At 51.2% G+C, this 243,793-nt stretch overlaps 3 protein-coding genes across 18 annotated transcripts in view; 1 reads left to right on the forward strand and 2 right to left on the reverse strand.

Moving 5' to 3' along the window:
- Window positions 1-7,521, reverse strand: part of LOC311530243 (cytochrome P450 2C5-like) — a gene marked incomplete at both ends in the record, with an annotated part of 9,699 nt that extends 2,178 nt beyond the window's left edge. The window contains 9 exon segments of the mRNA XM_084646707.1: window positions 576-717; window positions 1,537-1,646; window positions 1,649-1,714; window positions 2,541-2,682; window positions 3,459-3,635; window positions 4,227-4,387; window positions 5,850-5,999; window positions 6,932-7,094; window positions 7,345-7,521. Coding sequence (XP_084502833.1) covers window positions 576-717; window positions 1,537-1,646; window positions 1,649-1,714; window positions 2,541-2,682; window positions 3,459-3,635; window positions 4,227-4,387; window positions 5,850-5,999; window positions 6,932-7,094; window positions 7,345-7,521 — 1,288 coding nt within the window.
- A 58,948-nt stretch (window positions 7,522-66,469) lies between these two features.
- ARHGAP44 (Rho GTPase activating protein 44) lies at window positions 66,470-219,389 on the forward strand. Of its 10 annotated transcripts, XM_084647142.1 has the most exons (24): window positions 66,470-66,782; window positions 156,409-156,448; window positions 163,278-163,382; window positions 164,457-164,533; window positions 165,377-165,488; window positions 166,652-166,728; window positions 172,608-172,725; window positions 180,222-180,302; window positions 181,956-182,024; window positions 182,540-182,621; window positions 186,116-186,243; window positions 189,353-189,464; window positions 191,758-191,839; window positions 194,317-194,397; window positions 196,624-196,737; window positions 199,177-199,268; window positions 200,202-200,382; window positions 202,275-202,292; window positions 203,376-203,597; window positions 206,419-206,859; window positions 208,002-208,150; window positions 210,629-211,006; window positions 212,436-212,487; window positions 217,445-217,581. In XM_084647142.1, the coding sequence occupies exons 1-23, from the start codon at window positions 66,730-66,732 to the stop codon at window positions 212,441-212,443; spliced, it is 2,820 nt and encodes a 939-aa protein (XP_084503268.1). In that variant the 5' UTR covers window positions 66,470-66,729; the 3' UTR covers window positions 212,444-212,487; window positions 217,445-217,581. The 10 variants fall into 10 exon arrangements, with proteins under 10 accessions (XP_084503268.1, XP_084503263.1, XP_084503270.1 ...); XM_084647137.1 differs by lacking the exon at window positions 212,436-212,487 and having other exon boundaries at window positions 217,445-219,389; XM_084647144.1 differs by lacking the exon at window positions 212,436-212,487 and having other exon boundaries at window positions 210,629-210,682; window positions 217,445-219,389.
- Window positions 219,390-219,479: 90 nt separating this feature from the next.
- LOC311530484 (testis-expressed protein 47-like) lies at window positions 219,480-243,566 on the reverse strand. 7 transcript variants are annotated; one of them, XM_084647152.1, is made up of 8 exons: window positions 240,203-240,540; window positions 236,176-236,248; window positions 234,999-235,102; window positions 234,036-234,100; window positions 232,748-232,952; window positions 232,272-232,428; window positions 228,925-228,981; window positions 219,480-219,730 (listed from the first exon to the last, which is right to left on the reverse strand). In XM_084647152.1, the coding sequence occupies exons 1-7, from the start codon at window positions 240,320-240,322 to the stop codon at window positions 228,944-228,946; spliced, it is 762 nt and encodes a 253-aa protein (XP_084503278.1). In that variant the 5' UTR covers window positions 240,323-240,540; the 3' UTR covers window positions 219,480-219,730; window positions 228,925-228,943. The 7 variants fall into 7 exon arrangements, with proteins under 7 accessions (XP_084503278.1, XP_084503274.1, XP_084503273.1 ...); XM_084647148.1 differs by lacking the exons at window positions 219,480-219,730; window positions 240,203-240,540 and adding exons at window positions 225,984-226,330; window positions 243,444-243,566 and having other exon boundaries at window positions 228,948-228,981; XM_084647147.1 differs by lacking the exon at window positions 219,480-219,730 and adding an exon at window positions 225,984-226,330 and having other exon boundaries at window positions 228,948-228,981; window positions 240,203-240,542.
- Between the last annotated feature and the right edge of the window lie 227 nt (window positions 243,567-243,793).

Genomic DNA, 243,793 nt, shown 5'->3' on the forward strand with positions numbered 1-243,793 from the left:
GAGTTAGCATCGGTGATCGGCACCCAGGTTAGCCTTGTATGGGTGTGAAAATCCCTACCTGAGTTGCTCTGTTCTCACTTGTGCTATGCTCCCCTGTGTGAGTTGCTAGGATTTTGGGGGCACATCCCATGGTGCTGCAGTGAGCTGAGCTGCTCTGTAATTCTTTCCCAGTAACTTGTGGGTGAGCTTGTCCATCCTTCCAAACACACAGGGGAATTGTGGGAAGGCACTGGGGGACCACCAGCACTCTAGTGATTTAATCTGCCTCCTCATTGCAAAGTGGGCAGGTTACCAGCCTGAGTGAAAGCAGCACCAGAGTGCTAGCCTATAAACTGAGCTGGGCCAGCTAGCCAGGGTTGAAAGCATCATTACACTTGAGTGAGCGGGTGTTGTGTGTGGACAGGAGAGGGGTTAGGGACAATGCCTGGGGAAGAGGCTGAGTTAACTCTGCAATGAAGACAGACTCAGATGGGCATTTTGCTGTTGACTTTGCTGGGAGCAGGAGTCAGGCCATTGACACATTCTCATTATAGAGCAAAAAGCAGCCAGAGACCTTTGTAAATCCCAGACTTTACCTGCAGAGAAAGGCATAAAGGCCTCATTTGGCCTAAATTTCCCCTTCTCGTCCAAGAAATGACCTGGGTTAAACTCTTCTGGAGTCTCCCAGTACTTTGGGTCTGAATGCACAGACCTGAACACTGGAATAACAGCTGTGCCCTGTAAAGATATAGGATAAAAGGAGACAGGAAAAGCAGACGTTAAATACGGTAATGGATTAACTTGATTATCAGCGGAGAAGCAGCCTGCAATGGAGACAGCCGGAAAGTCTGGTCATGCACAGACGGTAAATAATCAGTCTGCAAAGGGGCCAAGGCAAGTAACCACTGACGTCCCATTCAGGGAAGGTTTAAGTGGATCTTCGTTGTTGTGTAGCCCCTCTGCACAGGGCTGGCTTGGAGCCAGAGCTGTGTCACAGGAAATTGAGACCAGGCCAGGAATTATTTATTTTAGATTTATAAAAACCCCAGGAGGTGCCTATGCTAAGCTCAGGATGCTGACCCCTTAAAGATTAATAGACAGGGCTGCCCCACCCACCTGGACACAGGAAAGTCACATGAGCCCAGGCCTGCAGCCCACCCTCACTCCACATGCTTGGGGAACAGATGGGCTTTACAGCATGGCTAGAGGTTCCAGGAGATCAAGGGAGGAGCACATTCCAGCATCACACAGGCTGTCAGTCGAGCAGCTCCCTGGCCTGGGGAGAAAGGCAGGCCCGGCTGGAGCAAGGGGGAGAGGTGAGTTCAGATCATCAGAACCCAAAGCAGGTGGAATCACACTCGCCGCGAACTAGGAGCAGCATCAGTTGCGAGAGTCACCACCCTTTGCTCCACTGTGCTGAAAAGTGTGGCGCTGCCAGAGACTGGGAAAGAGCCAAGACCTTTACAAACAAGCAAACAATTCGGGGGGAGGGGGATGCAGCTCTAGTCCAAGGCTCACCCTCCCCTGAGAATATCCTGAGGAGTTACAGTATTGCACCTGGGGGATGGTGTAGCCCCAGAACTCTGTGCGCCGAGTCACTGCCCGGGGGAAGTTCTCGATCTGCCCGCTCTGGCTGCGCTGCATCTCATGGATCACCGCGTTGGTGACACCCGGTCCTCCATGCCTGGGGCGTGGATCGCCCCCACCACCTTCTCGATCTCCTGCTGGACTCTGGCTGCAAAGGATTAGACTCAGAGCTGTCGCTTTGTAAGGCTGCTGCACTGACCTCCCCTTGCCTTCGCTGTGAGTGAGCTTGGAGATTAAACACAGAGCAGCCTAACAGGAGTGAAAGGCCTGGTTTTAGCCCCTGAGGGTATGTCTACATGGCAGTCAGAGGTGAGATTGCAGCCGGGTAGGCCGACCCACGCTAGCTTTAATCCAGTTAATACAGCTAAAAATGGCAAAGAAGAAGCAGTGGCAGGGATTTTCCAAGCACCCCTGGGTCCATGCTCATGTTGCTAGCCCATGCTGCTGTGTCTTCACTGCTATTTTTAGCTGCACTAACTAGATTAAAACTAGTGTGAGTTTGCCAGCCTGGGCTGCAAGCACCTCCGACTGTAGTGCAGAGACATTCCCGAACAGGCACCAGGAAACGCAAAGCCCTGGTTCAGCCTCTGTCTGGTTAGCCTGTCCCCTGGTAGCCACGTATTGCGGAGCATGCCATGGGCACCCACCCTGACTCAGTCAGTGTATCCTGCTCAGGCAGGGTGTGAAGAAAGATGGGTGAACTGCGACTAGACCCTGTACAGTACCCGGACCGTCCCGTCGTGTGTGTGGGTGTGTGTTTGACGGGTCTGATCCAGCAGAGATCTGTGCACAAGCCCCTCACGGCACAGGGGCCCTTGGGCAGTGTTGAAGAGGACCTACTGTTCTGTTCTTATCTCGTAGGGCACTTCAGCTGAGCACACTCAGAGGGAGAGAATCTGAATCAGTCCTCTTGCTGCATCATGGCTTAAAGCCACTGAAGAGGAACACCCCCCCAACCCCCTGGTTCTTTGTACCTTGAATTTGTGGGAACTTTGCCATCACCAGGAGGAAGAACAACAAGGCATTGACTATGCTCATTGTCCCAGCGCCAAAGAGGTCAAACACTGCCATGAGCAGGTTTTCACTGCTGAATACATCCCCTGACGTGCTCGTTTCCTGGAAACAGATAGAGGGGTGGGTTGGTGGATTTAAAGAAAATGACAGCTGTAAAATCATCCCCAGGCTGCACAGCATGCCTGCGACGGGAGTTTGGTTCCCATCCAGAGCTCTAGGCAGTAAAGACAGGGGTTCATTTGGTTGTGAACAGCAGCTTTGTTGGATTCTGGCATGCCTTGGGATTCGCCTTGCCCTCAGCGCTACCTGGGGTCCTCGGCGTTTCATAGCCCTGAGCCGCATCCACCTCCCCAGATAGTTCTAGAAAATACACAGGTCACTTAGCTCGCGAGGAGCAACTTTTGTCTTAGGATCACAGAGTGCTTTGGGAATGGCAGCTAAGCCTCACCATGAGCCTGGGGCATAGGAATTATTCCTGACGTTTTACAGAATAACAAACAGCAGGAAAGTGAATTTCCCAAGGTCTCACAGGCAGTCAGTGGCCGAGATGAGAAGAGAACCCATGATCACCTAAGTCCCAGCTTTAGCTGCCAGACCAAGATGCTGCTTAGGTAAGCCTCAGAGCCGGCCAGTCTCATAGCAGAGCCCTTGATTGGCAGTCTGCTATTGCTCTAGCACCCAGTCTCAGTTTACTGGCTGAGCTGGAGATGCGAGGCCAGGCTGGGATTCTGGTGTCCCTGTCATCTATTAATCCCTAGCGTGCTGATCAGCCAGCACTTAGGTCTGAATGCAACGTTATACACACCCATTGAATGGGGTCCCTTCTTGCTACTGTCATTAGTTAGAAATAGCCCCAAGGCATTCAGGCCCTGCTATACCTTCTCTGACTTGATAAGGAAACAGTCAATGTAGTCCCGGGGACAGCTTGGATCCAGGGTCCGCTTGTGAGAGTCAATCCTTTTTCGGATGAAGTTCTTCAGCTTCTCACTTTCAGTGAAGACCTTGTTGTGTGGTCCCGGCAGGTAACACATGATGCCAGAAAAGGTGTGGTACACCTGGGAACAAGAGATGTGATAGGGCCGTTCTGAGATCGTGGGTGCACCTCTCTCATCCCCCCCAATCCCCAAGATGTGGTGGCAGGGCTTGATCATTTCTCTCACATGTGGAGTCACATGTGGTTCCAGCCCTGATCCATGGGTGACAACACCTCAGTCCGACCGGCCACACCTTGGACAGCTGCGTTTCCAAAAGTGGCCAGTAAAAATGAAGGCCCCATCAAACTCAGTGGCCATTTTGGAAGATTTTGGCCTGGGACTGCACAGGGCCAGCTGATGCACAGCAGGGCTGGAAGTGGGAAAATGCTCTTCATGGCCCTGATTCAGGGCACCCACTGAAGCATGTGCATTGAAGAGGGTTGCTTCCCTGAATCAGGGCCTAGGTGTCTGGTCCAAAACTCTTGAAGTCAGGGAGTCTCTCCATTAACTGCAGAAGGCTTTGGATCAGTCCAGCTGCTATTGATGTTAAGGAGAGTTTTTCCACTGCCTTCCCTTTGAACTGAGTGGGGAGATGTATCAGAATGGGGAGGCGCCCCACGGGCTCAGAGGGAAGGCGGCCCATGGGCTCAGAGGGGAGGTGCTGATACATACCTGTGCGAAGGGAGACATGAAATAATGGGAGTAATTCCCCATAATGCCCAACAGCTCCAGAAAGGCCTTGTCTTCATAGCTGAAACGACTCCCAAAGACAACAGCGCAAACCACGTTAGAAACAGCGTGCCTGATTCTGGACATGAGATCGAACGCCTCACCTGCGGCATCCATGGAGGCAAGGGAGAGCACAACGAATAGAGTCAAATGCAACATGCATCTCTGGTTTGTTCACAGCCGAGTTCCTCCCTGCCCCTGTAAACATAATGTGCTTCTTTCCCATCACTGCAATTAGCCCCTGGATGGAACCCTTTTAATCTAAAAAATACCGAGATAAAGAGTCGCCATCCAGGGAAAGGTCCAATGACTCACTCACTTCCCTGGCCCCATTCACCCCTACCTGCAGGGTGAGACTGAGAAGGGGCACAGATCTCCTACCCCCTCCACACCTCAGGATCTTTAGGAGTGCCCGATAAATACTCCACCCATAATCTTCTGAGCTTGGGGTCCAGAAGGCTTCCTCGCCTTTGCTGGCATCTAGGAGGTCCCTTTCTCACCTCTGGATCTTCACAGAAAACCTGCTTTGTCTTTCTGCTTCTTCTAGCGGGGAGGAAGGATGGAACCCATTCACCTATCCATTACAGTCCAGCACGTGGCATATTTAGCTATATAACTCTTCTGTTTTTATTTGTGCTGTAAATTTCTAAGCTCTCTTCCTCTGTGGAGAGCTCAGCCGCCATTTTTGTTCTCAGAACTCAGTGCAGATTGTTAAAGGAGATGCACATACTGTGCGCTCTCTCTCTCTAATGGAGACACTACACTTTTGATCTCTCTTATTTTAGATTAAGGGAGCACCCAAACTAAAGATCATTCTGGATGAAAGTATCAGTTTGCTCTATGGATGTGGAAAAACACATCATCCAGTGGAACCTAGGAACACTTTGCAGGGTCCTCACGGTTCCTAGCCCTTTAGGTGGAAGTGCATTCAGGGGCTGGGACTCAGAGTGAAATGTTTCAGAGTAGCAGCCGTGTTAGTCTGTATCCACAAAAAGAAAAGGAGTACTTGTGGCACCTTAGAGACTAAGCTTATTTTCTAGAGTGAAATGTGTTATTCTTACAGCTGTCACCTTGTGAAATTTAGCTTCAGATTTTTTTTCCCTTTTGCAGTGAACCGTTCTATGACAGTTACCCAATATCAAACCGATTTGTGGGCAAAAGCTACAGGGTCCATCCCCAGTCTCTCCCGCTGGGTGCATTTGTGCTACCCTGTCTACATCCAGGCTCGGTGATGCACTGACTATTTGACAGAAGCAGGTCATCAGGAAGGAAGGGAGAGATGCTAAGGCTCAGGTCCTCAAAGGTATTTAGGAGTTTAAACAGGAGTTAGTCTCCTAAGTAGCTTGGAGGATCTGGGCCCAAAAGCTTGGCTTAGAGCCCTGGAATCTTTCCATTGATTCCAAAGGGCTTTCCAGCAGGCCCTTAATCATTTAAGATAAGGCTGTAGGTCCCTGTTCCTATAAAGATCTCTCCCATTTACGTATATGAGTTGCTTCTTGAGACAACAAGGTTATTCTATATCTTCTATTTATATCAGCACATTAAAATGAACAGGGTTCAAATTACCTTCCATGTTTGCCACCGCCTCCACCAAATACTGAGCCTCCTCCTGCACCCACTGCGCCATTGTCTTCTTCCCCATCCCAAAATCCCGCAGCGTAGCGATTGTGAACCTGCGGAGCTCTCTCCATTTCTTCTCACTGCCAGTAATGAGCCCTAAAAAGATGCAGTTAAAAATCTATCATTTGACTGCCAAAACCCACAGCAGGTTACTAGAGACAGAGTCCAGAAATTCTGGAAAATTAACTATGGACAGCATATCATTCAGCAAGTAGATGTCTCTAGGGTATGCTATACAAAATTCCAGACAGGATGTGGTCCCTAGTAAATAAGGGTGACAAAGCTGGAACTCAACCTGTGTGGAAGTCTGTTTGTTTGGGTCTATAGTTTTTAGCTGATTTATTTAATAAATACCTCCGGTTTAAGATGGCTATGATTTTATGTAACGTGCCAGAATCCACATATAGTGAAAGCAGCTTCCTTTGTGAAAAATTGTTGAGGTTAACAAAATTGTTCACATTTTTTATTTAAAATAGTTATGGAAATTTTTCATTTACGGAAAACCTGGTGAAAAAACGCCATGAAAAATTGTGAAAAAGACCATTTCAAGCCCAACAGAATGAAATCAACTCCTGTAAACTTTCTTAGAATGGTATTTTTTGACTAGCTCTCCTTTGGCCCGTGCAAAAGTGGTGGGGGTAATGCCACACCCTTGGGGACTGCTGTTTTCTGTAGGTATGCATTTGGTCCTCATTACCCTGTTATCTGAACATTTCACAATCTTCAATGTATTTATCCTCCTAACACCCTTGTGAGGCAGGGCAGGGCTATTATCCCCATTGTACAGATGGGGAACTGAGGCACAGAGAGACTAAGTGAGTCGCCCAAGGGTGCATAAGAATTCTGTGTCAGAGCAACGAATTGACCCCACATCTTCCAAGGTGCAGGCAAATCCCCTAACCATTAGACGAGCCTTTCTTGTCTAGGGCTTTCATCCACTCTCTTCTCAGATCTCTGCAGTCAGGGACTTCACCACAAAGCCAAGGCGCAATAAAATAACCTAGAAGAGAAGAGACCCAAACACCCACCGTATCCGTCTGTCACTCTCTCATGAATGGCAATGGCGGCACGTCCACCAAATTCCTCGGCGTGACCCACCAAAGCGTCTCTCACCGCCTCGTACCCACAGAGTACCACAGCTGGTTTTGGTCCAAGCCAGATGGTGAACACTGGGCCATACTTCTTGCAGAGCTGGGGGCAGAGGTACAGAGAGGGCTCAGTTAATCAGCTAAACTGAAATCGCTGGTGCTCTCTACAAGAGCCATAAAGCAGAGATAAAGGTGGGATTTCGAATATTGGGGAAGATCTGTGACAAACAACTGGGCACAGATAGATGGAGAACTAAGGCCTACATTTGAGAGTGTACCTAGCCTTTGGAACAACTTACCAAGGGCATCCCAAGGCCAGGAATGTGAGACTAGCCCGCAAGGAAGTCCCTTACCTTCTGGTAGGATTTGTGCAGGGGCAGAACATCTTTCTGCCACAGGTTGCCCAGAAGGAACCACGGGTCTGGTCCTGGAGGGAGCTGGCCTCGTTTCTGGTTGTTTTTCCAAAACATGAAGCATATGATGGAGAGGATTAAAAAGAGACTCAGGATCCCAGCCACTCCAGCATCCATCCTTGTCTGTCACCTCCCGCACAGAAGGGCAGCAAAGGAACTGTTTTCGCTTGCCAGAAAGGCTGGATGAAATACTGCACTCCACTGATGAGTAGAGAGGTGCCCAGATCTGCTCTCCAGCTTCTCTATATATAGCACCCTCTTCCTAGGTGTCTCTGTCCCCTCCAGTGACACACTGTCCTGTGTCTACATGAGGTTATTTAATGTCATTTTTTTATCACATCTTTGTCTCTGACCCTTTATCTCCCCTTCTAAGGGTCAGTGACACAAAGATGCTGTTGTCTTATGTGTGTGACTAATTGAACACTTCCGCACTGGAACGGACACCAGCAGAAACCGTTTGTTCAAAAAGGTTTCCCAATTGTTGCTATGCAGAACAAGATGTCTCTAACCGAGAGAGCATGGAGATAAACATGCCCCCCACCTCTGGCCCCGTCTCTTGGTTTGTTGGTTTTTTCGTTTGCTCTGCTTTGCATATAGTCAGTTTCATCACATTCCCTGTGTTATCAGCAAGGCCCCAACCCTGCCAAAAGGACCGTGTGGGCTGTCCTGAGTAGGAATCTGCAGTAGTGCAAAGAATTGCCTATACTTATCCCATTGCAGGATCAGAGCCTTAGTTAGGCATTGCCCCTCTTGTTTTTATGAATCTCTGGCACAGTCACAGGGGAGAGAAAGCCATTTGTCAAAATAGGAAAATGAGATTGTTAAGCCACAACAGCTGGTAGAGTGGTCAGGGGCTGGGGCCAAACCTGAAACTGCTTGGAGCCCATTCCTTGAAATTAACTAGATTTGGTGTTGCCCCTAGAGCTGGTCAGGAGTTTTCCATCACATTGCGGGATTTTATATATATATGGAAAAAGTAAATTGCGAAAAATCAACATTTTTCCGTGGGAAAATTTCAGTGTTGCTGAATTTTCTTTTTTTAATTCCCATTGGGAAAATTGAAACTAAATATTTTGTTTTGGGTGGGGTCAACCTCGAATCAAACTTGTTATGATCGATAGCTTCCCAATAGGGGGCTATATAGTATGATAGCATGCATATGTATAGGGTAATTTCTAGGAACCTAGCGAAATTCTACTTTCAGGGAGTGCTTGATGGGACAGGACAGTGCACGGAGAGGAAGGGGAAAAAGCCTGAATGTTGCACTGTCTTGGCTCTGACTTTCTTCTTGTGCTTGAACACTGACAAAAATATTCCAGTTTGTCAAAGAGAATTGAACTGTATCGATTTAGAACAGTTTGACATTAATATGTCTGCCTGAGCTGCCATATTGCCTCATGGGAATTGTAGTTTGGTTACCTCATGTCCCCATTTGCCTCTATAGGCTGGACTCCCAGGCTGGACTCCATCTCCCATGCTATACTGTGGTGCAGTGCATTGTGGGAGTTGTGTGACCACCTTGCATCATGGGAAGTGTTGTCTTGCTGTGGAATCCAGCCAATTGAAGAGAATGGGGGCATGAGGCACTCCAACTACAACTCCTATGAGGCATCATAGCTGCTCAGGGGACACCGATTAATGTTGAACTGAGCCAAAATGAAAAAGTGGAGAACACTGAAACGTTTTGTTTCGATCGGAGGTTTCGTGCTCATCGCAGAGCGATTTTGGATCATTTCGACCACCTGTCCCCTGACGTGGGGGCAGCACCGTTAGGAGAACTGCTCTGCCCTGCTGCGGAGGGTGCTAGTGCAATTGTGCTTACTGAATCATAGAATATCAGGGTTGGAAGGGACCCCAGAAGGTCATCTAGTCCAACCCCCTGCTCGAAGCAGGACCAATTCCCAGTTAAATCATCCCAGCCAGGGCTTTGTCAAGCCTGACCTTAAAAACCTCTAAGGAAGGAGATTCTACCACCTCCCTAGGTAACGCATTCCAGTGTTTCACCACCCTCATAGTGAAAAAGTTTTTCCTAATATCCAATCTAAACCTCCCCCACTGCAACTTGAGACCATTACTCCTCGTTCTGTCATCTGCTACCATTGAGAACAGTCTAGAGCCATCCTCTCTGGAACCCCCTTTCAGGTAGTTGAAAGCAGCTATCAAATCCCCCCTCATTCTTCTCTTCTGCAGGCTAAACAATCCCAGCTCCCTCAGCCTCTCCTCATAAGTCATGTGTTCTAGACCCCTAATCATTTTTGTTGCCCTTCGCTGGACTCTCTCCAATTTATCCACATCCTTCTTGTAGTGTGGGGCCCAAAACTGGACACAGTACTCCAGATGAGGCCTCACCAATGTCGAACACCAATACTGGGCACAGTCATTTCCGTGACACGCAGTAAATGTGAGAATGGTCTAGGGGCTCAGGCACAAGACTCAGGACATCTGGGATCAGTTCCTGGCTCTGCCACAGTCACTGGGGTGAGTTATTCAGTTTCTCTGGGCTTCACTCCCAATCCTTCCTTTGTCTGTTTAGACGGCAGGTTCCTGGGGTCAGGGCCTGTCTCTTACTGTGTGTATGTAGAGCACCTAGCATGATGGGACCTCTAGCTGCTGCTATAGTACACATATATATATATATAAAAATATATAAAACAACAGTCCTCTGCAGTAAGAAGCATCACCAAGTTTACTGCTGCGTTACAGAGATTTCATTCAAATTCCACTTTCCGTGGGAACATCACTCAATAAAAGGTGGCAGTGGATGGATAGTAGTTTTCCTCCGTGTCCTAGGCATCACTGGTTGTCCCAGTGTTGCTGTGCAACCCCCTCCGTAGCCCTGCAAAGGGGCAGTAGCACCAGGGAGTATCTGGCCCCCGGCTGTTTGCCGTGACTAACCGCATGAGGACACACATTCCTGTACATATGAACTGTCTTGTGCAAAAAAACGTTACCCACCACGTACCGAAGCCAAGGAGCAGGCAGAAGATAATTGCAGTGGTGGTGATGCAAACCACCTGGCTGGCGGGCTGAGGGGCGGGAGGGGGTGGGTGGCAATGCTTTCCCAAGGTATTTTGCGCTTTTTAACCCACCATTGCCAGCTGGCACTGTGATTGTTTGGAGTTTGGGGCCCTTCAGGAATTGATGCCCAGGCAGCCTTTGTGGAGGGGGCAAGCTGATCGCGGCCTCCTTTCTGTGAAAGTGCTGCTCCCCTATGTGTGTGTGGGGGGGGGGGGAGCAGTTCTGGTTGTGGTCAGTTTGGGGGATTGATTGTGAGCGTCGCCTGCTGAGAGTCATGCCAGCTCGGGCTCAGTCATGCAGCTACAGGGGACTCAGATGAAAATGAACTCACCATAGTGTTGCTGGCTCTCGCAATTTGATCATGAGTCTCATAGTCATAGAATCATAGCACTGTAAGGCTGGAAGGGACCGCAAGAGGTCAGCAAGGCCAGCTCCCTGCACTGAGGCAGGACCAAGTAATCCTAGACCATCCCTGACGTGGGTTTGTCCAACCCGCTCTTAAAAACCTCCAGTGGCGGGGATTCCACAACCTCCCTTGGGCGCCTGTTCCAGAGTTTAACCCTAATATCTGACCTAATTCTCCCTTGCTGCAGATTAAGCCCATTACTTCTTGTTCTACCTTCGGTGGACATAGAGAACAATTGATCCCTGTCCTCTTTATTACAGCCCATAGCAAATTTGGAAACTGTTATATTGTCTCCCATCCATCTTCTTTTCTCAAGACTAAACAAGCCAATATTTGGTGATTTTCCTAAAGCCCCAGCTTCTGGAGTCATGGGATTTGGTGAGACTTTTAGTTTTCGGTTTTTTTAAAAGTACATTTCTTGCCCTCGTGGTAGCAAAGAAAAGCTGGAAAGCAGGACCCATGTGTTTTCTAGAGTCTCAAAAACCAGAAGGGAAATATAAAGAACTCCACATTTATTGTCTTTAAAATCCCGTTGTTTTGGAGGACAGGGGTATGTATGGTTGGGGTTGGTCACCCTGCAGCCAGATGGCTGCTGGAGCAGTTCTTTCCTCACCTGGAGCTCAGATGTGCACTGGACAGTTTGCCATCTGCCCTCTGCATCTGCTTTACCGTTGCAGTGAGAGCCAGGACCATTGCAACAAATGTAAAGCATGAGTAGCTCAGACCCAGCTCCGAGAAGAGTGGGGAGATGGAGCCTGTGGGCGTTTGAGCTTCATGTCCCCCTATTGGAATACACTAGTTTTCATCAAGGGAGAAGAGAGGAGAGTGTCACCTCATGCCTGAGAAGTGAGTAATAAGCACTTCCTGGTGTCAGCGAGGAGCATCAACAAGTTACCCAAGGGCCTGTCATGACAAATGAGTGACAGCACCTCGTATCCAAGCACCCGTTCACTGTTAATCTGTGTCTATTTAATACTCTCAGAGAGAGGCTTAATTACCCACTTTGGATTGGTCCTTGTGTATAGGACAGCCATCACCATCATGTCTGATGCACTGGGGATTGAACCAGGGACTTCTGGGCCTAAACGCATCAGCTAAAGAGCCAACATTAGTGAGGTGGGATGTGGCAGGCTCACATCCACTGCACAGAGGGGGACGCAGCAGACGTTCACCAGTGGGTTACACTGTACGTCTCTGCTCCAGACTCCTGGCCTTTGGCAAAGGCTGGAGCTCTCCAAGCACCACAGGCTGAAACCTGCGCTGTTCCAAAGCGTCAAATCTCAGTGCCCCCTACCCTCCCTCACTGCATCTCCAGAACCTAGCTCTGGCTCCACACCCACACCCTGTGTCACAAGGATCGATTGGGGCATCATTAGGCCAGATCCTCAGGTGATGTAAATCAACGTAGCTCCATAGACTGCAGTGGGACTGTGGTGATTTATACTTGCTCAGGAGTGAATTCTCTAGCAGCTTGCACCACGTTTTGTTTGGTTTTGGCAGAGGGCAAGCAAATCAATACAGAAAGTATTTAGCTCTGTGGGGCAGGGACTGTCTTAATGCTCTGTGTTTGTATAGCTCCTAGCACACTGGGGTCCTGGGCCTTGACTAGGGCTCCTTGGTACTTCCACAATACAAATAAATAGTAAAGTGATCGGCCAAGTAGTCTAATCACAGTAAAAATGTGTTTTTTCAAGTTAACTCTAGTGTGAAATTCAGGGTCAGGCCAGATGGCTACAGGAGAGTGATAGAAGGAAGCTACATTAGCCCCAGGTTAAGTAGGTCCCTTTTCCCTGGGTAAGCTAACAGGGAAGGTTTTTTTTTTTTTTTTTTTACATGATACCATTATGATTTATTATATACTTTGTTACAGGGTCAGGCCAGATGGCTACAGGAGAGTAATAGAAGGCAGATATATTAGCCCCAGGTTAAGTAGGTCCCTTTTCCCTGGGTAAGGTAACAGGGAAGGTTCCAGAACAATCAGGAACCTTCTGGAGACAATTAAGACAGACAGGCTGATTAGAACACCTGCAGCCAATCAAGAAGCTGCTAGAATAAATTAAGGCAGGCTAATCAGGGCACCTGGGTTTAAAAAGGAGCTCACTTCAGTTTGTGGTTCATGTGTAAGGAGCTGGGAGCAAAAGGCGCTAGGAGCTGAGAGTAAGAACGCGGACTGTTGGAGGACTGAGATGTACAAGCATTATCAGACACCAGGAGGAAGGTCCTATGGTGAGGATAAAGAAGGTGTTGGGAGGAGGCCATGGGGAAGTAGCCCAGGGAGTTGTAGCTGTTGCACAGCTGTTCCAGGAGGCACTCAAACAGCTGCATTCCACAGGGCCCTGGGCTGGAACCCCGAGTAGAGGGCGAGCCCGGGTTCCCCCAAAACCTCCCAACTCCTGGTCAGACACAGGAGGAGTTGACCTGGACTGTGGGTTCACGAAAACGGTCAAACTGAGGGCTGCCGTGAAGCTCCAAGGTGAGCAAATCCGCCAATAAGCGCAAGACCCACCAAGGTAGAGGAGAAACTTTGTCACACTACAGTCTTACAGGTCAGATGAGGGATTTCAAAACGTTCTGAAGAGTGCACAAAAGTTGGCAGAGGAACTTCACACTGAAGCATTTTCCCACCCATCCATGAATACAAGAGTCACCAAAGAAGAAGACATTTTGATTATGAGGCACAGAATAATCCCATAAGAGACCCCAGACAGCAATTCAAAGTTGAATTCTTTAACCAGGTGCTAGATTGTGCAATACAGTCAGTTGAAGAATGTTTCATGCAGCTCAAGGAACACAGCAGTATATTTGGGATGTTGTATGATATTCCAAAATTCCTCACTATACCTGAAGAAGACCTACACCAGCAATGCAGGACACTAGAGACTGTGTTGACACATGATGACATGCCCGATACTGATGCAAGCGATTTAGGTGATGAACTGAAAGCCCTTTCAAGATACATTTCAGCAGGATCAATTCTAAAGGTTGTTCTGGAATATATGTGCACAAATAAGATGACCACCCTCTTTCCAAATGCTTTTGTTGCTCTGCACATGCTTCTAACACTTCCTGTAACTGTTGCCAGTGGAGAATGCAGCTTCTCCAAGCTGAAGTTAATAAAAAAAACTTCTACGCTCCACAATGACACAGGAGAGGCTGGTCGGCCTTGCAACCATCTCAACAGAGCATGAGCTGGCCCAGACTGTGGACCTTCAGGAAGCAGTTCAAATCTTTGCAACCAAGAAGGCATGGAAAGCACCACTTTGATTATTCAAACATAAAAATGCCAGTGTTTACTATGCAGACAAGAAAAGTTACATTTGCTGTTCAGGTGTTTGAAAGTTAAGTGTTACTTAAAATTTTTGAACAAGGCATTTTAAGTTGTTAGTTCTCCTTCATTGGGGTAGGTAGCAGAGCAGTACCATGAGAGGAGTAGAACAGGAAGAAATCAGAATTGAGACCTTTCAATGTTTTGGCCCAAGCGAGGGGGTATGGGGGCATCATTTGAGCTCCCCGCCTCAGGTGCCAAAATGTTGTGGGCCGGCCCTGGATCTTGCTGTGCTCAGCCAGGGCTCCCATCCGGATGGTGAAGATGGGGAGAGATGAGAGTGTCAGTTCTGTGTCTACAGCCGTGGCCACCATGCTGCCTTCCTGCACAGTGCAGCTCCTCTGATCCGGTTGGAGAAAACATCCTCCATCATCACACACTGCTCCCCCAGCCGGACCCCGGAAAGAAAAGACGGTACAAGGCTCGTTCTACTAGGCTCAGCTCAGCCTTTGCCGGGAGCTCCCTTTGAGTGACCACCTTAGCCTTTTGCTCCAGAGGCTGGCCGGAGGTGGGGGAGCCTCAGCTTTGCTGGCTGGGACATTGGAAGGACTTGGTTGCCCCATTCAGGCTGATTGGAAGGGGCATGTAGTCCCCAAAAGAAAGCCGGGGTCCTGTCATGTATGGAAGATGCCAGGGCCACACAGGGGAGACAGGTCCTGGCACGCTAAAGGTCAGTGCTATGCCCTGGTAGGGACAGCTGATCCTTAGTGCTATGGAAAGGGCAGCTGAACATGGACAATGCAGCCTGCGAGCAAGGACCCATCACTATAACAAATCCTTAATCCCGCTCCCATTCTCCATGGGGCCAGAAACAAAAAGCAAAGCAAACACATGGCAGCAAATTCTCGGTTTCACCCCCCTACAATTAACTTGACGGCAGAATGCTGAAGCAACTAAAGTTGGGTTTCTCTGCCCCCTGGTGTCCAGTTTGCAAGCATGCATTTGGAAAATTGTGTCCTCCACTGATTTGGTCAACTGTCTTCATTCCATATCATTGTCCACTTGTTGAGTTGTTAACTCTATTCTCATTGTCATTTTGATTTGTGATTGGGTTGCTTAATGCTTAAGGAGGCTAGTAAAGGTTATAGTCGTTCGCTTTAGTGAGGCGTTTAGTTGATTTCAAGTTTGATTTTTATTAACTTGTAATAAAATCCATGAGGGATAGCTCAGTGGTTTGAGCATTGGCCTGCTAAACCCAGGGTTGTAAGTTCAATCCTTGAGGGGGCCATTTAGGGATCTGGGCCAAAAATTGGGGATTTGAGCAGGGGGGTTGGACTAGATGACCTCCTAAGGTCCCTTCCACCCCTGATATCCTATGAAAGGATATAGGCCCAGATCCACAAAGGTATTTAGGCTCCTAACTTCTACTGAAATCCATGGAAATTTAGAGCCTAAATACCTTTGTATATTGAGCCACAGAGCTGGCTTTTCCTGTAAAATTATAGCAAGGGTCCCAACATTCTCCCCAAGGGCCAAAGATCATTCAGTGAAGTATCTCAGAGATCCTTAGCTCTGTCCCTAAATCACTACCTATGTCCCTCACAAATCAATACACTTCATGTTTCAAATACTGTTTGCAAACTATCTAGAGACCATGAATTATTAGAAGAATTTAACTGGAGAGTCACTTCAAATGAGGAATAAATTGGAGAAACCCCCAGTGTGCTCATGGACAATTTGCAAACAGATAATGAGGCCAAAATAATCAAATACAGAATTTATTATGACTGTTTGGCCCAGTTTTAAGTGAGCTCCATCAGTTTCTTCTATGGATTTGGGGAGATCTCCCAAATTGGACTGGGCTGGACCTTGTCATTAATGCTGTCCCACAATGTAGTGTAACTTTAAGACAGGTGGGTTAGACCCACCTGTGACTAATTAATTCCTCCTAGGTGATGGATCTGAGGCCAGGGATCAAGTGATAGCCTGCTGGCCACCTGCTGCCAACAAGCCACTCAGGGAGAAGGTAGGTTCCTATAAGGGGGGCTGGGAAGGAGCTTTTTGATTTCTATAGGCTTGTTTCTGCTTAAATAAACCAAGGGAGGGAAGTTTTGCTGCTGTTAGGTGCTTTATTTGGTGCAGTGCCTGGTGAGTTGGTCCAGGGGCTCATATCTAGGGTACTTACCCGGCCCTCTCACTCTGGTGTTGGAGAACTGAAGCTGCCTCTCAAGCGCATGGGTGTTTCAAGCAGTTTTGTTTCAATAACTCCAGTGCTTTCCTAACTTGGGGGGAGGGTCCCCCATGCCAGGGTCTCCTGGTCTCTCCCCCTCCGCAACACGTGCAGGGACATAGTCTGTGATTGGTGTAAGCCTCCAGCTAGCAGCTGTGTGTGTCATATGCACCCATGCTAGGGGTATTTTGGGGTTTTCCACATACCCTGGACAAAAGGGCTCCCAGTATTCCTGCTGGCAGAGCCAGTAGAGGACTAGGAGAAAAGGGGAAAACCCTGTCTACATTTGCTGTAGGAGCCAACAGCTGGGTTGAAGTGGCCTCCACTGCAAAAGGAAAGGGGTCAGTTGTGTACGTGGTAACAGAGAGGAAAGGACCTCACTGGATCCTGCCATAGGTCCTGGGCAGCTACGCATCCCAGATCTGGGAGAAACCAGGACTTAGTCCTTGTTTGGTTTGAATGGTCATTATGCACAGAGTCTCAATACTGCTGTACACCAAGAAATTATATTATAGACAGGGCCAGTTCTAGGGGTGATCACCCTGGACACCACCCTCCAGGGGGCACTGTGCTGCCCAGTGTCTTTTTTCCTCAGCTCTGATTGGCTGGCTGTTTTTGCATTGGCCCAATCACTTTGTTTCTCTCACCGCTGGGGGTGTAACAAAATGGCCGGGGCTGCTCCTGACTATAGATGGGGTTGTGCTGGCTCTGGAGTGGAGCCCTCTCCTTTAAGTCTGTATCCAACCCAGAACAGTAGCAATGCGAAGTTGCTCGCTCTTTGGTTGTGTCTAGGGCCTGATTCAAAGCCCACTGATGTCAAGGAGACTCTCAGGGCATGGGCGCATGTCGGTGGGTCTCCCCGCAGCTCTTCATGGAGAGTGGGGCGGGGCACAATGGTGCTGGTTGCCCCCTCGCTGCTATCTCAGCAGACAGACGATGGCATGGGGAGAAACTGAGCTCCCTTCCTGGAGGCGAGCCCCCTGGAACTGTAGGGTCAGTCTGGCACTGTCATGTATGTGGAGGACAGGTTCTGGCAGGGTTGTCAGCCTGGTCCCTTTCACCTGCACCAGATGCACTCTCACCCTGCAAACTGGAAGGGGTACCGGTGAGCATTGGAGAGAAGCGAGGTTGGCACAATGGCCCCCTCTGCTGATTTCGCTGAAGAGCCACGCGCTCTCTGTTCCCCCAGAAATGGCCGTTCTAACACTGCCTTCCTCAATGCACGCAGGTTTCCATGAGCAAGGGCCTGCCCCACCGTGATGTCATAGCACCGATTCCTCCGCATCAGACAGCGTCCAAGCAACGCTTGGACAAGCTCCGCCGTCCGGTGCTACCAAGCTCCCGTCACGCCCAGGGCTCCCAGGTAGGCTCCTACCTCTCCAAACATTTTGGTGGTGTCACACTGACCCCTGCAGGGCCCCTGGGGTCAGATCCTCAGCTGGTGCAAGCTGAGCTCAGCAGAGTGTTGCTGGCCCTGGCCCTGTACTCAGTCCCCATTATCCAGTCGGGCAGCAGAAAGGGCCTGAGTCCTTGCACACTGAAAATTCCCTGAAGGAGGCAATGTTCTAGTTACCTCCCACCAACTCCTTTTGTGGCTTGTGAGCCATGGATAGGGAAAGGCATAACCCCCCCCCACCACCACCACCCTGCCCTATTCCCCTCTAATGTCCCAGTGTGATATGCTGGGTTACAGCCTGCTAGGTGCAAGAGGTGGCAAACCATGCGTCCTTGCCTTGTGGCTGCCAGGCTAGCACCGTGGTGCAGGAGAGCTCAGCACTGATTTCCAGGACCCGCTAAGGCCAGGATCCTGCAAACGCGTAGGCTGCGCTTCGTGTTCTGCGTGTGATCAGCTCTCGTGAGTTAGAAGTGGAGACTCTGCAGGGCCAGGGCCTAGGAGAGCACCCGGGGTGCTAGATGGTGGCTCTAGCTGCCTGTGTATCATGCACCCACTACCGCTGTATCTAAGCTCCAGCCCTGTCCGCAGAAGAAGGGACAAGAGCCCTTATGTGCCCCTTACCTTATTTTCCCCAAAGCTGCTATCACGATCCCCAGCGACAGTCCATGTTCCAGTGCTGGCCCAAGGGGCCGGTGATCACGGAGAGAGGCTCCACCACCATGAGCAGGGTGCTGCCTCCCAGCTTGGCCAGGCAAGGCTGGATGTACTTCTCAAAGGCGGTGCGGTTCTCTGGCTCTTTTCCAGGGCCTGCGAGAGCTCAAGGGGAGGCCATGGGGTCTCTCTTTCTGTCTCTAAGGAGTGTTTCTTGACAAGAACCATCCCCCGAAGGCCATGTACCTGGGGTGATGCCTGTAGGGAGGAAAAGGAAAACAGATTGTCCATCCATCCGCTGGAAGCTCCTTTCCCTTCAGCAGGGAATTTGGGGCCCTAGTCATCTCTCTGCCCCCAGGGTCGGAAAGAGAATGCTCCCCAGGCCAGGATGCACTGGAGTGCTGAGCCCTCCCTTCTGAGAGCTTACAGACTATGCAGGGGTCTCGTCTGTCCTGACAGACAGTGGACGGGTTTCAGCCCCGCTCCTGCACTCCAGCCCCAGCAGCTGCGCCCCGCAGTGCTGAAGCCCTGAGAGCCCCCTTCCTGCTGGGCGAGAGACCCTACTCCACCACCCCACTGCAAGGCAGACGTCCTGAGCTCCCCTCCCAGTCTGGTAGGTGGAGAAAGGAGGGAGGTGTGAGTGGTTCCGCAAGCCTCACTTTAACAGTAAAAGAGCCACGTGTGGCTCACAAGCCATAATTTGGCCACCCCTGGCATAGACGCATGCCTTGCTGTAGCTGCGTGCCACAGGCGGATAATTGGTGAAGTCAAAATGGCTCAGAACATAAAGAGTGAACAGTAACAGACCATGAATTCCACTGTTGATTCAATCTGGTGACTGAATGCAAAGAGCTCTCAGCCATGCTTGTGCCTGCTTCCATTGCTTCACGCTGGCTCTGCAGATATTTTAGGCTTCTGACTGATACACAGAGTGACCGTCCTGGAATCTTTTTATATCGATTTAGCCTTTAAGAACATCCATTTTGCACTGCGCGAGTATATCCCACGCACATTCCGTGCTCAGCAGCTGTCCAAAGCCCTGAATGTTCTAATCCTAAGGCTCATTTTAGTGAAAACTCCAGAAAATTGGCCTAGTGGGTACAGCATTAGACCAGGATTCAGAAGACCTGTTTTTAGCTCTGCCACTGGCCTGCTGGGTGACTTTGGCCAATTCACGTCACTGCTTTGTGCCTCAGTTTCCCCATCTGTAAAATGGGGATAGTGATACTGACTTCCTTTGTAAAGTGCCTTAAAAATCTACTGATGAACATAAGAACGGCCATACTGGGTCAGACCAAATGTCTGTCTAGCCCTGTCTTCTGACAGTGGCCAATGCCAGGCTTCAGAAGGAATGAACAGAACAGGGAAATTATCAAGTGATTCATGCCCTGTTGTCCACTCCCAGCTTCTAGCAGTCAGAGGTCAGGGACACCTGGAGCAAGGGGTTGGGTTCCTGACCATCCTGGCTAATAGCAATGAGTCCATGAACTTTTTTTTTAAACTCAGTTATAGTTTTGGCCTTCACAACATCCTCTACCAATGACTTCCACAGGTTGACTGTGTGCTGTGTGAAGAAATACTTCCTCTTGTTTGTTTTAAATCTGCTGCCTATTAATGTCATTGGGTGACTCCTGGTTCTTGTGTTATGTGAAGCGGTAAATAACACTTTTTCTCTGCACCATTCGTGATTTTGTAGACCTTTATCATATGCCCCCTTAGACGTCTCATTTCCAAAGTAAAAAATCCCATTCTTTTTAATCTTTCCTCAGATGGAAGCTGTTCCATACCCTTAATCATTTTTGTTGTCCTTTTCCCATTCTAATATCTTTTTTGAGCTGGGGCAACCAGAACTGCATGTAGTGTTGGAGGTGTGGGCGTACCATGGATTTATTATAATTGCATTATGATATTTATGATACAAAAGTGCTATGCAAGAGCTATGTAGTAGTAGTGTGGTTAGATCAGAATTAATGAATTATATGAAGTGCTCGTCCCTCAGCTAGGGATTCTCTGCTGTTCCTACTAGGTTTTCATGCCATGCATATTACCACAGTACCTAGGTGCCTCCTAATGATGCACTGTATGATGTGACAAGCATCTGTAGTGAGTAATTTTTTCCCCATTCTTCTGCCCAGGGGGGAATTGCACCTGGAATTGACTAGAGCTGGTCAAAACATACCAACTGTTTTTCAGGGCAAATTGTTTTAAAATCTGTTGGGTTCCCCCCCCCCCGTAAATTTCCCATGAAAATGTTTTATTTCCCCAACAAACCCAAAACAACCGAGGGCGTGGGGGGGGATGTTCACTTCTGAAAGGTAAAAATGTTCCTTTTTCAAAGCCTGCTTTTTTAAATTTTTTTTTTTACTAGACCCCAATTTTTAAAAAAACTGGTTCCAACTTTTTGTCAGAAACCTGGCAAATATTAACCAAGGTGTTTAAAAAAACAAACAAACATGTTTGGCTGTAAAATGTTCAGACAATTTTTTTTTAACCCACTCAAGAATGCAAATCTATCTGGTCTACCCCACCGGACTTTCCAACGTCCTCTGTTGAGGGGATGACTCTGAAGCACCATCTCCTCTCTCCTACGTCCATGGGTTTTGTTTTTTTTTCCATCCACCCCCCAGCTCTCAGTAGTTTAGTCCCATTAAGCCGCGTGTGGATTCTCTCTTTGATCAGCCTCCTGAAGACATTTTACACAGTGACCCTAGATAGACTATTGATGGGCAGTGGGATTTAACCTTCAGGGAGAGGTATGGAATAGGAGTGGCTTGTTGGCATAGAGGTATGATTGTTGTTTCACGTATGGATCGTGTTGGGTTCAAACACTTGCATAGGCTGGAAATAGTGCCAAGACTGGATGCCTTCCTGGAAGGATAGAATCATAGCACTGTAGGGCTGGAAGGGACCTCAAGAGGTCGTCAAGTCCAACCCCTGCACTGAGGCAGGACCCAGCAAACCTAGTCAATCCCTGACAGGTGTTTGTCCAACCTGTTCTTAAAAACCTCCAATGACGGGGACTCCACAACCTCCCTTGGCAGCCTGTTCTAGAGCTTAACTGCCCCTTTATTTAAAAAGCTTTTCCTAATATCTGACCTAATCCCCTCTTGCTGCACATTTCTTGTCCTACCTTTAGTGGACACGGAGAACAATTGATCAATTCTCTTTGCAATAGCATGTAACATATTTGAAGACTGTTCTAAGGTCCCCCCTCAGTCATCTTTTCTCGAGACTAAACGCCCAGGTTTTTTTAACCTTTCCTCATAAGTCAGGTTTTCTAAACCTTTTATCATTGTCGTCACTCTCCTCTGGACTCTCTCCAGTTAGTCCACATCTTTCCTGAAGCGTAGTGCCCAGAGCTGGCCACAGGACTCCAGGTGAGGCCTCACCAGTGCTGACTACAGCAGAACAATTATCTCCCATGCCTTACATATAACGCCCCAGAATATTAGCCTTTTTTGCAACTGCGTCACACTGTTAACTCACATTCAATTTGTGATCCACTCTAACCTGCAGGTCCTTTTTCACAGCCCGAACACCCAGCCAGTTATTCCCCATTTTGTAGTTGTGCATTTGATTTTTTTTTCCCCCTTCCTAAGTGAAATACTTTGCCCTTATCGTCACTGAATTTCATCTTGTTGATTTCAGACCAATTTGTCCAGGTCGTTTTGAATTCTAATCATGTCCTCCAGTGCTGGTAACCCCTTTATCCTTTAGGGATTTGCTTTAGTGAAGCACTTGTTGGGCTCAATACAGCCATTACTGAAGCTATATCCTCACTGCAGAGCTAGCATAGGTGTTGGCACCAGAGGTAGCCCATCCTGGGTGTGAGTAGCCACACACAAAAGCCCTACCCAAGTGACTGGTGCTGCGCTCCCCTCTCTGAGTTGCTAAGACTTCTGGGGGCACATCCCATGGTTCTTAGTATTGCAATGAGCTGAGCTTCTCTGATTCTTTCCCACTGAACTGTGGGAGAATTTGTCTGTCCTAGGCTCGTGGGGAGGGGAGTTGTGAGAGGGCATTGGAGGAGCATCAGCACTGGAGCCATAAGTGTAGACATAACTTGAGTGAAAGTAGCACCCGGGTTGTAACCCACTCCCAACCTGGCCAGCTAGCCTGGGATGAAAGCACCACTAACCTCTGGTGAGAGGATTTTGTGTGTGAACAGAGAGAGGCTGGGGCAACTCCCAGGTGAGAGTCTGAGTTAAGGCTGCAGTGAACATGTACCTTTTGCCCACTAGCCAGCAGTGGTACTTGAGTCTGTTAACTTGTATATGTGGATCTTGGTGGATTTCATTTTTATTATCCATTAGCCAGGGTCTTTTCCATCCCAGGGAGCAGAGTCATGGTCCTTCGCTTGCTGCTTGGCTGCTTCACTGACTGCAGCTCCTTGGATGAATCATCCGTCTTGGAGGCTGGCTGTGATTGTAGTTAGTATTAGCATTTGGTGATCTTTAATTCATGTTAATATTTTGCCTGGGAATCGGGCCATCTGCCTTCAGCCCCCAGCTGTAGTTTATGGGGGAGGAACATGGCAACTGCATGTTGTGTTTCCACATGCAAAGAGCAATCATGTGCCTTGAGTGGCTTTTAATTTAGATGGGGGGTGGGGAACAATGGGTGCGAATGAAAGAAGAGAGCAAGGTGTGCGTGCCTCCCTGTGTGACACTGTAGCTGCAATGAGGCCAGCATGGCTGCAGCTGGTGCACAACTGGAGAGTTCTTAGAAACAACCTTCCCAACTTCGGTAAATATGTGCAGCCAGGCTTTCCAAAGTGCCCTCTGATTTTGAAGGCCTCCATTTTTGTGCCCCGCCCCATTCACCTCCCAGGGCTGAGGCACCAAAAATCAGTAGCTGCTTTTGAAAATCTGGTGGCAAATCCTCACGGAGAAAGTCCATGTTGCTTTTTGCCTTTGGCAACCCTTATCCACTCCGTGATTATTTGGGGCTAGACTGTGTCTCGAGGACAGAGCCCCGGGCAAGGGGCAGTGCATAACTAATCCACCCTGGGACCATCCATTCCTGCCCTGTTTCCCCCTCGCTCCAAGGGGGAAGTAATTTACCACTGGCCTGCAGCAGCAAATCAGTATCCCCATCCCCTGTGCACTGCCTCTGCTGCAGTGGCCACTGAAGGGCCAGGGGGAACTAAGGGTCTCCCTGTTCCCAGATCATCCCCACCCACCTGCTCTGGGGAAGGAGAAAGCAGGGGCACAGCAAGGCCTGTGTCTCAGTTTGATAATACCGAACTCTTATCAGTAGATCTCAAAGTGCTTCATGTTATCCCCACTTTACAAATAGGGGAAACTGAGGCACAGGGAGGTTATGTCAAGTGCCTATACACAAATAGAAACAAGCAGGGAGAACTGGAAGTCCTGGCACAGTCAAGGAATTATGAAGTGATTGGAATTACAGAGATTTGGTGGGATAACTCACATGACTGGAGTACTATCATGGATGGATATTTACTGTTCAGGAAGGACAGTCAGGGCAGAAAAGGTGGGGGTGTTGCATTGTATGTAAGAGATCAGTATGACTGCTCAGAGCTCCAATATGAAACTGCAAAAAAAACCTGAGTGTCTCTGGATTAAGTTTAGAAGTGTGAGCAACAAGGGTGATGTCGTGGTGGGAGTCTGCTATAGACCACCGGACCAGGGGGATGAGGTGGACGAGGCTTTCTTCCAGCAACTCACGGAAGTTACTAGATCGCAGGCTCTGGTTCTTATGGGAGACTTCAATCACCCTGATATCTGCTGGGAGAGCAATACAGCAGTGCACAGACAATCCAGGAAGTTTTTGGAAAGTGTAGGGGACAATTTCCTGGTGCAAGTGCTGGAGGAACCAACTAGGGGCAGAGCTCTTCTTCACCTGCTGCTCACAAACCAGGAAGTATTAGTAGGGGAAGCAAAAGTGGATGGGAACCTGGGAGGCAGTGACCATGAGATGGTCGAGTTCAGGATCCTGACACAGGGAAGAAAGGAGAGCAGCAGAATATGGACCCTGGACTTCAGAAAAGCAGACTTTGACAACCTCACAAAACTGATGGGATCCCCTGGGAGAATAACATGAGGGGGAAAGGAGTCCAGGAGAGCTGGCTGTATTTTAAAGAATCCTTATTGAGGTTACAGGGAAAAACCATCTCGATGTGTAGAAAGAATAGTAAATATGGCAGGCGACCAGCTTGGCTTAACAGTGAAATCCTTGCTGATCTTAAATACAAAAAAGAAGCTTACAAGAAGTGGAAGATTGGACAAATGACCAGGGAAGAGTATAAAAATATTGCTCGGGCATGCAGGAGTGAAATCAGGAAGGCCAAATCACACCTGGAGGTGCAGCTAGCAAGAGATGTTAAGAGTAACAGGAAGGGTTTCTTCAGGTATGTTAGCAACAAGAAGAAAGTCAAGGAAAGTCTGGGCCCCTTACTGAATGAGGGAGGCAACCTAGTGACAGAGGCTGTGGAAAAAGCTAATGTACTCAATGGGGTTTTTTTGCCTCTGTCTTCACGAACAAGGTCCGCTCCCAGACTGCTGCACTGGGCAGCACAGCATGGGGAGGAGGTGACCAGCCCTCTGTGAAGAAAGAAGTTGTTCGGAACTGTCAAAGTTCCTTCCCCACTCCAAACTCTAGGGTACAGATGTGGGGACCTGCATGAAAAACTCCCAAAGCTTATTTTTACCAACTTAGGTTAAAACTTCCCCAAGGTACAAACTATTTTACCTTTTGTCCTTGGACTTTATTGCTGCCACCACCAAGCGTCTAATAAATATAACCGGGAAAGAGCCGACTTGGAAACGTCTTCCCCCCTCCCCCCCCAAAATCCCCCCAAGCCCTACACCCCCTTTCCTGGGGAAGGCTTGATAAAAATCCTCACCAATTTGCATAGGTGAACACAGACCCAAACCCTTGGATCTTAAGAACAAAGAAAAAACAATCAGGTTCTTAAAAGAAGAATTTTAATTGAAGAAAAAGTAAAAGAATCACCTCTGTAAAATCAGGATGGTAAATACCTTACAGGGTAATCAGATTCAAAACATAGAGAATCCCTCTAGGCAAAACCTTAAGTTACAAAAAGACAGAAAAACAGGAATATACATTCCATTGAGCACAACTTATTTTATCAGCCATTTAAACAAAACAGAATCTAACGCATATCTAACTAGATTGCTTACGAACTCTTTATAGGAGTTCTGACCTGCATTCCTGCTCTGGTCCCGGCAAAAGCATCACCCAGACAGAGAGAGAACCCTTTGTTCCCCCCCCGCCCAGCTTTGAAAGTATCTTGTCTCCTCATTGATCATTTTGGTCAGGTGCCAGCGAGGTTGTCTTAGCTTCTTAACCTTTTACAGGTGAAAGGGTTTTTTCCTCTGGCCAGGAGGGATTTAAAGGTGTTTACCATTCCCTTTATATTTATGACAGGGACTGTTTAGAAAATCTGGATGAGCACAAGTCCATGGGGCTGGATGCGCTGCATCCAAGAGTGCTAAAGGAGTTGGCAGATGTGATTGCAGAGCCATTGGCCGTTATCTTTGAAAACTCATGGCGATCGGGGGAGGTCCCAGATGACTGGAAAAAGGCTAATGTAGTGCCCATCTTTAAAAAAGGGAAAAAGGAGGATCCTGGGAACTACAGGCCCATCAGCCTCACCTCAGTCCCTGGAAAAATCATGGAGCAAGTCCTCAAGGAATCAATTCTGAAGCACATAGAGGAGAGGAAAGTGATCAGGAACAGTCAGCATGGATTCACCAAGGGAAGTCATGCCTTACTAAACTAATTGCCTTCTATGACGAGATAAGTGGCTCTGTGGATGAGGGGAAAGCAGTGGACGTGTTGTTCCTTGACTTTAGCAAAGCTTTTGACACGGTCTCCCACAGTATTCTTGCCAGCAAGTTAAAGAAGTATGGGCTGGATGAATGGACTATAAGGTGGATAGAAAGCTGGCTAGATTGTCGGGCTCAATGGCTCCATGTCTAGTTGGCAGCCGGTATCATGTGGAGTGCCCCAAGGGTCGGTCCTCAGGCCGGTTTTGTTCAATATCTTCATTAATGATCTGGAGGATGGTGTGGATTGCACCCTCAGCAAGTTTGCAGATGACACTAAACTGGGAGGAGTGGTAGATATGCTGGAGGGTAGGGATAGGATACAGAAGGACCTAGACAAATTGGAGGATTGGGCCAAAAGAAATCTGATGAGGTTCAACAAGGACAAGTGCAGAGTCCTGCACTTAGGACGGAAGAATCCCATGCACCGCTACAGACTAGGGACCGAATGGCTCGGCAGCAGTTCTGCAGAAAAGAACCTAGGGGTTACAGTGGATGAGAAGCTGGATATGAGTCAACAGTGTGCTGTTGTTGCCAAGAAGGCCAATGGCATTTTGGGATGTATAAGTAGGGGCACTGCCAGCAGATCGAGGGACGTGATCGATCCCCTCTATTCGACATTGGTGAGGCCTCATCTGGAGTACTTGTGTCCAGTTTTGGGCCCCGCACTACAAGAAGGATGTGGAAAAATTGGAAAACGTCCAGCGGAGAGCAACAAAAATGATTAGGGGACTGGAACACATGACTTATGAGGAGAGGCTGAGGGAACTGGGATTGTTTAGTCTGCGGAAGAGAAGAATGAGGGGGGATTTGATAGCTGCTTTCAACTACCTGAAAGGGGGTTCCAAAGAGGATGGATCTAGACAGTTCTCAGTGGTAGCAGATGACAGAACAAGGAGTAATGGTCTCAAGTTGCAGTGGGGGATGTTTAGGTTGGATATTAGGAAAAACTTTTTCACTAGGAGGGTGATGAAACCCTGGAATGGGTTACCTAGGGAGGTGATGGAATCTCCTTCCTTAGAAGTTTTTAAGGTCAGGCTTGACAAAGCCCTGATTTAGTTGGGGATTGGTCCTGCTTTGAGCAGGGGGTTGGACTAGGTGACCTCCTGAGGTCCCTTCCAACCCTGATATTCTATGATTCTATAAATTACTTGCCCAAGGTTCCACTGCAACCAAGCCGGGGACAGATCCCAGCTCTCTTGATGCCAGTCCAGTGTAGTCACAGCCTAGTCCTTAATGGACAAAGAGTAATTATTCATATCTGTCCCTTCCTGAAGCCACCTGATGGAGAGATCTGGCTCCAATAAGAACTATTCCATTCCTTTCTTGCCATCACTCTGTCTGTTCAGCAATGAGGAATCTCCTTCTCTAATTGATCTTATTATAGTTTCTTTTGCTAATTTGTTTAAAATAGGGTTGTACAAGACAGCTTTTGTAAGCAAAAGGCTGAGAGATCCCCAGAGCATTTCCTAGGTCACTGCTACAGCCCCTTGGGGTTGATGTGTTTTTCCCGCCTGCCTCTGATCCTTAGTAGAGATTTCCAATTCTTTACCCAAATGGCTTTTAAACAGAAGCTAGCTGGGAATTCTAGGCCAGGTCCCCCACTGGTGTAAACCAGCCTAGCTCAGGATCTGGCCCTCTGAGTGCTCCATCTCTCCCAACTTGGGAGCCAAAAGGCTTTCAACTGGCACTGCTTGTAAGACAAAGGCCAAGGCACAAGGGCAACAACCATGAAACAAAGCAGCAGTTTCTGGGACCGCTTTGAGCCTCATCCTGCTCCCACTGAAGACAGCGGGTGTTTTGATATTTACGGTAACTTTGCTGGGCCCTTTCCCTGTTGACCTCTGCACTTTGCTAATGGAAACGTATTGCCTGTAAATCAAACAGGAGGGGGTCTGCGGATTTTGTCATGAATTGCAAATGGGGGAGACCAGCATAATCCAGATCTAGCCGGATTGGTCCTGAAGTGAATTTTCATAAAAGAATTGAATTCTTATTAAAGCCAATCCAGGGGACTGCGGGGTGTCTGTGGGAACCCAACGCTGCACAGGAGGGGACTGATTTGCTCTCACTCACACCAGCATAAAGTGGCTGCAATGTGACTGAAGTCAATGGAGTAAGACTGGCATAAAACTGGGGTATCATAGAATCATAGAACATTATGGTTGGAAGAGACCTCAGGAGGTCATCTAGTCCAACCCCCTGCTCAAAGCAGGATCAACACCAACTAAATCATCCCAGCCAGGGCTTTGTCAAGCCGGGCCTTAAAAACCTCTAAGGATGAAGATTCCACCACCTCCCTAGGTAACGCATTCCAGTGCTTCACCATCCTCCCAGTGAAATAGTGTTTCCTAATATCCAACCTAGACATCCCCCACTGCAACTTGAGACCATTACTCCTTGTTCTGTCATCTGCCACCACTGAGAACAGCCTAGCTCCATCCTCTTTGGAACCCCCCTTCAGGTAGTTAAAGGCTGCTATCAAATCCCCCCTCACTCTTTTCTTCTGCAGACTAAATAAGCCCAGTTCCCTCCGCCTCTCCTTGTAAGTCACGTGCCCCAGCCCGCTAATCATTTTTATTGCCCTCCGCTGGTCTCTCTCCAATTTGTCCACATCCCTTCTGTAGTGGGGGGACCAAAACTGGACACAATACTCCAGGTGTGGCCTCACTAGTGCTGAATAGAGGGGAATAATCACATCCCTCGATCTGCTGGCAATGCTCCTACTAATCAGCCCAATATGTCGTTGGCCTTCTTGGCTACAAGGGCACACTGCTGACTCATATCCAGCTTCTCGTACTCTGTAATCCCCAGGGCTTTTCTGCAGAACTGCTGTTTAGCCAGTCAGTCCCCAGCCTGTAGCGGTGCATGGGATTCTTCCTTCCTAAATGCAGGACTCTGCATTTGTCCTTGTTGAACCTTATCTTTTGGCCCAATCCTCCAATGTGTCTAGGTCACTCTGGACTCTATCCCTACCCTCCAGCATATCTAGATGAGATCACAGATCAGCCAATGGAGTCAAATCCCTGCTGTCAATCCAAAGTACAGATTGAATGAGCAGGTGGTGGTGGTGGCTATATCGTGTCCCAATGAATATCTGCCTGCCACATGAATCAGCACAGTTGTTCTCTATGTAAACCCAGAAACTTTCCTCTCCTCTGCAATCCCCATCCTTGATTGTACTTTATTGAACCCTAGCAGCCCTTCAATCTCTTCTCATCCCAATAGAGTTTATTGTATTGAATTAGCTGGAATAATAGCACAGCTGAAGGTCAAACCAAAGGTGCATTAGCAGAACTGTTGCGGGGTGAATGGGCCTGGAGTAGCAGGGGTGTTGCAAGAAAGGACTGAGGCACATTAGCAGAGCTGGCGAGTGGGCGAAGACCAGCAGTGGAATAGCAGGGGCTGCTGTTAATAAGGATTCAGGTGCCTTAGTAGTGCTGGGAGACAAGGGGAGGCCAAGAGTATAATGATAGGAGGGTTCTGCAGGTTAGAATAGATGTGCGTTGGAAATGTGAAGGAAGCTTGGACAGCAGCAGTCTGCATTATGCTCCAAATGCTGTTCCCATGTGTGGAGCCACTGGAGTTACCCCAGATTTACACTGAGCAGAATCTGGCCCTGTGTCTTATTCTAGCCAGTGACCTCAGTCCCTCACTATCGTTAGCACCAAATTTATACAGGACTTTGAAAAACCAGGTTGCAAAATACATTTCCCCTGAATATCATTTGGGCTTTTTGGTGGCGGTGGTGTCCTCTACTACAGAGGTTTCCTTCTGTCTTTCTAGACATCTGCTTAATTCTAGGAGGCAGAATGCAAAAAGAACAGGAAGGGATTTCTGTTTGTACTGAATAGCAGGGGATTGGCAGAGTTTTGGGAAACAATCACAGATGCTGACAATAATCCTGTGGTCATTAACAGCCTTGGAAGGGGAAGATTTTAATCAGGGAATGTCGGCATGTGTCTGTTTCCCTTCAGCAGTCAAAAAAATTTCTATAGTTGTTAATGAAAGTTCGCTGAGAAGGGAAATTCACTTTTTTTATATTATTTATTTATTTAAATATCACTTGAGGGATAAGAAGAGCCGCAGGTAATGTGCAGACAAGGCACTCGCTCCCTGGGAGTAGGACAGCTCCTAGACTGTTTATACTTTCTCCATAGTAGTGAATCTGATCCTGAAAACAGATCCACACGTGCTGAACCTCCATGCTGCACAGAGGCCTATTAAAGGCAATGGGACATTCGTGCAGTTCTGTTTACAGGATCGGGACTCATGCCTGGCTATTAGGACACCAACGCTGCAAACGCTCATTGCTGTGCGTAACGCTCAGTGTGGCTGAATTGGGTCCCTAGCTTTCCGGACGGCAGGCACTTTAGAAATACCACTCCTAAGCAAACGGGAGTGGTATAGCAATCCTGCCAAGTGTGGAGATCTCCTCTGAGATACAGAGCCACCTCCCTGGGAATGAGGGACCCTCAGCACCTCACCAGGAACACATATGCCTTGCAGGACTAGCCTTGCTATGGTAATAAAGAACAAACCCTGGGGGAATAAATGCTGGTGTTACCTGTTGAAAATTCAAGCCCCCCCATGGCCATTCAAACTCTACAGCAACACTGGGGAGAGAACTCCAATCCCCTTGTCCCATGAGCCTAGGTCTCTATTACCCCATGAGCTAAGAGAGAAACTCTCCCTTATTTATTAGTATTGGGCCTATGACACACAGTTGAATGTCTGGGCCCATCCAGTAGAGGGCAGTGGTGGCAAATAGTCTTCAAACAGTTCACTGCGGTATTCCAAATTCGATGTAAACAGGAATCTCCCAACTAGCTTGCGTAAGCTAAGAACCAGCTAAAATGTATTCTTCTCCCCCCGCCCCCACCGACTCAAATCTTAACTGGAGTTCAAGAATGTGATTAATCTTTTTTTTATTGTTTTTTTACCTTGACTCTTCTTGCTGTCTCTGTCCATGACATCAGGCTGACCCTGCCTAGGGGAGACCAGTTTATTTTACCTAGCGGCTTCAAAAGAGCCAGTTCTGAGCACTAAGAGCTGGCACATTTATCCCCTCACAAGGCTCACCATACATAGCACCTCTGTTTTGTTAGTGCTGCAGCAGCATGAATTGCCTCCCATAATTCTCCTGGAAGCACGGCCCACCTAGGGAACATCTGTACTCCAGTCCTGGTGGGGGCGGGGTGTGTGTGATTGCAGCTGCTTTAGACACCCAAGCTAGCTAGATCAAAGACAGCGAAGCCTCAGTAATGAGCCCAAGTAATCACCCACAGTTCTGGATGAGCTTGTACAGCCCGTGCTGTCACAGCTTCACCACTCTGGTACAGAGTGTGACAGACCCAGACCAGTGGGACACAGGAGTCTGGTCCTATTGGGAATCCAGGACGTGGGCGGGCAGAGCTCGTCCACTACAAAAGGATCCCCCCACAGCCTAAGGGGGAGATCCACAGGGCCTGGAGAACCAACTAATTACGGGGGACAACTAATGAAAAACAGGGACGGGAGTGCGGTCAAAGGGTCAAACGAAGGGAACCGGACGGGGACACCGAGCAGAGAACCCCGGACAGCGCCCACCGCTCCTCAAAGGCGTCAAGGGAGTCGGTGGACGCCGCCCAGAGGAACTCCGCTCGGAGACGTGAACGGACAGAGGATCGGAAATAGGCCCCGCAGTCGCAGGAGACTCCATCGGCCAACCTCCTCACCCTGGTTTTATAGATGGCCGCTTTAGCCAGGGCCAGGAGGAGGTTGACCAGGAGGTCTCGCGACTTAGTGGGGCCACGGACAGGGAGTGCGTAAATGAGAAGGTGAGGAGAAAAGTGTAACCAAAACCGTAACAAAAGATTGGTGAGGAGCCGGAATAGGGGCTGCAACCTGGCGCACTCCAGATAGACGTGCGCCAGGGTTTCCCTCACGCCGCAAAAGGGGCAGGTGTCTGGAATCGGGGTGAACCGCGCCAAATACACGCCCGTGCTCACGGCCCCGTGAAGGAGCCGCCAACTGATATCCCCGGCGGGCCTCGGCACTAAGGTGGAATAGAGGCTGGCCCACCGGGGCTCCTCACCCTCTAGAGGTGGCAGAAGGTCCCGCCACTTTGTGTCAGGGCGGGACGCGAGGGTGAGGACATGAAGGGTGTGGAGCACGAGCGTGTAGAGATGTCGTTTTGGCACGGTCTGGAACCGGACCGGCTGCAGCTCGCGGAGCCGGCTCACGGTGAAGGGGCGGGGGGGGCGGTCGGGTCCACGGGGCAGGGGCCCGATGAGAAGGTCCGGAGGGCCTGGGGTGGAGGGTGGGCGGGGCGCGCCCTCTCGCAGGACCCGGTCGAGGTAAACCCGAGCAGCGGGCGGTAAAGCGGCCCTCACCTCCTGAAGTACGCGCAGGGCAGTACGCGGTCTGGAGAGCCCCATGCGCTGAGCGAGCGTCAGGGGATCCAGCCAGTCTCCCCGGTCATAGTCCAGGAGGTCTCCGACTCTGGTGACTTCCGCCAGGACCAACCTCTGGCGCACCGAGGGGGACTCCGCCACCTGCACACGGAGCTGGGGGTTGTGTAGCAGGGGCTCCGCGAGGAGGTCTACCCCCAGGGAGGCCGCCACGGACCTGGTCGCTGCGAACAGTTTCCAGGTCCGGAGGAGGTCCTGGTAGAAGACCGGCAGCCCGGAGAGGTCTCGCGGAAGACCCCTCGGGTGGAGATAAAGGAGCTGCCGGTCATATCGGAGCCCTCGGAGGCGGCGCAGGAAGGCGTGTGCCAATGCGCTCCACGCCGGACTACCTGCACCATAAAGGAGCCTCTGCAGGGCCTGGAGGCGGAAGACGTGGACCTGAGTGCGGAGACACTTCAGGCCCTGCCCTCCCTCCTCCAGGGGCAGATGGAGAACCCCTGCAGAGACCCAGTGCAGTCCTGACCAGAAGAACTCCAGAACCAATTTCTGGAGGTTGGCCAGGAAATCCGGGGCCGGAACCAGGGTGTTGAGCCGGTACCAGAGCATGGACAGGACCAGTTGGTTGAGCACCAGTGCCCGCCCTCGAAAGGACAGACACCGGAGCAGTCCTGTCCATCTCCGGAGCCGCTCTACCACCCTGCCCTCTAAACCGTGCCAGTTCTCCGGCGGAGACGGATGCGTGGCGGAAAGGTAAACGCCGAGATAGAGCAGCGGACCCACGCTCCACCGGATGGCTTGAAGCGCGGGTGGGAGGGAGCTCGCCTGCCGCCAGTCCCCTACCACCAAGCCAGAGCTCTTGACCCAGTTGACCCGGGCAGAGGAGGCTGCCGAGTACACAGCCTGGCAAGCCTCCACCCGCGCCAAGTCGCCCGGGTCCTGGACCACGAGGAGGACATCGTCGGCGTATGCCGACAGGACCGGCCGCAGCTCCGGCTCCCGTAGCGCCAACCCCGTCAACCTCCTGCGGAGGAGACAGAGGAAGGGCTCGATCGCCAGAGCATACAGCTGGCCCGAGAGGGGGCACCCCTGCCGTACTCCCCGCCCGAAGCTGACCGGTTCGGTCAGGGTCCAGTTGAGCCTGACCAGACACTCCGCGGAGGCGTACAGCACCTGGAGAAAACCCACAAACTGGGGACCCAAGCCAAACGCTCGCAGAGTGCCCAGGAGATACCCGTGATCCACCCTGTCGAACGCCTTCTCCTGATCCAGGGACAGGAGGGCGAACGACAGACCGTCCCTACACCCGAGTTCCAAAAGGTCCCGGACCAGATAGAGGTTGTCGAAAATGGTGCGGCCCGGGACGGTGTAGGTCTGGTCCGGGTGGATCACGTCCGCCAGCACGGACCCCAGCCGCAGCGAGATGGCTTTCGCTACGACCTTGTAGTCCGTGCTGAGGAGCGAGAGGGGACGCCAATTCCGCAAATCGCGGAGGTCCCCCTTCTTTGGCAATAAGGCGAGCACAGCTCGCCTGCACGAAAGAGGGAGGACCCCGCCCCGCAAAGACTCGGCCCAGACAGTAACTAAGTCCGGGCCGAGGACGTCCCAGAACGCGCGGTAGAACTCCACGGTCAGCCCGTCCATGCCCGGAGATTTATTAGTGGGCATGCGGCGGAGGGCTTCCGAGAACTCGGCCAGGGTGAGAGGCAGCTCCAGCCGGTCTCGGTCGCCCGCGCTGACCGTCGGGAGTCCGTCCCAGAGCACTCTGCAAGCGGCAGGATCGGTTGGACCCGGGGAGAAAAGGTCAGCGTAGAAGGCCCTGGCCCTCCCGCACATCTCCACCGGATCCGTGAGGGGGGTGCCGTCCTCTGCGAGGAGGCAAGTGATGTGCTTCTTGGCCCCCCTCTTTTTTTCCAGGGCGTAGAAGAAGCGGGAGCCGCGATCCATCTCCCGAAGGAGGCGGATGCGGGATCGAACAAAAGCGCCCCGGGCCCGATGGTCCTCGAGGGCCCGGAGCTCCTCCCGCTTCTCCCGGCACGCTCCGCAGAGGGATGGATCCTCAGGGCTGGCGGCCAGACGCCTCTCCAGCTCGAAGACCTCCCGTTCCAGCTGCCCCATCACCGCATCCCTCCGTCGGCTGGCGCCCCGGGTGTAGTCGCGGCAGAAGAGCCGGGCGCGCACCTTCCCTAGGTCCCACCACCGCCGCGCCGAGGGAAAGGCACGCCGCTGCCCTCGCCAGGCCAACCAGAACTCCCGGAAGGACGCCACGAAGCCCACGTCCTCCAGCAAGCTGTTATTAAAATGCCAATAGGCCGGCCCCGGCTTCTCCGCACAGAGAGAGACCGTCACGGTGGCCAGGTGATGATCGGAAAACGGGGCCGGCCGGATGCTGGAGGAGTGGGCCTGGGAGAGATGGAAGCGTGACAAATAGATACGGTCCAACCGGGAGTGGCGCGCCCGACGGGCCTCCACCCGGACAAAGGTGAACGTCGAGGTGTCGTCCGGGTGGTGGTCGCGCCAGACGTCCACCAGGGAGTGATGGTCGACTATCTCCCGGAGGACGTCCGCGGCGGCCGGGCACTGCTCGGTCCCCGAGCGGTCCCGCTCCTCGAGGGTCGTATTGAAGTCCCCGCCCAGGACCAGGCACTCGTGAGGATCCAAAGTGCCGAGGAAGGCGGACGCCCGCTGAAAGAAGCGTAGCCGCTCCGGGCCCGATGTCGGGGCATAGATGTTGACGAGATTGACCACAAGCCCCTCCAAACGGACCTGGAGGTGCAGCAGGCGGCCCGCCACAGCCTCGGCGACCCCCAGCACCTCGGGCCGTAGGTCGGGGGAGAACAGGGTCGCCACTCCAGCCGTACGAATTGTGAGATGGCTAAAGTAGACCCTGTCCCCCCATTCCAGCCGCCAGCTAGCTTCGGCGGCCGGATCCGTATGGGTCTCCTGCAGGAAAATCACAGAGTACCCCCCCTCCCGAAGGAAGGAGAGCACCTGGCACCTGCGGAGACCCATCCTACAGCCCCGGGTGTTCAACGTGATGATGGTAAGAGGTGCCATGAGGAGGGCTGGGGGGGATCCTCGCCGGCAGGGACGCTCGCGGTTCCCAACGGGCCGCGCAACAATCCGTGACCTACCCCGTAGGTCATGAGGGAGTCGCGGAAGAGGCGGACCCGCTGGTAAGCCGTGGCAGCCTGCTTCCCGGTCCTTTTACCCTCCCCCATGAGGGCCCTTGCGGCCCAGAGGATGAGATGGAAATCCCCCCATCGCTGCAGGGCGAGCTGCACCTTGTTACGGGAGCCCCGGACGTCCTCAAGGAACTCCCGCAGCTCCTCCCGCAGCGCATGGGGGGCCGGGGCCGCGAGCCCCCGGCTGTCCTCCGGAGGGACTGCTGACACAGCCCCGTGGCCCGCCGAAACGGGCAGACAAGGGGCAGACCCCCGACGTGGCGCCTGATGGGCTGGCGCCACGCAGCCCTCTTCAACCCCTGGCTGGAGTGGGGGCGGCGGAGGGAGGGTAGCAGCCCCTAGCGAGTCGGGACTAGGGAAAACAGGAGCCGCGCCCCGGGGGCTATCCTCGTGAGGCGAGGAGATGACAGCCCCAGGGGCGGCAGTGACAGCACGGGAAGTGGGGGGAGCGGGGGCAGGGTTGACATCGGGGGCAGGGCAGGGATCCCGAGGGAGGGCAAGGCAGGGGTTGGGTACAGAGCCAGGGAGAGGGGCAAGGGCAGGGGCCTGGGCCCCGGGAGCCAAGCCGGTGGAAAAAGGCCCCTCTCGATCAGGCTCCGGGAGGTGGGGGTGGGGCAGGGGGCCCTCCAGAATGTCGGGCTCTGGTACCACGACCGGCAGGGGGGCTACAGCACCAGCAGTGGGGTCCCTGCCCGGGAAGGAGGTCAGTCGCCCCACGTCCTCGAGGGGCAACCCATGGGGCTCGGGTCCCAGCCATAATGCACCAGCGGTTGCCTCGGTTGGTTCGGCGTCTAACCGCAGGGTGCCACTCACGGCTGGGCAGATGGAAGAGCCCTGGGGACCCTCGGAGGCGGTAGCAAAGGTGACGGGTAGGGGAAGGGGGCACGGGACAGGCGGGGCCGGGGCGGGGTCGCTCAGATCGAGGCCCGCTAGCAGTGGGTCGTCCTCCCCCTGGGTGACTGGGGTCAGACCCAGGGCCTCGATCTCCTCGTATATGGAGGGGAGCTCTCCGGCCGCCACCCCGGAGGCCTCCCCGCTAGTGCCCGAAGCGACACTCGCCCCGAGGCTCACCGGGGTTGTGAGTGGTAAGGGGGCAGGTGGGGCTCCGTCGGGGTCCGTCGAAGGAAGGGTCCCGAGGGGAGGGATGGCACTGCCCTTCCGTGCTACCACGTTGTCCCCAGCCGGCACCAGGGGATGGTGTGCACCCGCGGGCAAGACAGAGGGCTCGGCATCGGCGCCCCCCTTTCTGGTCTTCCGGGGGGCTTCCGCATCGGTGGAAGGGGGCGGAGCTCGAGCCTTCCGCTTGCCCCGCTTCCCCCGGACTAGGGCCCAGCCCTCTATGGCCTCATCGGGGGGCTGGCTACCAGGGGTCGGGTCAGGGGGCAAGGATGATGGCTCAGGGACCGTGGGAGGCGGCGGTGGGGTGGAAGACGGGAGGGAAGAGTCCCCCTGGGGCGGGCCCTCTCCTACGCTCGGCGGCATCCCTGCTGCACCCTCCTCTGGGGGCTCCGCCAAAGCGCAGGTAGCAGAGGCGGGGCTCTCCCGCTCGTCTGGGCGCGCCGGGGGGAGCGCCCCTCGGGCCCGAGCGGGAGCAGTGGTGGGCTGAGTGGGAGGAGGGGCGGCTTCGGGCGCCGGGCAGCCAGGGGCGCCGGCGATGACGGGGCCAGCGCCTTGCCGGGGCTCGGGGGTCCCGGATGCCTCTCCGTGCCGGGCCAAGGGGCAATCCCTCCGGACGTGCCCCATCGCCCGGCAGAGGTAGCACCGGGCCTCCCCCGTAGAATAATGCACCCGGTAGTGGGCCCCCTGGTAGGGGATCAAAAAGGACCCCTCAAGCGCCTCTCCGTCACGCGCCGCCGGCGGCAGTTGCAGCTGCACTTGCCGGCGGAACGAGAGGACGTGACGGAGGGCGGGGTCCTTGCAGCCCAAGGGGAGAGGGCTCAGGACGGAGATGGGCTTCCCCAGGGTGGAGAGGGCAGGTAGGAGGGCGGCATTAGGAAGGAAGGGAGGGACGGAGGTCAGGACCAGGCGGACGCCCAGGTCGTCCAGCGGCTCGAGGGGGACGAACACGCCCCCCACCGCCAGGCCCTTCTCCACCGCCTCCTGGGCGGCGGCCTCCGATGCCAGGAAGAAGACCACCTTCCCGTACATCTTGGAGGCCGCCGCAATGGCCGTGGGCCCCACCACCCTCGCCAACGCCCGCACGTACGTCTCCACGTGGGGCGAGGCGGGCACCAGGAGGCAACGGACACCGTGCTTCCTGGTCATGTTGGGAAAGGGGCCCCGGCCGCTATAGCTGGTAGCGGAGGTGGCGGGCGGGAGAGATGACGTAGCAGTAGGCGGGGGGGCTGCCGCCACCTGGGCGTACGCCCTGGGGGCTGGGGGAGGGGCACCCGCAGGGCTGGTGGAAGGAGCAGCGGGGCGGGAGGCCGCGGCCGGTGGCAGGGCCGCAGCAGTGAGGGCAGTCCCTGCCATGGAGGGCCTGGGCTTCTTCGCAGGGTCCTTCCCCTTCTTCCTACCCCGGCCCTTCCCGCCGGCTGGGGGGACTCCCCCCGAAACGAAGGGGGGGAGGAACGTGGCAGCAACGGAGGTCACCCCGGTGCCCGCCGCTGCCGGCGCCCCGGCGGGGGCGGTAACAGGTGGTTTGGCAGCGGCGGCTGAGGTAGAGGCTTGGGGGGGTGACGGAGGGGCAGGCGGGGGAGGGGGAACGAGGGCTGTTGGAGGGGCCCCCCCTGTCGTATCCCCCGCCATAATGAGCAGGGAGGGAGGGAAGGACACCGGAAGGAGAAAGGGGAAGGGTGAGGCAGGTCAACCACTCCTCCCCGCTAGGCTGCAGGCAGGGGAGGAGGGCGCCAAAGGGGACGGGCTGGACAGGGGGGCTTGGGAGGGCTTGCGGGGGACAGTCACCGACTCAGAATGAAACAAAAAACCGGCTCCTCGAGTTGCACTGGGGGAGGGGGGGGGTCAGAACAACAGTCGGGGGGTGCGGTGAGGTCGGGGCAAACTCAAACAGGGGAAGGGCACAAGCGCATGGGAGGGGGCATGGGCGCACTGAATAAGGGCCAATCGGGGCAGGGCTATCACATAGGGAGGCGGGGAGAACCAGGCTGGAGGCAGGACAGGGAACCTAGGGGCTGGCTTCAGAGGCAAGGGCGGGGCAAACAAGCAAGGCTGCAGAGGGGGAAGGGCGGGGCAGGCAAACACACTGAAGCCAGCGAGGTGCTGGGGTAAAGGGGAGGGCAGAAGGCTGCAAGGGGAAAATGGGGCAGGGAGCCAGGGACAAAGCTGGGGGCTGGTAAGGGGGGGGTCAGTCCAGGATGGGGCGGGGGGCACGTGCACCCACGTGCGCTCGTGAAAGAAAGTCACTGCGGGCTGGCTGCTGCTGCAGGCCCCAAAGGTGGTGAAAGGGGCAGCAGGCCCAGCAGGCAGTGGAATCCCAGAAGCAGGAGCTGGAGGCAGATGGTGAGTGTCCGCTGGGGGTGGTGGAGGGGACAGCGCTGACAGTGGTGGTGGTGGGGGTTGGGGGGCACACTGATGGACTAGGGGGCAGGCTCCACGCCACACCCCTGTGTTCCCACAAACACAGTCAAAACCCCCACCACAAGAGCACAGTCCGAGAGTTACTCAGCTTCCTGGCCCCCTCCACAGTGGTCTACCAAGTCCGTGTGCGCTCCCCCAGCAGCAGATGGCCTCGTCCCCGCCTCCTCCGGGGTCCGGCAGCTCGCAGGCAGCAGCAGCAGCTCCAGGCAGCAACCCGGTGACCAGGCAGGCAGAGAAGGCCCCTCACAGGTGGTGGTGATGGTGGTATCGTCCACAGCAGCGGTAGCGCCGACGGCTGGGGTAGGGGTCCCTCATTCCCCCCCCCCGGGGAGCGGGCCAGCAGCCCCCCCCAAGGGGCTGCAGCTGGAAAGTAGCGGCAGCACCCAAGGGCGGGCGGGTCCAGTAGCTAGCCAGCAACCAGGTAGGGGAGATGGCGTTTAGCCCAGCCAGGGGAGCAGCTGGAGCAGGGGCAGGGGCAGCAGCAAGGGCCAAGGCCCCGCAGCAGGAGCAGGAGCAGGAGCAGCAGTCTCCCTCCTCACTCCAGACTAGGGGGGTACAGGAGTCTGGTCGAAAGCAGATGTCGTGGCCACTGGATGAACAGTTTTCTGTTCCCTGAGTGACCAGAGCAGGGACTGCCCTAGAGCAATCAGGAACCTGCCAGAACCAATTAAGACAGGCAAGCTAATCAAGACACCTGGAGCCAATTAAGAACTTTCTAGATTCAGTTATGGCAGGCAGGCTAATCAGGACGCCTGGTTTAAAAAGGAACTCCTATCGGGGGGGGGGTGCACCAGGAGCAGGGAGTGAGAAGGTGTGCTGCTGGAGGAGTGAAGAGTTCAAGTGTGATCAAGCTTCAGGAGGAAGATCCTGCAATGAGGATAAAGAAGGTGCTGGGGGGAAGGCTATGGGGAAGTAGCCCAGGGAGTTGTAGCTGTCACGCAGCTGATACAGGGAACATTGTGGACAGCTGCTATCCACAGGGCCCTGGGCTAGAACCTGGTGTAGAGGGGGGGCCTGGGTTCCCCCCCTTCCCCCCAACTCCTGATCGGACACAAGAGAAGTTGACCTGGTCTGTGAGAAACACCAGAAGGGAAGGCCTAAATTGGAAAGGGATCTGCCCTGTCCCTGACTCACTAGGTGGGACACAGAGACTGCAGGGATTGTTCTCCGTTTCCCCCATGCTGGTCAGTGATGAGGTTAGCTGAGTGGACGGCAGGTTTGAGCCACTAGCAAGAGTGGCCAAACTGAGGGTTACCGTGAATCTCTGAGGCAAGCAAATCCGCCAATAAGCGCATGACCTACCAAAGCAGAGGAGGGACTTTGTCATCCCCTCCAGAGAAAGGCTGGGTTTGTGGCTCAGGCAGTAGACTTGGTTTCAGGAGCTGCAAGGTCAAGTCCTGGCTGGGTGATCTTGGCCAGATCACTTTGTCTCGCTTTTGGCCTTAGATCCCTGTCTGTAAAATGAGGATGATAATCCATTCTTCCTCTGCCTCCTCTATAAAGTGACCAGCCCAATGGGGTCCTGATGTTATGTGGGACCTCTAGCTGCTTACCAGAGATTAAATAAAAGGTTACATTCTAGCTCCCAGCTCAACTGGAATAAGGACATACCAAAAATCTAAGAGTGAGCCTGATGCAACCCAATGTCTCTCCCAGGAATGCTTGGAGAGGGAGGGTTTTGTGCTGTGACACTAGGCCCTTTCCTTTTCTTTAAAAAGGGGGCTAGTGGCACCAACCTGAGCGGGGTGTTCTGAGGCTTAGCTAATGTGTCCGATACTTGGAGAGCCCTGGATGGAAGAGGCTATTGAACGGCAGAATATTGTTCTCTGCACCACTCTAGTCCTCTCCCAGTTCACCATGCCTGGGATAATTAGTCACTAAATATTCATGGCAGCCACCCAGGTTCTACAAGTGGGGGAAAAAATCTCTCCCCACTCCTCCTTTGTGTGAATACAGCTGCATGTTGTGTAAACACACCGAATTATTATTCAAGTGCCTGCTTATTGACTCTGTTAATTTTTCTTTCTTCATACGTGTAATTATCACATCTAAAAAACTCATTAAAATATGCAAATTTCCAAAGGGGGGAAAAATAGCACTTGGACTCATGCTGCTAGTAGAAGGAAAGGTGCATCAGAGCCTGCTTAAAGACTCCTAGCCAGGAGGAAAATGTCTGGTTAGAATACAGTGAGCTTAAGGGAGGGAGCATGGGTTAATGGGTAGAGGTGAGGCTGTTCAGAGATACTGGGTTCCAGGGTGACCATAGGCAGTTCTCTGAACTTCATTACCCCCATTTGTGAAATGGGACTGACAATATGTGGCCTTCCTCACGGGGTGTGTGTGTGTGTGTGTGAGGTTCCATTAAATGATATCTGTAAAGCAATTTTAAAGTACTAAAGAACCTGCATTCCCGCCCCCCCCCCCGCCCGCTTTGTAGCTGAAGGTGGAAAGGTCTTTCCAAGCATGGATAAATTAACCGTTCATGGGCATTAATAAATTAAGCCTCAGACTTCCACTGCAAGAACAGTGAGCATTGTCATCCTCAGGCTAGAGATGGGGATATGGAGATTCCCACCCCCCAGTCAGTGGCAAAGCCAGGAATTAAACCAAGGAAATAGACTTGCTGGCCTTTACTCTAACAACTAGACATGTGGCTGACTTTTTTTTATTTTAAAGGACCAAGAGAGTAAGGCAAAGGCTTCCCGCTGGCCTGGGCCTAGTGCGGGTATTTACAGCCGGGTGTAAAGGGCTATTGCCGGCATGGGTCAGGGATGCTGATTGGGTAGCGTTTGCACAGGTGTAAATGGTGAGTCGAGGCAGGGAAGAAGTTGGTCCAGTGGCCTCAATTCTCTGCTGCGGCCAAGCTGAGCTCAGCACGCACAGGGGGCTTCCCACCACCTCTACCCCTCCTGGTCTGTGGAGCGAGCCAGTAACTGGAGCCCATGGAGCAGCCCTGGCCACACCCCTGCTCTCAGCTCACCATTACACCCGCAGCAGAAAGATGGGACTCCCAGAGCTGCTGTGTTGGCTCTGTGCCACTGGGGAAGCCCTCACTGGGAGAGCCACCAGCTTTGCAGGCCCTAAGTACTGGCACAGCCAGCTGGCAGGACCACCAGGAACTCCAGAACTGGGCCCGGTGTCTTTAGAAAGAGCTGCAAAGTTGAATTGCTGTTTGCTCAGCGGTTGTTGGGGCGGGAGGTTTGCAGACAGACCAGAGGGGGTGTGGGGGTTTACTGCACTCCAAGTGCTGTCTCTCTCATGGCTAAACAAGCATGAAAGCAGGAGCAGGGCATTAAAAGAGGAAGGACCACAGGCAGACAGGGTAGCAGGCCGTAAGGCCTCAATGCTGTGCACGACCGCCTGACCGTGCTGAGGCTCAAAGGGAAGTGAAGGTGACGCAGCTTCCCTCAGAGCTTGGCTGCTTCTGCCTGGGCTAAGGAGAGCGAGCACCTGCAGCTTGGAGGAGTTACGTTATTGCTAGATTATTATCATTATACTTTGGAAATACTTTGCCAAAGGGGAGGATCTTGCAGTGAGCGCTGTCAGTGGTCAAGCATCTCCTCAGGAGGTTCCATATAGAATATCAGGGGTGGAAGGGACCTCAGGAGGTCATCTAGTCCAACCCCTTGCTCAAAGCAGGGCCAAACCCCAATTTTTGCCCCAGATCCCTAAATGGCCCCCTCATATCGGCACAGATCCGCAGCTGCTCAGGATTCCCAGCCCGTTGCCATGCCACACTCCTGACTGTGCCGGACGTCGCAGTGACAGGTAAACCTCAGCCCCCTGCTGCCATCAGCTGTGAGCTGGAGGCCAGGAGGGGCTTAGCAGAGAACTAGCCCTGTTGGCTGTGTGCCATCCCCAAACCCTGGTGCATGGGGAATACCCAGGGGGCAATTGCAGCAGCTTGCCAGCCCATGGAATGGGACCAAGGGACCAGAGCCAGGCCCAGGGTGTTAGTTAGCAGGACACAGTGTGGGGCTTCGGCAGAGTGGGGGGCCAGTACAGCCCCCGATGGGTAGGGGAACACCTTGCACTGCTTTCCAGCGACTGGCCTTCATTGAAAGCTTTGTTGACAGGGTGTATCCAGCCCCCTTGACCACAGGGCAGATCACAGGATATGAGGCTCTTACAGGGGGAAATGGGGTGATGATACTGCCCCACCCCCACAATATTTTAATAGGGCTGGGGACTTAGGAATCACCTAGATCACCAACCTTTTAGGGACCCTATTCTCCTGCAGTAGGCTACAGGTAGCTCCTACTGCTTCCAGTGGGAATGGCTCAGATCCTGGTGGTAGGAATCCAGCCCCAGGTTTGAGGTGCTTTGAGATGCAAATAGGAAGCATTTCTTCCCCCCACCCCCGTCACTGCTGGGGTCAATAGATCTGTGCAGGGAAGGGGAGCTTATTTGAAAAATCCTTTAAACCCCCTTAGAAAAGAGACTTGCCGTGAAATGAAGGTTCTTCTCTTGAAGGTTCTGATTCTAAATGCTTCGTGCTCTGGTGCAGCCCGTGCTGGCATTTTAACCTTCTCGCTATTACTGCCGGGTGGCTGGGGGTGCGCGTGCGTGGTTGAGATCTAGCCCTCGGTCTCCTCAGCTTTCCCGGCAAGAGGCAGCTGGAGCCTGGGCTGAGAGCCCAGCTGTGACCACAAACCCTTGCCTACAGGATGCTGGCCAAAGCAGATTGGTTCGGTGCCCTAGGGCAGCCATCCTACCTGCATGAGGGCAGCCACTGGTGTCTGACAGTGAGATCAGGCCTTGAGTCTGGAAAATGCATATGACACATGAATTCATTCCAGATTGTGTCAAAGGTCCCCATGAAGCTGGCGCCAAGAACACTAGGCTTGGCTGGAAAGATCAGAGCCATGTGATGCGGGCCTGGACCTGGCTGAAGGATCCTTAGCACGGCGCTGCTAGCTCCATCTTCTTTTTTCTTCTAAGTTACCTGATTGCTGGTGAAAGGTCTCTGCCCCAAGAGCAAAGGCTGGACACTAGTTATGGCACAGGCAGGGCACATCCCCATGGCCGTACAGACCCACCCTGGAGGGTGAGAGGGGAGTTCAGCCCATGGCACGCCTGCTGGCACTGCCCACACAGGAGCCAGCGGAGATGGTGGGTTTGTTTCTGATCTGGACACCTGTCCCTGTAGGAACTAGCCAGGGGAAGTTGATATCAATTCTCCCAGCCAATCACCTCGGCCTAGACTGCCAAGGCACATTGGCTTCTAACTGCCTTTGGAATCCAGGTGAATTAGAAGCCCAAGTACCTTTAGGAGTTTGCGCTGAGAGCTGTGCACGTGGCAGGCACCCTACTAAACCAGTCCTCTCTGTGCTGCTGTACGTGGCTGCACAAGGCTCAGGGCAATGGGGACTCAGGCCCAAGAAGTTGCCCTGCAAGTGTCACTGCTCAGGGCCTCCTTTCCCGTAGGCTTCCACAGCTCTTTGTCTGCCTGCTTGGGGGGATGGGAAGTGAAGCCCTCTCTCCCAATTCGTGCCAAGCTGCCCCTGGACTCTGTCCCGCCATGGCTGACCTGGCAGCTTCCCTGCCTCTTGAGCCATTCACTCAGCTCTCCTGCTATTGGATGGGTGTACCATTAGCTGTAGCGTGGGCCTGGAGCTAAGGCACTGGGTGGTGACATGGTAGATGTGGGTCTACACCGACGCTGTGTGACCTTGGGAGAGTCACTTAATCTCTCTCTGGGTTTCAGTTCCCCAGCTGCAAATTGGGGGATGATAGTACGTTCTCCAGCCCTGCTCCGGGCTCTCTAGACTGTGAACTCCTCGGTGTGGGGACTTCGTGCTTGTACAGTGCCTAGTGCTATGGAGCCCTCCTCTTGGCTGGGGCCCTGGGTGCTACCGTACTATGAAGGGTGATACAATAACAATAATCTCTGCTGTGTGTGCCCCACCAGCAGGGCTGTCAGGGTGGGAACAGTATTGTACTAGTGCTGGGCAGGATTGCATGGAGAAGCAACTTGCTGGCGGCTGTAGGAACGCTAATGGGCTGGTCGGCCCACCAGGGCTGGAGCTGGGGCCCTCTGGAGGTAAAGGCACCAGGGTCTCAAGCTGGGGCTGTAACAGACCCATGGGGATGCATCACGCCAGTCTCCTGTGTAGCTCGTCACCAAAGGATCTCGGCCTTGGGCCTTGTTCCTGAGCTGGGTGAGCATTTTCCAGCTTCAGGAAGAGGGAGTGAAACAACTGGCTCGAGGTCACACAGCAAATCAGGGTCAGTTGGGACGAGAGGCAGCTGTCCTGACTCTCAGGCCCCTGACCCTACTCGCTACCTGGGACGGGGAAGCTGTACTGCCCCCTGCTAGACCACTTCACCCTGGCCTGAGCCCGCTGACACGTTTCCCACAGGAGGCCAAACAGCCATCCCGTGGGGGTGAGCTCTGAACATAGGGGCTGGACCAGTGACCTGTGGCCATCTGCCCCGTTGAACAGCAGGCTTCAATCAAATGGGGTCTGTTCGGCGTGGGGCGCTGCCTCTTGATTTCTGCTGGGGCTAGTCGGTTTCTGCTTGTGGATGGTGTAATTGGGGGTAGGTTTTAACTCCCCAGCAGTGCTCTGAACAGGCCCATTCCTTAGCAGCGCCGCCGTCAGCCACAGCGCTGCTACCTACAGCTGCAGCCATCCAACCACGATAAAGCCGTGCAGCTCACCGGCGTCATGAGCTGCCCTTGGGCGTCACCTGGCAGTTGAGGATCTCAAAGCCCTTTGCAATGTTACTGGAGCCTCCCCACACCCTTTTGAGTCATGTGATGCTGATGGGGACAATGGCATGGAGAGGTTAAGGGCTAGTGCCTCACTTGTTACAAATCAACATAGCTCTGTTGACCCCCAATGACGGGAAACCCATTTCCACCAGCCCTGTGTGAATATCCCAAAGTCACACAATGGCTCTGAGGCAAAACTAGGAAGAGAACCCAGGCGGCCTGACTTCCAGTAGCTGACACTAACCACTACAGCATACTTCCTCCCATCCCCAGAGTACTGCGTGCCACATTCCATCCTTCCAGCCAAGCAGGATGCTTTTCTGGACTCCATCAGCTCCAAGACTCCACCAGCACTCCCTCCCTGCTCCCCCTGGGCTGGGAGTGCCACCAGCACATTGCTAGGGGAACAGGGGACCCAGATCCAAGCCAGCTGTCAAGCCTGGCAGGCCAGACTAGTAATCCCCAGCCTGTGCGTTAGCCCATCTTAAAGGACAGGCATCGCATCTCTGGAAAAGCCATGTGCCTGCCGGGGAAGGAGGGGTGGAGGCTGCTGGAGAGAACACTGGCCAGAGTCCCTTCAAACTCTTGGTTTCCAGCTGTTCATGATTGCCAGGCTTTGAGCCTGAACCATCTCCCCTGGAAGTCTCCTGTTGACATCGAAGGGATCTAAATTGGGCCTTGCTCTGTACCTGGTGCTGCCTTTTATTGACATGCCCTTTGTAGGGGGCTCTGGGGTCCAGGCCAGGAATTCTTGGCAGCCCCCACCATGATGCCTGCTGCTCTGGGCGTCTGTACGGGCGGGAACGTGCCTGCAGAAGGGAGCTGTGCTTTTCAGCCTCTTGGGCAATAACAGGCAGGAAGCTGGGAGCGTTCCGGACACTGGAGTTTCCAGCTATCCTTTCCTGTATCTCTGCTAGGAATCAGAATCCGGCCTTGGGGCCAGCTTGCGGTGACACCGAGGCCCCTTTAGGTTGCACTGGGAGCACAGCGGAGCCTTGCAGTGAGCAGAAAGGGCTCTGGCACGGGCACTTCACTCAGCAAAGACCCTGCATGTGTGTCCTAGACTGTCCCTGACACTGGTGGCGGATCAGAGTCATAGCTGGAGCAGGTAGCCCTGCAGCTGTTCTCCATTGCCCTGGCCCGGAGAAGGAAGAGTGTCCATTATAGCAGTGCTGACCGTGCTCTGTCTTCCACCAAGAGGCCAGGCAGACCCCTGCGAAGCCCCAGAGCTACAGGGGGCAGAAAGCCACTTCAGCCCTCTGCCCTCCAGCCGTCCCCCAAGCCAGGGGAGTCCTGGAGAAGCAGGCTCTTCTAACTGAAGTGTTGCCCCTGTGCGCGGCGTACAAAGCCAGCCCATTTCCACCAGGCGCTCCAGAGATGGCTCCAAACTGCAGTGAAAGGAAGGCGATCAAATTGCAGCCAGTTCTGTGCCATGGGCACTGCAACGGGCTGTTTTGCATCCACGCTGTCCGGCCAGGTAGACACACGGAGTGGCTCTGCTGGAGCTCCGCTCTCTTCGGGTGGGTGGCTTTTGTGTTACAGCGGCAGGAGCTATATTGAAGTGAGCACATCAGACATATGCTGCTGAGGAGGAGAGGGGAAGAAAGCTGCGCAGTTGTCTGGGTCTGGCTGCGTGATTGGGAGCGCTCTGGTTTGGGAATTTATTGCTTTCTTGCTTCCTTATTGCCCAGAGAGCCAAAATAATTGACACTCCCGTAGGAAGAAGTCAGGGCACTGAAAGACGTCTGTCTGCTGATAAAGATAGGAGCCGAGTCCTCTGGCAGCCAGAGCTGGCTTTTGTTTCGGACAATGCCCTGGCTGCATTAACCCAGCTTCATGGTGCCGTGGGGAGGTTTTGCATGGGGTTGTGCGAGGGTGAATGTGTGTAGTACTTGCACACACAGGAATGCTGCGTGTCATGCTCCATCTTAACTCACCGACTTCCCCCGCACAGTCAGTGTGAGCGAATACACTTGGGACCCTTCAATCAAGCAGCCCCACCAAAGCGAGGACACTGGCATGGGAAGCTGAAGGGCACTGGAGGATTGAAGCCCTGAACGTGCAAATTACTCTGCATGGGTGGCTGCCCCCCCACCCCACCCCGGGGCTGTGTGCAGATGCTGGGGCTGCCCGTAGGGACTAAGTTGCAAGAGCGGGGCTTTAGACAGGGGCAGCTGAAATGTCAGCTCACATGCAGCTCGTCTGCCACCAGCAGGGTACGGTGAGTAGAGACTCACGCCAGCCCCCAAGCCTTCGCTGCCAGCTCGAGACAAGCTGCTCCAGTTCTGCTCCAGAACTCCCTGCTGTGGCCCAAGGGCTCTTACGCTAGCTGAGGCCAGGCGTGTTGTTGGATGGTGTTTTAAAGTGGATGTAGTGCTGGTGAAAGGTGCCATGCAAGATACAGCCCTGGGGCCTGGAGGGGTCTGTGTATCCTCAGGGCAGCAGAGCATACATCCCCTGCATGGCCTCAGCCCTACATGGGGACCTCCTGGAAACAAGCAAGTGCCGGAAGGGGCTGCCGTCTTATTATGCACTCAGGGCCCACGCCTGCCGGAGTCTGCACGGCCGTCCTACTGGTGTCTGAGCAGAGCTGGTTGGAAGCTATGAAGCCCTAAGTGGGGACCTGCCGACCTGAGAAATACCAGATCCCCTCTGCCATCCTGGAGGTGTTCAGTATAAAAGGGACGGCCCTGCAGGCCTGGCGTTTGCCTCTGCTTTCAATGGTATCACACACTGTGAGACTGGAGCAGTGGAGAATCAGGCCCAGGGGCTGGCAAAAGGCCAAGTCACTTTGTAAAGCTTTGCCCTTGCCCATCCCCTCTCTGCGTCAGTCCTGGGCTCACACCTACTTCTCTGTGGTTCTAATCTGGCCCCCATCGCCCAGGTGTCTGAGCATCTCCCCATCTTTAATACTTTTAGCCTCACGGCTCCTCTGGGGAGCAGGGCAATGCTTTTATCTGCCCGATACTGAGGCACGGAGATGTGAAGTGCTTTCCTCCCAGTCACACACAGAGCTGGCCTTAGAGCAGGGAACTGAACACTGGTCTCCCAAGCTCTGCATTAGCACCCAAACCACCAACCTGGCTTTCCTCTGCTGCTGAGCTGTTAACCCTTCTGTACTGAGAACTGGAGCAGTGACACAGCTCGGAGCACCCCCCTCTGAGACCCTCGTACTTGGGGCACAGAATTCCCCTGCCCCCGGACACAGCTGGGTTTGATGTTTAGCTTTTTATATTGGCCTTTGCAGCCCACGGAAGGGCAGGCGGCGGCGTTACAGGCCTGGCTTGTGAGGCCCACTGAGCGGGTGATGGGGCAGAGAGTGGAGGAGCCTGGGGAGGCTAGTCTAAAGGCTGGGTCTTGCAGGGGCGGGCTCCACACTGTCAGAGTTAATCAGCTGGTGAAGCCAGGCAGGAGACAGAGTCACTGCAGCATAGCAAAGCGGCTCTGATTCCCTCGCATGGCAGGTGTGTCCAACGCACACTTATGCCGGGGGGAAATACAGCTGTGAGCCATGTCAGCGGACAGGGCGCTAGTGAAAAAGCAGGCACTTTCTCTGGCATTAATCTGCAGGCTAGTGTAATGTCAGCAGAGCTGGCTAATTGTAAATCTCTGTGAAGCTGCCTTCCCTTTTCTCCGGCAGGGGATCATGCCTGCCCCCTCATCCCCTGCACCTCTTACACAACGGCTTGATCTCTGTCTTCTGGAACTGAAAACAAGGAAATATGATTAAAGCTCTTATGGGAGTGAGCTTTGTTCTCTCAGTTATCAACCTCCGGGAGAGCCGCTAGCTTATCGTCTGCTCCTTGGGTCCCAGCATTGCCTTTGCAGCCGCTAATCTTCCTCCTGCAGAGCTGAATAAGACCCCACACACCCCAACTACAGCCCCGTCGCTTGGAGCACGCACCCTGGGGCCTAGGAGGAGATGCTGCTCTGATGAAGGTGATTGTCAGGGAGGGGGCGAGAAGGTTTGGTTATGCAGACAGCAGCAAGGAACATCCTTGGGAATGAGGCTGTGCGTATGGGCAGGGCAGGCAGCTTCCTAAAGAAGGGGGGCTATTTGCCATCCCTGCAGAAAAGGAGAGGTGGGATTCTGCCTCTTCTCTTCCTTTCACTCTTGTTTTGGGGCAGGACCATTGTTCTTGGGAATGAGAGACATGCACTAGCAGGACCCTGCTGAGTGCAGGGCTCTGTGCATACACACAGCAAGAGGCAGGCCCTGCTCTGCCGAGTTCACAACCTAAAGAGAGCACATGGGCAAAAGGAAACTGAGGCACAGAGAGGGGCGGTAACTTGCCCACGTCCACACAGCAATAGATCCAGGACTCACGACCTCCATGCCTGCGCTTCACTCACCAGACCATGCTGCATCCCTAACAAGGGATGAGTCCTTCATTAACCTGTGGCCACTTTGCTGCTGACTTCCCTCATTTCCCAGCCTGAGCCCTCTGTCTCAGCTCCCTCCTCGTTGCTAACGGGTCAGCATGACGGACTCCGAAGCAGCCCAGGCCTCTAGCAGGAGGCGTACCCCGCGAGTTCCAATATGGCTAGCGTTGGCCTCTGGAAGCGTGTGACACAGAGCACAAACAAGAAGCATAGCCGCACAGTGGGGGTATAGCCATAGCCTGTCATACAGGGAGCCTACATTCAACTACAGGTTAGATTCTAAAGGAAAATGTGGTTGGTGGATCCCACCTTACTTCGGTGTGTAGCTCAGAAAACCCTCTATGCCAGGCCAGCTCAGCAGAGAGCCTATGAGAGAACTGTTGGGGTGCTGCAGGACTGGGGTACACAGGGCAATTGGCACAGTGCCCACCTCATGCCAGGACTACTGGCCCCTCCCTTTGTTTAGCACTACCATGGCACATGCATTGAAACTGCTCTGGTATGATTATAGTGTGAGGAAGGGAAGGGGAGTCCTCTGGCTGCAGCAGGAATGGGGGACCCTCCACTGGAATACAAGCAAGAACATGTTTTCACTAGCAGATAATGCAGTCTGCCACCGAAGGAGTTTTTCCCACTGTGTCCTATGATTTTATTTTTTTTAATTGTACATGGTATTCAGTGGCTGGGGAGAGGTAGCCCAGGAGATGAAGTCCTTTATTTATCCCTAGAACAGGCAGTTCCTGCTAATCACTCCAACACTGCACCTACCCCTCAACCCAGAGAGACCACATGCTGGGTGGAGAATGCTCAGCCAGATCTTGAGCTCTCTATTGAGACAATTGCCAACAAGGTTCCAGTTAGTACCAGCTGTAGTGCAAGATCTGTGGTGGAGACATCTGTATCTTCTAGGACGTAGTCTGTGATCACTAACATGTTTCACGTGGGCTACCAAACCACATGGGCTTCTGGTCATTGCTGACCTGAGCTGGATTCAAGCTAGCAGACTTTACACTGTATTACGAATGCTCTTAGCTAAGCTAGTTTTTCCACCTCATTATTGAGTCCCCCATTGGTTTTCCCTGGACAGTATTTGCTCAAGTGGCACGGATATTGACCTTTCTTTCCCAGTGGGAACTACTAACTTTATCCAATGATCCATCGAAGAGTAACATGGCCAGAACCATAAACCAGAATTGTCCAGCACCCTGATTCCTGTTGATAAAAAGAATCCAAGGACACTGCATTGAAATAGTCACGGGATGGTTTTACGCATGCACACAATTCTCCCTTTGCCATAGAATGAAAAACACAAGATTCAGCGTGTTCCCATTAGCAGTGAGAGGAAATTAAATGAATTCTGCAGCTTTGGCTGATGACAGGTGAGATTCTAAATGTTCCCTTGGTACAAAACAAAATGTATCATCCTAAGACAGACCCTCCTTTTTGTTGATTGACATCAGAGTAGCATCATTCTCCATCTACATGTTTTTCATGGTGAATTTAGACAAACTAGAATGAGGAGATAGGAGGAAATACAAATAAAGTTACAACACCGATGTCCTGGTAGTGAGAGAAGCCTGGAGAAGCAAAAATGCTTCTACTGGAAGCAAGCCAAATCTCAGAGAGTATGTTTGTTAGCTGAGGTCTGCAAAGTCACCCAGAGAATTTAAACACTCAATTTCCCATTCATTTGAACAAGATCTGGGTATTCAAACCCCTACCCCACTTGGAACATAGCAGCCGGGATGGATGCTGTTACCCCGCCCCTGAGAGAGGGAGCCACTAAGAAGCACTGAGCATCACCTCTGAGTGGCACAGCAACGTGCTAAGGGAGCGGGGAGAGATCAGGCAGTTTTGGTTCTCGGCTCAGGAGTGACTGTAGGGAGCCTCCACCACCTATTCATGCTTCATTGCAGGGGAGAGCAAATTGCTGGGTAACCCCACCTGCCTTGAGCAATCTATGGGTTAACGCTACCCATCCAAACCCAGGCTGAGGGCCAAGCAGTCCGCTCTCAGCTCCAGGCCTGTTTCCATTGTGCAGAGTCAGAGGAGTGTGATGCCCTCTCGCTCTCCCTCTTTGCCTCCCAAAGCCCTGCCTTGGCTGGGGTGAAGCAGACCGAGCCCAGTGGCGATGCCAGAGCGCCAGCCTGGGGACTGGCAGCATTTTTAACCTGGGATCCCATTTGCACTTGGGATTATTGGGTTTTCCCCAGCCTTGTGCTCAAGATCTACATCCTGCTTCCTTGCAGATGCTGGTGGGTGACTGTAGGGCTGATGAATTGCAGGGATCTCAGCGGGTCGTAGGACCAAATGCTAAGCACGGTGAAGTCAACAGGAGCCTTTCAATGGCTTCATGGGCTTTGCAGCAGTGCAGAAAGATGCAAGTTTGTGCCTGCACCAGCTCTTCCCCTCCCCAGCCCTGGCCCCGCCACTGCTCTGCCAAGGCCCCTCACAGTCACTCTTGGGATGCAGCCCCCCCCACCAATATGCCTCAAGCGTGACCCCTTTGGGGATGGAAGGGAGCTCAGTCTGTGATGTATTCAGTCATCGGCCTCCTGGCTGAGGCTGCCCACGAGGGAGCCAGTTCACAGTGGCTGTGGCTGTGGCCATAGCCTTAGCCTTTGTGGGGTTGACAATTATTCACTAAGGCTGGAAGAGAGAAAATCCACCTTCTCCAGCTGGAAAGGTTCCTCACCAGCTGTCAGACTGTACCAGCATTTGGTGCACTGTGGTGCAGACATATGGATGCAATCTAAAGATGAAAGGCTCTGTAGCTGATTGCTAAGCCCTGAATTGTCTTGGCACTCACCCCATTGATTGGTTGTAAAGATGTACGCCTAGACTCCTATAGGGCCAGGAGCTAGGCATTCCCACTTCCGTGACCAGAAACCCCCTGGGCTAGGGGAAAACACCTGAGTCAGAGATGGAAGATCTGGGTTTGATTCCTGGCTCTGCCGGAGATCCCCAGGGAATATGAGTGAGAGTCAGCTCTGTTGAAGCCAGTGGAGCAATGCTGATTTACGCCAGCTAAGGATTTGGCCCTGTGTATGCTTCAGTTTCCCCATTGCGAAATGGAGACAATTCGAGCTGGGTGGGAAATGGGCTTCTGTGAAAAAGGTTGGAATGCTCTGATTTTTTTGATTCCCCTTTTTTGTTTTTCCTTCTCCCCCTTATTACTTTTTTTTCTGTCTTGAAAAGAAAAAAAGAAAGGGGGGAGGGGAGAACAAGACTGTAAAACTGGAAGACTGTTTGGGTTTTCAGTGGTTTTTTTGTTGTTGTAGAAAAATCAAAGAATGAAAAAATTGCCACAAAAATTTTGTTTTTAAAAAAGCCTCCCCCACCCACCCCCCTTCAAAAAACAGTTTGGAATAAACCATTTCAGCCAGCTCTAGGGGACAATGATCCTTCCCGACCCCACGGCAGGCCGCATGGCAGGCTCAGTTTGCTAATGTTGATAAAATGCATTGAGATCCTCAGATGGGAGACATGAGGACAAGCACAAACTATGAGTGTTCATTTCCTGACCGTACCGTGGGACAGAGTGACCCATAACCTGCAGCCTTCTGCCACAATGACATTCCAGCCATGCTTAGCACCCAGAACTGGCTGGATTCCCAGTAATAGGAGCCAGAGCTGACCCAGGAGAGTTCAGCCAAGCTGGAGATCCTGATCAGAGCTGAGCAGGGCAGATGTAGCCTCCTGATTCGATGGGTGCAAGACACAGAACTGCCGATGGGCACCCATCATCTGCAAGCCCCGGCACTTCAACTCTAATCCCAGCCTGGTGCGGAGAGACACCCCAGAGGTGGGGGAGGAGGCTGGAGACCGAGCTTACCTCTACTCTCACCCTCGCAGTGGCCAAGTCCTGTCCCACGGGGCTGTGCCCAGCTCCGGCTGTTGAGACCCGGCACACAGGGTTGCAGCTCCGTTCAGGTTTGGCCCGTCAGCTCTTACATCACAATGCCGAGTGGTGCTGCGACCCCAGTCACGCTGTCTCAGCCCCTGGATCCAGGAGCTAGGCCCAGTCCTGTGGGACGGGAGGGAGATGTCACTGCAGGGTGAGTAAAGGGTGGGTTTGCTCCCCGCCCTTCCCTGGTCCCCCACACAGGGGCTCCCGTCTGCATCAGGCTGGGAGGAGCGTATGTTTGTCTGGTTTTGCACCCTTGGGCTCATGATTTCTGGGAGTCCAGTTGAACCCAGGACCACCCCCCACCCCGCAAGCTGCTTCTGGAACTGAGTGAATAACTGATATTTTAGTCTAGGAGCCAAAGGGAAAAATCTGGGGAGGGGAGGGGAAAAATGTTGGTCTGTTTTGAAGCAAAATTGAACTTTTTGTGGTTTTTTTTTTTTTGTCAAAATGAAACACTGAAAAAAAATTAGTTTTGGATCCAAAAAAATACACAAAACAAAACCAAAAACCAAATGATTTTTTTTATTTTCATTTTTTGTTTTGTTTTCAGGGTGTTTTTCAATCCAAAATGCAGGGTTTTTTTTTTCAGTTTTTCGTTTAGTTTTTTGTGTGATTTTTACCTTTTGAGGGGGAGGAAGTTGTTAAATCTAGCTCAAGTTACCCACAAAACATCATTGCAAAATGAAAAATGTAAACATTTACAAACCGTTTGGATGTCTTCTAAAAAAAATTTCCCATGAAGTCTAATTTGTAAATAGTTTTGCAAAAAGAAAAGGAGGACTTGTGGCACCTTAGACTAAAAAATTTATTTGAGCATAACCTTTCGTGAGCCACAGCTCGCTTCATCGGATGCATGCAGTGGAAAATACAGTGGGAAGATTTATATACACAGAGAACATGAAACAATGGGTGTTACCATACACACTGTAACTAGAGTGATCAGTTAAGGTGAGCTATTACCAGCAGGAGAGGGAAAAAAAACCCTTTTGTAGTGATAATCAAGATGGGCCATTTCCAGCAGTTGACAAGAACGTGAGAGGAATAGTAGGGGGCAGAAATAAACATGGGGAAATAGTTTTACTTTGTGTAATGACACATCCACTCCCAGTCTTTATTCAAGCCTAAGTTAATTGTATCCAGTTTGCAAATTAATTCCAATTCAGCAGTCTCTCGTTGGAGTCTGTTTTTGAATTTTTTTTTGTTGAAGAATTGCGACTTTTAGATCTTTAATCGAGTGACCAGAGAGATTGAAGTGTTCTCCAACTGGTTTTTGAATGTTATAATTTTTGATGTCTGATTTGTGTCCATTTATTCTTTTACGTAGAGACTGTCCGGTTTGGCCAATGTACATGGCAGAGGGGCATTGTTGGCACATAATGGCATACATCAAATACCAATATAAGCTTATGCTCAAATAAATTTGTTAGTCTCTAAGGTGCCACAAGTCCCCCTTTTCTTTTTGTGGATATAGACTAACCCAGCCACTTCTCTAAATAGTTTCGGTATCTCCAACAAAGCATTTTTCAGTGACTTTACTATTTGCCCAAAAAAAAAAAAAAAAAAAAGCCCAGCTTTACTCCTGATGCTGCTACCCCAGGCAGCCACCTTTCCATGGTCTGCTTCTGGTATCCAAGTGCCTCCTCCAGCGATGGGCTAAGGAGGGCAAACTAGGCAAGGAAAACTGGCCGGTCGTTAGTGCCCTAGCCTGGAGCTTGGGAAAACCAGGTTCAATTCCCTGCTGTGTAACAGACGTGTGAGACCTGGAGTCAGTCCCTCAGGCTGTGTCCCCACTAGGGGTGTGAGTCCTCAGTTGCAGAGACATACCCTCATCTGAGCTTGCAGGCTTAAGAATAGGGTAGCCCCAGTGGCACAGGCTGGCCACCCAGAGGACCTCCCCACGGGGCTAGGTGGGTTTGTACTTGGGCTAGGTGCTCCCATTGCTACGTTGGCTTTTTAATGCGCTAGCTCAGATGAGAGCTCGTGCGAGCATGGCTAAGTGATCTGGGAACCACACCCCAACCTCCAGGAGTAGATGTGGCCTGAGTCTCTCCAGGCTTCAGTTCCCCCTCTGTACTGTGTGGGTAACAGCACTGCCCTGTCTTACCGGGTGAGTGAGGACAAACACGTTAAAGAGTGAGTGGTGCTAAGGTACCTGGAAACGGGGACCAGATAAATGCCATAGATAGCCTGGGATTCTCCTCTTGTCATGCCGACAAAACTACACAGGATCGTTTCAGGGGACAAGACAAGATGTCACATTTATTATAACACAATTTGATTTAAGACTAATAACTAATATCTAATACCTATGTGTACCACCTCCCCCCCACCCCCAATGTTGTGCAGCTGCTATATAGTTACCAGTCCTGAATGTAGCTTGAGTTCGTAGCTTGTGGCGGCTAACTGGCCAGAAAAGCCAGGCCCAAGGAGGGGCTGGGTCTCTTTTGGGCATGCACCGATGCCCTTCCATGTTGGCAGCAGGATGTTACCCTCCAAAGTCTGCCATCTCACCCATCCTTTTTGTAGGCTTTAGTTTGAATCCAGAGTCTATAGGTCTTGCTGTGTCATGCTGCTTCTGGGTTTGGTGTGATTGATCACCTGTCAATTGCAGACATGACTGGCTTTGATGTTTCTTCAATTGTGCTTTTGTTCTTCTCTTTTTAGGGTGGACTCCTCTTGCTTTGTCAGGGCTCTTGTCTGCATCTTCAGCCCTTGGTGTTTACACTTTATTTCATCAGGACAGGCTGGGGCCAGAGGTTGATTCCATCATCCATCCATACCTCATTCACACATCTAAACTACGCTAATAAGATTACAGCAGGGTTTTGCAGAAATGAAGGTTTTGCAGCAAGCTTTTACAAAATGGAGAGAGCATTTTAAAATGGAGTTTGGGACAAGTTAAAATAGAGTTTGAGTTACAATATGGACAAGTGTAATGAATGACAAACAGTGAGCAGAAGTTACAATGTTGAAACAGTGCAAGTTTCAGCGATTTAAGCAGCAATTGGATTGAAAGTGAAACTCAATTAGCCAGTTATTGGGGTTTTATGAATGAATGTTGTTTCATTCATATAACTTTGCTTATGAAGTTATATTAATAAAGTGAACAATTAAAAACCATTTCATTGATCAGTTCTACACTCTAGCAGGTGGATTTCCTTCCCCTGTGGCTCATACTGCAGTTGTCTGTGCTGGAGGGCATGGTCTGGCAGCTCCATGGATAATGAAAGGAAGGAGACAATACAGGAGTCAGTCTAACTGGATTCCTTGTCCATGCAGCCAGCCTGTCATACTCACTGTGGAAATTCCCCTTGCAGGAGACGGGAACAGATGCCAGATAATCGCAAGAGTGGCCGAGCTTTTTGATCAAAGGAAAAATTTAGTCCCAGGGCTTTCTCATGTCTCCGCCAATGACGTCCCATTGTGCATCAGAGACCTGCAGATGCCTGGTGAGAAATGAGAGATGTTTTCATGACTGCTGTGGTTGTGGCAGATGCCCCTTCATAGCGTATGCCTGGTTGCTACTTTCCCTTTTGCAAACAGCAAGGAAGGGTGTGAGGGTTGTGAATCAGCATAGCACCTAGAGGTAGCAATCGGGGATTGAGGCCCCAGGGCGCCATGTGCTGTACACAAATAGAATATACAGACAGTCCCAGCCCAAAGAGCTTACAAGCCCATGCTTTATTACTAGGAACTCGGCCATGAAAACAGGCTGGCAAGATGCTCCTGCTGTCTGGGACACCCAGACTGCCTCAAGGTGAGGATGTCCCATCCAGACTCTCCAGTGTGGAATAAGCAGCAGATGAGCTCTTCATGACAGGGGTTCTCAGTTCCTACAAATGGCTCTGGCCCTGGAAGTCAGAGGGAAAGGAACACAGAAAGGATGTACTACAAGTGGGCAGCATGGGCCCGTGGTTAGACCATGACACTGGGGACCTTTAGTCTACTGCCAGCTCTGATACTAATCTATTATGTGACCTTTGGCAAGTCACTTCATTTCTCTGTTCCCACTCCCATCCCTTGTCTGTTTGGTTTGTAAGCTGTTAAGGACAGGGGATATGCAGACACAGTGCCTGGCAAAAGAGGGCTCCCATCTTAGACAGGGAGGTCTTGACACTCTAATGCTGCTAGCAATGAAGGTCCTCCATTGTTTCTTCACAGATCGTTTTCAGCAGGGCATGGGCAGCATTCTCAAGTATAAGAGTGTTGGATGTTGCAATTTAAAACACCCCCAATTTCAAAGCAGGGATTGTGGCAATGAGCATTTGCCGGAGTATAAGTCCCCACAAGCATAACACAAGTGCCCTCTCAGAAGGGGAGGAAGAGTTTAATTCAGTGCATACTTATATGCAGTGGAGGGATTTCCATATTTCTGCCTCTGCCGCACCATACCTGCTCCATCCATAATCCCAGGGCCTGATCTCAGCCCTCACTCCTCCTTTGCCAGTGCTATACCTAGCATCAAGCACACCCGAGAGAATAACCATGGCTCTGAAATGTGTGGCTCCTTATCTGCCTGTGCCAGGCGCCAGGGAGAGGCTGCGAGAGCTGCCGGCTCCTTGCTGACACTGGCTTTCTCCGCATCGGCAGAGGGGAAGAGGAAACGAACTAGCAAACTAACATTTGGGAAGATCCAGAATAGAAACACCCAGGCAGGGTTTTTTTGGAATGAGTTCTGATACGCCTACGCCTGGCAAGCAGCCTGAGCTAAGGGCTGCCTGACTGATCCTATTCACGCTGAAGTCAATGGCTTCTCCCAGGGCAGGATGGGGCCTGTAGTGGGGACTCTAGAGCAAGGAGCACCCAAATCATACACACACAAACTTCCCCCCTCCCAGTACACACTCCCAGATGGGTATGGTGCATGGTATAGCAGAGGGGATGGGCACAGTGACTGATATAGCAGTGGGGCATAAGGGATGGTATAGCAGCGGCCCCAGAGGGCTTCGCTGCACTAAACAGACCCCTTGGCTCCATCTGAAACCAGCACGGATATGTGCATTAACATGGGGGAGGTTTAGATTGGATATTAGGAAAAACTTTTTCACTAAGAGGGTGGTGAAACACTGGAATGCGTTACCTAGGGAGGTGGTAGAATCTCCTTCCTTAGAGGTTTTTAAAGTCAGGCTTGACAAAGCCCTGGCTGGGATGATTTAACTGGGAATTGGTCCTGCTTTGAGCAGGGGGTTGGACTAGATGACCTTCTGGGGTCCCTTCCAACCCTGATATTCTATGATTCTATGTGCTGTTATTTCCCTTATTCAAAAGAATACTGCAGTATCCGACAGTACTGGCCCACAATACTGTAGTACCCTACAACGATGGCCCAGAATACCATCGCTAGCAGCAGAGTAAGTGCAGTTTGGGCCATTACAGGATGATGAGAGTCAAAGGAGCATTCCGGACGTGACTTGTGACATGCATGCTCCTTCCCCTGACCCGGAGTCGGGTAATGCCCCCAAATTCAACTCTCACCTACCCTGTCTGGGTGCCTGCCGGCTCCGCCCAGCCTCTGCCAATAGAAATGTCTGAGGAGCTATAATGACACCAGATGAAGAGACCATTAGACAAAAGAATCTATTGGTTGTGTGCTATGCAACAATTGCGCATCCGAAATGAACAGCGATTACAGGAGAGAGTAGCAGGGAAGCTGCTGATTAATTCAGAAAGGGCTTTAAATGGTCACCGCATGTAACAGAGACGCTGGGGCTGGACCGGGGGCACCGGGGCTCCTGGGATCCCTTTAGCATTTAGCATGCAATCCGTTGGCTCCGAGGACAGGAGCGTAGTCTTCCGTAAGTCAGCCGTGCCGGGTACACACAGGGGGCTGGAGCTCCACTGAGGATCTAGCCCAGTGTGTGTGCCATTACAAACACGCTGCTGGGAATGCCAGGCACAGGGGCAACAGGAAGCGTGAATAAGGTTTCGATAGAAAAACAAACTCTTATCAAAAAGAAAAGGAGGACTTGTGGCACCTCAGAGACTAACCAATTTATTTGAGCATAAGCTTTCGTGAGCTACAGCTCACTTCGTCGGATGCATACTGTGGAAAGTGTAGAAGATCTTTTTATACACACAAAGCATGAAAAAATACCTCCCCGCACCCCACTCTCCTGCTGGTAATAGCTTATCTAAAGTGACCACTCTCCTTACAATGTGTATGATAATCAAGGTAGGCCATTTCCAGCACAAATCCAGGGTTTAACAAGAACGTCTGAGGAGGGCGGGGGGGGGTAGGAAAAAACAAGGGGAAATAGGTTACCTTGCATAATGACTTAGCCACTCCCAGTCTCTATTCAAGCCTAAGTTAATTGTATCCAATTTGCAAATGAATTGCAATTCAGCAGTCTCTCGCTGGAGTCTGGATTTGAAGTTTTTTTGTTGTAATATCGCAACTTTCATGTCTGTAATCGCGTGACCAGAGAGATTGAAGTGTTCTCCGACTGGTTTATGAATGTTATAATTCTTGACATCTGATTTGTGTCTATTTATTCTTTTACGTAGAGACTGTCCAGTTTGACCAATGTACATGGCAGAGGGGCATTGCTGGCACATGATGGCATATATCACATTGGTGGATGTGCAGGTGAACGAGCCTCTGATAGTGTGGCTGATGTTATTAGGCCCTGTGATGGTGTCCCCTGAATAGATATGTGGGCACAGTTGGCAACGGGCTTTGTTGCAAGGATTGTTGTTACAATGCCCCTCTGCCATGTACATTGGTCAAACTGGACAGTCTCTATGTAAAAGAATAAATGGACACAAATCAGATGTCAAGAATTATAACATTCATAAACCAGTCGGAGAACACTTCAATTTCTCTGGTCACGCGATTACAGACATGAAAGTTGCAATATTACAACAAAAAAACTTCAAATCCAGACTCCAGGGAGAGACTGCTGAATTGCAATTCATTTGCAAATTGGATACAATTAATTTAGGCTTGAATAGAGACTGGGAGTGGCTAAGTCATTATGCAAGGTAACCTATTTCCCCTTGTTTTTTCCTACCCCCCCCCCCCCAAACATTCTTGTTAAACCCTGGATTTGTGCTGGAAATGGCCCACCTTGATTATCATACACATTGTAAGGAGAGTGGTCACTTTAGATAAGCTATTACCAACAGGAGAATGGGTTTGTGGGGGGTGGAGGGGAGAAAACCTGGATTTGTGTTGGAAATGGCCCAACTTGATTATCATACACATTGTAAGGAGAGTGATCACTTTAGATAAGCTATTACCAGACTAACACGGCTGTTATTCTGAAACTCTATCAAATCTCTCATGACTCCAGGCGGTGGGGCTGGGAGCTGTTTTCTGGTACCTGGCTGATATTGCTGTGTATCTTGTGAAATCAGCTGCTGCCTTTGCTTGCAACTGATTCTACAGCCTGTAGAGCAGTTAGCCCCAACCCAGCTGAAGGTCAGCTGGGACCCAGATTCAATCAGCAGGGCTGTGTTGGACATCTCACAGTCTTCCATGTGTGGTTTTCCTGGGGCCAGTTTGCTTTTCAGTGGCTTGTTGGGCACATTTCAGTTCCCAGGGAACAGGTATCCCCATCCATCTGGCACCTTCATTGAGAGCCCCAGCTAAATTAGTCTCTTCTCCACCATGCTGTGCTCTTTTGATTTCCACGGGCCAGTTCCTCTGCACAGCTCCACTGTCTCCATTTCCTTTCTCCCACCTTTTGTCTTGTCTATGTAGGCCCAGGTCCTGCAAAGGCTTGTGCACACACTTGACTTCAGTAGTGCAGAAAGTTCAGCACCTGCGTAAGTCTTTGCAGGACTGAGGCCTTTGGTTGTAAACTCTTTAGAGCAGGGATCGTCTCATACTCTGCATTTGTACAGCGCCTAGCACAATGGGACATGTAGGTGCTACTCTACTACAAATAACAACAACAATGGAAAAATGGGACTAAAGTATAGTTATATCCCCAGTTGTGTATTTCCTGAATGGATCTAAGACAGATCTTACACACATACACATACATACGTATTCATTCTTGGGCTGAGACCAAGTTTGGAAAGTTTCCTCCCAAAAGGGAAATTGCTTAAATATCTCCCAGTGAGTAAAAACAAGGGATTAAAATGGCAGTTGAGTTGCATCCTTAGGGCTTGGTCTTGTATCAAGATCCACTATCCTTGGCCCCTGTGTTTATGCAGAGTCTTGCTGGATTTCCCCAGGGGTGTAGGGCTCCAAGCTAGCAGATCCTGGGGTAGGATCAGGGCCTCAACTGTAGCTTTTACTTCCTGTGAAAGCTCCATGCTGTGCTAGTGTTGGCTGCAAAGCATTGTGGGATGAAAAGTGCTAGACTGGTGTCAGTTTCTGGGCCTAACACAGCCTTGGCATGAGCAAGAACCATTCAGTCGAAATCGGTTGCGTCTCATACACCAGTGCTAAATTAGGCCCATTAGTACTATTCATTGTTAATGCTATTTCTTCCCCACAGCTACCAGCCTGCTACTTTCCCTGAGTGCTAAAGTCACTGAAAATATCTATTTGTGATGTTTCACACTCTTCCTAGCAAATAACTGAAAAAACCTGCTTCCTTTCCAACATACCACCAGTTCAGTTAGTGTAGGGTTGCTCATGAAAGTCCTGATCCTGTAAACACGCCGCACCTAGACCTCCATTAAACAGTCAACGGGAGCTGGTTTTGTCATGTAGGTGCTTGAAGGATTGGGCCTGTAAACTGAATGAAGACACTGGTTTGTTATTGTTACTGGTAGTGTTTATGGCTGCACGGCTGCACACAGTGGTTTGTTATGGTCATAAACACTGGGTTACTGGTAGTGATTCTCCAACCGGAAACAAATGTTTTGGAGAAAAAATAAATCCTATAAAAATCCTACAGATTTTGCAAACAAATGTCAGGAGAAAAGCAGATCCAATTTTTCCAAATCCTCTTCCCCACAAGCCTGACTGTCCTCAAATCAGACCTAGGAAAGAGAGGAGAAACTCACATTGAAACAGGGTGCTACATCCTTAACTCACCACACTGCCCCCTACAGATCTCAAGATCTGTAGGCGTTAACATATCAGTAAATGGGCTGCAGTAGCTAACTCAGCAAGATGAGTTGAGGACAGAGCTTTACCCTTAGCACGGAATTTCCTGGCTTTTTCCATCAGGCAAACATTAATTTTTCTCCTGAGTTTCCAAAGAGCTGAAATAAACATGGCTGGGGGGGGGTTAATTAGTTTTTTAAACAATTTAGCAACCCTTCCCCAGTTTGTTATGAGGCCCAGGCATCTTTGTTTATGCATCAGAATCCTTCACCGTTAGCTCAGCCCTGTGCATAGCACTTGCTGACCAGTAGATGGAGCATTGTGGTAATTCGGGGACAACAAAAATTGCAAGCTACTGCATTGTGTCTTCTGATTTCCTAGTGGTGAGCTGGGATGTATTTAAAATAAAAAAAAAAGCAAATATGTAAAATTCAAAATGATTGCACCTCTTCAAGTGTCTAATATGACAAAGACCTATTCAGTGGGCTCGGCTCTGCTGTCAGTTGTAATCTATTAAGTGCACACAATAGCCTACATCACAATAGCTGAATACCTAAAACTCCCCTTGATTTCAATGGAGGCTGCAGGGGCTTTGACTCCTAGAGATAACAACAATACCAGCCTCTCATAGACTGTTTTTCAGCCACAGATCCCAAGGGAGGGTTGGTCTCACTTCACAGATGGGGAAACTGAAGCATAGAGTTATTGGCCTATGGTCACAGAGCAGGTAAGTGACAGAGCTCTGACTAGAACCCAAGTCTCCTGGTTCTTAGTTCAGTGCACTAGTGTGACGAAGCGGGAATGTTCTTAATGTTTTGCATGAGTACTGTGTGTGCCTCAGTTTCCCCTATGTGTTGTACAAGTATCTAGGTGGTGGGACAAGGGTGTGTAGTTGTTGCAGCGACCCCTAGAGGGCAGGTGTGATGGCTGTCTAGCTCTCTTGGCCCAGACAGTGGCCTGACACACTGTATCTTGGCAACTAATGACTGGGGCCCATCCTTTGCAAGAGCCAGCTGGAGGAGTTGGAGAACAGAGAGAGAGGTGGAGGCGAGGTGACCAGTTTGCCTGAAATGGAGGACATGCAAATGGGCATGACTGAGGGTGGGCTGCTGGAAGCTGGGCAGTCTCCAGGTTTGGGACTCAGGGGGAGAGCTCACGGCTCTGGGTCTCCCCAAGATGGACTTTACTAAATGTTCCTACTTTCTGTGCTAACAAGATCTGCTCTACGCTGTGTTCCGGATGACTAATAAACCCTTCTGTTTTACACCACTGTCTGGGAGTCACTGCTGACTGCAAAGTTGGGGTGCATGGCCCTTTGGGGCATATAATGCTTCCTCGGGTGTCCCATCCAGATGGATTCACTGTGGGGAGCTCATGGCATGAAACAGGGGTGTTGAATGCCCTGAGGTCAGACCCAGGAGGCGCTGAAGGGAAGGAGGCTTGCCCTAGTGAGAGTATGCTCTGAGGGGTGTCACACGACAAGGGGTCCTGTTGGAACTTCATTTGGAGCTGTTCCAGAGCACCAGGCTTGCTCTCCCGAGACAGCTAGCCACTGGACCAAGCTGAAACGCATACGTGTGCTTTGCGAAGATGCTAAGCTGGTTTCAGTGCAGTCTTCACAGTCCTGTAGAAGGCTTGCACAAACATAACATCATTTCATACCATTTTTGTGGGTGGAAATGCTGGCTGTCTGCACAGTCCTGATGTCGTGGGCTTGATGGTGATTTTCTGAGGCTTGCCCAAGATAAGCTCTCTGATGGTGTCGCCGAGCTCTGACCACCTGCCACAACGGGACTACGTACTGAGAAATGGTGTGAAGTAAATAGGATGAAATTCAGTAAGGACAAATGCAAAGTACTCCAGGAAGGAACAATCAGTTGCACACGTACAAAATGGGAAATGACTGCCTAGGAAGGAGTACTGCGGAAAGGGATCTGGGGGTCATAGTAGATCACAAGCTAAATGTGAGTGAACAGTGAAACACCATTGCAATAAAAAGCAAACATCATTCTGGGATGGATTAGCAGGAGTATTGTAAGCAAGACACGAGAAGTAATTCTTCCGCTCTACTCCACACTGATTAGGCCTCAACTGGAGTATTGTGTCCCGTTCCGGGGTGCCACATGTCCAAGATGCGGACAAATTGGAGAAAGTCCAGAGAAGTGCAACAAAAATGATTAAAGATCTAGAAAACAGGACCTATGAGGTAAAGCTGAAAAAAATGGGTTTGTTTAGACTGTAGAGAAGATCAAGAGGAGACATGATAAAAGTTTTCAAGTACATAAAAGATTATCATCAAGAGGAGGGAGAAAAATTGTTCTCCTTAACCTCTGAGGATAGGACAAGAAGCACTGGACTTAAATTGCAGCAAGGGTGGTTTAGGTTGGACATTACAAAAAACTTCCTGTCAGGGTGATTAAGCACTGGAATAAATTGCCAAGGGAGGTTGCAGAATCTCCATCATTGGAGATTTTTAAGAGCAAGTTAGACAAACTCCTGCCAGGGATGGTCTAGTTAATACTTAGTCCTGCCATGAGTGCAGGGGACTGGACTAGATGACCTCTCGAGGTTCCTTCCAGTCCCACATGTCTATAAAATAGATTGGCATGTATGGACATAGATAAATAAGGTGAATTCTGCAACTTTTAACATATTAAAGGCTTGCCTTTGAATTGAACGCACAAAACCCCACCTGCTCCCCTACCAGCCAAACAGGGAAAGTGAAGACCTAGGGAGAAGGAGTCCCCCGGTTGTGTCACTGCTTTGGGGGCAGAGCATTCCCCAGACCCAGCCTGCTGATCTCTGGGCCTCGGGTCCCTGTCCCACTCAGGTCTTTCAGAGGCTTGGGGGGGATGCTGCAGGCAGCAGAATGTTTGCCCTGGGGGGAGTGGCAGGGCCCTTTGCTGGGCAGGGATCCCTTCCCGAGTCTGCTGGGCGCTTGGCTTGGGCCCTCCCTGCGATGACACGGAGAGAGGGGCGGTAATTGCTAATTACCCCTCTGCAGCGCGCCCCCTTGCGGCGGCTTGGGAGGGGGTGAGAGGCGCCGAACTACATCCCCCAGAGCCCCGGGGCCGGGCCGGGCCGGGCCGGGCGAGCAGCCGCAGTAGCAGCCGCCATTGCCCCGGCGAGGCGCTCAGCAGCCTGCAGGGGCGACGCGAAGGTGGGAGCAGGAGGGGCGCGGAGCCGCGCCAGCTCCATGCCGCAGGATGCGCTGAGCAGGGGGTGGGAGCTGCCGCCGCCGCCCGGGAGCATCGCAGCGCGGCCGGGATGGGGGCGGTGAGACGCTGCCGGCCCCAGGCTGCCCGCTCCGCCCGCCGCCGCCGCCGCAGCCGCAGCGCCCGAGCCGCCGCTCTCCGGTCGGGAGCCATGTAACCGCCCGGCTGCTCGCGGATCGCTCCGGCCCCCGGCTCGCTGCCGAGATGAAGAAGCAATTCAACCGCATGCGGCAGCTCGCCAACCAGACCGTGGGCAGGTAAGGGGCGGCCCGGCGGGGAGGGGAGCGGGACCGAACCGGGGCCCTGCTGCGGGTGGGGGGCGTGTGTCCGGTCACTTCCCAGCCAGGGGCCCTTCCTCCCGCTGCGTGCCGCGCCCCTCCCCGTGGGATCGGGGCGCCCTGCTCGGCTTGCGTCCCTGCCAGGTATTTGCTAACTCTCTGGCGGGGCGAGTGGCCTCGCAGCTCCCAGACCTGTGTGTAGTTTCCCCCCTCCCTACCCAGCCTCCTTCCCCGCGGGAAATCCGCCAGTCAATCGCTTGGCTTCTCTCTGTGTTACCGTCTTATTCCTCGGATACCCCCCAGGCGAGCTGCTGCTGGGGCTGGACACAGGCTGGGGCTGTGCAGTGCCCATCGGTACCCTGCGCAGTGGGTGCCTTGTACCTTGTCAGGCTGCTCCTTGGCCTGACGGGTTGTGTTAGGAGCCTGCTGGCTCGGGTTATGGTATCGGTGCGGTGGATTTTTCCAGATGCGCCTCACCTGGATGGCTGTCCCTGCGTATTCACTGGCGTGCCCCCTCCTTTATTCCTCCGTGGCGTTTCCTGGAGGGTGAGATCTCTGCTGGCAGCCTCTCGCTGGGCTCCCACTCGCCTGGCCTTCCTGAGGGGGTCAGCGGCAGTAGGAGTTCACAGGGGCTAGAGAGCAGGTTAGAGCAGGTGTTGGAAAGGCTGGGAAGGGAGAGAGATGCTGGCAGCAGGCAAGAGCCCAGCGGTAAACAGGGCACAACCCGGCCAGCCAATGAAGTTTGCTTTGGACTCTGGAGTCAGGCCCCGATCCTGTAGTGAAATGGGGCTCTGCGGGGGGTGGGCATGCACAGCTGTGGCCAGATCGGGGCTTTAGCGACGCTCCCCAAAGATGGTGCCACTGATAAAAGGCACAAAGAAGCCAGACTAAGCGTCAGCTATGTTGTGTTGTGGCCAGGCCTGGTCCAGTCCTATCCACCTGGACTGATTGATTAAGGAGGCTCTTTGTGGTGCCAGTTAAACTCCACTGTGGGGATGAACATTGTTCTGTTTCTTTGATGACTGGATGTCGTTCTTGGACTATTGCAGACCCCATATCAGTTTCTCCGGGTTTTGGCTTTGACACTGAACTTATCTCAGGCTGAATCCGGTTGGCTGGTGCCTGGATGGAGCTGGCAGGGTTGGTCCTGATTCTGCAATGAGCTCTATGCAGATGGATCCCATCAAAGTCAGTTTGGGCGTGGGGGATGCCCGGGGCAACTCACCGTGGGATAGGATCTCGATTGGCTGTCCTACACCCATCCCTAGGGTTATGCTTGCTAGGATTGGATGGAGCTTGGGAACATCGGGAATACTCTGCGTGATCTGATGTGCTATCTGGGACTGTGTCCAAAGACATGGTTTGGTTTATTGTTGTATAATTCTCCAAGATTTTGCAACGGCTGTCTATATAGAGAGAAAGGGGGAGAGATTTCTTTCTTTTCTTTCTCTAATTAAACAAGTTCTTTTAACTGTCAGAGAGGTGCAGGGGCAATGGAAGGGGAGGGCGGCTGGGTGGGTTTTGTGGAACGTTATAACCCAGAAAATGCATCCCCAGGGCAGTGTATTTTGGCTTCTAACCTGTTTGTTGTCAGAATCTCATACGCTTTCTAACCATTGGAGTGATGGTCTTGAAAATAACAAGCCCGTGAATTGGCTCAGTTCACGTCACACTTGTAAGCTGCCCAAAACGGAGTTCACCATTCCGAGCGATCTGTTGGGGTGTCATGTCTCTGCTTTTGCGTCTGTGCAGTTCACAACCACAAACGGAGTGACCCTGGCGGCCTCTGGTAACCCGGCCCCTGTGACTGCTCTGTTTTGCATTAGCTCACGGAGGTTTGTTGTTTTTATGTCGTTTGCTATGCAGCTCTGGGATGCAATGCGATGCTGTCTTGCCACATGTTCTGATTCAGGATGGAACTTGCACTCATGCTTAAGTGCCTCACTTTCTATGACACCAGATCACACCGAGCAGTGGCCCCAGTCAGTGCTTGGGGCCCCTTTGTGCTAGGTGCTGTGCACCCAACTCACAAAACACGGACCTTACTCAAGGGCTGTCGGATGCAAGGTTTGAAATCCCAAGAAAAATCCAATCAGCTCAGACTCGCAATGATGTCATTTTTATTTCTTTTTGCTTTTGGAGGAGGGGGACTGAACGGGTCCTCTGTTAGACCTTCACCATGCACAGCGAGGGATTGCATCGACCCTGGGTTGAGTTGCTGTTGCACTATAAAACTGCATGGCACTTTGCAGAGAAGAAACGATAGATTCCCTGCCCCAAGGTGCTTACGATCTCAGGTCTGGATCGTGCAGTGAGTGCTGCACAGAGGGGCCCCTGAAGTAGATGGGTTTCTGCAGGGGCATTCGGATCCACCGACATTGATGTCATTAAAGGGATCAGGTCTTAAATTAGCCGTTGCACAGGAAGGGCCTGAGGAGCGTGGCAGGGAACAGCAGGGAAGGATCTTACGATGCACTTGTCACATCTGCCTGTTGCTTGGTGTAGTTCTCAAGTGATCAGATGACGATTAGGCGCACTGTCCAGAGTGAAGGCTGCGGTGAAGCTGGGCTAGAGGGGAGAGGTGACTTTTGAGGCGTGCTCTCAACGAGAGTGAGATAGTATGGCAAGCAGCATCAGATGCTCGGTGGGGGTGGGGATGTGTGTGAGGGGGGGTTTACAGCACTACCCGCCCCAAGTGTTTAGGAATCATGAGAGTGCCTGAAAAGTCATGAGATGTTTCTCACTTTGGGGGTATTTCCCTTCTGGTTTCAGAGCCTTTGGGGATCATGTTTCTGGCTTTTCTCCACAGCCACGAGGGCTAGAAACATCCTTCTTTGTTTCAATGGAAGTTGAGGTTCTTACATCATCACCTGGCTCCGGAAGCTGAAACTTTGCAAAGAGCATCAGCTGTCACGAGGCTGGGGATAAAATCGCAGGAGTTGGCAAGACTGGATTTACCATTGTAACTATGCCAGCCTCTGGATCTGAACTGTGAGTCGAGCAGACCCCGCTGAGACACTTGCTCTGTGGAATCTGGAATCCTGACCGATAACCTACTGCACATGTGGAGCCAGCTGTTGGAAGCCAGGCGGCTTGCTGAGATAGCTGGTGAACAAAGTGTGTGCTGATTTGAAGGCATGTACTTCTGGGACCTCAGCTGGAGCAGAGCTAAATCACTGTTCCATCTCTTTTGCAGTGTGAGTATGTGGGGTCCCGGCCCTCCCTAAACAGATGGCTTGGTCCTAGCGTCGCTCTGCAGGGTGCTTGCTTTACTCATTTGCTGAGAGCCTTCTGTCCTAGGAACGTATGAATTGCATCCACATCAAGTCCGCATCCTGTATCCGACAGTGACCAGTATGTGATTCTTCAGAGGAAATCTCTTCCTACCCCTGGTCAGTTAACGGTTGGCTTATGCTCCAAGCCTATGAGTGTTTGTATCTCTCAGCCAGTCTCTTTGGTATGTTGTCTAATCCTAGCATGGATAGTCTCAGCATTCATATAGGTGTCTAATTCTCTATTGAATCCTGCTATGCTATTGGCCAAAATACTGTGGGGTGGCCAGAAGTTCAAGAGCCAGGAAAACAGAGGTTATTTAGTCATGTGTATTGATTTTTGGAGCCATCAGTTTTAATAAATAAATAGGCAACTATTGGAATGAATTTTGTCAATTTTTTAATGTCATTAGGTATAACAAAGGGGAGCGAGAGAACTGCCCTCTCTAGGCCTGGCACTGAGACATGCCAGAGGTATGCATGCGATTTGGTTCTGCTCCCTTTGAAGTCCACAAGTCCTGCCATGGATTTCCATGGGAGCGGGATGGGTGGGGCATGTGGTAGCAGACCCAGGTGCTGGGATACGAGGCGATGGCTGGAGGCACAGACCTGGGGAGCAGCACATTCGGAAGCGGTCCCATGAGGAGGTTCGTCAGTGCTGTCTGGGAGAGCAAGCAGGGCTTGGTATGGCCACGTGGAGAGCCATGCTGGAGGGGGGCTGCAGGTGAAAGGGACTTGGCAGTGGTCAGAACGGGGTTGACTACGGAGGCTGAGGAATGGATGGAGGTTGGAACTTCTGTTTAATGATCACTAAATGTGGTGCTGAGTAAAGGATCGTCCCGAAGAGGTGATGTCCTCACACAGGTCCAGTGTAGGTTGCAGCTGGGCGAGCTTCCTGCAATGCATCTGAACGGGAGGGGCCGCTGAGCTGGAGGGAGAGCTGTTCATCCATCTAACCCCGGGTCTCAGTGCTGAGGTTGCCAGTTCCTGTCTGTTGTAGGAGGGCTTTGGTGATATCGGGACTGAAACTCACCAGCCCCTCCCACAGCAAACAGCTGTCACGAAGTAACAGCCTTCTTTCTCTGTGGATCGTGTCCCCAACATAAGTCACTTGCTTTCATTTGTCTGTAACGATCCCATGACGTGGTTTGTAATAGCCGGGTTTTTCCCCTTTCCCCTCGTTGTTGTTCTGCTTCACCCTAGAGACGCTGCATCTTAGTAGCATGTACATAATTTGTAATCTGCTCTAGGATCTTTTCAGACCAAAATCAGTACAGAAGTAGTGGGGCAGATAAATTCCCAGCTGGGGTAAATCGGCTTAGCTCCATTGGCTTCAGTGGAGCTGATCTACACCAGCTGGGGCTCTCACTCCTAAGTGATTATTATGGAGGCACTTCATAGAGATTTGCCAAGGAGTTACACAGCTATTTGCTAGACAGCGGTACAATGGCCAGTTAGGACTTGGGTGGTATTCCCAGTTCCGGAGGGGGAGTGTACTCTAGTGGTCAGAGCGGGGTCAGGAATGCTGGGCTCCGTTCCTGGCTTTGGGAAGGTAGCCCGGTCCTGTGGACAGAACAGTGGTTTCAGACGACACACCCAAGTACATATATTTGGCAGCTTCTTTCTGAGAGAGAGAGTGTGGCTGAGAGTAGTGGCTGTGAGTAGGGGCTGCTGTTATCAGGGGCCTGGTCATTACAATGAACTTGTGTAACATTTCAGTTCCCTTATTTTTGACGTGAGGTGGCTAATACTCAGCTGATTCCTAAGGCGGATGTACAAGGTGTGAAGGGGGGTGAAGTGCAGGTAAATATGAACAGCAATGGGTGGAGCTGGTGAGACTTGAATTCATGGTATCCTGGCTTCCAGCTCAGTGCACCTTCCACTAGGCTAAGGGATATTTTGACATAGGGAGGGTCTCTCTCTCTTCCTCCAGGCCAGAGGCATGTCAAAATGAGCCTGACCCAATGCTCTGTGGTTAAGAAATGGTGCCACGAACCCCAGCTCAGTCAGAGAGCAGTACCCAGGGTTCTCCAGGCAAAGAGGCTACACGTTCTGGTGCTGGGTGTCTGGCCTCAGAAACCTGGAGTCTGTCGCTGTAAGCCTGCTGTGTGGGCACTAAGGGCTTGGCTTCACATCCAGCATGACAGCGACACAACTGCACTGCTGGAATGCTTTAGTGGAGATGCTCCTACACTGATAGGAGGGCTTCTCCCATTGGCGTAGTTAACCCACCTCCCTGAGAGGGAGATAACTATGTGGATGGGAGAAGCTCTCCTGACGATAGCCCTGTTTACCCGGGATGGGGGGGCTAGGTTGGTAGAACTGTGTCTTGCAGGGGGGTGGATTTTTCACACCCCTGAGCGACGTACTTAAACCAATATAGGTCTGTAGTGTAGACCTGGCTTAAGAGGTGTCCCATATCATGGCATTCCCAGAATGCTCTGGGTGGGCGTCACGCCTGCCTAACCCTTATCCCTTTTAAAGGAGCTTTTTCCTTGCCCTCGCTGGGATGAGTGGGGCCCACGCAGGCCATGGTATTCAAGGTGTGTGTGTGCCCTGCAGTTACCCCAAGGCACTGATATACGTTTCCATGTTGTCTCTCTCTCTCTCCTCTTTTCCAAATGCAGCCAAGCATTTTATTTGGCTTCCCCACTGCTGCTGTGCACTGAGCAGACATTGCCACTCAGCAGTGAATATAGCATAATAAACAAAAAAGACACGGTGGATTATTTGTTTGTATGTTTCCCCAGGGCAGTTAACTCACAAGGAACAAATGATTTGCATTTAATCCACTGGTTGCTTGTCTCTGTGGATCCAAGGTGCCTTACTGCCTCACCCACCCCAAAATCTCATTTCCGAGGTATCCTTCCCCCGACTCCCATCTTCAGGGATGGGAGTCATGCTCACAGATAACAGCAGGCCTCTGGTCCACATTCTGAAACAGATGCAGACATCTGTATGGCTGCTCCCCACTGTTCCTTTAAATATGTATTGGCTGCTTTAAGGGGGAAGGATAATATCCTGGAAGAAGCCGGTTTAATTTGATTCAGGTCTTTTGAGGAACGTTTGTCCCAGAAAACAATTTAATCTTTCCAGAAGACTGGCAATTCCTTCCCCCACGTAGGATTTAAAGGAAATAAAGGCAATAAAGGATCATCTGTATTAGGAGCTTAGCTCTGGTGGATTTGCATCAAAATGTGCACGACAGTTCATGCTAGTGGCTGCTTTTTAGCATAGGAGTTAAAAACAGAAACTGTAATAGAGGTGTGAAACGGGCCTGCCAGTATCAGAATTACTCCAGCTTCTGCTGCTGCATAAACCTTTCCCTAGCAGCTGCAGTGTGAAACTGCCATGATTCCTCACCACTTGGCTGTGCCCTGAGGGTTCTGAATGGTGCTGCCGGGAAACTGACCTGAGCTTTGTCAATTTCACTCTGCTGCAACTTGGGAAAGTGTAGGGACAGCAGTAGAGCCAGAAAGGCTGCCTGCAGACTCTGGCAGACAGCACTGCATCGATTTATGTGCTTCGATTTGGAAGATCAGTTTCATAACCCTGAGTCTTAGAGACATTCATTTTGTTAAATGGCAGTTTGTATTCTTCTGCAGAAGCTGCTGGTTTTGGCTTCCACCCTTGCTAGGGAAAACAAATGAAATTTTCCAGTTCAGCTCATTCAACAGTAAATAGATTAAATTAAATGCACTTGTACTTTTTTGCTCTGATATGCAAGTCTTTTATCTGAGGCCCTTTTAAATAATAGTAGTGCATTGGAAAGTGTTACTGGCTGCCATCAGGTGGGTCTTTGGTCATTAGACAATCACTGACCTGGTTGGGGGTGTGCTAAGCTCCCTTCTTTTAGACTAAACGGGAAGGAGCAATTAAGTCCTTTTACATAATGATGGCTAGAAACAATAGGAGGTTACTGCCCAAGGCTGTGGGCTGCATGGCAAAGCCTGAGCAGGGCTAAGCCATGTGGTCGGAGGGGTTCCCGATTGCAAATGCAAAGGCTGCGGGATTGTTTGGCAAGCTCTCTGTGTTGTGGCCGGGGGATGCAAAAAGCCAGCAAAAGACCATAGAAGCAGCCATGAGAGGGAGAGCTCCTTGGGGCACAGGACTTGCTGGAAAGGCATTGTTCTGTTCAAAAGGATGCTTGTCAGCTTGAGATGTAGTCACTTAAAAAATGTTTCCAAGTCGTCTCAGGTTTCACACCTGTCCCCGAAGGCCCCTGCCAATTCTTGTGCTTTCACAGTTCTCTTTTCTTTACAAATGTCTTCCTCTCCTTGGTTGCTGCATGAAAGACCTGCACGAACAGTAGAAGCAACTGACTCACCATGTGAGAAAAAGGCAAAACTGACAATACAGTAGTGCTGCCAAATGCCCAGTGGAAACAAACTGAAAATGGAGAGGGGAAAAATGTTTTTTTTTACTTTCCCTTGGTTACAGTGGCTCAGCTGTCACCTGTAACGTTAGTTAATGAAATGCGTTCAGACAGTTGACGGTTTTATTATTTATTACAATAGCACCTGCTGGCCCCAACTGAGATCAGGTTCCTATTGTGCTAGGCGCTGGACAAACACAAAGTGAGAGGCAGCAGTTTTAACTTGTTTTGCACTTCATCCAGCCTCATTCACTAGCAGAGGGTTGTTATGTTTGGGTGTGCAGCATTGCAAGAGACATGCATTAGATTCCAGTGCCGAGGCCGTGATCCTGCGTATGCTTAGGTGCTAAAGCAGCTGAGTGAGCTCATTTGAAGTTGATGGCCCTGCTCGGATGGTGTCATAAATATAAAGGGAAGGGTAACCACCTTTCTGTATACAGTGCTATAAAATCCCTCCTGGCCAGAGGCAACATCCTATTACCTGTAAAGGGTTAAGAAGCTCAGCTCATCTGACTGGCACCTGACCCAAAGGACCAATAAGAGAACCAGATACTTTTGAATCTTGGAGGGGGAATGGCTTTTGTTTGTGCTCTTTGTTTACATTTTTGTTCTCTCTTGGGACTGAGAGAGGCCAGACAGAAATCCATCTTCTCCAACCCATCCTAATCCAAGTCTCCAATATTGCAACCAGTATAGGTAAGCCAGGCAAGGCAGATTAGTTTATCTTTTGTTTTATGTGAATATTCCCTGTGTTAAGAGGGAGGTTTATTCCTGTTTTCTGTAACTTTAAGGTTTTGCCCAGACAGGGATCCTCTGTGTTTTGAATCTGAATACGCTGTAAAGTATTTTCCATCCTGATTTTACAGAGGGGATTCTTTTACCTTTTCTTTAATTAAATTCTTCTTTTAAGAATCTGATTAATTTTTCATTGTTCTTGAGATCCAAGGGTTTGGGTCTGTGTTCACCTGTACAAATTGGTGAGGATTATTATCAAGCCTTCTCCAGGAAAGGGGGTGTAGGGCTTGGGGGGATATTTTGGGGAAAGACGTCTCCAAGTGGTCTCTTTCCCTGTTCTTTGTTTAAAACACTTGGTGGTGGCAGTATACTGTTCAAGGCCAAGGCAAAGTTTTACCGTGGGGAAGTTTTTAACCTAAACTGGTAAGAATAAGCTTAGGGGGCCTTTCCTGTGGGTTCCCACATCTGTACCCTAGAGTTCAGAGTGGGGAAGGAACCTTGACAGTTGCTTAGGTAAGCACGTGCAGAAATGTTGACGTGAAGATTGTAAGTTCTTTACCTAGGCCCAGTTCAGGACATAGCTGAAGCATATACTTAAGCAGATACTTAAATCTGAGAATGTGCTAAAGTGCTTTCATGAAATGGGGATCTTAGATGTTAAGTTCTTTGGTGCAAAGGTCTCTAGGTGCTATTACAGTATAATAATAATAGTAATTTTCAATAATCTTCTTAATCTCCTTGCTGGGCAGGGCTCCTTTTATGCTCTTTTAAAAATCCTCCATTTCCAACCTAAGCCACTCTGCCCTTTGTTGTCCCCTTTGAAGCGCTGTGTGGTAGATGCAATGGCTTCAGGCAGGGAGAAAGAACAGAGCTCCGCTCTCCCTTGCTAGCTGCAGAGCCTATCTGTCTTCCCAGATGACTCAGGCAGGAATCATCTTTCTTAGTTCCTCCAGGGTCCATCCCACTAGTTACAAGTGGTGTCGCTGTGAGCCGATATCAGATCAGCACAAGGGGTAATTTTGTGTGCAGTGGTCCTATCCAAAAGTGCCATCCTAAGGGGATGGATGCTTCTCGTTGACTGCGCTGGGAACCAAATTCAGCTGCTGTGCTGGCTGCTTGGCCCTAAAAGCTCTAGGGGCAATTTGCAAATGCAGGGGAGATTCCTATTAAAATCAGGGGCTAGATTCGCCCTCTGGGAGCAGCTGTGATGGAGACAGAATTCAGCTCCAGGGCAGGGCAGGGGGCAGTACTGATCCCTCCCTGGGCAATTCTGCCAGTTTTAAATCAAGGCGGAGCTGCAGAGGAGCGCTACCCTGGAAAGATGCTGAATCCATGTACCTCCCTACTAGCCTGGCCCGACCCCTCTCTGGCCAGCGTTGCCCACTGCAATGGCTTGGTCTGGACCCTGGGCAGAGCAGAGATGGTGTGAGCTGCTTGCATAAGCTGTGTTCTCTATGCTGACAGATTTACCACCCCAAAACCCAGGGAGTGATCCAGGCCCTAAATGTTTGTTGAAACCCTTGGAGAGGCTTGAATCCAAACCTTGGATCTGGGCCCCTTGGAATATTTTGGATTCTTTCTCTTAGTTCCTTTGGAATTGGGTCAAGGTCGTCATCCAGCAGATACAAATAAGATGCCGACAAATTTCAGAACATCCCAGGAGTTAGAGGGCTAAACTGACCTCTGGGTTACACCCGCGCAACCCAAGATCTGGCAACACCATTGACTTCGGGGGAGTTACTCCAGGTTTTTGTTGGGGTATCTGGCCAGTGTGTATCATTTTATTTTTATTTTAAATTTTATTTTATTTTATATTCCCTTAATAAATTTGGGCCCAAACAAATGGGGGGAAGTGGCCCCCGCCCTGAGAATTGGCCCGTTTTGTGGCCGATCCAGGAACGGCTGCCCCTGCGAGACTTGTTTCTGTGAAATGATGGCAGCTGTGTTAGCAAATATCCGGAACGTTCTCAATGGCAATTGACATGCTGCGGTGAAGGTGCTGTAACTTGGGCCCACCTAGCCTCAGTCCAGAGTCCATCGGGAACGGTGCCAAGCGCCTTGGATGGACTCCTCAGGCACCCCAGAGTTTATGGCACTGGAGATATGTCGTCCATCGGGGAAGAAGGAAACAGGACCTAATCTGATGCATTATAAACTCCAGATCACACATTGTCTGTTTCCTGTGGACCCTTTGGCAGTGAAATGAGCTGGTTTGGGGGAGGGAGAGCTGGATTCCAACTCCATTTTTTCCTTTGCCTGCAGCCTTCAAATGCATTTGCTAATCCTCTAGTAGAGAGACTATCATAAGCGAGAAAAGCTAATCCACATGCTGAAGGAATCCAAGTCAAATCTGCTACGGAAAGCAAAGAAAGTAATGGACCAAACGACAGCAGCTCAGATAGCCTTGAAGGTCCTGAGGCTGCACAGACACAGCGAGAGAGTCCCTTGCTAATTCTGTCAGCAAGCAGGGGAATTACTGTTGTTTGGGCAGAGCCAACAGTAAAATATCCAGGGCATAGCCAGCATGAAGACAGGTGCGTCCAATTGGAGCTCAATCCTGCAGGCTCCTGTGCACATAAGTAACTCTACTCATGTGAGTAGGTCCCTTGAACTCGAATGGCAATACGCAGGGCAGGGCGTGGGGCCAAGCTGCAGGCGAAGCTAATGCATCTCGAAACTCCTGCAGAGCTAGTCTAGATTGTTTTACACGCCACTGTCTCCTGTTCCCTTCCCTGGGGACTGCTCCGGGAAGGCTTGTGTGCTCCAGTGATCCGGAGAGCCATGCCAGGGGGAGTTCTGACAGCTGGTAGGGCCAGCCAACCCAGACAGGTCAGAGGGTAGGGACCAAATGCAAAGCAGTCTGCTGGCTCCCCAGGTTGCGGGTTGAGTGAAAGGCCAACAACCTACCCCTGTAAAAGAGCGGCCATTCTGGCAAAGAGCTGTTCAGCCCCTGTGGGATGTCCGACGGCCCGGCAGGCTTCAGAGTGTTCTCCATTCTTGTTTGTTCATGTTGCTGGGGGGTGGGGAGGCTCAAGTTTGTTGCGTGGGCATGGTCTGAGCAGAGGGTATCGGCCTTGCAGGATCAGGAAGGGGCGCTCAGCCCGAGGGGGGAAACGAATGGAAGGGACAGACCAGGGCTGAGTTTTGGGGGCTGTCGTGCTTCATGAGCTGGATGAATGTGGCACGCGTGGGGAGTTAACGACGACTCCTGCTGTTAGAGCCAGCCATGGTGTAAGGGCATCGTCTCCCACTCAGCAATGCCCATCATGGCGTACTTGCATTCTGGGCTGCGTTTGACCCGGTGACCTGCAGGTGAAAGGCCTTTACCAGCTCCCCCAACCATCTGCCTTGCCCACAAGTGATTATACTCAGCTGTTGTTTTTGAGTTTTCCTGGTTTTTCAAGGGTGCTGCATTTCATCTGGCTGGTAAATGTACTCTCCCTACTTCTGTTATGGTTGGTAACGAATTCCCTGGAAAACCTGCCTTCCCTACCGTAGGGGGACCTGTTTCTTCTGTTCTTCTTTACACTCAGGATGAGTGGAGCCTAAGAAACCTGCCTCTGGTGATGTGTTGCTCATCTGGCTACCAGGACAGGTTCTCTGCTAAAATCCCAAGACCCCACTACCACAGTTCCCTAGCAGTCATTAGTCACTGTCAGTGGGAATTCATTACCTGTGTTCAGTGTTGAAAGTTTTCCCCTACTGGACATATTATTGGGTCCATCTGTGCCTCCAGTCTTCAGGTTTAACTAGCCCACCCTTCCTTTCTGCTAAACATCACTTGCGTCGGTGTCTGCCGCTCTTGGAGACACTTAAATGTCTTGATTATTGTAGCATGCCATTATTATTAACTTTGGAGGATTACTGGGACTGAGCTGGTCTTAAAACAATAACAGAATTCTCCTCTCTGCTCATTAGGGTTACTGCAGCTTGGTGGCCTAGTGCATTAAATCCTTACCTAAATAATTGTGTTCGGAACAGCCCTTTTTAAGGCATCCCATTAAAAAAAAAAGTGATAAGCCATAGAGAGCATTGGTTTAATGGTTAAATCATACAACCCGGGGTCAGGAATTCTGGGTTCAAATCCTGTCTCCGACGCTTACTTGCTGTGTGTCCTTAACCTCTCAGGGTATGTCTACACTATGGAATAAGGTCGAATTTATAGAAGTCGGTTTTTTAGAAATCGGTTTTATATATTCGAGTGTGTGTGTCCCCACAGAAAATGCTCTAAGTGCATTAACTCGGCGGAGTGCTTCCACGGTACCGAGGCTAGAGTCGACTTCCGGAGCATTGCACTGTGGATAGCTATCCCACAGTTCCCGCAGTCTCCGGAAGGTTCTGGGTTGAGATCCCAATTCTGGGTTGAGATCCCAATGCCTGATGGGGCTAAAACATTGTCGCGGGTGGTTCTGGGTACATATCGTCAGGCCCCCCTTCCCTCCCTCCCTCCGTGAAAGCAAGAGCAGACAATCATTTCGCGCCTTTTTTCCTGAGTTACCTGTGCAGACACCATACCACGGCAAGCATGGAGCCCGCTCAGGTAACTGTCACCCTATGTCTCCTGGGTGCTGGCAGACGTGGTATGGCATTGCTGCACAGTAGCAGCAACCCATTGCCTTCTGGCAGCAGACGGTGCAGTACGACTGGTAGTCATTCTCGTCGTGTCCGAGGTGCTCCTGGCCACGTCGGCTGGGAGCGCCTGGGCAGACCTGGGCGCAGGGACTAAATTTGGAGTGACTTGACCAGGTCATTCTCTTTAGTCCTGCAGTCAGTCCTATTGAACCGTCTTATGGTGAGCAGGCAGGCGATACGGATTGCTGGCAATCGTACTGTACCATCTTCTGCCAGGCAGGCAAGAGATGAGGATGGCTAGCAGTCGTACTGTACCATCTTCTGCCGAGCAGCCATAAGATGTGGATGGCATGCAGTCCTTCTGCACCGTCTGCTGCCAGCCAAAGATGTAAAAGATAGATGGAATGGATCAAAATAAGAAATAGACCAGATTTGTTTTGTATTCATTTGCTTCCACCCCTTCCCTGGCTAGGGGACTCATTCCTCTAGGTCACACTGCAGTCACTCACAGAGAAGGTGCAGCGAGGTAAATCTAGCCATGTATCAATCAGAGGCCAGGCTAACCTCCTTGTTCCAATAAGAACAATAACTTAGGTGCACCATTTCTTATTGGAACCCTCCGTGAAGTCCTGCCTGAAATACTCCTTGATGTAAAGCCACCCCCTTTGTTGATTTTAGCTCCCTGAAGCCAACCCTGTAAGTCGTGTCGTCAGTCACCCCTCCCTGCGTCAGAGAAACGGCAGACAATCGTTCCGCGCCTTTTTTCTGTGCGGACGCCATACCAAGGCAAGCATGGAGGCCGCTCAGCTCACTTTGGCAATTAGGAGCACATTAAACACCACACGCATTATCCAGCAGTATATGCAGCACCAGAACCTGGCAAAGCAATACCGGGCGAGGAGGCGACGTCAGCGCGGTCACGTGAGTCATCAGGAAATGGACACAGATTTCTCTGAAAGCATGGGCCCTGCCAATGCATGCATCATGGTGCTAATGGGGCAGGTTCATGCTGTGGAACGCCGATTCTGGGCTCGGGAAACAAGCACAGACTGGTGGGACCTCATAGTGTTGCAGATCTGGGACGATTCCCAGTGGCTGCGAAACTTCTGCATGCGTAAGGGCACTTTCATGGAACTTTCTGACTTGCTTTCCCCTGCCCTGAGGTGCATGAATACCAAGATGAGAGCAGCCCTCACAGTTGAGAAGCGAGTGGCGATAGCCCTGTGGAAGCTTGCAACGCCAGACAGCTACCGGTCAGTTGGGAATCAATTTGAGGAGTGGGCAAATCTACTGTTGGGGCTGCTGTGATGCAAGTAGCCCACGCAATAAAAGATCTGCTGATATCAAGGGTAGTGACCCTGGGAAATGTGCAGGTCATAGTGGATGGCTTTGCTGCAATGGGATTCCCTAACTGTGGTGGGGCCATAGACGGAACCCGTATCCCTATCTTGGCACCGGAGCACCAAGCTGGCGAGTACATAAACCGCAAGGGGTACTTTTCAATAGTGCTGTAAGCTCTGGTGGATCACAAGGGACGTTTCACCAACATCAAACGTGGGATGGCCGGGAAAGGTACATGACGCTCGCATCTTCAGGAACTCTGGTCTGTTTCAAAAGCTGCAGGAAGGGACTTTATTCCCAGACCAGAAAATAACTGTTGGGGATGTTGAAATGCCTATATTTATCCTTGGGGACCCAGCCTACCCCTTAATGCCATGGCTCATGAAGCCGTACAAAGGCAGCCTGGACAGTAGTCAGAAGCTGTTCAACTACAGGCTGAGCAAGTGCAGAATGGTGGTAGAATGTGCATTTGGACGTTTAAAGGCGCGCTGGCGCAGTTTACTGACTCGCTTAGACCTCAGCGAAACCAATATTCCCACTGTTATTACTGCTTGCTGTGTGCTCCACAATATCTGTGAGAGTAAGGGGGAGACGTTTATGGCGGGGTGGGAGGTTGAGGCAAATTGCCTGGCTGCTGGTTACGCGCAGCCAGACACCAGGGCGGTTAGAAGAGCACAGGAGGGCGCGGTACACATCAGAGAAGCTTTGAAAACCAGTTTCATGACTGGCCAGGCTACGGTGTGAAAGTTCTGTTTGTTTCTCCTTGATGAAACCCCCCGGCCCTTGGTTCACTCTACTTCCCTGTAAGCTAACCACCTTCCCCTCCTCCCTTCAATCACCGCTTGCAGAGGCAATAAAGTCATTGTTGCTTCACATTCATGCATTCTTTATTCATTCATCACACAAATAGGGGGATGACTACCAATGTAGCCCAGGAGGGGTGGTGGAGGAGGGAAGGAAAATGCCACACAGCACTTTAAAAGTTTACAACTTTAACATTTATTGAGTGACAGCCTTCTTTTTTTTGGGCAATCCTCTGTGGCGGAGTGGCTGGTTGGCCGGTGGCCCCCCCCACCACGTTCTTGGGCGTCTGGGTGAGGAGGCTATGGAACTTGGGGAGGAGGGCAGTTGGTTACACAGGGGCTGTAGTGGCAGTCTGTGCTCCAGCTGCCTTTGCTGCAGCTCAACCATACACTGGAGCATACTGGTTTGGTCCTCCAGCAGCCTCAGCATTGAATCCTGCCTCCTCTCATCACGCTGCCACCACATTTGAGCTTCAGCCCTGTCTTCAGCCCGCCACCTCTCCTCCCGGTCATTTTGTGCTTTCCTGCACGCTGACATTATTTGCCTCCACGCATTCGTCTGCGCTCTGTCAGTGCGGGAGGACAGCATGAGCTCGGAGAACATTTCATTATGAGTGCGTTTTTTTTTCTTTCTAAGCTTCACTAACCTCTGGGAAGGAGAAGATCCTGTGATCATTGAAACACATGCAGCTGGTGGAGAAAAAAAAAGGGACAGCGGTATTTAAAAAGACACATTTTATAAAACAGTGGCTACACTCTTTCAGAGTAAACCTTGCTGTTAACATTACATACATAGCACATGTGCTTTCGTTACAAGGTCGCATTTTGCCTCCCCCCACTGCGTGGCTACCCCCTCAACCTCCCCCCCCCCCCCGGCTAACAGCGGGGAACATTTCTGTTCAGCCACAGGCAAACAGCCCAGCAGGAATGGGCTCCTCTGAGTGTCCCCTGAAGAAAAGCACTCTATTTCAACCAGGTGACCATGAATTATATCTCACTCTCCTGAGGATAACACAGAGAGATAAAGAACGGATGTTGTTTGAATGCCAGCAAACATACACTGCAATGCTTTGTTGTACAATGATTCCTGAGTACGTGTTACTGGCCTGGAGTGGTAAAGTGTCCTACCATGAAGGACGCAATAAGGCTGCCCTCCCCAGAAACCTTTTGCAAAGGCTTTGGAAGTACATCCAGGAGAACCGCGAATGCCAGGGCAAAGTAATCCTTTCACATGCTTGCTTTTAAACCATGTATAGTATTTTAAAAGGTACACTCACCAGAGGTCCCTTCTCCGCCTGCTGGGTCCAGGAGGCAGCCTTGGGTGGGTTCGGGGGGTACTGGCTCCAGGTCCAGGGTGAGAAACAGTTCCTGGCTGTCGGGAAAACCGGTTTCTCCGCTTGCTTGCTGTGAGCTATCTACAACCTCATCATCATCATCTTCTTCTTCGTCCCCAAAACCTGCTTCCGTATTGCCTCCATCTCCATTGAAGGAGTCAGACAACACGGCTGGGGTAGTGGTGGCTGAACCCCCTAAAATGGCATGCAGCTCATCATAGAAGCGGCATGTTTGGGGCTCTGACCCGGAGCGGCCGTTCGCCTCTCTGGTTTTCTGGTAGGCTTGCCTCAGCTCCTTCAGTTTCACGTGGCACTGCTTCGGGTCCCTGTTATGGCCTCTGTCCTTCATGCCCTGGGAGATTTTGACAAAGGTTTTGGCATTTCGAAAACTGGAACGGAGTTCTGATAGCACGGATTCCTCTCCCCAAACAGCGATCTGATCCCGTACCTCCCGTTCAGTCCATGCTGGAGCTCTTTTGCGATTCTGGGACTCCATCATGGTCACCTCTGCTGATGAGCTCTGCATGGTCACCTGCAGCTTGCCGCGCTGGCCAAACAGGAAACGAGATTCAAAAGTTCTCGGTTCTTTTCCTGTCTACCTGGCCAGTGCATCTGAGTTGAGAGTGCTGTCCAGAGCGGTCACAATGGAGCACTCTGGGATAGCTCCCGGAGGCCAATACCGTCGAATTGTGTCCACAGTACCCCAAATTCGACCCGGCAAGGCCGATTTAAGCGCTAATCCACTTGTCAGGGGTGGAGTAAGGAAATCGATTTTAAGAGCCCTTTAAGTCGAAATAAAGGGCTTCATCGTGTGGACGGGTGCAGGTTTACATCGATTTAATGCTGCTAAATTCGACCTAAAGTCCTAGTGTAGACCAGGGCTCAGAGCTGTGAAATGGTGATCATGTTTGCACTCTGCATTGTGGGGAAGGAAGGGATGGTGAGGCTCAGTGGCTGTAAAGTGCTTTGCAGATGCTCTCTATAAAATTTTTATTTCCATTGCTCTGTTTAGCTCTGCCTTGATGACTTTATTGGTCTTTCTGGCGTCTCTGCTTATGTTTGTTCCTCTTTTTCCTTTGGATCACAGTGATATCGAGTTAGTAGCAGATACTAGGAAAACTTGCACAATTCCATGGTGGGTCTTACTTGGATTGTCCTATCTTTAGGCAAAAATAACCCCCCAGAAACTTCCAAAAATTTTTTTGAAGGTGAATCAGAATCAGTGAATCAGAAAATGGGCACTTTACAATTTTATGAAAACTGGCATTTCTGGGTCTCCAAATGTCCCAGCAGGCAGTCGTGAATGTATTTTTTAAGATTCACAGATTCCAAGGCCAGAAGGAACCATTGTGATCAGCTAGTCTGAGCTCCTGTACAACACAGAGAACTGCCCCAGAATAATTTCTAGAGCAGATCTTTAGGAAAACATCCAATCTTGATTGAAAAATTGCCAGTGATGGAGAATCCACCATGACCCTTGATACATTGTTCCAATGGTTAACTACTTTTTTAATTTTAAGGGTGAGAGTTCAGGTGCTGAATTCTATTTTTCCGGGTGTCTGCTCCACCCGTGCTTTGCCCCGAGGCCCTATCCCCACCCTGCTCCTTCCCCCAAGGCCCTGCCCTTGTTCCACCTCTTCCCATCCCTGCTCCTCCCCCTCCACAGAAGCCTGCTCACTGCTGTCCCGGGAGCGCCTCCTGCCAGCTGCCAAACAGCTGGTCAGTGGCCTCGCCAAACAGCTGTGTCTGGTGGGTGCTGAGCACCCCCGTTTTTTTTTTCTGTGCATGTGTGAGCCACCGAGTACCCATGGAGTTGGTCCCTATGGGTGAGAGGCTTGGGAAAGGGGGGAATCTTTCCACGCATTTTTTCCATCCTTCTTGACCAGCACTCTTGGATCCCTGCCCTGCATCTAAACTGTATGGTAACGTCCCAAGGAATGGAGGGGACCCTGGCGTTCCTGTGCGAATTATTGTGAGGGTTGTTTTCCGAGAGCGCCAGCATCCCAGCGGATCTAGACTCAAGCTCTTTCACAAAAGCAATGGGTTACTTGTCCTTAAATCAGGTAGAGTATACTCCCTGTGGCAGCACTGGTTTTGTTCTCCATGGTTTGGATGTAGACTTTGCCTAATAAGAAACAAGGGCAGAAGATCAAGGTGGGGTTGAAAAATGTAATGACCAGAGGCTTTTGTTGGGATTTTTCAAAAGTGACCATTGATCTTGGGTCTCTCCATTTTTCTGGTGCCCAGTTTGTAGCACCTTAAAGAAGCCTGGTTCATTTATGGAAAATGCTGGGCACCCCCCATGTCTCCCCCCAAATCCTGGCCCTTGATTTCAGCCATTCAGGTGGTTGACCTTGTTTAGAACTGGGGCTTCCTGCCGAAAGGGTAGGTGCAAAGCTGACTGAGAACAGGGAGGTGGGTTTGTTCCCTTATTTCCCTGGGAAGGAAGGTGGGACGGATTTTAATCCTCCTTTATACAGTGACAGTGACAAAACTGGTGATGAAATATTAATGGAGAGGGAAGAGGAGTGTTTTGTCCCCCAATTGAACATAAATCATGAGCTCCCGTGGTGCTGGAACCCAAACCCCAGGGAGACAACAGAGGCTCTTGCCGTGAATTTGTGAGAATACTCAGACATTTGTGAATACCGGGAGGGTAAACGGGACCATGCCAGGAATGTGCTTGTCACCAGGGTTTCAGAAAACGATGCTTCCCAGAAACTGCTGCTAGAATCTGACCTGACTTCAGACTTTTAACGCACTGAGCATAATTCTGCTGGTGCAAATGGCTAAGTACAGGAGCAAGTGGCTCAGAGGGGGTTAGAGGAGGGTGTTGGGGTTAAGAGGTAGATTAGTGCAGTGGCTCTCAACCTTTCCAGATTATTGTACCCCAGTCAGGAGTCTGATTTGTCCTGCGTACCCCCAGGTTTCACCTCACTGGAAAACTACATGCTTACAAAATCCGACATAAAAATACAAATAGGCTTGTCTACCTGGTCTATACTACAGCACACTATACCTTGTCTATACTACAGCACACTATCACTGAACAGTTGCTGACTTTCTTCTGTTTACCATATAATTATAAAATAAATCAATTGGACTATAACTATTGTACTTGCATTTCAGTGGATAGTATATAGAGCAGTCTAAGCAAGTCATTGTCTGTATGGCATTTTAGTTTGTACTGACTTTGCTAGTGCTTTTTATGTAGCTTGTTGTTAACCCAGGCAAATATCCAGATGAGTTGATGTACCCCCGGAAGACCTCTGCAGACCCCCAGAGGTACGCTTATCCTTGGTTGAGAACCACTGGATTAGAGCACAGTAATCGACACCCCTCCACTCCCCGCACATTGAGAACTCAAAGGCCTCAAAGAAAGGCATGTTTGTGCTGATGGGCTGGCCAGGACAGATGAAATGCTCAGAGGACAAGAAAAGCACCCCAAGCTAACGCACCCTCTGCTTCAATCGCAGACAGTCCAAGTGAGGATCAAAAGACTGTTTCTAGCCTATACTGAATATAAAGGCACCGGCTGCTCATTCAAAGTGTGTGTCCTCACTGGCTCCAGCTAATGGGTTGTGTCTTGGGCCAGTGTGCAGATGGAATGGATGTCATGTGTGCAGTGCCCAAAGGTGTGCTTGGAGTCACGCAGGACAGGCAGTGTGACCTGCTTCCCGCCCAGAGGAGCTTTACAACTGCAAATGTGCATGTAATTCAGCAGCCAGCGGTGATGACGCAGCAGAGGGGGGTGGGGAAAGGTTTGCTGGGATGGCAGAGACAAACTCAGTCTGAGGCTTGGTTTGTGCAGGCTTTGAAGCGAACATGGGTTCTTTACATTTAGTATTGTAACTAGCTGATTCCTTGGACTCTTTGCAGCAGAAAGGAGGGTTGGATGAGGCTGGGGGGTCGGTCTGCCTGGCAGATTCTGGGAGAGTTCTCCAACCATGCTGGGCAGCATGGGGAACGGGATGGAGGAGGAGATAGAAGAGATGTGGCTGAGATCCTTGGCGGAGTGGAGGGGATGTCAGAGATACAGACAGGAGCTGAGTACTCAGGGCCTCGAGGGAAGGACAGACCATCTGAATGTGATAGAGCACTTTTGGGGAAATGGCCTCAGACAGCAGCCCCTGGACGGCATCAGGGCAAGGACTGGAGCTGTTCCTTACCCTGCCCACCCGGCAAGGGCAGTTTTACTTCCAGCCGTCATTGATGTCAGCGAGCAGCGGACGTGAATGGCTCCGGGCGGGGCTGTGGCGGAAATTGCTGAGCCCGTGGAGCGCTTAAGACTCTGGAAAGTAGCACCGGTTCCATAGGTGCTGACCTGCAATGACTGCAGGTCAGAGAGCAAGAGCAGGAGATCTGCTCACACCAGGCTCAGGGGATCAGGAAGTGCCCTGGTATTTTCCCTTTTTCGATGCCACCAGTGGTTTTCTCCAGTACCTCTGCACCTGAATGGTGCCAGCCAGCTGCCTCTCCCGCCTGGCTCGAGCAGCGTGGTTTCTGTAGCCTCCCGTTTGCTAGTGCTCATGGGACGTTCGGGGAAAGGCTGGACATTTTGATGTAGCCAACTGTGTGTCCCTTGAAGCTGGACTGTGAAACAGATTGGAAATGCGTGCGTGGGAGGGTTCTGTGTCACTAGTGTGCTTTGGGGATCACGTGTTTGTCACTCTGAAATAGCAACAGTCATTTACCTGGCAGCGGGCGCGGAGTGGGGGGTGGGGGGGCTCCTTTTACAAGGTGCATTGTCTGTTAAGGCGAATGGATGTCAGAAGAGGGAGGAGAAAGGCCACCTGGGAAGCCAGCCAGCTGAGTGGCCCGAACAAAGGCCTGTTACAGCCCAGGTACTGCAGATAACCTTTCACCTTCTCCGTCATTCTGGGCCCAGCCTTGCAGGGACCTGAGTGCTTTCAATTCCCATTGGAGTCCAGGGAAGCTGAGAATGCGCCTAGCCTGCCAGGATCGGGACCTTCAAGAACATCACTTAGACCCGTTCCCCATACCCCTAATAGCAAGGCCTTGTCTACATGGGAAGGTTGTATCAGTTTACCTCAAATGGGTTTTAAAACCGGAGCTAGCCACTGGGTGAACGGTTAATGTCAGGTGAAGAACGGCTTATTTTGGTTTAGCTGAAACCAATTCCCAGTTGTAGTAGAGACAGAGAGACTAGAAGGAAGCTACTAAGAGGGAAACAATCCTGCTAGCAATAAGTATTTATAATAGAGAGAATGGTGTTTTAAGGAACAGCTAGGTTTCGACCTTTTTTAAGTGTGGTCATAGCCAGGTAAGTGACTGTAAAGCTGGAATTCAGGAATCCCATGTTTCTCTGTGACTCCAGATCTGCTCAGTTTATACACTAAGGGTCTGATTCTTCACTCTGTTACTCTGGGTTTACATCCACAAAACCTCAGTGAAATCAGTAGTTAGTCCAGTTTCACATCGATATAACACAGGTTTCAGAGTAGCAGCCATGTTAGTCTATAGTTGCAAAAAGAAAAGGAGGACTTGTGGCACCTTAGAAACTAACCAATTTATTTGAGCATAAGCTTTCGTGAGCTATACTGAATGCATCCGATGAAGTGAGCTGTAGCTCATGAAAGCTTATGCTCAAATAAATTGGTTAGTTTCTAAGGTGCCACAAGTCCTCCTTTTCTTTTTGCGGATACAGGCTAACACGGCTGCTACTCTAAAATAAAGATTCTGCAGTTGAACTTAATGCTGTCTTGGCTGATGATGCATGAGGCAGAACAGACTGGGTATGTCTATGCTGCAATTAGACACCTGCGGCTGGCCCATGTCAACTGACTTGGGTGGGCTAAGGGGCTGTTTCCTTGAGGGGTAGATAGATGTTTGGGCTCAAGCTGGCATCCGGGCTCTAGGACCCTGCAAGCTGGGAGGGTCCGAGAACCCAAACCTCTACACTGCAGTTAAACAGCCCCTGAGTCCGAGTCAGCTGGTATGGGGCAGCTGCGGGGGTAGTATAGACATACCCTCTGGTTCCCTCTCCCATAGCTGCCTCAGCTCTGCCGAGCCAATGGACAGAGAGCTTTGGCTGTGACAGTCCAGCCACCGGAGGTGATTCAGATACAGAGGCTGATTCGTGCAGTCATGAGGGGCAGTTGTCTTTGCAGCTCAAACTCGTGCTTCAGAATCAGAACTAAAATATGAATAAAATCAGAACAAAGGGGAGCTGAAGGCTTTTTGCGACTGCTGCGGGTAGGTGGGACAGGGCAGTTACTGTGCTGAGTCTTTGGGCCGAAGGATGCATGGAGTCTCAAACCGGTCTCACTGCTTTTGGAAATAAAGGGCACCATGGCTTTTCAAGCCCTGAGCGCCGTGGTGGCACCAAAGGTGGGTGCCGCATGCTGGAGAGCAGCTCTGCTGCTCCTTGGCTTTTCTCTCTCCTGCCATTCCCACCACCTTCCATCCTTCCCTCTTGCCTTCTGGTATGTCCTAATATCTTGCACCAGCCGGGGCCTTCGCAGCCACATCATGGATATTCATGTTACAGTCACACATGCTTGCATGGTGCTCTGGCCCCGCGGGAGTTGCTTTGCCAAGAGCTGCACGCATCAAGGAACACACGGCTGCTCCTTTAAATAAATCATCCCTCTTAATAATTCATGGAAGGAAACCATAGTGAAAGCCATTTGCAGAGGGAGGTGGATTTTGCGTCACGGGCTCCAGTTCCGGTGCTCATGTGCAGGGTGTTTTCATCTGCTTGCTCTTTCACTGGGGCCTCACTCCCATCGGCGAGTAAAAGAACCCCCTAGGAAAGGCGCAGGCTGTGGAAACAGCAGGAGTCAGCGGGGATTCTCCCTTCGGGCTCTGGGCCATTCTGTTGTGATTGGCGCATCAGAGCGTTAGTTTAACAGTTCCTTTCCCACTCTGGTTGGCTCTGCAGGGAGCTGGGGGGGCAAGGGGCTGTAGTGGCTAAGCCTGGGCGAGGGCTCCTGGGTTCTTTTCCCAGCTTGGTCACTGGGTGACCTTACTCTGTGCCTCAGTCGCCCTACCTGTGCAATGGAGACGATTCCTCCCTGCCGTGCAGAGGGTTGTGAGGCTCTTGCACAAGTGGCAAAAGAGGTGGTTGCCCCAGAGTGAACGTTGCCTGCGGGTTTCTTGGGCCCTTCCAGGATGTTGGGTGCAGCAAACTCCACCTTGTGAACAGCAGGGAATACAGAGCAAAGGCGTAGCCTGCACGGCTGAACTGCCCCAGTGTGCCCATAAGTATGCTCGCACTCTGCTCTCGTAGTTACCTGCACCTGCCCTCCACTCAGACACGCAGCCTGCTCCTGGGAGACCCCTGCATCTGCTTCCTTTTACAGCCCCTCCACGGTGTCACCTCACACTCTGCTCTCATTGACCCTTCATAACGCCCACACTCATCTCCCCCAAACTGCTCCCCTGCGCCCTGCTACTGACCCAACCCTTGGCGTCACAGTGGTGCAGCACGGCGCACTGCATCTCTCAAGGGATGCATGCCCCTCGTTCCTTTGATCACGCACACGGAGGTTAGGGAGAGGGGCTCACCACCCCTTTCCCCGCGGGGCACGGTCCCCCCACATGCCCTCATTTCACAATCCCAGCTCTGCCAAACTGCTCTAATTAACCTTGCCACCATTCAGTACAACTACACCCCACCCGGTAAGTGCAGCTGGATTGCATGCCAATAATTTACAGTATCTATTGCCGGTTCCTTGAGGGGGGACTAACAATGCATGAAATGAGGTGTCCAGACCTCCCCAGCCAGAGTGCTGTTGTGTGGGGGGAGGTAAAAAGTGGCTAATAGGGGGATCAGGGAGCCAAATTCCTTATATACCACCCTCAAAAGACCCATATGGTTCTGAGCAGCTGTGGGAAAGTCCAGATTGCTCATACACTGTGATGGCACCACCCGCCCATCAGCCCCACGCTTTCCAGTACACTGGGCATCCGTGTTCATGTTGACTAGAGGCTCATTGAGGCTCTGTTTTGTGGGCTGGGAAATGGCAGGTTCTGTCTGTCCTGCTGTCCGGGTTCCTTCCCCACTCTGAACTCTAGGGTACAGATGTGGGGACCCACATGAGAGACCCCCTAAGCTTATTTCTACTAGCTTAGGTTAAAACTTCCCCAAGGCACAAAGTCTTTGCCCTTGGATTAGGTAAACACTGCCACCACCAAGTGATTTAACAAACAATCGGGGAAAGGACCACTTGGAGTTCCTATTGCCCCAAAATATCCCCCCAAGCCCTTACACCCCCTTTCCTGGGGAGTCTTGAGAATAAACAAGATGAGCACAAACCAGCCTTGGATTTTTAAGACCCAAAAAACTCACAGATTCTTAAAAAAACAGAACTTTATTAGAAGAACAAAAAAAGATAAGAGAACAACTCTGTAAGATCAGAATGGAAGATAATCTTACAGGCAGTCAGATTCAGAACACAGAGAATCCCTCTAGGCAAAACCTTAAGTTACAAAAAGACACAAAAACAGGAATACACATTTCCTCCAGCACAGCGAATTTCACAAGTCAAAACAAAGAAAACCTAATGCATTTTCTAGCTAGATTATTTACTAACTTTACAGGAGTTGGAGGGCTTGCATCCTTGATCTGTTCCCAGCAAAGGTATCAGACAGACAGACAAAAGCCTTTTCCCCCACCTCCAGATTTGAAAGTATCTTGTCCCCTCATTGGTCATTTTGGGTCAGGTGCCAGCCAGGTTACCTGAGCTTCTTAATCCTTTACAGGTAAAAGGACTTTTCCCCTGACCAGGAGGAATTTTATAGCACTGTATACAGAAAGGTGGTTACCCTTCCCTTTATATTTATGACACCTGCCATGCAGTGTTTCATGGCTCCGAGCCACCCCCTGGGGTTTCACTGCTTTTAGTTTGATCTGGAGGCACAGGGAGCACAAGTCAGCAGATGGGCTCCCCCCAGCAAAGCCCCCATGATGGGAAGCAGGGAGAGCAGCTTTCCTGTGGTTAACCAGAGGCTCAGGCTGAGAGATGCCTCCTGCCTAACCTCTCTGAGGGTCCTGAGAATCACGCTCCTCCCTGCCCCAGCAAATGGAGAGGAAGGGGCCAACGCAGGTCGCAGCAAGGGAGCTGTCTGGTCGGCTGAGGCAGTGCCAGCTTTCAGAGCACAGCGGGACGCCAGCTTTCAGAGCGCAGCGGCGCTTCTGGGATGGGTCACTTGGGGCTGGTTACTGTTGATTGCCTGGCGCTGGTTTTGGTGATCACTGCCGAGCGCCAACAGGACGAACGCACAAACACACGTCGTTAGCCTTTCGAACGCATCTCGCCTGCCTTTCCCCTCGGCGGTGGCTGAGGACCAGGTTCTCAGCTGGAATTGTCCCACTGGGTAACCTCCTTCATGGAACGACATGTTCCTGTCCGTGCATCTCCTGCCAAAGGACCACGTGAGCCCTGGAGAAGGGAAGCCAAACCCAATGGGTCTCCCTCCCATCACAAAGCAAAAGGGCTCCTCTTCCCCATGCTGCGTCTCTGTGTGAAAGCCTACGCAGAAGAGCCTGGCCGTGTGATCCCAGCACCACATGCAGCCCGTTAAAGGCTTGGCCAGAAGTGCACCCATGTTAGCAATGTTGCAAAAATGCACGTATCATTGAAACTCTGATTGCTCCTTTGAGCTGTGCAGGCTGCATGCCTGACAGGGACAAGCTGTCTAGCCCCGTACATCAACCCTGACTCCATCTCTCTCTCCTACTTTTAGGGTTTGTGTGCATGGGGAAGTTTAACCCAGAGTGAGTTTATACTGGATTAGTTAAACTGGATTAAGCCCTGTACGGACACTCTGATTTGGAATAAAAGTACCCTTAATTTGGTTTCGCTTCAGTTCCCTTCCAAAGCAGAATAATTATTCTGGCATAGAATCATTTTTAATTCAGAATAGAGTATCCCTATGGAGGGGTATCCTGCAGTAGCTGTCCAGTCAGTTGCCCTGTGCAGACAAACCCTTAAATGTACAATTATTGGTGGCCTCAGTGCAGTTCCTGGTTGGAAGCTCATTTGGGTGGAGATTCTTGTCCTATGTGTGTACAGCACCTAGCGTAGTGGTGGCCTTCTATCCGAACGGTGCCCATGAGGTGCTGTCATCAATGATTGATGGTGGAACATCTTCTCTGCAAGAGAAATGGAATGAAACGAAAACATTTTGTTTTATTGGGGGGGGGGGAGGAAGTTTGTGGAGTTTTGTTGTTTTTTCAGTTAAATGAAAACTCTACTATTTTCTCTTCTTCCCCCCCCCTTTATTCCAATGGGAAAGTGGAGAAGGGGGTGGTCTTGAAAATTTTCATTATTTTTACACACACAATTTCAACCATTTTTTGTTTTGTTTTGGTCGAAAAGCCATTTTTCATTTGTGGGTGGGGGAGATTTGATGACAAATTTTGGATGGGCGCAAATAACAAAAGCGCCCATCTTGCAATACTCAGCCTTGCGTTCGGCAGTCCCTGGCTGTCACTCTCAGCAGAGAGGCCAAAGAGAAAACTGGCTGCAGAGAGACAGCTCCTCTGGATGTTCTGAGGCCTTTTGGTGGGAAACCTCCAGGCCGCCACCGACTGTAGCACCTCTGCACTATTATTATTTCTATATTTCTTCTCTTAATTGTAGTTGGAGGACTCTACCAAGATCAGGGCCCCAGTGTGCTAGGAGCTATGTACACACGCACAAGAGAGTTCCTAACCCAAAGAGCTTGCGTCTAAATAGATGAGGCAAATGTGGGGAGAGGAAACTGAGGCACAAATAGTGTGACGTGATTAATTTCACATGGCAGGTGAGTGGAAGAGCTGGGAATAGACCCCTGATCTCCCATTGCTATAGGGGTTGGACCATCCTGACCAGATGTCTAGAAAGGTTTGTCTCCGTGGCTGCCAGGCCAGCATTGTTCGCAATCACTAGCGTTCATTTAACCCCTCCCATGCCGGCCCCCCAAAGCTGAAGGAACCGAGTTCAGAGGAAATCCCCATTTCCTTCCTCGATTGTATACTTTTAGAGGAGATTCAGTCCCCTGGAAGCTGGGGTGCGTTTCTCAGAAGGTGATGCCTTTGGAATTCCAGCCCCACCTGGGCAAGAAATAACCTGGATCTTGGTGATGGGAGGAAGGTGGACACACCAGGTGACCCATATCTGGTGGGGCAGAGACCTGGCTGCTGGGTTCCTGCTTGTTAAATGGATGTGCAGCTGTTTAATAACTGCAGGTCTCGACGGACCCCTTTCTAGGTCAGATGGGGAAGGGGGATGAGAAAAGGAGGGGCAGTTTGGGGGCCAGCCTTTTAGTCTTTGCTGTGCCCATTTTCACATCCCTGCTTTGGCTCCAGAGGGTTCCTAGCCTGGCGTTGGCTGTGAGGGGTTGGGTCATCCCTTGAAATGATAGCCATTGGCATGGGTGGCAAAGCCCTGGGGTTTTTGTCTAACCATTGCAAAGGCTGGTGGGAGGTGTCTGAGCCAAGGCAGGGAGATTCCCTGTCTGTGTTTTACAGCTGTGAAAGCTGGGGAAGGGGGGATTGGGTGAGGGGAAAGGGAAGGAACCCCCACTAAGCCCTGTGGATCCCCTCTGTACAGCGCTGAATCAGGTTTTCCTGTTGTAATCGAGTGGCCTTTTCCAGAGGAAGCCAGGCCTTTCCCTGTTCCCACAGCCAGCCTCTGGCCGCCAAATCAAAGAGGTGTGTGACTGCAGAGGGAGCAGCCAGCCAGCGCAAGCAGCCTGCTGGAGGAAAAGGAAATGCCCCTGTCCTGAGCAGCGAGGGCCATGCAGGGAGCAGGAGCTGAGCTCTGGCCCTTTCTCAGATGCCTGCTTTTCTTGCAGTGAATCCCCAGATTAACCTTGTGCAGCTACTTGGAAATAAGGCATGTGTCCAGCCCTCGGGGAGAAGAGAGGATTTAACTCAAGGTTCTGATCAGACTTGTCCGGGGTGGGGTGGTTCTGGCTTTCCCCACATGCGTCCTGCTCCCTGTAGCTGGACGCTGCAGCAGCATGGAGCTCCCTGCTCACCCATCTCTGTAGCACAGGTGCAAATTCAGAGCAGCCCCCTTGGTGCTACTGTAGCTATTGTAGATTGTCCCCTCAGTGACACTGGTGTCAATTTGGCCCATTCTTGTTTACTTTTTACAGCCTGGTTGATGCTGGTTCGCTCTAGGGATGGCCTGGTGGTGCTATTGACACGGGGTTTCTGTACAGGGTGTGGTGAGTGGGACAGCCTTGGTGACTTCAATCCTGCATTTGTAAGGGTTGCAGAATCAGATGTAATAGACCCTCTGGGTGTGTATAGATGAACCGTGATGTAGCTTCTCATGGCTGGCCGACACATAGGATAGAAGATCTTCTACTGCTGTTTGCTATTGGAGTTCTCCTTTAGCTCAGGTGGAGGCCAGAGTTTGGTGCTGGAGATCCAGGGTTTGAGTCCCAGCTTCCCAGCTGTGTGGGGCTGGGTGGCTTGCACACAAAATGTATTTTGTTTTCAGATGGTGGATGTTTCTGGGGCCCTGAGTGGGCAGGGGGAGTGCTGGGTTCTTGAAGGAAAAGTGGGTTAGTACTATGCAGTTTGCTTCCAGAGAGCTAGGCTGGCTGCAGTCTGCTGTAGCTCTGATCTGCTGACACATGTCACTGTGAAATTACAAAAGTGCATCTCAGAGAAGGCTCTGACAGAAGCGGAACCCATGTATCAAGGTGCCCGGGACTTCCACCCTTTGGAAGCTGAAGAGCAGCAATAAATGTAGAGCAAAGGAAAGGGATCATTTTTCAAAATATTCTGTTAGCAAAGTGCCAGCTCTTGGCAAATCTGGTTTGCTTGATGTGAATGTGCTTGAGCCATAGGACTTGTCTTTGTGCACAATTAATGTGCAGCAAGCTGGAGGGTAAATATACCCCACACTAAGGTGCACAAACAGTACCTTTGTGTGCTTTGATCCACGCTGCGTTGAAATGGGAGTAGATCAAAGTGCCCTAGGGAGCTTTTACTGTGTGGAAGCAGGGTCCATACGGACAGTCAGTGCACGGCAGTGTCGGGTAGATTGATGGCCCAGCTTGCCGCACACTAACTGTTCATCTAGACAAGCCCTTGTGGGAAAGCAGCTTGCAGAAAACTTGGCGCTGGGGCAACGCCACATCTGTCCTTTATTAATACCTAGTCCATTTGTTATTGTGCGTTAGAGAGAAGTAGTGATGACAGCTCCATCTGTGTCTTGCTGGACACGCACGACTCAGTCATCTCCGCCTGGGAGTCGAGCAGTAGTTCATACTGTAGATATTTGCTCTAATCCCTAGTGCCTTCCCTGCTGAAAGGGGTGTTCAGGCCTAGGAACGCCAAGCTTGGTGCTTTGCAAAGCAGTGGTTTGTGTTGGGGTCTTGGGGGCAGATTCCAACACCTCCATTGGCTCCAGTGGAGTCACACCTGCTTACGACTGAGGTGCGCGGGGTGACTCTAAGCAGACTTGGTGCCATGGCGTGCTCAACGCCAGCTCCCATACGACCAGAGGTGTTAGAACCTAGGGATGCTGTCATGTGGGGGGAAGCTAAAGGCCTTAGGTGGAGGAAGCACTGGGTCACTGGGTGGGTATCGGTGTCACTGGGCTGACCGAGCACTCTCTCTTGGCCACTCCCCAGGGTACTGTGAGGGGAATCCACCCACTGGATCCCAGATGTTTTAAGCCTCTGGAGTCTGTACAGGGCCCAGACACTGCCCCAGTCTTGGGGTCCCCGAGTGCACTCTTGGGGTGAAGACCCTCTGTCTAGCACCCTGTCCTGAGAGCTTAGACTGTGTAGTCCCCTGCCCAGCCCCTGGAACCAGTGCTGGCCTCTTAGACTCCCCCATAGCTTAAACACTCCCTTTCTCGGAGCTCCATCCAGAGTCTGCTGGCTTCCCTCTTCAGGGGGCCGTGTGGTGGGTGTAGCATAAACACACAGACACATTGTGCAGAGTTCTACAGCACTATTGCTCTTTGCTGAATCACACACAAAATGCACAGATCTATACAAACGTCATAAACCCTCTGCTGTTCCCTCGCCGCTCTAGAGCATACTCTGGGCTGGGGTTAGTATTCGTCCAGCATCATTCTGTTGCAGTGCATTGCTTGTGGGCCAAAATAAGGAGCTTTCTCCCCCTGCTCAGCTACTTTGGCTTTGGCCTGTCCTAGTCCCCTCTCCTGCCCAAACTTCATGTGTGCAAGTGTGTCTCTTGCTCTCTGTGAATCCTTTTATCACCTCCTGCTTAGTCACTTCTCTCTTCTATCCTGCTGGGTAACTTTCCCCTGCTCCACATCCCTAACTCCTCAGCAGATCGACTTCAATGAATTGGTTTCCAAGCGTTGGCCACCTCCTTAGCATAACTGTTGTCCGGTCAAACCACAGTTGTTGAAGTTGCGCATTCCCCGTTGTGCTCAGCCTGGTGTGTACTTGCTGCAGGCCCTGTCTGCAATGGTGGATATACAGGCAGAGAGGCATTAACGATACAGCCGTTTTCAGAGCAACAGCTTCATACTATCAGCCAGCATCCAGAGCTCGTACACGTGGATTTCCGTAATCGTTGGACTTGGATGCCATCGCTAGCCTTTCTCTCGTTCCACAGCGCATCAAGAAAACGCGGCGGGCTTATCCAGCCCTCTGTGGCAAGGCCGTAGCAGATTTGGTCAACAGGGAAAACAAATGGGACCTGGCTTTGTTCTTTATTCATCTCAAGTTGTCACCATTCGAAGTGACCTCGTCTTAGCAAGGCCGACGGCCTCCCACAGAGAGAAGAGAAACGTCTGTAGCAGAGCCCCGCCTAACGTTAGGAAAACAAGGCCACAGCATGTTCTCCTCCTCCCCAAAGTGCCTGGGAACGCTCAGACCCAGGCTGTCAGCAGATGGGCTGCGCCAGTCAAGGGACCAATGGAATTCTAGGGCTTGTGCTTGGAGGTTACCCACCTGGGACCTCAACTGAAGTCACAGGGTGCTTGGCACCTTAGAAACGCCCACTGGCAGTGTCTTCCATTTAAAAAGGGTGTGTGCGTGAGAGTGTGTGTGTGTGTGTGTATGTTAGTATTCGCTGCCCTCAGGCTGAGCAGGAGGCCCAGTGTATTTCACTGCACAGTAAGGTCTCATTTATATTTTCAGCTCCTACTTCTGTGGCCATGGGAAGCCTTCTGCACCCAAACCTTCCCCCTCATCCACCCACCTCGTCCACTGGCTCCCAGCCCACATCTGCAGTACAGAGGCCAGGTGGTCTCTCTAGTGAATTTTAGCAGGGTGCTAGCAGCCACAGACTGCTGGGTTCTAACCTGGGCTCCTTTACAGACTCCCTGCATGCACATTGCTACGGCCAGTGTTTTAAAATCTCTGCTCATTTGAGGTACTTCATTTTTGGCTGCTCAGGTTCAGATGCCCAGGGTCAGATATTTTTTTCCCCAGGGGAGCTGAGCCTGGTAGCAGCCATTGACAGTGACATGGTGTGGAGCGGTGGGTGGTTAGGTGGGCCCCAGTTGGGCATCTGTAAACTGAAGCATCCCAAATTAGGGGTTTTTTTTGTTGAAAATGTGGATGTTAATCTGTGCCTCAGTTTTCCCATCTGTATCATGGGGGTAGTGATGCTGCCTGCAGAGGGAAAGGGGCGTGGGTGTGTGAGAGAAGTAATTCATGTAATATTTGCAAAGTGCTTTGAGATCCTCAGGTGCAAGGTGCTCCACAAGGGCAAAAAATTTACTGTGATTTACTTCTAAACTGCCCATTGCCTTGCACTAAGTAAATATTCCTTATGAAGGTACATTGGTTGGGCCTGGGCTGGGGTGTCCCTTGCTGGCAATGCCACTTTGCTTCTCCTGCTCGGTCTTGTACTCCTGGTCTGGCGGGGAGGACAGTGATGCTAGGACATGGAGGAGGGTCCAGCAGCGATGGCCATGGGATCCGGAGGGAGTTGCATCCAGCACTGTCTCTTGCGCCTACAGAGATGAGAAAGTGGGGATGGGAGGCTGTATAGGTGTTAGAACTAGGGGTGCAGGGGGTGCTGCAGCACCCCCAGGCTTGAAGCGATTTCCATTATATACAGGGTTTACAGTTTGGTTCAAAGGTTCTCAGCACCCCCACTATAAAAATTGTTCCAGCACCTCTGGGAGGAAGGCAGCGCCCCCTAGAGGTGCAGGCAGCACCTAACAGGCAGAATAAAACAGTTGTGAATGTTTGCGTTTGCTTGCAATGTAAGTTTTAGGCCTTGGTATGCTTAAATCTATGGTTGTTTGTTTTATTGCACAGCCCTGTGTGGGGAGAGACTTTGTAGATTCATGGTTTCCAAGGCCAGAAGGGACCATTGTGATCATCTAGTCTGACCTCCTGAGTAACACAGGCCAGGGAACTGCCCCAAAATAATTTCCAGAGCAAATCTGTTAGAAAAACATCCAGTCCTGATGTAAAAATGGTCAGTGATGGAGAATTCAGCACGACTCTTGGTAAATTGTTCCAGTGGTCAGTTACTCTCACCGTTCATAATTTACTCCTTATTTCCAGTCTAAATTTATCTGACTGAATGACCAGAGCCACAATGTCTCAAACATCCACAGTATCACCGTGGGGGCAGTTCATTCATAAACAAGCCCAGCATGTCCTGACCCTGTGTTTCCTTGAGCATTAGGGGCATTTTACACCTTCTCCTGCCGCATCGGCTGTTCGCCCTGGCTCTAGGCAGGACACTGGTATTGTAATATTCATAGTACACTATTTCCAGCTGAGATTGGAGCCCTGTGGGGCAAACCTCTCTGTTAGCCCCACTAGCCAACAGCCTACTTGCCCTTTTGGAGCCGGTCACCCTCCTTTCCCCTCCCCTCTGAAGATGGCATTGGTCTCCCTCCACATGCACGCCCCTCCTCCCCCCCCCCCAATGCAGGCAGCCTGCCTGTTTTTTTTTCTTGCAATTGTTTTGAAAGAAAACGGAAATGCATCTGGGCAGCTCGCAGTGAAACAGATGGGGACAGAGCGCCAAACTGTGGCGTTCTGCCCTCCCCCACAGGTCACAGACCTTTTCATTCCTAAAATACTTATGGTAGCTCTTGGAGGTGTAAGTAGCTCATGAGAAGTGTAGCGTGGGTGAGGCAGACAGAGCACTTGCTCAGGAATTGTTGCGATGTTCTCTTTCCTCTGCATTCTGCTCTGCGGGTCTCCATGAGGTTTGAGCACCCTCCGATCCGTGGGGCGTTCCGATAGCCGTTTCAAATTGCATGTCTGTGGGCTGGGAAATTGACCCTGGAAAGCCCCAGGTGTTTCTCTGATCCCCATTGTGCAGAATTCCAGTTCGGGGCCCGGAGCTTCTTTTATTGCAGAATGAGTTTCCGTTTTGTGACCCAAGCTTTAACTTGGAACGGGACGTGTCCCCGCTGTCCATAGCACTGCTGGCGTGGGACGTGTTGCTTTGATCACACGGGAAATGGGCTAGTTGCAGCTCGAGGAGTCCGCTAAGCGTTTGGGGAGGGGAAAGAAAGGCTGAAGCTTACTTCCAGCTCTCCTGGATCCTCTGAAGCCCATGATGATCGATCCATGGCTACTGATCAAACCCTTGCTGCTTAACCACCACTTCAGAAGAGCTGTAGCTTGGCCTCCTTTCAGTGCGAAGGCCCTTTCTGCTCAGTTACAGGCTGGGCTTTGCTCGCTAGGGCTAGTGCTGGACTAACGCCCCAGTGACCAGGCGTTAACGGACAGATGCCCTATACCCACTCAGCCATGCCTGACTAAGAAAGGGCAGCTGAACGCTTGGTGCTAGGGTTAGGTGTAAGACCCTTTGTCTTCATCCACTGCTCGAACTATCACTAGTTCCCCTTTTAACTCCATGGCTGCCCTTGGGGTCTGTGTGCGCAGGGCAGAACGTGCTCTAACTTCCCCTTAGTGCTCCTCTATTCGGAGAGGCCTGTTCCTAGGCCTGGCTCGGTACCTCGGTCCTGCTGTCCCTCTGCTGGCAGCAGTCAGGCCTTGCAAGAGGACGAGCCATGGGACTAGCTCCTGTCTGGTTAAGACAGGCGCAGCATTGGTGGGTTTTGGAGAGAGGAGACATGACAGCCCAAGGATCGAACCGGGGACCTCCACAGCTCAAAGCCTGAGCTGCAGCCGGGCTCCATAGCTGGGGCAGTAGCAGACTCTGTGGATTGGGCACACCCCTGGGTTACGGAGAGGCCAGCCCTCCTTGGCCGGGGGGATGGGTTAGCTCAACATAGAGTTCTAAACGGACGCACACCCCCAGGGCTTTGCTTGGCAATCCTTGGATGCAAGGTGTTGTAGAGCCACAAAACCCTCTTGCCACCCTCCTTACCCATCTCTCCCTGCTGAGGTGAGATGCTGCTGTCAGCCTGGATCAAATGGTCTGTGTATTGGCCAGAAGTGGGTGAAAAGGGAACATTTACCCATACCAGCCCCTGTGCCTAACATGCCCTCCCTAGTCCAGTGTGCTCCCCTTTCTGCATTCAGACCCCCCTCGCCAACTCACCCTTTCTGTCCTGCCCACAAGTAAATCAGCAAGAATTTTAATTATTAAAATGAATGGGGCGAGGAAAAATTGGGGTGTTTTCCCCCCTCCAGGCTTCCTAGTGCGTGCGGTCCCCTCTATGCTTAGACTGCAAGTTCCTCTGGGTACAGGCTGCCTGTATTTTGTGGCTTTGTACAGCGTATTTTGTGGCTTTGTATAGCGCCTTGCGCAGTGAACAACAACGCACAATGGAGGTTTGCTCTCAGAGATTGTCCTTCAGCTTCCCTGGCTGGGTGGCTCTGGGTGGGGAATAGAGGGCAAGGTGCCTGAGGGGTTAAGGAGCCAATTACTGCAAATATTCAGTAGCTACTTGCTCTCTTCCTTGTCTCCTTCCGTTCCCACTGCTGAAATACAGAGCCCCATCCTCCAAAGAGTGGCGAAGCGAGCTGCTCTATTTCCTGATATGGATGGCTCTGTGCTGGCTTGGCAAAGCTCAGGAGAAGCTAATTTGTAGTGGGGGGAATAACCCCTCTCCTCCCCGCTGCCTGATTGTACATGCAGCAAGGCTGAGAATAATCTGGGCTGAGGATAAAGGCCCTGGCAGCAGCAGGATTTCAGAATGGCTGAGCAGCTGGGCTGTCTGCTTAAGGGTCTAGCCTGAAATTGTCAAATATGCCAGGTCTGTGTTTACAAAGGTGCTTGGCATCCACCCACTCAGCAGTTTCAAGCACAAACCTCCTCCTGCAGTGGGGTGACGTTTTCTGAAGCATTAAGTGACTTAGGCACCCAACACCCCATTGGCTTTCAATAGGAAACTTTGAGCCTAATTGTCGTAGGCCCCTTTAAAAATCCCAAATCGCTAGCCTGATTCCCAGAGGTGCTGAGCGCTCAGCTACAGCTGAGAGCCCCTCTGAACACCCAGCCCCTTAGTGCGGTCACACTGGGGCCTGGTCCTACCTGTTAGACATTGATGGGGGTTTTGCAGTTGACTTCCATAGGAGCAAGCAGGTTTGAAGCAAGTGTGCGGTGTGACATGCATGCCATGGTGCAGGGGGAGGGGAGGAAAAGGGGGAAGGTGACTGAAAGGAGAAGTAGGATCATGGAATTCCCCGCCCCCCCACCCCCCCGGTGTGGAGGCAGGACCAAGTAAACCTGGACCATCTCTGGCAGCTATTTGTCTAATTTGTTCTTAAAAACCTCCAGCAACTTGGATTCTAGGTGTGAAAACTCCATGAAATCTGCTAGGGACTTTGCTATTGACTTTATGTAGAAGGTGCTGAGATACTATAGCAGAGGTGGGCAAACTGCGGCCCGCGGACCACATCCGACCCGCGGGACCGTCCTGCCTGGTTCTTGAGCTCCTGAACGGGGAGGCTAGCCCCCAGCCCCTCCCCTGCTGTCCCCCCTCCCCCGCAGCCTCAGTTCGCAGTGCCACCAGCGCTCTGGGTGGCGCAGCTGCCAGTCCTGATGCTCTGAGCAGCATGGTAAGGGGGCGGGGAGTGGAGGGGTTGGATAAGGTGCAGAGGGTCCGGGGGGCAGTCAAGGGATGGGGAACGGGGGGGTTGGATAGGCGTGGGAGTCCCGGGGGGCAGGGGTGTAGATAGGGGTTGGGGCATTCAGGGGACATGGGGGAGGTCCCGGGGGGGCGGTTAGGGGCGGGGGGTCCCGGGAGGGGGTGGTCAGGGGACAAGGAGCGGAGGGGGTTGGATGGGTTGGGGGTTCTGAGGGGGGCTGGGAGGGGGCGGGTAGGGGTCCGGGGCCAGGCTGTTTGGGGAGGCATAGCCTTCCCTACCCGGCCCTCCATACAGTTTCAGAACCCCGATGTGGCCCTCAGGCCAAAAAGCCCACCCCTGTACTATAGTGATGGGTGGCAGGATAAAATCCTGGGGCAGGTAGGTAGAAATGAAGGGGGCTGCATGGGATCCTGGACTCTTGATGGTAGTAGAAGGGGTTAAAGCAGAACAAGGGATGGACCGTATTTAGCTTCCATTTTACTAAACTACGGCTTGGTCTAACCTAGAGCTTACTTTGATATACCGTACGTCACTCGGCGTGTGACTAATCCATCCCCCCGCGCGACACAAGTTACACCGACCTAAGCACCGGTTGTTACACTGACGGGAGAGCTCTCTCCCATCAGCATAGAGCGTCTTCACCAGATGCACTCCAGCAGCCCAGCTGCATCGGTGCAGTTGCACTGCTGTAGCACTTTTAGTATAGACAAGTCCCAAAGGGAAAATAGCCCCAGGGGACTAAATCACCACGGGAAAGGGAAACCGAGCAGGGCCAAAGTGCCCAGCATGCTGCTGGGTGCTGTGCACATAATGGGAAAGTGCATCTTGATGTATGCAGTGACCCCAGTGGATCCTTGATTTGTTGATTAAACCCTGTCCCATGCTGGGCCCTTGGCGTGTCCAGTCTATATTGGAGCATGCAGACCGGGCACGTCGCTTTGTCTACATGCCGCATCCTCCAGTGTCGCACCCTGCTTCAGAGGCTTTTTAATAATGGAACGCTTAGCACTTTTCCCATTCTGTGTGCTTCACCACAGGGCACAAACTGTGCATGGAAAAGTGGCGTGAGACATTTGCAGTATCCAGCGCTGTGGAATTAAATAATGTAATAGCACTGAAATATTTACAGAATTAGATAAAAGCTGTATAAAATTGAACAGGGCCAGGGAGCAGCCAAGGGAGAAAGGAACAAGGGGTTTGGGAATTATTGTATTTTCACACGGGATTTGAAATGGGTGGCGAGACAAGAAGCTATTTTGGGTGTTGGGAGCAGTGGAGGAGAAGGCTCTTGCGCCAGCAGAGACGAGATAACCTGGAAGCAGGGAAGAGGAGAGGAGTGGGGATGGGAGCAGAGGGAGCCTAGCTATTGTTGCTGCTCAACTTCCAAGAGCTGACAAGTATCTTTCCTCTAACAGCATTGCAGGGAGCCATGAAGTCATCATGCTAAGCCCTGACATGCCTTGGAAGCCTCTCCTTGCTCTCAGTCCAGTGTTCCATTCATGCCCCTTGAGGCAGCATTGTCTAGTGGTTGGTGCACCGGCCTGGTGGTCAGGAGAGTGGCTCTGCCTTTGACCTGCTCCGTTACCTTAGTCATGTCACTTCCCTGCTCTGTGCCTGGTTTCCCTTCCACCCTTTTAGTTGGTTAGATCATATGCGCTTCCAAGCAGGGACACTCTCTTGCTCGCTATGTGTAATTTACAGCACTTAGCACAGTGAGGCCCCAATCTCAGTTGGGACATCTGGGCAGTACAGGAAAACGAATAACAATGAGGAGTGTTGTGGGATCTTGGAATTGCTTTTCTTCTTCCCATAGCTTCTTCCCACACGGAGAAGGGAGAAGGATGCGATTCCTTCTGAGTCCCCCATCATGTGTGCTTGGGGATCATTGTATGAGCATGCATGCATTATAGCATCTCCTTGGTAGCGAAAGCTAGGGTCAGTTAGACCGAGCCTTCCGTTTCGATCTCCTTGGTTGTAACATTGGCAGAAATTCCTGTTGAAGCGGTTTTTGTTTGTTGTCAGAATATTTTGGTGACTTGTTTTTTAATTTTGTTCTCTTTCTCTCTCTCTTTTTTTTTTTTGCATGCATATAACTCAAAATCAGCTGAACTCCACAAGGTGAGGTTCTCCAGGGGGCTAGCACCTAGTGAGGATGAACTCCAGATCAGTTTGTAAGGCAAAAGAAAAAAAGTTATCAAATTAATGGAAAATTTGGTTTTGCACTGCTGTTTCTCTGGGTAGTCCCAAACCTGGGCAAGCTTTAGTTTTGGAGTTGGGCTTTTTGGACTATACGGCTGTGAAAGGACAGAGTGAATTCTGTAGCGAACATAGGCCTTGAGTCTGCAGCTGGATCCAAGGGAGAAGAAGCCTGTCAGGGCTGGGCTGGGGGCGAACTGTGTGCCCTGGTCAGTTCCCATAGGGGGGTCAGGGTTGAGCCAGATCAGGATACCTGGGAGTCAGGGGCAGGCACCAGGATACAGACAGCAGGCGTGTAGCAGAGTCAGAGATGAACTGGGGTCAGAAGCTGATGTCTAGGATCTTCAGCAAGGCTAGGTCTGGAGCAGAAGCAAGCAGGTGTCTGGGTTGTTGCTCAGACAGCTCCCCATGATGGCTTCCTGGTTTATATACCAGCATGGGCCAATCAGTGGGCTGTGGGAGGCTGCCACTCAGGCCTTGCTGGGCGGTACTTCCTGCAGTGTCTAGCTTCACAGGGTCCTCCTGCGGAAACCCAGCCTAGGCTTCCACTGGTAACGCGGAAACACTGGAGGCCCAGATGGTCTCCTGTTCTAGTCCCACAGGTTCTTAGAGAGCCTTTTGCCATTTGAATAGGCTCTGCATTGTTGTAAGGGTTTGTCCCCATGGATCCAATTGTAGGGCTGGGGCCCGACTGCATTACTCTTTCCTCCCATGTGTGTGAATGGGAATGTTGTGTATGGCAATATTAAGGTTACCGTTTGTAAGTCAACAGTCGGGAAACGCAGAAAGGAAAGTTCTTGTATTATTATTTGGGTACTGCTGTAGCACCGAGGGGCTCCGGTCACGGGGCAGGGCCCTGTTGTGCTAGGCGCTGTCCAACCTTAACTCGTCTGCGTTACACATAATTGATGAGATCTTTCAAAGCTGACTAAGCTATTTGGTTGCCCAGTTTCCCATGAAGCATTTAATTGGGAGTTGGCATCCGAACTTCCTCAGCTGCTTTGAAAATCCCCCTGCTGAGCATTTTAGATCACTGGTTATGTTGACATACCGTGGGCTCAGTTCTACCCTTGGTTCCGCACGCACAGGGACTTCAGCAGAAGTTACTCTGATGCGCGTAAGAGTGCAAAATTGGATCCTAAATGTACAACGTAGGCAAGTTTATGAGGCTAACCTTAATTGTTGCCTTTCCTTACATTTGGGTGTTGCAAATAGCAATCTTAACACGACAATAACAGCACACATTCGTACTAAAATATTTACATGAAATATTTCTCCACTGAATGCATCCGATGAAGTGAGCTGTAGCTCACGAAAGCTTATGCTCAAATAAATTTGTTAGTCTCTAAGGTGCCACAAGTCCTCCTTTTCTTTTTTGCGAATACAGACTAACACAGCTGCTACTCTGAAACCTGTTATTTCTCCACTGCGTCCTTCAAGAAATCAGACTGCTGTATCTGACAGCATGACCAGCATTGCATCAGACATCATTGCTAAATAATTGCACACACGTACTGTACATGCTGGAGCCAGAGAATGTAACGTTCTATTAGAGTAATTCCATGTGGGCTGTTAGGTGTGGGAAAAACCATCCCCTGCTGTCAGAGCTATTCTGACTGTGGGTTTAACAAAACAACCTGCGATTGTCCTCTGTTTGCCAGAATGTAAAATAGAGGGGTGGCCCTTAAACCGGTTATTGAGCGAGCCAGGATTGGCCGTACTTGAAACACTCCGTATCAATAGAAAAAATACATATGCAGGTACACACGTGAGTACTGCTGCTTGGTTTCTCATGACTGCCCCTAGGGTTTGGACCTGTACCACTGAAGTCAATGGGGAGAACTCCTAGGCTGGGCTGCTTTGCTGTACCCAGAGCGGAGCAACACCCGCCCCAGATCTTATTATTACTGTATTGAGATCAGGACCCCCAGTGTCCTGGGAAGTAAACATTTTTCTTCCTATGATCTAACCTTCAAACAGTCTTGTAAGGAGTGTCTACCTGGAAGCTTCACTTTTTTAGACATTTTCAAGTATACAAAACCTACCAGAAATCTCAGAATACTTTGCTGAGGAACCTAGTAGAAGCTGTTCAGGTTTCCTGGTTTGTACATTCCTTTACTCCTTCATTAGTGATAAGGTTTCATGAGCTCGAAATTATCCAGCTCTGACTTTCACACCGTAGGCTATTTCCAGACCCATGATAAATAGTCCTTGCCCCCCAACCCCTGTTTTGGCGACTAGTAATAAGAAGGGAAACTGAGAGGTGAAAGTGACATGCCCAAGGTCACACTGCAGGCTGTGGCTGAACCAGGAACAGACTCCGGGTCTCCTGGTTCCCATTCCAGTGCCCTCTCCACTAGATCACAGAGAGATTGAGATCCCCCTCCTCACACTCAAAAGGCAAATGGTGAAGATGGAGCTCTAAGTGTGCTATTGAGCTCTGGAGCTGTTTTACTGACCCCATCAAGGTTGGGGTGGGAGTGGGGGGTGGATTCACAACATTCTCCTTCACACACAAGATAAGAGAGCAATGCATTCAGGCCCCAGGCCATGTCTAGCCAACAGGGGCATTGCCTGCATGCAGTAGGAAAGGACTGAAAGGTAAAGCGGTAGAAATGGCAAAGTAGATCATGAAAGGCTGATAAAATCCAGCTGAGGCACAGAGGGGGTGGAGGCTTTCACAGCTCACCTCCCATCAGCACTAACTGGCTGTTCCCAGTGCTGATCTAACAGGGCAAGTAGGGGGCTGAGTCCTTCCCATTGGCATTACTGGGAGGGTGCTGCCCATGCCCATGGGGGAAGGGAGCTCTGGCCATGGAGTTTCACAGCCTGGGTCACAGACGGACTCCTTTATAAGGGCTATTTTTCTGCAGCCTGTGCCAGATCCCTCCTTGTTCTTTAACAAGAGCCTCTGCAGCCTGGAGGGCTCCAAACGCAGGTAGTGTCGAGGGTTTTCAGGCTAACTCTCATGCATGCTTTGTGGGAGCTGACTCAAGTAAACCGGTTCCTGCTGCAGTTTTAATTTATGACAAGGAGCAGAAGATGCCCTTCCCCCCACTAGATTTACTGTGGGTCATGCTGAAAATAAAGAGAGCAAAAGCCCAGTGATGGGGAATAAACTGGCACCCACTTGTATCATCTAATCTGTCCCCCATGGTTTTATATTGTGCCCATCACTGGGGTATCCGAGCACCTCATGAGGTTATGAAATCGGAAATCAAAATATCAATAAATCTCCCTTTCCCCTAGCAGGAATTGTTTGCTTGTGTGGAACACATGTGCGGTAAATGTAAAGTAGTGCGGGTGTGTGTGCTAATGCAAGTGTAGAGATCTGTTCTAGATGTGTGCACATGGATGTATTCAGCTGTGCTTGTTATTGTGGGGAAAGGCGAGGGAGGGAAGAAAACCAGCTTTGCGTGTAATTGTGAGCACCGGGTATTCTGGGGTCTCTCCTCTCTTGATGGGCGGGGGAGGGTGAGTCCCAGGACCTGGGCCCAGTCCCCACACGGGTTCTGCACTGCACAGTGGGATGGTCCTAGGAGAATGTCGCTATGATTGGAGGGAGAGGTGGTTTCGGTCCCGTAGAGGGCTTGGATGCTTTAGACCAGAGGTGGGCAAACTACAGCCCACGGGCCACATCCAGCCCACGGGACCATCCTACCAGGCCCCTGAACTCCCGGCCAGGGAGGCTAGCCCCCGGTCCCTCCCCGCTGTCCCACCACCCCTGCAGCCACGCCGCTGCATGGGCAGAGCGGCTTGCGCCCACCCACCTCCCAGGCTTTCCAATAAGCCTGTCCTGCTGCTCTGAGTGGCATGGTAAGGGTGGGGGGAGGGGGCGGGGTTGGATAAGGGACAGGAGGTCCCGGGGGGCAGTCAGGGGACAGGGGGCGGTTGGATGGGGCAGTCAGGAGACAGGGAGCAGGGTGGGGTCCCGGGGGGTTGGAGCGTTCTGGGGGAGGGACAGGGAGCAGGAGGGGTTGGATAGGGGGTAGGGTCCTGGGGGGGGCAGTTAGGGACAGGGGTCCCGGGAGGGGGCGGTCAGGGGACAAGGAGTGGGGGGGTTGAATGGGTTGGGAGTTCGGGGGGGCCTGTCAGGGGTCGGGGGTGTGGATAGGGGTTGGGGCAGTCAGGGGACAGGGAGCAGGGGGGGTTGGATGGGGGTGGAGTCCCAGGGGGGTGGTTAGGGGCAGGATTCCTGGGGGCGGGTCAAGGGACAAGGAGCAGGGGGAGTTGGATCGGTCGGAGGTTCTGAGGGGGGCAGTCAGGGGGCGGGACGTGGGGGGGGGCGGATAGGGCGGAGGCACCACCTTCTCTACCCGGCCCTCCATACCATTTCGCAACCTCGATGTGGCCCTTGGGCCAAAAAGTTTGCCCGCCCCTGCTTTAGACAGAGACCTGGAGCATGTCTCTTCCTCCTGCAGAGTCAGTGCAGAGGGCAGAGCAGCAGGGGTGCGGTGCCCTGCGTTGCGAGGCAGGTGGGATGGAAGCTGTGATTTGTACCAGCAGGAGCTTTACCTGGGTGGGTGGCTTTGTGTCTAGTTGGAGGGAATTACAGATGCTGTGGAGGTGGAGAAATGGGGGGATCGCTACAGCCGGGTCTCAGTCCAATAGGGTAGAACAGTCTTCCACTGGCCAGAGGCGGAATGGGGAGTTTTTTGCAGCCCTTGCCTCTACAGGAGGTCTCCTCGGCCTCAGACCCATTTAACAATGTGAAGGCAGCTGCTCTCGTGGTTTGGGAGAGGGAGCTGTTTTAATCCGCATCTCCTCTGGCTTGCCTGGGTTTGGCTTTAGCCCCTTGCCCATTTATTCTAAGCCTGGTGCGAGCTGGGAGTCGGGGCTGTATACATGTGATGGTGAGCGGGTGTTGTCCAGGCTGGGCTGTCACGTCCGCCTGTGTTGTCTTGCCAGCACAGCCGCTCTGTGTAGCCTGGAGGTTCCCACGCTGTGGTCCGTGGAGAGCGTGCTGGTCACATGGTGCTGGCTGCTCTCCTTGTTTGCAGCTGAGAGAGAGCAGGTGGGAGGAGGGACGGGGGACGGGATGAAGAGCAAAGGCAGAGGGTCTCAGTGACGCTCTCAAAAAGGGGGAAACACTTAGCCCATTAAAGATGGCTAAAAATGCCTCTGTAGTAGGGCTGGCCTGACAACAAGAATTGTGTCACTTTGGAGGTTTCAAAATGTTGGTGAATAAATGAGAGAGAGAGAGAGAGAGAGAGATCCGTCCTTCCCAGAAAAACCATGAAGCCTCTGGAGTTACCTGTGCAAGGGTCCAATTGGGAATCTGAGTCCTTTAATCCCACGCTCCCCTCATACTGCAAATCCTGGAGAGATCAGCACCTTCCTGACACATCCTGGGAACAGCAGAGAATGACTGATCAAATGTGACTCAGATTTAGAATATGTATTTCGGTTTGTTGTTCAAAACCGTATATGTGGGGGATATGACAGAAGGTGGAAACCCAGCTGGAGTTTTCAGGCCTGATTGTCCATTACACTAACACCCCTTACATAAGAACGGCCACACTGAGTCACACCAAAGGTCCATCAGCCCAGTATCCTGTCTTCCGACAGTGACCAATGCCAGGTGCCCCCAAGGGAATGAACAGAACAGGCAGTCATCAAGTGATCCATCCCCTGTCACCCATTTCCAGCTCCTGGCAAACAGAGGCTAGGGAAACCATCTCTGCCCAACTTGGCTAATAGCCATTGATGGACCTGTCCTCCATGAATTTATCTAGTTCTTTTTTGAACCCTATTATAGTCTTGACCTTCACAACATCCTCTGGCAAAGAGTTCCACAGGTTGAATGTGCGTTGTGTGAAAAAATACTTCCTTTTGTTTGTTTTAAACCTGCTGCCTATTAATTTCATTTGGTGACCCCTAGTTCTTATGTTATGAGAAGGAGTAAATAACACTTCCTTATTTACTTTCTCCACACCAGTCATGATTTTATAGACCTCTATCATATCCCTTCTTAGTCATCTCTTTTCCAAGCTGAAAAGTCCCAGTTTTATTAATCTGTCCCCATATGGCAGCCGTTCCATACCCCTAATCATTGTTGTTACCCTTTTCTGAACCTTTTCCAGGTCCAGTATATTTTTACTGAGATGGGGCGACCACATCTGCTTGCAGTATTCAAGATGTGGGCATACCTTGGATTTATATAGAGACAATATGATATTTTCTGTCTTACTATCTATCCCTTTCTTAATGATTCCCAATGTTCTGTTCGCTTTTTTGACTGCTGCTTCACATTGAGTGAATGTTTTCAGAGAACTATCCACAATGACTCCACGAACTCTTTCTTGAGTGATAACAGCTAATTTAGACCCCATCATTTTATACGTATAGTTGGGATTATGTTTCCCAATGTGCATTACTTTGCATTTATCAACACTGAATTTCATCGGCCATTTTGTTGCCCAGTCACCCAGTTTTGAGAGATCCTTTTGTAGCTCTTCGCACTCTGCTTGGGACTTAACTATCTTGAGTAGTTTTGTATCATCTGCAAATTTTGCCACCTCACTGTTTACCCCTTTTTCCAGATCATTTATGAATATGTTGAATAGGACTGGGCCCAGTACAGTTCCACTATTTACCTCTCTCCATTCTGAAAACTGACCATTTATTCCTACCCTTTGTTTCCTATCTTTTAACCAATTACCAGTCCATGAGAGGACCTTCCCTCTTATCCCATGATAGCTTACTTTGCTTAAGAGCCTTTGGTGAGGGACCTTGTCAAAGGCTTTCTGAAAATCTAATACACTATATCCACTGGGTCCCCCTTGTCCACATGCTTATTGATCCCCTCAAAGAATTCTAGTAGATTGGTGAGGCATGATTTCCCTTTACAAAAACCATGTTGACTATTCCCCAGCAAATTATGTTCATCTGTGTGTCTGATAATTTTGTTCTTTACTATAGTTTCAACCAGTTTGCCTGGTACTGAAGTCAGGCTTACCAGCCTGTAATTGCCGGGGTCACCTCTAGAGCCCTTTTTAAAAATTGGCATCATATTAGCTATCCTCCAGTCATTTGGAACAGAAGCTGATTTAAATGATAGGTTACAGACTACAGTTAGTAGTCCTGCAATTTCACATCTGAGTTTCTTCAGAACTCTTGCGTGAATATCATCTGGTCCTGGTGACTTATTACTGTTTAGTTTATCAATTTGTTCCAAAACCTCCTCTAATGACACCTCAATCTGGGACAGTTCCTCAGATTTGTCACCTAAAAAAAATTGCTCAGGTTTGGGAATCTCCCTCACATCCTCAACCGTGAAGACCGATGCAAAGAATTCATTTAGTTTCTCCGCAATGGCCTTATCTCCCTTGAGTGCTCCTTTAGCACCTCGGTCATCCAGTGGCCCCACTGGTTGTTTAGCAGGCTTCCTGCTTCTGATTTACTTAAAATTTTTTTTGCTATTACTTTTTGAGCCTTTGGCTAGCTGTTCTTCATATTCTTTTTTGGCCTTCCTAATTATGTTTTTACACTTCATTTGCCAGAGTTTATGCTCCTTTCTATTTTCCTCACTAGGATTTAACTTCCACTTTTTAAAGAATGCCTTTTTGCCTCTCACTGCTTCTCTTACTTTGTTGTTTAGCCATGGGGGCTCTTTTTTGGTTCTCTTACTATGTTTTTTAAATTGGGGTATACATTTAAGTTCAAACTCTGTTATGGTGTCTTAGAAGTTTCCATGCGGCTTGCAGGGATTTTACTTTTGGTGCTGTACCTTTTAATTTCTCTTTAACTAAAGTCCTCATTTTTGTGGCCGTGAAAGGGGCCATAAAGTGGCTGTCAATGACATTCACACTCATTTTGAAGCCCATTGACGCTGCTCGGGTGGTGCGAAGGTTCATCAGGGGACCTGGGAGTTTGGCCCATAGAGCAGAGATTTATCGGTATGGGAATGCCAGGATGCTATACTGGCAAAATGCTCCTATTATGGATGCAGTTGTTGTATGCTATACTAAACTGCCCGCCCCCACAACAAAACAAGCAAAACCACTAGGTGCTATTTTCCCAGCACAGCTGTGTCTGCACTAGCGGCTTTGCTGGGATAGCTATGTTGTGCACTCCTGATGAACACAGCTGAAATCTGTAGCATAGATATGTCATGTGGAGCACAGCTTAGGAATCCAGTAGAACTATATCAGGTCAGGGTGTGATTTTCTACCAGTGTGGTTATACCAATACAACCCCTAGTGTGTAAAGATGCCTTATATTGGTATAGTTTATTCCACTTCCCCTATGGCAGTTGCTGTACCAAGCATCTTTATACTACTTATAACTGCATGTAACTAGGGGAGTTATATGTTTGTGGACAAGGCCTCACTGTATTATGCCATAAAAAATGATGGTGCAGAGATTGTATCGATGCTGATGTACCCAGAATTTAATGCATGCCCAATACACAGCTGTCCTTGCTATCTCCTGATCTATGTTGCTGATCCCCTTTTTCCATCACAAGGGAAAGCATTTGGTTTCTCCCTTAATGCACGGCACTAAAATGTTGAGTCCCTAGCCGTGGGGTTGCATAGTGAAATATTACAGGATGTGGCCTGGGAGCCTCTTCTGGGCATGCAGTCCTGTAGGATGTTGTTTATTGTTGCCAGGAGAAGGAGTTTCTCTGTTGACTTCAGAGGGCTTTGGATCACAGCCCAACAGAGCATGCTGATTTCAGGTGGGGAAGAATCAGCAGGTGAAGCAGACAGATCCTAAGGAGCAACCATCCTGGTTCCCACTCATCCCTAGGGTAACTCCAGTGGAATTAATGTGGCCGCTTTTCTTTGCGCAAATGTCACTAAGACATGGAAGCAAGTGTGATGGCCGTCTGATGCTCAGGGGATTGAACTGGGGGCTCGTAAAGCGAGAGCCATGAACTGCTACAGCCTGAGCTAAAGAGCCAGGGCTCCCTGGGTGGGGCTGTGACAGATTCCTATCCTCCGTGGATCCAGCACAGTGTCACACTCACCAGTGGGCTACACATACAGAGGGAGAGAGATCAGCAGCCACTGATCACGCTTCTGTAAAATCTAATCTAAAATTTTGAAGGGTGACGTCTGTCATGTCTGCTCTAGCCAACCGAGAGGAAGCACAGTTCCATGTTCAACTGCTTCCGAAGCTACTAACCCCTGTGTAACTTTGGACCCATCCCTTAGCCTGGCCAACCTTCAATTCACACCAATTTAAAATCAGGGGTAATGCGTGCCTAAAAAGCCAGAGGCTTGCAGATAACTTGAGCCTCTTTGGGTAAATAGCTCTGAAATACGGATATCTTCATTTTCTTTTTCTGTTGTGTTTTTTTTATGAATGTTTTCATTGCAGAGCTGCCTCACTCTGTGCAGATCTAAGCAATTATCATCCTCAGTCATCATCCACAGACACTTGTGTTCCAAGCAGACATTGCAGGGGGTGGGGGGGTGGAAAGGAAAATTAATACACAGAATGAAAACCAAATGAGCCAGGACTGCAGCACCAATTTGGTTGGCACCAGCTTCAGTGATAACTAATTAATTGCTGCCAGAAGAAATCAACACCAATCAAGCAAATTAATTTGATTTACAAATAAATACTATGCAATCTCCCAACACTCTAATCGTCCATGGACCGTGGTAGCTTGGTACCAGGTTGCCTGCTTCTGAAGAGTGTTTCCATTTGCCAGGATGAAAATGTAGCACTAATGCAGTTGTCAGATTACAAGAGAACATTTGCTGTGTTCGCACCCGGGGCTCGAAAATGTTACCTGCCGTAGATTTATAGCTTTTAAGGCCAGAAGGGACCATTGTGGTTCTCTAGCCTGAACTCCTGCATAACACAGTTCAGAGATTTCATCTCGGTTATTCCTGCCTCCAGCACAACATGTGGCTGAACTAGGGCATGTCTTTTAGAAAGGTCTAGATTTAGCGATGCCGAGTGATGGGGAATCTAGCACATCCCTCGATCAGCTGTTCTGATGGGTCATTATGGCTAGTCACTCAGGGATCGGGTCTGCTAGCCTGGAGGGGGACATGGCTGGGCTGTCCTACATCCTACCATATAAAGGGATTAAACCATTGTCATAGTGTTTGTATCCTTAGATTGCTGAGCCAAAGGAAACAGTGTGGTAGGAGCTCTAGAGATGCGTCCCGGCCCCAAGGTGCTTGTGGTGTAAAGCCTTGCTGGTGCAAGTACCTGTGACCGCGAGGCAGCGTGGTGCAGTGCCTGGGGCCCTGGACGCCTGTGACCACGAGGCAGCGTAGTGCACTGCTGGGATCTCCCTCCTCTGATGGTTAGAAATGTTCCAGCCTCCATTTATTCATGGCCAGTTTATCCCCATCTGTTCTTGTGCCAGCACTGGCCTCTAGCTTAACTAGCTCTTCTCCCTCCCTGGTGTTTACCCCCTGACGTGTCTGTGTCATAGCCCCGTAGGCTCCCCATTGCCCTGATTATCCTACTAGCCCTTCTCAGCACCTCTTCTCATTTCCCCGCCCTTACGGTAAGCTCTTCCGAGCAAGGCCTGTGATTTGCTATGTGTACATGCAGCCCCTAGCACAGCAGGGCTCTGATCTCGGTGAGGTCCATTTAGGTGATTCCTGACCTAATGCTTCCTACCAGGCGCAACCCAACTGGAGTCAGTGGGAGTACGCAGCACACCCACAGGCTCCCGGTGCAGCCGGAGATGGTGTGACTGGGCAGTAGGGTGACCAGATGTCCCGATTTTATAGGGACAATCCCGATATTTGAGGCTTTGTCTTATATAGGTGCCTATTACCTCCCACCCCCGTCCCGATTTTTCACCCTTGCTATCTGGCCATCCTACAGGGCAGTGAAGGTGAGCACGTCTCTGGCAGTTGTTCGGGTTGCATTTATTTACTCCAGAGATAGATACTGGGCTGAAGGTTTTGCTCTCATCACCTCAAACTCTTTTCGGAGGGGAGGGCTAGGGCTCCATCAGCCTTCTGGGGGAAGAAGTCTTTTTGAGCAGAGTGGCGCTGTGTGATCAGGTGAATGGCATGAGCACTGAACCATGCTGCTGTTTGGAGAACAGATGAATGGCATCTCTTGGGGTTAGACCAGCTCGGATTTGAAGTAGGGGCCAGGTGAGGAGGGTTCAGTAGCAGGTCACTGTGTCAGGAGGGAAATCCTGTTCTGGGGCACCATGTGGGCAGCAGGCCTGGTGCTGACACTAGGATAAGGAGACTATCCTGAAGCGTGGAGGGAAGAAGCTAGAGCCGAGAGGCCATCTGGAAGCAGGTGGGCAGGAATTTGAGGTTGAGATTGAAGAGGAAGGCAGGGGCCCAAGAGCAGATCTGAGCGGAGGCTGGCAGTGGTCAGGGCTGCAGGGTGCTGGGTGGCAGCCTTTTGGATGGATTGACTGGGGAGGGGGTAAGGTGGGTGCCACACGGGAGTGAGGCGTGATCAGAACGCGGATGTGGGTTTGCTGAGTGGGACTGGAGGCAGCTGAGGAGGGCTTGGGGATGTTGGAGAGGAGAAACTGTGTGGGCTGAAGTGAGAGAGGACTCGCCGTTGTAGAGGGAGGGGGATCCTGGCATGTCTGACTGGTTGAGAACAGCAGGGAGCTAAGCACTCTCTTCTGGGCAGCTTTCAGGTGGCTGCAGATACTGGAGAAAAGGGCTGAGCTGACAATGTCCTGGAGACCAGAACCAGCGAGGGGCAGTGCCGGCTCCTCACGCTGAGCTGCCTGTGGCCCCCAGCCGGGAGGTACCACCTGTGCGGGCGAGGCAGCTGATGGTTCCCCATCTGCCTACATTCGCGCCCTCTCTGATGCTACCAGCAAGGTTAAACCACAGTTGATAGAACAGGTTTCAGAGTAACAGCCGTGTTAGTCTGTATTTGCAAAAAGAACAGGAGGACTTGTGGCACCTTAGAGACTAACCAATTTATTTGAGCGTAAGCTTTCGTGAGCTACAGCTCACTTCATCTGATGCATAAAAGTGGAAAATACAGAAGATGTTTTTATACACACAAACCATGAAAAAATGGGTGTTTATCACTATAAAAGGTTTTCTCTCCCCCCACCCTACTCTCCTGCTGGTAATAGCTTATCTAAAGTGATCACTCTCCTTACAATGTGTAAGATAATCAAGGTGGGCCATTTCCAGCACAAATCCAGGTTTTTTTGTGTGCTGGAAATGGCCCACCTTGATTATCATACACATTGTAAGGAGAATGATCACTTTACATAAGCTACTACCAGCAGGAGAGTGGGATGGGGGGAGAGAAAACCTTTTGTAGTGATTAACACCCATTTTTTCATGATTTGTGTGTATAAAAACATCTTCTGTATTTTCCACTTTTATGCATCAGATGAAGTGAGCTGTAGCTCATGAAAGCTTACGCTCAAATAAATTGGTTAGTCTCTAAGGTGCCACAAGTCCTCCTTTTCTTTTTAGTTGATAGAACCTAAATACTGGATGGAGCCCGCACTGGGAGCTGTGTGGGCATGTGTTTATTGCTGTCTCCTATGGCTAGTCCCTCTCCTGCCCCCTCTCTGGGAGAATGACTATTCCCATCCTGATCCAGCGGTAGTGACATCTTGTCTCTCTTGCTTAGGCTGACTGGGAAGCAGGATGACATTCTGTCCCGCTCTGGGAAGCATCGTTCGCCCTCGGGCGCTGGAGCAGGTCATGGCTCAGATATTTTAGGAGCGGTGCCCGACACGAGCCCCCACGTCACAGCAGCAGGCTCGGATTGGCCGTGATACCGGGTTTACAGTCGTAAACGTTGCGTTCTCATTCCCAAGGCCCGCTCGGCCCCTCCTGCTCCCGGTGAGCTGGGATTCTCTCGCCTGCCCTCGCAATGGCGCAGGAGAAGAGTTTTGTTTCAGAAAACGTGCCCGCTGTGTTCCTGCTGGTGTGGCCGAGGATTAGGCGGGTCATGGGAGTGCGGGTTCGATTCCAGACGGGCGCTGCTGTGTCTTGTCCCACTAGCTGAGCGACCGCTTCGTCCGTGCCACGCGGGGGGGACTTGAATCGCTCAGCTGCGTCAGACAAAGCAAAGCCCATGTGCAAATCCCCAAGCCATGGTCACGGGACATGCTGGGTAATAATAAACTGCCCCCGCCCCCCCCCCCGTGCCCGCCTCTGGGCACTGTGTTGGTGGGGGCTGCAACCCCATCTGACCAGAACAGCAGAAGTACCTACGTTTAAAACCATAATTCTTCAAACTCTCCAGCACCTCGTTAGGCTAAAAATAATGCAATTAGCGAATGATCCTGTTCTTTAGCTCCGGGTGGCAGCCTTATCGGGGCTACCTGCTGATCAGAACAAATTCCAGTGCCCTAGACTCCGTTGTGAACAGAACAAGAGGTGCTTGTTCATAGCATCTGGCTTCGCCCTCTTTCTTGTGTACTGATGAGCCCTGCCAGCTGTATAGTGATATCTCCCCTTCCCAAACCCCTTTCATCTTCGGCTCTCAAAGCTTTTCGCAGGTGTGAGTTACTTGAGCTTCATAACACCCTCCTGTGAGCTAAGTGTAAGAGGGAAACTGAGGCATAGAAGGTTGAGTAGCCTGGTCTTGCAGTGGTGTTGAGCCCCTGCTCCCGTTGACTTTCCTGGAGATGTTTTTGCTCAGCACCTTAGAAAATGCCATAAAGATGCCAGGTGGAGCCATCGGGCTGCCAGCAGACAGGGGGAGCAGAGACCCCACATCCCACAGGGGAGAGAGTTTCCCTATAAAGTCTCCTTTCGAGTCCAGCCATCTGCTCCTCCTGGATGCCTGTACCTTAGACCCAACCAGAAGGCTGAGCGGGTTTGGAGTTCAAGTCCCGGCATGCCCCGTCTCAGGCCAGTAGGGGTAGGGGTGGCTGCAGAAAAGTCCGTTCCCCGGGGCATAAGTTGGTGAAAGGGACGCCTTCCTTGGCTCTTCAGTGCCCCTACTGGCCGGCCAGTTGCATTGAGTGATCCAGAGGGAGACACATGTTGCCCTCCTTGACTAAAATAGGAAGGTCACTGAGATGCCAGGTTTGAGGGATGTTGTGTGGAGGGTGGAAACAAAGGGCATCCTGGTGGGCCATCCCCCTGAGTTAGAAATCCTGTGCCCAAGCACTCTGCCTCTTGTAAATAAGCAATGACTTCTAACCTCGCTTAGATTCCTTTACCATAGCTTCATCCTCCATTACTTCAGACAAGCATGCGGGATAACTGGTGTGTTCTGAACTCTTCTCCGATCTCTCTTGACTCCCAGGAGAGTTGTGCACCATGGAGGAATTTGCCATGGACGGTGACTCCCTTGCCGAATCACCAGGTGTGACACCTGATGAACACCTGTTTGGGCTGCATACGAAACTAGGTAAAAAAGGGTCGGCCGGGCTTAAATGAAGAATCCTGAGGAGATGAATCATTGAAAGGATCCAGGAAACACCGAGTGAAATGGGTTTTGTTATAAAGGATGAACGCATCATAAAATGGGTGTCATTTACCTGCAGTCCATCTCGGTAGCTGGAAGCAATCTCTGTCAGTGGCCTCATCGGTCACACCCACAGTCTGGACTGCTGGTCGCTCCCTGGGAGGGTCTGGTCACCCTTTAAGCTGCTGTTGAGCCCACCACCAGGTGGGCCTGGGACTTTCACACCCAGCAGAGGTTCCCCCCAGATAGCCAAACTGGCTTTTGTTTTCCCTTCTGGAAAAACCCTTTGGGGTGTACATTGGGGGTGAGTTTCCTTGGCAGCTGACACGACAATAACCATCACATTTTCTGGCTTGTGACTATTAAACATCTTATCTGTACTTTTCTCTCTCTGATATACTGACCCTGCGGACGCGTCCTGCTCCTTTGTGGTAAACCTCGGCTGCTCCTCGCTGCATTATGCATCCTTTTCCAAGGCAGGGCTGCCGTCTTTGCCTCTGGCCATCTGCACTTGAGATGCAGATATAAACTCTTGGATCGACACCAGTTTCCTTTCTGTCCTCTCTTTCCCCATGCAACTTCAACTCCCCATAGGTGGATGGAGAGTTCATTCTGAGCACGTGCAACAGTAACTCCCCAGCAGTTAACAAGACCCGTCACTATAGCAGGCTGGGAGCAGAGGTGGTTTTATGTCTGTTACCTTCTGAGCCCCTCCCTACCTGTGTCCCCTCTCCCTCCTGCTTTGATCACTTCTGGCCTCTTCCATCTTATTTCCATCTCTCCTGATCTGCCCTTGGCAGCCAGAACCTTGTAAATTTCCACCAGTTCCCAGTGCTGAATGTCACACCCATAAATCAGCATGTCTTGTGGATGGCTTCAAGCAGTGCTGCCTGTTAGCTGCAGATGTGAAGCAAGAGGTTATTTAGCAGGTCATTGGATACCTAAGAACCGTGGAGATGGTAAAGGTGCCACTAACGAGTGGACGGTTTTGCTTCCTAAAGCAAAATAGCGACTTTTTACCCTGTTAGGGGCTAGCTTCTGCAAGGATCCGTTGATGTCAGCGGCGTTAGAGTGCTCAGTGCCTTTCCAATCAGAGTGGGGAGGAAGTAATGAGTGAATGGAGCAGAGAACAGTTGATATCAAATCTGTCAAAGAGAATTAAGTGGACTTAGGTTGACTGGCCTGGAGCCCAACACCTTGTTTATCTGTTACCCACAAATCAACGATGTTAAAAGGGCAGGACATCAAGCATTCAAAGGTTAGGAAATGCCAGAATTAAGAGTGCCTGTGCATCCTTAATTCGTCCCCCTTGTGTGTGTGCATTATGTTACAGTCTTTAATTACATAACCACATAGTGTTTTTTCCACAGGAGGGAGGGAGTTGACTGGTAAAGTCCCTGCAGAGGAAGCAAAATGATCCTGGATTTGCCCTTTTCAGAAATGTCTGACTCTGAGGAGCCTGAAAAGCAGACCCCTCAGCATTAGGTTCAAAGTCAGGATCTGGTAGATGGCAGAGGCTTTGGTATATCTTCCTCTGTCTCTGCACTAGCTGTGGCCCTGTCCTCACAGGGTTAAAGGCCGCTGTATTTTTATCCCCAGTGGTGTGCTGGTTGGAATGGCGTTGTCGCTGGGTAACTGGCTCCTGCACTGCAGTATCACTTCAGAGCACCGAGCCTTTAGCACAGAGCTTCAAAGCAGCAGATGACTTGCTGTTTGTTGGTAACGCTGGTACGTTTTAGACCCTGCAAATATGGAGTGTAGGTGACAACACAGAACTTTCATCCTGTCCTACCAGCAGAATACAGTGTTTATAAAACGTGTGCTGAATGCACTTTTCATATTACTCAATGTTGGATTAATAGAATATAGATTTTTAATCACATCTTTTAAGAGCAGACACCTTGGGAAGCGCTGTCACGCCCAAAATGATCAGTACAGCTTCCTGGCTGCTTTGGAAAGCTTTCATTTCTAATTTAACAATTTGGGGGTGGGATTTAACAATTAAGAGTGTGAAATATTTCCTTATGATTGATGGCTGGCCTGAGTCCCTTGGTTACATCCTAGCCCATCGACTCCACACAGCCTGTGAATAATCTCCAGGAAATGTTCTGCACCCAGGTCACTGTACGTTTTTAGTTAGAAGAACATAGCCAGCTAGATTTAGATGATAAATGCACACACGGCAGTTAGGTTTACACAAGTAATGAAGACAGGAATGGTTTCCTGACTTTTTTTTTTTCCTTCCAAAAAAGCCAATTATAACTTTTTTTTTTTTTATAAACATCCTGCACTGCAGTGGTTGGAGCCCACCTTCAACAGCCCTGTGCTAATGTGACAAAGCAGAAAGTGAAACTGACTAGAAACAAAAGGGAAACTGACCAGTTTTGTTTCTTTGTGAGTAAAATACAAAAAGTAAACAAAGGAATACATGGTTAGCATGATTATTATTAATTTATTTCTTCCTTCCTTATGGCACAGAAAGACCCATACATGTGCATGCCGTAAATAGTGATGTAAACTAGGAGCCAAATATTACGTTCCTTTATTCAGGCAAACTCTGGCTGAGTAAAAACGAAGGACAGACTTCAGAATTTGGCCCTAGATTTCACAGAGTGACTCGCAGGCACAGCTGGGGATACTGCACAGCAGTCTCCATGTTTGGTTTAAATCAAGTTCTCTGGATTGAGTTTTATTCTTATTTTAATCATCAGTCATATATAAATGAGGAGCATGTGGGGAACAACCCTGCAACAGATGAATGCTCTGACCTTTCCCAGTGGGTAAAAGGTGCTGGATTCCAGCTGCAGGGATTTTCCCAGCCGATGGAGAAGGATGATCCCAGACAACTGGACAACAAGAAGGGAGGGGAATATCCTGTATTTATTGTTAGAGCATTATCACACTTCCAGGGTCAGGAGGGTCCCAGAACCTAGGCCAAAGGGTCATGGGACACTACGCTGAGTCAGGTGGGAGGGTTGTTTTCTTAGTTATTACCTAGGGTTTAATGAGAGATTTGAAGGGATGCCAGGATCTCAGTCTAAGGCTACCACTTGCCCAGCTTTTGTTGGGAGCCTTTTCTTAGCATGATAATGATGGAAAAAGACCTGCTAGAGTCGGTTCCCATGCCAGGGCAGGGTATGGACTCCAAACGAGGGAAAGATGTAGCCCCCCCATAGCAGATATGTTGAATTCAGCTGATATTGCCCTTAAGTGAAATGCAGCCGAACGTTCTTAAGTAGAACAGTAATAATGACAGACCTTTTATGTAGCACTTTTCCACTCAAAAAGCTCTGCAGCAGTGAAAACAGTTCTGGAATTGCTTTATCCACCAGTGAAGTGCAGCTACCTCTGGGGTGGAACATGACAGCTGTTTACTAGTGCAGGAATGCTGCGTGATCATTTAGGACAAGAGATGAAAAAAGGTGTTGGATACCCCTGGGCCTTCGGGGGGAGTTTAGGCTATTGGCATGTACCTGGAGTTGGAATTTAGGCCAGGTCACCAGAGCTGACCCCTACTCTTGCAACCAATGTCATAGGATTTGTAATTATTAGGATTGGCCAAGACCTTGGGTTTGAAGTCATGTCTGAAAAATAGCCTCCAGCAGAGCAGCACCCCCTATGGCCGTTGTGGGGTGTCAGTTCAGTGCTAACTCAGTGGGAACTCTGCTCACAGTTGCAAGCAGTTTCCTACAGCCCCTGGTGAATCTCCTTACCAAGGAAAAGCCATTTTTGCTGTCAGTGGCCTAGCGGGACATGTGTGCTGCCAGAATGCCGGAGCACCTCAGCAGGATGGGGTGTGTCGCTTTCCCCTAAGTTTCCAGAACAATTGCAACTACGTGCAACTAATTAACTAGTCATTAATCCTCCCGTGATGGGCCCCCCAGCAAGCAGGCATGAATGTGCCTTCCTGCCACTCCCCCTACCTTCCAGTGGAGCATGAGAGAGCATAGGGTAGTCTCTTTTCACTTGGGAGTGGGGTAGGGGGGTGCTATCCTGCCACCTTGTAACTGTGGATTAAGCGCGGAGTGGGCTGTGTAACACCCTCCACCCAACTGCAGTGCGTGCAAGAGGCCCCCACAAGGTGCTTGGGAAGGAGAGGGGCATATGTCCTTGGCTGCGTCCGTCTCTGTGCTTCTCAGCCCCACTGTCTGCTCTCTCTGGGGAGGCTGCAGCCTCTTCCGAGGGAGGCCCAGACCAAGGTGGGTGCTGGAGAAGGAGCAGCAAACCCAGCGCAATCTACCAAGGGAAGTAACCAGGCTGCCTAGCCTCTGAGCTGTAATAGGATATGCTTTCCGAGGCCACTGCTTCCTCCTCACTGCAAGCACCTGATTTATTAACCCTTCAGGCTCTATCTTTGTCAGGCCTCTGGCTGGTCAGGGAGCTAGAAAGTGGCCCTTGTTGCCCTGATTCTAATATAAGCAGGCAACAGTCCATTCATGTCATGGTCCCAACCCACAGGGTGTTGGGGCAGGCACCAGGCAGCAGGTTGGGGCAGGCACCAGGCTCTGGCAGCAGAAGGAAAGCTGCTTCACTGTGAAAAGAAAAGAAGTCCTCCTTTTCTTTTTGCGAATACAGACTAACACGGCTGCTACTCTGAAAGCTGCTTCACTGTGGTTTCTCTAGTGACGGGAGGGGAAGGGGGCAGGGGGAGCCAAGGTAGAGAAGCAGAGAGAGTGCAGGTCCCAGCCTTCTTTAAACCACATGCAGAGGCAGTAGCAGGACTGTCTTTTGGTTCTGTTTGTACAGCACCTAGCCCAGTAGAGTTCTGGGCCACGACGGGCTGCTAGGGGCTATTGCAATACAAACAATAGAATCCTAGAAACATAGGGCTGGAGGGGACCTCGAGACATCATCTAGTCCAGCCACCTGCACTGAGGCAGGACCAAGTGAACCCAGACCTTCCCTGACAGCTGTTTGTCCAACCCGATCTTAAAACCTCCAGTGAGTGGGATTCCACAACCTCCCTTGGGAGCCTGTTCCAGAGCTTAGCTACCCTTAGAGTTAGAAAGTTTTTCCTAATATCTGACCTAAATCTCCCTTGCTGCCCATTACTTCTTGTCCTGCCTTCAGTACACATGGAGAACAAGTATTCACTCTCCTCTTTGTAACAGCCCTTAACACAGTTGAAGACCATTATTCAGTACCCCCTCGGTCATCTTTTCTCAAGACTAAACATGCCCAGTTGTTTTAACCTTTCCCCATTGGTCAGGTTTTCTGAACCTTTTAGCCTTTTTGTTGCTCTCCTCTGGATTCTCTCCAATTTGTCCACATCTTTCTGAAAATTATTATTAATAACGAGCCACTCTCCTGGCCGTGATACCATCCCCTGCAGTTTGATAGCAACTCTCATGATATTTAGTGTTTTGATTCAAGTCCCATCTCCTGGACTCATGAGATCAGCTGAGATCCTTAGCTTTCATTAAACAAAAAGACGTCTCTGTCCTTCCAGGCTGCAGAGAAGACGTGACCTGAGTGTGAGCCAGTGGCTCAGAAACCAGAGTGCAAATAAAGAAATCCCCAATTTTGAAAATAAAATGTCACGATTTTTAAGCAGCTCTCCTGATTGTGGGGGGGCCTGGATCATGAGTTGTGAATGCTTGGCGCAGGTGATACTGCAGTGCTGGCAACGGTGCTGGAAAGCGAGGGCTGGGTGCAGAGTCTGCACAGCTCAGCTTTGCCTTCAAAACTCCTGCCTGCACCAAACCAGCAGGGAAAGGCCTGGCCCAGTGGCCCTGTGCTGCTCTTCGCTGAGGTTGAAGGAAGGGTAAGTGGGGAGAAGCACAGCTGTTCGTAGAACCCGGCCCCCCATCTCTCAGCGCTCTCTCCTCTTCCCCCATCCTCCTAGCTGGCACAGGGAGAGAGCCCCTGCTGTTTCAATCTGCTGTAACCACTCCTCTGCTCAGCATCTCTCTCTGGTTTGAGCCTGGCTGCCCTGGGTGGGGGCCCTCATTAATTAAAGGGGTAGCATCAGGGGTTCCAAGGGAAGAGATCTGCTAACTGGGGCTTTGGCAGCAGGGTGGGTTATAAAGCCGGGGAGGGGGAGGGCTGCACGAAGGACGCTGGCAGCTCTCGTTGCTGGAGTTGGGAGGAATAAAAATAATTAAGCAGCGAATCAGATACAGTCAGGTCAGGGTTTGTGGAGAAACAACCATCCAGTTCTCCTCCTCCCTGCTGCTGTCGGGGACTGTTAAGGCAATCAGCATCCATTTGCATCACGTCTGGCTGGTTTCTTTCTGTGCAAGACCTGAGCATCTTAGCTCAAAGAAGCTTGTTAAAAGCTAAGAGCTGGAGTACAGGAAATGGGGGAGGTGGGGGAGCAAGCCTGTATGAGCTTCCATAGGAGATATTGTGCCATCCACTTTGCGTATCTTGTCTGTTTCTAGGATGTGGCTGGATCCCAGGGTTTTGCCCATTTAGAGGTTTCTCTTCATGTTCCCATCAGTGAGAGCAAATGCAGGTTGCATGCTGTGGCCAGGATCCCAAGTCTCATGCTCTGTGTGCTGGTAGGGCAGGACTTAATTGTAGCAAGGGTGTGGTCAGCTGGACCCTCTCAGTCTACAGCAGTGCCTGGATACCAGTGATTGGCGCCAATGATCAAGGGTTCTTAGCCTAGGGGTCCTGACCACGCTGCCTGGCTCAAGGGGAGGGTATCATGGTGAGGACCAAGCTAGTGGAAGGGAAAGGGGTAGAGTCAGTAAGGAAAAAGGGATCTCAGTTTGGAACAGGGAGAGCCCACCCTGCTGTGGATAGGTACGATTCCTTGCATATGCTACATTTCACACACCACTGAAATGCTCCCAAACAGCTTCCCTACACACTAATTAGAATAGATTGCCTTGGGTGGCATTTTCAAAAGTGCCTAAATTGCTTAAGAGCCTAAATCCCATTTTCAAAGTCACTTGAACTTCTATGTGCCTGAAAATGGGACTTGGGCTCCTAAATCACTTAGGTGTTTTGGAAAAATGTTACCCCTACACAACAGGGAGCCACAGCACTAGCTTCTCTAGCCACTACAAGAGCCAGTATCATGGGACTTCTCAGGGCTAGAAACAGAAACAAAAGATCAGGAGGGACCTCTCGGGTCTTTGAGTCCATTCCCCTGCTATTGCAGGCAGCCCCATTTTACAATACCATTCAGAACCATCTTGAAGTTTGTCAGGTTGTTTGCTTCCACGCTGCCCGTGGGGAGGCTGTTCCTGAACCTCACACCTCTGACCATTAGAAACCTTCTTCTCATTTCCAGCCTGCATTGATTCAGGGCCAATTTACCTCCATTTATTCTTCTGCCAGTGCTGTTCGTTAACTTCACTAGCTCGCCACTCTGCATGGTGTCTACCCCTGGATGTATCTGGAGAGAACAGTCGGAGCACCCCTCAGCAGTCATTCTGCTAGGCTGGACAAGCCCAGCTCCTTCATGCCAGAGGCTCTCCAAGTGTTTTGGGGCATTGCCAGAGTTGACATCTTCCCCTCCAATGGGATAAAGCTCCCGTTTCTAGTCCTCCCCGGGTGCCGGCTGTCAGTCCTTAACGAGCCACTGTAGTTTTGAGGGGAAAGTTCCATGTGTCGTGGGCCGGGGAAGAAAGACAGGGTATTTATTTATTTATTTAAACCCTGCTGTTTGAAGGTACTTGGGTGTGTGGGGATGTCCGAATCAGTCTCAGGGGAGATGGCTCAGTGGGCAGAGTGGTGGGCAAAAAATTCTAGAGCTGGGTGATAAATTGCATTGATCACTTGGATGTGACCTCCATATGCATAAACTGCATGTGTGATTGTGTGTGTAATCTCAATGCACACGTATGTATCCTTACTGTATTCTCCACTAATTGCCCAAACATTGCACTGACACTATTATAAGCTGTGTTGTTTTGGACCGTTGCTGCTAATCATGAGTGACTCACAGCAAGAATACAGCACAGCAGAATACCAGAGGCATGTTTAACTAACTAATGAAATTCTCACAGACACATTTAAAACCCCCGTAGCAACAAAGACCGCAGCCTGGCAACGGCAGCTGCTGTGCCGGGAGACAAATTGGAACAATATATTCTTCTGGGGGGAAACAAATGCCATTCCAGTTTGATTTCTTTTGAATTTGCAAAATGAAATAAACAAGAGAATAGCCAGCATTTTAATTTGTTTTTAATAGAAGCCGCTTCAGTTGTATGGAAAGAATAAATGCCAGCTTTTGTCTGCGATGACGATTACCATTGCAAGAGAGGATGCTGTCTGATAGCCAGTGCCTTTGCCCCTTGTGTAATCAGGGTCCTTGCTTGGGAAGATAGATGTCGTATGGGAAGGAAGCCATTTGGAGTGATATGTTGTCTCTGCTCTCAAATATCTGCCCAGAGTCCTGCAGAGCAGGATTGCATGAGAAGAGCAAGGCAGAGCCACTGTGAATTGCGGCACTTTCTCTCCATGCTTGGCGACCGCTGGAGAGAGGAGGGGAGTGGTCCCAGCACCATTGTCCGAACACCTTTGGGGAGCAGAGTGCTCCCCGGGAGATTTGGGTGGCAGGAGACAGTGAGGCACGCGCATAGATGTACTAAATCCGTAATATGTGCTTTATTTTTCGCCCTCTACTTTTATACAGCTTCCAGCAAACACTTTGCAGAGAGCGAGGCTGAGGAACTTCCGAGCCGCGCGGCTCTCCCTCTAGCGACGAAAAGGTCACCTCCTATTCCGTGTCCGCCCGTCCATGTTTCCTCCTCGCCAAACCCAATGCATCAGCTTGACCTTCTTGCCAGACTGCATCAGCGTCTGCACCTTTGCGGTGGCGGCATTAGCTTCTCGTGTGTGCTGTGTTCCGTGTCGAAGGGATTGCTTTATTCAAGAAGTGCCTGGCAGGGCGGGGGAGATGCTGGCTGAGATAATTGTGCTTGGAGCTGCGTCGGGTGCCCTGTTCCTGGCCTCCTTTTCTCTCTTTCCTGGGGGGAAAGAAGCGTTTTAGGACATCCAATTTGAGACTGGGGTTTTCAAAGGGGCCCATGAGAGTTAGGCACTCAGATCCCATTGATGTTCATTAGGATTTAACGCCTAACTCCCATCCATCCCTTTGAAAATCCCATCTAGAATGACTAACTTCTAGTAATGGGGTACACTCACCGCTGGGGCGCCCCTTTGTGGGTGCGTCTGGGGATTAGTTCTGCCCGGTCTGATGCCCCCTTTCTTTGGTCACTCGTGCCGCGGCCTCTCTTGTTCTCTAGGAGTCGCAGTGCCTTCTCTTTGTGGCTTGGCCCTCTGGCCAGGTCCCTGTATGGTTTTCTCCTTCTGGGGTAACAGAGTCTCCCTGCACCAGGTGTCCAGGTGCCATTCCAGGCAGTCTTCTAACTCAAGACTGTGCCACTTTCCAGTGGGCAGTAGAGGAACCCGGGCCCATACGCTATTCTGGGTTCCAGCTCAGGGACCCTACAGTCTTCACCCAAGGTCTGCACCGTCTCAACCTTGCTGCCGTTTCCCTGGGCTTCTTCCTACTCCGCCCTCTGTAGGCTTCCTTCTCCGCCACCCTCTGGGTAAGCCCCTTCCTTCAGGATCCAAAAGGATCTGTGTTCTTCTTCCCCCGCCCCAGGTTTCCTCCTTTTCTCCTTACTAGGCCCGGAGAGTGCCTGCAGACCTCCCGTCCTCTTCTGCTTTCCCTTCCTGGCTTTACACAGGTCCCGCCTACTCCTGCCCAGATGGGTTCCATGTCCATTTGATGCTTGTCAGTCAAGCCTGTGTCTCCCCCATGTGCAGCCTACTATGTTAATTAGCCCTTTCTGAGCCACCTTAACCCTTCAGGGTGGTGTGGGGTGAACACCTCAGCATGTACGGGCATTGCTATTTTCCATCCATACCCAGCGTTTTGGGATACACGATATTTCTGGAACAGAGTTAGTCTCTTTGATCTGATACTAGCTCCCTGCTTGTAAATCAGCCATGTTCCATTGCTTTTGGGAGAGGGGGTAATTGCCTGCATGTTTCTGTACTCCAGGCAGGAGGAGTGAAATAGCTCCAGATCTCTTTTGGGTCCCCAAAGTCGAGAAACCAGAAGTCCACCACTCATAGGTTTGATTTCCTGAAGGCCGTGCCAAAATCCTTGAGCGGAATTGGTCCATGCAATACTTAGCTTTCTAGGAGAGCAACATTGGATGGCCAATGCAGGGTTGATGGATTGCTCAGCAAAGACTCCATCGGTAAAATGACCAAGACAAGATAGAATCACAGAATATCAGGGTTGGAAGGGACCTCAGGAGGGCATCTAGTCCAATCCCCTGCTCAAAGCAGGACCAGTCCCCAACTAAATCATCCCAGCAAGGGCTCTGTCAAGCGTGACCTTAAGATCATGGAGGAGTGGGCACATCAAAGCCAACTAGCCTACTCGGCAGAGCAACAGAGTGCTCTACTCCCAGTGTACCCCTGATGGCTTGTCTGGAAGATAAATCTTTGAGGCTGATCCCATGCCATAAATCTCCCTATTGTGGGTCTAGTGTGTGCTTATTCTCCATTCCGTAGAAGAGTATGATGGACATGGAGCTGCTCTGTAATAGTTTCTGAATACTGTGTGTTGACCAGGTTACTGGGGTGTTCACCATATGAATATGGTGGTTTACTTTAATTGGGGCTGTTGGAAAAATAAGAGGGAAGGCAAAACAGTGACTGAAAATAAAACACAAACAATCAATTTGTGAGCAACTAGAGAATAATAGGTTTATAAGGATTAACCAGCATGGATTTGTCAAGAACAAATCCTGTTAAACCAACCTAATTCCCTTCTTTGACAAGGTTACTGGCCTAGTCCAAAGGGGGAAACCGTAGCTGTGATACGTCTTGATTTTAGTAAAGCTTTAGATATGGTCCCACATGACATTCTCGTAAGCAAACTAGGGAAATGTGGTCTGGATGAAATTACTGTAAGGTGGGTGCACAAGTGGTTGAAAGACCAGACTCAGAGTACTCAGTGGTTCGCTGTCAAACTGGGAGGGCGTATGTGGTGAGCTTCCGCAGGGGTCAGTCCTGGGTCCAGTATGATTCAATATTTCTGTTAATGACTTGGATAATGGAGAGGAGAGTGTGCTTATAAAATCTGAGGATGACACCAAGCTGGGCACTTTGGAGGACAGGATTAGAATTCAAAAGGACCTTGACAAATTAGAGAATTGTTTTGAAATCAACCAGATGAAATTCAGTAAACACAGGTGCCAAATACTGCACTTAGCAAGGAAAAACCAAATGCACAACTACAAACTGAGGCATACTTGGCTATGTGGTAGTACTGCTGAAAAGGATTTGAAGGTTATAGTGGATCACACATTGAATATGAGTCAACAATGTGACGCAGTTGCGAGAAAGGCTCACGTTCTGCTGTGTATTACCAGGAGTTTAGTATGTAAGACACAGGAGGTAATTGTCCCGCTTTACTCGGCACTGGTGAGGCCTCAGCTGGAGTACTCTGTCCAGTTTTAGGCTCTACAGTTTTGGAAAGATGTGGATAAACTGGAGAGAGGCCAGAGGAGAGCAACAAAAATGAGAAAAGGTTTAGAAAACCTGATCTGTGACAGAGGTTAAAACAACTGGGCATCTTTCGTCTTGAGAAAAGAAGACTGAGGGGGGAGGCCTGATAATAGTCCTCAGATACGTTAAGCGTTGTTGTTGTAAGGGTCCGGGGCATAGGCAGTCTTGCCTAGTGGTCATGGCTGGGCTGGTATCTACAAGTCAAGGACAGCCACGAGGCAGCAGTCAGTGAGTAGGGATCAGAGTAATCACAAGACCCAGTGTCAATGGCCGGAGATAAGAGGTAGTTACCAGGCTGGAACGAGGAGGCATGAGTCAGGGTTGGATCCTGGAGGTCAGAAAGCGAGGGGAGGCCTGGAGTCACAGCAGGCTGCCCAGACAACTTCCTGGGTCACCCTCCACACTTAAATGGTGAGCATGGGCTGACCAGGTGGTCGCAGGGAGCTGTTGCTCTGCACCCTTCGAGAAGTGTTTCCTGCGGCGCCTAATCTTCACAGTCCTCCTTGGATGGGATTCTGTGTGGCCTCTTGCTGGTGATGGGGGAATGTCAGCTCTCCCAGCCACCACAGACCTGGGTTCTAGTCCCAGGGATCCTTACACTTGTAAAGCGAACAGGGCCCCATTGTTCTCCAAGCCCACTGAAGGGTGGACAAGCAGTAATGGGCTTAATCTGCAGCAAGGGAGATTTAGGTTAGATATTAGGAAAAAACTTTCTGTCTCTAAGGGTGCTAAGCTCTGGAACAGGCGTCCAAGGGAGGCTGTGGAATCCACAGCATTGGAGGTTTTTAAGAACAGGTTGGAAACACACCTGTCAGGGACGGTCTGGGTTTACTTGGTGCTGCCTTGGCACAGGGGGCTGGACTGGATGACCTCTTGAGGTTCTTTCCTGCCCCACATTTCTCTGATTCTACATACCTGCTGGTCACAGACTCCTGAAGGGAAGAACCACAGGTACCAAACCCTGTCGGATCTCCTGGGTAAGCACGGTGGATACACAGGGCGTGGTAGCCCAGAGCATGGGAGCACTGAGCTAGATAGGCCAAGATCTTGTTCAGTCTGTAAAATACGGTATAAGGCTTGTTGCTTGGGACTCTCACAGACCAGTGGTGAGCAGACCATTCACTGATATTACCAGCCGTTTAGTTCTGGACCCATCTGCTCGGACGCCCTTCCTCTGATCTTGCAAGGCGGTGGATTGGATTGCCTTGGTCAAATGAAAATGGCACTCAGGCCTAACGTCAAGGCGAAGGCCAGGGCCCAAGCTCTGGCTGCTGTTGGTCCATGGAGCGCTGGTGAAGGGAATGCTGTTTACCGGCCAGAGGGCTGTGGATTGTGCCCAGGTGACCGTTCCTGTGCTGTCCCTACTGAAGCTGGTGCTGGGGCTCTTTTTAGGGGGTGGAATAATCAGTCTGGCTCTGCCAAGGAGCAGGAAGGAGCTGCCTCTCTTGCCACGGGCAGGGCATGTTACCTGCCTTTAAGGCCTATTGCCTTCGACTGCGGCTCTCCGCCAGTGAGTGTTAAAATAGCCCCGTCTTGCTCAGCAGAGATGCTGAGTTCAGTGAGAAAAGGAACTTCACTGCCCTTGACTCCTGTGAGCCCTGCAGGGCCCCTTCCGTCCAGGTCTGGACCCTAGCCCTTCGGGCGCCTCAGGAACAGAACTGTTACCTCCATTCCAGCCGGATCCACCTGTGCATGTCTAAGGACTGCTCTGGGGGCTGCACAGGGCTTCATGCCGCTTGCAGAACTTTCTCTACAAGTGATGACGTGTGCGGAGGAATGATCTGTGGGGAGACTGCCGGGCTGGCAGTTAGGAGAAAAAAAATCCGGTAAACAGGGCAGGTTTGAGCTTGCAGACGTCAAGTGCTAATGGACATGGAGTCCCGGGACCCCCTCTTTACCATGTCACCTTTCAACATAAACTGGCACTTTAAGAAACCTGGTTGCTCTAAAGTGCCCAGGAATTGTCTCTGCTCCATGGAGCTTGCTGCTGTTTCAGCTTGAGGGCTGAACTATCACATGTGGCACTTGCAGAGGATCTGTGGGCAGCACCCACCGTGGAGCAGGAGAACGGCCATTTCCCTGCCTCGAACGGGTAGCTGCATGTGCAAAGGGCAGAGCTACAGCGCTGTTCGCACCGGTGGCTCAGCTCGCGTAGCCGGCTTGCAGACAAACGTAGCCAGAACAGCTTAGCTGCCGGCATTTACAAATTTGCTCGTGACCATTCTGCATTCTCTGGCTGGAGTGAGATTAGTGCGATTGTTCCATGCAACACTTAAAACCCGATGGGGGTCTCAGGTCATCCCAGTTAGCAAAACTGTAAGTGAACTAAAATCAACACCCGGCGTAGCCCCTGGGACCCTCCCTCCACCTGCCAGCAGAGAGCCGGGTCAGGATACGCCTTTCCCCAGGGGCTAGGCCGGTGCAAAACAAACTCCATCCTCCGGCTGCTTTTGTGAGCTTTATTCACGGCCGCGTTTGAAAATCTTCTTGAACTCCGAAAGACCTCTCAGCGCAGATCGCGCCAGCCTCTCTATTCCACTCGCTGCGCAGCACCGCGCTTGCAGCAGCGCTGGGAGAGATTGCGAAGCGGCCACGATTTTAACACACTAAGCACATGCACTCCAAGCTCTCCACCTCTCTCCTGATATTTGCTGGGATTTTCTTTCTTCCTCTCCTGAAATGAGCGCGTTTGCAGCACCAGAAGCATCCTGGCTATGTTTATTTTACTGCTAAACATTGTTTTCTGTGGGTTTGCTGGAACGCCTTGGCAGGCATGTCAAGATGGCTCATTCTCAACTCTCTTCTCCCTCCCCCCAGCCCTGTGCTCACTTTTAATTCTGTGCATCTGTCATCTCTGCTCTTTACCAGATGCCTTCGCTCCCGCTGCCTGGGCTAGAAGGCGGGTTCTGATCCACACTTTGCTGGAGCCATGAAGAAGCCATGTAAACGTTTTATCCTCTGTGGCACTCGTGAATGCGAAGTAACTGGACACAAGGGGAATGGGGATGGAAAGGTCTCTGGGAATTGCTATCAGTCTGATGTTTGCCTGCTGAGGATGTGCCAGGCAATGCCAGCTCCTCCTGGGGAGCACTTCAGCCAATCCAGTCCTTGTGGACAGCTGGTTGCGTTGCTAACGCTTGACGCACCAGGCAGCGGGAGGTGCTGGAGTTAATAGCCCTCTGAGTTAGCCACCAGGGATCTAAAAGCAGAGAGTCCCCAGTCCGGGCTTGAATGTGAGTCCCTCATTAGTTCTTTGCTGATGCCCAGTTGCCTTTGGGATCTTCAGATGCTGGCAGGGCAGTGTCCGTTTTTCCTCCCAGGCTCCCCCTCGGGCTGGGAGGACAGTGGGGTTGATGGGTATGGTGGTAAAAGAGTGTTAGATGGTTTTGGTGGACGTGGGAGGTGTCCGTGGGCTGGGCATTGATCCTGATCGCTGTTATGGGTTTATTGCGAGTACGTCTGAGCACAGAGCACTTGAATGGCAGCATTTTTATACATGGCAATAGATAAACCAAGCCATGACGTGCATGATTCCAGGTGACCAGCGCTGCGCATTGGCAGAGAATCCTCAGACTGTCTTATCTCCTTCCCTCTAGAGTCCCCTATGCTGGAAGGACAATGGGGGAAGCTCTGACTGCCAGTACCTGGCAGCCCCTGACTGGTGCATAGAGGGGACTAGGCTCCAGGGCGGTGAGTCCAGTATGGCTCACCGCTACTAAATTCACCCAACCCATAAATAAAGATATAACCCCTCTTGTTCAGTCAACCTGCACAGCGCCCGCCGGGGAACTCGTACCACAAGCCCCGATCTAGCAAACCTGCACAGAGTCATACTCACAGGTCACCGGCTTGTGACTCCATTGTGGCTCGAAAGTACGTGCAGTGACCAGTGCAGGGTAGAAAGTGAGATGGTTCCCCACCAGGTCTCCATTGGGTGGAAGGGAGGGAGGTGGCAGGGTGCTTTAGGCTAGCAGCATGAGTGGACTGGGGCAAGCTTAGTTTCTGAAATGAGGAGCGACATCCCGCAGCCTAGCCAGGCTGGGACGCTGCTGCTGTGCGGTTCGGAGCATCTTGGACATGGTAATGAGAGCAGGCCACGAGTTACGTTCTAGTGAAGATCTCCAGAAGGTGCGTGTTGTCAGAGAAGGCCAGGCTGCCCTTGAGGAGGAACTTACTCCTGGTATCTGAAAGAGATGCTTTGCCTAGGATGAGAGAGGAACACAAAGGGGAAGAGATGTTGCTGTCTGTGCCAGATGGCAGGAGAGGAGACATTGGTTTTCTAGCAAATTGCATTAACTTACATCTGAGATGATAGAAACATAATGCCTATAATGGCATTTTTCTCTTTGTATTAGCAACACCAGGTTCTAATGCGACCCTGGATTAACGTAATCGGGCAAGGATATTTTCCCCTCTGATTCCCCTGAAAAAATAACCCTGGGGAGAATTTGTTCTCGTTTTCCTGGTGTTCTCTCAATCATGGTAACAAGAAAAAGGGGGTGACGTTCTGGAAGTTCTTCACTCTCTTAGAGAAGAGGAGAAATGTGTGATCTGGTACGTGGTGTAGGGGAAAACTAGCCGAGGTGTTGTCTTGCGAATTGTACATATGTTCTGAGACTGAACGAATTCTCCTGCTAAATTAAGCAGAATGAAACCTGAGTGTAACCCAGTATCATTGGCTGTAAGATCCTAGCGAGTGGAGTGCTTGGTGGTCACGTAATGCTGGCTCCTCTTGTGTCCAGCTGCTAAATCACATTTAAAGAAGCTCTAAGTGCTGTACTCTATGGTGTGTTTCTATATATGTGGGTGAGTAGGTGCGTGTACACTGTATATTTGTGTGTAAGATGCATATATTTTCCGCAGAAGCTATTGCTTTAGTTGCTAAAGGGATATTAGATGACTGAATGGGAATGAAGCTGCCCATAAGGCAATCTATGGATTTTAACTTGGTCCACCTATGGGGAAAAAGTGAGAGCACCCTGGTATGGCAGATGGGCATGGAGCCGAACGCTTCTAGGTCACAGACTCGAATGTGGCCATGTCCGTAGCAGGGACCACGGCTCTGTGCCTAACGGTGCTTTGGGGGCTAGTGGGGTGGTTTCAGTCCAATTCCCAGATGTGCCAGCTGTGCAGATCGCAGCCTTGCATTGCATCGCATCCCCTTCGTGGTCCTCTCCAGTAGAGATGCCACGCTCTGAAGGAGTCATGAAGACTGAGCTCCCTGCTCGCTCCAGGGCTGCATAGAGGCATGGTGGGGTCTTGAGGGACTGTTTGGGGGTAGGGTGGGGAGGACACCGTGTTAGGAAGGCCACTCCCTCGCTTCCCCTGTTCTGTGGATGAATCAAAGACTTTGGCCTCTGGAGCTGTCAGATGGGCACCTTTCGCCAGCAAGAAATTCCCTGATTAAAAATAGCCCCTCTTGGGAAGGGGTGGGAGATGAGAAATGGTCCCTGTGCCAATTTCACCCTTAGCTGGAATAATTGTCCCCTGAAAAATATCACAATTATCGCACGCCCCAGGAAGGTGATGGAAAGAGGAGCTGTGGGGAGGAGTCTGTGAGGGGAATTTGCAATGCTCACGAGAGTGAAATACAAACAACAAAGAACATGGCACAGTGCAAGCAGACACTGCAAACTTCTGCACACAACCTTCTGCCAGTGGTTACAGTCCAGGCCTTTGGTAGGTACCCTCTAAGCTAGCCTGCCCACTGCATCCCTGTAGCACCCAAATCCCTCACAAACAGTTGTGAACTCAGCCTCACCATGCCAGGAATTCAGGAACTGCAGTAGGTTACTCTCACTGTTATCCCCATTTTACAGATGGGGAAAATGGAGACAGGATTTAAAGGCCAAAATTTCTGAAAGTTTCCATGACTTCTCGGTGCCCTTTCTGAGATTCCTGTGACCTGTCTTTTCAGAGGTGCTGAGCCCGGCAGCTCCCATAACTTCAGTTGGAGCTGCAGGTGCTCAGCACCTCTGAAAATCCAACCCAAGTGGGCTTAAGCTGCACACTTTTGGATGCTCTTTGGAAATTTGAGCCTAAGCGAGTGGCTGGCGGTCCCACAGGAAGGTTGTGATGGGGCTGGGAATAGGTTTCCTGATGTCTTAAAACCTGTCCTCCCTCCATCCCCAGTTTGGGGTTCTGAAGGCCCTGATCTCTCAAAGCCAAACTCGGCTGAAACCCCCAGTGTCTCACATGGCAACTATAAACCCAAACCTGGCCCCAGTTGGGTGGCAAAAACTTGGGATAGGTGTGCTCAAGTTGTTCCCGAACCTGGGCTGGGTGACGTTAGCTGAGTTTGGTACCTCCATGCTCCTGCAAGCGTGCATCGCTGAAGAGCAGCAGTCCACAGTCCTGTTGTTGCAGGGCATAGAAGGAAATAGCAGGATTGTTCTGAAACTTTGAACCCAGTGCTGCAGAGGCGAAAGCCTTCAAAGGCCTGTGTGAGTTACCTCTTGGTGCCATGCAAGGAGCTGACTTTATTCTGAATGCTCCTAATGTCCGGTGACTATCTGGTGGCTGGCTGAACATAAGACATAAACCAGAAGTCAGCCCCAGGGCTGCTGAGCCCTGCCCCCTTCCATCACAAACATCCCCATCATACAGTTGCACTAATAAATTGGTCCAGCTCTCTCTGAGTGACGCTGTTTTCTTAACGCTGTTGCAATGTGTGAGCACCACCTGCTGTTTTAGTGCGTAACTGGCAGCGTAGCTGATCCTGCTGACCTCATCACCAGTGCTAATACACAGGAAGAGAAGTAAATCAAAGAGAGCCAGCCTGGTCCTTGCAACAGGACAGATGCAATAAAATTCAGCCCTTGAGAAATGAAGGGCAAAAACCAGCAGGCGAAAAACATACTAAGAGGGTGTTACAAAACAATGCAGAGTGAAAATAGATTTGCATTATCAACACACAGTGGATAACATGCCTTGTCTAGAAACTTGCTCTTGCATACATGGAATTTATATATGCCACTTATAATAGCTGTACGTACATTACAATGGCTCTGGCCATCCATAGCGACCCTAAAACTTGCTATCATTCAGTCAGTGTTGCAGTGACATTAATAGACTTTGCATATTTTTCCCTGTAATGCTTTGCAGCTTTCCTTTTTTAGCTACATTATTTGTTGGCGCTCTCCCTAACCTGATTAAATATCCTGTAATTTGGCAGTCATGGTGGTGAATGTGGATGTACTCGTCTGGCTGGTTGCTGTGTGTGAAAGCCATTTAGATTCTGGATCTTTTCTGACAGTGAGCTTACTTGATGAAAGAGCAAGAGCAGATTTACTTCTCCTGTTTTAAAGGTCTACTTCTGTTTCCAAAATGCAGAATATAATTTAGCACATGTTTTATAATTACAGAGAAAGAGAGAGAGATCTACAAGTATGGTCAACCTTGACCACTCAGAAATCATCTGAGCTAGGCTGCCAAAATCACGAGATTGGCTTAAAACTCACGAGATCTTTTAAAAAGCAATAACTTTAGAGATCTAGGTTTTTTTGTTTTTGTTTCCCTTCTGTTATTTTGAGTCATTAGGGTGCACGTAGGGCACATTGTCAGATTTTTCTCCACATCAAGGAGAATGAGAAACTTCCTGGAAAAAAGAAATTAAAGGCTGCAATGCTTTCTTACCCAAATGCCTTCCAGAGCTGGGACTTTAAGAACACCACCAAATATAACGGGACTCGTGCTACAGTCATGAGAGATTAAAACACGCTCTCTGCTAGCAAACCATTCTGGCAATGAGCACAGGAGGAGGCTGATCTAGTAGTGGTTAGATCAGGCGATGGGCAGTCTAGGCGCTCGAGTCCCGTTCCTAACTCTGCTATTGTCTTGTTGTGTGGTTTGGGGCAAGTCACTTAGCCTGTTCGCTTAAGTTTCCCCATCCATAAAATTGGCATGATTCTTATATCACAGGTGTGGGGAGAATTAATCATTATTTATTATTTTATTACCATATCATTTGGGAGCCCAGTCACAGAGCAGGACCCCATTGTGCTAGGGGGGGGTGCATAGGGCACCAAAATGGCTAGGGATGGCCCTAAGGGGCAGCATGTGGGGGAGCCTGATGGAAGATGTAAGGAGTGGGCAATGGAGGCTGGTGTCCTGGGGCTATCCGAGGTGGGAGTTGACATTAAAGATACTCACGCACACACACCCAGAGCGCTGTGTGTCTCACGCACAGCACAAGGATAGGTAGCCCAGTGAGAGGCCCCGTTGAGAAGCCAGGTGTATTTTAGCAGTACAGAGGACAGTACGGCATGAAGGTGTTATCAGCATAGATTTGGGATGGCTGTGCTACTCGGAGCATCGGCCTGGCTGGGGTGAGACTTCACTCGTCTGTCCCTGGCACATTGTGAACACTGGGAAATGAATGGTAGTAAATCACCCCATTCTACGTGGTCCCTGTAAGTTTCAGAAAAGCTATTTTAGTAACATTTTGGGGGGTACTTTAAAAAATGTCCATGTATATTTTCTTCTCTGCCCTTGCCTGTGAAGCCAGTTACTTTGGTTACCAGGAGTCTGACCATGCAGCACTCAAAAGGGGACAATGTAAACAAGTGGTCCAAAATACCCTTTTTTATACTCACAAAGGATCTATCTGGGCCTGCCACGGCTAGAAGTGAGCACAGTGTCTGCTATCGGGAAGGTCAGAGCTTTCAGCTTCCCAATGGGATAACGCTCCCATTTTTAACTTTGCAGGGCCATGGTATAAGACCTTAAAACCATGGCATGTTCATGTCTAAATCAGCTGTCGCTCAGGCCTTGCCTGTGCCCAGAGCAGTTTTCTTGGAGCGTTTGAAGTCCGGGGGAGATTGGCCAGGTGACACGGCCATCGGCGTGCGATACACTGTGCGAATGTGCAGTGAATGTATTTGCCCAGGAAATTTACCCAATGAATATATTTCCTCTATGTAAAAATTATATAATTTAAATATGCATACACAAACCAATTCCTGTTTTTCTTCTCAAAGGTGCTGAACACACTCAGCTCCCATTGGAAGTCTGCTCCTTTTCAGATCAGGCCGTGTGTGTGTGTGTGTGTGTGTACGCCCATACATCAGATATATTGCAATATTATTTTTAGCTTTGCTGTATTCTGTTCTAATTGGCCCAGACACACAATACGCTTTCAGACAAGGCACTTTTCAAATGCCCAACTTTGCCCTTGGATAGCAGGGCCGTCTGACTTCTGCCTCTCTCTCCCTCTTATAAAGTCATTTAAGGATGAGCCGCTCTTTGGCTGTGATTTTTGCAGCACTTGAAGTGTTGGTAATGCATGCAGGCTGGTAGGGTGTGGGCTGTGTGCTGAATGCTAAATGAGGGAGGAGGATGGCAATGGAGAGGAAGCAAAAACTGCACAGATGATCAGCAAAACATCTCTTGGGTTTTCCATTGCTTGCTGGGAGGGGGTAGTACCCAGTCGAAGCAGCTTTTCCTGCTGGGAAGAGACAGATCTCAGTTTGAGGAGTAGAGGGGAATTGCCTGGGAAAATATCATGGGCCTCTCTGAGTTCACAGAATTTTCCTGGGAACTGCAGTGTTATTTCCCTGTGCTGCCGTGCAAGCCTGGAGGGAAATGGACTTACAAGATGAATTACCCGATTGCTCAGTCCAGATCCTGCAACTCTAGGTTTTCGTGGTTTTTTTGCATGTGGACCTTCCATTGCAGGATCAGGAACCCAGGCTCAGCAGAATCAGGCTCAGGGATAGCAGGGACATTGTAAAATACCATATAGCAGCTGGCTGTTTTCCCCTTCCCCTATCAAGGCTTGATTTCAAACATCTGTGTCTCTTCAGCCAGAGTTGAGTCTTTCCCCAGCACAGGGAGCATTGGATGAGCCTGTTGCACTCAGAAAAGGAGTACTTGTGGCACCTTAGAGACTAACCAATTTATTTGAGCATGAGCTTTCGTGAGCTAAAGCTCACTTCATCGGATGCATACCGTGGAAACTGCAGCAGACATTATATACACACAGAGATCATGAAACAATGCCTCCTCCCACCCCACTGTCCTGCTGGTAATAGCTTATCTAAAGTGATCATCAAGTTGGGCCATTTCCAGCACAAATCCAGGTTTTCTCCCCCCGCTCCCCCCCCCCCCCCACACAAACTCACTCTCCTGCTGGTAATAGCCCATCCAAAGAGACAACTCTCTTCACAATGTGCATGATAATCAAGGTGGGCCATTTCCAGCACAAATCCAGGCTTTCTCACTCGCCCCCCCCCTTTTCCCGGGGACGGACACACACACACAAACTCACTCTCCTGCTGGCAATAGCTCATCCAAACTGACCACTCTCCAAGTTTAAATCCAAGTTTAACCAGAACGTTGGGGGGGGGGGGTAGGAAAAAACAAGGGGAAATAGGCTACCTTGCATAATGACTTAGCCACTGCCAGTCTCTATTTAAGCCTAAATTAATAGTATCCAATTTGCAAATGAATTCCAATTCAGCAGTTTCTCGCTGGAGTCTGGATTTGAAGTTTTTTTGTTTTAAGATAGCGACCTTCATGTCTGTGATTGCGTGACCAGAGAGATTGAAGTGTTCTCCGACTGGTTTATGAATGTTATTATTCTTGACATCTGATTTGTGTCCATTTATTCTTTTACGTAGAGACTGTCCAGTCTGACCAATGTAAATGGCAGAGGGGCATTGCTGGCACATGATGGCATATATCACATTGGTGGATTGGACAGTCTCTACGTAAAAGAATAAATGGACACAAATCAGATGTCAAGAATAATAACATTCATAAACCAGTCGGAGAACACTTCAATCTCTCTGGTCACGCAATCACAGACATGAAGGTCGCTATCTTAAAACAAAAAAACTTCAAATCCAGACTCCAGCGAGAAACTGCTGAATTGGAATTCATTTGCAAATTGGATACTATTAATTTAGGCTTAAATAGAGACTGGCAGTGGCTAAGTCATTATGCAAGGTAGCCTATTTCCCCTTGTTTTTTCCTACCCCCCACCCCAACGTTCTGGTTAAACTTGGATTTAAACTTGGAGAGTGGTCAGTTTGGATGAGCTATTGCCAGCAGGAGAGTGAGTTTGTGTGTGTGTGTGTCCCCGGGAAAGGGGGGGGGGGGCGAGTGAGAAAGCCTGGATTTGTGCTGGAAATGGCCCACCTTGATTATCATGCACATTGTGAAGAGAGTTGTCTCTTTGGATGGGCTATTACCAGCAGGAGAGTGAGTTTGTGTGTGTGTGTGGGGGTGGGGGGTGGAGGGTGAGAAAACCTGGATTTGTGCTGGAAATGGCCCAACTTGATGATCACTTTAGATAAGCTATTACCAGCAGGACAGTGGGGTGGGAGGAGGTATTGTTTCATGATCTCTGTGTGTATATAATGTCTGCTGCAGTTTCCACGGTATGCATCCGATGAAGTGAGCTGTAGCTCACGAAAGCTCATGCTCAAATAAATTGGTTAGTCTCTAAGGTGCCACAAGTACTCCTTTTCTTTTTGCGAATACAGACTAACACGGCTGTTACTCTGAAACCTGTTGCACTCGTATTGTGAAGTCCCTCTGAGCAACTTTTTCACAGCAGGAGTAGAATTCGTCTTGAAAGCACCCTCTGGCTGGGAAGTGGAGGAGGGAACCTAGGCAATTACTTGCAAACATTTAGGGTGCAGACACTGCCTGTTGTTGATGTGGGATCCTGAAGGTGGTGGAGAGGTAGAAAGATTGTCTTGTGGCTGAGACTTTGAATCAGCCAATCTGGGTGGGGAATTCAAAGCAGCCTAAGGGAGTCAGCTGCTCAAATCCCATTGAATTTCAATGGGAGTGCAGTGCGTATCTTCTTTAAAGGCTTCTTTAGAAGTCCCAGCCTCTGTGCCCTGTTCCCTCCTGGATTCCCTGCACAGCCCAGACTAATCACTGAATTCCGTGCCTCACTTTCCCTGTCTGTAAAATAGGGACACACGCCGACCTTGCTGCGAGATGTGTGCCTGAATGTATTAGTGTTTGGGGTGCTCTGGCGTATCCAGAGATGGATGCTGTTAGAGTTCAAAGCGAATTAGTGTTTTTCCTTTTTATGAAGACAAGGGTTACCTGTCAGTGTGGAGTTGATTCCTGGCCCTCTTGGGCAGGGACAAGCAGCCTGGTCAAAATGCATGGGGTTAGTTTGGCCCGAGAAGCAGGGCACATAAGAACTGAGCACAGCAAACTCGTCTCAGCTCTTGCCCTTGTGTGAACCGAATTCCAAAGGGTTTTATTAGGTCAGTTGCTTGCTTCTGAGATTATCCTGTCCCGCATTAGCCTATTGAGTAGGATGGAACTCTCAGTAAAGGAACTGGAGAGAGCCAAAATATGATGCAAGATGGATAAAACTGCAAAGAATATAGTTCATTAGTGGTGCAAATAGCTTCCAAGCCCGGCAAGGTGTAGAAGTTCAGTTGATTTGGAATTTACATTAATGTCTCCAAATTCAACAACCACTGACTTCACCTTTAGAGAGAGCCATTTGCCCACATGACTGTATAAACTGACGTACAAATTATATGTAGGAATTGCTTCTCCAGCTACCTCTGGGGTGCAAAACAGCAGTAGTTTAACAGAGTCCAGAAAAGCTGGGTAGCAATTTATGACAGGTGCTGAAGAATTGAAACTACAGTGGGAATTTTGTGCAAAATGTAACCACTAAATTCCAGTGTCTTGCCTGAATTCCAGCTTAACGCCCCCAGTGTAACACACCTAATTAGGGAAGAGCAAGAGGAAATCTGCCCCAACAGGCAGTCCTTCTATCAGCTCCGTGTCCGAACACCAGGCTAGGTGATCTGTATGACTCAGACATACAGTCCATGCTGCCCTGTGAATCACATCATCTTAACATCAAAGGGTGAGGTTTTTGAAAAACACCCAAGGAACTTTGGATCACAAGTCCTCTTGCCTTTCAGTGGGAAAGTCCAGATTGCTGTTTGTTCCTGAACCTGACCTGGTTCCGGACTCTCAGAGGCTATACAGTCACCTTTCACCACAGCTGGCCGTTCCCGAGTGTATGTCAACTGCCTTTGTGTTCCATTGACTTACAAACGCAATGAGGGGTTATACTGCCCTGTCGCTGACTGCTGTTAGCTGCCTACCAACACACACAGGGAGGAGAGGCGCTGGCATTCTCCAGCGCTGAGCGTCATATAGGCACCTAGAGACAGGCAGATCAATAGAGAGCACGCTGCTTTCTGCTTGTGGGGATGGCGCCGAGAAAGGGGAAGAATTGGCTAGTTTTGTTTCCTTCCGTTGCCAGCTAACATCTCTACCGGCTGCTAGTTTTCCAGGGGTGGCAAGTGCAGTGCAGATGTGACATCCAGATGCAGAGTGGGCACCGTCAAGATACTTATTTGTATCCTCTCTTTATTTGTAAACCTCCACCTGGAGGAGTTTGAAATGAAAATCTGTTCCCTTAGCAACGCTTGTTTCCCTCCCCACAAGTGCTCACAATTTGGCTTCTAACCGGAGGGTCTCTCTTGTGCCTTGGCTCACAGCTGTCTGGGCAGGCTCCTTCCAGGCACGTTGGCGTGCCACTCTCTGAGGTCACTGATGAATTCTGGTAAGAAACCACGGTCCAAAGCCCAATGAAGTCGTTGTGAACCTTTCCATCAGCCTCAATAGGGTTTGGATTGCGCCCAGGGCTAGAAAGGGGTAGAAAGAGCAGCATTATTGAAACGTATGGTCATAAAATGAATTAAGTGGAAAGAATCACATGGGCCTTGCAAGCAGATATAGGGACAAATGGAAAGTAGGTCAAATTTTGACCTTTGGCCTGAAAAAGATTAGTGTAGGCACAGCCAGGGGAAAGGGTTGCCAGTGGTTAAGGTGCTAGCTTGGGACGTGGGAAATGCAGGGTCAATTCCCTGTTCCTTGGCCAAATAGCTTAGTCTGTCTATCCCCACTGGACAGATGGACAACTGAGGCACAATAGCCCTGCCATATCGCACAGGAGCATTAAAAATTGTGAGATGCTCAGGTACCACAGCAAGGCGAGGTCCATACAAGTACCTAAGACAGCCAGGGCTGAGACCGCCGAACCAAGAATCCTCACTTCCTATTAGGAGAACAAATATTCCTTCCTCAGTTCCAAGTGGGGCCGGGGAGAGGCTGCTCTCAAGGACTTTACTTGTGTCTCTCCCATGGATGCTCTACAGGAGTGACACCACAGCAAGCCTAGTGTGAACGCAGTCCAGCTTATTGTCCTAAGGGTCCATCTGCACTGCACAGTAAGCTGGGCTCTGACTCAGTTTGGAGCCCAAGCCCTGGTCTGTCCAGACACTCATCAGTCTGACTCGAGTCAGCGAGCACTGAGGACCCAGGTCCTAGGACCCTGCTAGGGGTGTGGTCAGAGCCTGAGTCCTGCTACAACTTTGGTCCAGCTCTATCATTGTGCCGTATGGATGCAGGTCATGCTGCAGGCCCAAGCCAGGAGGTCTGCGTAGCGCAATGTGGGTGTGTTGGCACAGCTGGGGGACCCGAGCCCAGCAGTCGTAAGCCCAGATTTACCATGCAGTGCGGATGCTCAAGCGTGGGCTTGGAAACACCAAGTCCACAAACCTGGCTCCCATAGATCTGGGTTTGACACAGTGTAGACGTGCCACCCCCCCAAAGCCCAACAGTGGCTGCACATGGAACATCGCAGTCAGAAGGCGCCAGGGTTGGTGTGGGTGGGAAGCAGGGGAGGGGGCCAGAGAGTAGGGGGTCTATGCCGTGCCTGGAAAAGCAGATTAACCTAGTTACCTGTCCTCCTATAGCAGTTTCTGTACGTCTGGGCTCAGAGTGGCCGTGAGGAGCCCTCTTACCGCAGCACGCTTAGCCCAGGTCTACACTTACTATTTAGCTCGACCGAGCTGCCTTGCTCAGGGACTTGAAAAATTCCCAACCCCCAGCATTGTGGGTAAGCCAACCTGACCCCCAGCACAGACGCGGCTATGTGGATGGAAGAATGTTGACCTCGCTCCTGCTGCTCGGGGAGGAGGATTACCTCCATCGATGGAGAAGCCCCTTCCGTCACTGGGAGATGTGTCTGTACCACGCAGCGTCATGACGGTGCTTCAGCACCCGTAGTGTAGACGTGCCATCAAACCTTTCCTGTCATGCAGCAAATACAGGGATTAACCCTTTCCTTGCCAATCAGGTGGCACCTTCAGGACTCTGTGGCATTCCCTGAATGAGCCCTGGGGGTCTCCACCCCATGCCTGAAAAAGAACAGCCCTCTGAGGGACAGCACTCGGTGGGTTACTAGGATTAATGTTCAGAAGCAAGAGGGTGTTTATCTATTGGTTAGATAGACTCCTGGGTTCTGTTCCCAACCTTGCCTCTGACCCGCTGTGTGATGGTTGGTAGGTCACTTAACTTCTGTGCCTCAGTTTCCCCACCTGTAAAATGGGGATTAAATCCCCTCAGGGGAGGGGAGATTTCCTACTTCTAAAATGGGGAGCCTCAGATGTGCTGCGCCAGGATGGTTGTTTGTATTTACTGTATCGATCGTGCCTAAACCCACCTTGCTCACTTGCCTTTTAACATCGCAGCTTCCCCTGATGACTGGCTGTCGTGCTGCGGTGGGGAAAGCGCCTCTGAGCACGTAGCTCATTGTTTGAAGGCAATAACACAATGGAGGTGAAGGAAGGACTCAAGTATGACTTGAGCAGGTTACTGTGCATGACTCACCGGGCGCCTGGACTCTGCCTCCTGCTCTTCCTCTGCTCGTTTGTCCGAAGGGGCGCCGAGCTGTGTAGCCACCGCACATCCCTTCCTGCCCAGCTATCCAGCTCCCACAGCGGGAGGCAGAGCTGTGGCCGGTTACCCTTTCAGCTTCATATGTTCCTAAAGAGAGAGGCCTTCTTGAAATAGCCGGGGCTGGAGTAAAACTGGCTGAAGAACGTTTCTGATGATGGGACACGTTTTCATCAGAAAACTTCTGCTCACATTTTCTTTTCCCCGTTTTCTGACCCGCTGCACCCTGGAGCTCTGTGTATTGTAGTTGGGAGTCGCCTACTGTTTTAAAGACGACGGTTGTAAGTGCTCTCAAAACTGCATGCTGGTTTGGATCGTCTTTAAACTTGCTAAAAGAAAAGGAGTACTTGTGGCACCTTAGAGACTAACCAATTTATTAGAGCATAAGCTTTTGTGAGCTACAGCTCACTTCCTCAGATGCTTGCTGTGCCTCATACAGAGGTGGGGTAAGATTAGTGGTCCAAGTGTGAGGTCATTTGAGGAAGGGGTTCCTGAAATAGAGCCTCCCTCCCTAAAAAAGGCAGCATTCTTCAAAATCACCTGATTCTTCGAACATTTCTTTACATATAAAAGGAGCCAGGGAAATACCTATATCGAGGGAGCACTTTTCAGGCCTTTCTCATCCATTGTTTATAAGACAATCGGGCACAAATACATGGGTCATTTACAGCTTCGTGAACCAAATGTTTCTTTTGCGCTGGGGTTCAATGGTTATAACTGTGGGATTAATAACACGATGGGTGATGGTAATTTAGTGGGGAAAAGCTGATCCCACAAGCCTCAGAGTGAGCCCAGGGGTCAGACCCCAGCACAATGATGAAACCACATTGGTTGGGGAGGCGATTAGAGCCTCAGTCCTGCAATAGGATCCATGTGGATGGCTCCCTGTGCACACACACAGGTCCAACTGCAGGATCCTTGCCTGGGATCAAGAATACATTAGCCCTGCACCTCTCCAGGGTAGCACAGATACCCCATCACTGATGATAACAGTAATCCCAGCTCTTTTTTTGTGAGGTTCATCTGTAGTATCCAAAGTGTTTTACAAAGAAGGTTGGTGTCATTATTCCCATTATTCCCATTATTATTCCCATTTTTACAGATGGGGAAACTGAGGCACAGGGAGGGGCAGTGACCTGCCCAAGGTCACTCAGCAAGCCAGTGGCAGAACCAGGAATAGACCCAGGTCTCCAGAGTCCCAGTGTTCTATCCACTATGACACACTGCCTCTTCTATTAACATCAGAACATTACAGTGGCCATACTGGCTCAGACCAAAGGTCCATCTAGCCCAGCATCCTGTCTTCCAACAGTGGCCACTGCCAGGTGCCCCAGAGGGAATGAACAGAACAGGTAATCATCAAGTGATCCCTCCCCTGTCACCCATTCCCAGCTTCTGGCAAACAGAGGCTAGGGACACCATCCTTGCGCATCCTGGCTAATAGCCATTGATAGACCTATCCTCCATGAACTCATCTAGTTCTTTTTTGAACCCTGTTATAGTCTTGGCCTTCACAACATCCTCTGGCAAGGAGTTCCATAGGTTGACACTGCATTGTGTGAAAAATTACTTCCTTTTGTTTGTTTTAAACCTGCTGCCTATTAATGTCATTTGGTGACCCCTAGTTAAATAACACTTCCTTATTTACTTTCACCACACCAGTCATGATTTTATAGACCTCTATCATATCCCCCCTTTGTCGTCTCTTTTCCAAGCTGAAAAGTCCCAGTCTTATTAATCTTTCCTCATATGGCAGCCGTTTCATACCCCTAATAATTTTTGTTGCCCTTTTCTGAACCTTTTCCAATTCTAATATAATTCACCCCCTTTAAGTACTCGCATGTCTCTAATGTGCATGCCGTGGAATGGAACGTGCGCTTGCCAAGACTGAATAAGCTCAATCTTTCTGAATGTCCTTCCTCCTGCCACATTCCACCGATTGTCTGTTACACCCCACCCACTGTAACACATCTGCAGTTAAAGCGTAAGCTCTTCCCGCTAGCGGCTGTGTGCTTTGCTTTGTTCTGTAAAGCACCTGTTTGGGGCACTGTCAAACAAATGAAGAAGATTATGTTCCGGGTGGTAGCTGACTGACTGTTCCAGCTGGGGAGTGCTTCATTTTTCAGGTTCAGGCTAAGTGCATAGTCCACTCTTTTATATACGTTTTCCATTCTTTGCTATATGGAATATCAGGTGGGGAACATACACAGATGCATTCCCAAGGTATTAATATATCTCTGATACTTACAGCATGGTTAGAGGTTTTGAGGGTATCTGCAGTCCCCAAAGGTAAGGAACCTTTTCGCCAGTTGCAGCTAGCATGACCCAAACCATTGGATGGCCTCGCCTCTTCTCCTAACACTGACACACTGACTGTAATGGCGGGCTCGTCTGGAGCTGTCAGGTTGTGCTCTGTGAATCAGACGCAGCATCAGAGGCGTCCAAGTCCTGGACGGTGTGTTTGCAAAATCAAACTGACACATGGCGACCCGCCGAGCAAAAGGGCCCCATTGCTGAGAAAGCTCAGCGTGCTTCTCTAGCGAGTGGCAGGTGGGTGGCTGGGTGAGCCCCCGGCTTGAAGCGCTGTCTTGTTTTGTTGCACACTGGGACATGGTGGCAAAGGCGCTGCTGCTTCACAGCTTTCTTCTGCCTCTCGTAAGTTTCCTTTCGCTTCCCCACCCCAAAGGGTCACGCCCCAGCCTTCCCATTCAGGTCCCACCAGCAGAGACACTTCTGCATCAACCCCAACCCACTGAGTCACCCTGACATCATCGCTGGGAAGGCAGAGAGAATGGGTGAGGATAAATGCATCGAAGTCCGGGTTTCCTCTGTCCTGCTTACTTCTCCAGGCCTGTCCCTTAGCCTGTAAGCTTTATAGGACAGGGGCGCTTTTTATTTGCATCTTGCATAGCACTGAATGCCTCACTGGCTGGTAATAAAGCCCAGGGATAAGTATCCCGAGCTAGGAGCCTGCAGATCTCTGCACCGTGTTAGCCTAGAGCTGGGAGATTGTCTCAAAGGTTCCAGTCCCCTAATCAGTGCCACAAGACGGAAAATGCAGTGGTGACGTACTTGTCAGAAGGCTCAGTAGCAGTAAAGCCCGGGGGATACCTGGCGAATCAGCCGTCCTGCTCGTGTTCGGAACTTGGGAGCCAGCTGCTGACTTAGCAGCTGGTGTGAGCGGCGGCTGCATGTTGTTCTGCAGTGTCCTTGCAGAGGCAAATGTTTCTTTTTTCTTTGAAAACTGTTCAGGGAGCCATAAATTAATTCAGCCCTTGACGAATCGTCCAGTGCAGGGGTGGGCAGAGTTTCTGGCCTGAGGGCCACATCGGGTTTTCAAAATTGTATGGAGGGCCGGTTAGGGGAGGCTGTGCTTCCCCTAAACAGCCAGGCGTGGCCCGGCCCCCATCCACTCTTCCTGTCCCCTGACTGCCCCCGGACCCTCTGCCCCTGACTGCCTCCCGCCGCCCCATCCAACCCCCTCCTTCTTCTTGACTGCCCCCCCCCCCGGGCCCCTGCCCCCATTCAACCCCCCTGTTCCCCGCCCTGTGACCGCCCCGAACCCTATCCACACCCCTGCCCACCACCCCAATCTCCCCTGCCCCCTTACCGCTGCACAGCCTGGAGCACCAGGACAGGCAGCCGTGCTGCCCGGCTGGAGCCAGCCATGCCACCGCACAGCACAGAGCACCGGGTCGGGCTGCGGCTCTGCAGCTGCACTGCCTGGCAAGAGCTCGCAGCCCTGTTACCCAGAGCGTTGTGCCGGGGGAACAGTAGGGGAGGGGCCGAGGGCTCGCCTCCTGGGCCAGGAGCTCAGGGGCCGGACAGGAGGGTCCCGCGGGCCGGATGTGGCCTGCGGGCCGTAGTTTTCCCACTCTGGTCCAGTGTGTTACCAGGGCATTTAACTTTCCCGCCACCAAAGTATGACATGGCTCTAGGGCAGGGATCGGCAATCTTTGGCACGCAGCCATCAGGGAAATCCGCTGGTGGGCCGGGACGGTTTGTTTACCTGCAGCGTCCGCAGGTTCGTCTGACTGTAGCTCCCACTGGCTGCGGCTCACCATTCCAGGCCAATGGGGGCTGTGGGGAGTGGCGGCTAGCACATCCCTCGGCACATGCTGCTTCCCGCAGCCCCATTGGCATGGAGTGGGAAACCATGGCCAGTGGGAGCTGCGATCGGCCAAACCTGCGGATGCTGCAGGTAAAAATGGTCCAGGCCCGCCAGCGGATTTCCTTGACAGGCCGCGTGCCAAAGGTTGCCAATCCCTGCTCTACGGTTTGGGGAGAGCTGACGAAGGGTGGGTTTAGCAGATATATAGCAGTTGGGAGAGGTAAAGCTTGGGGTGAAGGGGCAGACTTTTCAGCGCTAACGTGCTGTTGAGATGAATGGAGACCATTGAAATCTCTTATGTCCGACAGTCTGCAGGCTCAGGAAAACAGCACTGCACTGGGCCACATTTGGAAGGGTTTCCTTGTGAGGACTACACACTTAGGACCTGAATCTTCCTTCATTGGTGTGAATCGGGAAGTCTGTGAAAACATTGGCAGCTAGATCAGAATCAGACCTTTTATATATATATTTTTTTCAATAAAGCTTAAATCCCGTTGCTTCTGCTAGCTAAGCCCCACTCACAAATTCTTTCACCCCATTGATGAGTGCATTTGCCAAACCCAGAATTAACTAAAATAAGCTTTATGTGGGGTGTTTCATATTCTGAGAAGATCTTCATCCAGATACGAGGGCCATAAGAATGACCATACTGGGTCAGACCAATGGTCCATCTAGCCCAATTTCCTTGTCCACCTTCAGTGGCCAATGCCAGATGCTTCATAGGGAATGAACAGAATAGGGTAACTTGTCGAATGATCCACCCCCTGTTTTCCAGTCTCAGCTTCCAGCAATCAGAGGCTTAGGGACACCGAGAGAATGTGGGTGCATCCCTAACCTTCTTGGCTAATAGCTATTGATGAACCTATTCTCCAACATATCTAATTCATTTTTGAACCCAGTTATACTTTTGGCCTTCACAGCATCCCCTGGCTATGAGTTCCACAGGTTGATTGTGCGTTGTGTGAAGAAATATTTCCCTTTGTTTGTTTTAAACTTGCTGCCTATTAAATTAATTGTCCCTGGTTCTTCTGTTATGTGAAGGGGTAAATGTTTAAAGCCACGGGGTGGGTTAAATTGCCTTCTCTTGTACTTAAAGGAGTGGTTAATAAGAGACAGCCCTGGCTTGCAATGAAACTCAGCTCTTAGCTCTGTGCAGTTGAAGGGAAAGCAACACACGGCAAGCTGTCTTAAGACAGGCAGAAGGACAGTAGAAAAGAGTAAACGCTGTTTTGGTTGGTGGGTTAAAGGTAATAGAGTTGATATAATGGGCTTACGTACGGCCTTTGACTTAGTGCCACACAACACTGATTACAAAACTAGAACGATATAAAATAAAAATGGCACGTATTAAACAGAATAAAAACTGGCTGATAGGTCTCAAACCATAATTGTAAATGGGAAATCGTTGAGCTGGTGTGTTTCTAGCCCCAATGAACTGGAAGAAAACATAAAATCATCACTGATAAAGCTTGCAGACCAATCTTACTTAATGTTTTCGTTCATGACCTTGGCACAAAAAGTGGGAGAGTGCGAATAAAACTTGCGGATGACACAGTTAGGAGGCGTTGCTGACGTGGAGGAGGACCAGACTGTCATACAAGAAGATTTGGAGGACCTTGAAAACTGGAGTAATAGAAATGGGATGAAATTAAATAGTGCAAAGTGCTAATGCATGGACTTAGGGACCAACAAGAAGAATTTGTGCTGTAAGCTGGGGATGTATCAGTTGGAAGCGAGAGAGGAGGAGGAGAAAGACCTGGCTGTATTGTATTTACAGGATGACCGTGAGCTGCCAATGTGACGCAGCCGTGAAAAAGGCTAATGTAGTCCTAGGATGCATCATGCTAGATCTTTCCACTAGAGATAAGGAAGTGTTATGAACATTGTACAAGGCACTGGTGAGACCTCACCTGGAATACTGTGTGCAGTTCTGGTCTCCCATGTTTAAGAAAGATTCATTCAAACTGGAACAGGTTGAGAGAAGGGCTGTTACGATGATCCAAGGAATGGAAAACCTGCCTTATGAGAAGAGACTCAAGGAGCTTGGCATGTTTAGCCTAGCCAAATGAAGGTTATGGGGAGATAGGATTGCTCTCTCTAAATACATCAGAGGGATAAATACCAGGGTGGGAGGGGCGTTATTTAAGGTAAGCACCAATGTGGACACCAGAACAAATGGATATAAACTGGCCACCAACAAGTTTAGGTTTGAAATTAGACAAAGGTTTCTAACCATCAGAGGAGTGAAGTTCTGGAATAGCCTCCCAAGGGGAGCAGTGGGGGCAAAAAACCAAACTGGCTTCAGGACTGAACTGGATATGGTTATGGAGGGGATGATATGATGAGACTGCCTCCGATGGCATGTAGCCAGTCTGTGACTGCTAGCAGTAAATATCCCCAAAGGCTGGAGATGGGACACTAGCTGGGGAGAGCTCTGAGTTACTACAGAGAGTTCTTTCCCAGGTGTCTGGCTGGTGTGTCTTACTGACCTGCTCTGGGTTTAATTCATCTCCATATTTGGGGTCGAAGTGTTTGGGCCTGGTAGGGGATTATCAGACCTAGCTGGGAAGAGGTCAGGTGATTTCTACAAAGGCCTGATGGGCTGAGTTGAAGGAAGAGTTGCAGGGAGGACGTTGGCTCCTGGGACAGGCCCCGGAGGAGGGGAAGGAGCCCCTGCAGCCCGCGGTGGTCGGGGGAGTAGATTTGTTGTGTTGGAAGAGTAAGCTGTGTCCTGAAGGAAGGACTTGCACAGACTTGACGTGGCACTAGCTCTGCCTGGGCAGGGGAGACAGGCCAGCAGCCTACGGGGGGCTTGTTCTCTTTTGAATATTGAGCTTAGTGATGGTGAAATGGCTGAATTTTGGCCTTCCTCTGTTTGAGCTCAAGACCACTATGGCATGGGCAGGGCATCTGCTGCCCTTCCAAACTGCCTCCGTCTACGGGGTCCTCTCTAGTGACTCAATGTTTGTCCTTCCCGCTGAGATGCCCCACAGTGCAAACTGCTATCATGGCATGTGGACGCCTGATGGAAGCTCACCAACTCCTTTCCTGCAGGCCACCCATGAGCAGTAGCAAAGGGAAATAGGGTTTAGCAAGGCTGATTTCAGCCCAGGGATTCTGCGTTCTTCTTCCCTGCCATGGTTCCCGGGCGCTCCCTATGCAGGTTTGAGCGAGGAACCACACACCGCTGTGGTTTACCACGTTTGTTTTTTACAGAACTGTGCTGTAGGCCAAGGGAATGCAGATTCTGAGCAAATGTAGAAGATAAATTCCAGCAGTCCTGGTATTTATCAGCATGCAGGGGAATATCTGCCAACCCTTCTCTATTAGTGCATGGAGGTGGGTGTTTTGGAAGAGCTGTTTTGAGGGGCAAGGGAATAATGCTGGCACAACCCAGCTTGTGCTATGCAACTAACTTGCTTTGGGACCTTGGACGAGTCTCTGTGCCTCAGTTTCCCCATCTGCAAAATGGGGAAATACTTTATCTTGCCAGGGGGCTTAATCATCAATGGTTTTAAAAGGGCTTTGACGTTCTCCCATGAAAGGAGCTTTACAGTGTCACGGTAATATCAGGTGTCTCTGGGCTTGGCACTTTCCTCTAGCCTGAGCCAATGACACTCTGGAGATCAAGCTAGCTGCTTTGCTGCCTCCATGAGTCAGAATCATTCTTCCCAAGACAGCTCGGCTCCATTCTGTGACCTCAGAATGGGCCCATCAAGAGTTCCTTCAAGCTCTTTGGTGTGTTCGGAGCTGTGTTTTAGCTCAGCCTGTAAAGAAAGGGAGGTTGGAGCGTTGTGTTCAAGTGTTTCCCATTTCCTCCCCTAAAAAGACGTGCAGATATCACTCGCCTTAGTCGGACTCCGGTGCAGCAGAAATACAGCCCGCAGCCTCTTGGGGGGCCCAGGAGACAAGGAAGCAAAAGTGATAAATCTGGGTTACTGGGACTGTTGCACACAGTAGGTAGCAGGCTGGATTTCCCCAGGTAGGGATCAGTGGCTTGTTCTATACAGCACAGCTGGCTACTCTGCTGCATTGCTTAGGGTGTCCCACCAAACACGGGATTCAGCTGTGGTTTCCAGGGTAGCACTTGTCATGGTTATCGGGTGAGCTGCTCCTCTGTCACCCTCTGGTATCTCAGTGCACGTCCTCAGATGTCAGGCCTTTCTGTCTTCTGGGCTGGAATCATGCGAATCTCCCACCCTCAGACCAGACCCTGGGCTACCAGACCCTGTGAATCAGCCAGGCTTACCCAGCGGGTCTGCCTGCATTCAGGCACGTGCAGCCCTTCCCTTCAGGAGTCTGTGACCATGGTCAGTACAGTGACTGGACAGCCTGCATGAACCACAGTGTTGATAGAGCATTTAGAAACAAAGTTCTTAAAACAATAAGCAGTCACCATGCATGTTTCTCTTACCTATACACCTCCCATCCCCGCAGGTCCAGCCGCTTCAGACCCCACAGGAGGTGCCTGTGTCACTCTTTCCCAAAATGCTCTCCAACAGCTACCCCCCATGGAAAGAGAGCCTTGTTTTGTCCAGTCAGAGATCCCTTCTCCTGGTCAGTTCCTAGGCTTTGGCCCTGCTTGTCCAAACTGGTCCAGAAGGTCAAGACAGAGCCCTCAGAGCCAGTGGCTCTGCCATTGTCCTGTAACAGCCCTCAAGTGTTTACTGTGGGGTCATCATCATGTTCCCATTACACCTCTGGCGTTTAGGGCAGCGACGAAGCTCCTCCACTCCTGTCTGTTTCTGGCAAGTCTTTCAGTGGTTCCCCAGCTGTGCCCCAGGTTTTTCAGCTCGGCTTCCACAGCTCTCCTCCATGTTGTTTTCGGGCGGTCTTGTTTTCCCTTGCCTTCAGGTGTCCATCTTATTGCTACTCTGCTGATTAAATCAGTTTCCATCCGAAGCACGTGGCTATTCCATCTCCAGTGCCTCATGGCAAGGATGGTGCTCAGATCCTCTTGGCTGCATTGTGTCAATAGATCTTGGGTTGAGATTGTTCTGGGCCAAAAGATACGGAGGATTTTTCTGAGGCGGGTTGTATGGAATGACGGCAGTTCGGACATATCCTACTTTACTGTGGGGTGGCTTATCTTAATCTCTTGTTTCCCATTGCTTCTTTTCCCAACAGCCTTGTTGATTTAACCCAATATACAGTGAACAGCCCAATAACCAGGCCAATTCACGGTATTCATAAATTGTTACAGGGCAGCTCCACATGTGTCCGGGTGCTCTCCAAAGCCTGACCCCTGCATGCATCATGTGGATGTCTCTGGGTGGGATGCCACCTGGGTTTGTAGCTAGTTATCAATTTTTTTTTTAATTTTTTTTTTTTGTCTGCATCGCAACTAACACTTTTTTTCCCCCTTGTAGAGCTGAAAAAACAGAAGTCCTGAGTGAAGATCTCTTGCAGGTAAATTGACTCTCTTTCCTGACAGCTGGCGACCACAGTCTGAGACCTGCTTAAGGAGGTCTATTTCTTCCCCCCCCCCCCCCCCGAGAGGCAGGCTTGTCTGGTGGTTAGGGCACTAGCCTAGGACTTGGGAGGCCTGGATTTAAGTCCACAGCTTGAATAGATTTAAGGTGTGACCTTGTACTGGTTATATAGTCTCTCTGGGACAAACCCATCACTAGCAAGCGGGAGGGCTCATTTTACTCCCCATTCCATAGCTGATTGTAGGGGGAGCTCTGCTGGAGTAAAGCGCATCTCTCTGCAATGCACGCTGGTTGGAAGACTGCTCATTCGTCTCCCTATACGGGCACAAAGCATTTGCTCTCAAGGTTGGAGTCAGGTCATGTACAATCAGATCAAGGACTGCTTCAAAGGTCAGCTTCAAGATGAAGCATCCGATGAAGTGAGCTGTAGCTCAAGAAAGCTTATGCTCAGATAAATTTGTTAGTCTCTAAGGTGCCACAAGTCCTCCTTTACTTTTTTCAAGATGACAGTAACCAATCCTGCCTGCCCTGTTTGCAGCTGTATTTGTTGCCTTTATGCACAAACCGGGTTGAATCAGCTGCATGTTGTTCTGTTGTGGGTTCGCGGGCTTCGCTCAGTTTGGTGATGTGGATTTTCGTTTCACATTCTAAAAGGAAATAGAGTTTTCAGAGGCGTTCGCCGCTGACCTAACTCTGCTCCCACTTAAGTCAATGGTGCTGTTGACTTGCATAGAAACCAAGTTAAGCCAACGCTTGAGCACTTTTGGAAATCCCACCTAGCATCTTGCATGGCATTAGCACTGATGCTGGGGTCATGAGGCTCGATAAGATGTCTCTGCTGTTCACGTGCTGTTAATAGAGTAATATAAAATGCCAGCCCCACTCCCTGCATTGGGAGAATTTTGTTCGATGTGCATTCTGCACACTTCCACATTCTGTGTATGTGGGTTGTTGTTGAAGACTGGTTAATGAGAGCAGAGGGAATAAAACCTATCCTAACGCATTGCAATGGGATGTGCCTTGATGAAAGTGACAGTGCTACTAACTGGGCTATTGACGACGAGTATGCAAGCGTATGCCTGGCTCACAGAAGTGTGGCTACGGGATGGGGATGGTTTGAGAGGATTCCAGCAGAGGTAACTTTAGACCACACTGAAACTTGAGGCTTTATTTTTGTGTCAACAGCAATATTACTGCTTGCAGCATGTCATTCTGTTTACTTTTCATGTTACAGTAGTGGGGGGGGGGGCGGAGAGGCTCCCACATCATAGGTCGGAATCCCATTGTGCTAGGTGCTGTACAAACCTAAGAGAGATGATTCCTGGCCCAAAGAGTTTACAAACACAGGAGTAAATTCCCTGGCTTTTATATTGCATCTATCTATTCTTCTCTAAGCATCTGTACCGTGTTCATACACCGATCTCTTTTGTCTGACAAGAAACATCTCCACAAGGAAGAAGTCAAACTCTTGAGAAACAATGATGCCACTTGTACAGACATGTTCCTGTTGTTAAAGGGAAAAGAAACAGATAATGTCTACACAGGAATTTCTTTAGAAACGGTTAAAAGTGTTTTTCCAGGTGTTCCTGGAGATGCCATCACTTCCTCTTCTAATCACATCGCTACACACACAAGCCATCTCAGTTTTTCAGGTGATGAAGAAGTAGGAAAGTGCAAGGTGGAAGTGAGAGAACATGTGTGCCCCTTAGTACACGGGTGCACTGACCTGTGTCATTTGGGACTATTGCTTAACAACGGTCCGAGCGCCCTGTGCATGTCAACCGTTCCGTCCTCTGCTGAGTCCTGTGAAGGAAAAATCTATGGCATGAAACTTTCCTGCAAAATTCACTGCTGTGTGCGTGGCATTCTTTGCTCAGGAGACGCATGTGACTGAGTCAGCTTAAAGGAGTAACCGAGGCCTTTGCCTGGGAGTGTTTCCAAGTGGTTTGGAGAAATCCAACATGCTTTACCCTTTTATAGCCCATTTCCTTTTAGGATCTGTCGCGGATCCACAGGATCCGGTCTCTGCCCCAGTCCGGAGCCAGTCCCTTGGGCGTGACCCTGTTAGTGTGCCAGACCCCAGGAGCCACACAGTTCCACAGGGCGGGACCACTCCAAAACTGGGTCTTCGGGTGCCAGCCTTCCCTGTCAGACAGTATCCATGGCTCCCTGCAGCGAGTCCAGCCAGGCCACACTCCTGTGGGAGGCTTGGGGCACGTCTACACTTCAAATGCTGGATTGGTGCAGCTGTGCTGCTGTAGCGCTTTAATGGAAATGCTCTAAGCCGATGGGAGAGAGCTCTCCCGTCGGCGTAGTTAATCCCCCGCCCTGAGAGGCCATAGGTATGTCAACGGGAGACATAGCGCTGTCTACACAGGGGTTAGGCTGGTATAACTATGTCACACAGGGGGGTGGATTTTTCACACCCGTGAGCGCTGTATTTATACCGATACAGGGCTCTAGTGTAGACCAGACCTTGTTCTTTATCTCGTCGGAGTGCAGTGCTCTCAGGGGGTATTTGCACTGACACCAGGCAGTCTTTTCAAAACAAGGTAGAGATTAGTCTCCGGGTCAGAGAATCTGGGAATTCTTTGGTTAGCACAGACCAGCAAAGGTTAGGGCACAGTCCATGCTAGCTATAGCCATGCTGCTGTAGGAACCATCTCCCCTCCTTTCTTTGTCCCACGTAAGAGTCCCATGTCTCTGGGTATGTCTGCATAGCAATTAACACTGCCCCCCGGGCCAGCCTGGTCAGCTCTGAGGCTGTAAAATTGCAGTGTAGACATTTGGGCTCAGGCTGTACCCTGAACTCTGGAACCACATGATGGGGGAGGATCCCAGAGCCTGGACTCCAGCCTGAATCTGAATGTCTATACCGCAGTTTTACAGTCCCACTGGGTGTTTAAGTGCTGTGTAGCCATACCCTCTGAGAGATGAGAGAGCCATCTCGCTCCTTTCCCCTTGTTCTCCAGCTAGGGGCCTTTGCTCCACTTCCCTGCAGGGAAGGTGGGAGGATGTGGGGAAGCTCCTTTTTCTCAGATGTTAGTCACAAGGTGTGAATGTCCTGGCCACTGGGGTCTCCATTGTCTCTTCTGGATCCTCCATGCACTTGTGTAGCCTTTACTCCATGTGTTAATGACTCTGGTTTCCAGCCAGGCAGCTGTGTGAGTCCCACACCTTGTCCCTTCCCTTTACACTCAGTGCACAGCAATACAAAGCCCACTGGTAAACTGAGGCATGCACAGGAATCATAAAAATATTACCAAAATTCCCACATTTATCACAGGCTCTCAAAGCACTTTTAGAATATCTTTCCATGCCTCAGAACATATGAGGTGGATTCCAGTAAGTGTTATTCTACGTATTTTTCAGATGGGGAAACTGAGGCGCAGACAGGTTAAGTGACTTGCTCAACGTCACGCAGGAAGTCAGTGGCAGAGCCAGGCATTGAACCCAAGTTCTAGGCTAGTGCTCTAACCACTAGACCAATTCTATATTTTAGTTCGTGTGCCTTCCCTGTGCCACCTAGAACCAAATCCAAACCAAAAGGGAGAGCTATGAGCAAAGGGAAATGGTTCTCCCTTCTCATTGTAAACAGTTCCTCAGGTTTGCTGAGAGGGGAGGCAGCTGTTTACAGCCAGCAGATACAGCCCATGGAACACGGCCCCGTTTTACTCATAGAAAGCTGAAGCTCTCTCATCCTACAACCATCAGCCAGTGTCAATACATCCAGTTCACATTGACTCTAGGGTCCTGATCCAGGTCACACTGAAGTTCATGCAGGGACTCCTAGACCTGAAGAGGGAGCTGGATGCTAAATGAACGTGCTTCACATGCACATTGTTTCTCATCACAACCAGAAATAGAGAAATTCTTGGCAGAGTCCAGATCCTCTTTGGAGGCTGTTAGATCTTTGGGAATCTTGCAGGCTAATCTGACATTTAAAGACCAAATTCTGTTCTCAGTTACACCAATATAAAGTTGGATTAAGTCCATAGACGTCTGTGGTGTTAACTGGCTTTATGCTGGCACTGGTGAGAGCAGAGTTTGGCCTCAATAGGGTAGGGGGTGGGGATTTTTGTACCTTTCAAGAGTGGCATGCAATTTTGCAGAGAAAATAATGAAAGCCTCCATTCCAGTTTATCCAAAGATCTAATTTTCTTCTTAGGTGACTATCCCAAGAGAGAATGAGGAACAGTGCATCCACTTTCTTCCTTAATGTAATATCTAGTACCTCCCTTCCAACATGCACTTATGTGCACCGTACCTACCTCCTGAATATAATATCTGGAACCTCCCTTCCAACACACATGCACCATCCCCAACCAGGATCCCATCTCTGTATTGAGCCGGGATGAAGGTTATGATAGCTGCACAGCAGTGCATTTTCCATGAAGAGTTTGTAGAGTGATGATCCATGGGCTTATGTAGAGCAGTCCATCCTCAAACTATCCTCCCAACCCTCTGCTTCCACCCAGATGCTCAAATTGAACTCTTTCCTTTAAATCCCGTAGGCCTGCTGGTGTCTCTGGAGTTGCAGCACTTTCCCTAATGCGCAAGAGATGAAGAAAGTTACTTTTTCCATGTTGTTTTCCGAGATTTTGATCGTTCTGCCCCACTTCACATTTTCCCAGAGCCACCAAGCTTCAGTTTTCAAAAGTTCTTGTTTACTTATATTTAGTAAATTACCTTGCTGAGTGTTCAGATAACGTTTTCAGTGTGTCCGAGCCGGGGCCTCACATGCCAGTCTTCAGCTTGACTCTCAGCTGCTCCCCAGCAAGATATTGGGAGAAACAGAAAGCTCCATAGCCTCACCTGCCTCTCCTGGGGAATAAAGAGCACAAGCTGTAACCCCATGTATTACATTAGGTAGATATCGGAGGGGTCACCGTGTTAATCTGTATCCACAAAATCAACGAGGAGTCCGGTGGCACCTTAAAAACTAACAGATTTATTTGGGCTTGGGGTTTTTTTACCCACGAAAGTTTATGCCCAAATAAATCTGTTAGTCTTTAAGCTTCCACTGGACTCCTCATTGTTTTTAGTAGGCAGATGTTCATGTTAATAATAAGTTAGTCTGTGTGCAAATATGAGGCTGTCTATTAAACTAAGGCAGTGTAGCGGAAGACACACACACAGAGGCATGAGTGTGCGTGTTTGTATGTACTGTTAATGTACATGTTACTAAATAAACCACAGCATTAAATTGCTTTTACTTTCAATACACTGACTTTTCTCTCTTTTATACTCTTTTCTCTTCTCTCTCTCTGTATCAACCCCGATATTTACCCAGAAAACTGTGAAGTTAATTTTTTGCACTGATTTTAACCTGTTTTTTTTTAAATTTCATAATAAACACTGATACATTTCTGGGAAATTTGAAACCAAATGCAAACTGAAAGTGAAGGGCCTTGTTTCTGTGGTAACAGGAGCCCTATCTGGATCTGAGCTAGATAGCAAATGCTGCCCTGGAGTTGCTAATGGGGGACCCAGGGATGCGATTCAAATTCTCTGGGACTGCCTTTAGTTTGTTGGGGTTCCCTTCCTTTCTAGGAGGCATAGCTTTTTGGATCAGAGAAATATTTAAAGTGAATGTGTTGTTTGTCAGGTGTTTGCTCCCATTGCCCCCCTTCCAACAGTATCTGCTTCAAATACAAACCTGTGTGGAAATTCACACACAAGTGAGATGATAGAGGTGTTGTCGTGGAATAGAAGAGCAAAGAGTAAGCACTGGCAACGTCTCCCAGTCTTTTACCTGATCTCTCTACATAGTTCTGTCACCATGGTCTCTCTGCCTCTCTCATCTCAGCTGTTCCGGAATCTGGGCAGTCACGCCATCTTCTGAATGAGGCGTAGTATAGAGGTTGTCACCTCTTGTGGTCATTTAGATTCATAGATTTTGAGGGACCATTAAACCATCGAGTCTGGCCTCCTGGATAGCATAAGGCTAAGAGTCCAAAAACTTGTGTCTGACCAGAGCATCCACTCTGGATGTGAAGACTCCAGGAGCTGGAGAGTCCATCACTTTCCTTGACAGTTTGTTCCAAAGGTTAATCACCCTTTATTAAGAGCCCAAACAGTAACGGATTCCTCATGTCATGGCCAAATTCTGTTTTGGGAAACTACATTCTGATTATCTAAACTTCCCTCTCCTGTCCTAAATGATACAATAGGGATTGTGTGGTGTTACACAGGTGCTGGGCTCTACTCCAGAGGTGGCTGCATTTCCATGAGCGCTAAATGATCCCTCTCTGTACAGCCTGTAGCAGTGTTTTGGGATCCATTAGGATTAAAATACTATATAAATGTCCGATGTAAGTTACATGGAATGTTCTATCTTATCCCTGAACACTTATTTCCTATATTATTAAAAGGTTGCATTAATTTGTGTGAATGAACTGAACAATACAGTCTGTGAATGACTGTGCATCAATAAATACCCCCTTAGGAAGTAAATGTGTAACCAGGAGCAGCAGCAGTGAGCCCAATTCTCAATCCTGCTTACAATTTCCTTGCACAAAACCCCCGCAAAAGCTGCTCTCGGTGCACGTTATGGCACCAATGCTGCACCATGTATCTCGTAAGGAACAACGGGACATACGACTTCATAAGGCCTAGCGCAGTCTCTTTCTTTGAAGTGGGGAGCTGTGCTCAGGGTCACGGCGGCGGGCTTCAAGGGGCAATGTTCTGTCTGTGGGACGAGGGACAGGTGGGGAAGGGACAGCTGTCCTCGGATTGTTTTTCACAGCTGGTGCGCTGGCGGCTGTTGCTTTGATGTGCGGCCAACTGTGTCCGTCCATCTGCAGGTGGAGAAGCGGTTGGAGTTGGTGAAGCAGGTCTCCCACAGCACTCACAAGAAGCTGACAGCCTGTCTGCAGGGGCAGCAAGGCGTGGATGCTGACAAGCGCTCAGTAAGTGGCTGAGTTAAGAATTTGGGCTGTAAGCAGCCAGATGTTAAGCACGGGATGTGTCAGGGCTCAGGCTCTAGAGGGAGTCTGCAGAAAACTGAAAAGTCTTCTTAATGCATGTGTAAATGAATCAATCCTCCATATATTTCTGTGACCTTAAGTTGGCTGTGGGGGGAGGGGTCGCACAGCATGCGTTGGAATGTATCTGGCCCATAGGGTGTGTGTGTATTAAATCATTCAGCTGGGTGTGAATCCCTGCCGAGCTCTGCCTGCGTGTCAAGCTGCCGCTCTCTGCTGTGTGATTGCAGACTGACTTCATCTTTGCTTTTTCTCCACCGGCGTCAGGGACGCAGGCCAGAGAGAGTGGGAGGGAGAATGCTGAGTGAAGCAGAAGTGAAATGCCATCAGCAGAGCTTCCTCCTGTCAAACGTCACCGGGACTAGCCTGTTCTCCTCCGTTGCCTGCTCTCTGCCAAACCTGTGTGTGTTTGGGGCAGGATGAGGGCTGGGGAGCTTTGCCTGCAGCTCTCTCGCCTTCCTGTGGGGGGCGCTTCCCTCCCATGGCAGCTGTGTGACCATGGGCAGCCACGTCCCTGCAGAGCATGGGGTCGGAGGTCAGATTTAAGTACTAAACCGGAGCCTGTTGGGTAATGCATCGGCAGCATTAGTGCTCCCCGTAGGGCTGGGTGGTTGGGATGGGCCTGGACCATGAACCTCAGTGCTCGGTCCCAGCTCACACATCCCCAGGGTGCCGGGGTCATGGGGGCGTTGGCTGGGGGCTGGTTCTTTCATACGTCTTTGCTGCACCGTTTAAGGTGCGAGCAGTTGTCTTGTCCTGCAGCCTTCAGGCTGTGTGGGCTCCTCACTGGCCTGCTAACCAGCCAGGCCAAGGCAGGGAGCTGAGAGACCCTTTCACCAGGAATGGGCACGCACCCCCCAAACCAGTCCTGGTCTCTGTAGCCCAGCCCCTCCCTGCCCACCTGGAGGTGGCACTAGAATTGAATCTCAGATTGCAGGCCATGTGAGAATCCTGCTCTCCGTTGGACAGTCATTCATGCCCAGCATGCTTCCTTTGCAGAAAAAGTTACCTTTGACGACACTGGCCCAGTGCTTAACGGAAGGCTCCGCCATTTTAGGGGACGACTCTCTACTGGGGTAAGAAGCTCTAAGTAGACTGTGGTCCACTGCATGCTCCAGGCTCTCCCCTTCCTGGCTACTTGCCTCATGGCTGACAGCCTTGCAAAGTGGGTGTGAAATGCTAGCAAAGCAGGCTGGCTCCCCAGGCTTCTCCTGGCTACAGTGCGTACAGGGTTGATGAGCGGCAGGCGAGCAGCGCCCTCATGGGCTGTTTCTGCTCACTCCCTGTCCAGTCCCACTGCCCCCCCTTGATGTGGGGGTGCGGCAGAGGGGGACAGCCTCTGGCTAGGCTCTTCTCCCCTCCAGCAGGCTTCGAAGGGGCAACCATACCTGCAGAGGGAGACTAGAGTCCCAGAAACCTGCAGGCCATGGCTCTTCCTGCTCCCACCCTGCTGACCCACCCCCTGACAGGTCATGGTACACCCTTGGGTGTCTCTACAACCTTCCTAGAAGGGATGCTGCCTCCTGTCCTGACTTTCTACCCCCAGTCACACAGGGTGTCCTCCACTCCCTCAACCCCCAGGGACGCCTGTCGGGTGACCCTTAACCATCTACACTGAAGACCATGAATGACACCCCTATTGGGTATTGCTGCCCTTCACCCCCTGCCCCAGAGCTGGCTGAGGCATGTGGCACAAGGCCTCGCTCTCATCCTGCCATGCCTTTGTCTGCAGGCCAGTGCATTCACGCAGAAAATGTCAGCGAGCGCCCTTGCGTCCAGTCCCATCCCTGTGGTGCACAAGCCGCCAAGTTGCACTTCTTAATGTCTCAGTTGCACAGCTCGTGTGAGTGCACATGGGGTGGGGGGGCACTGGAGTTGGGTTTTCACGCCGTGTCTCTCCCATCTCTTCCCTTCTGCAGGAAGATGCTCAAACTATGCGGCGAGGCGGAGGATAAACTAGCCCAGGAGCTCATCCATTTCGAGCTGGAAGTAGAACGGGATGTGATCGAGCCTCTGTTTGTGCTAGCTGAGGTAAGGGGGATCGAGGCGCTGAGAGCCAGCAGCAGGGCTGGCAAGGTGTGCGACACCGACCCCTCTGGCCGGTGCATGGAGCAGCGGTGATGAGCTCTGCTGAATGGAGTCACTCCCCTTCAGCGGTGCCTTTCAGGGTGGGGTTCCACACGCTTTTTTGGGATGGGGTGACTACGTCTGCCCTCCGTATTCAAGATGTGGGCATAGCGTGGATTTATATAGAGGCAATACGATATTTTCTGTCTTATTATCTATCCCTTTCCTAATGATTCCCAACATTCTGTTCGCTTTTTTTCACTGCCGCTCATTAGGATTCTTCCTTGTGTCCTAGGCTGGGGTTCCCAGCTAATGGTACACGTTCTCCAAAGGGCTTTTTGATGAGGGATCTAGGCTCCCCATCTCTACCTTGCAGCCCGATCCTAAGAGCCTAGCATATACAGAACTCTTGGTGGCTTCAATGGGCATCCCACGCATGGAATGAATTACAGATCAGGCCTGGAACAACAAGCCTTTGTGCTGGGTCTCTGGGTGCTGACACTGCCCATCTCGCCTTCCTGGTCTGCAAAGGCACTTGTGCTGTTCTAGGCAGCCTTAGGTCACGGTTATGGGGGTGAGGGACGGGGGCCTTCAACTTGCCTTTTTTGTAATTGTTAATTCAGGGCATTTTTGCAAGTGCTCCCCTGTGCTCTGCCAGGGAGCCTGGGCTGCTCAGTGAAATGCGGCTGCTACTGTGGCTTTACATCTCCGGCAAGCCAGGCAGACAGACGCGTGCAAAATGCCCCTGATTCTACAGTGCATCTGTGCTGTTCTTCTTGCAAGGGTTCTGCATCCCAAAGACCCATTCCAACAAATGAACGGTGAATAGAGCATAGAACTGGGAACCTGTTTTACTCTGATTTCATTGTCTCACTTTTCCGAGTGGGGGCAGACCCCAGTGGTAGAGCCTCCCGTGAGCATGCCAGTCTCACCATGACGGGCAGGCTGCCCGCATTGGGGGTCAATGTGTGACCAATTGAACGGGAGGCACTGAGCAGTGGCTGGGGCGGCAAAGGTCTTCCCTTGTGGACAGGTGCAGTCGCCCCACGAGGTTGGGAGCGCCTGTTCTGGGCGGTTGACAGCGGCAGCCCGCGCTCCAGCTGTGGCGTTTTGTCTCCTTGCTGCAGGTGGAAATCCCAAATATCCAAAAACAGAGGAAGCATTTAGCAAAATTAGTCCTGGACATGGATTCCTCACGGACAAGGTAGGAAGCATCGTCTCGGTCGGTCTCCCTCCAGCTGGCTTTGCTGCCCAGCCGGTTTTCCTCTTTCAATGACTTTGGAAAAATGATTTTCGAAGCAACTTCTGTAGTTGTTAAGAAATGTTCCCGAGTGAATTACGGCTGATTTCAGAGCAGTGGATTGACAGCTCCGAAGCGAGAAGTGCTTTGTTTGTCCAGACAGCATGGATAGTTTAGGCAGCAGTGGTGCACATTTCTTCCATGTCACCCCACCACTGGGCCTCAGTCTTGGTCCACAATGACCATGTGTTTCAGTCTGTGTCACCCATTCACTCCTTGGCCCATCAGCTGAGAGAGCCAAGCAGGTGCCCCAATGGGTGCCGTGCCTATCGGTGGATTTGGTGAGGTGACAGAGGACTGAGACGCTCACCACCTCATTCTGTCTAGGCCTCCAGAGCTAAATAAAACAATCAGGATGCATTGACTGGTCAGTCTCTGCCATTAAATCTATCAGATCCAGCCTGAATCCGTCCCATCAGCCTGGCTCAGCTTTTACCACACAGAGTATTTTTGATTTTCTGTCTAAAGACGCCTACGTGGGAGTATGGTGTGGGGGATTCCACTTTACTTAGGACCAGTTAGTATCGATTTTCCATCATGATCACTCTACTGAGAAGTTTATTTTTATGTGTCTATTTACTTCATCTTAATTTGTAGAACAGTTGAGAAGGTTGCTTTGGAGTCTCCATTAGCGTTGGGTGTGTTCACATGCATCATTCCAATGCACTAGCCTTGCCCAGCTGTCCTGCCCCACCGTGTGTTATCACCACTAGGAGTACCTGGCAGGGGCTGTCGATCTGTCCCGGTGAATGACAGGTGCAGTCAATGGGTCCATGTCAGGCCACCAGCAAATGCCCTGGAGTCAGGTTAAGCAATGAGCCAGCATTTCAGTTTCCATCTGAAAAATATGCAGATTCCTTTCCTTGCACGCTGTCTTCAAAACGGGATTATTTGTTTGTTGCACAAGTCTGGTTCTTCTCCATTTTGGTGAGGCCTTGCATAGCCAGGCAGGGATTCGTCACAAAGTAGACTCCTACCGCTTTATTGGAGCGTTGCTAAGCCCTAGCTAGCACAGCCAGAGGTGTGGATGGGCCAGCATGTTCCATCAGAAACCTAGCTTTCCAGGAGGTTATACTATGAGCAGAAACACATTTTGCCTGAGTCTGGAGTTTTCCGGAGGTGATTTGTTTTCAACTTTTTTTTTTTAAATGAAAAGAGAGCAGGGTGATGAGAAATTTGATGTGGCTGGATTTTAAAAGGATGCTAACCACATAAAAATCCTATTTAAAAAAATTAGTCCAGTACGTTATTTGCAAATGCTGTCCATTATTAAGAATGCAATATTTTTTAACAAATTGTAGTTTATTGTTCCCCTTTTACGCAGGTTGTTATTATTGTCGCCCTGAGAGGTGTGCTAGGCACATCACAAAGCAAATAGAAAGGCTTGTTCCCTACCCAGCTTTCAGTGATCCTGATCAGGTCACTTTCTGTTTGCTGTCCGTCAGACGAGCAGGCTGGTGAGGAGGTTTTGTTCAGGGGGCTACAGGAAAATGTGAAAACTTTTTTTTTTTTTTTTTTTTTATCCTTTCCAAATCCTTTCCAAAATGGGATCTTTCTCTTCAGACTCTTCTCTGGAACCTCCCACCCCAGCCTATCATAGTTTTATTTTTATTTCAAACTAGATGTTTTTGAAACGTGCTGGAATAGTCCAGAGCGTCCCTGGAACCTCCACCAGGTCTAGAACGAACTAGGACAAAGAACTAAGGACCATCACAAACCTCTCCACCTTCAGTTCCAAATGTCCAGTGCACTTCTGCCTGCCTTCTGCAATGTAAAGACAGAGCAGTGTGTACATATAAACAGGCAAACCCCAAAACAAGACCGTACCACAACAAAGCCCCACAATTCTCCCATGGGGGGGGAGGGGAGGATGAGAGAGAGAACAAACCACACGTGACAGGCGTTGGTCACGTCACTTAATGTACCACGGGAAGGTGCTCAGCTACTAAGGTGATGTGGGTGGTGGAAGAACCTGAACAGCATAGAAATACAATAACTCTTCATTTAACATTGTAGTTATGTTCTTGAAAAATGCTACTTTAAGAGAAACGATGTTAAGTGAATCCAGGGTGAGATATTTCTCAGGGAATGCCATTCTGCTAAATGATGAACAAGCGCTCGGCTGAGCCCTCAAGAGTAACACGTTGTTAATGTAGCCTCACTCTACAAGGCAGCATGAATGGAGGGAGGGGAGATTGCATGACAGAGAGAGACAGACGCACACACCGTGTGTGTGAGAAGAGAGAGATGCGCATTGCCCCTTTAAGTACGCTGACCCCACTCTAAGTACACTGCCTTTTTACAGACCTAAAAGTGGCAATTCTTCAACAAAAAAAACTTCAAAAACAGACTCCAACGAGAGACTGGTGAATTACAATTAATTTGCAAACTGGATACAATTAACTTAGGCTTGAATAAAGACTGGGAGTGGATGGGTCATTACACAAAGTAAAACTATTTCCCCATGTTTATTCCCCTACCGCCCCGCTATTCCTCAGAAGTTCTTGTCAACTGCTGGAAATGGCCCACCTTGATTATCACTACAAAAGGTTTTTCCCTCCCCACTCGCTCTCCTGCTGATAATAGCTCACCTTATGTGATCACTCTCGTTACAGTGAGTATGGTAACACCCATTGTTTCATGTTCTCTGTGTATATAAATCTCCCCACTGTATTTTCCACTGCATGCATCCAATGAAGTGAGCTGTAGCTCACGAAAGCTTATGCTCAAAGAAATTTGTTAGTCTCTAAGGTGCCACAAGTCCTCCTTTCCTTTTTGCGGATACAGACTAACACGGCTGCTACTCTGAAACCTGCCTTTTTAAGTAGATCAGCAAGTTGAGACAGCAGGTGCTGTCTGAAAGCTCTCTCTGTCCTGAGCCCTGTCATGTCGTGTGTGCCGTCCCCCGCCCTGCTCTGTGGAGATGGGGTAAAGGAGTGGGGGGCAGGGGACCCCCTGACATTAGCATCCCTCTTTCCCTCCCTGCACAGCAAGCAGGAGGCTCCCAGGAGCAGCTCCAAGGCAGAGGGTAGGAGCTGCACACGGAGGTGCAGGGAGGGACAGCTGAACTGTCCAGCAGTTGATAACCTGCTGGGCGGCTGCCCCACAGGGAACTTAGGGGAGCGGGGAGCTGATGGGGGAGCTGCCGGCCCACCCTCGTTCCAAGCCCCCACCAGCTCGGGCTGCTCTTTCTACAAGCAGCGGACAAATCAGGCGGCTGCCAAACAACGTTATGAGGAAGCATTGCACAACTTTGAACAAGCACGTTCTCTAATTGATCAGCAACATAACAACGAATAACCGGGACTACATTAAGTGAGGAGTTATTGTAGGGTGAGAGGCTGCATGCAGCTTCTCTCTCCATAGACAGACGACTTCGGAGACCTTGCTCCCAAGGGTAGCCTGCCAGTACATCTCCCATTCTGTTCTTCTGCCTGTCGATGGTGAAATTCTGGCTTGCCAGAGCTTTTTCTTTGCAAATATCTCTTGATGATGATCCTTTTGCGTCCTTGGCCATGTAGATGGTGACTTAGATTGCAACTCGTCAGAGGGGTGCGGGACTGTCAGCTGGACATTGATCTGAGGCGAAATAATAGAATGGTTGATACAGGACTTGATTCATTAAGAATTAAAAGAGGTGAATGTAATAAATGCTGATCGATATGGGCTTATGGAAAATAGATCTTGTCAAACTAACTTCAGAGCATTTTTTGATGAGATTACAAGTTGGGTTGATAGAATCTTAACCTGAACTGTCACCTTTATCACAGGTATTTTTAGTAAAGTCAGGGGCAGGTCACAGGCGATAAACAAAAAATCACAGAAGCCCATGACCTCTCCCTGCCTTTTACCAAAAATACCCTGCGGGGGCACACTGCCAGGGGCTGACCTCAGGCAGCTGCTCCAGCCCCAGGGGGGCTGATCCAACCCCTGCAGCTATTTCAGCCCCAGGGCCAACCTCCGGCCAACTGCTCTGGCCCTGCAGCTGCTCCTGCAGCATGGGCTGACCACCGCTGCTCCAACCCCAGGAGTGCTGACACAACCCCATCTTCTGCTTAAGCCCTGGGGTTGCTGCTTTGATGGGCCCAGGGCTGACAGCTGCTCCAGCCCTGCTGCTGCAGAAGAAGTCCCAGAAAGTCTCAGAATCCGTGACCTCTGTGACAGAATCAAATCCTTAGTAATAGTGTTGATACTTAGGACTAGTCAACCTTTAAAATTTTGATCAGCATAGCTGTGTTGCAGGCGCTCCATAGCTATGCTGACGTAAGCTCGGGTGTAGATGTGCTGGATCAGTGGAAGAATGCTTCTGTCAACCTAGCTGCTACCGCTCGGAGAGGTGGATTACCTACAGCGAGAAAAAAAACCCTTCTGTCACCATAGACGCATCCACACTATAGTGCACCAGCAGCATAAATACAATGCCGTAGCTGTGCTGAATGTAGACATGGCCCCAGACTTCTGTGTGGCATTGGACTTGGTACGGCTTGACATTTTCATTAAGAACCTAGAGTGTGTATGGCGTACGTTAAATGGATTAAAAACTGGTTAACTGATAAGTCTCAAAATGTAACTGTAAATGGGGAATCGTCATCAAGTGGCTCCATTTCTACTGGAATCCCACAAGGATCAGTTCTTGGCCTTGCGCTGTTTTAATATTTTTATTAATGACTTGTCGGAACATATAAAATCGTTCATGATAAAGTTTGCTGGTGACATGCAGATTGGGGGAGGGGTGGACAATGAAGAGGACAGGTCACTGATACGAGGAGACCAGAATCTCTTGGTAAACTGGGTGCAAGCAAATAATGTGGTACAGCCAAATGGAAGGTCCTATATTTAGGAACAAAGAATGCGGGCCATAGGTACAGGATGGGGGACTCTACCCTGGGAAACAGGGACTCTGAAGAAGACTTAGGGGTCAGGGTGGATAGTCAGCTGCACATGTGCCCGAACTGTAACACTGTCAAAAAGGGCTAATGCGACCCTTGGGTATGTATGCAGGAGAATCTCGAGTAGGAGTAGGGAGGTTATATCACCTCCATATTTGGTACCAGTGCAGCTGCTCGTGGAATATTGTATCCAGTTCTGGTGCCCACAGTTCAAGGATGATGCTGATAAATTGGAGAGGGTTCAGAGAAGAGCCGTAAGAATGTTAAAGGATTGGAAAATAGACCTTATAGTGATAGACTCAAGGAACTCAATCTATTTAGCTAACAAAGAGCAGGTTAGGGGTGATTTGAAAATAGTCTATAGGTATCTACATCAGGAAAGTTGCATGGCCTGTATCATGCAGGAGGTCAGACTAGATGATCAGAATGGCCCCTTCTGGCTGTGAATCTATGAAATCTCTGATTTTTGCCTTTTAGAAACTGCTTTTTCTTTGAAACAATATTGAAAGGTTAATTTAAATCTCCTGTATCTTCTAGGAGATTGTTTTCAGGCTGGGTCAACCCAACCTCTGGGACACATCACTTGCTCAACTCCTTTGAGAAGTAACTCGGCCCTCATTGCTGGCGGGCCAGAGAATAGCCAGTATGTTAACTGACCTCATGCCAGGCCTAACTGGCACATACTGGAGCAGAGAGGAGCCACCTGGCTTTTTAATGTACCGGGGCGGGCCACGGAGACCACAGGTCCTTGTCTGCCACATGCCATCTTGAGCTAAGTGGTTACAGTCAGGATGCACCTAAGCCTACATGGTTGAGCCCCTTGCATGGCCGTTCCCTTTGCCAGGCAGCTCTTCCATCCGTTGCTGACGCCAGTTCCATTGCGTCCCCTCTCAGGTGGCAGCAGTCGGCGAAGTCGTCAGGTTTGTCGAGCAACCTGCAGCCGTTGGGTGCCAAAGCGGATGCTCTCAGGGAAGAGATGGAGGAGGCGGCGAACAGAGTGGAGATTTGCAGGGTACTTCTCACTCTCTCTTATCTCACAGCTGTGCAGTCCATCAACGCCCAGTGAATGGGAGAAGGTTTATATGGGTTGGGGAATTCGGGGCTGGGAGTTGCAGGCCTATGCTGGCAAGCAGGGCACAGGTGTGGGAGAGTGACGCCAATGAAGGCCTGCTGTTCCCAGAAGTCCCCGTCGACCCCCCGTGCCCAATAGGCAGCGTCAGCGGCCTTTGTCTCAGGCTCCCTGCCACAGCCCTGCCAGGAATCCTCACCCTTTGCCAGGAGGAGTTGCTGGTGCAGGGAGAGGAAACCTGTCTCTCTCTCCACTTCAGAGCCCCTCAATCACCCTCCTGCTACACCAGGTGAGACCTATCCTCTGCAGCCTGGGGAGAGACCCCCCCCACTCGCTCCCTTCACCTTCCCCCTGCCTCCCATACAGCCTAAGGGCATACCTGCTTCCTGACCCTCTCTGCCTTGATCTCACACAGTTTGAGGTGGGCTCTCCCTGACCCTCTCCTCCCCCAGGTTGGGGAGAACTCTAAGCTAACAACTCTGAGAGCTGGTGAGCAGCTTCTGCCCTCCCGTGTCATGCCCAGGTAATTAGCAGGTGCCAGGGTGTGGTGTTGCATTGTGAGCCGCAGTAGCACAGTATGTGAAGTGCCCAGGCCCCAAGAGGTAACCAGCACTTTCCTCCAGTTTGTTCGTTTGATAAGCCAGTGTGGATGAAAACCAATGACTGAAGAAAGGATGTCCTCTCCTCCCTTTGCCCTCCCACATCCCAGCTCCATCTGGCAGTGTTTGGGGCTGCAAAGCAAACTCTTCCAGGTATCCTCCATCCTAGGGGACTATGGCAGGGGACTGTTGCAAAATTCAGCACCGGTAGTATGTTGAACCCTAATATACTGACGTGCAAGAGGAGGCACGGTTTAGTGGTTAGAGCATAGGACCAAGAGTTAGCAGATCTGGGTCGTGGGCTCTTCTCTGCTGCAGACTGGTTGTGAGAGACTGGCCAAATCACACCCCTGCTTTGTGCCTCAGTTTCCCCATCTGTAAAATACAGATTCTGATACCCAAACATCTTCTACTAAATAGAAATAAATGACAGTTTGCCTCTTAGCATAATGTGGGACTTCCCTCATGAAGAGGGAGATCGTGTTGCGTAGTGGGAGAGCACTAGACTGGAGCTCAGAAGACCTAGGTTCTATTCCTGGCTCTGCTGAGGGCCTGCTGGGTGACCTTGGACAAGTCACTTTGCCTCCCTATGCTTCAGTTTCCCCATCTGTATAATGGAAATAATACTGACCTCCTTTGTAAATTGCTTTGTGATCTACTGATTAAGGGTGCTATGAAAGACCTACTATTGTAAGTTGCTTTGTGCTTCTCTGTTGCCTTCTGCTTAAGATTTCAAAGTATTAGTATGTATATTTTGAGCTAGATTTTAAAAAGTGCTTAGCTCCCACAGCTGGAGCCAGTTTTTGTGAGTACTTCCGAAATCTGGCCATTCCATTTAAGCACCTAAAGCACCTTTAAGCACTGAGCTCTCTTGAAAATCTATTCCCTACCTGTTTGTGCACTAACTCATGTGGTTTTATAGGATGTGACTGTACGTATTCAGGAATTCCAAACCAGTCTAACAGACTACTCCATAAGAACAGCCATACTGAGTCAAACCAGTGGTCCATCTAGCCCAGTATCCTGTCTTCTGATAGTGGCTGATGCCAGGTGCTTCAGAGGGAATGAACAGAACAGGGCAATTATTGAGTGATCCATCCCCTGTCATCCAGTCCCAATTCTGGCAAACAGAGGCTAGGCACACCCAGAGCACGGAGTTGCATCCTTGACCATCCTGGCAACAAGTTCCACAGGTGGACTAAGCATTGTAGAAAGAAGTATTTCCTTTTGTTTGTTTTAAACCTGCTGCTTATTGATTTTATTGAGCAACCCCTGTTCCTTGTGTTATGTGAAGTGGTAAATAACATTTCCTTTTTCATTTTTTCCACACCAGTCATGATTTTATAGACCTCTATCATAAACACAAAAAGGAAGCTCACAAGAAGAGGAAACTTGGACAGATGACTAGGGAGGAGTATAAATATATTGTTCGAGCATGCAGGGATGTAATCTGGAAGGCCAAAGCACAACTGAGTTGTAGCTAGTAAGGGATGTGAGGGGTAACAAGAAAGGTTTCTACAGGTATGTTAGCAACAAGAAGAAGGTCAGGGAAAGTGTGGGACCCTTACTGAATGGGGGAGGCAACCTAGTGACAGACAATATGGAAAAAGCTGAAGTACTCAATGCTTTTTTTGCCTTGGTCTTCACAGATAAGGTCAGCTCCCAGACTGCTGCACTGGGCAGCATAGTATGAGGAGGAGGTGAGCAGCCCTCAGTGGTGAAAGAACAGGTTAAGGATTATTTAGAAAAGCTGGACAAGCACAAGTCCATGAATCCGGATCTGAGGGTTCTGAGGGAGTTGGCAGATGTGATTGCAGAGCCATTGGCCATTATCTTTGAAAACTCGTGGAGATCTGGGGAGGTCCCAGATGATTGGTAAAAGGCAAATATAGTGCCCATCTTTAAAAAAGGGAAGAAGGAGAATCTGGGGAACTACAGCCTCACCTCAGTCCCCAGAAAAATCATGGAGCAGGTCCTCAAGGAATCCATTTTGAAGCACTTGGAGGAGAGGAAGATGATCAGGAACAGTCAACATGGATTCACCAAGGGCAAGTCATGCCTGACCAATCTGATTGCCTTCTATGATAAGATAACTGGCTCTATGGATCAGGGGAAAACGGTGGACGTGATATATCTTGACTGGCAAGAATACTGTGGGAGACAGTTACAAAGCTTTTGGTAACGGTCTCCCACAGTATTCTTGCCAGTAAGTTAAAGAAGTTGGCTAGATCGTCGGGCTCAATGGGTAGTGATCAACGGCTCTGTGTCTAGTTGGCAGCCGGTATCAAGCAGAGTGCCCCAGGGGTTGGTCCTGGGGCCAGTTTTGTTCAACATCTTTATTAATGATCTGGATGATGGGATGGATTGCACGCTCAGCAAGTTCGTGGATGACGCTAAGCTGGTGGGACAGGTAGATACACTGGAGTGTAGGGATAGGGTCCAGAGTGACCTAGACAAATTGGAGGACTGGGCCAAAAGAAATCTGATGAGGTTCAACAAGGACAAGTGCAAAGTCCTGCACTTAGGACGGAAGAATCTCATGCACTGCTACAGACTGGGGACTGGCTGTCTAAGCGGCAGTTCTGCAGAAAAGGACCTGGGGATTACAGTGGACGAGAAGCTGGATATGAGACAACAGTGTGCCCTTGTTACCGAGAAGACTAACGGCATATTGGGCTGCATTAGTAGAAGCATTGCTAGCAGATCGAAGGAAGTGATTATTCCCCTCTGTTTGGCACTGGGTGAGCCCACATCTGGAGTATTGCGTCCAGTTTTGGGCCCCCCACTACAGAAAGGATGTGGACAAATTGGAGAGAGTCCAGCAGAGGGCAACAAAAATGATAGGGGGTGGGGCACATAATTTATGAGGAGAGGCTGAGGGAACTGGGTTTATTTAGTCTGCAGAAGAGAAGAGTGAGGGGGGATTTGATAGCAGCCTTCAACTACCTGAAGGGGGGTTCTAAAGAGGATGGAGCTAGGCTGTTTTCAGTGGTGGCAGATGATAGAACAAGGAGCAATGGTCTTAAGTTGCAGTGAGGGAGGTCTAGGCTGGATATTAGGAAACACTATTTCACTAGGCGATGGTGAAGCACTGGAATAGGTTACCTAGGGAGGTGGTGGAAGCCATCCTTAGAGGTTTTTAAGGCCTGGTTTGGCAAAGCCCTGGCTGGGATGATTTAGCTGGTGTTGGTCCTGCTTTGAGCAGGGGGTTGGACTAGATGACCTCCTGAGGTCTCTTCCAACCTAATGTTTCTATGATTCTATGATCATACCCCCTTAGTTGTCTCTTTTCCAAGCTGAAAAGTCCCAGTCTTTTTCATCTCTATTCATATGGCAGCTGTTCCATACCCCTAACCATTTTTGTTGTCCTTCTCTGCACCTTTTCCAGTTCTAAAGTATCTTTTCTGAGTACAAGCAATTTGCAACTCACTAGGTGTATATTTAATTTGATATATAATATACTACAGCTGGTCAAAATGTTTTAAACATTTTTATGAGAAATGTCACTGTGATGGGTTGGATCCCAGAAACCCCCTGGGGGTTGCCAACTGGTGTACCAAGACTACTTGTGCCCCTGCTTTCCTGCCTTGTCAGCTTAGGACTTCAGTGCCCTGCCTGGTTTGAGCCAGACCCGCTAGCCTGGTGCAAACCCAGACCCAGATCTGAACCACGTCCCCTAACAGCTGTAGGCTTAACTAAGAGCAGCTTACAGAAGCGTGCCTGTCTTTAACACTCAGATGCCCAACTCCCAATGGGGTCCAAACCCTAAATAAATCTGTTTTACCCTGTATAAAGCTTATGCAGATGACAGAAATTGGTCCAATAAAAGATATTACCTCCCCCACCTTGTCTGTCTAATATCCTGGGACCAACATGGCTACAACAATACAGCATATTACAAACTATGAAAGAGTCTTAAGGTATGTCCAAGCTTTGAGCTGCAGGCGTAATTCCCAACTTAAGGAGACATACCCTCACTAACTCTGATTAAGATGGCTTGCTAAAAATAAAATGTAGCCACAGCTGCACAACACGCAGGAGGGGCTAGCCGCCCCGAGACAGTCCTGTCCGAGACCTTTGGTACCTGCTCGGGTGGCTAGCTCCTCGTGCTGCCACAGCTATGCTTCTGTTTTTAGTGCGCTGTCTCGATCAGAGGTAGTGTGAGTATGTCTGCTTGAGCTAGAAATTGTACCTTCCCGCTCCAACATAGAGGTACTTTACTGAATAAGTGCTGCCCATTACTGGTTTGAGCAATAATGGGCTGTATATATTTAATGAACCACTCAGACAAAAATAACCAAACAGAGAGCGAAAAAAGCAGCACATTTAGGTTACATGCAGTGCATCCCTTAGGGAACACGCGGCATTTGACTAATCAGACGCTGCTTCAAACCATCCTGCTTAGGAACAGTTGTTGCAGACTGGTGGCTAATCATAATCTCAAAAGAGAGGGAAGGGGGAAAGAGAGAGAGAGAGAGAGAGAGTGTGTGTGTGTGTGTTTACAGCTTTGCATCCAGGGTTTTTGTGCATGGGTCTATTCTTCTTTTCTTCTCCTCCAAAGCTCCTGTTGTGCAGGGTAAATTTATTTTATTCCATATAAAGTCCGTTTTTTGAGCTGAGTATCAGAATTGACATTGGCATAGACTTTCATGCTCCTTTCAACACTTAACACTAGTTTGTCATTTCTGGGTGTGGTTAGATTCATTCTAAAGTTTGTCTCTTGAAAGGCTTTGAAATAGTCAGTGACCTGCTTCTCCTCTCTCAGCCTAAGAATTGTACCGGAAGGGAGCTGAATTAGTAGCATTGTTACTTAAACATGGTTTTCTGCATTAACATGACTATGGCCCCAATCCTGCAAACACTCATGCATCTGTTTAACTTCACTATGATGAGGAACCATTGGAATTGGTGGGATTACTTCCGCTATAAAGTTAAGCGCATGCATATTGGTGGGATAAGGGGCACTTGTTTGAATGTGCAAAAGCAATGAATTTTGCAATATTTTGTCTGCCATAGTGGAATGACACTTCTGTCTGTCTGTCTAATCTATCCATCCATGTGCTGAGCTTTGTTTGAGTCGGGGTGGAGCTACAATGATGAAGTAAAGACACAGAGGGCTGTTCCTGATTATCCCTAACACACAACCATAAAAGCCCAACTGCCTTGCGTACCCTCACATGCCCTGTTTCCACCCCCTGGCTTGTGTTTATGGCCAAAGGTCTGCTTTATTTTCATTAGGGATTTGTGTGTGTCCGACCTGAAGCTGGAAGGCAGGGCGCATTGCCACTTAGCCATGAGTGTCCGTAGGCAAAGCCATCCAGGAAATGTTTATTACGAGTATAGGTTGGGGAGAAATGTCATTTACTTATACTGCTGTTTTAGTTTGTTGCTGGCATAACTATCCTAGAGCTTATTTAAAAAAGGATTCTCCACAATATCTGAAATCAACCAGGTCAACTGGCCTTCTCCATTCAGGATCAGTCATAACTGGGATTTAACTGGGAATTGGTCCTGCTTCGAGCAGGGGGTTGGACTAGATGACCTTCTGGGGTCCCTTCCAACCCTGATATTCTATGATTCTATGATAACACGGCAAAGGGTGTTTGTAGTGAAAAGGAGAACCATACATTACAGCTAAATCACAAGGCAATAGCCTCCTGTTGACTGTCCTGACATGGCAGGGGGGTAGGATCCAGGAAAGGGTTAGTGGTGACTGCCATTCTTGAGATGGGGGCAATAAAACCTCATGAAATGTCTTGCTTTTTTAAAACCTGTAAGTAAATATAGCACAAATAAGTGGGAGCGAATCATGCCACTGGTCCTTGCCTGGCATAGTCTGGGCAGGGGCTGTTAAAACTTTCCACCCACCCACATGAATCCTGACCTGCACCCCCCTCTGCTATTCCAGTCCAGAGTCTCCCTCACAGCTCTGCTAGTGCACTGCAGCCCTCCCTCCCCCTGCTATCCTGGACCTCTGCAAATACACCTGCGCCAAGGTCTCTCATGAACAGAGACTGGCACTTGTGCTGAATTATTGCATTTTGTGCAGTGGCTTCATAATGTGGACAGGCAGGGGCTCGAGTGAGACAATTCCCCCTGAGCCCTTCCAAAAAGAACCAGACCTCCATGTGTGAACTATGGTTAGTGCAGGGTTTGAACCCAGATCTTCAGAGGTGAAGAGTTATCCCATTCTGCCACCACCAGCAGATCCTCAGAACCTCACTCTTTACAGGGCACTGACTCATTCGCCACAATTAGTGAGCCTTGGTAAGGAAGTTTCCCCATGTTTTCCCCCAGTTTGATACAAGGCCCAGGATCCACTGTTCTGCAGGTGGGAGAAGCAAATGGGTTTTTCTCAGAAAAAGGCTGTTTCCATCTCCACCTTCACCACCTCCTCTCCTTGCACATCCACCCCGTTTTCGACCTTCACTGTCATCGGCTCCGTCTCTGCCTCCATGCCCATCTCCATTCTTGTCTCCATGCCTTGACTCTCCATCCCCATGTCTGGTTCTGACTCCAGCTGCTCCTCCCATGCCCTCTCTGCACCCATCTCCCCATGTCCTGACCATTCCCCTTTGTTGTCCTCATGCGTTCCTTTAGGATAACGGAACTTACACACACAGAGATATGCCCAAAGTCCCCTTTGCCATATCCCCTTGTTAACTTTCAGATATTTTCTCCTTTTTTAAAACACACTTTCCTGTCCCAGCGAAACGAGAGGGGCGTGTCCCCCACACTTTTCTCTTACGTTTGCACTTCAACTGTTTGCCATTCGTGTTTAACAAAATTCATGATGTGACAATAAAACAACCAAATTGCTCTTCTTCCTCTTCCCACAAGACCAACAAGGGCCACACACAGGGCATCACTGACCATCCTAAGATTGCCAATTGGAGAGGCTCAGATGCTGAGCTGTTGAAGGTATATTTCTGATGGTAGCATTTAGCTCCTTGGTGGGGGTCTCCATTCCCTGGGCTCACATGTTCTGTTTACCACTGGACTTTGGGGGAGCGGGGGTTGGAGGGATGGGGGTGGGAAATATTAAATTGGGGGGCAGGGGTAGGAATATACCCCTGGAAATGTGGAGCCAATAGATCCAGTAGCTTCTGTGCATGCTTCTGACAAATGCAGCTGTGTCACATAATCTAGATTTGCAAACAACCACATGCACCCCACTGGATGTTCCCATAGTCCTGGGTCTCTTGTGAGCAGAAGCTGCCAGCTGTGCTAATTTTACAGAGACCCAGCAAAGACCCAACCATTTCACTTGTGACACCAGCAGGATTTGAACCCAGATGTTCAAAAACGGGGTGCTGGCCCTAACCTGCTGTGCTATCTAACTCTGCTTTCCTTCCTCCCTACTCAATGAAACTGCTGAACCCCCTCTATGGCACTTGTGTGGAGAACAACCTCCCGGACAAACCTGCTTCAGGAATTCCACAGGCAGTACCCTTACAAAGTACCCATGGGACCCTTGTTGAATGCAATGGGCACCTAAAGAGAACCTGCAAAGCTTTTATCCCTTTATGTGCGCCCAGTGGGCAGCTCTGCGTGCAGATGTATGCATGTACATCCACGTCTGGGGTTGGAACATGCCCACACACACATAGTGACTGCCCCATTGGTGCTGAGGATAGAATAGTACGTAGCATAGCCCTTTGTGTAGATTTACAGGGAGCAGAGTCAGATCGGGGTGTGGTGGGTACTGAGGGCTCTGCAGTTGCCATGTGTATGCTAAGGTGGCATATTTTGACCGTCAGTGGTTGAGAAATCGGGAAAAGCCACCAGAGATCTCAAAAGGTTTTAGGTGGGCAAGTCCCTCATTGTCCTCATGTCTGCTACTCCTGAGTCAAACTCCGACCTGGGTGTAACCAGCCATGGAAGTCAGTGGGGTTATACCCATTTACATCGGGTCTGAATTTGGCCCAGTGTGTTGGTTGTTTTTATATAGCAAGATTCTTTCCGAAACCAAAGGCAGGGGAAAACCTCCAAACTTTGCAGCATCTCAGATCTTGGATGCATCACCATTCAAGGCACAATTATCCCTTTCAGTTCCATCTAGGCACTGATATCCTGCTCTCCCAACATCTGTGGAGTTCCCACGACATTCTGCTCTCTTGATGTGTATGGAATTCCCTGTGGAGCAGAATATCGGATTCTAGATCCACCTTATGGATCTAAGGGGGGAAGTTTCTTGCTCTGAATGAGGTGTTTTATTTCTGTTCTGCAAATCCTGCAGCGTTTGCCTCCCCATCTTGTACTCGGACTAGTAACGAAAGCTGAGCCACGCAGGATTGCTAATGCCAGATCTATATATATTCCCTCCCCCCGAGTCTGTGTTTCACTGTCCATGTTCCCAGCAGCCAGGATCAAATGCACCATAAGGTCTGTGTCATTTCCAGGTGGCCCTGCAAAGGTGGTGCAATCCCAGCAACGTGCAGCACCGTCCTGCAAGCATCTCTGACCCTGTGTGCCAGCCTTCGAGCCTGATCCACCTGTAAATGATTGCAATTGCTGGTCAGGGTGGTTTGATTTTGTGTGATTTACTTCTTGCTAATTCTGTGCTCTCCATAGGACCAGCTCTCGGCTGACATGTACAATTTCGTGGCCAAAGAAATAGACTATGCAAACTACTTCCAAACTGTAAGTGCCAGTGGGGATTGGGCTTTTCTGTCTGTGTCCTTCCCTTGTGCATGCCGTCTCACTGTGTCTGGGCGAGAGACCGGTTGTTAACACCCCTCCTCCAACCCCTACCCAAGTGCCCCATGGTTCCTACAGCAGTGAGAAAGGGACTGAGAGGCTTTTTCCACTGGACCGTATGAACTGGAACCATAAACTCACTGAACATTAAATCCCAGCAAATGAGGGTAGATCCATCCCCATTGTCGTATCCGCTCGTTATACTCCACACCTGAACATAGCCATTATATGGACAACATACCCCCATATCTCAGTGTCTGCACTTTGACTGGTTAAACTTTTACCCCCAATTGGGGAGATTGCAGATTACGTATTCCTTACGCCACCAGCTCCTAAACCAAATTTCGCACCCCTTGGTAATCTGTACCTTATTCCCTGATAACCAGAAACTTCTATGCCTAAACTCTGTACCGTTTTCTTTTTACGTCAACATTATCTTTCCCTTGTCTTTTCCCCAGTTAATAGAAGTGCAAGCAGAATACCATAGGAAGTCATTAGCACTTTTACAGAACGTGTTGCCTCAGATAAAAGCACAGCAGGGTAAGTGTTTTCTTAATTGACGGTATGCTAAGCTAAAATGGATTGGAGCTTGGGGCCCCAGCTGATTAGCAGAGGGCATGATGAGAGAGCCCCCCATGTCCAGCATTGCACTGTACCCATAGGTGCTGTCTGTCCCCTTTCCTTGAATCATCAGTTTTTGCTCACCACCAGAGGCAGAATTCTGGATAGGGTGGAGCAGGGGCTCTCAGTAGTGAGGCTATCTCACAGAGTGTGCCCCCCCCCCCCCAAGTCAGAAGCAGTTCTACCCACCCTGCTCAGCGCTGATTTACTAGGGAGGAAATTCCCCATCATCTCCCCAAGTCACCCCACTCCTGGACAAAACCCTCCTCAGCAGGGTCGCTTTCCCTTAAACTGTCGCAATCAGTTCTCCAACAGGTTTCAGAGTAACAGCCGTGTTAGTCTGTATTCGCAAAAAGAAAAGGAGGACTTGCCTCCAAGTCATTCCCCCGGCCCCAGCAAACACAATCAGTGCCCTGCAGCCACTACAGCCCCCTCTCCAGCAGCGACTCTGACCTGTGCACTGTCCCGCCTTCAATCCACTCATCTTACAATGGCTTTTCAGCAACTCTGCTGTCCCTCGCCCACAGAACAGTGACTCACCTCTCCTCCCCACCCCCACATGGGATCGATTGCCCCCACTGAAACCCAGATCTTCTCCTCCACACGCTTACCGGCCATTGCCAATTGCACCTCCCTCCACTGAGCTCATCTCTTCTCTAACCCTGGGCCCATCAGGTTCTCTCCTGCTTGTAAACTCTTCTGAGTCCTGGCTCATTCAGGCAGGTTGCACCCATGCCAGTCCTCTCCTCCTCCCACTGCCAACTGTGTCTGGTCTGGCTGTCCATCAGCTCCATGGGCTTGAGATCAAACGGAGCCAGAATGAAGGGGAACTCAGGCTCTAGGGCATGGGGAGCAGAAGGAAACCTAGTCTAACTGGGCCACCCAACTAGGCTTTCCCCTCATTCTTTCAGTTAACACATGGCCCAGTTTGCAGCACTTATTAGAATTTAAAGAGGGGAGTCTCTTGCTGTTGGATTTCCTTGGGGGAAATAACCTTTCCCTTGTGTCATGTGCACAGGCCATGCAGACTCCTGACCTCCCCGAAAGGAGGTGGATTTCTTCCCTCCCCATTCCCCAGTGCGGAAACTGAGTGACACAGATGCATCCATCCATCCACAGTTATGCACCCTCCAACACATGCACGCAAAGCCTCTTGCACACACACACACTCACACACACACGTCCACAGCTGTACATGCACACAGCCTTGTGAGCATACGTTTTGCCCTGCACGCGTGTGTGTACACACGTGCTCGTGCACTCTCGCGCTCATGCTTCCGGACATTAAGTAGGAGAGAATTCAGAGGGCCCTTGGGACTGGCTGATCAGCCAGGCTGGGATTGCTTCTAACTGCCCCCCTTAACAATGGAAAGGAATTCCTCAGCCTGCCCAGAAATACAGATACAGGAAAGTGTCTGTCTCTTTCTCTCTCTGCTAAAGAAAACAAACCCTGGAATGCTCAGTCCTAAGCAGCTGTGGGCTGATCTGTTTATGGCTGCAGGCTGCATACTCAGGACTTCGCAATTCCACTCTACAAGATCTCCTGGGCACTGAGAACCTGCCACCTTTTAAAGCAGTGTTGTTTCCCCCCCTTTTAAAGCAACGGTCCTGTAGCTATCAGACCAATGCCCGCTAGCAGTCATGCAAACAGCTCGAGTGGTGCTCTTGTTCCCAGGAGCAACCCCATGCAGCTGCAGCTTTATTTCCCCTTTTGGGAACTGCTGCCTGTAAATTACTCCTGCCACCCCCTCTAAGTATATTGCAGGGGTGGCCAAACTTACTGACCCTCCAAGCCACATACGATAATCTTCAGAAGTTCAAGAGCCGGATGCACATGCCAAGGCTCAGGGCTTCTGCCCTGCAGTAGTGTGGTGGGGCTAGGGGCTTCAGCCCTGTGGGAGGCACTTGCCATGACATGGGGCTTCAGTAAGAGCGGGGCTGAATCCCTGAGCCCTGGCAGGCATCTCCCGCGGGGCTGATGCCCCTAGGATCCCCACCCTCTAGGCAGGAGCCCCGATCCCCACCATTCCGCTGCAGGGCAGAAATCCCAAGCTCCTCCTCCCAGTCTGGTGGGTGGAGAATGGGGAGTCATGGAGGGCTCTGCAAGCCACAGTTTGGCCTCCCCTGGTATATTGAATACACAAAAGCTAAGAGTTAGAATAGCAAGTGGGCCCCCGTCCCAGTCAGAGCTGCTCCTCAGAGGGCTGCACTGGCCCTTAAAGATCCACCCCTCATCTTTGGATTAAGATACATTGCAACCACAATGCACCATGGTAATCTTGTCCCCTGGGGATTTTCCACCCCGGGAGCCCTGGCAGCGTTTATGCCAGTAGAAGCCCAGTTTGAAGTTTAGCCATGCAGTGAGTGGATGCATTTTGCCCTCCTGCCTCTGGAGACTCGAGTCGAAGTAATAACTCAGGTCACTAGTGAATTGAGTGTGACAGGTCTCACACTCCACCACGTAGCACGATTGGCAGACCCTGGTCAGCCGAGGGAGGCCCAGGACTAGATTGGCTGGGGATGCTCCGGGACAAGATTGAGGGGCATTAAGGGAGCTGTGGGGGGGAGGGGGAGGGGGGACGACACGGGACGCCATGCACAATGCATACCTGCTGTTGCATGTGCGGCTCCTCTCGGCGCTCCCTGCCAGTCCATAGACCCCATGCTGTCCAGAGCAATAGCAGTGTTGAGGGATAGCTTAGTGGTTTGAGCATTGGCCTGCTAAACCCAGGGTTGTGAGTTCAATCCTTGAGGGGGGCCATTTAGGGATCTGGGGCAAAAATTGGGGGTTGGTCCTGCTTTGAGCAGGGGGTTGGACTAGATGACCTCATGAGGTCCCTTCCAACCGTGATATTCTATTCTAATTAGGGAGGCTTTCAGGCAGGCATCAGGGGGGTGAGGCTGGGTGTGGTCTGGCCTGCTGGCCACATGGGGGCTCAGCGTTCAGATCCATGCTGTCGCGCCTTCAGCCAGCCAGGGCTCAGGAGCAGCCTGCTTGGCGCCCAAGAGCAGGGCTAGCCCGGGGTTCCATTGCTAACCCCACAATGGCTGGCCCCAGCAGTGCTGGGGGAGGGTCAAGCATCAGCATGGGGCATTGAAGAAGCAATACAAGGGGGGGACACTGGGGGGATCGCACGCCCTGGCTCACCTAGACCTGAATATAGATGCGTCCCGGACGTGCATTAGTCCCCTGCACGCGTGCACACACACAGACACACAGAAACGTGGGACGTGGGGATGCACAGCCCTGAAACCTCACTGCCAAGGGAGCTCCCTAACTGGCAGAGATGTGGCTGCCACAGGAGATGGTGGGGGGCTGGGAACCCGCGCAGCTTCCCCAGCGGGTGAATGCGCTCCCCTAACCCAGCACGGGTTCCTCTCCCTCCTGCCCGCTCTGCGGATCCGTGTCACAGAAGCCTGGATCGAGAAGCCCTCCTTCGGGAAGCCCCTGGAGGAGCACCTGGCCGTCAGCGGGCGGGAGATCGCCTTCCCCATCGAGGCCTGTGTCACCATGCTGCTGGAGTGCGGAATGCAGGAGGAGGTGAGTCGGGAGCCCCCGAGCTGGGCGGCTTCATTCCAGACACAGATACTCTCCGGCTTTTCTCCGCTCTGAGCACAACGGTCATAAAGATCCCTGCTGCCCTTAAAACCTCTGACCCTCTGAAAAGCCCCCTCCTTTATTCCCCCATTGAAACACCTCCCTAGACTGTCTGGTATTTCCAAACCCTCCCATTGCAAAATCTTGGGGCAGGCCCTGGAAATCTTGAGGCAAACCCCCTCCTTCAGTTCTTGTGCCCAGCCTTTGGTTCAGCTGGGAGAGCAAACACTGCAGCCTCTTCTCAATCTGTGAATGAGCCTCCTTGGAAACCAGATTCTGGCTTGACTGGTCTTGGATGCACCTGGTGTAAATTGGGAGCAGCCCCACTGAGGTCCCTGGAGATACGCTGGCAGAATTGGGTCCTGGGTCCCCCACTGTGTCCCTTTGGTACAGAGCAAGGCTGCTACTAAAATAGACCATGCTTCCTAAGACGGGCCAAATTCGGTCATGTTATAAAGAGGTGCAGTTGCCATGGAGGCCTCTGGTCCAAATTCAGAGGCACCGTTTAGAGCGGTGTAAGGAGCACAGGGAGTGCAAGTGGTAATGTGGTGTAGTTTACATTTATTTGGACCCAATTCTCCTCTCGGATCACTTCAAGTCCACCGAATTCAATGGCGTCACTCCTGATCTACACCAGGGGTGAGCCCAGCCTGCTCTGTGTGAAGTTTCATTTGCTTGGAAGCCTGCCACCCAGAGAAACACCCTTTCATATGGCAGGGGGAGGTAAGGGAGCACCATGCTGCTCCGTGAAGCCGCATCCAGTAGCATAAGGAGAGCAGCTGGCTGACTGAACAGAGCTGCTACCACGTCTAACTCCTGGTTTGTGTTTGGAGTCTGTTGCTTTTCTTTGACCTGTCTCCCTTAGACCAGCTCACTCTGTTAGCACAGTCCTGCGTGATTCCTAGGGCAGTTGGTCTCAGTATTTATCAGTGGCTTTGAGACCTAAGTAATTCCTTGCCTGAAGAAAGCATGTTCCAGTTCAGAACCACATAGGCAAAGTAACATTTTCTTTTTCCTTACCTTGAAATGAGAGTAGAAAATCAGGAAAGATGATTTAGACACAGCAGGGATTGGAGCATGTTCTGCAGGACTCATGTGCACATGGAACTGTTGCAGTCCTTTTTATTGCATTCACATGGTAGAGACAGAGCTTATAAATATGGAGATAACCGTCCCTCTTCATTACGCAGAGACTAGGAAATAACGAATGATGGACAACCCCCTGCAGGTTCAAAGAAGCAACGAAGAGCCCAGATGTTTCTTCAGACCTTGTTGGAAATACTCAGACCCTTTGATCTAGAAAGTTGAGCTGGGAATCTCCTGAGACTGCACGCACCTGATCATTAGCTGGAAAAAAAAAAAGATTCAAAGAAGCAGCTTTGCTCTGTGTTTTGGTGCTTCCAGGCCTTGCCAGGATTGAGAAGTGCAACTGGGGCCAGGTCTACACTACAGCCCTATATCAGTATAACTGCGTCGCTCAGGAGTGTGAAAAATACACACCCCTGAGTGACACACCAACCTGTGTAGACAGCGCTATTTCAGCAGGAGAGCTTCTCCGGTCAACATAGCTACTGCCTCTCAGGGAGGTGAATTAACCATGCTGATGGGAGAAGCTCTCCTGTCGGCACAGGAGCGTCTTTCGCTAAAGCGTCTTCAATGTACGTGAAGACCAGCCCTGAAAAATTGAAAAACAAACTTAAAAAAGAATTGACAAATCTGTTTGTAATCTCCAGGGTAGTTTGATTTGGGAGAAAAACTTTGGGTTGCTTCATCCTTTCTCTTGAGCAGTTCATCCATCCATATAGATCAGAAGTTCCCAAACTTTTCTTATTGTGTACCCCCTTTCCAGATCTACTAGTTGGTCGCATACCCCTGCTCTTCTCATCACTGATACTTTGTGTGTTCCTGTTAACACTACCTGTCTTTAGCCATCTGCTCATATTTCAGTGTTATGCACGGATATAGTTATAGTGCAATGTATGCAACCGAAAAACCCCCAACCCTGACTAAGTTATGAGCTCAGTTAGACTGGGCAGTTGCTGGGCAATTGAACTCACTCTGTACGGTGACTGGAGATGAGGGCTCTGTACGCCTGTGTCTCTGTGTTCTCATTGGTACATCTTGAAGTAAATTAACTACCATATTGTATATAACAAATTCCGATGGAGTTCTAAAGCTTTGTCTGAGTTGCCTATTATGAAAATGCAATAAATAAGGTAACTAAGTAAAATCCACCATTACACAATTTCTCCCGTGTACCGCCCAGAGATGTCTCGCATATGCCCAGTGGTGCGCATACCACAGTTCGGGACCCCCTGCCTTTGGCACCATCACCATTAACAAAGACGCTGATGCCGCTGCTGGTCACGCTGGGGTCAGAACAGACACCCCCTCGCTCCCCAGTAGCTGTCAGCGTAACCACTGGTCAGTGTGTGTAACGGGTCCCCATCTTAGCCTGATCCAGGGGGAATGCGAGTCTTACAGCTGTCAGCTAGAGACCATGGCTCTTGATGTACAGACTTTAGCGCTGGAGATCCCTGGTTGGCCAAGATGGCAGCTGATACATTGCCTTGCTGGGGCTACCAGGAGTACAAGCTTGTTTGTGTCGGCAAAGGGATCAGGTGTGACTTGAAGTGGCCCAGAGCACAGATGTATGGAGTATCAAAGGGATGTTCCACAAAGACACTCCTCGCACCATGTCTAATCTTCCCAATTCCGTAGTTTCTAGGCCCCATGAGCCAGGCCCCCAGCTGGAATTGCTCCATAGATACTGATTTACAGCAGCTGAGGATCTGACCCTAAACCCCACTTTTGTTCTGTGTGTAAGTCAGGTGAGTTACAGGGATTCCCACGCTTCCTACATCAGTGATTTCCTACTAAACCGCATCCAACGTGACATCGCTAGGTCAGAACATGATCCCTAGGCTGGGTATCAAGCTGGCACCCGGGTCACTCTGGGGCCTGTGCCCTTGGGGCGCTGTGTTCTGCTGCTGCCATGATTTTAGGAGTTTCCTGCTGGGGCTGACGTCTCTCCTGTCTCCTTTGCCCGAAGGGTCTCTTCAGGGTGGCTCCTTCTGCATCCAAGTTAAAGAAGCTCAAGGCGGCTCTTGACTGCTGCGTGGTGGACGTGCAGGAGTATTCAGCAGACCCCCATGCCATTGCAGGTAAAGGGCATTGCCACCTAGGCTTTGGTAACAAGATTATGTGCTACTCTAGATGATCCTCTTCCAGTGGAGGATCTCCAAGCAATGCGCACGCTGTACTGGACTCAGCCTGTGCAGTGGGAAGTCCTATTGCCTGAACTCGGTGGGAGGTTTTCCAGCGGAATCATTTCTCCATCCGAAAGTGCGGACTCATTGAAAGCAACATGTGTTTGTGGAAACATGTCGCTTCTGATGGCATTTTGTTTAGTAAAAAAGCAGAGTGGAGCTTTCTGACGCAGTCAGGATGCAGCTTTTTGATTGGCCATTTTGAAATGACTTTTTGTTTCCGTTTTTTAAAAAAATGATGGTTAAAAAGCCGAAATTGGAGCAAACAGTTTCAATTTAATCAAAATGAAACTTTTTGAGCTGAAACAATTTTTTTTCCAGAATTTTGTTTCATAGGAAAATTTGGAAATTTGGGGGAGAGGGGGTTCTCCCATTTCAGAATGGAAAAAATTTTGAAATGGGAGAACGACCCCTGAAATGGAAAACCCATTTTCCTCCAAGCTGTATTACTGTCCCATGCAACTATGCATTTGTGATCTGCTGCTGTCATTTCTGGGCAACAAGTAAAGAGACAGGGCCCTTCTGTAGGGGCCTCCCATAAGGGTTAAAACTCAGTCTGCTAGGGAAGAGTCTTTTGGTGTTTCGTTATATAGTTTTTTGAGTGACCTGTTCACTAGAGGAAAGTTATTAACAAAGAGTCTGAACTCTATTGCCCTGTTCAATTCTAAGCTTGAGGAGAAAATTAGAATCGTTGAGGAGCCTTATCAATCTGTTAACATCAAGTACTGATTTAACTCTAGACATAGGTAGTGTAAAACAATTGTGTTATGCTTTAACTGAATGAATGGACCAAATTGTGCTCTTATGCTACTGTAAATTCTGGAATAACTATTCTGGAGTTACATCCAATTTACAACAATGCAGGAATAAACTTTGGTTCATTATCTCTTCACTTCAAAAATATAACAAATGTATGAAAAACAAATTGAGAAGTATAAATGTAACCATATTGGGCATTAAGGAGGAATAGGAAAAATTGTGGATTTGTTTGATGCCAGTTTGGAAATAAAATTTGTCCTCTCCTTAAACACTAAATACATATATAAATTATACCTACTAATGTCAGTGCTTCTAAATCTTCAGTTTCCCTTGGAGACATTCGTCAAACTATTCTAGCGGTCTCTATTTTCTGTGCTTGTCTACGGTCCTGTTCATTGCAGTTGAGGACGAAAAAATAGTTTTGGTCAGAATCGTTGATGAATCCCCAGGTTCAGACTTTCCCTGATTTATTGTGATGAACAGATTTGCCAGTAAATGTTACATTTAAAAAAATAAATCTAAATGCTAGTACACACACTGTGCTTATTCTATTTAGTCAAGTTACCGGTCAAGCTAAAGCAACTCAAATACAATTGTAATAACCATGAGACGCTCCGAAAACATGGTGACGAGTGTGGGATGGGTGGATCGATAATTAGATAGTTTTTTATTCTTTTGTAACTGAGTTTCCAACCTGGATGTTACCAATTCTGTCGGTGAACAAGAGGGTTTTTGAATGAGGCCCCCTCCTTACTGGCTTGCTAAATATTGATTTGGTTTGGATAAAACTTTTTGTATTTGCGTCCCTGGTGGGCTTTGAGGCCAAGTTTTTCAAAGACACCTGGATGATTTGGACTCCAAATTCCCATCAATTTTAAGGAGACCTGGGCGCTCACATCCCATTTGCCGCTTTTGAAAATGCCATAGGTCCGTATGGTGAGATACCGTGGAGTGTTGTGACAGTCGTACGCTTCCACAGCGTTAAGATGATGTTCCTTTCTTGATCCAAGGTGGTTTCCCTTCTCTTTCCAGACCTGATCTTGGGAGGTTCTGAGCACCCTAGGCAGCAGTAATGGCAGTTGCAGGGCAGTCCCTCAGTGCTTTGCAGGATTTGTTCCTCAATGAAATGCGGGTCTGATCTTGCTCCCATTGAAGCCAGGGATGTTGCTCAGTCCAATGTCACGGGGCAGAGCGAGAACAACAGAAATGGTGAATGTTTGACAAGATTATTAGGATGTTAATTGGTTTTCTTGGCTTTGATTGAAATCACAGTAATGAGGCTGCTGGGCAGAACATACAGCCTGGCCTTTGCGCTTCACTGAAAGGGCTAAAGTCCCATGCCCAGAGACCAGCCAAGATTCTTATCCTTCAACCCAGGAAAGCGTCCTACTTTGGTACTGACTGGCCAGTGTTCCCTTCTGTCTCCTAGGGGCGCTGAAGTCCTATCTCCGAGAGCTTCCAGAGCCTCTCATGACCTTTGAGCTCTATGACGAATGGATTCAAGCTTCCAAGTGAGTCCCAAACGCACTTTCCTTTGTCCTTGGCCTCATCTTCTTCCTCACCACCCACAATGAGCAATCAAAAGTGCTGGAGTAAGCGGGGCTGAAATGCGTTCTACATACAGCCCCTATGGAGAGGCATCTTCCACGCTGGGAATTGCAGAGCCGCCTGCTGAATGACTGTGTCATGTACCTTCGACCTCTCACCTGTTCTCTGCCCCTGCCAATCCGGCTCGCCAGGGTTCATCCAGAGACTGCTCAAGACAATCTGAAGCCCAGGGCAAAACGTCAGTGTGCTGCGCCCGGCAGTGTCACAGGCCCGTCTACAGGAGAGCAAATTGCAGAGCACTCAAACCTGTAGCACTCTAGCCGTCCCGTGTAGACCCTCCTGGTGCAAACTGAAAGGTACCTAGCGTGCATTAATAGAGTCCTGTTTGAAACAGGATGACGTCAGCACAAAGTAGGCACCAGCAGGGTCTGCGGCGTTCAGTTAGAGCGCTACGTGTTCGAGCTCACTGCAGTTCATACCCCGTGTAGATCGGTCTGCAGAGCTGTGTAGCTTCTCCCAGAAATCTGCCTCTAGCTAAAGCAGCCCTGGGCTTCCTCTCACATCCCAGATGCCTCAGCAGCTTCAAATCACTCCTGATGTTTTCACCTTTGGCCCCCAAATGTGGAACTTTTCCCAAAATTGCCCCCGCTCAAGGACGAGGACGGGCAAGCTGGAGTCCTGGAGCAGTTTAAAGTGTCAGAGCTTTAGAGCTTGGCATTCAGAGTCCCTGCAGCGCTAGAAACAGGTGCTTTAGCCCATTCGGAAGGTGAGATTCCTGCTGGGAGAGGCAGCGTGCATGTCTAGCTCTGAAAGGGCAAGATGTCAGGCCGTAAAGTCGTGGAATTTTTGGGTCGTGAAGAGTTTTTCTTTAGAGGCTTATATGGACTCCCTCTGAATCCTGTGTAGTGGGGCTGATGGTAATCTAGCTCTGCAAGGGGATGGATGTGAAAATACAGGTGAGGTCTCCATGGCTGTGGAGCTGGTACCAGTGTGACTAAGGGATGTGAAACTTCCAGAGGAAGGATGGTCTAGTGGCCAGGTGACAGCCTGAGGCTGGATCTGAACTCTGGTATCCCCTGCTCTGCCACCGATTTCCTGTATGACCTTGGGCTAGTCACTTAGCCTCTATGTGTTCAGTTCCACATCTATGAGATGGAGATGACAGCACTGCTCTGCCTCAGAGTGGGGCTCAGAGGAGAATACATCAAAGTTTATGAGGCGCTCAGTTCAGTAATGGTGACCGGATAAGCACCCAAGCGCTTATCTACATGGCAACCTTCTGCTTGCTGCTACTCGAAAGTGCAGTACATCAGGCTGTCCTCCAGGCTTCGCACTGCACTCTCGCTGCATCCTCACGGGACCCCCTGCCTTGCCACACAGTAACTTGCCATGTGGACAAGCCCAGAGGTAGCTAGCTAGACCCTCCCCGTGACGTGTCCACATAATTGGGGTGACGTGTGCATGGATCAGAGATAGATTAAGGATAAATCAGGCCCAGATCAACAGAGATATTTCTATACTGTTTCCTTCCATCCACTTCAGTCCCCGTCTGTACACAGCCTCTGCAGTACTGTCTTGGGGATTGCCTTGCAGCCGGCCTCTGTGTTTTGTGTAGGGGATGGGAAGTAGGGTCTTGAACTGAAAGCAGATTGCCCTTGTCATAGAAACTCTCTGGGCCCTGGAGCAAAGTGCAAAGGGATTCGTTCCCTTTGTGGAGGGGGTACTGGTACCTGAGCCACTGGGAAAACCTAGCCTCCCCCAGCTTGGATCGGATCAGTTCAGAGCCAGGGCTCTGGTCATCCATGGTAGCACCATTGCCCCTCTGAAGGACTCACTCGCACTCAGCAAACGTTCTCACAAACTCGGTACCTCCTTCAGAGACAGGGCTGAACTGTGGTGGACAGTCAGGACCTTGCATTCATTTTTGGACTGCTCTCTCCTTCAACATCTGAAAGCGGCATCTCTGTATTCGCAGCAAATGCAGAAATGCACTAGTCTTGGGCATCTGACCAGGCAGCCACTGTAATCATGCATTCCCTCCTGAGGAGGGCAGGGCTCTGGCTGAGTTGGTGGGCTAGAGGCCTTCCAGCTACACTCTCAGTCTCTGATGGTACCATGCAGGCCTGAAGTTTCTCTCTAAGCACCCGAAATAAATAATAAAAGCAAGGCTGGGCTCAGGCACCAACATTCGCACTCGCTCTCTGCACTGGATGCCCCCAGGCTGGGAGCGTTCAAATCTGGAGGAGCTGGCTCTGACTGTTAAATGGCAAGAGCCGTTTGCAAACTCAGGATCCCGGTTCAGATTTCAGATGCGTCCCAGTTCTCTGGGCGTTTGGATCTGGGGCCTCATCTCTTCTCAACAGCTGAGCACTCAGCGAAGCGAGTGGCCCAGCCGTGTGGCGAACTGACCAACTAATCCCAAACTACACTTCCTTCCTAGCATCCAGGACCAAGACAAGAGGCTGCAGGCCCTTTGGAATGCCTGCGAAAAACTGCCCAAGGCCAACTACAACAACATCAGGTGAGCGTATGGGGCAGAGGGCTGGGTCTACATGCAGAGTAGCCAGTGATTTCACTTCAGGTGTAATTTTTAAACCAGTTTTATTAAACTGGTGCCAAAGGCTGTGTGGAGACTCTCACAGTGTGGTTTGAACCAGCCTTATTTTGGTTTAACTTAAGTCAGTTGTTAAGAGCATCCCATGCCCACTGGCAAGCCGGTGTTCTGGGTCCCCCCGCTGTGCCCAGTCCTCAGAGGATATGAGTCCATTACAGCCCCAGGAAGGGAGCTGTAGCGCAGCCTGTAGCAGCTTGTGCTTTTAGCTCTGGAGGTCACGAGCGCACTCCCCGGGGTGTAGGCCAAGCTGGCGGCTGTTGCCCACACCACCGTTTGCACTGTGGTAACTAATTGGTCTAAAAACCAACTTCAGTTAAACTGGTGCCATTTTCTTGTGTAAACAAGGCCTTAGCGGGAGGGTGGGAGCTTTTCCCTCCTCAGGCGCCTGCCTAATGCCCACTAATGTCAGTGGGATCTCTGCATGCTTAGCAATACAGGCCCCACCGTGCAGGCAGTTGAGCTCTCAGCTCCCCTTGAAGTTGGGGCTTTCAGCATGTCCCCTAGCGAGCACTGCTGCAATAAGCAGGGAGCCTGTCTGGTCCCCAGGGGATCTGTTCTGGTCCCTGCACTTTCAGATGCTGAGAGAGGGGGAGCTGCACCTTGTTGGGAGTGGGGCTCAAGTAAAGTTAGCCACTTAGGTCAGAGCCTGAATGCTCCCAGAGCGGGCCCAGGGCTCATGTCCCGCCACATCCCAGTAATGAGCACGAAGGTCTGTGGCGGGGGAGGATCGTAGGGCCCCCTCGCCCCCTCATCCAGCCTGCTTGTGAACTGAACTTAATCATGGTGGAAAAGCACCAAACTGACTTTCCGTGGGAGGACGGCAGGCAGATCGCCGTGGGAGTGCGGGGGCTAGCTCCCACCTGTGCCCTCTCGCCTTTCCTGGCCTGTGGGAGAAGGGGGATGGGCAGTGGAGACCAATTTCTCAGTCTGCCCAGGATCATGCCAGGGCTTCTTCACCCTGCTCTCCTGCGCTGGCCGTAGACCCTGCACTTTGGGCCACTTGCCTTTTAATATGGGTTGAGCCCTCCTCTCCTAGTACCCATAGAGCTAGCAGCACAGGGGATGGGGTGGGGGGGAGTCCCAGATCAGGGCCGCAGGCCCAAGCAACCCTTCACAGGTCACAGGGGCATTGAGACTGGGGACACCTGCCACAAAGTGAAAAAGGTACCTTCTCTCCCGTGTTGTAAGATATTTCACTGGGGATTTTCCAGGGAGTGTGGCACCCAACTCCAATTGTATTTCAATAGGATTTGGGCACCTAACTCCCTTAGGCCCCTTTGAAAATCCCTGCCTTACTTTACACTAGGAGATACAGTGATTAATGAGGAAAACCCTGTAAACTGGAACTCCAGGCAGTTGTTGGGCAGTTCCCCCTAGATCAGGACAAGGTGACTGTTGACTGTAGAGATGTCCATGCTCTCGACACAGAAATTTGCTTTCCCCCCTGTGAGCCACCATCCTCTGAATCTGCCAGCCTTTGGGGCACGCTGCACGGTGCCGGTTGCCCAGGCTTTGGGAAAAGGGCACTTCCAGGGCGGGTATATCAGCTGCTAGGATTTAACCGTTAGCCCCTGAATAGGATAGGATTTCCTGCTGGATTTCGTTTGTTACCAAGTGCTGAGACCCCGGGCATGATCTGATCGTCAACCTTTATGTTCTTAGCAATGAAAATTAATCAGGCTTTTTAGCTAGCCACAAAGCCTATTTCCTAGCCTTACAGAAGGGAACTGGTGGTGGTTAGAGAGGGAGGCTGAGAGCTGGGACCCTGGATTCTCTCCCCAGCTCTGCCCCAGACTCACGGGATGACCTGGGACAAATCACAATGGGATTGTGAGGCTTCCTGCATGTTTGCGAGCCACTTCGAGCCTCTCAGAGGAAGGACGCTGAATGGTTGGCAGTGCAAGGATGTTGATTTCATGGTGGTTTGCGGCACTCACTGAAGTATTGACCTGGAAGCTACCTCGAAAGAGAGAGGCCGAGGCACCTCGACTCAGGGAATAACCTGCATTCGGTGCATGGTTTTGCTGTGAATGTCGGGTGCAGAGGAAGGCAGTTGTGGGGAACATGCGCTGCACCCCACAGGCCCAGGTGACACTCCAGCCTCACCCTCTGCCTCTTGATCGCCTCTGCCAGGTATCTGATCAAATTCCTAGCAAAGCTAACAGAATACCAGGATGCTAACAAAATGACACCAAGCAACGTGGCAATAGTGCTGGGCCCCAACCTCCTCTGGCCTCAAACAGAAGGGTAAGTGGAGTCCACCGGTGCATGTAACAGGGTCCCCTCGGTGCCCAATCCACAGGGGATATGTGTCTGTTACAGCCCCTGCTAGGGACCCTTGACATTTTTGCTCAAGCTGTAGCAGCTCAGGCTTTTAGCTCTGGAGGTCCCCAGTTCACTCCCCGGCGTGCTGGCTGAGATGGCGGTTGTCACACAAGTCCTGGGGAAAGCAGGATAGAGCAGCTCCCAGGGGTGGGTGAGACGGGTGAACGGGTGGTTGCTGCTTCTGTTGCTGTTCTCCTTCAGCCCCATTGGCTCCTTAGCTGAGCATCCACAATTCCTGCTGAAGTCAGTGGGAGCTGTGGGCGCTCAGCACTTCTGGAAATCAGGCCACTTCAGTATGGTGTGGTTTTTTTTAAAATCCTTTCCCTAAACTTAGCTAGGACCATAGGTGAAAGCACATCCCCTGCCCCATAGAGCTTGACAGTCTAACGGCAAGGCACGCTAACGTGAGGCACAAGTGGCTGTTCCAGCAGAGGGAGGGGGAAGGGGGAGAGTTTAATCTGAGAAGGAAGGAAGAGTGGGTTGGATGAAGAGGTGGGTTTCCAGGGGCGAGGAGAAGAGGGGGTTCTGGGCCTGTGAGGACAATCAGACTGCCCCATGTGTCGGGGGTAGCATAGACGGAGGCAGAAGTAGGGAGGTGAAAGGAGAGAATTGGGAGGAGCAGAATCACGGGTCCTGTGTAAATCGATCCCTGAAAGTTCTCCTGGCTCCTCTGAGGTGGAAGGTGCTAGACATGTGAGAACATCGTCATAATGGCTGTGTTAGGGCCTCAACTTGTCGCAGGGCTGGGTTAATTTTCTAACCATTGGCTACCTGGCTGCTATGCCTGGTGTTACCCTATTTACTGTCTGACATCGGGCATGTCTGCAGACGGGCACCCCAGCGCCAGAGTGTAGCTGCTTCCTACGTGGACAAAAAGGCTTTTTCCATCAGTGTAGTTAAAATTCTTCTGTCGACCGAACCACGTCTGCACCTTGGGTTAAGTCAGCTTAACTATGGCACTCACAGTGTGACCTTTTCGCAGCCCTGTGCAGTGTAGCTAGGTCGATCCACATTTTAAGAGTAGGCCAGGGCTCTGTATCAGTTCTGAAGGGCCTCTTTCCAGCCTGGAAGTGGAAGCGACCAGCTGTCTGGGTGCTATTGGGAGCATTTCCCAGCATGCCTTTCTGGGGTGCGGTGAGAGTGGTGGGGTGCACCCAGGGTAGAAAGCAGCTGCTGTGCCGCTAAACAGAGCAAGCGGGGCACACTCAGATCCCCAGAATGCAGTTGTGGCTCCCCACTGGAGCACAGCGGCTGCGCAGTTGCCAAACCTGGCAGGCACATCTGGGTAAAAGGCAGCAGCAGAGCTGGCGAACAGGCCATGGCCTCTTGACATCAGAGGTCAGTGGAAGGCTAATACGCAGCAGCAGCCCAGAAGACATGGAGTCAGGCAAGCATCCAACCATCCCTTCTTTTGTGTTGGCCTAAATCCTTCTTTATGGTTAAATCAAGAAACTGGAGGCTTAATTACAGTCCATGCTTCCAAGGGCAGCAGGCTGGGGAAGCCGCTGTGCAATCTGTTCTTGGAGATGCCCTGATTGCAGTAGAACCACGTGAGCCCGTATCCCTGCTTGCTGCATGCTCAGTTGCTCCTGGAGCATGGCCCTGCAGCTTTGGAGCTAATGGTGCCCAGAGGAAAAGGAAGTGACGCCATAAACGAATGCACAGTTGGGTTCAGGCTCCTTTAATAACATGATCCATAAGCTGACCACTGTTCTTGCCGTGACGGCGATGTCCCTACGCTGTGGCTAATGTCCTGCTGCATAGAATTACCCCGTGGGTCAAAGTGTCATGTTGGTAAAAATGTAGGAAACTAGTGGAAATGATGGGCCAGGTTCTCAGCTGAGAGTAGCAGCAGTACAGTGGAGCTCTGCTGATCTACGGCAGCTGAGGATCCATCCCAGAAATGTCACACTCGTTAGAAAGCAACATCAGATGTGATGTGTTCATTTAAAAGCATCTAGTGCCTGAGAGAAGCGCTTTAGATTAGCAAGGTAAAGGGAGGGTAGCGAGACGAGGGAGGGGAGGCAATGGGTTAGTGCACTCCTGGGGCTGCCCCTCCAGGCATTTGCAGACCTGCTGAGAACTGGAAAAGCTGAGGGGGCGGGAGGAAGCTGCAGGGAAGAACTGAGGAGCATCGGCAGAGCTGTGGGAGGGCGCAGGTCTGTAATACCAGGCTGGCTGGAGGGTCCCACTGGACTAGCAAGGGAATTGCCAGGCACTAGCAGAGCCACGTTGGAAGAGCAGGGGGACCACGTCAGACGTGGCACGTGTTGGCTTCGGCCAGCGCTTTCAACCATCACGTCTGTGAGCCCCAGCCATCACCGGTGCTGAGCTGCTGCTGCCGCCCCCCGTGTGTTGCAGAAACATCACGGAGATGATGACGACGGTGTCTCTGCAGATCGTGGGGATTATCGAGCCCCTCATCCAGCACGCCGACTGGTTCTTCCCCGGAGGTAGGCCGTGCGTCTCCCGCCAGGCGCTGTGTGCTTGCCCAGGTATTGGCGTGGGGAGGGAACATAATGGAGCCGGCCCGCCAGCGCTGAGCCATGGGGGATGGGGGACACAAGCATCCATTCCACAAACCGGCTTGGAGGCCAGTGAATGGGAAAAGGCCTGGACGGTCTCCATCCACTTCCTGGTGACCAGGCACTGACACCAGAAAACCTGCTGCGGCCACTGGCACTGCTGGGCAGAGGGGCCGGAAGCTGGGTGGGGCGGGCCCTGCAGATGGCCCTCTCTCGCCCCGGGGTAGGGCTGGGGCCTTGTAGAGAGAGCTGTGCGTTGTCACTGCGCCCGACCTGCTCTGTGATTTGGGCTGTGGGGCCGCCAGGCCTGCACCTGCCCCAGCTCTGCCCTCCGACTCCACAGCTCTGGTGGCTTAGGAGGGGGTTCTTCCTGCTTGGCCCCACAAGCCCCCTGTGCTCCATGGCCCCGGAAGGCCAAGTTACCTCGGACAGAATCCAGGATGGAGCGCAAGGTGGCTTCACTCCAGCCCAGCCCCCAGTGAGACACGTCTGTGGAGCTAGAGAGAGACCCTCACTGCTCCTCCGGCCCACTCCAGCCATCTCTCCCCTCTAGCTCCTTACCTGATGGCTTATAGTCCCTGTCCCTCATGGAGTCAGCGGCTGGCTGCCCACAAGGCTCGTCCGTGTTCCCAGTCACTCCTCCCACCCCATCAGCAGGCTCCCTGGTGCTGCTGGCAGTGGGAAGGGTTCTGTGTCTGTACAGAGCCTGGCACAATGGGTCCTGGCCCACGGGCGTGCTCCTAGGCACGACTCAGACTAGAAATAACAGCGATAACCCCTCACTGCCCAGAGCCCTCTGCCTAGTCTGGCCGCGAGGAGATGCCCCCGAACAACACTGTACCCTCTTGCTTCCCCGACCAGACATTGAATTCAACGTGACCGGGAACTACGGCAGCCCCATGCACGTCAACCACAACGCCAACTACAGCTCCATGCCCTCCCCTGACATGGACCACTCCGACCGCAAGCAGCACGACCAGGCCCGGCGCCCCCTCAGCGTGGCCACGGACAACATGATGCTGGAGTTTTACAAAAAGGATGGGTAGGGCCTCTTCGCTTCGTTGCCAGGGTTTGGTTTTGGTGTAAGTCTGTTACAGTTGTATGAGCCAGAAGAGGCCGCGCCTGACATAGCCTTGGCTGGGAGATCTGCTTGGGACAGGGGGGCCATGGGCACCGTATCCTGTAGCCTCCGCACTGGTGAGCTCGGATGCCTCGCTGCCTTGTCACTCCCACCCTCCCCTGCTCCTGACCCCTCCACCCTGTCCGATCAGCTGCCTTTGGGCCATTTTAGATGGGAGCAGAGCCATTTCCCCTCCCCCACCTACACCCCCACCCCCAGCCTGAGGGAAGTCACGTTGGAGAGACAAGCTCCACCCAGAGATGAAGGGTTGGGGCAGGAGTCTCTGGAGAGCCCACTAAGTGGGCAGTGCTCCCGAGCCCTCGTCCTGCAAGGAGCTGGCTTGGAGGCGCCGGAGTGGGAGCAGAGGGTGTTCAGTGGGAAGCGGGCCTGCCATGAATTGTTAGGATGAGTTTTCATCACTGGGGTGTGAGAGGCGCAAGCCAGGCGTTTGGGTCTAGCTCAGCCAAGACCAGGGATCCCCAGCCTGCTCAGCAGAGCCTTTTAAGGAAGCCATTGTCCTGCCTTGCTAGTTGTTAAGAGTTCCTATGCACTGATGCGCAAACCCTAGAGAAACACAGAGTCCATCCCTAGCCCGCCGCAGGCCGTACCCATGTCACTGAGACCACATGTCTGGCCTGAGGAAGTCACTGCAGGTTCAGGTTTGGGAAGGAGTTGGGCAGTGCCCTTGGGGGGTGAGGGAACAGTGAATACTAAGTAAATGTCCAGGCCAGCCCCCCCGAAGCTATGGGTCTGTAAATGGACCTGCCCTGGTAGGTCTCCAGGGGCTACCGCAGTGTGAATGTTCCATGATGGGGATTCTTTGCACTTGATCATACCTAAGCACTTCCTAACAATTAATTAATTTGTACGTTTCCCAGTGAGGATGGGCAAGTGTTTTACTCCCCCTCCCCCCCTTACAGAAGGATGAATGACATGAAGTCAGTTGGGCCATGTCAAGTCAGCGACAGAGCTGGGAAGAGATCCCAGGAGTCCCGACTCCTCCCCCGAATCTCTCGGTCTAACCACTAGCAAGCCACCATCCCAGCTTTAGTGTATCTGGTGAGGAAAACAGCCCAGCTGTGTGACAGCTGAATTGGCCAGCTCCGTTGGCATGCACCCCGGTCCCTCTGCAAATCTCTGGGCAGCATTTGCATTTCCCTGTGCACATGGTGCAGCGCAAGCCCAGGAGAGTGGGTGGAATTGGAGCAGAAAGGGCACGCATGCTGAATCAGATTGGGAATATGGCCCAGAGCCCTCAAGGAGCGGGATGGAGGCGGGTGAATGTGCACAAGGTGCTGCCCGTTGGAGTTGTGAGTTAGCAGCAGCCATACTGGAGAGGCAGGCTGCTGCCTGCCTGGATGACAGCAGCCTACGAGTCAGGATTCTCCACCACCGCAGGCAGTCGGGGATCCCTGAATCTCAACTTTCCAAGCCCCCCGGTGTGCAGGGTCTCACCCACCAGAGACAAAAATCAAACCTGAAACATCTTAAAGAACAACTTCTCTCCCTCCCTCCCCACTTGCACACAGCCCCGTCTCCCTCCCACACATTTTGCACTTACCAAAAGTTCCCATCCACTGAGCAAAACCGTCTTGTGTTTGCAGAATCCTCTGAAGTTTCTTCCAACGCCTCCTTTTCCATTGAACAATCTGCTTGTCCTCCTCCTGCCGTAACCAGGATTCAAAGACCTGTCCTCCTTACAGTGTTACCGTGGCCCTCTAAACTCCTGTCCAAACAACAGTTGCTATACCCAATGGAAGCTTTTAGCCTTAGTTTTCTTTTACACTAATACTTGTATGTTTCTGTCCATGCAGCCTTAGGAAAATCCAAAGGTACGGTATCCTCTAGTAGCCACTGGACCCTTTTCAGGCCACCTGTGTTCTGAACACCAAGCCAGAGCTGTTCCAGTAGGCAGTGAGGAAGCCAAAACTGGTTTTTCAACATTTAGTGATGTCAGGAGGCAAATTCTGAGCTGGTTTCTCCCCCGGTGGATCGGTTTCATGGGGTGTAAGCCCATGCCCAATTTGGTCCGATTAGTGCAATTGCCTTAAAAGTCCATTGCACTTTCATAACTTTGGGAAAAAATAAGGGCTCACGTCCTCTTTTGGAGTGATTCAACAGGAAGCTTCTCCAGCTGGGAGGAATACAACAGCGTCACTACCCGGAATACTCTCCTATTCATTTTGGCTTCTAATGGCCCACTCAAGTTTGTGGCTGTTTGGAAAGACCTCACAGCAGGGCAGCCATTTCCCACTGCCACCTTTGTAGTGAAAACTTTTGCCACACACTACAACAGGGCTGCTTGCACAGCCGTCCTCACCTTCCCAAAGGTTGTGATGGGCCGCAGCAGCTTCTGAGCAAAACCAACAAGATCTCGGGCAAGTTGTTACTTTGGTAGCAATCTCTCTTCTGGTGACACTATTGCTCTCTGCAGGGTTGGGAGGGGGCCTGAGCCAATAGCCAAGCCCTAACTTTGATCCTGACCAATGGAGCCTCCGGGCAATGCCACTGACAACGAAGGCATGTTTGGAACCTACCTACACAGTTCTTCCAGGACAGTTCTGACCCTCTACAACCCCTGCTGCCCTGCAAGTTGAATTCCACTGAAGAGCAGTGGGGTTCCCCAGTATAAGAGAATTTTTTAAAGGGCCAGAACTGGATCTCTTCCGAAACAGGTTAGGCCAATCCTCCACTGAGGGTCCTGCACCAGTCTTGTGTCCCAGTGTTTCACGAGGAGCCGTTGGGCTGCACTGGTGCTCTCTGGAAGGAAGGCTGCCAGGATCTGAATAAGCTTTACCAAACTGGATGTAGTGAAATGTTTTTTCTCCCCTCTTGCTGCAATCTGTGCTTTATTTCTTTGCTCTGAACCTTACTTCCGAGATGGTAAGGGAGTGTCTTTGTGTTCCCCCACTCAGCATGGGCGTCAGGGTGATGGACACATCTTGGGTGGCCCGCAGAGGCACCACCATTGTTCGAAAAGCGTCCTCCACCCCGCCTGCCATGCAGCCCCCCGCGCCGCCTTCCGATCTCGCTGCTACTCCTCAGTCACCAATTCCTGAGCAATCTCTTGATATTTCAGCTACTCCCTCCCCTACTCCAACTAGCTTCGGCTTCCAGCCAGGAGCCGAACGGACAAGGTAAGTCCAGGCGGCAGCGACTGCAGCTGCCGCTGCTGCTTTATGTGGCCTTTGTAAACACGCCTAGCTCCTGCTCACCTGCATGTGCCCTTTTGATTTCACGCTTCTGCTTTCTGGTGTGTGTGAATCCAGGCACAAAATAATCCCAAACGGTGACCACCCAGCAGCCAGGAAAATCCCTGAGCAGCCTCGGCGGAAGTGCTGCTGGAAAATGCCATTTCCAGGCTGGCTGGAAAGACAGACGTTTTTTCAAAAGCAGAGACTGGATGCTCAGGGCAAATCCTCCCTTATCCACGCTGCAAATCTGATGGAGATTCTGCGCTCGCAGTTCATGCACCTCACCCACAGAGGGCGCTGTGCTAGGAGTCCCCTATGGAGCACTCCCGTGGCTGGGCGAGCAGGAGACAGGCTTCAGGCTGTCATGTGGGAGCAGGTAGTGCTAACCTAGCGGTCTGTTTCATTGGCCCTGCCTTTCAGTTTTCTCAGTCCTTCCTGCCATTCCCGCTGGTCTCCCACAAACGGGCATTCCTTGGCCAGACCGATCCCCCACATCACCCCATTCCGCTGGCTGGAAGGAAGATGATGCAGGCACTCCTTTTGGGGTCTGTTACACTATGTGGGCCAAGCACAAGCACACTCTTAAATTACACCAGCACCTTGTGCTCTTCTAGCCATCCTGTGTCTCTCCCCCTCCCACCCCACCCCCTTTGCACACTTGGATGCAGATTGTGCACCTGAAAAAAAGCTGGATGACTGCGAGCAAACTTTGCAGCCAGTTTCGGAACCTCCTTTGCAAATGTGCTTAGCCCTGAAATGTCTTTCCCCAAGCTCATTCCTGACTAGAACATCCTCCCACGGAGAGGGAACGTTCACTTCCAGTGCCTCTCTCAGAAGGCCCCGGATTTATTTTGTGTTGGGGGATTCACACACTGCTTCCCGGCGGACAGCCGGAAAACAAGTGAGGCTGTCAGGTGCAGTCACCCGCCTGCGCAGGGAGTGGGGCCGATGTGACTCCTTCGTGCTTCCAATCTGTGCTTCCTGCAAGTATGGAAGTTAGCTTCTAATGTGCTGCATTCCAGGGGGCTTCCCAGCACCCAGCCAGCTCAGCATATGTGCCAGAGAGATTTGTGATGAGCCCTGGCTATCAGGTGGAGAGCTTACACAGACCCCATCTCTTAACATGAGCCACCCTGACACAGTGACTGAAAGCACCAAAAAAATCAACTGTCCTTGTGCAGATGCTCATCTGCTCCAGACCTGGATTTTGCTCCGATTTTTGTGCACCTGTTGACAGCATTTCTTCCCCATCAGTTGTTTGGTAAATTATTAAACACTTGCACATGAAGGGCCAGAACCTGATCTCTGTTACATCGATGTAAATCTGGAGCTTCCTTGTTCATTGCAGTGGAGTTACTCTGGACGTACACTGCTGTAACAGAGACCAGAGCCTGCCACGGCTCGCTCACTCATTAGCTCCTATCGTTGTGTTGAATAGCCACGACCCACAAGTCCCATGGCCCCTAGTTCCACTGTCTGCGTTCGCCTGTCTTGTGTCACAGTGTATCTCCCAGCTGGTACATTGCACCTGCTCCTGTCATAATCTGAATGTGTTCGTTTTCTTATTCCCTGACCCTGCTTAGACGCCTTTCTCACATGTCAGTGTCCTTTCTGCCTGACTTTATGCAGATGTTACAGCATTAGCCTCAGTTCCCAGGACTATGTAAGTCTGTTCCCCTCCCCTCCCTGAGAGCCAGCCTCTGCAGGAGACACACGGAGGGCACTTCCATCCCTGTGGGTGGGAAATCTTGCCGTGTGCTCTCTTTCCACTTCCATCATGTCCTGCCTCCCTCCTGGTGCCCTTTCTTTATAGACTGGTGTTGTGCTAAACAGAGATCAAATGGGGCGATGCGGATCCAGGGGCCAGGCGGAGGGAGAGGAACAGGGCCGAGAAGCAGACCCCTATAACATGAAAGACATGCAACGGCATTAGAAAGCGTTCCATGCTTCCCTGCCCTGCTCCCCCAGGGGAGGGCTCTCCTTTACCCAGTGAATGCATGTTCAGGAGTTTGGAAAGGGGGTTTAGGTGTCGCCCTTTAGGGCATCACCACTGCAGACCCTTTGACACTTGCCTGGCCTTCCATTTTGGCACAATGCCCTGCTATTCTGACTATACTCCCTGGCTTGGGCCCTCTCTTTGCCACTCCTGCCTTGCCGTTCTCTAGATCAGTGGCTCCCAGCCCCAGGCTGTGCCCTTGGTGCTTCAGGCTTTGTGACTGGCACCCTGGGCTACCCTTCCCTCCTGTTATGATGCCCTGCTGAGCTAGGCCCCAGTGAAGAGCCTCGGCCCGCCTCCTGTTCAGCCGTGGGCACCCTGGCCTTGTGTGGCCCTCGGGTGGCTTGTGCAGTTGTAAAGCCAGAGTGCAGCCACGACTGGGTCAGGTTCGAGCCCCCCAGGGCCACAGAAGGGTGACGGTGGGCACAGGCTCCAGCCTTAGGGCCAAACTCTGGCCTCCGCTTCCCCAGAGTAAAGCCGACACTCTGCAGGTTTCAGTGGCGCAATGAGTCCATTGACCCGTGTAAGCGAGCTCAGACCCCAGCCCCAGGGCCGTCACCCCAGGAGGCTGGAACCCACTGCTCTGCCCCCCTGGTCCTGCCTCCCTGCGGCAGACTCTGGGCTCAGTGTTTCTTGTGGCGGTCGTTGTTGTTGTTGTTGTTACTCTTCTTTGCTTCTCTGCCAGCCTCGCCGCTCCGGGTGGGTTTCTCCCTGTACCAACACTTCTGCTCTTGTTTTTGTCTGTCTGTCTGTTTGGACATTTTGCAGCACGGATGATGTGTCGTCTAGTTGGTTGGAGTCCTGTTACCACTACCCTTCCCCCGAGGACGACAGGCCCCCCCCTTACCCTTGCTATCAGCACCTCCGCTATTACCACCCCCAGGCTCGGCCCGAGGCCCCCTTGCCACCCTACCGGTGGTCGGGGCACAGCCAAACTCTGCCTCCCCGCTCCTCCTCCTCCTCCTCCTCCTCTCCCAGCCCTCAGCCGCTTGACATTAACTCGAACCCGAAGCCTTGCTTCCTGCACCTCCCCAAGCAGAGCTCCCTCACCGAATCGCATGCTCTCGAAACTAATCTCTCCACCCTCTCCATCAAACCCCCACTTGTCTTAGCCAAACCAGACCCACCTGGCGCTCCCTACCTCTCCCTTATGTCAGCCTCTCCCCCCTGGGTCGGCTGCGCCAGCGACAGAGGAGCCGGCCTGACTAGGTAAATACCTGTGTGTTTGAGGATGAAAGGGCCATGTGCGCGGCAAGGGGTTCAGAGCCGTCGGCTCGCCGTGCACTGCGGCGACAGCCACCGGGCAGGGACAGGTCCCATGGCCCAGGCCGAGCCTTCTCGCCCCGAGAAGCTGCCATTGCGTGGGTCGGCTCTGGGCAGCTCGTGAAGGGGGCGGACGGGGCGCTCTGCCAGGCACTGCCACCTTCCCATCATGTCCCAGCCTGTTTCCCACAGAGCAGGGGCGCAGGGCCAGCCCTTCCCCCACCCGTGACAGAACCACGAAGCAAGGAGCGTCACAGGCCAGGTCACACCGCTGTTGATCCAGAGCAGCTCCCTCGACCCAGTGGTGCCCTCGTGAGCCAGTGGGGTTAGCCGCCTCTGCAGTGCAGGCTGTGAATGGCTGCTACCTGGCCCGGGCAGCTTGCAGTTACTCACCCAAGGAATCCCGGTGAGCCGTTATATCGCTTGCTATGCTGCCTTGTCCAGAGGTTCTTTGCTGCTAAGTGGCCTGGACCCCTCTATCCATTTCTTGGCCATTGCAAGTGAGCGCCATAGCTGGGGATTAAGAAATGGACTTGAGGCGGAAGCTTTAAAAAAAAAAAAACCCAAAACCAATCCCCACGACAAGTTCTTAGATGCATTGACTCCAAGGCCAGCAGCATCCCTTGGGATCAGCTACTCCGGCCTCCTGTATCACATAGGCCAGAGAACTGCCCCCAAATAATTCCTAGAGCACTTCTTAGCAAACAGAGCTCCCTCTGGAGGAGCAGCCGTTTGTGGGGGAGGGAAGGGGTTTTGTTCTGCTCTGTCTCAGCTGTATGCCATGCGACTAGGAGGGCTGCAGCATCGCTTCATGCTCTCATTGTGCTCCGCCTGCTTGAAAAGACGTACGCATGTCTTGAGTCCAATGTGTAGCGCGTCTCTGGAAGCACCTTCTGTCGGGAAGGGGGTTGGCTTTGCCAGTGCGAACGGCGGCTCTTAGCGAGGCCTGCATGCCGGAAAACAGACCAGAGTGTGAGGAGTGTGAGCCAAGTGACCCTGGGCTATGGGGCAGAGGGAGGTCCATGGGGTGGCTTCAAAACAAAGGGACTTACATGTTTTCCTCCTTGTTCCTGTTTGTTTCTTTACAGTACTTTAAAAACCAAGGAGCTGTCGCCCGTGTCTGGGCAGAAAGGCAGCCCAGGCTCCGGTCATGTGGCCCCATGTGGGAGCATGCAGCAGGTGGCCAGTCCCACTCAGCAGCTGTCCACGGAGCAGAGCCCTCACACGCTGCGCAAAGGTATTTGTTGCCTTCCCAGGCCAGGCTTAATGTAACCAGTACAAGATGATGAGTGTAATCAAGTAGCAAGCTTCATGCACACACAGCCAGGCGTGGGTCGTGCCCTCTAGCACGGCATTCTGAGTGTGCGTGGGCGCAGATTGTCCGGTGGGGCCATTACTGTCTCAGGGATTTGAAGGTATGTTTTCCTGGTGCCTGCAAAGGTGGTCTTTCATGTGTCTGGATCTCCACACTGTCCAGCTCACAGAAGGACTAATCATATGACCATCTGGTATTTGCATGCACCCTACTTGCCTAGCGCTGGATTTCTTCCAGCGATGGCCCTGCGTGGAGGTGACGAAGGCCAGCTCTCTGGTAGAAGCCCTTTGCCGGTGTATCTATACAGGCAAAGCACTCCGAGTGTGGATACACTGTAACACGCGCACACACAAACACACACATGCATGCATGCTTTGCTGGTAAAAGTGCAGTTGTGTTGGTGCAACTGCGTGGCACAGCTCGGTTGGTCAGGGATCATGCCCTCATGACCTCATGCCCTGGCTAACTGAGCTGTGCTAGCAGAAGTTTGTGTGTAGACTAGGCCGAAGACTCCTGTCAGAAGGACAATTACAATTTGGTCTGGGCCAGATCCTGGGCTGGTGTCAGTCAGTTTAGCTCGATTTAGTCAACAGGGCTACATTGATTTACACCAGCTGAGGATCTGGCTCATGATAAGACTCATATGAAAACCATGTTGGGTCTTGATTTGATGAAGGCTGTTGCTAAATTAAATGCTGTGGAGATCTCCCATGATCCCCATCTTTATGTCAGGGAAATGAGCTTGCCACTGACTGCTGGAGCTGAGGAAGACGTGATAGGTTGGTTACACTTGCTTTGTATTTGAGAGTTCTCATTGCAACCACAGACTTCTTTGTTTGTTTGCTCAAATGAAAGCTACAGATGCTCCGCAGGGGCTGCTGAGAATTCCCACCCAGAAGCAGGAATTACATCTCACCAGTTCTCATCAAATCCCCAAGCTGCCCTGTCTGGGTGGACCCCAGACACTGGGATAATTACAATGTGGGTCAGAGAAGCCTCCAAATGTCTGAGTACTCGTGCAAACCACCCCTCGGAACCTTTGGAGGTTGGTCAATAGACAACGGGTAAAATTTTCAAAAGCACCCGAGGGCCAGATTTTGAAAGGTATTTAGCTGCTTAAATATGTAGCTAGGCGCCTGGTGGGATATTCCAAATGGACTCAGGTACTGACGAGCCTTCCAGTGAGACTTGGGCTCCTAAGTGCCTAAATCACTTTTGAAAATGGGACTTAGACTCCTAAGTCACCTCGGCACTTTTGAAAATTTTGCCCAATATGTCTTAACAAAAGCACACTCAGTACCTTGGTCAATGGAGCTTTCAGCTCCTAGAGTTCTGCCTTCCCTCCCCATCATCCATTGCCACATAGAGGCGGAGTGGCCTCATGTGAAAACGCACTCCCAGTGCTGCCATGTGAATATCACACCTTCCCTCTGTCTTCCAAAACACATCTCCACAGACCTCAGAAACTGACGAGGCTGCACACTTGCGCGGGAAGCTCCTACCTGACTGGAGGGCAGGAGTGAGCCCACGGATGCACAGTTCTCACCGGAGAAACCCAAGGAGTTTGTTCATGGCTAATATCACCTGCTTGATTAAGTGAGCAGTCCCTGCAGGACATTGGCAAGGCCTGCCTCACAAAGTCATTTTGCTGGGAAGTGGAGCTGTGAGGCATGGGAGACAGGCTGGAGTTCGCATCCCTTTGCTCCTGGGTTGACTTTAATTCAATGTTCATGAGTATGATCCCTTGTTCCACTGTGTTTGGCACATCCACCATGGTCCCTGTTACATGCTGGTTCCCATCTCACAGGGGCTGTTTAAGCACAAGCCCCTTATGCCCCTCCCAGGTGCCATCTTGAAATGATCAAGAATATTCTGACAGCCACAAATCTTGGTAGATGCAAAGGGCAAAGCTCTCCACTTGGATCCCTGGTGCATATAGCGAGGACAGTGTTTTCCTGAGAATGCGTACAGGACAGGTGTATTTGCACATGTAAGGATCTGTTTTGCAGGCACAGCTGCAACCGTTGGCAGATATGGTGCTTTGTAACTGGCGTCCAGCCTGGCCCTTGGTGACCTTTCCCTAGTGTAACAGGCTGTCTTTGTGGCTATGAATAAGGAGGGGTTCTACAATCTGGTCCATGGAGAAGATAAGGGATCGTGTCTTTAGCTTGGCTAGGAGCAGCCAGAGGGGTTGGAGCTGTAGGATGAGGGTTCTAGTCCAGGTTACCTATGTGTGTGATTTGCAGAGTAATCGCACGCAGCGCCTGGGTGTATTGCAGCACCAGAGCAGGAGAGCCCAGCTTCTCACATGCAGGAGTTGTAACATCAGGTAGGTATAAGAAGTGCTAAGGACCCTGTGCTTCACTTAATGGCATCTCTGTCTCTTTTTGTCTTCCACAGTTTCAAAGAAGCTGGCTCCAATCCCACCCAAGGTGCCCTACGGCCAGTCAGGCGGTATGTCCGACCAGTCCACGGGGCAGCCATCCCCCGTCAGCCTGTCTCCCACCCCTCCGAGCACCCCTTCACCCTATGGACTGAATTACCCACACGGCTACTCACTGGCCTCAGGCCAGCTCTCCCCAGCTGCTGCTCCTTCCCTGTCTTCTCCTCCTTCCCTGACGAGCACTTTAACCAAGTCTCGACCCACCCCTAAGCCAAGGCAGAGGCCCACGCTGCCACCACCACAGCCTCCCACAGCAAGCCTGACCGGCGCTAGCCCGCAGTCCATGGACCACACCCTGCTAGATGACATGTCCCCCGGGGAAAGCATGTCCACAGGTAACCGAGCCGTTCGCTCCCTAGAGCTTTGATCAGATGCCTTGCAGGGTACAGCGAGGGAAGAGGCGAGTGCCTTCAGCTAGTTTGTCGCCCCACCAGCGAGTCTCGGTGGCATCAGTTATCCGACGAGTCGGTGTTATCGTGGGCTGAGGGGATGAGCATGGGGATGCCAGGGTCCACTGTGCTGCAGGCACTACAAAGGGAGTCAGTGCAAAATCTGACGCCGTTGGGCCAACGGAAACGTGCTCCTGGGTGTTTGGATCCAGGGCCAATATGCAGGGTCTTTAAGGTGCTTTTATTTTAAGGAGTGATGGGGACAAGTTTTAACTCTTACATCTCTGCATCCCCCCTCTGAATCCGGGCTTCCTTAGAGGGGCGATCGCTGAGAAGGCAAATACCTGAGGGTAAAACCTGCCCTGGCAGTGAGGCAGAATTTAAACGGTCAAACACCTGTGTAGGAAAACACAGCTCTCTTCTACCACGTGCTGTGTTGGCAGCCACCCCACAGGCTGAGGGTCCTTAGTGAACCCTTGGTGCCGCCATCAAGCCCTGGAGTGCAGCAGACAGGACTTGTGCTAGCTGGCTCAGGTGCTCTGTTCACGGAGGCTGCAGAATAGATTTCAAAGCCATGCAGGCTTTTGTTGTGACCCATCTGGTGGGATCTTCTCCACACTGCAGGTTGAGCCCTTGCAACAGCCTTTGGTAAGTCTTACAGTTGGCTCTCTCGGTTTTTTAGAACTGTCCTTACACACACACACCTCTCTCTAGGAGATGCTTTGAGGCATCCCCTGAGACCTCCAGATAGGTGGGGAAGTTGATATAGAAGTATAGCATATAGTGGAAGGCAAACTGGCCCAAGGACCTTAGGATGGCGACAGCATGTAGGCCTATCTGGTGTCCTTTTGCCTGCTCTGAGAGACTGGTCCTCGTTTTGAGGTATATCTCATGACCCCCTAATGACTAGAAACGCGTTATACGTGGTTGGAAACATGGGAATCGTAGCTTTCCATTGATGTGTAGTGGATCTTTCTACTCTTGACAGTTCATGAGAGAGAGAGTATTTCAGTGATACTCTTGCATGTCCGCTGACTCCTTCACTTGTAGAACAGCATCTGTGGCCCAGCCAATCCAGTCCTGATCTGCTGGGTTGTGCTCAAAGGATTCACAAGGGAAATAATACAAATGCCCCCCTATTACTCCAGGATTGCAGAGCAGGCGATGGTAAATAGGAATGGCAGATTGGTTTGTGTCTGAGTTCTCTCCATGCAGGTTTCGGAAGCTAGTTTCTTTATACTGTAATGTATTCTATGTTCTGTTTTATGACTTGACAGCCACAATTCTCTGAACCGTGTTTCTGTTGTGTTCTTGTCTCCTTGTTGCTGCTTATTTTTGTTTCCTTTCTCCCAATCCTATGATTGTGTCCTTGCAGCTGTTTGAGGCGAGTGATGCAATATTGGATAGGTGTGAGGGGGATTCTCAGGGTAAGCTGGAGTTCCCATGCAAACCTCCCTCCTCTGGCACTTGAAAAGCTAACCCCCTAGACTGACCTCCAGCAGCTGGCTGTTGCGTCAGATTCACCACTAATTCCATCTTGCTCTCTTTGGCCTTTGCATGGGGCTCGCTGAACCGGAATTGCATGGCTTCTTGGGACTGTGACCGTATTGCAAGTTCACCAATAATTACCTTATTAGTAAACTTGTTCCTTTTGCTTCCTGGAACCGCTGGCCTTTGTTCCTGCCCCCTTTATATATTGAAATCAGTAAACGAAAACAACCCTGTGACCAGCTCCTAACCTTCCCCTCCCCTCTTTTCCCCTCCCAACCATGGCTTAGAACTGACCCGTATGAATAATTTCTCCCTCTTCCATTTCATGTATTGTTTTTCAGAAGGGATGTCATGATATTGCCGCTCTTAATTGCCTTGATTGGGTATTGATGCCGATGGTATGTTTCCTGGGGATATTTGGCATCACTAGGTGGTGCTTATTTACTCTGACCAGGAGCGCTCTGGAAATGCGCGCCGATAAAACAAACCAATAGCCTCATGCTAATGCGCTGCAGCTTTAAAAGCTCAGTGTCCTAGGCGACGAATGAGGCTTGCATGCTAGGCACATAGTATGGGACTGTTAGGCTGAGCAGCCCAGTCGATAAAAACAGCCACTGTAAGTCACTGCAGTGCCCCCCCAGTATAACTCCACCTGCACGCGCAGGGCCAGCACGTCAGTGGGCCTCCACGGTGCACCAACGGATGCCCTGCACGTTCTGATGGCGTGTGAACTGGATGAGCGTGTGTCCACAGGCTGGCCTCCACCGCGGTGTTAGAAAATCTAACCGACCAAAAATCTCTCACTCCACCTAGGCATGCTTTGGTCTCAAGCTAGCTAGCCTGTCGGGGGATGCGTAGGTGCTCCAGCTAGTAACGCAGTGGGAACAAAGCTATTCTGTGGTGCTAATCCAGCCACCCTGGGCAGCTCCAAGGTGTGGCTGCTCTCACTAGAGCTAAGATAACTTGAGTACAGCTAACTTGAGCTAACACTGCTCTGAAGACAAGCCCTAAGGGGCTGTCAAGGCTAGAATTTTTGCTCCTGTTTCCACACAAGTTAATTGATTGCCATTTAGCTCAGGTTAGCTAACGTGTTTGTAAATACTAGTCCAGTCCCTCCACAAACGCTTGTCCCAGGGCTCAGATATTAGTGGTTTATCTCAGGGTCCAGCCATGGGCAAGGCCAAGCATTACTAGAGCATCTAGACTAACATTTGCAAGGCTGTTAGCTAACTTATATGGAAACGGGCACAAAAACTCTAGTCTAGACAGACCGTAAGTAGCCATTTCACAGGCTGTAGTCATGACAACACACCCTGGTTTGCTATGATCTTCCCCTTTATTTTTCCAGCAGGGGTTTCCTCAAAGTCTTCCCATTACATGCTGCAGAACCTTAGTCTGATGGAAACAATCTCACAACGCTGGTTAGCAGTGAGCTTATTTCAAATACACATGACAATTAGGCCTCATTATTTCAAAAATTAAAACTGCTTAATATCTGAAAACTGGACACCCCCCCCCTTCCCTGCCTCCCTGAGGCCCTGCTCCCCAATCCCCTGCCCATGCTCCACCTCTTCTCCCAGGCCCCACGCTTGCTCTGCCTCTTCCCTTGAGGCCCCACCCCGTTCACGCCCCTCTTCCCTCTGCTCTGGGGCTGAAATGGCAGCTGCAGCCTGATGCAGAGCCTGCCCAAGAGATGCAGGTAGGAGGCAGCCCAGGCCAAGCAGGGGCTAGTGCAGGTTGATGACCCAGCGCCTTCCCCACATCACTGCTGTAACCAGACTTTTGGTGTCCGGTCAGTTCGTCTGACCGGACACTGCCTGGTCCCCTTTTCAACTGGACTTTCCAGTCGAATACTGGACACCTGGTAACCCTATCCAAAGCAGCTAAAATATAGATCCCCTCACGTCGTGTGAGCCAGCTGTACCCCTAGTCCCACTGGCCAGATATGCAAAATGGTCCAATATCTGCAGCTGCTCGTTTGGCATCAGGGAAGAGATCATCCCATGGACAAATGGCCCAGCCTTAGCGCAGGGGGCTTGCTAGGTGACTTCTCGAGGTCCCTGCTAGCCCTACAGATCTGTGGTTCTAAACACGCCTCCCTGGTTACACATCCACGCTGCAGGCTCTGGATAATGCTGATGCCCCCAAGAGGCATTAGTTGCACTCCTGAAAACGTGGGCCCACTCCCATGTTTAAGGCTGCGCCAGGCAAGCTGTATTCCTGTTGGCAAGGGGCGCTTGTGCGGTCACTAGGAACAATGGACCAGTGACGGTGGGAAAGGAATATAAAAATCTGGGGGCAAATTTCTGGTGGAGCAAGCTCAGGGAAGTCAGCAGGGTTGCCCTGGTGTTGGCAAGAGCAGAATTTGGCCCCTGGTATAAAATGAGCATAAATCTTCATATAAAGTGTTGCGGAAGGGGAGAGGAGGTGTGGGCCTTGTCCCACCGTCCCGTCCCTCTGGGCCGCACATCCCCGGAGCAAACCATATGGGTCTGAGAGCGGGTACTGTGCCCGTGGCATTTGCCAGTCATAACCCCTGTGGGCCAAACTCTGCTTCCAGGCCCACACAGCAAATCTCAGCTGGGATCCTCTGCTCTCTACCAGGCAGGCTTATGCAGGGCTTGGAGTGCTCTCTCTCCAGATCTCCATCTGTGCCCAGGCCTACATATTGCGTGGGGTTTCTTTTTTAACTCTTTAACTCCAGGACTTGAGTTTGCTCCTCCTCAGGGCTCCAGACTGAGGAGTAGGAGCTCAGAAAACCCAGCGCCTGTTTCTCCAATCTTTCCCTCCCGCAGGCCCCAGCCTCCTCTGGACCCATGCTCAGTGTGACCCTTCCCACTAGCCACCCATAGGTCCAAAAACGTCCCTCCCATGCACAGGTGAAGAGCTGCCTGCCTGATTCACCTTCAGCCCAGAGCCATGGCCTGGCTCCATGGCAGGCTGTGCCTGTCCCTGGCTGTTTCCACTGAGGTGACCCACCTTCCCTTCCTCTTGGTGTGAAGTGGGGCTCAGAGTAGCACAGAGCCCGGGGGCAGGGGGAGAGTTGCCAGGCAGGGAGAGGCAAGTTGGACCAGGACTGACTCTACCCAGGAGGCCCCTGTCCAGCTCTGCCTCCCTCTGGCCACAACACCCCCCCCCATCCCCTCCCCTGAAGGTATGAAGTGCCGCCCGCCTGGCCAGCATTCGAAGGGTTACTAGCAATGTTCCCTCTAATTTTTTCCATCCTTGTGCGGACTGAATTTTGTTATGTGCACCAATATCAAGGTGTGTGTGGATGTGCGCCACTAGCAGAAACAAAAAACCTAAATATAATGTGTGTATTTAAAAAGTTACCATAGGGATAATTACTCCAGCCAGGACAGGTTGAGCATTTTAGAACTCACTACTCAAAGAATTAAATGGAAGCATAAGAGAAATAAAAATTATGAAATGCACAGACCAGTCAAAAAGCTAAAATGACACACTTTGAAAGAAGCATGAAGAAGTAACAACAACAACAATACAAGTATGTGTTCGGAGGTGAGTGTGAAAGACTGTGTGTGAGAGAGAGAGAGAGTGTGTGTGTGTGTGTGTGTGTGTGTGAGACACACAGCCTCCACACAAGTGTCCAGAGCTGGAGCCCACCAGGCCCTGGGCCGGCTGCTGGTCTGTGGAAATCCATGTGGCGTGGGTGCAGCCAGCTCGCTCTGCGGTGTGGAGGACTGAGCTCTGCTCTTCGTTCCCTGGGCTGCAAGGACCTGCCGTGCCACGGACGCAGCACCCTCTGCGTCTGTATCTCCCTAGCTGCTCTTCCTGTCGGGGCAGCTAGAAGAGCAGATTGGCTCAACGTAGGCTGCTTGAGGGAGACAAAGGGGTAAAATGGGGAGGGGGAAGTCCCAGAAGCGCCCCCCCCACCCCTCCAAAGCAGAATAACTTGCTATATTTGAAACCTGCATTGATGGCCCCTTGACCCTTCCCCAAAGGCCAGTCCACGTACCTGTCCGGCCACATGCCTATGCACACCCCACCCTCAAACGGGCCTCGTGTGTGTCACTCGTTTCCCTATGAGACTGGAAAAGGGTGAATGCATGGAATGGGGCTGGCCTTGGTGGCTAATGTGGTAATTGCGGTATTTGCATTTGGCAGCTGGAAAGGACCCAGCTAATGAGGTGGCCACGTATTTGGGAGAGTGAGTTTAATATCCTTTTGTGTCTTCCCTCCGCCCCGCAAGCAATCTCTCCTGCCCAAGGAGGAAAGATGAAGGGGCTGAATATTGGCAGGTTTGAAAGGGAGGATGGGGTGAGGTTTAGGACGTAGCCATCAGTACATGAGAGGTGATAGCTCCTTGAGTGTGAGATCTACTGTCCAAGTCCTGCCCTGGAGACATTCACGACTAGACAAGGCAATAGAGAGTGTCCTCGCGGGATCAATCCTGTATTCCCATAGTGGGGTAGGCTAGATGGCTCCATAGCGTTTTCAACTGTAATGTCTACACTGGGAAAGGATTGAAAGGGACTAAGGCGAATCTGCAAAGACTAAGGGTCCGAAACAAAAACAAGGGGCAGTAGGAGGTGCCAGTTTCTGCCCCGTGTTTTGGAAAGCCACTGGGCTCAGCACTTGTGCTGAGTCCTAGCAGGCCCGTGGTGCTCGTGACCAGAATGAGAGAGAGGCTGGCTGCTGCGACGGAGGCACCCAGGCCTCAGGAGAGGAAGTGAAAATGATAGAAGGTGCCAGCCAAGACTTTATTATGACATCCCTGTTCTCTGACATTAAGTGTACTAGCCTGAGAACCGTTTTTGCCGCTAAGAAAAAGCAGCACCTCCCAAGCTCCTTTTTGCTGATCTCATCTGTCCGTCTTAGCGCGGGTTCACCCGGAGCAGCCTCTTACCTCTGCCTTTCTGTGCCCAATTGCAGATCTCGTCCACTTTGATGTTCCTTCTATACACATTGAGGTTGATCCTGCACTCCACGGAGATCCACTGGAACAAACCCAGAGACATTCCGTGGCAGGGAAAGTCGATTCGGAAGAGGAAGAATCGGAAAGCACCGCCCTATGACATAGCGTCCCCTTCCCGCATTGACTCTCTTGTACATACATGTGATCTCATAACCACTACGGTCTGGAGACCTTGCCATGGCGGGGTTTGCTCTGTCGGGGCTCCATTCGCCAGCTACTGGCGTGAACTGGCTGGATGGACATGTGTGACTTGCAGCAAACAGGGACAGCCTGTCTCCATGGCAAAATGCATTTCTGGGGCAGTTTCGATTATTTATTTCCATGGGTTTGTTTCGCCTTATCCAAACTTTGCCTTTTGACTTGGTGCCTAAGTATTCCCCTTTCAAGCTTTCAGCCCTGTTCCAAAAATAACCCCAACCCCCCTCCCCCAAACACAAATTCCCCATTGCTCTTCAGCTTGGGGGAGGGAGGCAGGGTGGTCACTGCAGTAATGGTGCCCAGTGGGTTCGGCTCGTTGGGTTCCACCAGCATCCCCTTGCCTGGTAGCTGGTGAAATACGCGCCCGGTGGCCCATTGCTTTTCCAGCCGCGCTGCTGTGCCGTCAATGATGCCGATGCTGTCTCCATCCCCTGCAGGAAGGCTGCCATGGGAGAGGTGTCCTCTTTAACCCTTAAAAGCCTGTTGTTTTCCAGACTGTCTGCCAAAATGACCGTTTTAGGGTGACACCTGCAGGGTGGTCTCCAGGAGAGTGTTTGCCCCAGTGGGATCTGAACCACATCTCATTGTTCCCAAATACCTCACCCTGGCTTTTTTCCCTTTCGTTGTTGGCTTGACTCCTTGTTGTTGGCCGGGGAACGATTCCCTGTCTGAACCGCGGCCAGAGATTTGTCGAGGAACCAAGTGTGACTGTTCTTCTTGGGACTGCGGCAGGCAGTTGGGAGTGGCATGGACGTGCCTGCCACTGGCAAGGGAGGCGTGAGCCCCGTTGCTGTGAACGGCACCAGTTTGTGCTGGAGAGCAAGGCCATGCTTTGAATAGCAATAATGTGCTCATGCTGTGTCCCCCTAACCGTGCTTTAGAAGGTGAGATGTGGCCCAGGTGACCTTGCCTTTCCAGCTCACTGCTCACCAGCGCAACTTCCTCATCTCCCCCCCACACCCTGTGTCACATATTCCTGCATCAGTGTCTGCAAGGAGAGGGGAGGGCGAAACTGACGACAGGGACATGTTACCAGGGACCTGATTACAGTTTACTCAGCGCTGGGCCTTAGTTAACTCTTTTGTTCGGGTGGTGTGGAGCAGAGGTTTTGGTGGTGCATGCAAAGACAAATTTAACCTTTTATCCTTTTGAAAGATAGATATATATATATATATCTGTCTGCATAGATATATATATATATTATATATTTGTATATATAAATAGATCTATATATATATATTGGTTTTATTTGAGCCATTCCATCTGAATTGGTGTACCAATGTAAATTGAAATGCTTAGCATCCCCGGATCCAGTATAAATGTATAAAGAAATATTCTCTCACAGCCGTATTTGCAAGTTACGATGTTACAGCTTTTTGCACAGGTCATAAGTGCAACTCATCACCCAAACTGTAATGGGGACACGGGGTGGGGGCCGGGGGTGTAGTGCAAAATCACCTGAAATAAATGTGCAAATTGCTGTCAAAACTGTTGGTAAAACTGGGGTTCTTCTCCTCGAACATGGTCAACTTCTTGTATTTTCAGCAGTTCCTCCAGAAGGACTGCACGTTTGTGTCTCTCACTCTGACTTGAAATATCAACACCCTGAGCAGCTTCTTTAAAGAAGCTGCACGCTTAACTCCCCACGCCACCCTGCCCCCAACTCTCCCTGAAGAGTGTTCTCATTAAAATAGAATCAACTGATGTTGTCTGCTGAACCCTTTTATGTAGCCTCTAATGCAGGTCTCGCTGTGCCTTTAGCAGTTTGTTTTGCCAAGGAGGTGGGGAGGAGGGAAGGTGGTAGAAGGATCAGGTGACTATTCATCTGTGAAAAAACCTTGTTTCTCAGGGGTTTATGCTGCAGCCCATCACCGTGGTATCTGGGTATCTTCTCTGTAAAATCAATCGTCATAACCAAGTCTGTAGTGGAATTCATGGAGTCTCCGGCACTCATCAAGAGGACACCCAGACTTGTGTTGGTGGCTCAGCTGGGTGTCTTTGGGGGGCCAGTTCTCACAAGAACATTGGCCAGGGCAGAGTTCAATCTGAGCAAACACAGAACAGAAAGACAACATCCATTAGGCCTGTACCACTTCAAGTGCGGTTCTAGAGAAACACCCCCTTCCCTCTTCACTCCCCCCCCCCAAAAAAAGTGGTGCACTTCTTTGCAAAGCCACACTGCAAAAACAGCCTGCAGGATCCAGGGTGACTTTCTTTCTCTCTCTCTCTCTCCCTAGAGCAAATCTGTGCAGTTTGCATGTAAAATGCTGGGCTTTCCTACCAGCCAGCTGTGCAAACTCCGCTTGGGAGCTGACAGTCAAGCTGGCCTCTTTCCTTCTTGAACAACATGGAAAACAGATCCTCTCAAACTATTTTGATTTATTTTTGTTAATGAGATTACAAGTTTGGTTGATAAAGGTAATAGTGTTGATGTATTATACTTACTCTTCTGTGAGGCATTTGACTGGGTACCACAAGACATTTCTGAGTAAAAAACTAGAATGATAAAAAATTTATATGGCACCCTTTAACTGCATTAAAAATTGGCTAACTGATAGGTCCCAAAATGTAAGTGTAAGCAGAGTTAGCACTGAGTTTGTCAGTTTCCAGTGGGGTCTTGCAGGGATTGGTTCTTGGCCTTGTGGTATTTAACATTTTTATGAATGACCTAGAAGAAAACATAAACTCATCACTGATAAAGTTTGCGGTTGTGATAAAAATTGGGAGAGTGGTAAATAATGAAGAGGGCAGGTCACTGATCCAGAGCAATGAGGATCATTTGGTAGGCTGGGCTCAAGCAAACAATATGTGTTTTAATACGGCTAAAAGTAAATGTATTCATCTAGGAACAAAAAATGGAGGCTATACCTACAGGATGGGGGACTCTGTCCTGGGAAGCAGTGACTCTGAAAAAGATTTGGGGGTCATGGTGGATAACCAGCTGAGCATGAGCTCCTAGTGTGATGCTATGACCAAAAGAGCTAATGTGATCCTAGGATGCATAAAAAAGAGAGTCTCACATAGGAGTAGAGAGATTATTTCACCTCTGTATTTGACACTGGTGTGACCACTGCTGGAATCCTGTGTCCAGTTCTGGTGCCCACAATTCAGGAAAGATGTAGATAAATTGGAGAGGGGTCAGAGAGGAGCCATGAGAATGATTAAAGGACTAGAAAATCTGCCTTACAGTGATAGACTCAAGGAGCTCAATCTATTTAGCTTAAACTCCATGGCACAGTAGTCCCTTCTGACCTTGAAATCTGTGAATCATCCCCAGTACTAAAAGCCCTGCAAAGTCAAATTAGATCCTTGGGCACTGCAAGGGCAGGGTTAGCTGACTTGAGTTGCGGGGCAATACAGTTACAGTGTAGAAGATGATTGGGCTGGGGCCTGAGCTCTGGGATCCCGTACGGGGGGAGGACCCTGCCCTGTGTGGGTTTGCACAGATGGAACTTCTTGAAACTCAGTTTTGCTGATGTACGTGGAGGATCTGGCTCCAGCCCCCTCTCCTGTAATTGGGCTGACTTTGCAGGGCTAACGGGGTAAAAAGCAGCACAGACTTATTTCAGGGTCTGATTTGCTCCCATGCAATTCAGTGGAAACCCCGCCCCTTGGTTTCAGTGGAGCACGATCATGTCCACAGTCACTAAGGTCAGCATATAAAACGTTCACGGGTTTAAACTTTACATGCTTTTCTGAATCTGGGCATGAATTGGCATGTAGCTAAGCTCGGCGGGTGCAGAAGGAAACCACGGCTGCAGGCTCCGAGCCTCCAGACACTTGCAGAGAGTCATAACTTTGCTCAGCTGAGTAGTCCCATAGATTCCAAAGTTAAACGCATCCATAAATGTTTGCAGGATTGGTGCCTTAGACACAAACATGTTTCTTCTTCATCCTAACCAGAAACTTCTAACAGCACCTAAAATTGACCCAGAAACAAAGAAATGACGCTGTTTAGCTCCCGAATTGCTCCTCTCAAAGGCAAACGCTCTTGTGTTTCCTTCGCCAAACCTGGGAGCATTAGATCTGCTGATCTAGGGCACGGACTCTCGCCTGTTTTTTTAATCTGATTCCAATCAGTCCCGGAGTGAAACACAACCCGGTCTGTCTGCCATCTCTCTCTTCACTGCCTGGCTGGCTCCAGTGATGTTTTAGCCCCAGACAAACAGCCTCTTCTGTTGACAAAAGTGGGTCAGACTTCACTTTGAAACTGTCTCCCAATAAAACCAGGTAAAACAATGAGAATTCTCTGATCTCTCTTCCAGACCCAATACTTGGTAGTTCAAAGTTCTGCATTTATTTTCCAGAGCCTCCAATGCAAAGAAATGTTATGTCGTCTGGCAGCGTTACAGGGCGGTAGGGATGTTTATATCTGATCTGGATCCTTAGTAAGAGCTAAATTATTATTACTGTTTATTATCTGTACTCTGGTAGCTCCTCAGAGTCTGGTCATGTGCAGTTTATTCGAAGGGGAACTCCTGTGGTTTTCTGTCAAATGTTGTACAGACAAGAACCAGAGAAGTCTGGGCTAGTGCATAAGGCACTGGACTGAGACGTAGTTAATAGCTGGGTTCCCATTCGGGCTCTACCTGTCTCCCTAACCATGGGGAGTCCCTCTGCTGTCTCTGTGCCTCACTTTCCCACCTATCAAATGGTGCTGGGGTACCAGGCCACACCAAAGGTCTCTGATGCAGTGATGTCTGCCAGGATCTGCTGAGAGCCTGAACTGCCCCCTGCAGTGGTGTGGGGAGTTCACTCAGATGCCCCATGATGCTCATTTGAATGGCAGTGTTGTTGACTATTTCATTGCACGTAAGAAAGAAGAGGGTGGGTTACAGATCTGCCTGGTCTCCTTTGGTGCCATTAGTGGGGGGTGTTCGGGAGATACAACCACTTCTTGTCGCCCCACCCCATTCATGAAACTGAAAACCAGAGGGGGAGAGCTAGGCCCTGGGGGTATTTGAGCTTCACCAAAGGCAAGTCCTTTGAGCCCAGTGGGCCATACCACCACCTGGTCCCCCAGGCAGCCAGCCTCTCTGCCCCAGAATAACAAAGGCCAAGTCTGCTCTGCTGGTGGGTGTAGGACCAACAGCTTCCTCCCTGACACTAATGTCTCCTGATCTGTCCTCTGCTGCAGGCTCTCTGCAGACTCAGGCAGACGTCGTTGCATTGATTACTCGCAGGTTGCATTTTGGAACTTTCCTTCGCAATGATGAAGGCCAGAAATGTTTTATTTTAATGAAAGCTGCAATTGCCATCCTCACATCTGGGAGCCGGGGCTCTGGGCACATGCTCCCATTGTGCCCAGGCCTCAATTCAGCCTCACAGGGCGGGGGAGTGTGAATCTGAACCCCACGGAAGGTGACCTGAGCCTGCACACACATACTGTGAAGTTCTGCACCATCTGCTGAGAGTGGTGTTTCACTTTGGCCTGTCAAGAGGGCGGAGCTTGGCTTGTGGGCGGAGCTTGGCAGCATACCACTGTTTATCTTTCTGCCCAGTTCTAGCTGGGGTGGGGATCAAACCTCTCCCTTGCCTCATAGGGTGGCTATGAGGATAAACAAATTGAGGACTAAGACACCCCAACCACAGGGGCCATGCGGGCAGATTTCTTTCCGTTTCCAGGACTAACTAACATTGTCAGTACAGCAAAGAAAAATGGGTGAACATTTGGCTGGAAGTTGATGGTGCTGAGCATCTTGGGAGGACGCTGCCTTCCTGCAAAACAGATGAGCCGAAAAAAGAGTCCCTGCCCCGGATCACCGTGTGGTAGGATTTGACATGGATCCGTCCCCCACACGAACTCTGCTGAGGCTGCCCTGATTTATGCTATCTTGGATCTGCTCTGTCTGTTCTTTCTGCAGCCTGCTCCAGCCCCTTTGCCATGCTGCAGCTGTTCTGAGCCCTCCCTGTTGCTTACCTCCCCTGTGCTGCCCCTGGCATCCATGCCCTGAGGCTCAGCTGACTGGTGCCGTTGCTCCCTGGCGGTCAGCATGGCACATGCCCGGTGCCAGTCCCTTGCATGTCATCAGAGGCTGGGAGTCGAATGGGCTTTTGCTCAGGCTGAGACCCTTACCGGACCCAGCCAGCAGCCCAGTAGCGAGTGCTGCAGGGGCTCAGGGCTGTGCTAGGGGAAGAACGCATCGGGGTGGTTCCCCCTGGCCCCGTCCCAAGCCGTGCTGCGCAGCGGATGTGCAGTGGGGCTGGGATGAATATGCAGCTACTGCTCATACATAAATGAACCCCCTGTAAGTGCCATTGGCTGGAGAGCTCTGGAGCCCAAGACCCTCCTGTGTCCTCAGCATTGTGGGGCTGGACCATGGGTGCTGGACTGTCAGCCCTGCAGAGTGAAGGCCGTATCCCAGCTCCCGGATACTATGGGAGCAGCAGGACAACTGCCCAGGCCATGTGCCAGCCCAGGCCATGTGCCAGCCCAGGCCCTGGCAGACTCCCCACCCCACGGTGCATGCTGCCCTCACTGCAGGGCCCATTTGCTCCTTGCCCTCTGCCGAGTCTGCCAGCGGGGGGGCCGAGTACCCCTTGGGCAGAGGGTTTGGGATGTGGTGTGGGCGCTGTTCCCTAGGAACCAGTCAGCCTCCTGGCTCCCCGGGCCATGGAGAAGCAGTCAGCTGCAAACGGTGCTTTGCTCTGAGGCGGAGGGTGAACGTGGGAAAGGTGCTGCGTCTCTCTGGGGCTCTGCTCTCGGTGTTGTCACTGGGGCTTTACACAAATCGTTGGCAGGGTCCCGTCCAGCCAGAGGCATTGGCAGGAGCTAGGGCGAGCCCACAGGCATCTCTCGGCTGTCGCTGTGCCAGGCGAGCTTCAGCCAGAGTACTGGGGTTGGCCACCATGCAGGGCTTGCCCCGGGGACCTACAGAGCTAAAAGCCTGGGAGCGGCTGCGGACAAAGAGAGGGCTCTGGCGCTGCGGGGCCGTGATCCCTGTGCGTCGGCACAGAGTGAGGTTTGCAGCCCACTCTCCCCAGCGGGTCACACACCATCAAGGGAGACCAAAACAAACCGGCAGCAGGAAGAAATGTGCCTGTAAGCAGGGTGTGGACGGTGGCCTCTTTGTGGCGGGTGCGTCAGACCTCCGAGCCAGCTCTCAGGGCTGGGTAGAGACTCCTCGCCCCTGCATCCTCCTCTGGAATGGGAAGCAGCCCCGCACTTCCCCCAACCCTCTGCCTGAGGGTTGCAGTGGAGCAGATGTGTCCACACATCCAGCGCATGAGACTGCCGCGCTTCTGTGCCCCACTGGTGCTCTCTGTCTGGGATACGTACAAACACCGGTTAGCTAGGCAGCAGTTCCATGCTTTTTGGGCATGACACTCCAGTGACCCAAAGGTCATTACCCTGTGTCCACGCTCCCAGCTCCTGAAGGGGGCCATTCCGGTGCAGATGGGTGAACTTTCCCAAGGGCTGGCCCTCCAAAGCCTGATCAGCATTGGGTAAGCAAAAGGGAAGTCCCAGGCTTTGGAGGGCCAGCCCTTGGGAAAGATCACTCACCCACCCACCCTTTCCCTCCCCCAGCCTGCCTCTGCCCTCCGCTCCCACTCTGACCTATGGGAAAGAGTGATAAGACAAGGACACAGTGAACCCCTGGGGCCGTCTCTCCCTGGAAGTGGTGTCGTGCTGTCCCCGTGGTTTCCGCTCTCTGATCACTGCCGTGCTGTATGATGCGTGAATAAGCTTGGAGCAAGGACTCTGTCTCCTTACCTGTCTCTAAAGTGTCACACACAACCGTGGTGCTATATGAATCCTAGCGATGCCAGCTGGCCGGGGGCAGTGCTGCCCATGTGCATTAGGTACCTTACAGCGTGCATGGCAGTGACCTAGCACCTACTGCTGCAAACATTGGCCTGTGTTTGCATGCATAACATTGCTCTGCTCCATGCAGCATCCTGTGCACACCAGCTGGGTTCTTCCTGGACGCCTGCTGGCTCTGACTCCCTGCTGCGTGGATGCATGGGGTGGCTTCTTGCTGTCAGGAAGCTACACCACAGGCCCAGGAGACCAGGGCTTGCTCACACCTGCATAAAGAGGAACCATCAACACACTTGTTCCTCCAGCTCCTGCCACTTGCCGTGCCCAAGGGGACAACCCGGACCATTGCTGATGGCTGCCAGAGCAGGAGCGAAATGAAATGAACTGATGAGTGCTGGGACCTGCAGGGCCGTCCCAGCTCTGCCGGGCTGCACATCTCCCAGGCCGCACTGATGGAGCCAGTCTATCAGACCCTGAGATAGCAGTCTGGTACAGCCCCCCCACCCACCCACTAACACACACTGTAGGACCGGAGCTCAGTGAGTGCTGTACATGTATCACAGACAGATAATCAGTGGCCAGTTAATCCCCATATAATTACAGTTAAACCCATTTGTCCATCTGAGCCCGTAATTCCACTGGTGATAGGCAGGCTCCTCCGGCCACTCTCCCATGCTGCTCTTGGATGTTTCCCACGATTGCGGGCCGAGATCAGCCACACCTGAGCACTGTATGACTAGCTGTGGGCCACAGCAGTGCCTGGGCTGCTGCTCACAACCCTCCCATCTCAGCTGTGCCCCACACGTCCATGGGCCCCGATTCCTTTCCATTCATGAGCCCATGGCGTCCAGCTTCACCTTCCCGGGCAGTGGCCACACACGCTCTGGAAAGGGGGAGAGGGGAAAGAGACCATCAGAACACCAGCGAGAAGCTGGAGATCCGACTGGGGAACTGCTGCTGGCTTCGTTTTTCGTGCATGGAAAAGGAGGGCTGGTCGAGGGGCAGAGGAGTGGAGGAGAGCTAGCCCCGGCTCTGCCGTAGACCCCTGGGTGAGTCATGTAGGCGCGGATCCCCAAAGGTCTTGGGCATCTATCTCTAACTGAAATCAATGGGAGCGTGGTGCCGAAATCCTGCTCTGTGCCTTGGCTGCCTGTCCGACCAGGGGAGAGAATAGCCCTGCCCTCCCTCACACTCCTTAGTGCCTGTGAGGGGCTCAGACACCAGATGAGGGGAGCCACGGAAGGACCTCACTGGGTGGCAATTCTCCGCGGCTCTCAGGCATTGGGGAGATTAGGAACAAGGCAATCCTAGTAAGGAACAGGAGAGGGGATTGAAGGCTCTGCTTGGTTTCCATTAAAAGGGCTGGCTGGCCACGCCACCCACACAACGGGGGCAGCATGGCCAGGAGCAAATCTCCCTATGTGCCATAGCCTCCTGTGTCTCACTCCTGGTTCGGAGGCATCGCCTCCAGGGAGGGGCCCCTGGGACCCCGGCCAATTTGGGGGGCCCCAGGTGTGGGGGGCCCAAATGTTCTTTGTGCCCAGTGCCCCAGTAAATCTTAATCCGCCTCTGCCTCTAGGGACAAGCGGGAGATTCAGGCTCCATGGCCCAGTCGGCCCTTGGCCTCTGCTGAGACTGCTATGTACTGGAGCTATTCATGCACTAGGGACGGGGCAGAGATCCCCGGCCCATCGCACCCACCAGACTGCAGCAGCTTGCCCCAGGCCCGAGCCAGCAGCTCCACCACCCACCCCCATCTCTGGGGATGGCTCGGGGGCAGACGCCCTCTCGGCTGGTCTCCGTTGGTGTCTCCTGACTCAGGTGGTTTGGTTTGGGGGCTCACTGGACTCCATGAACCCAAGACACCAGAACCAGAGCTTTCCCCACAGGGCAGGGCTCTGCTGGCTGCACTGGAGGGGGCTGAGCAGTGTCATGGCTGCAGCCATTCCCCTGCATTTCTAGGGCAATCTGCTCGCTTTGAAGGGCAGCGTGTATGTTCCACGGCTCCCCATCCAGCTCTGCCCCTCCCTGGCTGAGGAGCGACATGCTGGCCCTGCCTGCTTGCTGTGGTCAGTGCAAAAACACACAGCTTTGCAGTGTCCTGGGCACGGGAGCACAGAGAGGAGGCTGGAAAACAGAGCCAGACTTCAGGGAGGAGGGCGCAAACACCCCCTCCCAAGCCACTGGTAGGCTGCGGGTTGCTGGAGCCATGAGGACAGGACAGGGCCCAAGGATGCACTTTGGGCTCTCCCTTGACTCCAGTGAGTTTTGGATCAGGCCCTTAATTTGTATAAACCATGGCGGGTTGCAGCTGCCCCCTCGCTAATGGGTGGCAGGAGAGTCTGGTTGTTAGAGCCAAGGACAGGACTCAGGAGACCTGGGTTCTTTCCTGCAACCTTGGCACTGGTTCTGTGGGGGACCTGTGCAAGTCAGTTACCTGCTGTGTGCCTCAGTTTCCCCATTTCTACAATGGGGGTGATAGGGAGGATTGATTAGTGTTTGTAATATGCTCTGGAAATACGCGTAGAAGGGTTGAGTACACTGCTCAGTGTCGGTAATTGCTGATTTCTTCCTTCGCCCCCAGGCCACAATTCTCTTGTTTATATGGCGGTAGAGTCTAGGCACTGTCTGTTGGGCTAGGTGCTACAGACGCACACAGTAAGAGACAATTCTCTGCTCCAACGAGCTTAATGGAGTTAGGTGCTTGCCTCCCATGGCAAGCCAGGGCCTCAGGCCCATGGGCTCATTTGAAAACCCCGAAATCTAACAAGGGGTTAGTAGTTCGTGTGAAGAATTCACTATCCCATGAGTTTTGCACTGAAATGTTTAAGAAACTGATCTTATGAAACATGAGTCAGGAACGATAACCATATTCCAGACTCCCAACTTCTGCAGCCGTACCCAACCGCATCAATAACAATGGGGGTGTGCATGATTTCTTTTTCATTTCTTGCTGGTGCAAAAAATGTAATTGAACAAACTTGGAATGAGCTGTTGAGATTAGCCGCTTGCAACTCGCGAAATCACACCAGACTCCTCCTGGGCCTACCTGTAAAACAGAATTGCAGCATCTCAGGAGAGTGCGCTGCAGACACTGAGCTGTGTTAGTGGAGCATTTCAGGCATGGGCTGATACAAGAGGAAAAAACATTGTTTTTGCTTTGAGGCACATGACTGCACATTCCTGTGAACCTTTGATCACTGCAGAGACCTGGAAGCAGCCAGCATTTAAACAGACATTGACAGGGCAGGCAATGGACTGAGCGCATGTGAAACTCACAGCCAGGTGAAATGAGCTGTTAGCATGACTGAAAGGGGAAGGGGTTTCTACAGCGTTGGTTAGGCAAGGTGGGTTTTATTTCAGCTGAGGTTCTATCAACATCTACAGGGCAGGGCGGCCTGTGACCCTGTATGAGCATGCACTGAAAAGCATCATGCAAAGCCCAACATGCATGTCCCAATGAACAGCTTACTGTACCTTTGGGTTGCAAAGAAACTTACACAGCATACGGGTTCTCACTTCCAAACACTTGCCCTTTAAACAAAAGGAACTAGATGTAATCACAGCTTGGACTCTGCTTAAAGCCCACCCCTTCCGGGTTTCTCCTTGACTATCACACGCTGGTTATGGATGCAGAAAACTCATCTTTTTTTGGAACATGAACAGCTGTGAACTTCCTCACAGCAGTGCCCCTTCAGCTTTGAGAGAACAACACTTTATTTCCCATCAGTCCCCTACTCCTTCCCTGCTGCTCCCAAACCTGGGACCAGAACGTTTGTGTCTGAGCTATAAGCTCTGGTGCAACCACAGCTGGAGTCCTGTGTCCAGTTCTGGTGCCCATAATTCAAGAGGGATGTTGTTAAATTGGAGAGGGCTCAGAGAAGAGCCATGAGAATGATTAAAGGATCAGAAAACCTGCCTTATAGTGAAAGACCCAAGGAGCTGGATCTATTTAATTTAACAGAGAGAAGGTTAATGGGTGACTTGATCACAGTCTATAAATATCTGCAGGCATAGCAAGTATTTAATACTGGGCTCTTCAATCTAGCAGAGAAAGGTCTGACACAATCCAACTGCTGGAAGTTGAAGCTAGACAAATACAGGCTGGAAATAAGGTGTAAAGTTTTACCAGTGAGGGTAATTAACCACTGGGACAATTTACCACGGGGTGCGGTGGATTCTCCATCCCTGAACATGTTTAAATCAGGATTGACTGTGTCTCTAAAAGCTCTGCTCTAGTTCAAACCGGAATTAATTCAGGGCGTTCTCTGGCCTGCATTACACAGACCGTCAGATTAGAGAATCACTCTGGTTCCTTCTGGCCGTGGAATCTGTGAAAGAAAGGGCCCAGCTTCTCCTCTGCCTTCCAGAGCATGATGTAGGAACAGCATTGACATGACAGGAACGACTCCTGATTTACACCAGTTGTAAGTGAGCAGGATCTGGCCCAATGCCCCAACCGATGGGACTGGTCCAGTCCAAACTGCATACCGGCCTCGATCCTAACAGTATGGCACCAGCCACAACCCAGCTGCCCAGACGCCCCAGTGACAGTGAGCGCAGGCCCCTCTCCCGCTGAAGAGCTGGGCCCATTATGCAACAGCTCCCTCCTTTCCTCCCTTACGCCGGAGGTACAAAACCCGTCCCCCAGTCAGTCAGAATCTCATTCCCTCTGTGGATTTCTGCATAGGGGACAATGTACCTGTATTCTCACCGTGTGCCCCAGGGCACTGGCCAAGTTACTGCCCCAGCCTCCAGGCATGCTTGGCTCACCCTGGCCAAAGGAGGGCTGCAGCAGTGCCGGGGAGGCGTTATTTAGCAGAGGAAGGGCCTGTGGGGGGGGAATGAATCTAAGGCAAGGCCGATTTAGGCTGAACATCAGGGAAAGTTTCCTAGCTATTACAGTCCTGTGGAACAGCCTCCCCTGGGTGGGGTGGATTGCCCATACCGGCCTGGCACTGGACAACAGAACGCTGGAAGGGCCTGGCCCATGACTGGGAATCGGAGGCATTTGGGCAATACAAATAGTAACACTTCTGCCCGGGGCGGGGAGAGGCCTTCCTGGGCCTAGTCACCAGCTCTGCCTGGCAGATCTCAGCTCCGTTCCCTCCCTCTGCCTGTACACACAGCACTCCCCAGGGGAAAGCCCATGGCTCAGGCATGCCCTTGGCTGCTGTTCTCCCAAACAGCTGCCTCGGGAAAAGGCTCTCTCCGGGATCAAGCAGCGGAGTCTGCATGCAGGGTCTGATCATCCCTGGGTCCCCACTCCAGTTCCCACTGAAACCTTTGCAGACGACACCCTCTCGTGGAAGCATCAGGAAACACATTGGAGGGAGGGACTCATCAGCTGGTGCCAGAGAGCTGCTGTCCATAATGCAATGAGGCGAGTTGCCCCGCACCCCTCACCCCGCTGTGCTGGACAGACACATGGTGAGAGAGACAGTTCCCACCCTGAGCAGCTTATGAGCTAACTCCATGCCGCTGATCCCCAGAAGAAATCCCAGCTCCATCCCTGGGCTCGTCGCATCAGCTTGTGCAGCGCTTTGGGTTTGCACTATGGCAGCGAGCAGCCAGGCAGCGTGTGGTGTCACGTCCATAACCACACGGCAATGCCCGCCGCTCACCAGCCAGGATGAGCACAGCTGCGCCTGACCCTGAGCTCGCCAGCGCTCGCACCTGCAAGGGCTCTCCAGGGGCATCCAAGGAATTCACCCTGTGGAGCGGAAAACCTGGAGAAGACTGGCTAAGATGCTGCAGCCCCCATGGAAGGAGCCATGTGGGCCCAGGGCAGAGCCAGGGGACCTGCTCTAAGCTGGCTTTGGGTTTTGGTCTGGGTTTTGCAATCTCCATTTAGCACCGGTGGAAGGTGCAATCTCAGCAGGCCTGGAGCCCAAGAGGCTAATTCCTGCTTGCCTTGTGCCCACTCTGGAGCCAACGGCAAGTACCTGCAAAGCATCCCCAAAGCTCCCCTAGCACACAGCATACCTCTAGCTTAGAAGGGGGTCGGGGGGGGGGGTGCTGAGCCAGTATAGCCCATGAGAGCCCCCAGCCCCACATGGCATGTGAAGGCAGGAGGGGGCATGGCCAGCTTGTTCCTCTGCCCCAAATATCTCCCTGGGTGGGGATGGGCATGGCAGAGCCTCAAAGGCAAAGGGCATTTCAGTGCCCAGTTCCCACTTGCAGCTTTGACCAGCTCCCTCTGGTAGTGCAGTGGCCCAAGGTAGAGCAGTCCTCGCCGCTGTGCTATCCCGCACCAGGGACCGAACCAGCTGAGGAGCAGCACGCTCCTGCCTTACAGTCCCTGCACCAGGCTGAGAGCTGGGACAGAGGGATCCCAGCAAGTCCCAGTCCAGCTGTGCTGCCCTCAGCCCCCGCTGCCCTGCAATGGCTTGGACCCTGCAGCCCAGGAAGGGAACCTGTTCTGTCACCTGGCCAGGAGTGTGCAACAGAACTAAGCCCAGCTTGGCACTAAGCCCAGCGGGCCAGTGCTCTGTAAAAGTCACTAGACAACTTGGGGGAGAGAAAGATCACGATGAAACCTGCAATGCAAGCAATGCTCTCTGCCCCTTGCACTGGAAATCTGTCACCGTCCTTCTGCAGCCCCAGTCCCTGCTGCATCCAAGTGCCGAGGCAGAGATGAACAAACTCTGGAACAGAGCTCATAGGGCTGTTTCCATCCCACAGAGGCTGGTTCTGATTTCCCTACACCCAGGGGACAGTTCACAGTCACAATGCCGCTGGCGGTGAACAAGCTTTGAGCCCCTGGACACAAGTCATGTGCATCCCTGCACTGTGCATGCAGCCCGCGGCACGCAGGAACATACCTGAGTCCATGACGACGTTCAAGGGAGAGTCGTAGGTCTGCAGGAACTGTGCAGGGCTCAGGAGCTCCCGGCACTCCAGGAGGTGGCAGATGGTGTCCTGGGAAATAATTAAGTTGGGGACCTTCTCCAGAACGGCATCGGGGAGGTTTGGGGAGCTCTGGAAATCAGAAGAGAAAAGAAAGCCCTCAGCCACTCAATGCCAGAGGAAAATCACGCCTCCTGCAGCCATCAGGAGAACTCGACTGACCGTTCCGATGCCCACCACGCATGCCCACCTGCTGCGAGCCGGGCCACTCCTGCTGTAGACGATGGAATTGAAGGTGGCTGGACAGGTCAGCAAGGGCCTATAATTCCAAAGGCAGCAACACCCTATATGTGGGGGCATCCCAAAGATTTGGCTAGAGATGGGGCGCGACAGACCCCGGCAAGCTGCCCACCCGCATTAGGGGGCGCTAGCAGTGCCTCCTGGCCCTTACCTTGGGGTATTTCAGCAGGTGCATCCCCAGTTTCAGGAGCATTGCCAGGCACTCGCCAATGATGGTCTCAATTGGCTCCTCGCGCAAGGTGTTGTAGCCCAGATGCCTGCTGGGCACGTCCAGCACCTTGTAGCTCCACTGCTGGAAGAGCCGGGAGGGAATGTTGTGGGACAGCACCAGGATCTTGGGCTCCAGAATGAGGGCCCTGGGACGGGACAGGGTAGTGGATCAGTTCCCTCTCACAGCAAGAGAGGGGTCTGTCACCCCCTGGGGTTAACAGGAGGGTCGCTACCTGCCTACTGAGGCCTTGTTACATGCAAAGATGGTGCCACGCTAGCCTGGCATTGCTAAAACAGTGCCACCCCCTGGTGTGGACACAGCTAGGCTGGTAAGAAGGTGCTCACACCAGTACGTCTGTTCCCCTCCATTTAGACTGTGCCTGGCTTTCACCCAAAGATGATGTCGTTTCAACAAAAAGTTGCCTTTTTGTTTTTTAACTTTTTGTCGAAATTTTCCACAGCTACAAAACCATTTTCCACCCAGCTCTAAAGCAAACACCTGGCGGCAGGTAGGAACACCTCTGTTACCCCTTTTCATCTGCAGGGGGAGCCAGAGAGCTCAATAGGCTAATTAACCTGGCGGCAGGTTGACACTGACCCTCCAATTTCCCCTTTCCCCTATCGAGGGCGCCAGCCAGCATCTGAGCCGTGGCACTCCCATCTTCCCCTCAGCGGGACGCTGGTAGCCTCTGCCCGGAGCCGTGCTTCCCACCGGGGTGCACCGAGTCCACAGAGCTGTGGCTGCAGCTCCCTCTCCTGGTTGTACCTGGTAAAGATGTGCAGAGATTCATAGATTCCCAGGCCAAATGGGACCATGGTGATGATCTAGCCTAACCTCCTGTATAACACAGGCCAGAGAAACGCCCTCCCGCCTCGCTCAAATTCCTAGAGCAGATCTTACAGGAAAACATCCACTCTTGATCTGAAAACTTGCCAGTGAGGGAGAATCCACCACGGCCCTTGGTAAATTGTCCCAGGGATTAATTACTCTCCCTGTTAAAAACGGATTCCTTATTCTCAGTCTGAATTTGCCTAGCTTCCATTTCCAGCCTCTGGCTCTTGTTCTATTGGATTAGTCGGCTGCTGCCTCCCAGCCAATCGCAGGTTCGATCCCCGCACACAGCCCAGCCGCCGCCACCGTCCTCGGTCATGTGCACTCTGGGGTTTGGTGAAAGACGCTGAACTGTGGCAGCTGAAAACCCTCCAGCTACTGGCTGGCCAGCCCTCACCTGTGCTGCTGGGGCTGCATGTCTCGCAGGTCCCTCAGGACGGAGTAAAGCACCTCGCTGGAGGCCTGAAAGAAGAGCAACCTCGTTAGCTGTGCAAACCCCCTGGTCACGTCTTGACAGACGCCCAGGGCTGCACCCCGGGTGATGGGATGGAGCATCCGAGCACGCTGGCAAGGATGTGTGGACCCGACTGGTGCAAGTGTGAGAGGGCACAATTGAATCTGCCCACGCTGCTAGCCCAGCTCGGCCAGAACATGCCAGCTGCAGCTGCCAGGCCTGGGGGCAGAAGGAATTCAGGGCAATGCAGCACAGTGAGCTGCTAAAAGGGGGGGTGGGCATGGGGTGCTCAAATTCTGACCTGGGGGAGTCAGCCCTGCTGTTCTTACATGTGGGGTGGTGAGCTAGGTTTGAGGCCCTTTGATTGTGGGGTTAGGGGGCAAGGCTGGGGGATGGGCCCTCACATTGTTGGGTTGCAGAGGGAGATAGACCCTTAGATTCTGGTGTTGGGGGTGAGGCCTGGGATGGGGAATGGGTCCTTTGATTAGGGGACTAGAGGGGATGAGGGGCGAGGCCGGGGTGGGGGATGGGCCCTTTGATCCTGGGGCTGGGGAAGATGGGGGTCTGGAGCGGGGACAAGAGCAGCGGTTTTCCAGTGAAGTTTGGGGGGTTCTAGCTCTCACTTCCCACCCTCCACAGCTATTCTCTGTCCTGTTGCTACACTCCGCCTCAGCCAGGCTGATTGCAGGGTGACTGGTTGGGAGGGAGGGAGGGGGAGACGGGGTGCTGGGTGTTTCACGTAGGGTGACATGGGGGGAGGGAGGAAGGAACGGGGCTGGGGAGCAGAGCTTGGTGCAGCCTGTGAAGGGCAATCCCAAGCCGTCTCGCAACCCCTTGGGCGCTCTCCCGGTTTCCGATCCCTTTCTTTGACGTTCTGACTGGCCCCACGCCCTCCGTTCCCCGTACCTCTAGGGTGTGCACCAGGTAGGTGGGGTAGAGCAGCAGGAGGCCCGTGACCCCCTCGCCCTGGTAGTAGCGCTGCAGACTCAGGAAGAGGAGGTGCCAGTACCCTACGGAGAATCCAGAGCGCACACAGCGTTTGCTGTCTGATGCCCCCCACCCCCCAGGCTAGTGCGGCCAGCCCCGGGTTCCTGCAGCTGCCTTCTTCTCCAGACTGCAGGATCCCTCCTGCCCTTGACCCCCGCCCAGTGCACTGTAAAGGGGAAGGGACCCCTGTGCGGCACAGCCCCAGGGCCCCGCCCCGCTCAGAGCACCCCTGGCATAGCAGCCTCCAGCAGTCAGAATGGGAACTCCGGAGCGGCCTGGGGCTGGTTGCAAACCAGGATCATGCATGTTGACATCTCCGTGTTCCCCTGGGAGGCTGCATATCGCCCTCCCCACACTGGGGGCCTGGAATCGGATCTCCCAGCGACGGGGGCCAGAGCCCCACCAGCTTGCACAACAGCAGCCATGTCTGCAGTGTGGCTAAAGCCATCCTTCCCTGGGTACCTGAGCGCCCAGCCTGGGCTCTCAATGCACACTGCCCTCTGGCAGGGCCACAGTGAGGCAGGAGCATGATGGCCCTGAGCCCAGGGCCCTCCCCCCGTCCCCATGGACTGACAGTAGACTCCCACCTGGCCTTTAAAAGAGAAATAATCATTTTTCTAGCCCACAAATGTGACCTGATTATGGATGACAGCAGCCTGAGCCTGAGATGCTACGAGTGTCCCATGCATCTCAATGGGGTGCTAACTCTGACACCCGCTGCTCTGGGAGATCCCATCCCAGCAACAGCAACCCAGCAGGTAACTCTGCACACGGAGAACCCTCATCGCTGTCATTCCACCATGGCTGTGCTGGGAGCGCAGGGTCATACACAGAAGGGTGGGTAGGGAGCCGTGTCCTCCCTTCTCCAGCACAGCTTCCCAACCCCATGGAGAAAGTGAGCGGTGTTCTGGAGAGGTCCATACGACAGTGTCTCAAACACAGCGTGTCGCGTAGCCGTTTGGTCTTAGGCGGCGCTGGCCAGACACTGCAACGCAGTGCGTGGCCAGGCGCTAGTGTGTGCATGGCCCTTGTTCCATTTCAGGACCCTCTGCCCTCCACAGATGTGGCTACTGAAGAAACAGGGTGAGATGCTTACCTGCTAAATCCTGTTTGTCGGCCAGCTCCGGGGAGATCTTAGCCAGAAATACCAGTCTGTGCAGAAGCAATCTCTGGAAGGGAAGAGAGAGGCCAGCCGTAGTTCAGGCCCTGTGAAGGGAGGTTGCTGCCAGCACCAGGGGGAAGGGGAGGGCTATCCGCACGAGGCACTGAGATGGTGTAAAGGAGGGCTCTGGTGCTGAGTTCGGTGGCGGCTGGACTTTGTGCCGCCCACCCTCTTGATTCTTAATGTTACAACGAGCCATCCTAGGCTGGTAGCCACGGGTGCCTGTTCTACTGGCACGCGTGTTGTAAATGGCATGGGAGCTTGCGCCTGGGGACGTGTAGTAGCAGGGGATGGACTCAGGGAGCTAAGACGTCCCTTCTGATCCTAAGGCTGCCCACTCTGTGCTCCTCTTCTCTGGGACACGTGCACCCAGATACACACCCAACCAGTGCAATGGGACAGGATGGTCAGATGAGCGCGTGGCCCTGAATTGGTTTGCAGTGTCGCGGGGAAGACGTTTACAAATAGGGTGACTAGATAGCAAGTGTAAAAAATGGGGATGGGGGTGGGGGGGAAATAGGTGCTTATATAAGAAACATCCCCCAAAATCGGAACATCTGGTCACCGTACTTACAAATGAATTGACCCCCGCTCCTTCCAATGCCTGGCCTACCTCCCAAATGGGCCTCTCCCCTAAGACGAGGAGGGACTACTTGGTCGGTTTCATAGGACCCAGGCCAGCTCCTCTGCAACCGTCCAAAGCATTGGGCTCCCAGGGCAGCATCCCCGTGGAAACCATGTGGGAACTCCTACGATAGCTTGGAATGTGTCCAGACAACAAATGCGTCCCCCTCCCTGGCATCTCACCAGGCGGGCTGGAGGATCAGCACACACCTTTCATCCCAGGAAGCAGTGCCCCGCTGGGTTCCTGGCTGGAGTATGCGGGTCGGGGGCCGCTGGCACTGTGGGAAGGTAGGTTGCCCTGTTCCTCTCCTGTGAGATTTCCATCTCATGGGGATCAAGTGGGCCAGCGCCTTTCCCCAGCACTCAACTCGTGCAGGAGGACCCTGAGCAAAGGGCGGGCAGTGCTGCACCAGTGTGAATTTCCCCAGCAGAGAACAGAGGTGCTGTGCTCTGAACCACGCCTTTGTCTATGTGCATCTGGATGGACAGCTAGGACAGGGGTGGTCAAACTACGGCCCACAGGCCGGATCTGGCCCCTCAGGGCTTTGGATCCGGCCTGCAGGATTGCCCCCTGTGGTGCTGCAGGCCCCACGCTGCTCTCAGAAGTGGCCGGCGCCACATCCCTGGGGCCCGGGGGTGGGGGCAGAGGGCTCCATGTGTTGCCCTTGCCTCCAGGCACCGCCCCCCCCGCAGCTCCCATTGGCCAGAAACGGGGAACCATGGCCAATGGGAGCTTTGGGGGAGGTACCTGGAGGAGTGGCAAGGGTGAGCCCTGTTCCCCCCCTCCCCCAGGGGCCGTGCAGGGACATAGTACTGGCCGCTTCCCAGAGTGGTGCGGCATGGGGCCAGGGCAGGCATGCAGGGAGCCTGCCCTGGCCCCGGTGCGCGCTACTGCCACCCCGGAGCCACTTTAGGTAGGTGGCGCCGGGCCGGAGTCTGCACCCTGAACCTTTCTAGCACTCCGCCCCGCAACTCCCTGCCCTGAGCCCCCTGCTGCACCCTGCACCCCCAACTCCCTGCCCTGAGCCCTCTGTTGCACCCCACACCCCTCCTGCACCCCAACCCCCTGCCCTGAGCTCCCTCCCACAGTCTGCACCTCTCCTGCACCCCTGCTTTGAGCCCCCTCCTGCACCCTGAGCCGCCTCATGCACCCTGCACCCCTCCTCTGCCCCAATCCCTTGCCCTGAGCCCATTCCTGCACACCGCGCTCCCTCCCGCACCCCAACCCTCTACATACAATTTCCCCACCCAGATGTGGCCCTCAGACCAAAAAGTTTGCCCACTCCTGAGCTAGGATCATTGAGTTTGATTTGTTCTATAACTAATCCATGAGGATCCTCGGGTCCAGGCTCCTGGTGCGAGTTGTGGGGCACTCAGCAGCATCTGACAAAACTGGCCATTCCTCCTGTGTCTGGAAAGAGCAGAGAGTTTGCAACAAAACCACCCCCAAGGGCTTCTGCTGACATTTCTGGCAAGCACCTTCTCCTAGGAAAGGAGACAGGCAGAAATGGAAAGATCCCAGGGCGCATTCAGAGCCTGGGGAAGCTCGTGGCTAGACGCACCTGTCTCAGAACATTAAAGTTCCCCCGTCGGGGGAAGGTGACTTGGTGGTGAAGGGGGTTGACTTGTGTACACTGAAAATTATGGAAAAGGTAAATTTCAGTTGATTCCTTTTTGGAATGGCTGAATTGAAACAGAGATGCTGTGAGATGAGCGAGAATAGTGCTCTTTGCATTACAGTGGTGCTTAGAGACCCCTGACCAAGGGTGGAGTCCCCTGGTGCTAGGCGCTGCATATACCCAAAGTGAGAGACTCCCCCTGCCCCAGCGAGTTTACAGTCTAACCACACAAGGGGACCCAGGAAGTGGCGTTATTCCTGTTCTACAGATGTGCTTCAGTTCCCCAGAGCCATAAGGTTGAGGTGCTCAGCAATGACTCAGGGACTGAGCCACTGAACGGGAGGTGACCCCAGAGGTGTCTGTTCCCCAGTCAGTTCTGAAAATCTCAACCTAACTAATGTGCCAAAGGCTCACCCAGGGAGTCAACGGCAGAGCCAGGAGCTGAATCCAGATATCCTATGTCCCAGTCCAACAGCAGCCCTTAGCTAGTGATTTTCTTCCCAAGAGAGCTGATCTTACACATGCTGTGCTGGATTGTTGCCTTGATAAGACGTAGCACGCAGTTAGTGATGCTGGACTAACGGATTTCCTGTCCACGCTTGCTTTTCCTGTGCACCCCTTGTTGTACCCGGACTACACTGCGCAGTTGCTTTGCACTGGGGAAATGAAAACAGTCCCTTTTGGAATGGTTGACGGTGATTTGATTTGCCATCTCGCCCTTGAAAATGGCCAGGGCTAACCCACAAGGGGATTGTGATTTCTCTGCCTATTTAAAGGCCTGTAAAACTGAAGCTTCCCTGAGCTACCAAACATTTTCTGCACCCTTTGGGAGGTGACAGAAACACAGCATGAACTGGGAAAGGGGATCTGAAAGAGGCTTGTTTGGACGCCAGTCAGAAAAACTCCCAGAGCTACTATCCAGGCAGCCCTCATGTAGCCAGAAATAACCTGCTATTTGTAGAGGCCAGGTTCTGCTGTTACTCCTCTGCCCCTTACTCCCCGAGTAGCTCATTGACTTTGATGCAACTACTACAGAGCATGAGGAAGAGTGTCAGAAGCTGGTCTGTGCAGTTAGTTACAGGCTTTAGGAACAAGAGCTGACAGGAGCTGCAGGGTTTGGAGGATTTGGAGTTTCTAGACACAGATCCTCCAGCTGAAATCAATGGACGGTAGGAGCCTAAACACCCTTGTGGATCTGGGCATGACTGAGTGGAAAAACTCCAAAGCCCTAGTGACATAGCAAAGTTACCCAAGTCAGGGGCTCGGTGACAGTGTAACAATGACAGACCCCTGGTCGTCGGCGGGCGGGCTCGAACTGGGGGCCTATGGAGCTTAGTGCATGAGGCTCCTGTAGAGCAGACTCATTTTGTCCCTCTCTCCAAGTGGTCTCCGTGCCACTAAATGGGACAGAACCCCACACCCAGAAGGTGTGTGGGTTACCACAGCATGGGCCTCTCCTCACCCAGTTACAGCCTGGTGAAAGGAGCAAGGCCGATGGACTCCAACCATGCCCCTGTGAATAGGCTGAAACGCTCTAGGATCTGCAGCCTGTGCCGGTAAAAGGAAGATCGAAGCCCAGATGTGGGGAGTTTACTGAGACCACATTGCGCCACCCTCCCCACAGCTGTGTGGCCTGGCTGCCGACCTAGCTCTGCCCGTATCCCAGTCCGTCCCCACCCCATGTGCTCCAGGCGGAGCGGAGAGCAGGAGACACTGACCGTATCCTCCTTGGCATGGGGGGCCCGCCTGCTGAGCACGTGCTGAAGGAGATTTGTCCGGACCCTCTCCTGTGGTGACTCCTTCCGTTTCGTCTGCCCCGCTTTCTCCCGACCAGCCATGCCCCCCCCTCGCTCCCGTCCTCTGGCTGCACAGAGAAAGCACTAACGGCCCTCAAGGCTCATCCAGAATTGCTGCTTGGCCTCTTCGAAACCAGCTCTTGCTGCCTGGAGGTCACAGTGCAGAGAGACGCGGGCGCTGACCAAGTACCACAGCCTGGAGTCCCAGTCACACTGGCTGGGAGCAAGGCAAGACTTTGGCCAGGCAGCAGCTGCGAGTTGACAAAAGGTTTTCGGTGTCTTAGCAGCAGAGCCCGGGCCCTTACGTTTATCCCTTTTGTCTGCATTGTTTGCTGGCATTTTCTGTGGGCATTAGCTGGCAGGGAGCCGCGGTTGCTCAGGCAACACGTGGCATGTAGAGATCCTTTGAAAGGTTCTGGGACGCCAAGGGCTTTGTGACAGCTGGGGCTCTTAGCTGAGCTGCCTGCCGGGTAAGGTGCAGGGGGTATGGCCACACCTAGCTCTGATCCCTAGCAGGTGTTTTTATCGCTGCCTCTTGAGCACCATGCTTTAATTTGCAGGTGAAGGCTGGGGGGCTGGGCAGTGGCAGACCCCGCAGCCTGGGCAGCCCTGGTGAGTTACAGGAGCTTGGGCTGGCTCCTCATTGAGCGCAGCTTGCAGATTTCCCTTTCAAGTGGCCGGCTCAGGAGTTCGAAGGGCAGGGGAGTTGGGGTGGGTTAGGGGGAAGGAAGGGTCCCTGCCTTTGGGCTACATTAGGGCTACCTGGGTCGGTCAGGATGACATTGAGCTCCCAGGTTTCAGAGTAGCAGCCGTGTTAGTCTGTATTCGCAAAAAGAAAAGGAGGACTTGTGGCACCTTAGAGACTAACCGATTTATTTGAACATAAGCTTTCGTGAGCTACAGCTCACTGCATCAGATGCATTCAGCGGAGCTCCCACTGAGTCAAACCGCAGGACATCAGAGTGGGCCAGGGAGCGCTGAGCATGCAGCAGCTGGGCCCACCCGGGCAGGCTGCAGGTCTGCGCCCCAGCTTGCTGTGCACCAAGTGCTTGTGCAGACCTGCCGAGCTGGGGCTGTACCGTGGCCTCCGTGGATCTGGCTCAGAAGGGGCTGCATGCCAGGCACCGGGCGCTGCGTTGTGTTCCAGACCCCACAGGCTGTGCAACGTGGCCTATCTCACTCCCTCTGCTGCGAAGCTCTTGGGGCCCCTCAGGCTGCAGCACAGTCCCTAAAGGGGAGACACTTTGTCCCCGCAGCCCTTGGCTCTGGCCCCCAGGCCCTTGACGTCCAAGGGTTTCCTCCACGATGGGAGCTCTGGGGGGGCTTCCTCCAAAATCTTCACTCCAGGGCGGAGTCTGACCCTTCCACCGCCAGGAAAGAAGCCAAGGGATCAGCCCTCAAACTTCCCCTGCATCCAGCTCAGCAGAGCAACTTGGGCCTCTGCCCCGGCTTCAGCTGCCCAACGGTGCCTCCTGAGCCAGGGCTGCATTGGCAGGGACTTCCCTTCCGTGAGCTGCCTCAGCACAGTGGAGTAGGCCAGGGTAACCCGAGTCTGCCTGTTCCGCGGCTGGGGAATGTGGAATTTTGCTGAGGGCAGTTTAACCGCCTGTCATTTTACCACAACACCACTGACCCAGCACCCGGTCCACGGGGCTCCGTGCTGGAGGAAGGGGCAGGCAGGAAAGTTAATGCAGCCGCTGCTTGCCAAGGGGGATGCATTCCTAGCACAGTAGCCAAGGCCAGATGCTTCACAGGTAATGACCAGAACAGGGCAATTATCAAGTGACCCATCCCCTGTTGTCCAGTCCCAGCTTCTGGCAGTCAGAGGTTTAGAGACACCCAGAGCATGGGGTTGGGTCCCTGCCCACCCTGGCTAATAGCTATTGCTGGACTTATCCTCCAGGAACTTATCTAGTTCTTTTTTGAACCCTGTTATAATCTTGGCCTTCACAACATCCTCTAGCAGTGAGTTCCACAGAGTGACTGCATTGTATGAAGAAATACTTCCTTTTGTTTGTTTTAAACCTGCTGCCTATTAATGTCATTAGATGATCCTGATTCTTTTGTTATGCGAAGGAGTAAATAACATTTCCTTATTTATTTTCTCCATGCCAGCAGCCTTCTTTCAGCCACTGGAGGCTGGTTGGATCCCGCATTTAGAGCACATGGGCACTGCCCCTAGATCAGCCTGTACTCCTGGCTGGGCATGACCCATGTTGCTTTCACCCTTCCCTCAGTCTCTGGCCCCTTTGCTGCCACCCTATGAAAAGCTTATTGTCAGTTGGTGGGGTGATGACGTCACAAGGTAAATCAACCAATCATCACCCTTCCCTCTCCCCATTGGACTGTAATATGATGTCAGAGGTGAGTTGACCAATCACCCATTCCCTTGCCTGCCCCCTTCCAACTGGAATGTGACATCAGAGGCACATCAGCCAATCACCACCTACCTTCTCCCACCGCCATTCATCTGCATATTGTAACGTGATTGGATAAAATGTCTTTTCCTTGAATACATCCTGTTCAGAATTAACAGCTTTTGATGGCCTCGTTGAGGCGTGCAGGGCATGAGATCAGATCTGCAGCATTTGGTCACTGCCCTGGGAACAGCTGGGGGCCTCGTGTCATTACAATACAGGGGGGTGCGGGTGTCCTGCATGGTATTTCTCAGCATGTGTTGCAGTCCCTGTTGCTCACTCGGGTTTTTCTCCCTCTACGAGGCCAGCACAGACCTTTTAGTTTGGAGGCTACAGAGACCTTCACATCCCATGGGGGCGGTTCCCTGCTTTCCTAGGACCCTGACCTGCTGCTGTGCAAGGAGGCGCCATCAGAGTGATTCTGGGGGGAGTGCGTGTCCCACCACAGCCTGCGCTGGCCTTACATGCAGGCCAGAACCATCCCGTTTACCTGAACTTCACTCCAAACAGGCCCAGCTGGCTGTTTACACCCCCATGCTGTGGACCTGTGGCTGCACTGCCGGGCATTGGCCACACACACACACAGAATGGTTTTTAAAGCAGAGGCAGGTCCTGCAAAAGCCCCCCCTCCCCCCGTCGAAGAGCCCAGCAGCGGGGTGCAGCGGGGCTGAGCCGAGGGACAGGGATGGCTCAGACCCAATGAAGAATTCCCCCGCCCCCTCCACCCCTGCCGGCTACATGCAAACCTTTCGGCTCGCCTTCTGCTGCTCCTGTGCCAGCCCATACACCGAGATCCTGGCCTTGAAAGCAAACTCCTCCGGCTCGGACTGGATGCTCGAGGCTCGCTTTGGCCTGGATGCCATGGCTGCAACCTGCGGCCGTTGCTTAGTGACTGTGTCATGATAACAAAGGGGGCCTGGGGAGCTTTGCCAAGGGCCCGCCCACTGCAGCCTGGTGGCACCGTGCCAATGATGGGTTGCATGCCTCGCTGTTCGAAGGGGAATGCAGGGCACAGGGACCGGGACCGGGCCAAAGCCCACGGCCATCCAGGGGACCCTTTCCCATCAGGGGCGGGATGGCTGGGGTGCAGTGCAGC

This window comes from Lepidochelys olivacea (assembly GCF_965140295.1).
Source record: "Lepidochelys olivacea isolate rLepOli2 genome assembly, chromosome: 14".
Classification (NCBI taxonomy): domain Eukaryota; kingdom Metazoa; phylum Chordata; order Testudines; family Cheloniidae; genus Lepidochelys; species Lepidochelys olivacea.

What these genes read in the sequence shown, in the direction of transcription:
- LOC311530484 (XM_084647147.1), bottom strand. Translation starts at nt 240,322, where the DNA reads ATGGCTGGTCGGGAGAAAGCGGGGCAGACGAAACGGAAGGAGTCACCA. An exon ending in ACCTGCTGAAATACCCCAAG is followed by an intron (nt 232,429 to 232,747) that starts GTAAGGGCCAGG and finishes TCTGATTTCCAG; the next exon opens with AGCTCCCCAAACCTCCCCGA. An exon ending in AGTGAGAACCCGTATGCTGT is followed by an intron (nt 226,331 to 228,947) that starts GTAAGTTTCTTT and finishes CCCCCTTTCCAG; the next exon opens with AGCGTGTGTGGCCACTGCCC.
- ARHGAP44 (XM_084647137.1), top strand. Translation starts at nt 66,730, where the DNA reads ATGAAGAAGCAATTCAACCGCATGCGGCAGCTCGCCAACCAGACCGTG. An exon ending in GCCAACTACAACAACATCAG is followed by an intron (nt 194,398 to 196,623) that starts GTGAGCGTATGG and finishes CGCCTCTGCCAG; the next exon opens with GTATCTGATCAAATTCCTAG. An exon ending in CTCTGGCCTCAAACAGAAGG is followed by an intron (nt 196,738 to 199,176) that starts GTAAGTGGAGTC and finishes CGTGTGTTGCAG; the next exon opens with AAACATCACGGAGATGATGA.